Genomic DNA, 218868 nt, shown 5'->3' on the forward strand with positions numbered 1-218868 from the left:
ACACTGAAGGATTAATCGAAAGGAAGGTTTTATTGACAGGTTATATACGCTCCTGGTTGTTTGCGGTATTCTTAAACGTATTTGACACGAACTTATTTATCTGTTTGGCGTTTGCACCTTTTGTTTCAACAAAACGGAAAAATAATTGTTAAAATAAAACAATTTTTGTACAATTGCACCACATATCTGACTTATAATTACAATTTTCCACGATTTAATGTGGCCACAACTATGTGTTCAAATGTCCTTTGTATTTGATCTTGTTTGACCTACCAAAGTGCCTACACACAAACACAACAAAATTTAACCGTTTCTTGTTTTATTACACGTGTTCCATTTTAATGCAACATGACATTTGAAATGATTTTATCGAATTCTTTTTGGTCGTCTTCATCCGAAAGTCTGCAGTGTTTTTTAATGATTTTAGTGCCTGGTACTCTTTTCAAGACAAACTTCAAGTAGGATTCTGCATTAAACACGGGCTTTCAAGAAAATCGGATTGTCACGCCGTCTGGCTTGACTTGCTTGCGAATTTCTTCCACTTTCTCAAAATATTCACACATCGCCGGGTTGGGATTGGAGAAATACATCACACTCACCGAAACGAAGTCCGATGATGCACGGTCGGTCCTTGAATATCAAACGAATCACATCTTCGAGGCGTGGCACGTCGTATTAACTGCCATTTCTCGCTTTCACAGAGAGATACGCCTGATACACGCGCGTCATCGGTTCATAATCATTTTTCATCACCACTCGTTCTTCAAACACATTTTGAATGGTAGCAGTATCGATATCGAGTTTTCTTCTTTTACTTTCCAATTCAAATGACATATCGCTTCGTTTTTGTTTGCCGATATTATGATTTCTATTCTCAAACGCGGGACATTATGAACTCTTCATTCCAAGACACACAACACCACGTCACAACACTCGTCATATATCGTCATATACCACATTTATTTCAAGGCAATCGCCCAGATAATCGTATCCACAAACCCAAGATGATTCTTTCTTTTCTTAGCTAACCTCTACTCGATTTACTTGTAAATGTCTCGCTAGACATAATTGGCAAAATTTTTCTCCCACATTTGGAATAGCTCCACTCAATGTGGTCATTTCTATTAAAAAAAACAAACATCATGGTTTCGAGCAAGGGAAACAAAAAAGCCGTCAAGTGATGTGAAGAAAGGTGCCAAGAAAGTTAAGAATTAGTACTCGGGAACGCGTAGGTGAAGCATGGCCGAGACCTTCACATACGCCGACAGAGTGAAAAGACAATGGAATAATGACGTGGCCGTAGAATACAGCAACCACCGCGAAGAAACCATACAACTGACCAACGAAAGTAAGAGGGAAGTCATCTACAGGATGCTAAAAGAAGTCAAGATACCGATAGAGTGTATCGAAGGCATCATACAGAAACCAGGAAACACGGTAAATATTACTGTAGATAGGAAAAACAATGTAATAAGACTTGCAGACTTACTTCGCAAGAGACCCGAAGTAAAGACTGCCACCGCTCACGGAGACGAGAGAATAGACCTCACGATCAGATGGGTACCGATCGACTACCCACAGAGTCACCTCGATGAAATCCTCAAAGAATTTGAAATCCAAGGTCCAGCACAACTGGGTGTCGACAAATATGGCATCAAAGACGGAAGAAGAATCTATAAAGTCAACAAGAAAACGATGGAACGATACCTACTCCCGTCATACTTATACCTGGGCAAACTCCGATGTGCGGTAAGCTATAACGGACAAATCCAAACATGCTCTTATTGCACAGAACAGGGACATAAATTCAAGGAATGCCCGAAGAGAATACAAGTAGACAACAACAGTGCAGGTGAACAAGATATCCCGATGACGACTGCTCAGAATGTAGAATCGGACGTGGAGGGAACAACACCTTCCCCCAGTGATAATCACAAAGAGGTTTCTGACCAGGCAGAAACAAATGAGCCACGACGAGGAGCAAAGGGAACAAGCGCCAGGGGCGCGAGGAAGAGCCGAGCAAAAACGGGGCTGCCATTGGAGGAGAACCAGGAATTCGACTCGGACGAACGATCCTCGGAGCGGGAGGAGAGTGAGGGCCGAGGAAACAAAAGAAAACATAAGCGGAGACTCAAATGAAGACAAAGAAACAATCGAAACACGCCGACATAGGGACAAAACCAGAACACGCCTGTTCGACTTTTCCAGCTGGGAACTAGAGACTACGGGCGACCTCAAGTGTTCCTGCGGAAACCTCCTCCGAATAAAAAGAAGCAAGGACTCACAAAGTTTACTGATTTACTGATTTAGTTTACAGTTTACTGATACCCGATTTACTGCGCAGGTTGTACAGCAGTTATTTTACGGTGTAATTGTACCAAATTTTCGATCCTACATGTCAAAAATAGACTTAAGCGTTTCCAATGTGTAGCATGTGAATATATATACGAACCAAACCCTGACGATCTTAATTCCACTGTAAATTAAAGATTGTAAACTTGATGTTTTTTCCTGGTCTAGAACGAGTCCCAGTACAAAATCACAAAATGCATTGTGTCTATTCCGAACTTTGGAAGTACTATGTGTTTTTCCGAAACTTATACGATCATTTTTTTACTTTCTATAATTAAGCGTGTCTTAACCGTTTGAGAACGTTTAATAAACAAAAAAACAACAAAAATTAAAAAAACACACAATAAAAAAACTTTTTAATAAATATAAATTTTTGTTTCATGAATTTGACGTTGATACTAATTAACGATACTTCACTTTCATTTCTCTTATATTTTTATCACATAGCAACATAGTAAATATATCTGTCTATTAGAATGAGCAATAAACAATCAATAAGAAAAAGTACAATTTGTTTATACACCATGTATTTAACATAATACATGCATATTCTAAAACCGTTACGACACAGCAAAGCGATGGAAAGAATGTATAAACTACATATTAAACCACAATTGTGTTTATCAAACTACGATGGCATCAAATCGTTCAATTCAAAATTGTGATCTAAATTTAGTTCTAGTTCCCCACCCTCTGTTATTTGATTTATTTTGTATTTGAAAGCCCGATCTATGCTTGTTACCGATTTCTCGAGAGTTGGTGGAGATTGGTTCTCATGTGTACATTTGTTTCTTGCTTTCTATATCTGGTGTTTAAACCATGGTAATTAATATGCTCAACGTCTGGTCTGCTATTTCAGTTTTGTTATTTTTAAAGTTAAAACTTTCTAAGTCTTCAATTTTTGTCATAGCCCGGTCGAGGTTGGCGATCTTTTGTGCAAACATTTTGACTGTATCCCAAAGTTGCATTGTCCTGTCGCATTTTCGAAAAGTGTGGTAGTCGGTATCTGGACCAATGTCGGAAAATGCGCAAGATGTATCCGAATTAAGTTGGAAGAAACTGCTTTTTCCCCTAAAGGGAAGTACATTCCACGCGCATCTGTAATTTAATATTTTCAAATAATTTAGTAAAAACGGGTTATGGATCCTAGCCCATTTTATTCGATTTTGTTCATTTGACCCCGTGTCTGAAGTGCTTTCCTTGATTATTCGCCTGTACGTTTTTCCTAAATTTGACTGGCTAATTCAACTTTACTTAATTTCTTTGATTTTCATAAAGTACTGACTCGGTTGTGCGATGGACAGTAAATTATTTAATTTCGGAACATTAAGTACATCAGCCAGAGTGTGTCCTAATTGGTACTCGATATATCGATAGTGTGTTGACATTAAGTTATTCATTACTCTACCGAGACAATACTTTTGTATCGATTTGACGTAAGTTAGATCAGCGTAGATTTGCATGTTTGGCATTTGGTAACGTCCTTCCAATTTATCGTCTCGGTTCAAATTAAAATCTTTTGACAGGTGTCCGTTTAGAATTATATTCGCAACGCTATCGCTATACAAATCTCTTACGTGTGCGCATAGTTTGTCTGGGAACCGCATTTCAGTCAAAACTCTCATTAACCAAGTATGTTCTATTGAATCAAAGAGCTTTTTTAAAATCAAGGGATACAAAATAAACGCTTTGCATTTTTCGTGTCGCATTTTCCCATAAATCTCTTTAAATGGATCGTGGCTTCTGAGTGTTGCTTCTTGCTTCCTCCTACTGCTCTGCCCTGTATATGTCATAAATGTGTTTTTTGACACTAAGCAATAGACGTAAATTGCCGCAATGCAAGACGTGAACCCAACAATACGCGACAAAGCTTTTATTTTCGTTGCTGTTTTCGATATATAATTTAACTAGTTTTCAGTAGAATTATTTTCTGTGGCATATAATGGCAATAATGAAATTCTAAAACCAATAAAAAAAATTCATTGCATAAAATTAATACAAACTCTTTTTAAGATTTTTTAAAATAACAATTGTTTCTTGAAGTTTTGCGGAAAGCATTAGTTGTAAAACACTACAATTGTCAATAAATATTTAATTAATAGCTTAATAAAAACAAACAATTAACTAAATAAACTGAAATGCTAGGAGCAAAATTTTCTAGTCGTTCCAGCTAAAATAAGAAAGTTTCTTCCTAAAACACTGCAATAAGATATATGTAACAAAGACCAAAAACTTTTGCTGTTTGCATTGTGCATTTTGCAATATCAATATCACAGGAGTGCTGATAGTTGTGCAAATTCATTCTAATACCACTATACACATAACAGTACTATAAGGTTTCATGAAAAAAAAAACATCATCATAATTTATTGAAATTTACGTCTAAGTCAAATTTGCCTACAATGCTCTACACCTGATAAATGTGATTTGACAAAACTACTGTAGAACAGTGACCCTATGCCTCTTCCGACAAATGTGAATTTTTCGTTAATAGATGAAAGCGATGTATAAGTCTAAGGTGTTGCTACACAACTACCAATCTTTCATAACATATGCATGTAGCTAGCGTAATCGAAAGGTTGCGTCATAACTTAGACGTGAGTTATGGGGGGCTTTCACAGTTCCTTCCGCGTTACACGCATCATGCAATCATTAAAGGAATCAGCTACGTCAGCGCACGTAAACGATAGCAGGCGTTATTTGAATCATCATTTTAAACGTCTTGTGAATTGAAACTTGTCTTTTCTGCATATACCGTCAGGACTGGTAACTGTTTTAGACTTAGGGAGCATAAGGTCTAGATTTTTGGACCTGTTGGCGCAAAAGTGAGAGCACGTCAATGTAATGAAGATCATTAGACTAAAATCTGTAAAAAAAATAACTTTAGCACTCAGATATCTTTTGTGGAAAGACTAATAAGGCCAGCACAGCAAGAATTATTTTGAAGATTAAAAAGAAACGTTTCCATTTGTTCAGCCCATCGGAAGAACAAATGCAGAAGTGATAGAAATAGGCTTATTGACATTTAGGCTATATCTTGAGCCCAGCCCAACACTTAGGGCCCATACAGCATACGAACAACGAGAGTACAACCAATAAAAGTTTTAAGTCTAGCTAAACAATGAGTTCAGTCAATCTAACCTTTGAGCCCAGTCCATTTCAATGATGAGTTCAGTTCATTTCAGTCAGAAATGAATTGTTAAAACGCTTTAGTGGCAGGGTTTAAAGTTTTAAAAGAAACGTATGAAAATGGAATCAACATTTTTCTGGAATGAACTGCAAAACTAAAAGAGTTGGTTTCAAAAAGTAGGTGAACATTACGTAGTTGACACGAGTACGATGTGTTTTGATTTCAGGGCATAACTACAGAAGTAGAAAAAACATAAATAAAATACGTCTGACGTAATGTTTATTTCCACCTGCCATAGTTTCTTACCATGGTTATCTTCTTACTATTGTTTTCAAGGATGAAGTTAAACAAAAATACATTTGTTTCAGAAATCTGTTACTTCACAAATATTACTAAGCTCTTTAAGTGCATAATGACAACTTTTTCTCCTACTGGGATTCAGCAAAATTATACAGAGACTTCATCAACAATTATGACGTCAGAGCTCGATGAGGACATTATAGACATGAGCCAATATGTCGGTGCTTTGGTTGTCACGTGGTTGTTGGTTGTCATGGGGATTTACCTGGTTGTATGTTTGTTGTTTTACGAATATCGAGTTAAAATAAAAAATCAGCAAATCGGACAATTAAACAGACAAAGACAAAACCTTATTCGAGATCGCGTCGCTGATTGGTTGAGATGGTTATGCTTGATTGCTTCCATTCTGGCTTTGGTCAGATTTGGACTTGAAATTGTTGAGATCAAACTGGGTGAAAGTTCATCAATAATTTGCGATCCTATCAGGAAATCTAAGGCTGTGCTTCAATGTGCAGTAATCACGTGTCTATATCTTGTGCTCTGGCTACGACAACGTAAGTTCTACGGAACACCAGCTATGTTACATCTGAGCAACAAAATCATCCGATTTTTCAGCAGATCTGTGATTATCATAATGGCAATCGCAAACGTCTTGACAATAACGCTTTACGTCGCCACCAGAGGATATCAAAGTTCCGGTCGTGGTTGTCGGTTGGAATGGAGCAGCATCTGGACCAAGCTGCCAGGTCTTCTTCAATTCATTTTCACTACTTTGTTCCAAGTCATCTTGCTCGGTCTGTTCATCTACCCGCTCTATAAACACCGGGTGGCAATGAAGAGCGTGGTCTCAAACAGTCCGAATAACGAAATCAAAGTCATAAAACGGGTAACTTTGGCAACGGTGGTCGCCGTGGTTACCGATGGACTTGCCGGATTGGTCGCTTTGGTCGCTTTTTCAAAGTCCTTTGGTGCTTTACGTCAGCTTATTTATGACGTAGACATGTTGGTCAATTTGTTGGCGATCATCTGTTCCTTTGCTGACTGGCGAACACGGCTGGCGCCCTTCCTGGTCAAACAAGAGAAGATCGTGGGAACAGTGAAGCGGAAGTTGATTGATAACCAAAGGACCGAAGTGACTACCGTCAGCAATAACGTATGATCAATTATTATTAATGTGTTATAAACAAGAAAACCGAAGACTCGGACTTATTCTACCACCCGTATGTGAGAGATTTCGAACTACATGGCCAATAGGCGGAACGCATTAGCGGAAAAATGTTTCCTGCATGGATTGTAAACCCATGAGCAACCCTGAATATTTTATCAAATTTTGCCATCTTTAATCCAGTGCCATGACCCATTAGTAAGTTGTGAGAGCTACACAACCTTAATTAACAGCGTTCCTTTGAAGGTACAGTTGCATGCATAGTACGGGTAAGCTAGTGACTGAACTACTGAAGTTGGTCGAGTTTCCATAAAAACTTACAAAAACACTGTTACGTGACATAGCACATCTGCACACAGCAGTTAAGCGATGCAAGTTTGCTTCAATTGTTGCTTTGTATGTTTCGAAGCGCAACACGTGACGGAACTCACGAACACGAACTGTGTTACTGTATATTGCTGTATATTGCTGATGTATTTTCAGTTTCGACATACTGCTGAATTAATACAAGCTTTCATGAGATATTCATGCGTCTTTTTGAAGTACTTTTATTCGTCACCCGACAAAAATACCTCCACTACTATTTTGCCGTATTTATATATACACTTACAGTGCAAATGACATAACAGTGACTATATGCTGTTTTTGGTAGGAACGTTACTAAAACAACACTGAGTTGATATTGCTTGAAGCGTGATAACCAAATTTTAAGGTGAAATAAGAAACAGGATATAGTTTAGCACTCTTAAGGTTAACTTTATTTTTTTCGACACGAGCTTTCGCAAGCATAAGCTTGCTTCTTCTGGTGTACTGTGAAATGGCAAAAAATATTTCAAAATTGCTAGGTAAAGGTCTGGTTGGAAATAAAAATCGCAATTTTGACGTAATATCTACATGTATCCAAGAAATCACAAAATACTTGATGACGTAACAACATAATATAAAATAAATCTGTAAATGAAAGGAAAACGGAAATAAAGACGTATTAAAGTCAAATAATGAATATTTATTTATAAAGTCCCATAAAACTGGCGTCTCTGTTAAGGCCTTAAAAGCCATATTTTGATATTTTCAAAATAGGAAAAGTAAAGTGCATGCGAGTTTATGCTTATCTTTTCTAAACTGTTAATCGTATCCTAACACTCTCACAATGATATGCCGGTCACAAAGGTACCCGATAGACTTGCACGAGTTGTATTGTTGACAAGTGGAAGCCGATGATTGTATTCCACGTACGTGACGCATAGAGTGCTGAAACCTAAGCATGCGGCATCACTGTTTCGATGCTAAAGTACATCATTGGTTTCAGTTATCATCAAATACACTTGCAAATAGATGATATATGTTAGTCGCAGATTTGCTTTGACCTTTGTGGAGCAACGTTTGTCAAAGATTGACAATGCTTTAAATATTAGAAAACGATGATTTCCCATGCTGACGACCATACTCGAGCACCTACTGCTAAAATAGCGTTGAATTCCAGAATTTCTCGGAACTGAAATAAATAGACATTGGTCAAGGACTTACAGATGACGCAGGTATTTTACTTAAAGTTTTCTGTTTTGCCGAATAAATGTATGCCAAGTTGGCTTATGCTTGTGAAAATGCATGATAACAACGATCCATTACATCACCCGAATGCCAGTGTCAGGTGTCTTGTTGCCTTTTGAGTAGGTTCAGCTGCAGTTGGAGATTGTATTTCGTTAAGGCTTTGTGGTATTCCGTTGTGCTGTGCTCGCAGAAGTTTTTCTTGCTATTTTGATTTTGATTTCCGGCAGCGAAGCTTCACAAGTTGATGTACTTTTTCTGCCCGTAAAAGTAACTTTAGAATTTCGGTTCTTCTGAAAATCGCACGTCTACGTACAAGGTGGTGGTGGTGGTTACTGCATTGGCTTCGAGGCGTATTGCAAGAAACCGCCAATCTGTCTGTTATATCTTTGTAGTTAAGGAGTGAGGTAACGGGTGAATTTAAAGAAAATTTGACTTCCAGGTGTCAGAGTAGTTATTGATTTCAATGACAACGCTTTAACGCAATTATAACGCTACGATCGCGAAATAATGGTTATTTTTTCAAATGTATTTAAACGACTGTCCAGAAAACCAACCATATTGGAAATATTTAGCAGGAGATTCAGATCATTACACCAGAATATGCGTGCAAGGTTGAACCATTTTGTACGGAAGAATTGAAAGTTTTTCGTTGCGCAATCAACCATAAAACAGAGCAGAACTACAATGTGGGTTTATGTATTGTGTTTGTTTGTACATTTTACATTGCTGTGTGCAAATTACCCTTCAGATTTAATTTAATTTTAAACGATTTATACTCTGGTCAACTGCATAATGGAAACTTCATCAGCTCAACAAAACCAAAATGTGACGTCATCAAGGATGACGCAAGAACCAGATGAAGACAATATAGAATATGTCAGTGTTTTGGTCGGCACGTGTTTGCTGGTTGTGATGGGGATTTACTTGGTTGTGTGTTTGTTGTTCTACGAATATCGAGTTGGATTAAAAAATCGACAGGTCGGACGATTAAACAGACAAAGAAACAACCTAAATCACGATCGAGTCGCTGACTGGATGAGATGGTTATGCTTGATTGCTTCCATATTCGCTTTAGTCAGGTTCATATTAGCAGTCGTTGAGATCGAACTTGGTCAAAGTTCATCAACGATTTGCGATCCTATCAGAAAATCTAAGGGTGTGCTTCTTTGTGTATCGTTCTCGAGCCTATATCTTGTGCTCTGGATACGACAACGCATGCTTTACAGAACACCGACTATGTTACATCTGAGCAACAAAATTATTCAATTTTTCAGCAGCTCTGTGGTTGCCTTAGTAGTAATGTCAGGCGTCTTTACCTTACTGCTTTATATGTTCACCAGAGGATATCAAAGTACCGTTAGTGGTTGCGATTTGCAATGGAGCAGCATTTGGATCGGGCTGCCTTCTCTTCTTCTGGCCATCTTTACTCTTTTGTTTCAAGTTATGCTGCTTGGTTTGCTCATCTACCCGCTCTATAAACACCGGGTGGCGATGAAGAGCGTGGTTTCAAACTGTCTTAATAAGGAGATCGAAGTCATAAAGCGGGTAACTTTAGCAACATTTGTTGCCGCGGTTACTGACGGAATTGTTGGTTTGATCAATTTGGGAATTTTTGGTTTATTGTCTGGAATTGGCTATCAGCTGATTTATGACGTAGACATTTTGGTCAATTTATTGGCGGTCATCTGTTCCTTCGCGGACTGGCGAACACGGATGGCGCCCTTCCTAGTCAGACAGCACAAGATCGTGGGAACATTGAAGCGGAACCAGATTGATGATCAAAGGAGCAGCGTCACTACCGTCAGTAATAACCTATGATCATTATGACGTAATTGAAAAAAGAAAATTACCAGTTGAATTTGTTCTTCGATCCGTCTAAAGCCGTCAAATTACATGGCTGGAATCCAATAACCGTGACCGAGAAAATTGAAAACTAGATTGATCGTAAATTCTAAGCAACCGGTTTTATTAAAGTGTTTGTCAAGTTGTCAAGTTTAAATCAAGTACCATGAGTGCTAACATGTTGTTCGATTAGGATATACCAACCTCAAAATTGCTTTTCCAATTCAAAAATGGCAAAGCGAAATGAGATTTGAGGCCTCATGGCTCTTCTAAAATTGAAACACATTTCAACATTTCACATTTATGTCAAAATTGTGTTGGTTTTAAAATTTTTCGTATTATTTTGTAATTGTTGGTTTAGTTTCATCAGAAATTTTTGCATTTTTAGGCTTATGCTGTAAATACAAGTCCAATGCAATTCATCTGGGCACGAACCGAAAAAATAACTTATTAAAGATCACGTGAAAGAAAGTCGCGATTGTGACAAGCGTTGATTCGCCTTGTGTAGAACGCAACCTGTGCGCTTTGTCAACACCAAGTGGTTAGGTTGTTATATTGTACATTGCGGTTTATTGTTTCTTTGCAGCGTCATTATTGCCAGATCGCAGTGCGCTGTGATGACTCTAATTTAAACATTAGTCAATCATTTGCTTAGTTTAAGTTATGCAATTATCACGAAATATTCGAGAATGTATTACGGTCAGTCACGTAATCCAAAACTTAAACTTAATTTATTGCCCGGTAAACGACAGTATACCATGAGCTTCTCTATCTGGCAACAAATCCAGACTAAAAACTTAATAAAAATCGCCTCAGTTTTCTAAAGTGAGTCAATGGGTTGAAGTCAAACTAAAAAGGAAGTCGCTATGCGTTGCATGCCTAGGATAGGGCAGGTGCAAAATGAAGTGCTTAAAACGGTTACAAGCAAACACGACGCAAGGTCTACAGTACAATTTGAAATGCTCAAACTATTTAAAAAGTACGAAACCTTTTGCAACATGATATATATCCATACGTGTATAGGCAACATATTGCATACAACTTAATTTTATTTTTTAATTTTGGGAAATAACATTACCGGGAGAAAACAACTTCATGTACACGTGGCGTGGACAATAAAATAACGCACCGCTTGAATTAACTTTAACTTTACCATGCAAATCAGATATACACTTTAAGTGCAGTAGTGTCAACTGTCAACTTCTATTACACAGCCTAAAACTAAGCATATCTATATAAAGCTTAGCCTTATAACTTAACGAGATAAACGATTTCTTATATTAAAAATGAAAAATGTTGAAATTGAATTGGATTTTGTTGTGTACGAATTTCTTTTCAGATGTAAATCACTGCCTAAGCGATTTGTACTTTGTTTACCTGAATAATGAAAGTTTCAACAGCTCAACCAAACCAAACTGTGACGTCATGAATGACCACGCAGAAACCAGATGACTATATTTTAAATTTGAGCCAATATGTCGGTGCTTTGGTTGCCACTATTTTGCCGTATTTATATATAAACTTACAGTGCAAATGACATAACAGTGACTACCGTATTTTCTTGAATAGAAGCCGCGGCTGCTATTTTTTTATTTTTGAACGTTTTGTGCAGCTTCTATTTTTATTACATGAAGTACCGGTTGATTGGGTGACAATAAAATTCTGCGCTCTCTTTTGAAAAAAAGGTTTTATTCTATTACTATCCGACCACTACTGTAATTTGACAACTGCTGTTTTTCTCATGTGCAAGCTCTCAATGACAGCCTTTATATTACAACGGACTCAACACTCTATTGGAAGACGCTGTTTCCATTGTCTTCCAAGTTGTGTCGTTATAATTATATTTCTGCTACGGTATTTATCGCGCTATTACATAACGTCATACTTGCCATAAGTTCAATCTCAGTTCACGGTATAATTGCAGATGACTTATCGAAGAATACTTGATTGACAATCAGTTCCGTAAACATGCTATCTACCTTGCACTTTTGAACTCATTGTACTAAGATAACCCCATAGTTTTCATCCTATTTTGTAAACATGTTATTTACATGATATTATGAATGGATTTCATCATTGTCTTTTGCGGCTTCTACGCGAGGTCGGTTTCTATTCAAGAAAATACGGTATCACGTTTTCATTCCAAGCACAAATCATAGCCGTTGTCAGCTTCATAAAAACTTTTCGACGCATGGCAAGAGCAATATCAGCAAGAGACTCTTCTTCTTTTGCAAAACATCCATGTGTGTTCAGAGTATTGCAATATATGTTCAACTGCGGAAGTTTCAAAGTTGCAATCTTGCTGACCGTTCTTTACGCAACTGATAATGCTGAGGTATTCAGATTTTAGGCGGGACAGGAAGCTCTGTTCTACTGATAATAAAAACACCAACATGAATGTAAGGAAAGTTCATTTACATAAAACAAACAACGCAGAGACAAAACATTCAAAAATAGACCAGCTTCATATTTCAAATGTGGCTAATCGAACCAAACTAAAGCAAACACTCATTTGTAACTGTTACTGGTTGATGTGATAGAATGGTAAGAAATGTTGCCACGCAGTTTTAATGGCATAAGGTTGGAGCTCTCTGCATGGTAGTTAGGGTTGCCATACCGTCCTTATTTCTAAGATTTGTCCTTATTTTAAAGGTCGTAGAAAATATTTTTGTCCTTTTTTCTAAGAAATGTCCTTATTTTCACTTGCGTCCTTATCTTCGTCTTATTTTTAATGCAGAGGTTCGTATTTTGGGCATTTTGACACCTTTAGCATACCATTTTGTACCAAAGAGATACCAAAATTAAGAACATACAGATAGTGTCTCGTTTTATTTTAAGAACATTGGTTGCTTTCTCCTGTTATGCACTGTTTAAGGTGGTATTCGTCTTTCGTTTCCTAGCCGTGCTTATTTTTGAGTTGAGACTGATGGCAACCCTGATGGTTGTACTTTGTATTTGCTATCGATGGTTTATAAAGCCATAGATACGGATATGAAACAATAACGCTATGTCTGACCATTTTAAGGTCGTTGTAATTTCACGAATAAGCTGCGCAAGACGTGCTTGTGAAGCTTTCCTGGAGTACCAGTGCTAGGCTGCATGATTTAGCGCACGTCTTCCAGGAACAGAGAAAAGTACATCTCAGGTTGACGTGGTTGATGTATCGAACTTTTCATTGTAATCAACACAAATGTATTTTTGTCATTAACTACCAAATTATATGCATCTACACTCTGTCCTGTATGTGTCATAACTGTGTTTTTTGACACTAAGCAATAGACATAAATTGCCGCAATGCAAGACGTGAATCCAACAATACGCGACAAAGCTTTTATTTTCGTTGTTGTTTTCGATATAATTTAACTAGTTTTCAGTACAATTATTTTCTGTGGCATATAATAGCAATAATGAAATTCTAAAAGCAATAAAAAAATTTCATTGCATAAACTTAACACAAACTCTTTTTAAGATTTTTTAAATTATCAAATGTTTCTTGAACTTTTGCGGAAAGCATTAGTTGTAAAACACTACAAATTTCAATTAATAATTAGCAGCTTATTAAAAACAAACAATTAACTAAATAGACTGAAATGCTAGGAGAAAACGTTTCTGGTCGTTCCAGCTAAAATAAGAAAGTTTCTTCCTAAAACACTGCAATAAGATATATGTAACAAAGACCAAAAACTTTTGCTGTTTGCATTTTGCAATATCAATATCACATGAGTGCTGATAGTTGTGCAAATTCATTCTAATACCACTATACACATAACAGTACTATAAGGTTTCATGAAAAACAAACATCATCATAATTTATTGAAATTTACGTCAAAGTCAATTTTGCCGATAATGCTCTACACCTGATAAATAGGGTTTCACAAAACTAATGTAGAAGAGGGACCCTATGCATCGTCCGACAAATGTGTATTTTTTGTTAATAGATGAAAGCGATGTAGGTCTAAGGCAGGGATGTCCAACATGCGGTCCGCCTGAGATTTTTGTACGACCCGCTAGTCATTTTCACTCCAAAAGTAGTATTTTGAACTTTGAATCTTAGCCTAATTAAAATGTACCAGACAGACTTTAGGGGCGCAGTAATAGTATAGTATGGGAGCAACAGGATTATAAGTAACTATAAGACTCGAAGAATTAAAGCACGCGTTTAGTACTTGGGTACATTCAACAGGTTCTGCGGCCCAGTGAACTATTTCAAGTGACAATGCGGCCCACTATAATAAAAGGTTGGACATCCCTGATCTAAGGTGTTGCTATACAACTACCAGTCTTTCATAATATATGCAGGTAGCTAGCTTAATCGAAACGTTGCCTCATAACTTAGAAGTGAGTTATGGGGGGCTTTCACAGTTCCTCCCGTGTTACAAGCATCGTGCAATCATTAAAGGAATCAGCTGCATCAGCGCATGTAAACGATAGCAGCCATTATGTAGATCATCCTTTTAAACGTTTTGTGGATCGAAACTTGTCTTTCCTGCATCAGCCCACCGGGAGAGCAAAAACAATTGTGATAAAAATAGGCTTATGCACATTTAGGCTAATTCTTGAGCCCAGCCCAACATTTGGGGCCCATGCAGCATACGAAAAACAAGAGTACAACCAATAAAAGTTTTAAGCCAAGCTAAACAATGAGTTCAGTCATTGTAAGCTTTGAGCCCAGTCCATTTCAATGATGAGTTCAGTCCATTTCAGCTAGAAATGAATAGTTAAAACGTTTTAGTGGCAGGGTTTGAAGTTTTAAAAGAAACGTATGAAAATGGAATCAACATTTTTCTGGACTAAACTTAAAAATTAAAAGAGCTGGTTTCAGAAAGTAGGTGAGCATTACGTAGTTGACACGAGTACGATGTGTTTTGATTTCAGGGCATAACTACAGAAGTAGAAAAAACTTGGATTAATTACGTCTGACGTAATGTTTATTTCCACCAGCCATAGTTTCTTACCATGGTTATCTCATTACTATTGTTTTCAAGGATGAAGTTAAACAAAAATACATTTGTTTCAGAAATCTATTACTTCACAAATAATACTAAAGACTTTAAGTACACAATGAAAATTTTTTCTCCTACTGGAATTCAGCAAAATTATACAGTGACGTCATCAACAATTATGACGTCAGAGCTCGATGAAGACATTAACGACTTGAGCCAATATGTCGGTGCTTTGGTTGTCACGTGCTTGTTGGTTGTCAGGGGAATTTACCTGGTTATGTGTTTGTTGTTTTATGAATATCGAGTTAGAATAAAAAATCAGCAAATCGGACAATTAAACAGACAAAGACAAAACCTTATTCGAGATCGCGTCGCTGATTGGTTGAGATGGTTATGCTTGATTGCTTCCATTCTAGCTTTGGTCAGATTTGGACTTGAAATTGTTGAGGTCAAACTGAGTGAAAGTTCATCAACAATTTGCGATCCTATCAGGAAATCTAAGGCTGTGCTTCTATGTGCAGTTATCACGTGTCTATATCTTGTGTTCTGGTTACGACAACGTAAGTTCTACAGAACACCGGCTATGTTACATATGAGCAACAAAATTGTCCGATTCTTCAGTAGGTCTGTGATCATCATAATGGCAATCGCAAGCGTCTTGACAATAACGCTTTACGTCGCCACCAGAGGATATCAAAGTTCCGGTCGTGGTTGTCGGTTGGAATGGAGCAGCATCTGGTCCAAGCTGCCAGGTCTTCTTCAATTCATCTTCACTACTCTGTTTCAAGTCATCTTGCTCGGACTGTTCATTTACCCACTCCATAAACACCGGATGGCAATGAAGAGCGTAGTCTCAAACAGTCCGAATAACGAGATGAAAGTCTGAAAAAGGGTAGCTTTGGCAACGGTGGTTGCCGTGGTTACCGATGGACTTGCCGGATTGGTCGCTTTGGTCGCTTTTTACCGAATTACCGAAGTAACTACCATCAGCAATAACGTATGATCCATTATTATATTAATGTGTTATAAACAAGAAAACCGAAGACTCGGACTTATTCTACCACCCGTGTGTGAGAGATTTCGAACTACATGACCAATAGGCGGAACGCATTAGCGGAAAAATGTTTCCTGCATTGATTGTAAACCCATGAGCAACCCTGAATATTTGATCAAATTTCGCCATCTTCAATCCACTGCTATGACCCATTAATAGGTTATGAGAGCAACACAACCTTAATTAACAGCGTTCCTTTGAAATTACAGCTGCATGCATAGTACGGGTAAGCTAGAGTCTGAACTACTGATGTTGGTCGAGTTTCCATAAAAACTTACAAAAACACTGTTACGTGACATAGCACATCTGCACACAGAAGTTAAGCGATGCCAGTTTGCTTCAATTGTTGCTTTGTATGTTTCGAAGCGCAACACGTGACGGGACTCACGAACTGTGTTACTGTATATTGCTGTATATTGCTGATGTATTTTCAGTTTCGACATATTGCTGGTTTAATACACGCTTTCATGAGATATTCATGCGTCTTTTTGAAGTACTTTTATTCGTCACCGACAAAAATACCTGCACTAATATTTTGCCGAATTTATATATACACTTGCAGTGCAAATGGCATAACAGTGACTATATGCTGTTTTTGGTAAGAACGTTACTAAAACAACACAGGATATAGATGTGACAACAACAACAACACACTGATGTTGTCTGAACCATGTTAACCAAATTTTAAAGTAAAAATAAGAAACAGGATATAGTTTAGCACTCTTAACGTTAACTTAATTTTTATGGCACGTGCTTTGGCAAGCATAAGTTTGCTTCTTCTGGTGTATTGTGAAATGACAAAAAATATTTCAAAATTGTTAGGAAAAGGTCCGCTTGGAAATAACAATCGCAATTATGACGAAATATCTACATGTATCGAAGCAACCACAAAATACTTCATGACGTAACAACATAATATAAAATAAATTGGTAAATGATAGGAAAACGGGATTAAAGACGTATTAAAGTCAAATAATGAATATTTATTTTTAAAATATCATTAAACTGGCATCTCTGTTATGGCCTTACAGTCATATTTTGATATTTTCAAAACAGGAAAAGTAAAGTGCAGGCAAGTTTATGCTTATCTCTTCTAAACTGTTAATCGTAGCCTAACATTCCCACAATGACATGCCAGTCACATAGGTACCCGATAGACTTGCACGAGATGTATTGATGACACTTGGAAGCCAATGTACGCGACGTATAGAGCGCTGATATCTCAGCATCCGGTATCCCGGTTTCGATGCTAAAGTACGTCATTGGTTTCAGTTATCATGAAATAAACTTGCAAATAGATGATATACTGTATGTTAGTCGCAGGTTTGCTTTGAACTTTGTGGTGCAACGTTTGTCAAAGATTGACAATGCTTTAAATATTAGAAAGCGATAAGTTCCCATGCTGACGACCATACTCGAGCACATACTGCTAAAACAGCGTTGAATTCCAGAATTTCTCAGAACTGACATAAACAGACATTGGTCAAGGACTTACAGATGACGCAGGTATTTTACTTAAAGTTTTCTGTTTGCCAAAAAATGTATGCCAAGTTGGCTTATGCTTGTAAAAATGCATGCTTCGTTACGATCCATTGCATCACCTGAATGCCAGTGTCAGGTGTCTTGTTGTCTTTTGAGTAGGTTCAGTTGCAGTTGGAGATCGTACTTCGTTAAGGCTTTGTGGTATTCCGTTGTGCTGTGACTGTAAAGCTTCAGTCCATTTGAAAATCGCGTGACTACGTACAAGGTGGTGGTTGTGGTTACTGCATCGGCTTCGAGGCGTATTGCAAGAAACCGCCAATCTGTCTGTTATATCATTGTAGTTAGGGAGTGAGATGACGGGTGAATAAAATTTAAAGATAATTTGACTTCCAGATGTCAGAGTAGTTATTGATTTCAATGACAACGCTTTAACGCAATTATAACGCCACGATCGCGAAATAATGGTTATTTTTTTCAAATATGTTTAAACGACTGTCCAGAAAACCAACCATGTTGGCGATATTTAGCAGGAGATTCAGATCATTACACCAGAATATGCGTGCAAGGTTGACCCGTTTTGTACGGAAAAATTGAAAGTTTTTTCGTTGCGCAATCAACCATAAAACAGACCAGAACTACAATGTGGGTTTATATATTGTGTTTGTTTGTACATTTTACATTGCTGTGTGCAAGTTTACCTTCAAATTTAATTTACTTTTTAAACGATTTTTACTCTGGTCAACTGCATAATGGAAACTTCATCAGCTCAACAAAACCAAAATGTGACGTCATCAAGGATGATGCAAGAACCGGATGAAGACACTGTAGAATATGTCAGTGTTTTGGTCAGCACTTGTTTGCTGCTTGTGATGGGGATTTATTTGGTTGTGTGTTTGTTGTTCTACGAATATCGAGTTGGAATAAAAAATCGACAGGTCGGACAATTAAACAGACAAAGAAACAACCTAAGTCACGATCGAGTGTCTGATTGGATGAGATGGTTATGCTTAATTGCTTCTATACTCGAATTGGTCAGGCTCAGTCTTGCAATTGTTGAGATCAAACTGGGTCAAAGTTCGTCAACGATTTGCGATCCTATCGCGAAATTTCAGGCTGCGTTTCTCTGTGCAGTGTTCACGTGTATATATCTTGTGCTCTGGCTACGACAACGCAAGTTTTACAGAACACCGGCTATGTTACATCTGAGCAACAAAATTATTCAATTTTTCAGCAGCTCTGTGATTGCCTTAGTAGTAATGTCAACCCTTATTGCCTTACTGCTTTATATGTTCACCAGAGGATATCATAGTACCGTTAGTGGTTGCGATTTGCAATGGAACAGCATTTGGACCATGTTGCCAGCTCTTCTCGTGGCCCTTCTTACTGTTTTGTTCCAGGTTATGCTGCTTGGTTTGCTCATCTACCCGCTCCATAAACACCGGGTGGCGATGAAGAGCGTGGTTTCTAACTGTCTTCATAAGGAGATTCAAGTCATAAAGCGGGTAACTTTAGCAACATTTGTTGCCGCGGTTACTGACGGAATTGTTGGTTTGATCACTTCGGGAATTTTTGTTTCATTGTCTCATATTGCCCAGCAGGTGATTTATGATGTAGACGTTTTGGTCAATATATTGGCGGTCATCTGTTCCTTCGCGGACTGGCGAACACGGATGGCGCCCTTCCTAGCCAGACAGCACAAGATCGTGGGAACATTGAAGCGGAACCAGATTGATGATCAAAGGAGCAGCGTCACTGCCGTCAGTAATAACCTATGATCGTTATGACGTAATTGAAAAAGAATATTACCAGTTGGATTTGTTTTTTGATCCGTGTAAAGCCTTCAAATTACATGGTTGGAATCAAATAACCATGACCGAGAAAATTGAAAACTAGATTGATCGTAAATTCTAAGCAACCGGTTTTATTAAAGTGTTTTGTCAAGTTGTCAAATTTACATCAAGTGCGATGAGTGCTACAGCTGTTAGATTAAGATATACCAACATAAAATTGCTTTTCCAATTCAAAAAGGGCAAAGCGAAATGAGATTTGAGGCCTCATGGATCTTCTAAAATTGAAACGCATTTCAACATTTCACATTTATGTCAAAATTGTGTTGGTTTTAAAATTTTTTGTATTATTTTGTAATTGTTGGTTTAGTTTCATCAGAAATTTTTGCATTTTTAGGCTTATGCTGTAAATACAAATCCAATACAATTCATCTGGGCACGAACCGAAAAAATAACTTACTAAGGATCACGTGAAAGAAAGTCGCGATTGTGACAAGCGTTGATTCGCTGAGTGTAGAACGCAACCTGTGCGCTTTGTCAACACCAAGTGGTTAGGTTGTTATATTGTACATTGCGGTTTATTGTTTCTTTGCAGCGTCATTATTGCCAGATCGCAGTGCGCTGTGATGACTCTAATTTAAACATTAGTCAATCATTTGCTGAGTTTAAGTTATGCAATTATCACGAAATATTCGAGAATATATTGAGAGAATATGATGTAATCACGTAACAACTCATCTAGGATAAATGGTTTGGTAACATTTGCATTTCTTTGATGCTTTGTTAGTAATTTTTGAAGACTCAGAAGTTATTCCGGCAAAAAATCCCTTTAAGTCTTATTTTGGCATAAATTGCAACCTTTTGGTATTGTTTTTAGTGACGATCATAATCCCGTTGCCACACTATTCCATTCTACTATTCTGTTTGTAATCAAAAATATTAGATTGGGAAACTTTTTAAGCATTTTCTAAAATTGTTAAAATTATAATTATTTTTTTGAATTATTCAATGCAATGATGGATGAAACATGAAGTGAAACAACTTGGTAAAAACATTCACAAAACAAATTAACACTGTATTTTTTCATCTTTCTTAAAGGTAGGGAGTTTATTTGGAATTCTGCTTTGCTGGTTAAGAAAATATTTTAAAGCTTTTGTAAAACAATTTATGATTTATGGGTCAGTGTCAAGTTTCATGAAAACGTAACGGAGCCAAATTATGCTTTTCAGTTTTAAGAAAGCGTTCTCTAAAATAGCCTAGTATTTTATTCTATTCAAATTCAAATGTTTTGTTTCAAAGTTATGAAATAAAAGAGCATACTCTACAATTTATATTAAAATGAAAAAGACGTTGAGACAAAATTGTCCAGCACCTAGATTTACTACTAACGTTGTTTGACCATCTTACAGTTAATACGAAAAACTAACAACTAAATGATGACACATAGTCTATACTTGTATTTGTATTCAAAAATATAATAATAATATTAGATAATATAATATTATATAATAATAATATAATATTGTATTGTATAATAATATGTAATAATCCCAGAACGGACAGCAGTCTAAAAAGCAGTAAGGTTCAAACCAAACCATTAACCCATTCACAGTAAAGAAAAACAATGGTTAAGTTGTTATCATCTGCTAAACATCAACGCTTTAGTTGTACGACAAAAAAGACTTAAGCCGCACAATGTTCTTTGTTTAACCTTAATTGGTCCACATTAAAACACTTCGTATTTGCTAAATACTTTTCGCTCCGTCAATCATGAGCATAAACGTTTACCGTTGGCTATGTAAGCGTGAAAGTAACAGTGCACGATATGCGAAAGTCAGTTGAAGAGAAATGACGTTTTGCACACTGAAACTAACGCGACTGTATAAGGTTAAGACTTGTTAAATAACTTGTTAATTAGATGAACATACTTCTTGTAATCAGATCAAAAATTATTTTATACCCAGACGCTGTGTAACCAGGTTCGTTCTGTATCTAATAACAGTATTTCACTGATAGCGGAAATACGAAAACCAAATCAGCATTTAATTAGTCTGAAACCCACCCACCCATGATATCGACAATTTGCGACCCAGGGGTGAAAGCAATCCCATATTCTTGGGTTTGAAGGCCTGTAGATTATTAGAAAAGATGAATGTTGTATGCAATTGTTATCAAAGACAATTTCAGATAGAAAACCGGGTTTTAAATCCATGTTTAATAATATTTAAGTGCTGATAAATTTAAGCCAGACTCGCATCTTTACCCAGCTAGTTTTATCAAAGCGACAACCTGCTGTTTACCTGCATATAGTGTGTATAGTTTTGACCTTACGACAACCAAACAAGAATTAAAAGTTCAGTGTTGCACAGTCAACTAAAAAACAGCTGTAACTTGGAAATTCTACCCAGGTTTTCTACCGCAAACGACCAGTCACGTAATCCAAAACTTAAACTTAATTTATTGCCCGGTAAACGACAGTATACCATGAGCTTCTCTATCTGGCAACAAATCCAGATAAAAAACTTAATAAAAATCGCCTCAGTTTTCACCAGTGTGTCAAAAAGTTGAAGTCAAAGTTAAAGTGAGTCGCTAGGCGTTGCATGCCTAGGATAGGGCAGGTGCAAAATGAAGTGCTTAAAACGGTTACAAGCAAACACGACACAAGGTCTACAGTACAATGTGAAATGCTGGAACTATTTAAAAAGTACAAAACCTTATGCAACATGACATATATCCATACGTGTATCGGCAAAATATTGCATACAACTTAATTTTATTTTTTAATTTTGGGAAATAACGTTACCGGGAGAAAACAACTTCATGTACACGTGGCGTAGACAATAAACTAACACACGGCTTGAGGTAACTTTAACTTTTCCATGCAAATCAGATATACACCTTAAGTGCAGTAGTGTCAAATTCTATTACACAGCCTAAAACTAAGCATATCTATATAAAGCTTAGCCTTATAACTTAACGAGATAAACGTTTTCTTATATTAAAAATGAAAAATGTTGAAATTGAATTGGATTTTGTTGTGTTCGAATTTCTTTTCAGATGTAATTCACTCCCTAAGTGATTTGTACTTTGTTTACCTGAATAATGAAAGTTTCAACAGCTCAATCAAACCAAACTGTGACGTCATGAATGACCACGCAGAAACCAGATGACTATATTATAAATGTGAGCCAATATGTCGGTTCTTTGGTTGTCACGTGCGTGCTGGTTGTCATGGTGATTTACCTGGTCGTATGTTTGTTGATCTACGAGTACCGAGTTGGAATGAAAAATCAACAAATCAAACAATTAAGTGGACAAAAAAATCTTATTCACGATCGTGTCGCTGATTGGATGAGATGGTTATGCTTGATTGCTTCCATACTAGATTTGGTTAGATTCGGACTTGAAATTATTGAGATCAAACTAGGTCAAAGTTCATCAAAAATTTGCAATCCTCACAGGAAATCCAAGACTATTGTTTTATGCGCTATCGTCATGACTCATGAGTCTACCTATGGTGCTCTGGCTACGACAACGCATGCTTTACAGAACAGCGGCGATATTACACCTGAGCAACAAAATTACTCGATTTGTCAGCAAGTTCTTAATCGTCATAATGGCAATCGCAATGATCTTGACCATATCATCTTTACGTGGGCAGTAGAGGGTATCAAAGTTCTGGTCTAGATTGTCGCGTTGAATGGAGCAGTAATTGGCCTAAGCTCCCAGCTCTTCTTCACTTTGTTCCAAGTCATCTTGCTCGGTCTGCTCGTCTACCCGTTCCATAAACACAGGGTGGCGATGAAGAGCGTGGTTTCAAACAGTCCAAATAAAGAGGTCGATGTCATTAAACGGGTAACTATAGCAACACTCGCTGCTGTGATTGTCACGGGATTATTTTTATGCACCTGTTTTGTAGACACCACATTATACACCGTCTTTTCTTCGCATTGTGTTGTTTTTATGCATGTTCACGGTCTGCCGTGTTTTACTTGTTTATGTTCTTTTACTTGTTCTTGTACACGTGTTTTTATCAAATTTCTTGTGACGTCTCACGTAGTTACCCCAAAGGCCTAATTAGTATCGTATTTTACGTTCCACGTTAATTCCTTCATCGCGTGGAATTTGTTTGGTGTAGTACTGTGCTCGGCTGGGCGACGATTGTCGGCAGTTACGTTTTGGTTTTAGAGTAAGACGGATGTTTTTATGAGAGAAAAAGCTATTAAAAGTTAACAAGGCAAAACCGGCTAAGAGACTAGCCGTTAGAGCGGGAAGATTCCTGGCTAAGGAAAATCTTGGTTACATGATTACTGACAGAGTTACCGCACTGATAGTGTTGTTCGCCTTCGCAAACTTGTTGCAATATCTCGACCACTTGGTTTATGACGTAGACATGTTGGTGATATTGTTGGCGATCATTCTTTCCTTCGCAGTCTGGCGAACACGGCGGGCGCCTTTCTTTGTCAAATAGGACAAGATCGTGGGAACAAGTGAAGCGGGACATTAATGAGGTGTCACAAAAGTTTAAGCTTGTTATTCTCTCCCTCTATGGTCAGTGGAAGAGATTCAGTAGCTGAGGGGCCTATGTTGCATTGGAGAAGTTAAGCACCGGATTAGTTTTGTCCGAATTTCACTTATTATTTTAATTCCAATGATATACCTTAATAGTGGGAGGAGTAACCACGACAGGACATTGCTCCAGATAAGAGAAAGCGATAATGTCATCAAGCCACCAAGTGGCACAAACATTATTGTTATCACGACTTAGTTTAATTTGTTCGACTTTGTTTATCACAAAATTAATGCAATCGTTGTGACGTTATCGTCAAAACATAGGTCCCTTGTTGCTTGGTTGAAATTTAACAGGACATGTATCGGTACATCGTGTTTTATTTGTCTCTCTTTAAAGTGATAGTATTTCTTTCGTTTTCAGATTAATTAAGGTTAGATGGCGTGTTAAACCTCGGTAAAGAGTGCTGAATGAGTATTGAGTCTGTACAAAATGATGCTGCGATATGCTGAATAGCTTGTGCAATGGTGCTTTGCCTAACTCATGTCAGTTTGAACTTGGTTGGACGCTGTACTTAAATTAACTAAACTATCTGTCAATTATTTCGTCATTGCCGTAATTAAGCTTGTTGTCATTGGAATATGAGTTACAATGTATACAACATGTTTTTATTTAAACATAAGAAATTTGGAGATAAAAGCTGGGTTTAGCTTAGCAGTCTACAATTTTAAGGTTCAGGCTACCTAACATGCTCAAATAATTAAATGTAAAAAGAAAGTACGATAGTATAAGAATAAAAAACGCAATGCAACAAAATCACTGAAAACGATATAAAAATAATTGGCAGACAATTACGTGTATTTGCATAAAGCAAGATACCTGTTAGTATGCACGCGAATAATCATGGCTGGTTTTTACGCTTGACATGTGCTTATATTTTAACTAAAATAAAACCGCATGGGTGTGCTTTTATGCTTGTAAAAAGTAAAACATGTTTAAGTGCTGCATTTCAAATATTCTCCATATTTGCTTTTGAAATAATGTGCAGGACTGAAAGGCACAAAATGTAAATTTAATTTCAATTTTGTCTACATTTGCATTTAAAATCAAACTTCTTCAAATAATGTTTCAAATATTTTTCCATATTAAACTAGAATTTGCTATTTTAAAGATAAAAGGCATCCAATTCTGGGGGCTTACAATAAAAATATGTGCATGCATCATAACTGTTATGTCTTCAGTACGCCATTAATCTCAAAAGAGACGCAATGTTTAACATTTTGTTTTCAAATAAAGATTACTGAACTATTGTTTTCTCACTGTGTTTCGTAATGAGTGATTATTTCACTACTTATAGAGACCACACTCATTGTTCATGAAGAAACAAATAAGATAAACTTGACCATAGGCCACCTACGACATGGGTGAAAAGTCCATTAGCCGCCAGTGGGCAATAGCAAAATATCGGAAAAAATGTCGATTTTCCGCACGCGAACGCTCTCCAGACAATAAGATGCAAACCCAAACTTTTTACAATGCGTATATGCCGTAAGATTACGTCATAATTTAGTAGTGACTTATATGGAAAAATGCTCGTTGTTGGTTTCGTGTGACAATCATCACACAATTATAGGAATGAGTCAGATTTCGCCACACCTCAGTTATATTAAACGTTATCTCAATCATTATCTTAAACCTATTGTGGATTAAAACTTTCCATATTTAAAAGTAGGCCTGACAGGGATAGTTAAATCTATTTCGAATAAAAATTCAAGACTTGAAGAACCCATCTTTTGGACCTTAAAAAGTGAGATCAGATTAATTTATAACGAAGATCAACAGAATCTGTAATAAAGCACGATTTTAACCATGTAAAATCCAGAAACATCGTGTGAATTATATAGTATTAGTTAACTTTTTTTATCTAAAGAGTGTTCTTCTGACGTTTTATGAAGTTTTTAAACATCTACCTAGAATATTACGTCTACACAGTAGTGGTATTATGGGTGAGGCGAGCGAGGCAGTCGCCTCGAGCCCCCTCCAGGAGGTCCACCCTGTTTGTGCACACGCGCTCTAAAAGAACATTGAAGACGAGACCTTGCGTACGAGTAAGCCTGTTATTGTTAACCATTTGCGTTTATTTATGAAAGGAGTCATTCATTGGTTAATGTTAATTACGTGTATGAACTATATTCAAAATAGGGAAATGTCTTGTGAATCAAACCTCCGTGTAAATTGATACCGTCCTGCTTTGAGATTACATTCATATAGCTTCATGTTTAAGCGGTCACGTGATTTAATACATCACGCTAAGTCGAAAAATTTTTGTTCTCTGCTGGCAAACCTTTGAGGTATTAAGCGCACGATAACACAGAAATGAAGGGTGTAAGAATTTGAGGGACATAGAGCAAAATTAGGGAGCGAAAAACTGAGAAGAAATGCACAAAAAATCTCGGGCATTTTAGTCAATGTTAATTCAAATCTTTCCGATGGAGCATTCCTCCGGACTCCCTAGGGTAAATTGCTACGTCTCCCGTCATTTTGACGTCCCCAAACTTAAGTCGCACCACATTTCGTTTTTCTGCTTCATGTTTGTTACACAGTCCAGCTATCAAAGCCTTTTACAAGACGTCATTCTTCGTGCTTTCATCTTCCGCTTTCCGGTATGCAATTGCCTCCAAATTGACGAGGGCGTTGACGTAACTTCGATTCGTTTCACCTAGAGCTTGGGTTCTTTGTATAAGCTGTTGTTTGGCCTTATTACATTGAAGTGAGCAACAAGCAACTTCCTCAGCTTTGAACTGAGTTCTTCATAGTTAATGCTACCTACTTCAGTATCATTGCATTTCATTTCATTTCCAACTTAACCTCTTTCGGTAAACTTAGCATTATAGCATGTTTTCGAGCAGCTGCTGTTGCGACCACACTGTCGCAGAAACTTTCAAACGTGAACAAAAACGAGTTAGAACTTCCTCCAAGCTCAAACTTTGGAGGAGGATAAAAAAATTCATAGTGGATAATTCACCTTGTCCAGATTATTTTCGTTATACACGTTTTGAAGCTGCAGGTCCTATCATGCTCGCCAAATGTTACCGGCCTATTCCTATTGTTTACAATAGTGCGTTTGATTTACGAATTTCAATCTAATGCTGAAAGGTAAATAATCACCACATTGAAAGAATAAAGCAATAGAGAAAAATAAAAAAACTTTTCCAGTCACATTTTGCAATTCCAGTCGGGACAGGAAAGATAGATTCGCGACATTCTGATCATGTCGTGTACAAAATAGAGTTTTGGTCATATGCAATCATTATCACTGTTCAGAAGATTAAAATAAAAAGTGAAAGTCTGTATAACATACTACAACAACTAAGATGCAAGTATAAACATTTCACAACACGTATAGTCGCATATGCCATCAGCTTAACTTTCTTAAACAATACGTCATAAAAGTGACTTGTATGGACGAATATTTGTTGTTTGATTTGTGTGATAATCATCACGGAATCATACAGGAACGAGTCATGTACAAGCTACGAGAATGAGTCACAGCAGGTCAGTTATATTAAACGTAGTGTGAATTGCAACTTTTCACATCTGATAGTAGCATATTAGACCTGACAACATAGTTAAAACTCACTTTGAACGAAAGTCCAGATATGTGAGTTTGATTAGATTGTTAGATTTGTTTATGGATCTTAAAAAGAGAGATCAGATTAATTTACGACGAAGATCAACAGAAGCTGTAAAAAGCACGATTTTCAACAATAAAAAAGGTAGAAAACTGTGTAAATCACAGGATAAATACTTATATTATCTACAGTGTGTTGTTTAGACGTTTTTAAATATCCATCTAAAATACTGTGTCCATATTTATAGTTACACTTAACATGTATTTCTTAGATGATAATGCAAATGCTATTCGATATTGTACTATACAGTCTATAATATTCTATACTAACGATGGATTTTGCCCAAGGATCTTTAAGAAGAGCTTTGGGCAGATCCCGAATAACAAGCATGTCGGCAATGTTTAGTGGAAATTTAAGGTCACAACATAACATTTCTTGTATATAAGGCTGTACGCGATTTGTACATTGTTTAGCGTCATAATGAATACTTCAACAACTCAACACAATCAAAGTGTGACGTCATCAATGAAAACTCTGGAATCTGATTCAGACAATATAAAAAAGCAATATGTCGGTGCTTTGATTGTTGCGTGTCTGTTGGTTGTCATGGGGATTTACCTAGTTGTGTGTTTGTTGTTCTACGAGTACAGAGTTGGAATGAAAAATCGACAGATCGGACGATTAAACAGAAAAAGACAAAAACTTGTTCGAGATCGAGTCGCTGATTGGTTGAGATGGTTATGCTTGATTGCTTCCATACTGGCTTTGGTCAGATTCGGACTTGAACTTGTTGAGATCGAACTTGGTCAAAGTTCATCAACGATTTGCAATCCTATCAGGAAATCCAAGGGTGTGCTTATTTGTGCAGTTTTCACGTGTCTATATCTTGTGCTCTGGTTACGACAACGTAAGTTCTACAAAACACCGGCTATGTTACATCTGAGCAACAAAATCATCCGATTTTTCAGTAGATCTGTGATCATTATAATGGCAATCGCAAGTGTCTTGACCATATCACTTTATGTGTTCAGCAGAGGATATCAAAGTTCCGGTCGTGGTTGTCGGTTGGAATGGAGCAGCATCTGGACCAAGCTGCCAGTTCTTCTTCAATTCATCTTCACTACTTTGTTCCAAGTCATCTTGCTCGGTCTGTTTATCTACCCGCTCCAAAAACACCGGGTGGCGATGAAGAGCGTAGTTTCAAGCGGTCCAAATAAGGAGATCGATGTCATAAAACGGGTAACTATAGCAACGTTGGTTGCTATGGTTACTGACGGAGTTGCCGGACTGATAGCTTTGTTTGCCTTCGCAAACTCGTTTGAAGTTCTCGACCATCTTGTTTATGACGTAGACATGCTGGTGAATTTGTTGGCGATCATCTGTTCTTTCGCAGACTGGCGAACACAAATGGCGCCCTTCCTGGTCAAACAAGAGAAGATCGTGGGAACAGTGAAGCGGAAGTTGATCGAAAGCCAAACTAGCAGGGTCACTAGCGTCAGCAATGACGTATGATTATTATCACGTAATTACATAGAACCATGGCAAGCTGCCGTTTGCTCCTCGACCCGGGTATAAGGAATCACTTCAATGTATATGGCCATTGGTCAATGATTCAATAATTGTGAAGCGTGTTAGTGTTATGTTGTGTGATAGATTTATCCTATTATACTGTAAGCCACCGGGTTGTTTTATCAGAATTCCCGGTCTTAATTCCATGAGTATGAGCAGATTGTTAGTTTCTATAAACCTTATAACGACCTTCCCTCTTCCAAAACTTGTCCATAATTAACTTAGTTTGAGAAAAATTAAATAACTTTGGAAGCTCGACAAATTAAACCATCAGTAGGAAGACATTTTTTATACAGATTTTTAAATGTTTACATCAACGTTTCGCTGTTTGTTCAGTCAATTCGTCTTTCGGTTGACATTTGTTTAAACGCTGTAAATTACAATTCAAATGTTGTTTGAATTTAAGTGTTTCTAATTTTTAAATTCTCTTCTAATAAAGATTAATGCTATTGATTGTATATGTAAGTGACTTTATTCTTTATTGTTTAATAAAAACAGAAATTTACAGTTAAGATTTCTTACACGCTGTCTCATCACGTTTTTACTTGTTTGATTTTAATTCATGTAGAACAACACCATTTTTATTTGGCAAGTCAATCGGAATAAAACAGAAAAATAGAACTAATTTATTTGTTTTGAAAAAATTCCATATCATACATATGCAACGGAAAACTTGCTTCCGTCCCGCCAGGTTTTTATCTCAGTTCACGGTAAACCACCGAACTAAGGTAAAGACTAGATTGTCGCTGGTGACAATCTTTTATTTAAAATGAACCTTGCGTAACACTGTTACCGTACAGTGTAACACCTTGCGTAGCACCGGTATCGTACAGCAGCCTTGACTCAACTTCATCTACGTCTGAGCACTTCGCATCAGTCTGGTGTCGCAGTGCACGCACCCACTAGATTAACACTGCCGTAAACGGTGCTTTGTGTATTGTGACTGGATGCCTACATCCCAGGACCCAGACCATTGAAGCACATCCTATTCTTGCGAATATACAATTGTTAATTGATTTTTCCCTTAGTGAGCTGCTCTTTCCTTTGTTCGCGGAGCAAAAAAAATTCCAACTGCTGCACTAAAAACTATCTACGCCAGAAAATATGTAAGCAGAAGCACCACAAAACGCTGATATGCTTTGGCCGCACTGTTTGCTAGAACACGTCGAGAACTTAAAACATCAACGTGGCCCCTTGGACGGATTATTAAATGTTCTTAAATGGCCTATAAGGAGCGGCAGGAAAACCTTGCTTGACTTTGTTATTCTATCCCGACTATTCCAACCAAACCGAACTTCGCTACCAAGGATAGCTTGAGTTCAGCTCAATGACCCATACGCACACCGGTGCGAGTTCAGCTCAATGATCCATACGCACACCGGCCGATTCCGCTCAGCCCGTTACAAATGACAGGGCAAGTGGCACACTTTGTTTCTTGTGTGTGGAAGCGAGAGCCGCAGACCAAAACATATTTGACTGCTTTCTCCCTTGTTTCTCGCGGGAAGCACACGGCATCACGAGATGGATGACAACAATACGTAGTGACAGCTTAATTCCTGCGCCGACAGGAAGCTGCGTGGCCAGGGCGCCATCAAATGCAAAAGTGGACAACTCGCTTTCATTCAAACTTGATGGTCCGCCATGTACAAGCGATCTTAGTATTCACCACTCGCCATTCGTTGTGTTAAAGTGAAAAGTAAATGAAAGAAATGCTATGGAAAGTGAACTGCACTAGATTATGCCGTAGAGTTATAGTATGTTTAATTTACGACTTTCAATCCAATGCTGAAAGGTAAATAATCACCACATTGAAAGAATAAAGCAATAGAGAAAAACAAGAAACACTTTACCAGTCTCATTTTGCAATTCCAGTCGGGACAGGAAAGATAGATTCGCGACATTCTGATGATGTCGTTTATAAAATAGAGCTTTGGTCATATGCAATCATTGTCACTGTTCAGAAGAAAATGAAATGAAAATGAAAGTCTGTATAACATACTACAACAACTAAGATGCAAGTATAAACATTTCAAAACACGTATAGTCGTAGATGCCGTCAGCTTAACTTTCTTAAACAAACGTCATAAAAGTGACTTATATGGACGAATATTTGTTGTTGGATTCGCGTGATAATCATCACGGAATCATATAGGAATGAGTCATGTACAGGCTATGTCACAGCAGATCAGTAATATTAAACGTAGTGTGGATTGGAATTTTTCATATCTGATAGTAGCATATTAGACCTGACAACATAGTTAAAACTTACTTTGAACGAAAGTCCAGATGTGTGAGTTTGTTTAGATTGATTGATATGTCTTTGCACTTTAAAAAGCGAGATCAGATTAATTTACAACGAAGATCAACAGAAGCTGTAAAAAGCACGATTTTCAACAATGAAAAATTTAGAAAACTGTGTAAATTACAGGATATATACTAATATTATTTACAGAGTGTTGTTTAGACATTTTTAAACATCTATCTAAAATATTGCGTCTATATTTGTAGTTACACTTAACATGTATTTCTTAGATGATAATGCAATTGCTTATCGATATTGCACTATACAGTCTATAATATTCTATACTAACGATGGATATTCTATCTTTGGGAAGAGCCTTGGGCAGATCTCAAACAACAAGCATGTTGGCAACATTTAGCGGAATGTTATGATCACAACATAACATTACTTGTATATAAGGCTGACCTTAAACGTTATGCAAGAAGTAAACTTTCTTTGTTACGTATTCAACTACAAAACAGATCTATGTTTAGTTAGGTAGTGACATACCGGATATTTTGGTTTAATACATATTGTTACAAACATTTAATGATTTAACTTTACTAAAAGTAAAACGCTGAAAATTTATTGAAAATTGTCCTGTGCAAGATGTGGAAGTGAAAGTGGTTTTAATACAAAAGGTCTGTCGTTATGTCTTGGGCTATATTTATCAGCGTTGGATTGTTTTTAACCACAATTTCCTTCACACAAAAGGCCTCGAAACAAAGCAATTTCTTTTTTCAGACGTAATTTACTTCTTAAGCGACTTGTACATCGTTTAGCGCCATAATGGAAACTTCAACAACTCAACACAATCAAAATGTGACGTCATCAATGACAACGCACGAATCTGATTCAAACACTATAAAAAAGCAATATGTGGGTGCTTTGATTGTGGCGTGTCTGTTGGTTGTCATGGGGATTTACCTGGTTGTGTGTTTGTTGTTTTATGAATATCGAGTTAGAATGAAAAATCGACAGAACGGACAATTAAACAGACAAAGGATAAACCTTATTCACGATCGAGTCGCTGATTGGATGAAATGGTTGTGCTTGATTGCTTCCATTCTAGCTTTGGTCAGATTCGGACTTGAACTTGTTGAGATCGAACTTGGTCAAAGTTCATCAACGATTTGCGATCCTATCAGAAAATCCAAGGGTGTGCTTCAATGTGCAGTTATCACGTGTCTATATCTTGTGCTCTGGTTACGACAACGTAAGTTCTACAGAACACCGGCTATGTTACATCTGAGCAACAAAATCATCCGATTTTTCAGTAGATCTGTGGTCATTATAATGGCAATCGCAAGTGTCTTGACCATATCACTTTATGTGGGCAGCAGAAGATATCAAAGTTCCGGTCGTGGTTGTATCGTGCAATGGAGCAGCATTCGGACCAAAGTGCGAGAGCTTCCAGGTCTTCTACAATTCATCTTCACTGCTTTGTTCCAAGTCATCTTGCTCGGTCTGTTTATTTACCCGCTCCAAAAACACCGGATGGCGATGAAGAGCGTAGTTTCAAGCGGTCCAAATAAGGAGATCGAAGTCATAAAACGGGTAACTATAGCAACAGTTGTTGCCATGGTTACTGACGGGGTCACCGGATTTATCGCTTTGTTTGCTTTTGCAAACTCATTAAATGTTTTCGACCATCTTGTGTATGATGTAGACATGTTGGTCAATTTATTGGCGGTAATCTGTTCCTTTGCAGACTGGCAAACACGGATAGCGCCCTTCCTGGTCATGCAGGACAAGATCGTGGGAACAGTGAAGCGGAAGTCAAACGATAACCGAAGTACCGGAGTCACTAGCGTCAGCAATGACGTATGAACTTTAACGCATAATTGAAGAAAAAGTGACAAGTTGAATTTGCTTCTCGATCCGTGTATAGGAGCTTACTTCAAACTACATTGTCAATAGCAAAAATGAAATAATTGAAAAATTTGTGTGTTAAATTGATCGCATACTCTAAGCGAGCATGCAGTTCCGAACAATGTCTACATGGACCACCAGTAGTCAAGAGAGAAATTCAAGTAGTCCACAGAGCTGTCAAGAATTTTCGAATTTCAAAAAAATACTTGTCTCAGTCACAATCAACATAAAACTGTTTAACTGAAGACAGCAGTGAAATGGTAGGCAATATGATCTTGTTTCTTTCCCACAAGTGTTTGGTGGATAAAAAGCACGTTGAAAGAACATGTTATTTTCGTAATCCAGAAACAATTCATCATCGTCAGAAGTTAATGCGGTTTTTTTTATGAACCTCAAGAATGAATTAAGGTGGAAATTTATTTAGACCACTTAAGATTCAGTTGCTTTAAATAAACAAATTCAAATAGAAATCTTCGCAACTTTTATCAAGGTAGGTTAAAAATCCTATTTATTTTCATCCGACAAAACAACCTATTCAACTAGCAAAAGCTCGTTTAGTGTAATAAAAATCATAAGTTTACCTGAAACGTGCTTTTCGGTCACTGCACATTGTATTATTTTTGAATAAGGGATATGGCAGCCACAACATAAATAAACACAATTATATAGCAAACATTTGACCGTTTTTGTATTCAAACATTCTCAATGCTAAAAAAATAGCCCTGGTGTTAAATGCAAAAGGGCTATGGCATCATATAACTGCACTTAGACCATGTGCACATCGATAACATAATTTGGGCAATACGTCTCAAAAGGTGAAACAAGTACAAAAGGTAATTGCCAACTCATTTTGCAGATTTTACGTTTATGACATCGTAAATACGAAAAAGTCTCGATTGGTCTGATTACGAAGTCCTAAGTTGTACAACTTCGACCGGGTCGAAACTGGTTTAGCAAATCAAACTGTTGCAATCAGCACAAAAAAGCGGGGATTTTAATTAACAGACTTCATTTACACAAACAGAAAAACAAAAACGGACTTGTTTTCGGCATGTCTATTGTCTTTTTCTTCAGAGTTGTATAAAGTTTTCGACTTTGTGATTTATAATCTTAAGCCACTAAAAACAAACGAAATACGTCTTGACGCTTTTATTAACAATATAGTGGCACGGCAAATGCGGATAATGTTGTAGCTTGACAATGCGGTTATATTCGAGTGATAGACGTTTTAGTTACAAAAATAATCTTTATAGGTCTAGTGTTAGTTTAGTAACACATTGTAAGACAAAAACGCCGACAGAGAGTTCATTAAAAAAGATGATGGATTTTGAAAGGTTTGTTCCGTAAGTGTGGAGGACAGTGGATTGAGCTGTTTAATTAAAAAGAGTTTGATTTTTGTTTTCACAAACGCTTTTGACGATTTAAGTATGTTAAAATTATGTGCGGTAGATGTTGTCTTACTACACCCTACTGGTCAGTTTTTAAACCTGATCTTTGCCGACAGATTTGTTGTGCCCCTTTTTGGATTGTGTGTCATATATTTCTATTTTTTTATAAATGACGAGGTATTTTACGAATGTAAGTAATGCCGGTGTCAAACTGACATGTAAAATGCTGGACCAATTTCAACAGAAACCGTAAACTGGAGATTTGTAGCAGATGTAATTGGCAAGTTTTTAAAAGAAGTAAAGAAACATTATAAATCAAATTTAAATTTGTCTTTGTAATAAATATTAGGACTATATTTATTAAAGAAGAGGAAATAACTGTTGTTGCCTAAACAGCATTTTGATTAAAACAATTTTTTCATTGGTTTCCTTCGTGCTGATAAGTTAACTTTGTTGGTTTTTTTTGATAGATTTTGTACAATTCCATCGACGTAAAAATCATGAGATAATTGTCAAGATAAAAACGAATTTCTAAGTTTGCTTATTTCTAGATATAAATATTGGGATGTGGTCAAATTGTTCAGGTTCTGTTGACCAAGCTTGAAGTAAAGATTTTTTTTCTTTTGGTGGATGTGGTTGCATTATAACTTGGCAACACTCCATCCAGTGTATCATGATTTTCAGAATACCTTGGAATCATGCGTAGTGCCGGTAAACCTACCTTCTCAGTTAAAGTTAGACTATAAACGTTTTAATTAATTCGAAGAGCTATATTTACGTCTACACTTGCGTTTGATATTTTATTATCAACACAATACTGATGTTAAAGAAAAATGTTAAAATTACTGAAATAAGATATTCTTTCTTTATTATACTTGAAACTTTATTGGCTTCTGTATAGTAGGAACGTAAATGCGACCGTTCTATAGAAAACGCAACAGTTTGTTTTACACAAACAATGCCAGCGATCGGCGGTAACTGCATTATAGAATGGAAGACAATTAAAAGGTTAAAGGTTAAAAGGCTAACTAAAAACCGTGCGATAAGTGAGCAAGAAATAAAACAGCAGTATAGAAACTTAAGCGGCTAACAGCTTTTTCGTCTCTAATTAAAGAAGGCAATTTACATGCTTACATTTTAATGCGGACAAGTTACCGTTGTCAAGGAAAAAGAGAGAAAAAGTTAGCCTACAAGATACTACCTGACGATGGTCACCTATTTTGTGATTGTTGACATGTTCAAAGTATGATATATGTTGATAATATTTAGGTTGTTGCGATGACGTGAATTTGTTGCCGCGTGTGCGTGATACAAAAAAACTCTATTACTCTAAAATGCTTAACATAATAATTACTGTGTATGCATATCAGTATTGAATTGTTTTTAACTACAGTTATCTTCAAGCATAAAGTTTTGAAACAAAACGGCTTTCTCGTCAGATGTAAGTAACGTTTAAAGCAATTTTGCTCTGTTGAACTGCATAATGGAAACTTCAACAGCTCAACAAAATCAAACTATCACACCGTCAATGTCGACATCAGAGCTCGATGACGGCATGATGGAAGTGAGCCAATATGTCGTTGCTTTGGTAGTCACGTGCTGGCTGGTTGCTATAGGAATCTACTTAGTCGTATGTTTGTTGTTTTATGAGGTTCAAGTTGGTGCACAAATTCGTGAAATCAGACAACTAAACAAACAAAGGCACAATGTGACGCAACAGCGGGTCGCTGATTGGATGAGTTGGTTATGCTTGATTGCATCCATACTAGCTTTGGTCAGATTCGGACTAGAACTGGTTGAGATCGTACTTGGTCAAAGTTCATCAACAATTTGCGATCCTATTAGGAAATGTAAAGCTGTGCTTCAGTGGACAGTGATCACGTGTCTGCATGTTGTGCTCTGGCTACGACAACGTGTATTTTACAAAATGCCAGCGCTTTTTCATCTAAGCAACGCAGTTATTCGACTAATAAGCAAGACTGTGGTTCTCATAATGGCAGTCGCAAATGTGTTCTCCATGCTGCTCTATGTCGCCACCAGACAATATCAAAACTCTGGTCGTGGTTGCCAACTAAGTTGGACCAGCATTTGGACCAAGCTGCCATGTATTGTTCAATTTATCTTCACTACTTTGTTCCAAGTCATCTTGCTCGGTCTGCTCGTATACCCACTCTATAAACACTGGATGGCGACGAAGAGGGTAGTTTCAAACAGTCTAAATAAGGAGGTCGAACTCATAAAGCGGGTAACTATAGCAACACTGGTTACTATGGTTTTAGATATAGCTGCTGGACTGCTCGTTTTGCACACGTTTGATCAAGCTTATGAAATTCTGTATGATTTGGTTTATGACATCGACTTGTTAATCAATCTGTTGGCGGTCATCTGTACCTTAGCGGACCGGCGAACACGGATGGCGCCCTTCCTAGTTAGACAGAGCAAGATCGTGGAAACAACAAGGCGGAAGTACGATAATAGCCAGAGAAGCAGAGTAATGAGTCTCAGCAATGACGTATGGTCACCATCACGTAATTAAAGAAATGACAAGTTTGATTTCTTTTTCAACTCATAGACGATTAGTCGACTTTAAGCTATAGCAGGGTCGATGTAGGACATCAAACAACTAAGAAACTTGTCTGTTACATTGAGCATATACTCTAAGGCTCTAAGCAAACGGGACGTTTTAATTAAAAATCCGGTCTTATTTCCATAAGTGGATAAGTGGTTTAATACCCCAAAGACTTTCCTTAAAAGTTGTACACCTGTAGGATAAATAGGTTAAGGATGAAAATCAAAATTCTACCTAAAAAGTTTGGATTGAATATTTAAATATGTTCCGTAATGTTATTTGTTTCTATCTTGTGTTCAAGTATGTTTAAAACTACTTTTTGTCATGTCCGAAGCTCTATCCACGAAAGATTCACAGACTGTGTAACTGGATTTCGCTGTTGGTTTAGATTCCAATACAAGCAAACGTTAATCAAGAGAGATTTATAGGCGTTGTCCCTTACTTTCCTAACCTAACGTGTTTCCCCTAACGTGTTTAAAATGTTTTTTTAATAATGGAAAACAACTGACCCATATCTCAATCATATTCTATTTCATCGTATTGTAGCGTATCTGTATATGACGCAAATGACGTAATATTGAGTGTACTTTATTCCGTGAGAATAACACAGAAAAAATATTATCATATGCGTTTTAAGAGGTTTAAGGACATGCCCAATAAATTTCATTTTTGTCATTTATCAAACTGTTTATTTTAACCTAAAAGTAGTGAAGATGGCTTCTTATACCAAACGACTGAAATACCATCCCGACATCGTCAACACAATAATAACAGTTAATGGCGTATATAGAGGAAAATGAGACATAGGACTTAAGCTATAGAATGAACTTGCCTACGTTTTAAGCAAAAAAGTTTACGTTACACGGACACCAACGGGCCGGGATAACTAAGGTACCAAATATTTTGGAGAAGAATGCATAAAAACAACATTCCTTAATTAATTGCGCGTTAAATTCGAAACTATTAGCTTAATACGTGTAACCAGTGTTTTTTTAAGGTGTTTTGGGGGACCGAAGCGGTCCCCCAAATTTCTACAGCGGTTTCCCAAAATTTGGACTTTAAGCAAATATGGCTATTTTTTGGTATTTAAATGAAACACTTGCGGTCTCTTAAAACTACTTAGCGGTCTCCCAAACCAAACCTTAAAAAAAACCTGCGTGTAACCACACGCAAAGTTGATAATAGCAGGACCAAGACCTTAGCATAATTGAGAAATTTCAGTTACGTAAGTAAAATGCAATAAAAGTTACGTAATTTTTATGCATGAGATTGAGAACTAAAAAAGTCACTTCCTGTGTAAGCTGCCTTGTAAGCCTCATCAATATTCCGATATTATTTTTGACCTAGCAAAGCATTTTGCGTAGTGTATTTCATATAATAAAAATCCGGATTGCGAATGCGTGGTGATTTGACATTCCGGCTCAATGAGATGCTACATCTGAGCAAAGACGAAACCAGGTCATTAAACGCAAGTTGCACATCAAGTCAAGTTATTTAATTTTTAAAACTCAATTAGTCAATTGATATTCGAAACCAAGCCAAACAGAAAGCAAAAAAAACATTTATATAAACCACAAACGTTTAGGTTTGTTACAAAGTTTGTTCCACCTGGTAGCATTGTACGCGTTGGTTGACATTTAAAACCATTTCAAGTTACTCGTCTTCAATTGAGTCGCGTCAAGTTACGTTTTTGGAATAAGTTACTCAAGTTGAGTAATTGCGACTCTGTATCTGAGTAACAAAATTATTCTATCTTCAGGTTTATGGTCGTTACGATGGCAAGCATTGACAGCAAGAAGATTCCTGATAAGTGATAAGTCATTGCGCATCTTAGCAATATTCTCGTAATGACACTCTGTTGTCTTAAAATCAATGAGGACGCCTCGAAAGCTACGTCAGTTTGCAATATTGTGTGATAGATCGATTACGAAACCGATGCTTTTGTGACGTGACAAAGCGTGATAGTGGAAACTAACCAGAAGTTTGCCGCCTGAATTAGTGACGTGACACATTCATTAGGCGGAAAATCTAACTATAGGGGCTTTAACAATCACGCTTTAACGTAATGGTATAATGTCACAATTACAAAAATAACGGTTTTTCTCAAAGAAACTTACACAGTTGCGCTGAATAACCAAGCACGTTGCCAATATTTGGAGGAAATTTAATACCATCACAGGGGCATATCAGTAACATATATGCTTATAAGGAAAGCAGGAATTAAACGTTATGTTTTGCGTCGCTATAACTACAAGATAATCTTAATCCAAAACGCGGCCCTCGGTCAGTCTCGCAATATGCAATTGAGATTAATGAAATTAAACTTAATTGTGGGAAACAGTTGGCGGTTAGTTCAGTTAAGTTTCTCAGTTAGAACTCTCAAAAAGCGACGAAATAAGTATGTAGCCTACAGTTCTTAAATCATTGGCTCAAAAGCCAAGGCCATTTTTCAGAAATTTTAGGGATAAAAAATTTGAACAGAATTGTTTGAGGCCAGCCAAGGCACAAGAATAATATGAAGTGGACAATACACTAACTTTGGGCACCTCTATTTTAAACCTCGCTTAACTATCGCATTATGACAGCTTATATAACGTAATAACCTTGGTGAAAGAAAAATCATGTGATTTGATTCAATGTTGTTTTATGCGAAATGGGAAAGGAAATAATAGTTTTAATCGAAAATGTCTGATATAAGCTAATGGCGGCTGCCTAACAGTACTGGATTATTTTTAAGCACAAAAAGACTGATTATGTATGCGAAACCCCTCATGTCTTGATGAGAAACTTTTGCTTTAAAATTTGAAAATTACTACAAGTTCCAACTCCAACCCCAAGTTTCTTATAAACAAGTCAGCTTACCTGCACAATAAACGTTTTAAAAACTTCAATTTCTTTCAGATGCAATTTACTTTTAAAACAATTTGTAAATTCTTTAACTACGTTATGGAAACTTCAACAATTCAACAAAATCTAACTGTGACGGTATCAATGATGACGCAAAAACCCCATGACGACACGTTATTCGTGAACCGATATATCGGTGCTTTGGCTGTCACTTTCTTGCTGGTTGCCATGGGGATATACTTAGTCCTGTGTTTGTTCTTTTACGAATATCGAGTTGGAATGAAAAATCGGCAAATTGGACAATTAAACAGACAACGAAAACACCTTATTTACGATCGAGTCGCTGATTGGATGAGATGGTTATGCTTGATTGCTTCTATACTCGCTTTGGTCAGACTCTGTCTTGAAATTGTTGAGATCAAACTTGGTCAAAGCTCGTCAACGATTTGCGATCCTATCAGGAAATTTAAGGCTGTGCTTCTATGTGCAGTAATCACGTGTCTATATCTTGTGCTCTGGTTACGACAACGCATGCTTTACAGAACACCGGCTATGTTACATCTGAGCAACAAAATTGTCCAATTCTTCAGTAGATCTGTGATTATCATAATGACAATCGCAAGTGTCTTGACCATATCACTTTATGTGGGCAGCAGAGGATATCAAAGCTCCGGTAGTGGTTGTCGCTTGAAATGGAGCAGCATCTGGACCAAGCTGCCAGGTCTTCTTCAATTTATCTTCACTACTTTGTTCCAAGTTATCTTGCTCGGTCTGTTTATCGACCCACTCCATAAACATCGGGTGGCGATGAAGACAGTGATTTCGAAGACTTCGAATAAGGAGACTGACCCCATAAAACGAGTAACTATAGCAACATCTGTTGCTGTAGTTAGTGATGCAGTTACAGGTCTGATCGCTTTGGTCGCGTTCGCAAAGTCCTTTGAAATCATTGATCAACTGATTTATGACGTAGATATGCTGGTGAATATATTGGCGATCATCTGTTCCTTTGCAGACTGGCGAACACGCATGGCGCCCTTCCTGGTCAGACAGGACAAGGTCGTGGGAACAGTGAAGCGGAAGTTGATTGATAACCAAAGAACCAGAGCGACTAACGTTCCCAATTACGTATGATGAATGATGGGATATTTTTCGATTTGAACCCAAAAACGTGGCATTTTTTAATATAACGTTATGTTCTACTTATTTATACTATTTCCAAAAAAAATACTTTATTTAAATTTGTACTGTTTTACGAAACAAGTAAGTATGTAGAGCTGGAAGTAATGCTTTACGCACTTTACTGCTTTATGCACACTTTACGCTGCATTTACACACAGGAATTACAACCAGGTTCCGTTCCTAGATATCGATCGTTTTCTGTACATTCATACTGGTTTCCTCTGAAAACTAGATTCTACTATAGTCGTTTCAGGCCTGCAGGCCTATAATGGCTTTTTACTTTTTGGCTTCGGTTGGTAATAATAGGCAATGATAGGCCATTATGAGGCTAATATAATAGCGGTGCGGTATAGTGGTCTAGGTGACATTTCCACATGTATTTTGAAATGGTATTGCTCTGTTGTGAACTCAGTTAAAAATGAATAAATACTTAGTTAAAGTTAACATTAAGCGAGGTCTGACTTAAACCATACCTGCAGGAGAGGAGGCGCTGGTACGTCCGCTCGGGTTGATACTTCAGTAGGTCGTCGTTATTACTCCAGTCTAGCAATTGCGACTGCTCAAAACTATCAAAGGAGTCTGGCCCTTGGTATTTGACGTTGTAAAGGACTGAGTACGCGCCTAGGCCTAGACACCGGAAAATAAAAGACAACCGAAGGCTCATTTATGCTATCACCATGCTCAGCAGCAAACACAAAGCTACGCTCCAAAGTGGAAGTGGTTTCTACACATAGACCAGTATTAACAGAATACACGAATATCAATAAACATTCACAAAATTATGACATCTTTTCGAGTTATTACTGGTAACGTGACCTAGAATTAGTTGCGGTTTGACACCACTAAACGGTTAATTAACAATAAACCATAAAGAACTGAGGAGACTAGCGCAAAGAAGGCCACAGCTTAGGCTATAGAATACAGTACAAATTTTGGTTGCACTAAACAGGTACTCATCAGTTAGGCTAAGCAGAATCCAGAAACCCTGCAGTTTAACTACAGAAACGCACTTGCTAAATTCATGCGTTTATAGTTTACAGTTAATCCTGCACTGGCTGCAAGTGACCATGAGGAACGTAGAACTAAACATTTTAGAACAAATACGGCACACCCCATTGTCTATTACATCACAGCGGCATTGTGACAATATAACTCTCAAAGCGTAGCGACGCCAGACTGGCGGGAAACATAGAAATCAGATTAATAATAAAACCAACCAGGGCGATGTTACAATTACAGTTGGTTAAACGTCATTTAACTATTGGCGCTCAAGCGCACCAGGATTGCTTACAATAAGTTCTTTTGCTAGGTTAGCATACTTCGTCCACCTCAGTATCTCCTCTGTGTAAAAAGTATCGACCAGACTCATTTATAGACAACCGTGACATTCTAGTGAACAGTTTAACCGTTAAACTTTAACGCAATGTATAGTGTGACCTCAGAAAAGTTTTTAAGTTAAAGGCATTGACTTGAACTGACTTGAATCACAATTTTCGTTGACTCGATTCATAAAAAAACTGTATACTGTATATGCAACCTGCGAATAAAATACACAAATAAACGTTGGGGTAATTATAACATGTCACTTTCGTTTCGCACCATCTCTGAGAAAATCAAAAACGTCCAAGATCACTACGAGTACCGGAAAATACAGCGATGAGGAAAAAATGTCAAGAATTTATTTGAATGATAAATACTAATTGCTCACGTGATAATTGAATGGTCAAGTTGAACCAGAAACTAAATTAAAAGCTGGATGTCGCTAGCAAGTTAGATTGGTCCAGATTCACAGGTTTGCAAGCTGTAATGCCATATGTAGATACGGAATTATCACTCGGACAATAGGACATAGAAAAAGAAAAATTACTACAAAAATAACTTTCTGCAGTGAACTTCGGTCTCCAGTGAAATGTTTTGAAAATCCTAGAAATGTTTCGCTCCATTAGTTATATGTCTACAGGTACAACTATACAGTTGGTGGAGTGAGCGTGACGGGATGTGGGCAAGTTATGCAGGTTTCCTTATCTCAAAAACAGGAACATCGCAAAGACAATGTCTTTGTTGTAATCTGGTCAACATACGGTGTAGAGAAGTTAAAACCTCACAGTGGGCATAGGTCTTGTATAGCGGTATTTTTGTGTTGGGGGTACAGGAAAGAAACTAAATCAGTGTGACTTAAGCCCCACCCACTCATAGGAGTTTGTGAACTTCAGGTCAAAGGAAAGCACAGAACTCGGTACAAGGCTGCCTACGTTGAATTCAGGTAAAATTAACGCATAATGGCCCCCAACGGCTGTTTCTCATTGCGCACCTCAAGTTATAGGATTCTACAAGTTATTTGTACACCATTCCTACGTAACTCATCAAAAAATGAGAATGAGTTTGGAATTTTGAAACTTTTTAGAATTTGAAAAAAAAACTTTATTCTTATTCTGCCTTACCATGAAGTAAGGTTAATTTAAACTGTAACGCAAGAATAACAGTCCAAACCCTTTCTGTACAAACTATAGTTCCAGAAGATTGTTTTCTTGTTCGTTAAATAACATCTTGAAATTAGACGACTATAACTACGTATTAATTATTATTGAAAGTACGTTTTCTAAACTTTCAACGTACATAGAGTAATCTGAAGAAAGTGGAGATTATTATGGTAGATGTTTATGCCGAGACACACATATACTTTGCTTAATGAATATGCGAAAAGCAACGGCATGATAGAAAGCTGTTTCAGTGAAAATATGTTGAAAATTTTTGACATGTTCCGCTTCAGTGAACGCAAAAAGTACCTTTCGGAAAAATTCCCCAAATTATTCCACTCTTAATAAACTTGAAAAGAAGATAAAGGCAAGTCAGTTTTAAGCTCACGAAAAACTGAAACAGAAGTTTGCACTTCCTCGTGCAAGGCTTTAGCTTTAGACTATGATTATCTCCAAAGATAAAAAATTTGAAATTAAAATATTATTCCTTTCAAAAATAAATTGCTTTCCAGACGTACCACAGCAAACTGTATAACTGCCCGATGGTATCTTTAACAAACAATGCACTGGTACAAAGAAATCACTCAACAACAACGGTGGCATCGGAGCCAGATGACGAAACTGTGGGATTGAGCCAATACATCGGTGCTTTGGTTGTCACGTGCGTGCTGGTTGGCATGGTGATTTACCTGGTCGGGTGTTTGTTGATCTACGAGTACCGAGTTGGAATGAAAAATCGACAAATCAAACAAATAGACAGACAAAGAAAAAGCCTGATTCACAATCGCGTTGCTGATTGGATGAGATGGTTATGCTTAATTGCTTCCGTGCTAGCTTTGGTCCGATTCGGACTTGAAATTGTTGAGATCGAACTTGGTCAAAGTTCATCAACGATTTGCGATCCTATCAGGAAATCCAAAGGTGTGCTTCAATGTGCAGTAATCACGTGTCTATATCTTGTGCTCTGGCTACGACAACGCATGCTTTACAGAACACCGGCTATGTTACATCTGAGCAACAAAATTACTCGGTTTTTAAGCAGGTCTGTCGTCGTCATAATGGCAATCGCAAGCGTCTTGACAATAACGCTTTACGTCGCCGCCAGAAGATATCGAAATTCTGGTCTCGGTTGTCGGTTGGAATGGAGCAGCATATCTGGTCCAAGCTGCCAGGTCTTCTTCAATTCATCTTCACTACTTTGTTTCAAGTCATCTTGCTCGGTCTGTTCATTTACCCGCTTTATAAACATCGGGTGGCGATGAAGAGCGTGATTTTAAACAAACCAAAAAAGGAGATAGAAGTCATGAAACGAGTGACTATAGCAACATTTGTTGCTGTGATTACCGACGGAATTACTGGATTGATCGTATTGGTAGCATTTGCGAAGTCGTTCAAAGCTATAGATCAGCTTATCTATGATGTAGACATGTTGGTAAATTTGTTGGCGGTCGTATGTTCGTTTGCAGACTGGCAAACACGGCTGGCGTCCTTCATGGTCAGTCAAGACAAGATTATTGAAACAATAAAGCGACAGCTCATGGAAAGCCAAAGGAGCAAGATTACTAGCGTCAGCAATGACGTACAGTAGGAAAATAATTTCGATTTTAAGAATGCAGTGAATTGAACTCAAAAGTTTTAAATTCTTTGATGTAATGATGACCGGACTTTGTGCCACTTTTGGACCTAAAAATTTGATTTGTTTCTCAGGCATTTTACAAAATTATCCCAAAAGCAATATATGATTACTCTGGACATGTTGATTGACATAGAGTGATAAAGATTTACTAGCAATGAAAACTTCGCCTAAATAAACAATTTTTATTTGTTCACGCAGATGTGAAACAATGATCGAATATTAGACCTGTTACGTGGCTTAATACTGTTGCTATTTGCCAAAAATTTTGACAAAAGTGTCAGTTTTTCCTCTAATTGTTTCAGATTTTAACGTCAAATTAAACATCTGGACTTAGCTTGAAAGCCTTCCACATAGATACCTTAAGATTGTTTCAAAACATTATGATAAAGTTTAATAAGAATTGCTTATAACTTAAATAACCTTTGTACTATATTCCTACTACTGGATAATGATAAGTTGATGAGTTACTGTAAAGAGATATGATCTACTCGGTTATAGTACTACTTGCCTACTTGCTCAGTATGTAAGGGTGTAGTAAGAATTTGTATTCATTCTGCTTGCGACCTTTAAGGTTTAAGGTTTAAGGTTTAAAGAGCTTTAAGGTTTTACTTCTACTTAAGGGCGTATAAGAAGTTTTTTGCGGTATGCAACTGCTAAATGATAATAGTTAAAAACAATCATCTCTCGCTAACAGAAGTAAAATGCTCAAATTGTTTATTGTTGTGTCTTTTTTTTTCTAAACTTTTCCTGTTATAGATGAAACGAACTATGCCACTTCGTTGAATGTTAGCGTTGAACAACCTTCTGTGTTTTGTGTGCACAACTCTATGCTTTGTGCTGCCTTACATTAGATCGACACAGTGATTTTTGAAAAGCGAATTTTATGTTTCTTTAAGGCTTCATATATGCTTGTAAAAAGACCTATTTTCTTCATTTATTTAATCACAAAGTGATATTACTAAAAATGCAATTAATCGAATAATCCCGCATGGGGTTCCCTAAAATTTTGCATGTATTATGGCTCGGGCTATTACTTGATGAAATCCTAATAAAATCATGTGCTTCTACCTCTTGCAATAAATTGTTAAAGTCAAGACTGCAGTTTTGGACCAAAACTCAAATTTCATCAACTTTCATCTGCACTTTAGGCTAACTTAAATATGCGACCTGAAAGCTTTTAGCGCACCATTTGCTAGGGTAATCCCCGCACTGAAAAAAACATCGACCATGTTGGCCTCTGATTGGTCTAACACGCTTTTTTTAACCATTACTAGAACGTCCAAAAAAGTTCTTGGATTCAGAGCAAGTCAAGGCAAAACAAGTTATACTTAGAGCAATGTATTATTAAGTCATAATCGCAATAACTAGCGACATCGCGTTATATCGCGAATTCATGATCAGTTGGCAGTGCTCCAAACACTGATCCGGGTCGACATTTTACTGCTCTGTCTTCTCGTTCTCCTGGAAGTGGATCGGATGCAGAAGGGCAGCAAACGCTTCCGCCAATCAATAAAGGAAGACATGATGAAGATAAATCCCAAAACGAGCTCCACCTCCCAGATAAGGATGAGCAGGAAGGAAGATTGCTGGGAGAGTCGATCCGTCAAAACTGCGACAGCGATGAAGATGGCGATGCAGAGACAATCTGCGACCAAAACTCTGCGGACCACGGCTAACAACTCGTTCAGATGCTTCTGGCCCATGTTGCACTCTTTCAGGTCCCGACCGTGCTTCATCAATGGGTAAATCAAAAGCCCGAGAAAAAGAGTCCTATACACCACGATGAGCGTGATTGTGACGCTGAGGATGACGTGCTCTGGCATCTGTGACTTCACCGCGTTATCCGCCATGACGCAGGCGCTGATGTTGCTGTACGATGGGGAATTCCCTATGACGTAGATGACGAGCGAAGAACAGGTCGATATGAGCATTATGATGAAAAAGGACCAACTGATGACGTTGGTAACGATCGATGTAATGTGCCTCATTGCTGGATGAAGATAGAAAATCTTCTGACGTAACCATAATATCGAATTGAATAAGATCTCGGTGATGGTACGCAAAGCGTGGAAGGTCTTACTCGAAATTTCACAATAAACAGCACCCGGCAAGAAAGGGAAAGTTAGCTGTGTGATGAAGCCAAACAAGTTGGCGATAAGCATGACAACGGCCGCAACAACGCACAACTGCCGGAGTGCCAGGCCAAATTTCTCGGTGTAGCGCTTTCCCGAACTCTTTCCAAACGAGTTCTTCAGATAATGACAATGCTTGTGAAGGTATCTAGCCAGTGCCACCGATAAATAAATGGAAAGGAGAAGAAGGAATCCGGAAATAGACAAACAAATAATTGATTTCGTTGAAAATTTCAGTCTCTCCAAGTGTCCGGTCACGTTCAACGAGGACACATTTGCAGAAAAGTGTGACGTTGTACTGGACACGTTTGATGATTTCATAATGAAATTATAAAAAAGCGCTGTCGCCTTTGTAATTCTTGGGGTAAATAGAAATTTTAACAGAATGAAGCAAAATTATTTTAATTCTATACTGAACTCTGTAAAAGTAAAAGAGAATATAATAAAGTACAGCATGATGCATGATAATCCTAATGCACATGATAATCCGCAATAGATACCTCGAGTACAATTTCTATTCTCGTACTGCCAGATGAAGATGTCCTAAGTCTAAGTTTTACCTTGAAACTGTGGAATAATCAGTTTCTTCAAAACAACACTTAGTGGATATATAAAAGACTATGGCTCCACCAGTACTAGTAATTTAAAAATTCGTAATTGACGTATTCGTATTCTACAGAACCGATCGCTGACAAATTTTACAGGTAACGATTTTAAAACTGTTGCCTGAAGTGGGAAAATTACGAACAGTGTCACTGAAAGAAAATTTAAGAAAGTTTAAGAGTGCCATTGGTGGAGCAGCCGGTGATAATTTGAAATTGTCAACTTTAATGAAAATTTTGGTGATAGCTTCAACGACAATTCATCAAAACTTTTTGATAAATTATAAATTATCAACAAAATAGTCAAGGAAATTACTACTGGGAGCACAATCTCAAAGTTGGCAATAATACCCTATTACTTGAAATTATTGATTATTTATTATTTAATTATTAATTATAAATTATTGTGTTCGATCTAAATATCCTTTTCGATTTACAGGCAAGATCGGCCAATAAAGTTCTATTCATTCTTAGTCCATCTAACTACAGTATAAGCATTGCAAAAACTAAACAGGTTTGCTTATAGTAGAGGATAATAAACTAACTGGCCCTCACTTCGGATGTGCTTTCTTCTTTGTCTGCACATCAGAGCAACGGCTGTTTATCTTACTCGCCTCTTGAAGATCCATGATTTTCCATGTCCAAAACTCCAAATGATCTATTCTGGTTGTTGCAACTTTTATGAAGCATCCACTTTTGAGCTAAAAATTGCACGTGGCTCCACCAGTGACAATTTTAAATAATCACTTTCTGATGTGATAATTTTTCAATGGTCGTTTTGTCGCTTAGCATTTCACCAATTTTACCTTTTAAAATCACCGGTAATTGAGCAGCTCCACCGAAAGAAATTTACAGTTAAAATATTTGTCTTTGCGGAAATTAGCACTGAAAAGTGATGATTTAATATTGTTACTGGTGGAGCCATAGCTTTAGCGGAGGTGGGACGTCTTATTTTGTTAACCGCAGCAGCAAACCAAAGCTACTAATTTTCTGCTTCAAAAAGCAAAGTCATCCCTTCAACCGACCAACTGATTGAACTGATCGTTTCTGGTGCGCGTCTGTTCTCAGAACTTGTAGGTTATTCAACTGTAACAAAGCGTTTACCATTGTTTTATAAAGGAGGCATTTGGAGCAAAAAGTAACATTTACTGGCACCACGACCTAACATATTAATAGAGGATCTTGTCACGAACGCTCATGCGAAAAGTTTTTAAAAATACCTTAAAGACAAGAATATGTTAAATAGCAAACAAAAAAGATTCGCAAAAGCGTTGCAAGGTACAGATTGTACTTGTCCGTGAAAATTCAATGTTTTAACCACCAGGCTGCTGTAGTAAAGTGTGCAACGGTTTGTCGTACTAACCTAGGCTGTGACTATTACACGGGAAAAATATCGTACGTTCGAAACTATTTTTTACAGTTTCTTAATGACCGAGTTTCTTAAATGTAATAACATAATAACCTAAACCTAACTTACTTCTTCCTTCCAATCTAAATCTAACTCCAATTAAATTCTAAACAGCAAAAACAGCTTTGGTATACCTATTCTTCTAAGGCATACGTGTCAAACTGCCGGCCCGTTTTACAATAAAACTTGGCCCGCAATGCTATTTTATACATTGAACTAGTTCCGGCCCGCGAGATCATTATACAGTATAACTTACTTTTTTCAAGCAAAAAACAAGATTATTACAAATCGCACAATGCAGCAGCACAACAGTTGCCCCATCATACGATAGAAAAAATCGATTTATTCTATCGCTTGTAATCTGGGCTGGTTTTTTCTTTATTGTTTGTTAATTCTTTAATGCTTTTACAAGCAGATGAATGAAACATAATGATGTAAGAGAAGAATAATCAAAAAAAATAGTCCAGTCAAAAATCGTCAAAATCATCAGACATTTGTTGTTGTTTCGCTGCCTGTTCCAATTCATGTACTCCTGTCACGAAACTTTCAATCAAGTTTTATCCTGGCGGCCCGCAGCGTTAAATAAGCTTTGAGTTTTGGCCCCTGGTGCGATTGAGTTTGACACCCCTGTTCTAAGGTCTAACGAAAGCAACCCAACTGCCTATCTTTAAGAACACCTAAAGTAGGCCTACTTACGGGGAAATATTCTTACACGGTCTAACCGTAAAATGAAGGCGAATTTACGCCAAAGCAAGTCGATTCGTCAGTTCTTACACAAGCGTGAAAATGCGACTTATTCATTTGGAAAACGGATCAAACTTAGGCTGAGTCGTTTGCACTGTGGCCGTTATTTACACGAAATGTTACTGAAATGCCCCTTTACCGAGAAACGTTAAAGTTTATTAAGAGAATAAGCTGTAAGACGTTTTGCAGCACTCCTATAACATTTACTGTTGACATTATCGCGAAATTCAAAGCAGATTCAACATCGCGGTTATATAATATCACAACATCTTGCGATTGATATTCTACCCTATAAATTCTTATTACTGTATTTCTATCGTGTTACTGGTACGTTCTCAATAGCAAAACTGGAAAGGTCTAATATTGCTAAACAACAAACGTTTCTTATTCTCGTTTTCTAAGATTAGACGGTTAGTTCTGTTCTTCCCTGCATTTAAAACCAGAACTTTGCAAATAAAACTTGCTTGTAGCTTTTCTATGCTCTCGTGTTGCCTTTGTGTTACGATTACGTATCTCGTTTCAGAAAATTACGCTCATTTTCTACAAACTTAAACACCTGTTCGGTGACAAGCACCACAAGTTCTGAGCCAGTAGCTCGTTTCCACAGAATGTCAGTGGTTAAGCAAATTAATATCAATGTCAGTGGTTATATAATAATGGTATATGATATACTGTATACTATAAACAATTATACAAATATATATAAAACTATGAATTATATATCAAACTTAGGATGAGTCTTTTCCACGTAGTAGCGTGAAAATTATGCTCATAATTAATTAATAATGTTGCTGTCAAACGAATAAGATCAACTTTTTATACATCCACGTGAGTTTGCAATTCTGCAACCAATTCATTAAAAAACGAAAATGTCTGTGTGACGTGACAAAGCATGAGCGTGCAAACGATTCCGATTCTAATTTTAAAGAGCTAGAAATGAACCGGATATCTCTGTCGCCGTGAATAACCACGTGATGCGAGAACTAAACATGAAACCTGATTTGGGGTTTTAAGAATAGCGTTTTGACGTAATGATGACGGTAACATTGCTAGAAATGGTCGTTTTTTCGAGACGTTACTGGGTGTGATTACCTGGACATTCTGTAACCTATGTACCATCAATGTCAGTGGTTAAGCAGAGGCCGACAGTTTCGGTCAGTAGGAGTTGGTAAACAAAGTCTAAACCGGAAACATTCCAAACCTGAAACAGCAAACGTTTAGGTGTTAGGGGAAAACGTCCAAGTCCACAAGCCGAATTCGTAGTATGTGTCCGGTTCCTGTTTAGAAATTTGGCTCAATCGCTTGTCATGTCAAGCAATAATTAAATTATTATTGATGATTTTTTACGCCGGCAACGATTGTTACAAATAGTTGGGTGTAATCTTGCCAAGGACGACGTCATAATCGGCTGTTACAACGTGATAAAGCGTCGAATTCTTAGAATTCAATTAGAACTTGGCAGCGTGTTCCTTTCATCTCAATAAGCGTTAGCCGGGTGAGATCAAAACTACGCGGAGAGGCTTCAACTTTGTTTCTTAATTACGTCCATGATGTCTACACTTCCCTAACAAACTTAAAATCTGTGCTAGTGTCAGAAAGTGCTTTCTCATCTGTTCTCAGTATGTGAGAGCATTGGACGGATTAAGCAAACAAATTTCAAATTGAAGCCTGTCGCTATCCTGACAGCAGCCACTACATGACAGTGTTTTCTAATGTTTTTGCCCATCAAGAAGCCTTTGAAATAATTATCATTATCTTGAAACCTTTTCTGTAAGAAGCGTACGTTTTATACTTCAGCCGTAATTCTGATCAATCGTATTTAGGGTTGGATTATCCGGATAACGGTTAACCGATTAACCGCAGTTTTTTTCCTATCTGATATCCGGATATAATTCTGCCGGTTAACCGGCTAAAAGGGTATCGTTGCTAATGCGTTTTACACTTTTTAGTAAGTTTGAACATTCTTTGTTACGTAGAGGCTGACTCCCGCTGAGCGCAATTAAACCTTTGTTCACACTTCTATTGTCTTATACTTTCAACTACGGTACTCGTAAAATGCACGAGTGAAATTTAGTATCACGTCACAAAGAAAGCATAATGAATGGTGCTTTATGAGGAGGGCGTTGCAGAAGCAGTGAACATTAAATTTGCGTGATTTTTCTCGTATTCGCTCGTACTGCGCGTGTACGTAGATCTACAATAAAACTGTGTAATGATTTTACAATCCATTTTTCATGCAAACCTCGTGAAATCGATTGTCTCACTTAGCAGTTATTATCCGGTTAACCGGTTAGATAAATTCCAAATATACGGATATATCCGTTATCCGGATAGTAAAAATTATTGATATCCGAACTAACCCTAATCGTATTCATTGAAAGAATAAATGGTAATCAACCGACAAGTTAAGATGGAAATGAGAACAATTCTCTGTCCCGGCTATTGAATGGAAATGTCTGCCTTTTGCAAACTACTGACTAACTCAATCCCTATTTGACAAAAAAAACTGTTAAACCGTTAACTGTTAAATTTTAATTTGAGCGTTGTCTATTAAGCGTGAAAAAGATTACCATTATTGTCTTCACTATTTGATGATTACTCAAAACTAGCTTATTAAACGTACATCGCGCGCATTATGTTGTCACAATCTATAGCAGAACTGGGGGTTGGCAACGGTTATGATGCTCCACCTTCACGTGGTAGTCTCCTGTCTAACAAGGGTAAAAAATAATTTTGACATAAGACAAGCAAAACGCCGAATAAAGATGAAGAAAGACGCGTAAGATGGTCTGATGTCGGGAAGGGCGCGTGCGACCACCCTTGCTCTAGCTGTGCCCACAGTGCTTTGGGGTTGAAAGCAACAAGTTTTCCGTTGGCTGGTATGCAGAAAAACTGCAGCAATTAGAATAGCCACCTCATTATTTATTATCAAAATTTGGAGTCTTTTCCGCACAGAGCAGCAGCTTCGTAATGTATTGCAGTAGGTGTTAGTACAAAGCATTATAGCAGCCAACTTCACCTTAGGTCAACGTCGTGTGAAATTCATGAAAAATGATTTTATAAATCATCGAACATACCAAACCCAAAACAGAATCGCGCAAAAATGAGTAAAACACATTGTTAAAAGTAAAAATAAATATTAAAATCAATTTCGCATACAGAAAGCACCGGGTTATCAGCAACACAAAAGCACAACGACATATGATAGCAAGTATGACAACGGTTATTCGAAACCGGGAAAGACACACAGCGTGCAGAAGATGCCGATAAAACGCAAGGTACTAAAAACAAAACAAGATTTCGAAAAACTGAATCCTATGTTAAAGTCGCAGTAATCTGAAATGACAACGCAAAAAACTGCAAACATAATTCAGGTAATGCATCAGGGGTTTCCCCTTACAAATCAAAATAGCCGCCGACAACTAAGTCAGTTAAAATGCTGTTGTTGACGATAGCTCTGCAGTCTATGCCGTCCTCGCCTATAACGAAAGTGTCTTCCGGTTCAAACAAACCGTCCTTGTCCTCGAGCTGGCAGAGCAGGCAGTCGTCTTCGTAAGTTGAAAAGTAATACCTACGAGCACACACAACAGCACTAAGTCGATTGAACAAGATTTCCGTGACGCACAATACGTCAGCTGTCTTATATGTATTAAGATGGCTAGGTATACCATACTGCTGGACAGAGAACTTCCATTAGATTAAGCGCTTTATTATTTGGAAACCTAAATAAGCATGCCGCAACAGAATTCCTTTAAATGGTTTTAAAACGATAAGAAATGTTGGCACTATGGGTGAGCTGAGCAATCAACCAACCAACACAAATCGCTTTATAAATATCACGGCCACCGCATGGCGATAGAGAGCAATAAACCGCGCGATGTGAATCGTTTTTTTTACTCACTGCGGTTGGTTCCAGCGTGTTGAGGACTTGAGACTTTCCTTGATCTTGGAAGCGATTTCGTCCGGATCATCCTTCGATACATGCATCTCTCTTCTGATGAAGTTGATCAACTTGACCTGCTGGTAGAAGCTCAGCTGCATTTCATGACGTATGTTGACGAAATCGAAATCGTGAACTTCCTGAAACATTTTCGGAGCAAATTGATTAGAGTTTAGGAAGAAATACCAGCAGCAAATGACAGAATTCAATCCGCTGTACAAGAATAAACTTTTTTAATGAAACAGGTTGCCACGAAAGACAGCAACTTGAATGCAAAAACGATACAAGAATTCTAATCCCTGATCGGTTCTTACCTTCATATGGTCGTAAATCTTGTCGGCTTGGTCGTAAGAAGTGTCACAAAAAAAGCATACTGCGCGCTGGCCCTCCTCAATCCAACCAGACCAATCGCTGCAAAAATCAAAATCGATTTGACGAAAGTAATGAAGTCACAATACTTAACTTGGTCGCTCTGGTGGTGGGTGGTTACCAGCTATCACTTGGAATTGGGTCTGTTATCAGAATCTTTATCCTCGGACTGAGGAAAGTCTTTGCACGACTTTAACCCGGCGATAATTCCTCATCGCTCGAGCCCCGGTTACCGAGCTTGTGCAAGTTTTGTTTTTTACACATTTTTAATTGTTTATTTAATTTTTCATATCTTTTCATATCTTTTTCGATCTTATTGCCCAAATTTAGAACTGTTGACCAGCATCACTGAACAGGAGCAAGCGTCATTAATGCCTTTCGTAAGGGAGTTACAATGGCAGCATTACCGGGTATCAAACACAGATCGCGCTATAACTGGTTACCGAGCCGAATGAAAAGGTTTTGATTTGAAGATTGCAATTCATTGTTGTCAAAGTGATATTTATTTGAGCTCATATTAAAAATTTCACTAAACAAAAATCGTGTTTTATTTTACAGGTTTCAAAAACTGCCAGCTCACAATGCCTCCGTAAAAAAAACTAAAAAAGACATAAAAATTTTTAACCTGCAAACTTATTATGTAGTAAAGAATCCTGACTGTAATTGAGATGACTTATTATAACACATTGATAAATTTCCTTCGGATTAACACGAAAGTTTCCAAAAATAAACACATCTACGTCATGTACTTTCGGTTATAAAAGTAATGCGACGATTACTGATAAACTGTCCTTAGAGTATAAAGTACTTGAAAGTGTCAAGTGCAAAACATCTGTGCTATCAAGTGTCTCAGTCGTGTGAGAAAAACACGCCACATTGGATAAACAGGGCCAAGTGGACATAAACAGGATACATGAAACAGCTACAATATTACGCGTTAAAACACTTGACAGGGCTAAAATGTTAATGTTTTTCTTAATCGTAAATTCACCGTCGGCATATTTTTTGAAAACAAAATAGCTACGACCCTTTCTCATAAATTCTCCAGGCATGTTGTGATATAAGGCGGCAAGCACAGATAAAAATTGCAAGGTTGCATTTTTAACAAGTTTGTGCAAGAAACGTGGCCAGAAGGCGTGTTCAGACATTATGAGGGTCGAGATCCGAGACAAGATGCGCTTATCCTGCGGTGTTAGCTATCCACTGATAACGGAGACACGACGCGTGGCGGTTTGGAAGAGTTGAAAATATCAACCTTCGAGCAGGTTGTGACAATTTCAAACTTATACAAAAAAGTCCGATCGGCGTTTTAAGTTACAGCGGATGTTTCTTGTAAGCTGCAATCAGCAGATGGTTCAATTGAATTTGCACTATTTTCTTTCCAAATTGACGTATATTGTATACGCAATAATAACAATAACAAATGGGTTACAAAACGGGCAAGTTTAAATAGGTTAAATATGGGGTTCTATAGTTATTGGCTTGTTGACAGCATATCGTAGAGACGTAGACCATAATGAAATACGGAATATAAAAACGCTGCAAGTCGGTGAGTAGTGCAAATGTTACTACAAAAATCATAAATTTCGGTTACAGAATTACATATTTAATGGTAATCCTCAGAAATCAACTTCACAACTAATATTTTCCGCAACTCACACGAGCCCACGATCGTCGTCAAATAAACCACATTGACGTAATAATAATTAATAAGCGTATTACCTGGCCGAAGAATGCCAGCAATGGAATGATTACGGGGATGGAACGACAAGGCGCATATTTGAGCTCTCAAATCATCGAAATATTCCTCTCACGCCGACTGCCCTAGCTCGACGAAAAAACAGCGACGCCTTTCTGAGTCCGCGAAATGTCAACTATGTGCGGAACGAAAAGCGTTATGGAAATAATACACACGTCTGTTCAGTGAAGGACTGAGGAAGTATTTTAACTATTGGCACCGTTAAAACGTTTATTACCTCAATTTTATTTGCTGTAAAACAAAGGCTGTGTTGTACAAATTCCAAGAAAAAGTTATTATAAGTAACGCTGTGGCAAGGGACATGTATTTGAGAGAACATCTGAGGTTTACCGTTTAATTCTAGCTTTAAGCACAGAATTTCGTGCGACCTTAGTAGTTGACGGCAACAGACTTGCAAAAGAAGATTTTGGTCACGCTCGACTGCACTTTTCATTCGGCATATTCTCAACATTTTTTGCCTAAGCTAAATACCAGCGTAGATACCTGGCCTGGTAATTGCGTCTAATACAGTTTGTCAACGCGTGTTCAGCGAACCGTAACGCGATAAATAGTTCCCAGAACAAAGAAGCGATTCGGTGCAGGCCGAGTGGTCCACAATAGAGCTTACTTCTTTAATCCTGCGGCCGAGAATTTCTTTTCCCACTTGCATTTTTTGCTCAACAACTTATGATAAAAACAACCTCGTAGCGTACAGACGTGCAATAGACAATGTCTTTAGCATTCAGACAACTGGCAAGACAATAAAATACAAGGAGCCATTGCAATTGTACAGTGACTACTTTTAACCTACGAAACACAATGGAAGTGTTTCAAGGTGCACAAAGAAATCGCGTTCTAGTACTTGGACGTCTCGCCGAAATAAATTAAAGTTTTAGACATCTGTCTCACGTTGAACAAAAATAACGGAAGCTAAATGTACAAAGCATTTCAGACAATGATTTTTATAACAGGTAATTTGTATCCCGGATGTCAGAGCAATAAATATTCACAGCAGACAATATACGTCAAAAACGAGAGACTTCAGACTTAGATACTCTCTCGGGTGAGTTAAAAAAAAGAAATCATCCAACCGGAACGATGATGTGCCCAGCATAAATATCCAAAAGTCTTGCTTTGATTTGAGTCCATGAAATGCCATTGCCTAATACCTCATGCGGTTATAAATACAGGTTGGTAACAAGACAACTGTGCAGCATGAAATGATGTAGGGATACGCGTTCTGTCAAAAACTTACGATAGCAACTAAAGCAAAGCTTAAGTTTTAAACAGACTGATAGTTAGAAATTTGCGGAAAAGATTTCCAGTCAATCAATGAGTCAGTTCAGCGTAGGTTCGAATTGTTGTTTATTTTAACCGGGATTTATAACTTTGTAAATGTAACTAAAGCTCGCCCGAAGCAAGGCAAAGATTGTACAAAAGCTTGCGTTTCATCAGGCCAAAACGAAGCAATGGTCCCACTGCTTGTCATGTTTGGTAGAAATAAACATTTTAATCATGGCATCTAAACTGGCGATGAACGCTGTGAAACGTGAAATTGATCTAAATGTGTTACTTTAAGGATATTGAGAGGCAGTAGGCGTGTTAAGTTTAAACGTGACTGATGTCAGAGGTCCGTTAATCGGGAATTTTTCAGCTGAACACCTCGCCACAACGGCAGAGTTCAAAGAGTGAGGCAAGTAATGACCGATAAATAAATGATAAGTGTAATTTTCGTGCTAGCAGATAAGATTAATCAAGTTAGTATACAACTTACTAATTGCTAGAAAACAGTAGATGCTTGTGGTTAAGCATGAAGGCACCTGACCAGGAGAATTTCCTGGGTGCACGAAGCGTGCAAACTGGGCCGCTGGCGTAGGGAGAAAGCGACTAAAATGCTAGTGAATACTATCCTACATTTTACTACTTTTCATACTACTCTACCATATTGCTTAGATATGGCTGGACGATGTTGGCTGGGTTCATTCTACGTTTTTGAAAATTAAACTTAAACACAAACATACGAACCAATTTCAAGTTACATGCAGGTGGAGCACTGGGATGCCTTGACCATAAACGACCGAGTGTCACCAAGCGAAATTGTGGTAAAACGTAATCGCGATTAAATAGCCATGGCTGAAATTTGTCATCACGATTTATGTGATTTTGTGAGGATTAAGTGGAAAGCTTCCGGACTAAATTCGCACCAACGTTCATTAGCCACGTATATAACGGCAGGTATCCAGTTTTCTACTCGTGGCTCACAGTTTCTAATCTTGTGAGTGCAAATGTCGGTTAGTATTTGCGGTGGTGGTTACGCCTTTGACGACTTGAGTTTAAAGGGTAAATCACTCGTCGAACATTTCAAGTAAAATCTTTGATGATTCAAAGAACAGTTTTAGGGAGAAATTCGTCGTGCGTTATGGATGCTATTTTACACGGGTTGCTTTTATTAAGGCCCTTTGTTACTAAAACAATCCTGTCATTGTTGTGTAATATACAGGCGGCTATGTTTAAGTGTAAGTCTTAAGCAAAAACGACAAGTGCGCCGCTTTAATACCCCAAGGCGTACTTTTGTTTTCAGATAACATTCCAGTGCAGTTGAGGTGAGGTTTAGTGAACGTCTAACAAAAGAAGACATATTAGCTTGCCCCTGGCATGAATGTTTCTCTTAAAACATCTTTGTTTCAAAACTCGCAGGTTCGTTTTAGGCTTCAGGTTACGACGAATATGGCAAAAAATATATTTTGTGTTATAGTCTGTCGGCCATCAGTACGCATCTTGAAAATACTGAAGCTAAGTAAAAGCGCTGACAACAATTGCTTAACTTTGTCATGTAGCAAGTGCATGCGTAGGGTGTAGCCATACTGGTCAAACCAGTATGTTAGTATAGTTTACGGACTATTGCGATTTTGATAAAAGAAATTGTGAAATCATCTTAGTCAGTGTGGCTCGAACTGGCTTTGAACTTTTGACCCTCGTTCTGACCAATAAAACGAACTTTCTAGTTGTCAAAGACGTACTTAATCGTTCCGCTGGGTTGGTGCTATGTCACCTACAAGATTTAAGTCTCATAAAATGGCATTATGATGCGATTATAAATAAAAACATTTGACGAAAATATGTAACGCATTTTTCTACACGAGAAAAATCTAATTCAAAGATTTACGGCCTTGTGGGCAAAAATAAATCAACTTTTTACATTTTTTTTAACTTTTAAGAGACTGGCCTAGTCTGATAACAAACGCTTGCTTTTGAAGTTTTCTTTATTGATAATAATCATAAATCGCTAAAGTTAACTAATTGTTTTGAAGGAACAAGAAAAATTTCCATTCTGGTAGTTATGAGTCGTAAGCTTAATATTTAACGCCAGACAAGTTAAAAGCAAACGTCATGAGTCATGACGTAATTAATGAAAAACTTAAATACAATATCAAGCTCAACTAAATACAGAATGCGGTTGATTTGAACATAATCTTGATACTACTACATCGAAGTTAGTTTAACAAAGATATACCTCGGAAAATATTATTATGGCTACGCTGCGATCGTGAAAGCCAGTTTTCTATGGCAGTCCGCATATATGTAAACAAGAATAGATCTATCGGCAAAGTCATGTGACATATACTCTATTGCGACGTCACAATGGTTTGGGCAGCGTGGTTTCCTGTACGATTTTGTACCGATCTTAAACAACTGTTTGTTATTTAAGGCGGGCTCAAGTGTAAACTGCGAGAATCTTCGTATAAAGTTACAGGATTGGGCAGAAATTCACCAGTGAAACCTCGTCAAGATTTCGCCTACGTCACAACACTTTGTACATTGTAATTTGACCAAAGACTCGCGCCAATGCATTTCTTTGCTGAGTTGAATTTTGGTTTTTCGTCATTTTAAGTGGCTGGCTCACTTGCCTGTACATCTGGTCGAATTGAGAAAAGCACCTCAGATTTGCAGGTGGCCGGCATTGTTAATTCCGACACAGGAAGAAAAGAACAACTTACATGGTTAGGTGTGTGGTACAGACAGGACATTGGTGTATACCAGACATAATCAAATTTTTGCTGAAGTTCACTGAAATGCTTTACGTGTCTAACTGCTGCTGCAATAGCAAATTTAACTTTAAATAAATAAGTTAAAACGAAACGGAAGATTTTGCTGTTCGAAATTACCAAATACTGTGCAAGAGTTTCTTCCACATGCCGTATCAGAAGAAAGTTTAGTTTGCGCGTAGTTCAAAGCGGCGAGAGGGTTAAGTAGAAAGTAACCTCAGGTTAAAAAATCGCCCAACCCTAGATAAGGTAAACCTATCCTCGCTATCACGGCACTGGACTGGACTTTCCCGAAAAGACCGATTTGATTTTTTGTTGACATTTCTGTGAAAGGCTTCGCAATAAACGGCGGTCTAAAATATAGTTCAAACTGGCACTGATTTTGAGTTTGCTTGACTTCAACAATAGGTAGCTAAGCTGGCAAGTTAGTACAGTGCTATATGAAGCCGCTGATAGATGGATATTGAATCCTTTGGACATAGGCATTGTTCATCAAACAACTCAAAGCTAACCGCCATGAATCCGGATACGTAAATAAACGCTCAAAGCAATATACGGAGCGAGAACGTCACGTGTATAAGACTGATTAAGTCAGCGTCGTAACGTATGGTCGATGTATTTTTATCAAACCGTAGTTATTTGTATCGACTGTATTATGACACACAATGTAGTGTATTGTTCGCAAAACCAGCTTAAAATATCGACGATGATGTCATATCTTAGAACAATTCGCGTAATTGAAAAGTTGTTGAACGAAAACAAAAGTATTTACTTGTTACGTCAGGTTCGGAATAATCGTGAAAATATGTGTTTGTGTAGAATATAAAACTTGCTACGTGATTTTTGTATTCAAGTACGCACCGTACTGCGTGCTGCTACGGTTTAAACATATCGTAACAAACATGCTGCTAGTTGTAAAAACCGTTGGAACCATTCACTTGAATTCAGAGTACCACAGTCAAATGCCTGACAGATTAGTAGGTAGGTTACAGACATGGAAAGGCTAGATCAACAGAAATTGCTCGAATATCTGAGCAATTAATAATATTTTGTGCTCTAAAAACGTTACAGTTAAAATTGTGATACGAAGATTATGAAATATTCGTGACTCGACTAACTTTACTCATAGTAATTGACAGCAAAGCTGTAAAAGAATTTTTTGTACAAGTACTGCTTCGGTTCCACAAACACGAGATGTCAAATTCGAGACAAATCCCGCTAGCAGACCTAGGCTAATTGGTTCTGTGATGACATACATAGATGACGAGTCGGAATGTTAGTGACGACAAATCGAGGCATTTGTCTGAGAACCTCATCAGATAAAAAATAATTACGAAAATTTTTCACCCGATCAGAATAGTTGGTATTTCACAGTGGGTAGGTTACGCAGCCCGTTGTTAATGCAACCGGGGAAAACCGGGAAGTTTTTTAAGTTTGTTTCAAAGTTGTATGAGCTCAATAGACAGAGACAGTGCGAACGTGACGACACTAGAGAATAATTGCTCGGTACAGAACTTTTCTTATACTTCCGCTTTTGTAAGTGCTCGCTTTTTGATCTATTCACGTCAAATCTCACTAATGCGATGAAAGCCGCCAGCATCGTGGTTAAGGTTACCCAGCTGCACTTCAGCAACTTAAGCCATTTTGGAAGGAATTTTTTAAAAACCATGTTTTTTTTACAACCGAATGTTTACAAAAGCTAATGTTTCGGACGAGGATTTTTAACATGTTTTGTCATGCGGGTGAATGAAACCTCAATTGAACAACTTCCTTGTTTTCAGAATTTTTATGTAAAACGCAACTCATAGCACCAAGAACGCTGAAATCAAGGAATACCTGATCAACACCTGAAGAAAAAAGCAAAGGCATCGAAGAATAACAGGTGATAAAAGGTTTAGCGTGTTTTGTTCGATCGTAAACAGATGTATGTGAAAACCATATTGTCGGAGCAAACGCTATACAGTATGTCAAATATTCAGTCATAACAATAAGGACGACCCAGATTAACGGGCAGAGGTCATTTGCGGACATATAAATGGTCTAATCCGAGTGCAGGTGGCACGAGCGAAAAATCAACATAAATCGTAGCACATAGCATCAACAAGACCACAAAAAAAGTGGTCTGCTTGCTCGGTCGTTCTTGACAATCTGTTTTGAAATTGCATTGTGCGCCGTTTACCATGTCAAGACGGCTTTGCACCTGCAGAAATTTTCAACCAGACGTCCGTTGAATAATACACACGTTTCGCCGAAGTCTCAACTTGAAGCAAGTAAATATTTCAAAAGGTAAACCCAACAGCGAAAGGAATTTTAATGCGAAAATTATTTGGCTGTAACCTAGGTATACGGACATTTTTATGCAGATGGAGGAATGTTGTCGGCAGAACAATTTGTAAAAGCGGTGAATTATTTAAACTTGAGATATCTAAGTAATTGACGTAAAGGTGCTACTTCGTGAGATAAATGTCAAAACTGTGTTGATAGAATTACTAAAAAACCACATGTGTACGTCCGCGATAACAAGTTCAGTCACGATGTATAGCTGTGGAAATCCTAATGAGCTTATGAAACATTAGCGAAGTAAATGCAATTAGCGAGTGTGTATTTTTCTAGTTAAGTTAAATTACCTTGCTGAATCTTTCAACAAACGAAAACTAAAAAAAATTCCAGCAATTTCATTGAAACTTCTATAAGAATTACAAACAGCTAATGCACGCCGCCTAGCGATGCATAGAATTATACAATTTATCCGCTTGCCGTCAAACGTGCACAATGAAGCTGAAGAAACATGGGTCAGAGATGGATATGTGAACCGAGATCATTTGAAAATAATAAGCGTTACTTGCACTATTTTCTGATTAGAATGCAACTGGTTATATAGGTCGTAATAGTTGATCAAATTCACTCAAAGTGCATCCACTGACACCTAACGGCAGATGTAAATTATGAATCTGAAAATATGAAATCCTCTTTTGCGGGAAAGGTTCGAAATTTATATTACAATGGCGGTCTCTAAGTCATAACGAATAATCTAACGCGTAGTGAAATAGTGTCGGTATCTCTAAAGTAAGTAAGTAACACTATTTCATCTCTTTGCTATACAGTTGTAACGAAAACCAAAATAATCGTTTAAATTTTCATGAGAAACGATTTTGCGGTTGTCGGAATCCCCTTAATTTGCTCATAGTGGCATAGTGGCGAAATATTTGAAGAGTTAAAGATGTTGACCCAAGAATCGCGGGCTGGGATCGTTAACAGAAGAGTCTTTTGTATGAAACGCATTTCTCTCCCGGATACCCATTTAACCGGGTAATCCAATAATAGGACTTGTATGCAGACGACGGAGACCGTTTGAAGGCGGATTTTGTTCATACAAAAAGTTCCGCAAAAATCCTCAAAAGTTTATCAAACGGAGTGAGAGCCCGACCGGTAGCGACGGTAATTGGACTTGGCAAATCCCCGGAACGAGATGCACGAATATTGCTGCAAGGGTAACTTAATAACAGTTGTTCATGTCAATGCATAATCAAGATGCGTTAATGAATACGAATCATGACTAAAATAACAAGAAGTGTTTTACTGCGGTAGTTTTTCTATAAAAACGTCGACAATCAAATAACCGCGAGTATAAAAGTAAACAAAAGGCCGATAGGAAAATCAAAGAAAAATCGCGTTTGTTGTCTTAATACCCTTCATAACACCTGACGAACGACGTGACAATTCGTGTTTGACAATTGATGCATGACTCAAGGTGTGCGGTGGTAGTAAGGCGGCTATGAATGACATACTTGTCAAGATGTATTTACCACACAATGAAGTTCACTTCCTAATAACAGGCATGACTTTGTTGCCGAACAATAGCGCACGGTCGTCGGCGGTTTCCTGTCGTGTTCAACTTGCTCATGCTCCTGCATTACATAACGTCTAACTTTCTACCGGAAAATAGAAACAACGGGCGAGCTTTAACAATTTTTTTTTTAATTTCGGCCAACAATCGCTATCAATTTCGTGCAAATATACGACTTTGTGCGATGGCAATAATCCTACGATTTCCTTAAAATCACTCAAGCGTAGCGTTTCCATCCGAATATTCAAAACATCAACCTGGAGCGACCTCGGATGCGCAGTGAAGCAAAACCGCATGACGTAATGAGTTATATTTACCGGCTTGTAAGGCAGATGACGCGGCGGAATGTGGTCAAAGAACAAGAAGTAAATAGAAAAAACGGTGTAGGTAGACTTTGCAGGAAGACTACGAGCAGTGCTTGTCAGGGCAAGATGAGATCGCAATCACGGAGTCCTGTAACCTTATTAAGTCCGCGCAAATCCCCTTGTAACGAGAATGAAGATTTTCATATCAAATATTTGACTGCAATCGTGTGGTTAGGACAAAACCAAGTCGATCGACATTTTAACGTAACGTGATAAGGGAAGGAAAGTTACACCACAAGCCCAGAGAAGACGTTAAGTGGTACTTTGAAGATTCAAATGCAGCGAGATACGTTGCAGTCATGTTTATCGCAGACATTGGTTTATACGCCAAGTGCTTAGAACTCGCTTTGAGATGCGCGCAGACGGTTCAACGCAGCAGAAAAGAGCTTAAAACAATCCCTCAGATAGAAGAAGTTCAAAGCGAGCAAGGACGGGCATGATGCGTTACCAATTAATCTCGGAGCGAACGCAAATAAAACAAGCAGTCGCAAGTCAGACGCCCAAGGGGTTGGTTTGCGAACGAAATCATACAAGTCTCTAATTGAAGATAAACAAAGCAAGTCTAGCTAAATGAGCAGACAGTTGGAGCATTGTGCTGTAGCGTCAAGCTCACCCTAAGAAGCGTAACTCCGATTACATCATCTGTTTTAACTCCAATAATATTCGGAGATGATGAGAAATGCGCTGACGACGGTGCAGTGGTAACTTAACGGCTTACAGGCATAGCGGTGCTGCAGCCATGGGATGCATTGAAATGTAGGAAGTTTTGTCAGAACTGGCAACAAGGCACGACCAAGCCACTTTAATCAAATGAACGTCGCAGATATGTTTGAAGCGGTGAAAGTGAATTGCATTTATATAAGTATATAAAACGGACTTTCGCCGAATTCATTTGAAACGTTAAAAGCATCTTTTCGCGACAGGTATTGATAAGAATAAGTGATTGTGATGCAATAGTTGGGCATTATGTCTAGCATTGTTAATCCGAACCTGTGTGTATTGGACGAGGAAGAGGACGAGAAGTGAGTATATTGATAAAGTCTTTTACGATTTGACTCTACGCAGGAACCGAAAATTTCTCTAATCTATTGAACGTAGAAAAAAAAGAACAAATCAAAATCAAGTCAAGGAATCAAAAAGAAACATATTTCTTTTTGGTTCCTCATTACCTAAAACTAGAATCTGTAACTCTGTTTGTTTTTAATTGCTAGCGATACAAAGATGCCGTTATTGTTACATTACAACACTGCATTAGCAAACATCAGTCAAAATCAGTTATAACCATTAAAACTTTAAACGTTTTTGGTTCTATACAAAAAATAATACATGTTTTTTGATCCAAGGTTTATCTAAATCGCGTGTTTGACATCAATCACAACCTTTCTTCGAACTTTTAAATCTGGGTTGGGCAAAACTGTTTCCAAGTAGCAACCACAATCTCAGTGCGCGTTCAAATAAGCGAAAAGAAAATGTTATTAAAATATGATCGGAGTTTAGTCGTCTGAAGGTGGTTTCTTAACGCAATAAACAAGTGAGAATTTTTTTGGAAAATTCTTGCAACCGAGACTCTAGACTCTAGAGCAAAACGGATTTCGTGTGACCTCTGAGTCGACGCTATCGCTGACGAAATGCAAGAATCGTGCAGACAAGAAAGCCCAAAACTTCACTCAGTAACGGGCCAGGCGATATATTTTGGGCACGCATCGTTTTCACAGGTGCTGGCCAGATCTCAAAAGCCGATAACGGAGCAACCTCCTATTTGTGATATGACGGAATATTAGTTAAAACAATCCGCTTTTTAAGAAGAACCTTTGTAACCGAATACAAACGATTACGTCATTGTAAAAGTTTACTCATCGATGCGTGGCTCAACGTCACAATGCACTGCAGTTGTTCTTTGAAAATGGGTGCTACCATTTGCGCCCAATGACTTTTGTGACATCACATATCACTTTTGTCATTTGTGAGAAGCAAAACCTGAGGAGCCATGACATAGGTGACGAACGGGCGGAAGAAAAAAATTACTCTTACTGATCTCTTTCTAGCGACTGTGCGAGTTTTAAGGTGAAACGTGCGTCGATGTTAATATTTGATTATTGTACGTCTTATTGCTTTATCTTAAAACTAACTTGTTTCGCGTTTTACTTTAAAGCAGAGTGGGCAGAACTCTTTCAATAATTTCTGTTCGCAACGTCATTCAATTTAGTTAAAACTGCGCCACCGTTTGTCCACTTCAACAAGTAGGCCCATGCGGCTAGATGGCGCAAACCGATACCTTGCTTGCTGTCCACTGCGGGTTGATTTTAGAAATTACATTATCGACACGTTAGAGAAAAGAATTAAAAGATTTAGTCATATATCTCCTAAATCGCAAAAGACAACAACAGTAAATAGTCGAATACAAATCTAACCATTCCACGCAGGACCACCAGCTGTGAATAAACGTGAAAAGAGCATAAAATATTGAGATTTATAGACGGCTTGGCAAATCTTGATTTATGACCGGCCTGTTTCACAGCCAACAGTTTCTGGTATTTACAAAACCTGGATTAGACTTAACACGCCGTTAAACAAGCAATAACATGCATCGAATGTCAGCACTGATTGACTGTGATTGTGGTGCCGCCGTAACACCACACTATATCTTTCAAACGCCTAACATAAAACGTCATGCTGGAATTAGCGTAACTAGTCCCACAGTTTGTTTCCAATATCTTAGGCCACCGGGACAAGCGTATGACGCGTGTTTTGGGACTTGTTGTGTGGAAAACAAATTCATCCAGGTCTATTTGCATGAAGCTATATTTCTACATCCTCTCGGCATGAAAGACATGCGTATACCACCGCATTATAACTGAACAATACTGCACTAGACCTGATGTTGCATTTCGTAGCAGACCATACCGAGGCCAGTAAATAGTATATAGTAAGGTTATCGGACAACAAAAGCAATTTAGAACAACGTCGATAAGCAAATGATCGAAAACGACGTGCATTAATAAGAAACACGACGACGACGATATCTTATAGCGATAGATGTGGTTAAGTTGCAAGGAACGAGGTTTGAATCGACGTAGAAGCGATTTTCCCACTAATGCCCTGGGGCATGAAAGGTTAATTTTAGAAAGGAACGCAACAGGTAAAGGCTTAACCTAGTGAGGATAAAAATTGACATTTTTTTGTTGCTCGCCTCGTACCTTATATGGCAACCCTGCAACAATCATCAGTTATCGTGCCATTCCTATCTCCAGTGACGTAACAATAGGTGAATAACGATGCAAGAAACATTGAACAATGAAACTCGAATTAGACCCTAATTCAATTGACGCTGTTAATTAACTAGCCTAGCTAAACACTTCGTAAATACCCACTTGAGTAAACACGCGAGCCTTGAACTGGTTTAGCTAAAACCAAACAAACAAACCAACCCTGGCCATTGTCCGAAAAATTTAATAAACCGCTGTTGAACGAGAGCGCGGGTGCAACGATAACAGAACAAACTATGGGGATGAAATTAGCAGAGACCGGATGTTCGTCCATTCGAAATCAGTCGTGCGGACAGGGACAGCACCTGGCCAGGATCTCGGATCTTACAGCTTCTTATTTGGAAGGAGAACGCTTTAGTGTATGGACACCTCAACTAGTTAAGCGTTGAACCCGGAAGCTTTGGTGCGTAGACGAAAAGAATTTTGCGAAACCGGACGTCCGAGTTAAACAAAGTCCAAGCGATTTGTGATGAAAGCGTTTTTCAAACACCTCTCCAGATAGTTATAAAGTAGATAGCGCTGTAGTCGTGCTTAAAAAGCGACTATCCGACAGTAACTTATTCGTAAATATTCTCAAATAAGGATTCTATCAACGGTACAAATGCTGTCAAAAACGCAAACGAAGGCATTTTGGAAGTAACGTCGTTTAGTGCAAACGCTTAGATGTAACAACAAAGCGGATCAGTTAATTGTTACACTAATATCCATCTAGGTGCAGAGACAGGATTTGTATGGAACCATGCAGTTTCCCATGAAAACTCAATTATCAGTTCTCCTGTTACGTTTAGTCATGAGAGCTTCCATACAACTTGAAAAACAAAACTGGGCCTATCGTGACCCACTTGAAACTTATCGCGTGGGTCAGTTATTACGCCATAGGTCACGTGGTAGCCAAAGGAAAATTAAAGACAAGTTCCGAGTCGGTGTCTGGTAAATTGCTCTTCCGATCTTAGCTGTTCAGAGCGATTAGGAGCTGTTTAGACAAGACAATGGCTGAGTAGGTCACATCGACAAATCGTATTTCCGAAACACTTGATCTGCATGAACGGAGAAAGAATTCCTTTGCGGCCGAAATTAGTCAGACTTGGACCCGAAGAATTCGGCACTGAACACGGCGACAAGAACTAGGCTGTTTTCAAACGCTTGGTTTGACAAGAATGATCGCATTTGCACGCCCAATACTGAGCGATTGCGATATCGAGTAGAAATATGAAGGCGTTGAGTGGGTCAGTTCTTCTGAGGGCTGCTGCAATACCGGAACGCCAGTGAGCCTAATCCGCCTCGAGATAAATTTTTGAATTTAATAGCATTCCGAGAGAATGCGCCTTTATAGCTCAAACCGTATTCGGGTGGCATTGACCCATTTACGCGAACCTGAATTTGGACGTGATTGTTTGAGCGTATACTTCTAACTTAGACTGCAATAGAAACCCTCTTCAGACGCGGCAGCATATAATGCAGTTGGCGAGATCGAGCAAGAGATGAATTCAGCCGGATTTGGAGACTAAAATTGCAGCCAAGTTTAAGACAAACTCGCGGTGTTTGCACCTACGCGAAGCCACAGATATTTGGCGAAATGTGAATGAATGAAAACACAAGAAGTTTCCACATCGCGGCAAGAGTGTTATGACGAGGTCAAAACCCAGAGAATGTACCAAGTAAAGCGGATTATATCTGACATATACATATAATACGAGTTCAAGAAATCTTCCGTAAACATGCAACGTCTGCAAATGCCGAAGATAGTCATGTATATTGGTGGTTAACATTGACAAGTGTTTCGCTCGTCGAACTAAAGCCCATGTAATAACGGTTAGCCGACTTCAAGCATTTCAAAAAAAGGTAAAAAAAGTATTGAATTGCGCTGAAAAATTCTCTAATTACAACAATTCGCAAATCTGAAACCGAGAATCGCAACCTGTTAGCTTTTCTCTGGGAGTTGCCAGGATTGACAGGGTCTTCATAAAACCGGTTTAGCCCAGTGCTGACCGGCCGTAGCCAAGCGTGAAGAAGGTACACTTAATGCGAAGCAATCAAAGCGAACTTCAAAAACACTCGCTGCCTCACTTCAGACGATTCGCCGAAAATTTACTTTAACTTAAAAGTTGTCCCACTACGACTAAAATACTTTTCCTAATTTTGAAAAAAAAGCATTTTTTTAAATACGAAGGTGGAATTCATCGATTGAAACAAGGGTAAAGAAGGAAAGAAAAATTTTAAACTCAGCACAGCATTGCGCTCCAGACATTTTTGTTAATTCCATCTTGGCCTAGATAGGTAGAGAAGCGTCAGAAAGTGGACCAGAAATCAAAAGCTGATTTATTGCGTCAGGGCGGTCGCAGTAAAACCGCTGCGAATAGTTCTGACGAACGTTTATTTAAGGTTTTACTAGCGATTTAACACCAGAGAACGTAACACTGTTGTGACGTCAGCGAAAATGAGGCGTTTAATGGCAAACCAGACCTGGCGTTATCAGAGCACATTAGGTTTGGCGTGGTTCGGCAAACACTGTTGCGATAGTAGCAGGTTTCAACTTAAATTTGAACACCTCTTCGAAGTGATAGTCCAAAAATGTCAAGGATATAGTCAGTATTATGGCGCCACAGAAATCTTCACGAATTGCAGGACAAGTTTTGAGAAAGACTGCAGGAAGTCTTAAACAGCTTCTTTTTATACTAACATAATGGTGTTTTGTTTACGTCATAAACACGCAGTAATTACATAACGGTCACGGTCAATCAATCAAGAAGTTATCAATCTTTCGATCTGCGTTTAAATTCGTTCGGAAATGAAGCTGCTTTCATAAAATAAACATTCTTAACCTGTTCATTTTAACTTAAGTATTACTAATAGTAACAACAATGTTAACAGGCTATTATTCATAGATAACGATTTATTGAGCTCGCTAGCAGCTCCGTGTAATTTAAGACTGCAAGCAGTTGAAAGCAGCAAAACTTGGTCAACAGAAAACAATCCCAGCTCCTGGTGACGTTATAATACTATAATGTTTTCTCATAATATCTAGTGTGACGTGTGCTTTGACGCAGCGTGACGAGTGCTTTTCGCTAAAATTTGTAGAACGGTTGCGAGTGAGAAAATTGCGACTTAAAGATGAAAGCGACCTTTGTCGTACAGCACCAATCAGAGTCGAGCGGTCGAAAGAAAAAAGGCGACAGTGAAAGTTGAAAAATCGAGAATTGCCAAGTTCTGCGAAAAACAGTCGCTCTACTGGAGAGATAAGGAAAATAATTGCACAACTTGGTCCAGCTGGGACAACAGAGAAGGTTTCTTGATATCTATTTCTGTGAGAATTCACACGAATTTTCAGTTTCAACGCAAACAAATACGAAGATTTTTAAGCTCAGTTAAGGCAGTTTAAGATTAGGGCGCCTGCAAGGCAGATCGTAGGATAACGGCAAAAAATTTCAGCAAAATTGCTTAAGTTGTGGGAGGATTTTCAGTTTATTTACGTTGCAATTCTTAACTTTTAAGTACGCTGTAAAATTACGTGTTTGTGTGTGTTCCAATGACACCAATATTATTTCTATTAACCTCACAGTCTAACGTAGAAAGCAGTTGTGTATTACTGAATAACAACTGCTGTGTATGCGTGCGACCTTTCAACTTTGAACTGCACTAATGAGTCCGACCCGGTCCAGAGCACGGTCGGCCCCGGATTATAACATTTTCAAGGAGAACATAAGGTAAGGTGACGTCACGATAATTACGACAAAACGTTTAGGGTTCGCTTATAGCCCGATCGGCCTAAAATGTGACCTTTAATGACACTCAGTGAACATTGTGAATTCAATTCTACTCAGTGAATTGAGTTGAACTTCACTCGCAAAGGTATTATTTTTACTACGTGAGGTTTCAGCGTTCGAGATAGTCTCACATACATGAACGCTTCACTCGCAATTGCGCGATGTTCTGTGCGTGATCGAGGCAACAAAAATCGTCTCACGAAAACGTTTTCGGCGCTTCGTTCAATCCCTCGGATGTATCCGACCGTCACTGATTTTTGCACACACAGTGCGTTTGAAATTTTGAAAAAAATTTTGAAAAAAGGTTTAAAATTTAGAGTTTATTCCAAAACAGCTGAAAAGAACCAAAATCAAACCTTTGTGACGCGATCTCCAAACCAGCTGGGGATTTACGCGTCAAAATATGTGAAGTTAATTGACAGCACATATGAAATTATCGGTGAGAATGGGCCATTAAAATTTGGCAGCTATTTTAGCAACAAAGGTCTCAATCAGCCATATCGGAAGCGCCAGCTAACCTTGAGACTGAAAATGAAATTTTAAGTGGCGCCCTGACATAAACGCGCTGCGCCAAAATTGCCGGGTTGTGAGTTAACGATGCCCCAACAACTACATAGGCCTGGCAATATGCAGCTGGCCCGATTTGTAAAGATTTCGGTGGGGACCACACACATTGGGAACCGCCGAACACCAAAGACGATATATTTTGATAAAATGCATGTTTCTCGGGTTTCAACAGACAAAAATTACACGATCTTCTTTCAAAAAAGATTTCAAGGCTTTCTTCTGATGCGCGATATAAAAAAACAACAATAACCGTAAAATATGAAACGGAGATAGTTCCACTCATAGAATTACAGATAACAAGCAAACACAACATAACAAAACCAGGACTTAAGACGACAAGAAAAGTCGCAAGAGAAACAGTAAAGACGAGCGTGACAAGGCCAAGGCAACCATCCGAGCCTTTTCCGATCCGCTGCGTCTTAGCTTAGGTCCTTGTTTAGAGCTAAATGGATAAGCGTTTGAGTAAATGTCACGCGACTGAAGTCTGGTATTTTAAAGGGCGATCGCGTTCTTGCATGAACCGAAGAATGCGAGAGGCTGAGATACGATTACCAACCGCACAAAATGTGAGCTCTATAAAACCCTGACAGCAGTTTAATTGCGTTTCGAGGTAACTCACACGCTGTTGAGATTGTTTATTGAGAAGATGTTTTTGTCTTTTTATTAGGTTTTCCGGTCACGTGATGGCGAGCTCGATCGATCTTCTGACGAAGATAAACGACGAATTTCTCACCTGTCAGATCTGTTTCGAGACCTACACCCGGCCAAAGAGCCTGAACTGCCAACACACGTTCTGCCTAAAATGTCTGGAGGAATACAACCCGCCCAACAACAAAGTGGTCGTCTGTCCCACTTGCCGCAGCGAGCAACCGCTAACGGTTGAGGGCATCAACGGCCTGAAGGATAATTTCTTCATTTCGAGTATGTCGGACATGCTAAAGACCGTCAAAGAGATCCGAAGCGAGGATAAGGATGGGACCTCCCTCATGTGTGACACCTGCGACCACGACAACAGGAAAGCAGCGATCTCACGCTGCCTCGACTGCACAGACTTTCTCTGCTCCGAATGCTCGATCTGGCATATCAGGACCAAGCTTACACGCCGACACAAAATCGTCTCGCTCACTGAGTTCGAGTCAGGAATGCACAACCAAGAGTTGAAGAGTAGGGCAAAGATTTACTGCATGGTGAGTGGACTGGATTTTTCTTAAGTCGTTTACGTGACTGAACATAGAAATCCTATTAACAAGAACTTTCAGAAATACGGATCAAAGTAAGCCAGAAAGTGTACATATGACAACTGATTAGCAAAGGAACGAATGCAAATTAAACGCAGTGAATGACAACACGTAAACGCCAAACACACCCCGGTCAAGCCCAAGTTTTATAACCAAAGCATCAATTTATCTAAAAATGCATACACCCAGCGCTTAATAAATAATCACGGAAGAATGGGGCGTATTGTTAATGACAGTACTTGGACGCAATCTCTAAAAGTTGTTATAGGAAATATTTAGTTACAATAAGCTGCGAAAATCGACAAGCATCGTAATTGCTTATCTGCAGTTTGCTTACATCTCGGGTGAGTCATATAGAAATAAAATCCGATCTTCGCCGAAAACAAATGAAGTCCATTATCTTCTGCTTTTGTTCGTGATAAAGTGCGGCAGATCGGCGATTATAGAGGAAGATTACATGTAAACCAAAATTTTGGGTACAAAAAGGTTTTAAAAATATTAGGTTTAAAAATACTGGGTGATTTGTTCGACAATCATTCCTGTGATTCATACAGGTGCAATTGTGTTAAGTGCTCCAATCACCTCTTGAACGAGTAAACTTGGCTATAGCATATCTATTAGATGCAAGTGGATGACACATAAGCCGTTCCGCTGTATTCAAGATCTGCAGCTAATTCACGACCCTTGAGCGGCGCGTACTTCTTCAACATTTTTTAAGGCGCCGATTTGTATGAAATAAAGCAGACCAAATTCCGTTAAGATTATACTATAAGCTGCATTGGTGTACCGTAAACAAAATCAAAAGCTTTGTCTTTCAATAAGAGACTACTGTAGTAGTGGGCAATAGTTCACTTTAATCAATGCTGCCTGGAAACGACAGATTAATAACTCTATATTGGTAACCTGCAGGAAAACGAATTTAAAAAGCTTTTAGATTCCGCAGAACTCAAAACACTACTTTGGGTTTCGTTGCGATTACTTGTGCATTAAGTTAATCGAGTTTTAACGTTTAAATTGTAACATGTCACTTTGCGTTCTTAGATCCATGACGGCGAAGCGGCCAAAATATATTGCCAGTCATGTCAGTGCCCGATCTGCCATGAGTGCGTTGAATGTGGGCACGCTAGGCACAGAAGATGCTCGCTCAAGGAAGAGGTGCTCAATCAGGGACGTCAGGTAAGCAAGGAACAATGTTTTGATTCTTTTGTGAGAACTTTCTAAAACACGTTACGTGAATAAAAATAACCGCCGATGAAAGATGCAAAACGGAAGCTTTCAAACATCAAAGAAAGAAAACGCCAGAAAACTTCACAAATGTTGACAAAATAATTTTCACTTTCTCCCAAACGGTGTATATTTAGCAGCAAAATTTTCCCTCCAATATCATAAACTTTGAAATAAACTTAACTAATCGCATTATTCAAGTCTTAGCGCCGCACGTAACATATGCAAGTTTCGCCTTTTCTGAGAAAACCTAATGTCCTAATTACGGTTCGAGCTACATTAACTAGCAGGTGCCTAGTGCGGTGAGATGTGTAGCAGCTTAAAAGGAACTCAAAAAACGTATCAGATATTTCTCATTAAAAATGCAACAATTCTATGAAGAAGAAGTGAATGAGTGAGAGTAGGATGTTGATGATGGATGTCAATGTTTCTTCTTGTCTAGATCGAGAACCTCCTCAAGACTGCCAAGGAGAAGACGGGCGTGCTCCGGACTCTACAGAGCACGCTTAAGGAAATAAAAATCACCAAGAAAAAGGAGCGGGATCAAGCAGAAGCGGAGATTGAAAAGACTTGTGAAATCTTCATCAACGCGATCCACAGAGTGAGTGGGGGAGATAAGGAGAAATAACTGCTCTTAAACCAAACACCTAACTCCACTTATGCTCAAGCAAAATGATAAGGAATGTTTAATGACGGATAAAATGTTCTTCAAGAGTTATTTAAGACTGTTTAAGTTAATTACGGAAAGTTATGAGAAGTATGCGACGTCAGTCGAGCTTAAACACACAACGTTTTGCAAACCACACATGGGAGCTGGCGTCGAACCAACAACAGTATTATGAAAGTGGTTGGTACGTGCGGAGTAATGTGCGGGTTTGTCAAGCGCATTAAATAATACAACGAAGTCTATATTAAAAGGAAAACGCCTCTCAAGAAAACCAAGATAAACAAAAAGGATTGCTATAAGTGAAAGGTTTACAGCGGACCGCGTTCGGCTGAAAAACATATCTCGTATAGTCGCCTGGGGCCTTCCGGGCGCATACCTCCATCCCAGGTCGAAGCGAATACCACGATGAGTTACTACGGTTCAACTGTTGATGAAATTTGTTGCCGCCAAACACGGAGAGTTAGCGTAATATTTAACGAGAACTGGCGCGAGGCGTTTCTCACACCAAAACACTCGAAATGTTCCATATTTTTCAGGAAGCAAAATAAATCCCGTGATCATTGCTTCAACGGCGTAAGTATTAAGTAATTGTAGTTTACGGGTGTGTACCGTTCTAAATATACCTGCGTATCATTGACAAGCTGAATTCCTTATCACGTTCGCTGCCTGTGCTTGAAACTAATTGTTACTTCCTCTGACGGGTAATTATCGATAATCAGGCCGGCAATCGCTAATTAATAAATTTTTTAAAGTAATTTTATCGTTGCCTCCAGTTGCTATACCTCGTCTTAATGTCGATCACTCAATGCCGCAAGTGTATCTTGGAACCGCGTGAAAAAAACGTCGTGAAACAAGCAGTTATTGTCTACGATTCTACATCGTACAACATACGATTGCAACGATAAAGGAAACTTTACAAACACAAATTTAACAACTACTTTGCGCCTATTAATACCGCCAGTCCCTGTAACAAACCACCAAAAGATATAATTGCAAAAAGATGACTTTTCATATTGAGTAGTGATCCATTAACAGCTTCATCTAAGAGTTCTAAAAGTAAATTTTCTCTCTGGCAGCGCAAACAAGAGTTGGTCGATGAACTACACAACATGCACGCAAGTGAGGTCAAACACATCAACGCAGACGAAGACTCGGTTGAAATGCAACTCAGCTCTCTTGTGTCGTGCACAGAGTTCTCTAGAAAGGTGAGAAAACTTCCACAGTTGTGATAGACAGATCTCAAGAAAAATCGAAAGTTCTCAAAAACCAATTTCAAATTTCAACCAAAACTTGACTTCTGCAAATTTGTTATGTTCAATTTTACTTTCCAAAGTTGAACACTAACAATCGTTAAAACTTGACTTATTACCAGTACAAGTACATTTACCAGTGCGTTTGACTTACAACCAGTTCGCTGGTAAGCCTGGGCACAACCGTAAGTATAACCCCCTTTTCCCAGGTGCTCGAGTACGGAACACCAAAGGAAGTTCTCGGACTGAACAACCAGATGACGCAGATTCTTCATCAGCTGCTCGAGACACATCCGGCGATGAAGTACCACAAAACAGAACAAACCGACGTCATACTGTTCGACACGAACCCGGACGCGAGTGTTCGGGTTATCCGGGATAATCTCGGGCGACTCAACAGGCAGGAAGCGGCATTCGACGAGAATACAAATAAGGCAAGTATCAAGTGGACATAAGCTTGTAAAAACATGCGATACGCAATATCTGGCTATCTGGCAAACAAAGCTTCTTAATACGAAAGAAAATCGCTTCTTGAACTAAGTCCGGGTATGACCAGTCAAGCAAGTAGGTTGCGCGATACGTCATAATAGAAGTATCGATTTAACTCGATCTGAAAGGTGAAGGTTTTCTTCTTTGTGTTCAGGTTCTGCGGCAACTCGATTCGTTCTGTGCGACGGAATCCGGGGCTATTGAGAGAAGGAACGGACAAAGAGCGATCACACAACGCGCCGAATCAACCGCGGAAACGAGACTCCTCGTGCAGGTAGGACCCATGCGACCCCCCAATTAACCCCGGACGATCGGCGCGGATTAATTTCGCGGTCCCAGTTCAATTCCAAATAAAACGACGCCGGGGGCGATAACCCATATCGTAGTGTGATCAGCATGAAGCCTGATAGACCGTGAAAGCAAACTGACATGCCAACATAAAGCGTTTCTTGATGGGAAACGTTTGAAGGTTTTAGCGATGTAAAAACACGATCCCGGTAGACAAGGCTTTGGCTTCCATCTTTTCACAATTGCATAGCGGAATTGGGCGCGTCTGTATGCTGATAAGAGAGTTGCTTATCACTATCAATCATGCAATCTGTGGACGATGTAAAAACGGCTTATCTGACCGCCGAAACGAATAGTTTATCCGCTCTTCCGTTTTCATTAAGTTATTTACGAGTGAACTTAAGTATTACTTATCAGCTCTGTTTTCTGTTCAGTTGGGCAAGCAAGGCATCGGAGATGGTGAATTCGAATCGACGCCAAACTTGGCAGTGAATTCCGTCAATGAAATAATAACCGCCGATTTTGACGGTGCCAAAATCCAAATCTTCGACCCCCAAGGAAATTTCAAGGATTCTTTCGTCACTGAGGTAATTATGTCGATCACTACAGTCAATTAAGATTAAGTCAATGCCAAAAGCACATGATGTATACAACGGCAATAGAATACCGATAGCACAAGCTTAGGGAAGGGATAAGAGCCGAGTAGAATATTTACCAAACACGATCTCCGGCGTCAATGGCTGGGGCTGACGCGGTTGAAGGCTTCAGCGCTAATGTAAATGTCAAGTTACCCTTCTGTCGAGTAGGGCTTGGGAAAATTGATATATACGTGATCGCGAAAAAAGAAATCGTGGTAAATGAAGGTAATTAAGTCAGTTTTACTGCAAAACAAAAAGCTTCCTTACAGCGGTTAGGAGGTCATGCTTTGTGAACAATCGCGGTCAAGTTGAAAGTTCAACTTGAAGATTTTCTTTCAAACAAAATGTCAAGTTATTTTGACAAGCTTTACTGCGGCAGTCTTAAATAGACCTGCAAGATGATTTGCGTAAACCTAAAGCGGCATAAAACAGAAGCGCAATTACAACCGTTTATGGGTGGCAGAGTGCCCGATCTAATGCATGATCAAGGCGAAACGAGGCCGCGGTAAAACCGGCGGTATTATGGCATCAGATTTCTGCGATTTTCTCTGAGAGATAATTACCACCGATTCTTAATGATATACCAGCAGAGAAAGAGTGCTTCAATTAGCCAACTACTGTAAATCGAGATAAATAAGCAGGTTCATGAACAAGACAACAACGATACATTAGAAAGAGGTTTACACTGACTGGCAACTGAAGCTACTGACTGATATCGAAGAGAACTTTACTAACAACTTTCCAACACCTCGCAGGTTAACAAGCGAATGTGCAAGCCGGCAGGAATCGCTATTTTAAACAATGACGACATCGCCGTATGCTGCGAGGATCAAGTCCACATCTGGACCCACGAGGGGAAAGGTGTGCTGGGGTTCGGAAAGGGATTCTTCGGGAATTGCAGCAGCATCGCCGTAAACGCCGACAACCATTTGGTGGTCGCTGACGTCGGAAAACATTGCGTCTCGGTTCATACGTAAGCATACTATCGACGACACTTAACGATTATCGATTTATTGACGATAACAAAGCGATTCGACTCCCGGTAAGACCAAGATCGCTTTGATTTCCAGGAACACGGGCAAGTTGATAACCCAGTTCGGAGCTCAAGGCAAGGGAGAAAGCAAGTTGATTGAGCCGCGATATGTGGCGTGCGATTCTCTCAACAACATCATTGTATCGGATGGTGGTGACTGCAGCATAAAGAAGTTTTCGGCGCAGGTAGCTTGTCTCAAGAATTTATCTTAAATCACCTCATACTGAAAAGCTACACCATGAGTTAGAATAACAAGTTTATCAAGTGGCGTTTCGCCCATCTCCCGCTCTTGTGTTGTGTGATTGGATAAAACGATCAACTTATCACACAACGTCGTCCGCGATTTCTTAAATTCGATCACGTGACCGTGCAGGGCGAGTTTCTCCTCAGTTTCGGCTCTGAAGGTCCGGAGAACGGTCAGTTCCAGGGTCCCCGGGGCATCTGCGCAGACGAGCACGACAACATACTGGTGGCGGATTGTTGGAACCACCGGGTCGACTTATTCACCCAAGACGGATGCTTCCTACGTCATATCGCCACAGGTGACGCAACTAACCCATTCCCGCTCGTACACCGAAGTTACTGCAGGTTATTAAACCTCTATTGTTACGTAACAGGCGCGGATAGTCTTCACTTCCCGTGGTGTCTCGCTCTCACTTCAAACGGGAAGATGGTGCTGTCCGAAGATTACAGCTGGTCGGTAAAGATGTTTGAGCTCCCAGGTAGGATAAGTTCAACAGGGAATGTCTCATACACAAGCTTCGTGCATGAGAGAAACCGGTCAGCGTGCTACAGTCATTTTATCATTTTACATCGTTTTTGAGACGTTTTAAAAGCGTTTGGTTTTCAGCCACTTGTAAACCTTTAATGGTTCTGAGTGGAAATCTACTATACTCACTTCAAACCGTGTAAAGGTTGACGTTGGTGAGAAAGGATTCACACGATTTTTGTAACTTGCAGAATATCGAAACGGATCATCGATATCTTCGATGGAAGAGATGCTTTCGCCGAATTCTTTCATGCCGGACTTCGAGCAACTAGCGCAGATGGACATCCAGAACATCTTGAGCAATAAAGTATCCTGGTGGCTCACCTCACCCGGACCCCACGAAATCCCAGAACATCAAGGTAAGCTTAAAGATTTAGGAGGATGTTAGAAAGAAGAAAGTCTGGGTTATTCCTTCCCAGAGCGCGGATCTTGCTCTTGAAACTTCATAATTAAGCGTTAAATGTTCAAAATAAGACAGCACCATGCAAGCATTCAATCTCAGAAACTTATTTTGCGCAGTTAACGGAGTTTCAAACGGCAGCATCCACAACACAATAGCGACTTCCAGCCTATCAAGAAATTCAAGCAAGACCCTGTCGAGCAAGAAGTCGTCATCGAGCGACAGCGACCTGTCGTCGATGCAGCTGCCACCTCCGCCCCCACCCCCACCCGGCGCGGACACTCAACAAAGCAATGACGTCATAGTCAACGGACTCGCGAACGGCGGTAGTATGAGTCTGAAAACTGGCGGAAACGGAAAAGTATGTTTTTCGGGAAAAATCACTTCCTTGGGTGACCCGTCTCCAGTCGTTGCCATGGTGAACGGAACGTAGAAGCACGGAGATCTCTTCAGGATGAAGGAGTCGCGCTGCTTCCGTGATTAAGACTTGTAGGGGTGCAGGGACAGAACGGAAGACCATGAGGGAAATCCCCCACAGCGATACGCTGGCCGTTGTGACGCACAAGGGGTTCGAGAGACTAGGCTGAAAGGGCGATGATGAATTCCCGCAATCGAGTGAATAGTTTGTAAATAAGTGTCTTTGTCACCGTCGTACAACCGCCTGCTACCCTACACGCAATCCAGTTTCGTATTAACCGAACGTAGTTGTACATAACCCGTATTTCAGTCGTGTTGGTCACGAGCAATTTGAATACGCTTTCTACTACCTTGCACAAAAACGTGTTTGCGCATGTATTTTGTCTTTGTTTGTTGTCGTAAAGGTGCCTTTTCTTGTTTCTATTATGAGTTCAAGCGTATAGCGCGGGCCCGCCATCTAGCGGGAACAAATAACCCTATAAGCAGGTTGAATCTGCAATTTTTAAAGCTGAAGCTTTTCACTAAAATTCCTTTACATTTTGTGATGTCTTGTGTAAGATATTTCAGCAAACGAATAAATAAAAATTGTATCTAATCTACCACTATGCTATTGGAAGAAAATATTTCCATAAATAAGCTGGTTAACAAGAGGTTAAGAGGTACATAAGGTAACATAAGGTACATAAGGTACATAAGGTAACAGGTACATAAGGTAACAAGAGGTACATAATAGGTTAAATTAAACGGACTAATACCACATGATATCGAACCAAAATTCCCTTTTCTTAACATCTATTACCAATAACCATTTATCATAGGGTAAGCTAATACTGGCTTTAATGAAACTTCTAAAATCTAGTCATTGGTAGGTCAGATGGTACGTCAAAAACTTGAAAGCATATATCCTAAAACTCTATATCACTGAGGATAACTAACAAATAAACCAGAAAGAAACTATAAAATACTGCGCACAGGTTTTCACTTACTCAGACGTTGGATCCAATTTCTCTGATTCTCCTTGTAAAGTTTCCCAGTTCTTGCCAAGTTCCTGGACAAAAAAAAAATTTAGATGTCATGAATTAGAGGATATCACTATTGCAGTGAAACACATATCGCATTCACATAACGTTAGATAATAAAACTATTTAGAAACAAATTGAAATTGTTTTTAAATGCAATCTCGATAAACAGCAAAGTATTTCATAGAAGTGCTATTGCAATTTGGACAAAAGTATAAAAACACAGCCACTAGAGGTTTCATAAACATTTTATAAAATTATAACTATTTTTTCTTTCTGTTTAAAATAATTAAGTTGATATTATCTTTCCAGTGTTAAAGCAACGTATTGATATGCATCACAGGCAACACACCAAATAATTGATGATGTAATATTTGTCGTAATCCTTGTTTTTCGGGTTGAGGCGTCGATGAGCTTTCTTCCTCATGTGCTCGCGGAGTGACGCGCGATCTTTGAAGACCTTCTCACAGTAAAGACACTGCAGCCTGTGAGGATGCAGATGTTGAATGAAAATCTTTTCCGTCCTAGGTTTTGACTGTTATATAGTTGTTTACAATATTAAGTTTTGAGCAACATACGCATCAAGCTTCACTTGTATTTCGTCCATAAATTCTCTCACATTCACTGCAAAAACAAGTTATTTGCAATTACACAAAATGCACACACTTATAAAAGGATGGGTAAAATGGCAAGAAAATTTCCATAAGAGTTATAATTCAAATTAATTTTTGTAGGGCAGAAAATTAGCAACTTACAATACCTATGTTATCTGGATGACCAATATTAAAATTATGATCTTCATTCATATGGTTGAACAAGATTATTCTGTTTCCCTGCAAAAATTGTTAAGTATATGTAACAGCCTAATACAGTAATATTTTAAGTAATTGAAGTACCTACCTACTCATACCTACAACTACACCAACTATTATTACCACTACTGTACTACTACTACCTATCTACCTGTCATTGAAGTATCAGATATTTAAACCAAGTTTTGAGGAAATATGCCATTCATGGCTTACTATAACTTAATGGGCCAATAATATAATTAATCAGACTATGTCAGTTTCATAAAAAAAATATCTACCAGATCTCAACGCGTTTCTCACCTGAAAGAACTTTGTGCAAAAAGGGCACATTCTGGAAAAGGTTTCGTCTTTCCTTTCAAATTCTTGTCGAAGCAACAATTTTTTCTGACAACAAATTACCAAATGAAGAAAACAAAATTAATAAAAAATGTAGCACTAAAAGTAACTTAGATTAAGAGGTTGGGAAAATCAACTTCTAAAAATATATACACAACAAATATGTATCTGTAAAAAAATTTAACATATAAGTCATAAAAATCAAACTCTAAAAAGCTTAATTAAACAAAAATAAACTTCTAATGCATCAAAACAATAATCAGTCAAAAGTGAAACAAACTGTTTCAATTAATAATTACATCAATCATAAATTTCCAAGCAACTTACAAGTTGTGTAAGCTGTAATTCTTCTCGCAATTTTTTATCTTCTGGAAGTACATCACAGAGAAGATAATAATCCTCACTTTTATCAATATCCTTTGCACCAGTATTCGTGCGGATTTTTGAGCAAAATTCATCCAACGATCCTTCGGCGAATCTCTTTCTCCAATACACAGCATAACTGAAAAGAATTTCGTTTCAAATTTATAAGTAAATATATATTTGGCTTTCTAAATCAATATCTGCCTACAGTAATTTGTAAACATTTTTGAGCAAATTAAGAGTAAAAATGGCTAATAATTACTATCGTATTAACTGATATTATTCTAATAAAAGGTTAGGGCATGTATAATCAAAAACGAAAGCAAACCAGACCAAAGCAGACCTTTGCAAGTCTGCAATTAGTTTAACATCAGCGATGACAAGCAAATGTTCAACAATGAGATGACACAAATATTCGTCCCGACCACTCTTTTGATACATGTCTGGCTCGACATAATCGCAGAGCATGCAAGGTGTAGCAAGATCAGACATCTTCGATGTGGAGGTTTTTAGAAAGAGGTTTTCGTCATTTTGCATTTTTTGCGAATCTAAAAAGACAGGAAGTTCGAGATGATGACGTAGATTTAACAGGGAAGACAGAGTGTTCAATACAACAAGCAACAAAAATAAATGCAATGGATATTGGGAAATATACATAAATGTATTTAAAACAATGAGCTTTAGAAACTAAAAAGTGATTCTAATGAAATTGCAAACGTTCAAAGTTTAAAAGCTAACCAATTCTTCACCAGTATCAACGAAAAAAAAATCCTTCTGCAATTAAGCAAAAATTCCTAATTTCATTTCATTTCAATTCATCATCACAGCATCATAAAACCACGAGAGTTAGTTTTACCTTTCTTATCAGCATCACACGATGGTGGTTGAAGCAGAAGTGGTTGTAGAAATGCACTTTGATTGCTTGCCTTGCTCTTCTGCAGTTCATCGTAGACAAACTGTCAAAAAGACCTCATATCAAGGAGGGTCGAATGCTGGATTACTTAGTTATATACTTGTTACTACTCTTTGCATAAGATACTTGTTTGAAACAAAGTTATTTCTCAACTAAACCCGGAGAATGTTGAAAATAATAGCAGCAACCAATATCAAATACGTTACACAATAAATAACACTAACCACTTCTGCTGAAGAAGATGGTTGGTCAGATGTTGAGTTGGCATTCAGCTCAGAAAGCTTAATATTAGGAAATACAAACTTTAAAATTTATAACTGTTACCAATTTTTACATGTGTCAGTGCTACCCTTGATGAGTGATGACAAAACAACTATTAAACATGCTTATTTCAGACAAGGTTATATCTAATATATTTTAAAAATTTTATATTTTGTATAAAATGGTCAAATACGAATGCAAAAGGCTGGAAAACCCTGAACATTATAAATGAATTCAACCTTCCCACCTCGGTATCAGTTTCTTTATGCAAGTTTTCACCCGAATTATCACTTTCCACACTTTTTACAGACTCTTCTTTCATAACCTAAATTTGTTATTTATTGTTTTACATTTACATTTTTACAAGCTACATTTAAATTTCATAAACTCACATGACAAAGCACCACATGAGATTTATCACATATCAATAATTTTATTCACCATTTGAGTAAGTATATTCATAATAAACTATACTTAAAAGTTATAACTTTAAAATTTGACATCTTCTAAAGGAATTTACATATTTCAGTTGATTTAACCTGCGACTAGCAGGAATAAGACGTAGCCTATTCAACCAACTACCAATGCAATGGAAATAAGCAGTGTGTGTACTTACCTCCACAAATTCATTTGCATTAACATCAAGACCTGTGATGCCAAAGTTGTTGATATCTTCAGCGAGTTTTGAATTATCAATGTCTGGATTGGACAAGTCTTCCGTTTGGGTGCTATTTTTAGTCAAAAGTGAGTGTTCATCACACAAATTACCAACAACATCACCCTGTGGTACGCCACTTAGGTGTGGGATTCTCACATTTGAGCTATTATTCTCCATTTTTTAACATCACTAAAAATCATAAAACAAATGGTTGGTTGTATAAAATATTTGGAATACAACATATCGAGTATGCCATACATTTCAAAAATTTTGTAAAACTGTTTTAGTATCATAATCTCTAAAATTAAACTGGGAAAAGTCACTGCACAGCTTAAACTCGACAACAATTCCTCATCGGTCAAGCCTCAGTTGAGTCTTATGACTTAAATATCATATTTCCCACATTTTTCCCCGCCCACTAAATAGGAGAAATTGTCATTCAAGTCTTGCAAAAGTGCATTACAGTGGTTGCAACATTAAAAATAATACACAGTGTGTTGCAAGCCCAGTGCTATAACCTCTCTGCGTCCATCTCCTTACAAGCCACGCAGTCATTCTTGAAAGTTAATGATAATTTTTTGGATCATTGTAATTCTTCAACTGAGCTTTGGATTGAATCAATAACACTGGCTACCACAAAAAATCGGTAAATTCCATTTAACAACAACTTCTAATTAGTCGATGAGGAATAGGCAACAAATTCAAATAACTAAGAAACTTGTAACAACACACTCAACTTTCACCTCACGCTTCTGATTAATTGATTGGGTTTGTTGTACGTTAAACATGTTTGCATAAATTTGTATAACTTCGAGTTTGTTTGCAGTGAAGATTAAGTAATTATATGCAGTCCTGTCCAAAAGTTTAAGACACTTGCTTAAATATTACAATTACTTTTTCATAATTGGTAACCTTTGTGACCCCTGATGTATTGTCATTATTTGTCACAATGTATTATTATCTTATATTCAGTTCACATTATGTGAGCAAGTGATTTAATACCTTTGGCAAGTAATATAGGGCGTATTTTCTTTCATGACACAATGGTAGACACACTACTATCTTTGTTATTGGTTGTTGTTTCATTATCTGGCTACTTATGCATGTTTGTCTATAGTCTGTTTATTTCTACAAGTCATAGAGCTGGGTATAAGTGTGCTTTTTTTTGGAGCAATCTAGAGAGTGCCTATTTTTTTAAAATTAGGAGCAAAACCAAAAGTGCGCTCTTTTTAAGAGTTATCTGCTCGTTTTCTTCTATGCACAAACAATGCTGCGAATGCACAAAATGGATATAAATGGTTTGTTTTGGACTGCTTTAAAACTAATTTTATGCAGTGTATAAATAAATGTCTGTAGACTTAGAAATTAATTTTACACAACACCAAGATAATCATGACCATGTGAGTGAAGAAAGTGAGAAACAGTTAATTAATGAGCGTCGGCATTTACAATTCAAGAAGGTTTTTTCACTCGTCTATTAACCATTTGGTGCAGGTTTGACCAAAAACAAAATTCTCCAACATTGGATTCCATAAAATTTCCTAACACTTACAACAAATAATGATAAGCACATATTAGGGTACAGTTAGATACATGTTTTACAATGCAAACTTATAACATATGAATGCAATTCGAAAACGAATTCTCAAAACGTGCCTGGGTAAAAACATTTTATAATTGTTAACTAGAGCAGGAGCATGAGCACCAAAACCAGTGTTCTTTTATTGCACAAAAGTATGAGCGACGCCTTTCTTTCATTGTTGGGTAAAAACGACACTCTTTAAAAGATCAATTGCCCGCCCCTGGCTGTCGGGGTGTGAGTAACCTATTTCATACCTGTGCATATTTGCTGTGAAATAGCCTAGTCACTTTACGTTATTAGTATAGTCTATTAGTTTTTCACTGAACTGCTGAAGTAGTCATAGAACACTATACCTACTCCACAATATAGACATAACTGCGTTCCGTAGTTAAGACAGAGTGGCAAGCACTGGAGCGCAGATTTTAGATTAGATACATTTGAATTTTAAATACAGAATGTGATAGATGAAGAAGATGATTATATCTCAAAACATATAAATGTCATACAAGTGAAAAAGTCAAAACCATGTTTCTCTTCACGGTTCATCCTGACGCGTTACGCCCATCAAAAGCTTAAGTTTGATTAGTGTCTTACTTACCACGCTCAGTATGGATTGTAAAGCTGCAACATAAATTAATGACCTGGTCCATAAGTAACCTAATTTGGCTGGATTAGAACTCTTTCCTACAGTTCTACTCCGAAAGTAACGTATAACAATATATGAACTGTCTACTAGGTCTACTTTCAGGTCTAGTATACTAGTGTACAACCACAGGATGCCTTGGTATACTAGGCTCTTTAGAAAAACGAATGCGAACCTAAAATTACAGCACACTTAGTCGCTTTTTCTCGTTTATTGATTGTTCGTGAATGTATTTCTTATTTTACCATTCTACAGCAAGCAACATAGCCATAATTAACCAATATTTTAGTCCCCAAAGCTAATGGCGGAAAATAAACCGTACAACAACGATGCCATACCTAAACTGAAGGTTGTTAACTTGTTCAGGCCTTAGAGCTACCCAGTGTAACGCGAGAGGCGTGTGTTTCCTTCTCGGCAAAGGAACGGTGACAATCATAAATTGCGGAAAATGTGGTGTCTGACACGTACATTTGAAAAATGTAAAAGTATTTTCTTTAAATTCAAGTCAGTTATTTTATTGATGAACGACTGACCATTCAAAAGTTACGTGTGTTTCAAAAATGTTCCGCGACGAACCTCAGATGTCTATTATTTTTGTATTCCAAACAATTTCGTTGAAGGTAAAATACCCATAACCGAAAGATTTCCCAGTGAACTACGAAATAAAATTTTAGGAAAAATTATGCCTGCAGTCGAAAACTATACTTGCCAAATATCAGACCTTATATTATCTATTTTGGTGAAATTATGATTCAATAATAGGTGAACTGTATGTGTTTTACGCACAACTTAACAACCGAATTCCTATGAACTTTGCTGCTTTACCTGCAGTTAATCTTACACAAATAACAATTTATCTTCACATATTTTACTATACTGATTCCTTCAAAGCATCACTTGTTCTTTAATAAGGCAAAAGTAACACTCATATTGTCAGCATGTTTTAAAAAATCACATTATTTGTTTAAAATTTCTGACAAAAGCTGTTTGCACATTAGCAAACTTCTTGGAATATGAAAACAACCCTTCCAAGCAGCACCTTTAAATCGACTGGAAATTCGTCCATCTTGGTGCAAGTAACCAAACCACTCGCCTTGCTCCTTGTCGACAAACTGAACAGATAAAAATCAATAAATGGATTAACACGAAATACATTTCCTTAACATTTCTGGACACAGCATAGAGGTTTGGAGTTAATTACGTCCGAGTATGTGTTGTCACCTTTTCAAATGAATACTGAGCCACTTTGTCAAACTGTTTGATAAAAATTTCCTTTTTTGTGTGAACATATGCCAGCAGGAACGCAATCATTGCCTCATTGTGCGGCCACCATAACTTCATATTCCATTCCAGTTGAGTCGGAGGAAATCCGTCTGCATCAGTAAAGTACAATATCCCACCATATTCATCATCCCAGCCTTGTCTGATATTTATAAAAAAATGATAATTACAAACGCTGAAATCTTTTACTGAACAACCAGGTGCACGTTTTAAAATCTGGTCATGTTTACTTGAAAGTTTGAATGCGAATTGTAACAAGCAAATTTTACGAGGTTGCATGTACATCAGTTATGAACTAACAGACTTACTCAAATGGTGCGCTGATAAAAGACTGAATTGCTTTCTCCGCTAATTTATTATCTCCAATTTTCATAGCATGCCACAGAAGAAACCACCCGCACTCAATAGTGTGTCCTAGATGTAAAGACATTTGTTGATAATAAGAACAGCTTGGGAACAAAAGTTGATCACATGGAAGATTGTGATCAAACAATAAACTAGAATAGTTGATACCTGGAATTTGTACTCTGCCTATTGAGCCAGAAATCTCCTTCCCATCTGGAGAAATATTTTCTAATACTTTTGCACCACCTCTCTGCATAAATTAACAGTATGCATTTGCTTGTTTAGCTTTGGTGGTTATATCTGTTGGATCGTTTTAATTAAATGATTGTTTTTAAAAAATTTGGTATTTATTCCAGCAAAAGTATGGCAGGCTAAATAGGTTGTAGACGAACACTTCACAAATACATGAATAAAAATTACTTTGACATGATTTAACATTTGACCAATTGCCCAATCTTTCAAAGTAGTTGCTTTAGAATGAGACCACTCAATCGCACAAGTTTCTATTTGATGACACAAGCAAAGTGCCATCATGGGTACAGCAAGGGACGACATAGGAACAGAACCGGGAAGTGATTCACGACCAAGGGCGCTGTCGTCAACCAAACACCAGTGGTAAATTTGCATCATCATCGTGACCGCAGCATCCTGCGCAGAAAGATTCTAGAGTTGCTTGAAACTGTTTCAGAGCATAAATTCTATAAAATTTCTATCTATGTATATTGACTTATTGATTGAGTATGTCATAACATTACTAACATGAATAATAATTAATGAAGACATTGCCACAGAAAATAAACACTGTTCTTAAAAGTTTAATCAAATATGAAATTAAACACTGTGCTAACTGGTTTGTAGTCATAGGTTACCATAGGTTACCTCATACCTGGTAAATCTCTTCTTTTGTCGACCTCCATGCTTCTGACATTGCCATTACAAAAAAGCATTCCGAGAACAAAGTTCTTTGTATTTTGATTGCTTTACCACCCTTTGTCACGGAAAATGCACATCTTTTACAACCATCCCGCGAAATTAAACAATTATTCAACAAGAATTGTGCGCCTGAACAAAATAACTACTTTTAAGGTAATTCAGAATGTGGAACACTTGCAGCCCAGTAAGAGCAAACATTTTCTAGCTACATACAAGGTACAGTAGCCTTCGGATATAGTCTATAAGTCGGGATTGGCTATATTTAACCACTACATATGAAGTCAATTATTTACAAAATGGACTTGGACAATTTGTGCAGATTTACTTGGCCCCTTTATATTGCATCACACTACAGAATTAACTTCAAGATGTACACCAGTCAAAGAAAAATGAGTTTTTTAGCCGTAGGATTTTTGCTTATTTAAATTATTTTATATTTGAAGATTTTTATACTTATAGATTATGCATACACTATTAAAAGATATTTTACTAGGGGAATCAGGTATGAATCAGGTATCTTCATTAAAGTATTAAAACTCTCTGTATAAAACAACAGCAGTTTCATTGCATTTTAACTAAATGATCGATTCTACAAAACTGGCAAGAAACGCAAACAATTTAACATGCTTAGGTTTCACACGGCCCAATAAGAATAAAAATGATTGCGGACACTTTGCCAAGCTCATATACCTTATAAAACGCACACTGTAATAAAAACGCTTCTAAATGCGAAGTCTACTGCACTTGCCTTTCAGGGCCGGTTGCAATATTTGATCATTGGCATATTTGGGTACTTCGTTGTATAACTTGCAATACATCCACACTTGGCGCGCCTGAAGCCAGACATATTTCGTTTCGTCATAAATTTTGCCATCTTTATCTAAACAAGTGAAGAAGCCTCTGAAAGATAAAAGTAATAATATGCTAATTAACAAAGTTAGTAAGAATACGCTAATTAACAAAATTACGCAAAAAAATTTAGAAAAATACTACAAACTATTCCATGGTATTCCTTCGATTATAGAAACTTTAAGATAATCTAACTGCCATGGTATGTTTAATCATTTCAAGTTTATATTTGGCACAAAAAAGATTAAACAATAATGCGGTGCTGTTCTTACCCATGCTCTGTGTCGTGAGAGTACTTTTGCCAGAAATCAAGCACTTTGTCAAGTTCTTCTTCGATAACGGAGCACCAACGCTGGAGCGTTCTAACGTTTTCTGGGTCCATTGCCACTCAATGCAGCGGCTGTTAGTAAGTGGTACTTCAGAGATGCATAAAAACATTTTTGCTTGTTTTACAGCTGAAGTAAATATTTACTCATCAAACAATTTGTAAACTTTGCAAAGATTATTTTATTATAACTTAAGAATTATATAGCCATGTAGCTTTACGTGTTGCTAGAGACAAAAAATGCAAAATGTAATAACAATAACAGATCTGACATATTAGATATGACTAACAAGAATATGACAGGAGGCTTACCACAATAGATATGACGCTGCAATCCAGAAAAAAATAAGTTTCTGAGTGTTCATCTACAGAACTCAATTGCAATTTTGTTTTACAGTTTTAACTTGGATGTCAGGGTCACAGTGTATCCAAATCCATGTAATACTTAAATATCAAATGTCCAGCAAACCCTCAAGCATGAAAAAATGCTTTAAGTGAAAGCCAATTAAGTCAGTATATAGTGTTTCCTGCTCGGTTTGATGTCATAACTTATTTCTCTCGCAGTCGTTTTAAAAATATTACTTCATCCCGATTACGAATTCCATAATCTTTCAGCAGCTTTTCAGAATCCTTCATTTTTTCGCCTTGAAAAACAAGCCAATATGATTTCCAGACGTGCCTCCAGCTAATGTATGTAGCGCCACCTTCTCTTTCCTGTTTGAGCTGAACATGACGTCTTATTGCTTTCTTGAAATCAGACACTGTAGCGTTCTGGTCAACAATCACGGAATAGACATTGCCGTCAGCTCTTCTAACTTTGATGGTCATTGCTTGACCATGTTCCAGCGCAATCAGTGACTTCACCTGCCAATTTTTAATTTGAATAATTTTAACAAGATTTCACGATAAAATCTGTAACAATTAAACAGTGTAGTATTTGAACTTAAGATATGTAACAAAATACAAACATATAAAAATGCCTTTTGTTAAACCATAAATGTTTACGCGCACCGCAAACAATGTACCCTCTAACTTTTCATGAGTCTGAGCAAACACACTAACTACCTAAGCGGTCTCTTGGAACACTGTGAGCAACATCAAACGTGCGCACTGTGGTCATTATTATGCGTTTACTTTATTTTCAGTTCAGGTTGGATTTTTTTCTTGTGCGCAGCACAGATTTTCTGTGCGCGGAGACTGTGTCAGCAGTGCGCATTTGCGCACGCGCGTAGTTGAGAGGGAACAGTGACCGCAAATATGCCAATAAATTTACAACCAAATTTTGTGTCATGCCAACATAACACCTAGAGGCAGTTAGGTATAGAACATGTGGTAAAACGCTAATGCTGCACCAGTAGATTATCCCACACACAAACTTTCTGTCCCAGAAAAATCCAGCGCATCACACAAACTTTCCAGTAGGGCCCCATATGCTTACCTCATTTAAGGTCACATTCTGTGGAAGATCTGAGAGGAAAGGATCTCCCAGTATCTCGTCTAAAGCATTGTGGTAAGTGTCCATCACATTGTTAAAAGATGGCTTAGCTGTAGTTGCATCAACATCACACTTTCCAGCAACAGTTTCTGAAGTTTCTTCCATATTAACTACGAATTGGCAGTGTTTATATATAATACAGAAGCATAAACATTAATACTGCAAGACTGTTTTAAAGTTAATTTCTTTTCGCAGGCAAAAAAATTTTAACATATGTAACTTATCTTTTACGACTATCAAGAATTCTACACATTCACATTTTAGAACATGATCAAAAAGGGATCTAGTGCAAACGTGCAGAGCCAAGTGACGCCACAATGTCAATTTGGATAGCAGGGGTCTAGTATACAAATGCTAATACATTACATGTTCATGCACTTCTCCACTAAACACAGGGTGTACCTGAGCCTTTAAATCAGATTGAGCGGATGTTATGTGAAAACCGAACAGAACCAAAACCCAATAAATTTAATTTGTGTGAACCTGAACCATTGAAGACCGAGAGAAAAAAACGAAGCCGAACCTTTCTCAATTCTAACCACTTTTTCAGTGTATATAATAATTTCATCCAAGAGTTATAGAAATCATGTTTTCTTTGCCTCTTTTAATACGTACAAAACCTAATAATAAGGGAAGTGATCGTTTAAGGACTTCGAACCCAGGTCATGAACACTTGAGAAGACGCCACTTTTCTAAGGTCACGTTCCATAGGAGCCAATCCACTTCTTATACCACCTACAACTTACAGGCCACATCATCTACAGGCCAACATTGCAACCCACGATGCAAAGACAGGCGTCAACAGAGAAATCTGGGTCGAGATGATAGAAGTCATGGGTTCTGTAGATTGAAGCCTGGGTCGAGATTGGAAAGGTCACGGCTCGTATAAAATGAAGCCTGGGTCGAGATTACAGAGGCTTCATTTTGTACAAGCCGTGACCTTTCCAATCTCGACCCAGGCTTCAATCTACAGAACCCATGACCTCTGTAATCTCGACCCAGGCTTCATTTTATACGAGCCATGACCTTTCCAATCTCGACCCAGGCTTCAATCTACAAAACCCATGACTTCTATCATATCGAGTCAGGGTTTGCTTTATACTAGACATGACTTCACATATTTCGACCTTGACTTTTGAATTTGAAGCCTGGCTTGCAAGTCATAAATGGATCACTTCTTCGCCTCAAACCTAAACTAAGAAATACCTACTCATGATGAAATTCCTTGAGGTAACACGGTAACGAATTTCTGCTTGGGCAGTCTAGGCCTATACTTGAAGAAATCTACAAAAAATACAGATAATTAGCTAGATAATGTAATTCGAACCCGGAGCGAACCTAATATTAGCAAGCTTTCTGAACATAAACCCGTAGCGGAATGAATGTGCTGTGCACCCGACGCAAACCTGAGCCGGAGTAAAACCGTTTTCAACTGCGGTTCGACTCCCTCGTCTCCCTGCTAGACGTCTAGCTCAGTGGTTCTTAAACTGGGGGGCGTGTAGGATTCATAAGGGGGGCGCGAGAGATGACAAATGTGCATTATCTCCTACATTCTTCATTAAAGATGTGCATTATCTTCTACAAAGCCTCGAATTAAACGTTTGGTTTCCCAAAAACAACTACATCCATCACATTAATGAAAGTTAATTGAAAATAAATTGTTGTTTTGTTTAATGCTTTTTTTATTTTGCAATGAGGTGGGGCGCGGATTTTTTAGGTACCGTCAAGGGGGGGCGTGTGCCAAAAAGTTTAAGAACCCCTGGTCTAGCTAAACTCTAAAAAAGGTACAACTGCGGTCTTGCTCGTTACAAAAGCAATAGCTGGCTAAGATGGACTGGGTAGGCTAGGACGGCAGGGTAGACGAAGTCGCTGTTATGGTTGACATTAAAAGCCTGATCAATACCAGCTAATTATATTAATAAAGATGTCTTAATATATAAGCCAAAGAAGACTTTAACAATTACCAATCACAGTCAGTTTATCATTTAATGCAGCGTGGTCCAACTACTTTTGACTTACGGGCCACTTTACAAAAACGTGACAACTTGCGCGCCACTTTGTTCATTCACATCTATAATGCCCAATATTATGACGTAACACACAAATGGATCATGCGATGCAATGATGCTGTAGCAATTATTGGATTATACCAAATTTCTGACTGTTGCGCAATAGCCAGTATTAGGGTTCCAATTTAAAAGATACATAACATGAAAACTGTGGAATATTTAAAGGAAACAAAAACGTCTGGAACAATAGGTACATATCAGTCTTTAAGAAGCCCTGTTGTACTGACGAGACCTGATAGGTTGAAACAGTATAGGCCCTGCTGTCTACAACTTTGAATTAAATTTTTGACACTTTATATCCAAATGCTATACTTGTTCTAATTGAAATAAATTAAATCAATACTGTGAAAGCTCGTGGGCCGCGGGCCTGTAGTTGGACCACGCTGATTTAATGTATTCTAGCATTTCATTATTCCAAAACCTTCCGTTTATTCTTCCAACTCTTCTGCAAGCTCTGTCACGTGGTTAAAAATACATTTCTATGGATTGCGGCTTCTTGATATAGGTAACTTTCCCTTTTTGAATCTTGTTGTTTTCGTTCATTCTTTGTTTGCCGACCGGTGGCTGTAGGCCTAGGGGTAAATATTAACTGCATATGGAACTATAACGTGTTTAGTGATGTTTTAATTTGGCATCTAATTTTACGTTGGACTTTAAACATACATTTACATTTGCCTATAGCAAAGCTTTTATATATGATATCAGAAAAAAGACAGCAAAAGAAAATGAAAGTTGAACGCGATTTACTGCCAGTGAAAGCAATTAACTTTTTCTATCAAGCAGGTGGGTATAGGCTTATATATTTGCAAATTCAAAGATTTTTTATTCGTAACAAACAAACGCAAACTTTACTTTATCTGTATGTATAAGTTAGGTTAGTCAATTAATTTTCCGAATATTTTTTGGTCAGTTTGTGGTTTTTATATTGATTTTACATGTTAAAATGAGCAGTAAAAGTTTAAGTTTGTTTGCATTTCCTTGGGCAGCTTGGTAGAGCAGCAGCTAAAGCACCGGGCTTGCACTTGCAACACAAACCTGGTTCTATACTCAAGAGCATTAGCATTGTTTATTGTAATGCCCATGGACCTAGGAAAGCATTATTGGCAATTATCCCCTTTTAGTGGTCGTAGTAAATAGTTCCAATTTTTGGCATGACAAATAAAAAGTATCCTTGGGACAATGCAAAAAAAACAAGCTGTGACTTGAGTTCCAACCATTTTTCAAAGACTTTGTCAGTCGAAAGCTAACTATTCTGATACCATAGCACAACATTCAAGCATTGCGGAGGGGATATATTTGTATATATGTCAGTTAGTAGGCTACATGGTAATATGTTTTATTGTGTGTATACTGTATATATATGTAGGCCATAGTGGAAAACTTGGCACACGACTCATCGATGTGCATGCCGAAATTTTACACGCTCACATCTATTTATGATAAACAAACAAGGCAAAGTCGGTTGTTTGAACGCCAAGTTAAAATAAATAAACAAAGAATTAATGCTTTGATGCACAATTCCTCACTGAAAATTGCCATGCTTTCCAGTAGGATGTACAGGTGCACATATCTTACAGGTATTAATTTAAAACTTTACTCACATTCCAGGTTTGGCTTGCATTATCTCCTACAAGACCATATTTCAAAAGCAGCTGGGTATTTCCCCACAGCAGAATGGATTGGTGGCAGCCCTGGAAAAAATTGCACATTTAATCGCTCCACCACTTTTTGGTGCAGTAGCCGACAAATTTTCAGCTCACAAAACTTTAATGATTGTTTGTTGCCTCACTTCAGTTATGGCCGCTGTCCCCATGTACTTTATTCCTCCAGTTACGTTGAATGAAAAAGCCTATCCCTGTTGGTACAATGGGACCTTAATGTGTAACAACAGTATGGATAACACAGCTTGTCATATGAGCAGCGGAAAGTGTGATGACGAGACATTGCTCTGTGAAACTGAAAACCCTTCATACTGTTTGATACAAAACAATGAGACAAGTGTGGTAGCAAGGATAAATTCTTCAAGCCAAGATTCCCTTTTATCAGCGACATGTTTTGAAAAGATTACTGATGAAGTTTATGGCGTCACCTTTTCACTCATTGTGCTTCTTTCAATTCTTTTCACCGCTTCAATTGCACCGCTCGGTTCTATCATAGATGCCACGGCTGTAAACATGCTTGGCGAGGAAAGAGTGAATGATTTTGGAAAGCAGAGACTCTGGGGAGCCGTGGGATTCGGTCTCGTAGCTTTGTTGACTGGATTTCTTATTGACATGTTGACTGGCGTATCCTGCAAATATGGTGAAAAAAATTACTTGTTTGCTTTTGTTGGCGTGGCAATTTTTATGGCAATATCTGTCATCGTCTGCTTGAAGCTTAACGTGCCAAAATATAAGCTCCAATCTTTGCTATCTGGCATCAACATTTTAGTTCGGAACTTTCGCATCGCCATTTTTTTGCTAGTTATTTTTGTTACCGGTTTTGTGATGGGAGCAAGATATGCTTACCTGTTCTGGTATATTGAACAATTGCCAGGTTCTTCCCAAACTTTGCTTGGCTTCTCTATTTTAGCAGCATGTTTGGGGGAAATTCCCATCTTTTTTATATCAGGATGGGTTGCTGAAAAAATTGGATACAATGCCATGCTCACACTAGGCCTGCTCATTCTCTCAGTAAGTAATAATTTATTTTCTTTCTACTTATAATTATCTGTGAAGTTTTTGTATAAGTTTAGAAGTCGCACCAAAATGTACGAGAATGTTTAAATGGAAAAAGTTGATAATAATTTGCAGTTTTTTATTTGCTTGTGATGTTGCTTTTACTAAATCTTTTAACAAAAATTTTTATATTTATTTATACAAAATAATATTCTGTGATTAACTGAATTATATATGTATATACATGTTTAGTTTCAGTGTTTTCTTTACACTTTGCTGTCAGTAGCATGGCCTGTACTGCTCATTGAATTACTGCAAGGTATTGCCTTTGGATTTCCTATGGCAGCGATGATATCATATGCATCAGTGCTTGCTCCCAAAGGAATGACAGCTACCTTGGTTGGTCTCACACAGGGAATATATTGGGGATTAGGTTAGATGCACAATTTAATCTTTCATTGCATATTGCTGAACTAGATGATCTTGGATTTATATTTATGTAAAATTTATCTTTGGAAATTTATTTATCTAAATATTGTTATTCATTTAGATTATAATAACATATTAATAGTAATTTATAAACTGTGTGTTTATAGATTGTATTTATGTGACATTTTAATGTAGGAAACATGGCTGGCTCTTTAGTAGCTGGCGTGCTTTATGAACAATATGGACCGAAAGCCATGTTCAGCTTCAACGCTGGGATTGGGACTGTCTCAGCTTTCTTGTATTTTGCGGTGGTTCTTATACTTGATCATTTAAAGAAAAAAGGTGGGTTAGGTTGTGAAAAAGCTGAGCAATTCTGCAATGTTTAGTCCTATAAATTCTTTATGTAACATTTTTGCTCCAGTTTTATTAATGTTAATGCTAATACCACCATCATCCGATTATCTGAAAATTTTGTAAATTTTGAAAAGGAAAGAAATGCGCACTATCCAATTTAACCTTTTTTTAATTTAATTTAATTTTTAATTTTATCCAATTTTATTTTTTCTGTTAATTTAATTTATATTTTTATCCAATTTATTTTATCTATTTTTTCAGAAAACTTGAATGAAGAAGAGAGGTGCAAAGCCGATGATCCACTCAACATTGCACGGCTGACAACTGAAGAAATGTAAAACTATTTTGGTCGTTTTTCTTTGTAAAAATCACAGCCATGACTGAATTATTGCTAATAACTTAACATTGATACTTTTTGTATGTTTAGTTATTGCTGCATTGTACTTGTTCCCGTTTTTGTATGGGTTCGATAAGTATTATTTCATTTATAATATTTCTTTGAATTGTGCAAAGAATGTAATTTCGTTCAGGAAGCCGCCACATTGTGTTTCGTTGTTTATAATTATGTAAAACAAACTAAATGGTGTTATTTTTATAACTCATACTCTTAGCCAATTTACCATTTTATTTTCAGCTAGTTTTCCCATTTGCTTTGTATAGAAAATTCGAAGTACGTTTGCAGTCACTTTTCAACGATGATGCAATTACCTTTTTTTAATTTGCTAATTGCTGTCATGTTAAACTGTGACCTTGTTTTATGCAACAAATGATCTCTGATGTGATTGCTGACGTAAATATTGTGATAAAGGTTTTGAAATTTAATGTCGTCGTTGCCGTATTTTCAGTGACATGCTGTAAAAACTACTCCAAGTAATTAAGAAATATGTTTCATAAAATAGGCAGTAATAAGGTAAGTGATGTCAGGCTATGAACGAAAGACGTAAATTTGTTTCGCAAAGCATCTTGTGCGGCTGACGTAATATCACCGGAATGACGTATTACGGTTCGTCATTTCCTTAAGAATTGCCTGAATTCTTCTTTCAAAACGGCAACATTTTATTTGCAAACAGGTTGCTAATTTTCAGCTAAAATGGTAAGTTCTTTAAGGCTTTGTCTCTGCTTAAAAAATTCAGGCTTTAGGACGATTTAATAAAACAGCTCGTTTTTGTGGGTCGGTAGATTATCAAAAATGTTCCTTTACGTGTCCGTTCGTCAGTAAATGGTTTACAAATTTCTTACGTTTTCACTATAAGCATCTATTTTTCGGATAAGTTCCCTTAGCCTTATAAGCAATGTGGCATATGTTGTTGAAATATTCTTTTTCGAACTGAGAAAAGTCATTTGTTTGATTTAAACTCGGCTGTAGTTCTTTGTCAGTGGATGATGAAATCCAAATGCACTTGATGCAGATTTAAGTGGAAACAAAATATTTATACACCCGAAATGTTGTTTCAGAAAGATTTTTGGTTGATTTTAAAAGTTTATTTAAAATTTTCTGAGGTGATTACGAGTTGCAATAAACTGGACAGTTATGTATAGCCACGTAATACAACACGCACATATTTTAAAACTAAAATTCTAAAAACGCCAAAAACTATCTAAATTATTACAACTCACTATTTAAAAACGGCATACGGGTCTGAGAGAAAACAAAAATTTTTACACCCAGAGTAGGCCTATTGCTTCAAAAGAATTTTTGGTTTACTTCAAAAGTTTATTACAAATGTTCTAATCTAAGGTGATCTAGTGTACAAATGGCAAAGGGTCGTGTGATCGTGCGCTTCTGCACTGGGTCCGCTGTATCTGGTTATGACGTGTTTCGTACACACATATTTTTAACTTGAAAACCTCGGAAATTGCGTTTGCAAGCACTTGGTTGTATTTTGTCGTTACAGAGTCAACCTCAGAGAGAAGTCATTTCACTTCACGTTGGCCAGGCTGGAGTCCAGATCGGCAGTTCCTGTTGGGAATTATACTGCGCGGAACATGATATTTCTCCGGATGGAAAACCTATTAAGGAAAGTTCAGACCGGGACTCTTTGGCGACATTTTTTAACCAAACAAGCTCGGGAAAGTGCGTTCCAAGAAGCCTCATGATCGACTTAGAACCAAGTGTGATCGGTAAGAGCTTAAATTGTTTCATTTTAAAAACGCTATTTCACCTTTTTCTTTTCTTTATTAACAATGTTATAATATAGGGCTAGAGGCTATGATGTTAATATAGTCTATTATACTACAGGCTTTTATCATAACTTATAACTTATATCTGTTTATCCGTCTATTTAGAAAGCGTTAATAATAATCTAATTAAATTTAGTCTCATCGAAGAAGTAAAAACTGAAATAAAATTAAAGATTTGAAATAGTACTGTAGCTTCAATTGTACAATTTTCTCTATGACGTAGTGACAGCATACTGTCTATGATACTGTTTAGCCTAACTTGTATGCGATGAAACTGCACAGCCTACCTGTAGCTGTCTATGTTACGTAACGTCTAGAAGTGGTTCAGCACCAAACCAAAGTATATTGTGTAAATCTGTGTATTGCTTGTTATTGCTACAGACGAAATACGTGCCGGAACATACAAAAATCTTTTTCATCCAAATTCACTCATTGCTGGCAAAGAAGATGCGGCCAATAATTATGCCAGAGGCTACTACACCGCAGGTATGGTATCATAATGTTTACCTTCATACATTACGACGGTTGCGTCACTGGGTGGGTCACACTATTGCATACTCGGCGCGTTAACTCTCGGCTACCGGGTCGTTATATGGCTCTAATTCCTGAATTGAACTATTACAGGAAGAGTTATGCAAGAAAAGGCACTGGACGCGGTCAACAGATTTGTCGAATCTTGCTCAAGCTTACAGGGGTTCCTCATATTCCGTTCGTTTGGTGGCGGTACTGGGTCTGGCTTTGCGGCTAATCTCATTGAGAAGCTAACTGAACAATACCCGAAAAAAACTAAATTTGAATTTCCCATATACCCAGCACCGATGGTATGAGATATCTATGTGCACACAAATAAGAAATTTCCAAATGATTCTTTGCTCTGATAACCCTTGCTTTTGATAGTTAATTTTTGGACGAGCGAGGAATCTATGAAAAACAATGGTCTAGTCCAGCGTGGTCCAATTGCAGGCCCGCGGGCCAAAGTTGGCCCGCGAACACCGATTTTTTGGCCCGCGAACTGATAGTCAGCTTTGATAGTCGCTATTGTCGAGGAAAAACCTCGACCGCAGATGTCACATTGATCAGCATTTAATAGCTAAATTTTGAACTATTCTAATTTCAGTTCTAATATCAATGTCACATTGTTCTTCAGTTCTAATTTCACATTTCTTCAGTTCTAATTTAAAAACATTGGCCCGCAAGATAAAAAAATTTTTTGATTTTGGCCCGCGATGAAAAGAAGTTGGACCACGCTGGTCTAGTCGACTGCCAATTGATTTATTTTTGCGCAATTGCAGGAAAACTAAAACATTCATTTTTATAACTTCTTCCATTTCCTTTGTAATATTCTTAACATTTTTGTCTATCAAACTCAATGGCGTCGATACCACTATCATGTTTTCGCGCTTGCTTTCTTGGAAAATTTGGTAAAATTCTTTCTTTTTTTATAAACCGAATTACAATCAAAAAAATGTAGCATGAGCATGTAAGCATGTAGCATGTAGTATGTAGTATGTAGCATGTAGCATGTAGCATGTAGTATATAGCATAACTGAAGCATTGAATTTTATTTTCTTCTTAACTTTGGGCCCAGAATAAAAACTTTAGATTTTAGACTCTAAAATCTGGGCAAAGTCTACAATTTAGAGCACATTCTTTTAATAAGTTTCTTGCTTTTGCAAGGCATGAACTTATTTTCAGCAATCCATCTTACTAAGCATGGTCGGAATTAAATAACCCTTTTTTCTAAAGAAAACAACAATATTGGAACTTACTGCTACCTTAACAATTTTATCAATGTCGCATCTAAAACCAACCCAACAATCAATCATGTATGCTACGGATGAAAACAGTTTATTAAGATGGTCCAAATCATGGGTTTCTTATAACTTTCAGGAAAAGTTTCTCATAAAAGTTCTTTCTCTTTACAAAAAATGAATGCAGCCTACTTATACGTATATACGTTTTTAAAAGAGAAGCAAATTCGGTTTAGAATTTTGCAGTTTGATGTTTTTAATTTTGCTGTTTTTGCTGTTAGGTATTAGTTCCCGATTTCGAATGAATTAAATTTGATTTATCACCCAGTAAGCCACTAATTCCCGATTTCTTTATATGCGCAGATGTCAACAGCAGTAGTGGAACCATACAATGCTGTGCTCACAACTCATGCAAGCACGGGCCACTTAGACTGTTCATTTCTACTCGACAATGAAACTCTTTATGACATATGCTACAAAAAGTTGGACATGGAAAGGCCTTCCTACCCAAGCCTAAATCGTCTGGTTGCTCAAGTCGTTGCATCCGTGACGTCATCCTTGCGGTTTCGCGGCTCACTGAATGTTGATATGAACGAATTCCAAACCAATCTTGTCCCGTATCCAAGAATTAAATACCCAATGTGTTCATTGGCACCCATCGTGGCGAAAGAGAAAGCATTTCATGGGATGATGTCCGTTGATGACATCACAAAAGCCTGTTTTGAGCCTGAAAGCAGCATGATAAAATGCGACCCTCGTGCTGGCAAGTACATGGCGTGTTGCCTGCTCTATCGTGGTGACGTCACGCATAAAGAAGCATCCAAGGCGATAGGAAACATAAAGCAGAAGTCTTGTGTTCAGGTAACGGCATACTGTGTGCCCACACTGTTCAGAACAAAGTTTGTTATTTCTTTACATTCACTCTAATCAGCTGTTCTCGATTCGGTTTGAAATTGAAATCCTCAAAATGGAAGAAAGATTTATCTCCATCGCATCATCTGCCCCAGCAACATAGGAATAAAGATGTCTTGTGTAAGCAGGTATCTGGGGTATGAGATGAAATAATAATCGTTGCAGAATCCCGTCCAAGTTATAAAAACACTAAACGGCTTATAATAAAATCACTTGAGGAGGAGCCACAAAGAGCACAGTCAGAAAAACAACATGACAACAAGTTGCCTAACGTTTTATCGGAAACTGTGCTAACTATGGACTATACCTACATTGCTTGGGACAATCACTGCACAAGAAAAAGCAAATTTAAAATAAAAAAATATTCCAAAGTTGACAATAATTTGCAAGTTTTCGGAAAATTTTGAGATTTTTTAAAATTTTGCCAAAAAAGTTTAGTCAGATTCTTATTAAGGAGTTTAGATTAATTCAACGTTGGCGTTACTAAGATGCCCGCCTTGTTCAGTACTCCCAATTGAGAACCGTTGGTTCTGAAGTGGATACCGCGGGAGAAAAGCAATTTTTACCCTCAATTTTGTGTTAATCTAGCAAAATATTTTTATAAGTTCATATAGATAGGCCTATCAACCATTAAATTAAAAAGGCTAATTAATCACCCATATCTTAACCTCACATTGTTTTTCAGTTTGTGGACTGGTCGCCTAGTGGCTTTAAAGTGGGGTTGAATGACGTCCCACCGCGCCCCTTGCCTGGGGACGGCATGGCCCAGTCATCACGCTTGCTTTGTACATTGAGCAACAACACAGTTGTGTCTGAAGCCTGGAAAAGTATTACCAAAAAATTTGATCTCATGTACAGGAAACGCGCCTTCGTTCACTGGTATGAGTCTGATACCTTAGCAAAGTAAAACATTGAAATCCGGTGTGGTTTTAACTAGGCGTATATGAGTGTCAAACCAAGGCTGGTGCGCTTCTTCAAAGTGGATAGTTATCTAATTTTGTTGTGATAAATATTCGTGGTTTCATTGTCGATTATAATCGTCGTCATATAATCGTCATAATATTAATCGTGTTCGTGGGCGAGAGGATGTTAAATAATGATCAGAACTTTGATATTTATTGCCAGGTACGTAGGGGAGGGGATGGAAGAAGGGGAGTTTTTGGAAGCCAGGGAAGACCTGGCAGTTCTGGAGGAAGATTACCAAGAAGCAGGAGATGACACAAATGATGAAGAAGACGATGAATACTAAGGATGTGAAAAGTTGGATTTGCTCGGTGCAGGAGACATTTCTATTTTTGCATTTGACTTGTACCTGATCTTTCACGTGTTTACCGACTGACCACGGCTTTGGCTTTTTTAGATTTGTTTTTAACACGAGTATGATATAAAGCAGTTAATATATCTGTAAGCGGCGTTTGGCCACCCAGAGTAGATTAAACCCAAGGTACTGTTGTTAGATGTTTACATTAAAACAAAATAAAAATTATTCGGCTCTCAGTGACGTCAATTGATTCATTTCAATCGCCAATTCTTTATCCCTCACTACGTCACGACAAAATACTTTTTCACGTCATAATACTTTTTATTGCATTGCACACATACACCAAACAATGTATAGATGCACATTAACTTCAATATGTATACTCAAAACAAGTTCACTACGTTTAGCTTGTTGCGCTACAAAAGCAGAAATAGAACTAATGTGACGTAATAGAGAGTGTACTTGTGACAAAACAATGAAACCTCCCACCACACAGGAATGAAATAACGACGATTAAAACGTTTAGCGGTGCTTTGTGTTGTTAAGTTTTTTCAAAGCTTAACGATTTTACGCAGAAATAAGTTATAAGAACCACACCAATATATTGTAGCTTTCGAAATATTCGAAGCGAAACCATTTCAAGCAGAAGATTTGCTGAAATGGGTAAAACATCGATCCAACAACGACAGTGATGGTGCGAAATTACAACGCACACGACGCGAAATTGCTACGAAGCGAGATGCTAGTGATAATAAATAGACGGAAGCAGCGTACAAAGCTTGTAAATTAGTAAGCAGCAAAATCTGTACGTGATGGGCACCAAGCGTCTCTATGAGAACCTTCCTAACTCTAACAGTCTAATATGAATAAACTTTAATAGGATTTTAACCCATTTTACGATGAATTTGTCGCAAAGACGTCATCAAGACAAAAACAAATGTTTTCATCGAGTTAATATCAATAACAGTAACTGTAAACGGCAGTTATCAATTGGCACCAAGCAGGTTTCGCTCCTGATATACAGGAGTGTAAGGTTTCGCTCCTGACAGGATAGGAGTGTTGATATTATTACAACAGCATTTTAACGGTTCCTAATGAACTTCTTACATGATGTTGCAGTGGAAAATCCCATTTGTTATACACAATTGTTTAAACATATGTCCAGCGTGTGGTCTTGCCAGCTGCAACAATAAACAATAAATCTGGCCCTGATCGAACCATTTTAACACCCGTTCGTTCTCGTGATAGTTTGTTGGTGACGTAGGTGTTTGGTGTGGAGCAAAAACTTCAACCTTGCACTATTTCTTTGGCTTGGTCCATTATGTTTGAGAGCAGCGATGCGTTGTTGCTCTTTCCGTCCACTGATATAAAACCATTCGCCTGGGTGGGAATAATGCGTTGTTAAATCACAATGGTGGCAACTGGAAACAAACCTACACTAGAATAAGTATCCATTTCATCAGCAAATTGTATGAGCGAAAAGTTAAGAGCGATTGGTTACATGACATGGCTGTTGTGAATGGATAATAACACTGGTCAACACACATTTTGGTGCCAAGAAAGTTTCAACGGTTTTAGGGTATTTTTATGTCGCTGAATCCAAAAATGGCATTAGTTTTTCCGAATTGGCTCTAGTTTTTGAGATATTCCATGTTTTTGTTTCAAAAAGTGCTAAAAATACGCAAATTTTGACATAGGTAAAATTCTTTTTATACTACAACTTCGATGAGTCTACATCTGTCTTTTCAATCATGTCCATACAGTATTCATCTATTTCTGATGCGATATTGTTAAAGACGCAATCGTTAACACAGAGAGCCTTCTTTACGCGAATCATGTTTCATGTGAAAATCAAGCAAAAATTATAAAACTTAGGCGATGTTAGCAGTAAACAACAGATTTTTGTAACGCAAAAACAGGCGACGTCAAAGCACAAACACTACTTTTAGTAACGCTCAAAGTACATTTAGTAAGCTGTCAAAGCACGCTAATCAATCATATATCGGTACTGTAATACAAAAAAATTAGTCGATGCTTGTAAATTTTCTTTTGTACGACTTTCTGGAATGTGATGCAGCCAAGCAGTCACGTTGGAGACTCCAACAGTAGTCGGCCATCATATGGGCATCCCACCTGCCCTGATACCTCTCTTCCATGACCTTAATGTCCTGGTGGAACCTTTCTCCCTGCTCTTCACTTAGATCACCAAGGTTTGCAGGAAAACGATCTAAGTGGCTGAAGAGATAGTGAACCTTGATACTCATCTTCACACCCAAATCTTTCAACTTGGAAAGCATATCTTCCACCAATTCTTGGTAATTTTCAGCTTTTCGGTTACCAAGAAAGTTCTGCGTGACTAAAACAAACGATTGCCAAGCAGCAGACTCTGTGTCTGTCATGGACTGCACAAAACACACATCCTTTATGAGTTTGCGGATCTGAGGGCCATCAAAAATGCCTGCTTTAAGCTTTTCGATGGTCAAAGCAGGAAATGTTCTGCAAATATAGTTGAAGCAATCCCCAGTTGCAGGCAAGGCTTTCACAAATTGCTTCATCAAACCAAGTTTTATGTGCAGCGGTGGAATGATGATCTTCTCTCTAGCAACTAAAGCTTCATTTATGATGTTACCTTCACCTACTCTCATGGAATCTCTAAGTGGCCACCCTTTCTTCACCCAGTGATCAGTGCGCGCTCGGCTATCCCACAAGCAGATAAAACATGGGTATTTTGTATATCCGCTTTGCTGGCCAAGCAAAAAATTTACCATCTTCAAGTCTACACAGATTAACCATTGGTGAGAGTCATAATCCAGTTTCTGTAATACCGTTTTAATGTTGTTGTACTCTTCTTTTAGTTTTGTTGAGTGGCCAATTGGGAGAGATGCATATCTGTTACGATTATGTAGCAATACACATTTCAAACTCCTTTTCGAACTGTCTATGAATAAGCGCCACTCTTGAGGTCTATATTGTGGCACTCCCATTTTCAGCAGAAGCCCTTCGATGTCTTTGCAGTAAACAAGGTCATCTTGTTGGCTAAAATACGGAAGTAATTCTTTCTCTCTTGTACGGTAGAATGTTATTGAAGCTCCGGTTCCAAGGCAGTTTTTGTCTTTGAGTCAGGATGCCAAAATTTCTGCTGCTTCTTTGGATAAGTTGAGATCCCTGATAAGATCGCTCAGCTCCTCCTGCTTGAATGGCTCTGGAATGAATGGACTGCTTTCTAACACACTTCCACTGCTCTCACTTGCAGAGCATATATATACTGAACGAAAATGTGACAGGTTGTCAATTCAGTCACAGGAAAATGCATCCTCCCAGTGACAAGGCCTAAGCATATTGTCAAACTTCCACTAATGAACTCAAGTCTCACTTGAATTACAAAAAACCTCCACGTTTTCCAAACTTACTTATGTGAGCAATAGCTTGAACTTGACTCGTGGTATTCCTTTCTCTGGCTACAGAACTATTAAATTCTGATTACAACATCTTTAGTCTACAACAATATAGCTATAAAATGAGATATTGATATGATGTGATAACTGAAGGGAGTACTCTACACTGTACATGTGGTGAACAATACAAAGAAACTGTAGCTTATCAGAATGATGCCGAAAATGGAGTGTTTTCAATGCCTTGTTTCTGAAGTAATGGGATGCTACAATAACAAATAGACATAGTGGAGTATCTGGTCCAAAATAAGTAATGCATACTGCCTAAGAGACATTTCCAATATGCATTTTACTGATGCTTGTGTTCACAATTGGCAGATACTAAAGTTAACGATTTTTCTCTGGTCAAAAATAAAAAACATCGATATCTCAAAAACTAGAGCCAATTCAAAGAAACGAATGTTATTTTCGGACTCAGCAGCCCAAAATTACCCAGAAACCATCAAAATATCTTTGGCACTCAAAAAAAATGTTTTTTTTGTTGGCCAGTGTAATTAATAGACATCTTGTTCATCAATGGATAAAAAACTACTGCTAGAGAAAAGTGGATTTAAATGATTTCTCCGTTAGCATGACATATGCCTCACCCGCCGATCAAGGCCTTTAATTAAGGGTAATTTTTTCTCAGATGGAAAGTTTTATCAGGCAAGTATAAAAAAGTCGTTATTTATATAACACTGCAAAAGTTCTAAAAAAATGTCTTGCTCGACATTTCAAATAAGCTTACCGCAGCTTTTACCAATAAACAAATGTGATGATGTTGTATTGATGACGAATACAATGACGCGCTGTCGCCGACTTGCTCAACCACTGCGTAACAAAAGAAAATTATGTCACAATGGACTAGACACAACCTCATGTTGACTATGGAAAGAATGTAACAAAATCGTCAACTTTTCCTGATTATTTCTCACCCGACAATTTCAAAAAGAAACACAACTTTTGTAAAACATGATCGAGGGGAATTCCCTTTGAGTCGACTTTGACCGAAGCTTTATCCGGGACATCCCCGGACGTGAGAAGTTTAGTGAAGTGATTGCTGAACGAAAATAGAAACACGCTTCAATAATGAAAAGGATGAATTAATTAACGAGAACTGCTTTATTATTTAAATAAATTAAGCAGCATAAATGTAACCTTGAACGTGAAGCACGCATAATGTACAACGTTAAATCATCATCATACTCAAACTTGTACCAAAACTTGCCTGGAAAACGGAGTGGTAACAAGGTAGGCCGAACATGGCAGATGAAGTTTAAAATCTAACTTTTCTTGTTTAGTATGTTCCTGATCTTGTACCATATACGTCACTGTACCGCGCATGCGTTGTGGCATGGTAACGCTTGAGGCGGTCAACTGCAACTGACACTCGTTTCTTGAGAGTGCAGGGAGTGAAAAGGGTATCGGAACAGCGTCATGGGAATTCTCTCCACCTGTCCGCACCAATCTATTAAAAGTATTTGCATAAAGAACGATTTGATACTAAATGTGATTCACAGAAACAAGTAATTGAATAGACGTAACACGTCAAGTATAACTGAAGAGTTAATAACTAATCTGAAAAGTAACAGAAAAGCTGGGACCCAGCCACTAGTAGCAAATAGCCTACTCGTATATTATATGTTAGTTGTTTTCTTCTGCATACTCATGGCAATGATATTACAATTTATAGTACCGTTAATACTAACCCTTGCTTGTCTAATTTGTATATGTAAGGTTACGAAATATTTCATGCTTTACTGTATACTGTTATACGTGTTACTTGCTACCTTGTGTTGAGTGTGTCCAGAATATTAAACTCAATATTTTTAATATGATTCTCCGTCAAATTTTCAAAGAGACAAGAAACGACGATTTTCTTTTCCTCTCTGCTTGAAGATCTCGTCTCAAACTCCAATTTTATTTCCTTGTTCTCGCCGAGTAACTTATAACTGCTGAGCTGCAGGTTGCTTGACTAAAAATTGCATAAAATATGATTGAATAAAATAATTAAATAAATTTATAGTTATAGTAAAACCAATCATGCGTTTACATTTAATTATGACATCACTTCAATATGTTATGGAATTGACTTATTTGATAATTTTAAATGCTTTTATGATAATAAACAAGCTATCAAACAAACCTAAGTTACAAATTTCATGAAGTGAAACAAATTAGAAAATACTTCTGTAACAGTAAGATCTTACAGCTTCCATCTCCACTGTATCGTTAACATTGTGATGCTTCTTTTTATGTTTCTTTGTCTCTTTTTTGTCTTTTTTCTTTTTGTGCTTCTTCTTCTCTTTGGCTGGCGCCACCTCGTGGTCATCTTCATCTTCTTCAATTCTTCAATGACGTCAAGATAAAAGAAGAAAGTTGAGATACAAGAATATAGGAAATAAGATGCAAGTAATAAACAAACTTGAAGGTGAACTACTTAAACCAGTGATTCCCAAACTATGTGCCGCCACAGATTGTCAGGTGTGCCGCGAATCTTTTTGGAATTTTGGAAAAGAATTGTATAAATATTTAAAAAAAGGCATGCAGACAAGCATATGCGACTTAAAAGCGCTCTAACTGCTTCAATAGGTGATAAATAAGCACATGTCCATCCAATAAGCACATCCATCGCATTAACACATGAAAATAAATTTTTTTAAAGCAACTTTTCTTCTCTTGTAAGTGTGCCGCGAGCGTTTTATAATTTTTCTAGTGTGCCACAAGCTGAAAAAGTTTGGGAACCACTGGCTTAAACCATGACTTAGTATGATTAACAAACTATTGCAATTATAGTAAGCCATGGCTTAAACGAATGATATCTATTCTATTGCCACATGCTATCGTAACTGGACAGCGCAAAAAGTACTTAAAACGCTATGAAAAACGAATTAAGAAGAAACTTATTTACTGATTTAAAACCATTTGCAGTTTGTTAGTTGCAGTTTGCAGTTTGCATTTGCAACAACCATTTGCAGTTTGTTATTTGGTGTCTATCCCAGCAACTTACCCGTTGACCTGCACAACCTTTTCAGGGCCCTCAACTTTTTTCGCAGCTTCTGGTGCAGAAACAGCATCGGAGTTTGAAAGCCAGAAACTTAAATCATCTTTAGCCTTAAAAGAGGATATTGCCGGTGATGTAACTCTCAAAAAGATGCTACTAAAGATGTTACCGTAACACATTTTCTACTACTACAGCTTTCAGCTGATATTTCAATGCAACATTTCGAAATTCTTTCAATTGAAAAAATTTCATCATAAAATCGAAATTGGGCTGAAAACATAGCTGTGGTTGTCATTTATTAATTGTATGAATTTAACTTTTATCTACCTCTGCTTTGTTTTCCTTCTTTTCAATAGTATCTGGGGTATTTTGGGTAACTTCAGAAACTTGTTCATTGGCCGGCTCTTCAACCAATAAGCTCTCAGTTGGTGCCTTGCGTGACTTTTTCTGTAGTGCAAGTAAAATAAAAGTAGAAAAACAAGTTAAAATTAAAGAAGCAACATCAAAACATGAATGAATAATTTTAATCAGTTTAAGCAATCTTTGTGTCACAAAGTAAAGCTACACACACAATGACACGCATCACATTTCACCCTCCAATGAAATAGGTTAAGAAAAGAAAAGTGGAGAAGTAACACCGACCTTGTGTTTCTTGACCTCCTTCTTCTTGTGCTTCTTTTTTTGTTTCTTCTCTTTGACAACTTTTTCTTCGTCGGGTTTGCTTCTCACTTCGTGATGTCGGGGCCTGGGGAGCGTTTCTGACGGCGTCAGTGGCCTGAATAGGTTAGATACGTGCAAGGGTTATGAGATGTAGACTGATATGTATGATAACTGATAAAAAGTAGATATATATATATTTGTGTAAATTGTGTCAGTCCACTGCACCGATATTAAGCATGAAAGGTGACAACATTCACAAAGTTGTTACTTAAAATAATCTAACTCTGTGTGGAAGTTGGAAGTAACCAATATGCAATTAGATCGCATAAATTAGATTTTTCATCCCCTGGCAATGCAAATGTGTGACGATTTCAGAATAACAAAATGGGATACATTAAATTAAAATAGATAGGAGGAAACTTGTTTCTAGATAATTTGTCTCGAAAAGCAAGAATTTCAGTTAAATAATAATGAGCCCACTGGATATAATTTTCCAAAGTTTTTATTGGAAAAAAAAACTTACGAATCCAAGTCCATGTCAAGTGCCCTGTATGGGTCATCTTTGGTTGTTTCATTTTCAGAATCAGTTTTTGCAGCTCCCTAGAAAACAAAAGCTAAACAACTATCGAAAAATGTCTACATCTATACATAGTCTGGAGATGAACGTAACCAGTACGCACAAAAAATCAACCATTTTACAAATTAATGAAGTGGGTATGTCAACAATATATAAACATATCATAAAAAACAAAACTTGTAGGGGAATTAAATTGCGAAAGTTTTAGGGATTAGCATTATTACATCATATAGACATATTATTATATCAGGAGCCGACCTCCGGCATTTCCTCCTGGACGATATCGACGGCGTGAGTGGGAGCAATATCTTCCTCTTCATCCTCGCTCACGTGCACGAACTTTTTCTTTCCTCTCTTCTTATGCCGCTTCTTTACCGTCTTCTCTGCTTGTGCTCGACGTTGCCGATCCTGCTCCTGCCATGCAGTAAAAGCTGTGGTAAGTGCACTAAAACCCGCAGCTTAACCCTATTTGAGGCCAATTACAGAGGAGAAATATTTTCAACATATTCGTCACTAAAAATTTTGTGTTAGCAACTAATTGTGATTATTTAAACCAGCGGTTCTTAAACTTTTTTGAGCGCGACCCAAATCTGAGTTTCATGATCACCTCACGACCCAAACCTATGTCGCGACCCATTTTAATGTCCTATAGACCTATATTATATTATATTAACCTATGTCGCGACCCACCTATGTCACTATGTCGCGACCCATTTTCTGACCCTCCGCGACCCATGTTTGGGTCGCGACCCATACTTTAAGAACCCCTGATTTAAACAGTCACGACATGAAAACATAAATTGTATAACAACTCATCTGCAGTTAAAACTTAACCAAGCGCACCAAAAACCTTCCCAACATTATTGACCAGCTCAGCCTCGAACAGCTGTAATTAGCATTCCTTGAACATTTATGAGATGTAGATCGATTAAATTACGTCAAACTAACCATCCTCAAGTATCGCTCACTGCTCGGGAGGCCGGGCACATGAAGAGGGACAGAAATGTTGAGCTCACCAGCCAAGCCTGGGTCTACTTCGGCATCCAGCTTCTGGTAACCATCAGCTGCCTGAATATTTAGATCCAGTCAGTATTTAAATCACTAACCGATCGATGATTGCCCATTATGGGAAGGTAATTATAATAATTTTCTTTTAACCATTTTGTGTTAGTAATCGGCTTAGACTGTTTCACAAATTGTGATAGTTTTCTTTGGTTAATGCTTACAATGTTTACACTATACAGACTCTGCATTTTTTAAAAACAACAACATTACCTGATAAAAGATTAAATAAATTTAAATAAAAATTACATGCAAGTGTTCAATGAACACCGTTGTTTAGACTTAACAGTAAACTAAAATCGCATTTTGCTTGTGTAACATGCAGATAAAGGAAAAATATGTCAATATTCACATTCAAGCAATCACAATCGAAAGAAAACTTTCATTTTAGCAATTTTGCATCCATATTTTGTTAATCAAATGGTAAGAAACGTTTGAAATTGGATGCTTAATCGCAATTGGCAGAATTAGTTGGTCAAAGTAAACATAGTTTTTTCAAATTTCAAGCATTTTATTTCATGCGTTTTACCTCGGTTTTCTTTTCTTGTTTCTAATACGAACCAAAAGACAAATATTTTCATAACCATTTCACATATGTAGTGGGTGAGCTTATTAACTATCAGAAATCTACTAACCTTGTTCATTAAATAATGCGGATTACTTGCTTGTTCCTGTAACCGCTCTTCTTTTCTCTGTAAGATGGCAAGTTTTAATGACATCATAATCAATTTTGCATCTCTTTTTTACAACATTTTCACTTAAATTTGTATTCACCCACAAACATATTAACGTTTTCGATATGGGACGTATTAATATAACTGAAGTCAATAAAAACCTTTTTAATCTCCTCTGGGCTCATTTCCTTGCGCTTCTCTCTGGTTGGAGAATAAAGCTCGTCATAAATCTTCTTTGGAAATTCTTCCTCTGGCTGCTCATCTTCAGATGAGGAGGGGGGATCGTTGATCCATGCATCCAAATCAAGCCTGGAGCAAAAAAATACAGAAAATGGATAAGAATTGGGGGACAATCGTAAACCTGTCATTTTGCTTCCTTTTTATCAAATATTATTAACAGTATTCTAACAAAAATATCTATCTATGATATCTAGCACAAAGATACAGATAACTTCAAAAAACAAACACAATAGTAAAATAATAAACAAACATATACCTATAAGTTATATATAGTTAAATAAAAATATAAATCATACTTTAATTATATTACAAAACAAACAATTAGTAAATAAACACAACAGTTTAACTCGTTTAAAATCGAAAAATACAGACAACCTTGAAAAACAAACAGACATAACGATCGTTGAAAGCAGAATTCTTACCCTTCAGGAACTGGAACTTTTCTCTGAGCCTTGGGTGCGACGGGGTTCAGTTCTCCTTTGAATAAAATCGAGAATTCTTCAGCTACTAAGCTCTCCTTGACTTGTAACTTCTCAATGTACTTTAAGATCGACAAGGTACTGGAAGCCTGATATGCAGAAGAGAAAAAAGTAAGACGTCAATGCATTAATAAAAAAGCAGATATTAGAAAGTACATTCTTGTTTTTTATGGAAAAAACATACAAACGATTTTATGATAAAGTTCATATTAGATTGATTGTTGTACAAAACACAGCCACAAGCAAGGGCAATTTTTGCGATAAAGGTTGACGTGTTCCACTGTGTGTGCATATAGATCATGTCTTACCCTTTCCTGCACTTCTATGTACGAGCTTTGCAGAAAAAGAGAAAGTTTTTCCAACAAGACTCGAGTGAGATTGAGCGCACGTTCATTGTCCTCTTCCTCCTCAGCTTGGATGAGCGCGATCGCGAAGACCTTCATGATGTTCTGTAGGTAGACGCATTGGATGTTGGCTGGTAGAGTCATTACTCGAGGACGGAGCATGGCGTGGATCAACGAATCCGGTTTTTCTATTAATCTTTATTAAGATGAGACACCTTAGTATACAAGTGAAGTATAAGTGAAGAGAGTTACGTTATGTTATGAATGAAATGCTAAACTGATTGCGCTCTTCATGTTTTAAACTGCTTACATTTTGAAGGAAATTTAATACGATGTGACATCTAATGTTAAGCTCGGAATTACTCCGGATTTTTATCTGAAGTTTACAAGTTAATAAAATCGTACTCGGCAAACTCTCCACAGATATAAGCAGCAGCAAATAAAACTTCTTGCATTCCGTTCCTGCGCAGCTGGCCACTGATTGCATGGGCGTTTTCAAGCATTGCCGCCTAAAATAATATGTACATATGCATAAGCCTCAGCTTTACGTTAACTTGCAACACTCGATGCGCCTTTTCAAAATAAACTGAAAATGATCAAAAATGCAGAATGGTATTTGCTTCAACAAAAGAAGATGGTGTCGATATCTTACCATTTGATTTGCCGCAAATTCTCGAATCGTTTTAACGCGAATCGCGACATCCAGTAACTGTGAAGAAATCAACGAACCATGACGACTGGCCCCGTCCATTCTCGTCAGTTCAACCAGCACAGTAATATACCTAACCATAGAAAGGAGGATAAAGCCAGCACAATAAAGAAATTTCAAGGGGGACCGTTTGCAAACTTACGCCGCCACCAACAGTATAATAACACAACTGGTGTAGCTCATAAACAATTTATTGAACTTACCATTCAAAGTTTGTGATGTACTGATAATTGTTCTGGCTGCAGATTTCAATAATTTTCGACAGGAGCTCATCCCTGTATTGTGTTCCCTCGGTTTTCTCGACGTGAATCATGAGTTTTTTGATTATCTCCATTAAATTTTTCTTTGAAACCTGCACAGCAAAAGCTATTGTGAATACCACAGAGAGCTAATAACTCTGTGATTTTTAAATATGCTATTAATAAAATTTTAATATGAATTCACACATTTTCAATATGCATAAATGCCAATATCTCACCATGCCAAATAATAAATCTAAAGCACGGAGACGTATTGATTCATCCTTGTCGTCAAGACATTGCAGTATAAGATCTTTATGAGATTGGACGGCCTTGGGATGAGTTTTAAGAATCCGAGACATAGCCAGCAATCCAAGATATTTTACTGGAAAATAAAATCATCAACATTTTCAGATCTAAAAGTGCGAAATAGGGGAAATATTTCAGGACATAATACGTCATAATTAAAAGTTCCAAAAGAACTTTGAATAGTGGTAGCAACCATAACAAAGATTGTGCAAAAGAGTTTCTTTGCAGTAAGTCACAGAACTAAATAAGAAAACTAATCATAAAGCACACACAACTGGAAGAGAAAAGCGCACTAGTCATAGCAACGACATAATTGAAATGCGTGAAGTGCTATGAAGTCAATCTGACCATTTCCACACCACATTTCAATAATAATTTGAAAACAATTATTACGGCCAATATGTAGTTGCTTTGAGACAAATTTCCTATTTAAAATCAGCTACTTTGACTCAGTTTTGCAAATAGCAATGCCTTACTCTATGTAAAAATAACCTAAAATCTTACAATTCTGATCGGAGTCTTCTATGAGAATTCGAAGCTTCTGCACACACAACTGTAAAACAAACCACTCCATTAACATTAAAGAAGTAAATGCAATATGATCATAGGGAATCTTTATACAACCCTTTCCGCATTTCATACGCATATCTGAAGGCATTGAGGTAGAAATTAGATTAGAAATAAATTAATTGAAGTATTCCACCACATGCATAAGCTTGTTGTGAGAATTAGTACTTTGAGGAAAGGAGTTGTTGCCGGGATATTATTGCAATTCCAGCATATTAAGGGAATGTTATCATGATATATGTCATGAAAATGACATTTCCATTGTGATTAAAACTACTGGAAAATATTCAGATGTCAAAAGTCTTGTCTTTAAAAAGAAAATATTACAGTATCGGTCAGCAGGAATTATTCAATGACTTCCAAGATCACAATCACAGGATAGTGAGGATACTATTACAGCGCATTGATAGGATTCAAAACACCAGTAGTCTGAAAGATATTTAGGTGCTTGCATGCTTTAGCGCTACAAATCTGCTACCGATCTGCTAAGATGTCTTACAATTGCAGTATAAATTTCGTTTTGATTAATTACACATTGTAATTTGATATGAGAAAAAATGTATTAGCTATTGGAAGTGATAATTTGAAGCCATGCGTTCGGCAAACCTTCATTAGGTTCTGACTTCCCTGCAATAAGGAAACATTTTAAAACATAATTTCGCGGCATAAGTGGCATTTTGTACACTTGTGTGCAACAGGAAACATTGCACTATAACTTAAACCAGTAAAATCTTGTTTCAGCAAATTCATTGCTAGAAATAAGTTGCATATAAATAAATCTCATACACAAATAAAATGACTTAAAACGGGCAAATACACACGAATTTTACTAAAGAAAAAAGAAACCTTAAGACAAAACAATGAGCTCTTACCTGTATGGAGGAGCCGTGGCTCTGCATTCCTGCAGTGAATGAAATTAATACTTCAGTAAGCATGCATGGAGAAGATCGAATTAAATTACAACAATACAATAATACAGCAGAATACATATAATAATACAGCAGGAGAAACTAAATTTAACATCGAGATAATGCAAATTAAGTACAATTTACTGTTTACAAATGTTGTTCTGTTTGCATTTGTATTATATATTATACAATTAGTTGTATATCATTGTATTGTATTGATGGTGTAATTTATGTATGTAGAGTAGTATTTAAGCTTTGCACACAGTATACTATAAATAGGAATCAAATTTACAATTGTAATGCCGTAATATCTACCCAAACACAGTAAAGAGCACAACAGCACATGCAAATAAAATTTTAGCAAAAGTCAGTCAACAAAATAACTTTCCTCACCCTGAATCACAGTGTTTATGCATTCGTACAACAAGGACATGGCTGAAGTGCTGAAAAAAAACAACAATTTTTATTTACAACTGACGCTTTAATAGTGACAATAACCTACTTCATATACTATACAAAATTAATAAACAATACCAACTTCAAAGTAAAATTGACTCTACACATACAAGATCATTAACACAACACATTGTAAATTAAACCCACTTGTGAATCAAATTGGTCAATGGTTCAATCAACTTCTTTCCGAGCCTGGGTTCCAATGGAGTGAGTGCGCCGAACTTAAAACAAAAATTTCTTTTATTTTAATGCTACAAACATATATTGACAAATTTGTTATTTCTAAGCAATGTGTATAGTTCCTGATCAGAAATTTCTATTTTAGTAAAAACCTTTTATTATATAACTTACCAATTTAATTATCTTTATAAGCACCCAGTTATTTGTTGATGATGTCATCAATTTAAAGAAGATAGGGGCAAGTGAGAGATAATTCTTTGGGTTTTTACGAGCAAGTTCGCAAATGACATTAACGGCCGCAGACTGGACACCTGAGTAAAATATATTTAACCTAGTGTTGTTGCCCATCTTCACATAAATATACTGACACAATAAAGACCACATTTCATGTCAAAAAAACAGATTTTATTCGTATTAAAAAGAGCGTCAAAGAAGCTAATTGTTCATTTGTTTCAAATTACCCAAATTCATTTCTGGCAAATCTGCATAAAAGTTTTAGACATTAATAAAACCTACCAGAATCAGGATCTTCAAGTTTTTCTTTTAACCTCGGAAAAGCAGGTCGGAGAGCTTCTGGGTAACAAAGGAAGATCTTGTACGAAATCAAGACAGCCCTCTTTCTTGTATATGGACGAATCGACGACATCTGCTCAGGCAAATATACGTAAGTCATAGAATAACTTCACCAATGAAAAGGAAATCTCATCACATGCAACATTTATTACAAAATGAACATGCAATATCTAAATGCATAGTGATGTATTAATGCTTGGGTTGATGACAGTAAATAAGTTTTGCCTTTAATTAAAATTGAGATCCATGCGAGCTAACACATATGCTTGAAACTAAAACATAATAGGCATGCTGTTTTAAGCAGGAAGTTATAAGATTATTTTTATGTATGCAAGCGAGAATGTTGTATCAGATGAAGCATCATTATGCAACGCAGCATCAGGCACTCAACAATATACAAATGAATCATGGAGTGCAACAAACTTAAAAATTCGTAATTATGTTTGTTTTATAAAAAACTCATATAAGAAAATTTTAGTCATCGGCAATAGCAACATATCCAATCACGACATGCAATCAAGTATCACTATAAAACAGTGGTCAGTCAATTCAACCTAGAATAATTAAACCAAGGGCAACTCAACCAACACAGTTAAATTCAAAACAATTCAATCCACGGACTATTAAACCAACATATGTTGGTTGGATTGTCCTGGAATGCTATATAACAGTTAAAGTACTCTCTGTAACAAATACAAGACAAAAAAGTTTTTGTATAAACAAGTATTCACCAAAGCAAGAATATCATTGGCTAAATCCCTTGCAAGATCAGTTGTCATGAAACAAGAAAGACCATTAATAGCAATTCCAGCATCGAAATTATTCTGAGACCCAAGATCTTTCCTGATCATATTGGTTGTCAACATGAGAACATCAGTGTCGGAATGGAAACACTGCGATGCGGCAAGGTAGCCGATCCTCTGTTGCAAAAAGCAAAATTTTATATGTGGACTACTTTAAACAACTAGTTACAAAATATGGCGACAGTAACTGTTGCCAATAAACTCAAGGGTGTCTTTGCTAGTATATAATGTTACTAAGGTAATATTTTTATGGTTAAATTTGAAACATTTTACAAACCTTGAAAGTAAATTTTGGTGAACTCATAACCTCAATGATATTAAAGGCAGCCCAGCTGATGTCATACCCTAGCATTTGTAACTGGAAGAAACAACAGCATTATGTTAGTTTAAAATCTCTAGGCGTGGAATAATATAGAAATTTTTATCCTCAGATGGAAAAAGTGTTTACATCAGTTAAGTTCAGCAATGAATTCTTATCGCATCCATAAATTAACCTTATGTGTATTTTTCAGATGCATGCACTTTAAATTTTTTTAGTATTTCTCTGTATATATATATAATAAGTCTACCATGGAGTACAAGTTTCCAGAAAAGGGTTTTAAAAACAGATCAAAAAAGTATAACATTACTTTTTACTCAAATATTTGGCAAGTTTCAATTCACCGCTAAAAACTAAGTAAGGTATCATGATTGACAGCTAAGAGATAGCATATATTTGCCAAGTTAAAAACTGAGCTTTTAAGTGACATAAACATTGAATTGTTACATAGAAACTACAACTAACATTCTTAAGCAAAACACTGACATCACTGAAGAATGATGAAAAATAACATGAAAAACATTGTGAAGAACAATTGAAATAAAACAGTGTGCTCACATATATAAGTTTATTGACAGCATTGGCTTTCACAGCAACATTTTCCTGCTTCAATTCCACCTTTATCTCATCAATGCATTGGGAAATATAATTCACCTAACAAAAACGATTTTAAAACATTATAAAAAAATACAACAAACTAAACCAAGTTCTTGGTTAGAATTTAATTCTGTAACTACATAGGACTCTGTATGATGCTGAAAGTTGGCTTATGTACCAATTTTCGGCATCATTTATGCCGTTTTTTTGTATATTTACTATTATAAGTATTCTGTTGATGTAGTACATTTTCATCAGTATATTTATTGGAAAATTTATTTGGCACACTGAAAATAAACTTTCCAACACGGATCTGTAAGTAGTCTTTGTAGGATCTGTAAGTTTCAGGCTTTAACACAATAATGAGAATGACAAACATTATCACTCACTTCATTTTCTTTGTGGTTACGAATTCCTCGAACCAAATCCTGCAAATTTTTATCAAAAATTCTATCAATGCTTCTTTTAACATTTTTAAGAGCCATAATGCTGTAAAAGAATAGTGGCTGTATTAGAAGAAATGGAACATTGAAAGCATAAAATTAAATACTTTTAAACTTTTGTTTTACAAGATATTAAACAATTCTCTTAACCTAAAGCAGCAAAGTTCATTTTGTCATTAGATTTCTAAAGAGCATAGTGCCATACGCTATAGCCTACAAAAGCCAGCAGACGGTAAAGTATAGCAGGTGCATATCCATAGTACGGTTCGGGTCTTACAGGAGTATAGCTTTTATTCCTGCCAACTTACACTGTTGTGAACAAATTTTATGGAACTGACGCTTAGCTTTTACCTTAATCCTTTACCAGCTTCTGAGCGAGCATTTTTACCAATTTAATGCCTCCAATTTCTTCGAAGATTCCAACTCGACCACTTTCTTAACATCTGACCTGGTTTCCTACTATGTGGCGTCTAACTTGAGATTCATCTACAAAATCGATCAAGTAAAGTTTAAACGCGTTAAATGCATATATTCTGAAATTTGCGCACTTTTACATAGCCTATTTGAAAATGTTTAGGTATTTAAAATTTTTTGTTAAATTTTTCGGAAATAATACTTAAAAATACGCAACCATGGTTTACTTGCCTTAGTTTTGTGGTCAAATCTCTTACATTCTTATCTTTTACAATTTTTGAGTATTAATGTCTGTAGGAAATGACTTGAACTAATGCAAGATTTTCATATTGCAAAAAGGTTAGCTTGTTCGTTTTATATTTTTCATTCCATTCTAACGCTTTTGACGAAAATTAAGATGATTGATCGATTGAACATAAAACGGAAAACTTTTTCATGCACTACGTAGGTATATTGGCCTAGTACGTTTTGTACGCGGGCTACCAACAATAATGCATAATTTTAATATGAAAATGTGACTGCTTAGTTAAGCATTTAAAAAGTTTTTCTTGTTTATTAAAGTTTTTCTTCAACCAAACCGCAGTCAATTCTTCCGCTTGTAGGCTATACCAAAGAGAAACTGTGGCAACAACGCAACATGATAACTAGCCTAGGCTAGTAACATCAGTTGCAAATAGATGGCGCCAACAAAAGTTTCAAGAGTCAAAAATTAACTTGCCTACACAATCCAGATCCAGCACCAATATAACTTCGCTTCTCTATCCAGACTAGGTAGTTGCCAATCAGCTTCAAAGGCTAATTTCCGGGGAAATCATTTTTTTTAGTTTAACGGTTAAACCCAATATATCTGCCTGTATAGGCTGTAGATGTAAATACTGGCAGCTTAAATTATAGACTAGTATTTTTTTCTGCATGGTTATGGCAGATGTTTTAAATGATAAAACTGTAAAAGAAGCCATAGATCCCGAAAGCCTAGGCTATGTGGAACTGGAATGTCTATAGTTCTAGGCGAAAAATCAAATAGGCCTAGGCCTATAATGGTTTCAAAATGAAGCAGCTTCATCCCAGACCGGAATCATTGCAAAGTGAGCGGCTGATGTCAGGATATTGATTTACTTTTTGTGTGAGTTTATTCTCACCATTCAGGTACGCTAACACTTGTTGTTTTGTTAACTTCAAGCCCTTCTGGAAAGTTTGTATGATGCTCCCAACAATTTTCCAGTGCAGAATTGCGGTTTTGCCTTATATTCTGTATTATTAGCTATAACATTAGCATGGTGCAAATTTTTGCATTAAGCTAGGCCTACATTTATTGGCACATTCATTTGTCGCAGTCAAATCGAACTTTTTAGCAGGGTATTCAAAGATTTTGTGTGATATGTATGGCTTTCGTTTTGATAATAATTCAATGTATGATGGCAGACTGTGATGGTTTTGTGATTGTGAAGTCGTTCACTGCTTCAGATTGCGCAATTCTTTTCAGGTCTTATATTATTATCCAAGTTAGAAGTTGTTGTAATAGGGAAAAAAATGAACAAGTCTAGTGCGCAGGATTCAAACCGCTGTAAAATAAGAACTGGGCAACATATTTTCAATTTTTTTGCTTTATCATGTAAAGGAATTCATATGCTACTTATACCTGAGTAAGATCTTTACAATCTGATCAATAAAATGCTTGTAATTTAAAAAAGAACCAATTCGGGTCAAAAACTTCAATTGCTAAGTATAGGTGATCGAAGACACCTGGGCATCACAAAATAATGGCGGCCATAACTAGGACAGGGTCTATTACATTGCTCCACAAAAGTTGAAATCTTCACATCAAGCTTATATGATAATTACTACACTTTAGTATGGTATTCAATGTATATTCTCATTCAAATTACACATAACATATATATATATATACATATGTTAAGCGTGTAGGTTTTATTTTACACCATGGTTTTTGTTGGTTCAGCGGTTTGTATATTTATTTTGATAATTTTATGTTGGATTTAGAGGACGTACAAACCATTATGTCTGTTAAGTTTTATTGAGTTGATTTAGAAATTTTGCTCATTTTAAGCTCTGGAGCTTTATCGCTTTCTCCTGTGTATTTTATGTTTGTGAAGTTGTTCCTTTACGCATTTTATCCCGTTTTAAAAGTGAGTTTTTTTGCTTTTTCACAAGCAATGACAAAAGTTATTTGATATCAAGAAAATCTACGGGCAACGGTAAAATATGGGAAATGCTGCCTACTTTACCAAGTTATAGACGCATATAAGGTTTGGAAGTGTTCCTATATGCGCACGGGCGTGAATAAATCAATGATGACGAAAAAATGTGCAGTTGTTACTGTGGGTGGGATTAGAATGAGCAGCTGATAAATCAGCTGCACATCACAGGCTTTTCCATGTGGGGTTTATCCTTGAATTTTTTATATGTGAAAACTTCACTCTGCATGTATATATATACATATTGTGGCTTTGGTTTAACGTTTAATAACAAGTTAATTGTGAAGTGAGTTAAAATAGGTATCTGTACCCATTTAATATTAATGGTTAGTGCACTGCGCAGAAAACTTGCATGTATTGTAGTCAGGTTTAGTGTAAATGTTAACAGCTGAGGCTAACTTAGAAATATTGAGGCATTAGTCATTATACAAATCACTTTGATTTATTTAGAAATACTTTCTATGTCAATAGAATAGTAATGAATTCTATTGTTAACTCAGTTGTTAATGGGGGTCCTTGACTACTTAAGTGTATATAATTTTTGTTTCAATTTACTCAGAGGTTTTGAAGTAACTGAATCAAGCATGATTTGACTAACCATCTTAAAAATGGCTTGGATATAATTTTTAATTATTTTATCGCTATACATATGCTTTACAGGAAATTGCTTAATTAATTGGAAACCTTCGACTGTCAGTTTTAGCTTCCAAATATAATGAAATTGATGAACTGATAATGCAGCTAAAAATTTCACAATATGTATATATACGGCAAGAATTGCAAACAATTCAGAATATTATAGTTTATTTCATGTACTGTGTGGTATCTTGCAACCAAAACATGCATAGCAACTTGGTTTGTTTGTTAATTCATCTGCCACGACCTACTGATGCGCAAGGTTCATCTAGGCAAAATGTTGACGTAATATGGGATTTATATGGGCAACAATTAAATTGTTAGTTTGGATAATGTTCTTGTTGTTTGGTCACATTTAAAATTACTTTAAATCAGATATGACCAATAGTCCTTTGACAAGAAGCAGTTTTTCCTTAAAAACATAAATGTTTCGTAGCCATAATGCAAATTTATGTATTTTAAAGGTATAGTCTGGGTATATGATACACATGGTGTACTTTTTAGATAAAATTCTGTCTCAAGATAAAATAAAAATGTAAATTTTTCTTTCATTTATTCAGTATGTTCCAATGCATACCTGTTGCGGTAACCTACATATATATGAACCGTATTAACATATACTGTATATATGTAGATAAATATATGTATGACTACTACTATAATATTCATGTGCAATATATGTCCAATTGAATACTGATACATACTCAATCCTTTCCAAATAAATCATGAGGATATAACCGAAAGCCATCAATTTCTGGTGTTAATAACAACATTTCAACATCATAAATTTGTTATCATTAATTTGTTTTCAAAACACAGTGTTATCAACACCAAATTTATAATGTTGCTAGTGAGGCGGATACTTTTAAGGAATTCTCTGCTATTACTACTGACTAGATTAGGATGTTTAACTGATATAAATTGACAATTTTTGTTGTTATATGTATTTATACAAATTATGTTTACACATTTTTGATTTTCAGCTTAAGTTTAAGTTAAAACATTTGTTTACTTATTTTGTATATTATAAAACAAATTTGTCTGCTTCAGTATGTAAATGCTTAAAAAGATTCTAGCAAATCGGTGTTTTTATTCCTGTTAACTCAATGAAGCATGTGAGGTGGGTGAAATTTCATTGTTGTTACAGTATTGGCATTGTGGACTATTTTTGGCAAGACTTCACATTTCTCTTTGGTAGGCTATGGGCTTAAATGTGGTTATAGAAGTGTTTTTACTGTGAAGTATAATCATATGTATTTATCTTATGCTCCCAGTTATGCACAATTGTTTCTTCTTAAGCGTTAACTTCTTCTTTCTAGGGTTAAATCATATTTTTAGTGGAAATTTTAAACAGTATATATATATTTCAGTTATCCCTTTAAGAAGTGATATAGTGTATACCTAAAATACTTGAAAGTCCTAATGTAGCCTACATGCCGGTGCTTGTTTGGCGCTTCAATGCATAGGTTTAGTTCAAATCAATCAAATCGTTTTTCCAAGTACTGATAAACTGCCTAGTGCTTAGGTTAGCTCACCTGCGTGTTAATGAGTAACTATTGTTTGCTAGTCAATAGAATATAAATAAACTAGTATACAGTATATTTTATTAGTTGAACTAACGTAGTAACTAATAGTGGATATTAGTGATTTCCTCATATTTGTTTATTTGCATAGGTTTTAAAGTCGTTCATCTCGTGTGAAAATGGTAAGTAATTCAAACAAATTATTATATGACTACAGTAAAATTATGAAATAACATTAAGTTATGCTATGAAACATGGCTTTTATGCCGTGAACTTTATGTACGGCTGGAAAGAATTTTATTTTAGTAATATGAACAACAAACTGGCCAGAGTGATTTATTTCCAAACAGTAGACATTGGTTGTGTCTTAACTCTTAAGACTATTAAATTACCATATAACCATCCTGGCTCCCTTGTGTCAGATCTAATTCCACAAGGGAAAGAAATATCTCTGTATTTTTATATTGTTATTCGTGACAATAAACTCTTTCTGATTACATTGCGCCTGACATAAAAGGGCCTTTTGTGGTGTCTAACCAATAAAGACTGTCTGCCGTAGCGGGCTGTGGTACTTTTATGTGAGGGAGTGGTTTAATCAAAAACTCAGCCTATAACGAACTTGGTGGACATGGTGATCTGTGTAATGTACATGGGATTAATAAAAATTGATAAAATGTTATTAGTTTTAGACGCTGGAAAATCGGAAATAAAAATGCAAAAGATTCTGCGCTATTTTTGCTTCCAGTCACTAATCTCATAAACATATAGCCGTTTTGCATATTTTAAATGTTTTGAGGACGTTTAACCCGTTATTATTTTAATTGTCCGGACTGCCTTGGGTCACATAACCGCATTTTTTTGTAATTACCTGGATGGCTATTGTGCGGCCGTCCGGTTGAATAGCAAATACGATTTACACCACAACAAGTTAATCTTTTGTTAGTTGATACCATTTGTTTTGATAATTAACCAGGCAATCAATGGAGTAACAGAAAGAAATATGTATAAACATTGCCAGTCTGTTTTCAATGCATTAATTGTTATCACTTACCACTTGGACTGTGTCCAATTTTTCTTCCCATAAATGACAGACGTTTTGTTTGAAACTTTATGCAAGACGCACTAGTAATTAAACTAATCTTTATTTTCAAAGATCTTAAATTTCCAATCATTATTTGATTAAGATTTTTCTTAAACCTAATCTCCAGAATTTAAATGATAAAAGTTTGTAACCTTTCCTTGATCAACGCACAGAAAAAGAACCAATACTGATAACTACAGAAAAGTGGAAAAAGATTAAACAGTTTTACCAAGATATTGGAAACAAAAGTGTGTTGTGTGTTCCATGACAATGGAAATATCTGCAGAGTGAAGATTGGTTATTTATCTTGACTACGCCCTTAATCAATAACAAAACAAATTGAAAAGTCTGTCTGTAAGCGTCTTAGGGAAACGGGAGTTTTCATCCTAATTCATAGTTCAGTGATTCCCTAAATGAAAACAACAGACTGTGTACGTCTAGATTACGTCATGTGTTTTACCAGTGGTTCTTAAACTTTGGCCGCGCCCCCTTTTGTTAAGTTTAATAAACTTGTGCCCCCCATGTCGAAATCAAGAAATTCAAAAGTTACTACATTTCAATTTCCACTCATTTCTACGAATCATAAAAGCAAGGTGTTTGTAGATCGGCCTCTTTTTAAGAATTTTAATTCCATCTTGGAACTAAACTTTTGTTATTGGTTAGGGATTCTGTATACAATGGTGTTTATTACGTCCAAACTGAGCCCAGGATGACAGCATGTTGACAGCCGCTGTGGCAGAAAGCAATATACTTTCAGTTAAAAGGGTCCTAGTACAGTCTGTTACAGTAGGCAACTTGTCTTTTACAAAGCAATCGTCGAAACGATTATTTCTTCAGTCGTATCTCGCCTAAAACAAAACATGACGCTTTCACTGAATTATTGACGAACAACAAGCGTTTTTTATTGTTCCGCAGTGTAACTTTTTGTCTATTCGTGTTAAAGCTTAGTTTGTTGTGAACAACATCACGCGATGCGTTACTCGTGTAAGCATTTTTGTTGAAAGGTTCCACAATTAGACTCACCCGCCACAAATGTACGTGCAGATATTCCCTAGTCAAATTTTAATGTTTACTTAATAATATTGTTTAGTTCAGATCAATTAAATGTGCGCTTTTAGACATTGCCAACTGTGACCTAGCTACGTTGTTGTGCAATTTCTGGCACGAGTTAAGCATAAGGCTCGTTCAAGGTCACAACAAATATTTGGCGTGTAAGGTGAGACATATCGCTTGTATGATGACCGAAATCGTTTTTACTATTTCACTCGAAAACCGGCGGCACATTCCTGCATTCCGCACTTATCAGTTGGCCTGAATCGTCTAATCGGCCGCTTCCTTTGTTGCTGTTCAATGCATTCGTTTCTATTGATATGCTATAGGATACGGTATACTGGTTAATCTGGATGAGAACTGCAAGAATCCAACAGTCGAAATTTTGTCCATCTCTACTTGACAAGTAGACGACTGGTTTACAAAAACGTTTCATCATAATTGGAAATAGCGGAAACTGAAAAATTCTGTTTAATTTGCTCCTACGAAATGTTTGTTGGTCTGGTCCTTATAATCGATATATAAACCTGCCCCAGAATTTCTCCACGCACCCCCGGTTTAAGAACCTCTGTTTTACCGAATCCTTTGCTTGCTAAAAGTGTCACCGCTAGTTGGCGACAGCAACACATTTGGTCAGCAATAGTTTGGTCGTACACCGTTCAGTTGTAGTTGATGGCGGCCTCGGATCCTGAACGAACAGTTAATTAAGCATAGATTGGTTTACGCATACCAAATCATACACGTTGTAGCCTATAATTAAACTGGGCAAATGGAAACATCCTTTCGGGAAACTCTAAAAATTAACACTGCGTTGTGTGAATCTTGTATTAATAGCGGTCTTTCTTTTGGCGCTACAAGTGGGTTTACAAATTGGTAAAATCGTGTTACGAAAAGTCCTTTAGGTCACTGTTGTGGCTTCGTCATTATAAAAGACATTGTAAACACGAATCCATTTATGTCGCGGTCTTGCTCACGCTGGTTCGATTTATTTTGCGCGTCCGTCGTCAGTTATTCACTGCTTGACATGAGAAAAGACTCGTGTTCTTTTCCTTTGACATTTTTTCACTCCGGCGACACACTTGACTGCGTTTGCCTTAGAAAGAGCGACATAGATCTTCTGCGATTGTGACAGCATTATGACGTGATGCTTACACAGTTGTACGGAAGCCGGTGGGCTCTAAAATCTGTTTTGTGCGACGTTATCAGCCGTAAGCGCTCCCTACGTATAAAAGAGCTACCTGGTATGCTGGCAAATTAAAGTTTGTTTGGTTTTTACGTGAGATAAATAAAATATGTTGCGTATGAAATTATGACGTAACAAGGAGGAGACAAAGGTCAGCTTGGGTTTGGTTGAAAGATTTCCAAATATAGTGAAATAGATGTTCCTATACGCGAGTTAACAATTCTAACGACATGCTGTAACGATTTCTGTGGTTAAGATACAGAGTACTGGTTATGGGTTCGAATCTATACCGATTTAACTCAATTACCGTGTTATGATCTAATTTTTGCATTGGCGCTATTTCTAACCTTGGCTTAACGTTGTTTTCCTCTTTCTGATGCATTACATTTTGCTGGCGTGTAGCCAAGTTATATGGAGCAGAGTTCTTTCGCAATTACGTTCGCTTTGCTTCCAATCCCATACTTAATGCCAGCCAAGTTTATACGTAATTTTCTTGGAAAGAGTACCACTGGTAGACAGGACGACGTTGTTTAAGGAATTGCTAGGAACATTTGCGTAGTTGATACGATCATCTTTGAAATGCTGCTTCAAATATGGTCACTATTGCTTTTATTTGTTACATTTTGCGGCTCCGTGTCGCAAATCTTGAATGTCAAGTTGTTTGTTATAATAGCAATTGCCCCGGCAATATTTCCGCTGTAAAACCGGTGGTTTGCATACTTTTGCTTGGAACCTTCCTATCCCAAGTTTGTCAATAATAATTGCCTATCTACATTTCGCCCCGAAGCGACGACTTGTCTGTAATTATTGTTGAAAATATTACATAAGGCTAGATCCACACAGAGAATTCTTACCGGCTCATATTACATTTGTTTCACTTTGCCGGCTTCCCTCTCGGTCAAAGTTAAACAAACGCGAAATCAGCTCGCGAGAAATCTCAGTGTGGAATCCAGCCTAAACGATTTCTTGCGCCGTTAAGGAACTTCGTGGTTTAGATGTATTTTCTAAAAAAAGTCGGTATATGCTGATTAGATGCGGAGTTGTGGAAGTATAAAATTATTAGTTGCACGTTAAGTACCATACCGCCACTGAAGTGTTTAAGCTTTTTGGAAACTAGCTTTTATGGTAGGCACTGGTAGTTCCGATTTCAGAGGAAAGTTAAAGCTGTTGTAAAACGTGAACTGACATGAACCTGTTGCAAAGGAGTTGTGGTTAGTTGATTTCGAAGTTGTGATAACGTATAGATATACTGTAGTTACAAGATTTCAGGTTTGTTATAACAGAAAGTCCTACGTTTTTGTCAGGAACTACTTGTTTCTGCGATTTTTCTTTTGTGTTTCATTTTAAGCACGAAATACTTCCACGTTACTGCCATTTAATCTTCATGGCGCACAAAGCTGTGTGCTATTTCCGCCAGTTTGAAGTTAATATTTTTCGTTGATAAATAAACTTCTAATGGTTATTCTGCAACCTTGCAGGTTGCAGCATTTAATTTGTGATGCATTGAGCACCCTTAGGAAACGGAGGTTGTGGTAAATGCAATTGGTACACTGGTACCCGTTGCTATATGGACTGTTTATCATATTTTCTGTTTTATCTACCTACACTCATTGCATTGATCACAACCTGTATCTGTATTTAAAAACATGTGGTATGGGTATCGCAAAATGGTATTTGTCAATAGTCGCGCTGAAAAGTAACTTGAAATTTCAGTCATATGTTGTTAAGCTTGAGTGCTTAGCTCTGCCTCAGAGATTAATTGCCGTCCATCTTATAAAGCTGGAATCGTTTTAATCCGATTTAACTTGTTTATTTATTGTCTTTGATTATGTAGAAGTCTGATACATTTGTGCCAACAAACCGCTTGATACGCCAAATCCTCGCTATAAATAAAATCGGTTTGATTTCAACATGTCTTCGCAAATTCTTGTGGTTTAATCTAACGCTTTAAATTAAATATTTGATGAGGTAGCCAGCTAACTCAGTCTAGTGTGGCCTATGTAAGCACGCTGTTTGGTAACAAGTTTGTTTCAACGTTAGTTTGAACCAAGGCAAATGTAAGCATGTTCGTTCAGTATGAATCTCCAAAACTCGGCTGCATTCATGTAAAGATAACACGTTAACCTTGTATAAACTTCTTCATCGTTTATCCGACCTTTGTTGAGCCGACCATCGAAGCGTAACCGTTTACTGCATTCCTAGCGTTCAACCATGCGTAAAGTTTTGGGCTAACCCTCGCCACGTAATGGTCGTTAAGGAATTGTTGTCAAATGGTATTGTGGCCTTGCAAAGGTGAATGAAAATTTGTTTCGCCGTTTCCTTTCCACGTCTACGAGTTCGTGTGGGTGACACTTGGGCATAAAAGTACACCCTACGAAGTTTTGACCCATTTCGTACATTGCTCTCGACGTAACGTGCTATTAATTCAGTTGAGCAGGTTAAATGTGAAGTCATATGAATATTTACTACGTCTTTGACCAGAAAACCGTGTACAATATTCTCTTAAGAATCACCTGAGCTGAAAAATCGAAACATTCAACTTTTGCCTATTTTATGCGCTCGGTTTTATGTACAGTATAAACATTGCTGGTGAGGCAAGAAGCTATCCTCGCCTATCTACGTTACGAAAGGTCGCATTAAGACTGCCTGGAATGCTGATAAATATAATAGACCACTTAACGTATAAAGACTGAAGTCTTTTTATTTAGAAGTACGATGACGTAACCGTGATCACGTGGATGGTATACTTCTAGCGTAAGTTAGTGGCATCGGTATAAATTTTGCACACGATAATATAATGTCAATGTTATCCATTTTCAACTTGCAATCTGGTCGTTGATCATGCACAGCGCTGAAGGCAATGATATTAAAAACAGTTTTGGCGCAGAAGGGGCGGAGTTTATGAAAATAGTGACATTTTGAACTTATTTCAAAACAAAATGAAGTATGCATATAATTGCATTAGCTAATGAGTAATTTTGCGCGAATAAGATATTTAATTCACTCGTAGGTAAAATTATAGGGCCAACAAAACACTATCCACTGAGAAATGATTTATCTAGAAAGGACGGACTGAACGCGTGTCATTACCAGTGTACGAAATTCATGGAAGTAGGAAGAAAGTTGTGGTTTATGTCGAAAGTATCGGAAACGTGAAAGCGTACTCTGTCATAGCGATGTCGTAAACGTAAAGGTTATTTCAGAAACATTTGCCCTCAGACATTTTCACCGTAACATAAGCAGTAGCATTCTAGTATTTTTGCAGTGTTGTGCAATGTATTCGCCATAGTTGTGTATATCATAATTCATAACACATTCTTACCGGGCGGTAAAGTTCACGGCGCTGAGAGATTTGAAATGAAATGAGCGCGTAGTTTATCTGCCCATGCTCTGTCCATACATAGTATGAAACAAGATTAATCGTTTAAAAAAGCTTTTGCTTTTTATTACTGGTACAAGGCTAGCTTTATTCAGTGGCGCGACTCCTGATTTAATCGTTTCTTTACCAGGCCGAGGTTTAACTTTGTACGTAAATGTTGAAAGCATTTGAGTTATTTTAACATTCAGTTTCATTTTGCTTATGACTTCTGTCTTGACGGTGTTCAACAAACTACTCTTGCGAACAAAGTGGAAAAGACGATTTCGCGTATTTCGGAAACTCTTGAAACCAGGTATTACCTGTTATGATGTCATTTATGGCATAATATTATGTACGACGCCCACGTAGGCTGTGTAGCGGTCTAAATTTTTACAATTGATAAAAATGTGCGGTTGATGTTTGTCAGTGCGTTTCTCCTAAACTTTTCGGACATTCGCAGTGATCGGGTTACATGGTTAAGGTTAGCACAAGTTTTGGCTGACCGTAATAGTTTAGACTTCTGGAAATATTTTGTTTGGTTAAGTATCGTGAGCTATGTTGTGGACAGTTCCGATTGCGGGCCTTGCCACCGTTGAAAGCATTTTAAGTATCCCATCTACAAGCTGCATTGTTTCACCGGTTCTTTGCGTCTCCGAAACCAAAGAAGCGGCCTTTTTCAGTTACATTCAACTGTCGCCCTGCGCATTGTCTTCGATTAATTAATTATGCATGTTCATCCTGCCACCATGCAAATGGATTACTCTCCGTTCTGTGTGGTCTATTGAAAGAAAATCAATCGTCCAGAACCCACCTAAATTTTATTCGCACCCTTTTTGTTTATATTTTATTTCCTTTAATATTTCATGGCGTTTTTTTTTCCTTTCTGAGGCCATGGCATAAACGCTGACCTACTCTTTTTTGTCGGTGAGTTTAAATTGCGGTAAAAACTGCGATGAATCATTTCGCTTTTCTGTCACAATTGTGTCTACGCTTTGTGAACACGAATATGGTGAAAGTCAATTTCGTGCCGTGACTCGTGAAACGGCAAAAATCAGCAATTTTTGCTCTAAAAATAAAGTGACTCGGTATAAGTTTTGTCACTGGCTGCTGAAGCGGCTTTACTGGCGAGTCGAAGGATTGAAGTTTAAATGCTTACGAGTATTGCCTAGTTTTTGTGGAGGGCGTAGTGACAGTATGATAAGCAAGACTACATTGCTGCATAAACTTTCTCGTGGGAGACAAAAAGAATATCGACTTGTGCAATATGTATCCAGTATTTAGTTATATTACATCGTCTCTTGGAATTTGAACGATTTGTTTCACCCAAAAACAACATGACTGTTGTGTTTTTGCTTAATTCTTCATTGCTCGCCGATTTTTCCAATCGCTTATTTTAATGCCTGCACTTCATGCATTATGTAAAATGTGGCTGGGTTAGAAAGGATGCTTAGACTCATGCTTTGCGGCTTGTCAGGGCGTTTATGTTCGATGTGCGTCTTGTAAAAGAATGTAGGTGGCATACACTCGACTCTTTTTCCAACAAGAGGTATAACATGCAAACTCATCGATTTTCTGAAGGTTTTTCCGGTACAGAAAGCAAAATGGTTTTAAGTGTAACTTGCAACGTAACTTCGTACTACGTTACTTGTAACGTGTAACTTCAACAAGTTTATATGTATCCAGTCAACCGCAACTGGTGATGGTATTAAAAGTATTTAGACCAAGATATGGTCTCTCTCGCTACATCCAATAATGCGTATTGCTAGCATGTGCTGTAGCTTCCAAGTAAACCTGTCTATCCGGCGCCAATGAGTTCCTGCTGTATAAGACTGTAGTAGTAATCTAACCTCGCATGATTCACGCATCTTCTTGCTAATCACTCGATGACGAATGCAGTGACGTAATTCAGGTCAAAGGCCGTCAATTGAAAGAGAGCTGCGAATTCAAACGTTGTTGTCAGTTTTCCAGATGTCAGTCGTACCAAGTTGCGATAATTGTTGAGCAAAGTACTGTATTTTGGTAGTGAGTCCAGACAAATTTTCCTGTAGGCAGCCACGGCATTTGTGTTGACTTTATTTTACAGGAGTGCTATTGTGAGTTGGTTTATTTGCGAAAACTCCCGTAGGGTGTAACAACGGTATTGTATATATATTTGCTTTAAGACTAAACTTTTCAAAAACAGGCGTGTCTTTGCATTTTGACATCCCGTTAAAGCCAAGTTCGTTCCATTCAACTTTCAAAGTTTAGGCGGGGTGATTGATTGGGACAAAGTTTGCTGAGTGACTTGTTTTTTTCTGACTTTGTCAGTTTGTTTTATGCGCGCCCTGTTTCCGAGTTGCATTTGTGAACAATTTTTGGCCGTTGAAAGGCATCACTTTATATTGTCAAAAGGCAAGGATCGCCAGGCGGCCTTTACAAAAAATTCTGGTATATCAGCACATTCATACCAGTGGTATTCAATTCATGAAAACTAGCTAATAACATTTGAAAGTGACTATTTTACCGTCAGTAGGTCACGCAGCCGCTGTCGAAGATCAGACAGGCAGTTAGGAGAATGGGTCTACAAAAAGTTGATTTTAGTTATTTAGGGTGTAGATAAAGTTAGATTTAGATCGTGTTTGGGTTACCGTACTATATTATAACATAACAAGAAACAGTGAAAAATAGTTTCGAACGTGCAATTTTTCCTGGTGAAATAGTGGTCGCCATAACTATTTCATACCACCTGTCGACAAAGCATGAAACGTTTAAAAATTTGTCATTCAGAATTCGCTGTTGTACAAAAGTGCCGCATTCCAACGGTAGCTGGCTCATGACGAAATGCGTTGCACATAATACCCGTTCAAAATACCCACTTAAGTGGGGTATTGTGAGCTGGAGTTGATGCAAGCCGCTCCTTTGCGCTCGGTATGCTGCAAACAATTAAGTAGTTTAAAGAAGTGTTAGGAATCCCTTGGGATATAACCTTACATAAGTAAGTGATGGGCGCGGACAGCTGATGTAAATATATCGCCTCTGTCTTGTGTTAGCGAGCTATTATTTGCTGTTAGGCTAACATGGGCTCACTCGAATTTGATCATTAACACTATGTGCATGTATAAAATACGTTTTAGTGCGGCCCTTATTTATGCGAAGGTTTTCCGCTAACGCTTTGGCCACTGTTGGATCATGTTTGGCGTGTTTGAAGACATAGATGGCGCTCTTTACCAAATGAATAGAAGAAATTCTCTGCAATTATATTCTTCAAATTGATTGCAAATCGACGTTTCTCAGCGAAATGCTCTGCTCGTACCTCGCATGTCGTCAACGCTTTCCCTTGTGGGAATTATAGAATTTTCCTTGGTGACTGCTCGGTCATTTTCAGCACGTGTGACGTCTGTTGAACAAATATTGTGTCGAAAAGGTCAAGATAGTAACAACAAGGCTGTCACCGACGGTTTTTCTTTCGCACTTCGGTGCTTTTACTTAGTTTTAATGACATTAAAAGACCAAACGATCCCTGTCAAAGCAAAACCGACAGCTGGAGTTTGATTTAGAACTTGTGACGTCAAAATGGAATGTGTGTGGCATACAGTGACCACACAACGTAACATTTAGATGATTGATGAAAGCTTTTAGGTTTTCTAATGATCATTTGAACTTTTTATCGAGGTCAAAATATTGATTATGATGTCATAATCGTATTGTTTGTCATGTGGACATCGATAAATAATAACAACCAATGTTGTCATAGAATGTCGTCTGAGGTCAGTTGTAGTTTTAAATGCGTGACTCGGATTATTATTATGAATGTCAACTGCCTGCAAGTGTTTAAAGTCTGCGCACACCCAACGTTGTTGTCAAACTTAACCTACGATGGCGACCGATTCAAGGGCGAACCCTACGAAAGCGTTTTAGACGCGAATTGCTAACTCGAGTGCTCTTAGACCCATATGACAGCGGGCTTTTTTTACGCACTTAGGTTAGATTACTTCCTAGCTAGGGCCCGCCGGCTTCGCTTTGTAATTCAATTCAGCGCTATATACCATTGTTGTAGAACAAACAACGAAGTAAGAGATATTATTACATCATCGTGTATTTCGCGTTGAAAGGACGCCGCTGTGGTTCGGTTGTTTAGGGGTCAGAAAAACTTAAAAATTGAAACAATGTTGCCTTTTTGATTGTTAAATATTCTAAACTTACATGATTATGAAACAAGTCCGACTTAAATATAACTAGTATAATAATACTGTGTGTATGTATGTATGTATGTGTACAGTATCTGTTTCTCCTGTAAAAGAATTTTGGATTTACTTCTCGATATAGGCAGGGTTTGTAGCAAGCATGGTTGTTTTCGTCACAACAGTGATGTAGAGAGTCAGTCATCTCTTTCCCTGGTGATTTAAACCGTGAAATCCACGGCAATAAGAGATTATAACTCCATTATTAAATGAGGTTTTACGGTCTATATAGGGCTTAGTAAGCAAAGCTTATTTCATATTTTCAATTTCAAATTTTATTGCAGACAACTTCAGTTAAGGGCTCCCTTGACGGCCAACTCGGTAAGAAACCTGCCAGAAAACAACAAGAATTTGATAAGGATTTGACTGGCCAATACAGGAATAATTTTGGAACTAACAACGGCAGTAATCAGCTTTCTTCATTGGACTATTTACAAAGTGGAAATTACGACACTCTCGATTCAGCCTACAGCACCGGTGGATCTTCGTACAACACAGTTGACTCATCTTACACTAAGCTTCCATACAAGCCAGGATATAATTCAGTCGACCAAAAATGGAAAGAGTCATCGGCTCATCATGACTGTGACAACGGATCCGAAGATCACTCGGCTGGCTTAGAACAAGCTTCGCTACATTCGTACGAATTAAAACCAGAAAGGAACGAGTATCAAGAAGGACCGGGAACCTTTGAGCAGTTGAAATTTGCCGATGATCCAGAAGATAGTGACACGGCAACTGAAACAGAAACCGATACAGAACTGACAATTTCAGGCTGCTCGGTCGACATGAGTTACATACCTGATTATGTCCGGCCTGTTGTGGCACCTGTCTCTGTTGTGGCCTTGACTTCGACCACTGCTTCTTATACCACAAGTCGCCCGGTTGTTACATCAACGATGACATCACCATCTATGTCATTGACATCATCAACGATGACCTCACCTGCTGGCTCTGTGAAAGGTAATCTTTAAAGTGTTTTGAATAAGAACAATGAGAAATATTTTTAAAATATTGACTAAATTTGAAGTTATCTAAAACTTTAATATTGATGTCTGTTGTATAACTTATAGATGTCAGTACAGTTTTCATTGCATTTATAAACCTATACCTAAAACTTTTTACACCAATTTTGTTCAAAACTGAAATCATTACCAACTAAAAATGCACATGTAACCCATTGCAGTGATTTGTTAGGTTATTAGCATTAATATTATGCTTTACATTGCTAACAGTGAACACCATTTATGTAATGTAATGTACATAAATTAGCTGCATTAAATATTTATATCAACGGCAAATCCCCATTCTATTTCCATAAAAGTAAACTATATGTTTAAGATTACACAAGCTAGTTGTAGTATTTCTCGGAAATTCTTCACAATCTAACGCATTATAATTAATCTCCCCATGAAACAGATGAAATAATATCGCCCAGAGCAAGCACTTATAAACGAGCTGAGAGAAACAAATCGCCTTACGCTGGATACAGGTTAGTGCTTTTGTGTCTTTCACAAAGACTCTTATATTTTAATTTTTCTGCACAAATATTTATTTCTGTTTATTTCTCCAAGACTTACAATTTATTTTGTCTCACTCAGGGAAGATTACGTGAGAAAACAAAAAGAAAAGCTGTGCGGCCGCAAGTCCTTAGATGAAAGATTAAAAAGCCTGGAAAGTGGAGCAGCAGTTAAATTACAGGTGTGGTGTGCTCTTGAAATTGTTACACTTAAGCGTGTGGAGTTAAGTATCACCAAGGATCGTTGTCAAAAATCTGTTTAATTTTTGCTTGAGTTAGTTGTAGTTGTAGGTTTTTGACGTAGTTAGAGCTGACACTTAATGCTCACTGCGTTGCTACTAATAACAACATAAAGTTTGTGACTTCTGATTGAATCTGTCTATTTTTGTTTATGTTTGAGCCTTTGCGGAAGAATATAAGTATTTGCTTGTAGACAATCATGCAATTGAAAGTCTTTGTGATTAGATAAACTCTTGTGACTTTTCAGTACTTCATTTGTTAAAAAGCGATGTAGCTTTGTTCCCATTTCATATTTTTTAACTATACTTTTACCAAAATGATCTTGTAGCTGATTCTCATTTGCTTTATGAGCTTAATGCTGAACAAATGCAGTTATTAATGTGTCTACACAAACTTCATCTACAGATAAATGTTTGCAAGTTACAAGACAAACTGAATTTTAGTCATAGTATATGCTAGATTGGTGTGACAGTTGACAAAGGGAAACTTTGATTAGGTCTGCAAAGGTTCACAAAATCGTCGTAGAAGATCAGGCGAACGTGATGCTGCACCAGCGATGAGACCATGGGAAAAACAACAACTAAATTCCAGTTCTAGATCGAACAGTTTAAGCCCGGATAAAATTTTGGAACAACTTGATAATGGAGATGCAAAGGTTAGTCAGAAACCTGCCTAGGACAGTTACCATGCCCCTTTGTTTTGTTCATTCAATTACCAGTGATCCCTCAACCCTAAATATATTCGGTTAATAGTGACTAGTCACATAGAGAGTGGTTGTGTTGTTCGATGTTCTTTCAGCACTTTATTTAATGTTGTGCAGATGAACAGTGTATTTGTTTTCACGCGTTACATGACTTTTCATATTAATTACAAAATATATGTTGATCTATTTTTTATTAGGAAATTCAAATAGAGCCAGCTTTAACCAATGCACCCCCTCCTGATATCATAGAAGCACACAAACCACCAAATTCTTTTCCACAGGTATACATATTTGCTCTTTTAAGTACAGTGTACATACCAGTAAGTGTCACTCAGTTAAGGTTATCAAGGAATAATTCCAATTGTTTTATATAATGGGTTTGTTCAGCTTCCTATTTTTAAGCTTTGCTGCAATTTTGTTTTCTTTTTACGGCCCCATTTTAATCTATAAACTGGTAACAATTGCTAATACTGTCAATGTAGGGATCTTTATAATAAAATAATTACATTGATTAGCTACTTACGGGCATTGTTCGAAATTGAACCAGTTATTAGCTGGTGGTGATTTGACCAACCAACTGATGATGAGTTTCTTGTGAAGGATAAGGTTGGGGATGGCAATGATTCATTAACAACCAGTTTTGAAGACATAGAAAAGACGATAGTTGAAGTCCAAGAAGAACCAACAGAATGTGAAAAGATGTTTCATCGCGAGTCTGTGACAGAAGACTCGACCAGTAATCATGAAAATCAAGTGCCGGATAAAAAACCCCACCATGTCGCCATCAAGTGGAGAGTTGCTTCTCCTGCAACGAGTCGCAAATCTTCACGTGACTTGGACAACTGTATGGATGCCGGGTCATTGGAACAATGCAAAGAGGTTGATGATCAGAATGTATCTTCGAAAGATTATGTAGTGGACATGGTGGATCTGCCGTCTTCACCAAAATCTCACCCCAGCAGTCGCAAACTTCCCTGGAAGGAACCATCGATTGAGACACTGAATAATTCGCAAGAATTGAGTGAAATCTCATTTTCGGCAAACACCAGTCATGTAAGTTTGATGCAGGGAATATAATTTTATTCTGAAATGTTTCGAGTACTTTCCTAGCTTTGATGTTATATTTTCAGGAAGCTGCAAACTTGGCAAAACTTCAAGATGACAAAAATACAAACGATGTCGCACCAAATGTTACGAAAAGTATGATATTTTTTTGCATTTTATAAATTATTTGATGATGAACACTTTGGAACTATATTGTTACTTTGTAACATTTTTGAAATTTGTTACATGGTAAGCTGGCATCGCTGGCTCAGCGTTTCATAATGTCTAATATTGGCAATGACTATCAAGGCGAACCATAATAAGAACACAAATTTTGTCATATTACAGGGGAAGCCCCATTGCAGAGAAGAGGAGCCCCCGCGCCCTTGATGCTAGATGTCACCACAGACAATAACGCAGTTATCCCCGTCGAGTTGCGATCACCACGTGGTGAAGGCGGCGGCTTTGGAAGGGTCAACATGCGCGAGAAGCGAAGTGCACGAATGTTCATTCTTCCTTCATCCGATGACAGCGAAACCGACAACCTCCTTGCGAGGATAAACAAGCCAGTTGAAAATAGGTGTGCTGTGAATTATGTGTATGGAAATTTATGTAACTGTTATAAAATCTGTGTGGTAAGGGATGAAATATTTTTGTTGGTGTGGGCAGTTTGATTAATGCTTATGAACTGAATGTATATATATGTATAATATTTAAATACAACTTGTAATTACGGCAATTCTTTTAACATAACGGTACAAGAATTTTCCAGTGGTCAAATTCTGTGAGTTTTTTCAAAATGTGAATTCATATTTTTGTTCAATTAGGCCTGTTCATATTGCCCCGGTCAAATTCGTACCGTCAGTGTTACGCCGAAGTCGATCACGAGCTTGTAAGGAAGATGTCATTTCGCAATCTTCGTCAACTTCGTCCATTGCCACGGAAAGCAAGGTTGCCAGAAATGCAAGCTAGTGGCAGTTTTCATTTTATTGGCAGCATACGCTTTGATTTGTCTCTATTATATTTAAAATGATTTTGCATTTGTTCCCATTGTGTAGGCCGCTTTGGATGAAGGCAGAAGACCATTTTCTAATGATGCTAATACTGTTTCCACCCAAAAACCATTCGGAACCAAAGAAGTGTCACGGTACATAGACTATATGCTGCAGATTTTAACTCGCGTCTAGCAACCGACACAGTTATGCATTATTTTGGTCATGTAACCATTCACGATGTCATTTTCAGACGAAAATCAAGTCGCTCGCCTAAAAGGTCCAGCTCGAAGCGTTCCACTCGTTCCAAGTCTACTCACGATCGACCGAATAATGATCGAGTTGCTGCTAGGACCAGAAGAGGGAGCCATTCTCCCACGACAACAACCAGTAACAGCGACATCAACGTGAGCAAGTCCCCAGCACAGAAATCAAAGTAAGCAACCGTGCGTGATGTGTAGTAAATATTGCAACTGCCATGGCAAATGTGTGGTAACTTACAAGACATTAAACGGGCATTATATAAACGACAATATAATAGTGCCATTGCTGGAGTAATCCAAAATCTGTAATACGAATTCTAAATAAAACATTTTTGCCATTTTTTGAGCTTCATTCGATATTCTCACCCAAACTGACCCAAACTCCTCAAGATAACTTTAAAATGTGGAATTTGTTGACTAATTTCTTTTAAAACATCTTTTATGTGTTGGATTATTCTGATGTTGGTACATTTCTGTATTTTTAAAAATATAACCTCTAAATTGTTTGTAGATCATCACAGAGGTCAAAAGAGAAGTTAACTAAAAATTCATCCCATAAAACGGAATATAACGAACTGACCAATGTTAAAAGGTATGTTGGTTTTGAACATTGATGTGTACAATATGGTGATGTGTAATCAGTGGTGAAATTAAGTTAAACTAAACCGATGGCATCTGTGAGTTTTTGACTCACTACTTGATGTTGCTCTCAGAACAACTCCCAGGAATCACCGTAAGATCATGGAAGGGGGCGGCCTCTCATCGCCACGACAACAAGCCGTTGCCCAAGCAGTTAAATTTGGTTATAATGGCGAAGAAGGGGGAATCCCCTACATAGACGAATCTGGCAGCCCCGAAGAGGAGAAGGTTGGTGGCTTTCTATGGTACCGTGTGTGATTTATTGAATACATGGACTTACTATTTTGTGAACTACCAGATGGCTGTATCGGTGTCGTTTGTTCTTCACTTGGGTTGGGTCAACACCAAACGATCAAGTTGTGCCTACAAATTTATTTTGTGTTAATCTACTTACAAACGGTTTTGTAATTTTGTTAAAACTTCAGTCTACTGAGAAAGACCTTCCCTTTTCCTATTAAGTGCTTGTGTAGTTTTTCTAATGCAGTTCTGTTTGTTGTATGGGCCTGATTGATGAATGGATCTTTTGTCACAAAATTATTCACCTACAAATAGCAAGTTTATTTAAAAAAAATTAAAGTTAATAGTTTCGTCATGATTTAAACTCAGTTTGAGACTCTAAAAACATTTTATGAGCCACATTCTTGCATGAGATGGTAAGCATTTATAAATACGGTCCTAACCTATGCACAGAAGTATCAAATGGAGGAAATGCGAGCTCGTGCATCGTCAGATGGCGCTCTTCTGCGTGACACAGCAGACAAAGAAACGTGTCGTCGAGCCCTTCCTCTGTCTCGTCGAGGAAGATCGAGCAAGAGGAAAGATGGGCCGAGGAGGACGAGTTACATGGAGGCCATGGAATCAAGCGATGACTTAACGGTGAGAAATATTAGATCTTGCTCAACGTAACTTGAAGCTATGGTTAGTTGTAGTTGTGGTTGCATCGCTTTCTCACATAACTGCTGTAAAATACAGAAAATAATAAAATACAATTGTATATTTGTTATGAGTGTTACAACAGTATATCTACTTTCCAAATTTGAATACAATGCCACATCACACAAAGCATTTATTGACATTTGTCAAATATTTTAAGTCAATTATCTTATTGCAGCCTGACCCAGACACTGATGGTTCCATCTATAGCATGGTCAGGACTGAGTCAGGTCGAGAAAAACACGTTGCACTGAGTAAGTTGCCTTTGTAGTTGTATCTGTGCATTGAAAGCAACATTTTAATGTCAGTTTTATCACTGATTTATCTGTTAATCTTTATTAATATTAGAAACTTATTATGCAAAACCAATTTGCCATAAATAGATTGCCTGGTGTTTTGCCAATATTTGACACATATTGTTTCCTATTTTCAGGTAAATTTGGTCGTAGCAATTCAGCTGACAGCATTTTATCAACAAGCGAAATGCCGAAAAAGGTTGTCCGAAGGAAACACACTCGTTCCAGCAGTGCGGGTAAGATGTCACTTTTTGCTATCAACGCATATTAAATAAATGACTAATTTTATAGTGTTTTGTGCATAAATTTCGTTGCTTGCTTTCGATATAAAGAATTCTGGTTATAATTGAAGTGAAAAAGCATTGTTTTATAATCTCCTACACATACCCATCGTATCAGTTGCAGAGCTCTTTTCGAATTTCCTCAGCAAAGCTTTTTAACGCTCAACGAAGTAGAGCACTCTTTAAATGGTCTATGGCGCAGTTTCAGGAAGTTCACGTAGACGTATAAAAATGGCCTGTATGACGCATTAATATTGCGTATCCTGTTTAAGACAGTTGATTTAGGTAAATGGATCATGTACCTAACCTAGAGTCAGAGCATTCTGATTATCGTGTGTTTAAACACCCTTCTATTACAAGAATACCATCAGACGTGTAGTTGATGCATTAGAATAGATTTTGCAATCTAAATATGGAAAGCTTTTTAGCGATATGGCCCCAACAAATATAACGTTTTGTAACCAGACAAGACAGGAAGCAAAAAATAATTTTATAGGATGTGTTTTGATTGATGGAAAGCTTTTTTGTCTTTAATTGAGGACTGGCCACAGTGTAATAAGGTGCAATAAGCTGTTTTAAATGTTAGCGCTATGGTAATTTGGATTATATCCCAAATATATGACACCACACATATATAGTGTGCCTTGTTAGGCCATAGAGCGTGCTATGGTAGCATATGATGTCACACTTCAATGACACAGAGCATAAGGTGAATATAGTTTGAGCAACCGGTGGCTTCAGTGTGCTTGTGACCCTAAGCCAATTATTCCATTATATACTGGATTAAGTGCTGAGTTGCTGTAGTCTTCCAATTGGTATTAAGCCATGTTAGTTGTGAGTATAAGTGCTTGAAGCGGCAGTTAAGGGTAAGTATGTTTTACTTAAAACGTTTTGGTCGTGCATCTTGTGCACATATTAAAGTTTAGTTGTTTTATTTTTCACTGACCTTAAGAGTGTGTATTTCCATGATGCTGATTGCTAAATTGGTTTGATGCTGATGTACGTTATTTCCTGCATTCTAAGTATAACTATTGTTATAAAATTTTGCAAGTATTTGAGCGGCTTGTTCTGCAGAATATTTGAGTTGCAACTTCTATTTTAGGTTCTCAGGTTTAAGATTTCAATTAGAAAATTTCCAGTGTTACATCTAGGTCTATGCCAAAATCAAGGAATTGCTATTCTCAGTTTTAAAGGCATAGTTATTGTTAGATATCTATTTATGTCAGTTATCGAAAAAAAGGCTCTCTTGATGTGATTTCTTAATCGATCTTGATCGCTTTTAGATCGAAATTCATCGAAAGGTGTTCACCGGCGTTCCTACCAAATTGCAACAAGTGCCTCTAAAGCAGGCGATGCTCTTTTGAGGTGAGCTTAATACTTGATAACACGTTAGTTACCAACTTACCCCGTGTGATGCTGTTTTCTGTCTACACTTCAATATTTGTGTTTCATTGAATGAAATTTGTTTGTGATTTTACTTGTTGAGTTAAACCTACTACAGCCAGTATACAACTCTAGCCGACGTAGAACGTTCAACATGATTTCGCAACAACCTTAACATTAAACACTACATCAACTTGTCTATTGATTTTACATCTAATTCTTGTTTTTTCAGAACGCCCTCCCACAAGCGGCAACCGAGCATTAGAAAACTGAAGAATTTCTTCGGTGAAGCTGTAAGTTCATCAGTTTCGCATTTTAATAAAAACCTTTATTTTAGGAAATTAAGTTGAACGCCTGTATTTTGTATCTGCTGAAATATATTTCTTTTTATTGAAATTGTCTCATGTAATGCATACTTATGCCAGGAAGCTGATGTAAGTAGATTTGGAAAAACGATAATAATATTCTAGTTATTTAACTATCTGTGGTCTGTGTTGTGTGATCTAGTGATGTTGCTAAAATCCCTATCGATGCAAAAAAATGCTGAAAGGTTAAATAATATGTACACTCAATATATATGACAAATATTCATTGCACCGGTTGTGTGTGGGTAAATGACATAACGACATACGTGATTGTACAGTCACCTCAGATAGTGGAGGCGCAGGCGGATGAGAGCCGTCGTGGCTCTCGAGGTCGACCACTTGGCCCACCTCCCACACTGGACTTGAACGACTATGATGACACCGTTGTACGCGAAGGATTTTTGTATTTCAAGGTTGGTGTGCAATGGATTTTTAGTGATTCACGTTGTCAGGTTAACAGTATAATAGGTGGTATACTTATAAAAATGACATTGTTTTATGCACAAGAATTTTTTATAGCTTATTTTAGGGTGTTGGTTCCCATTGTGGTTCATAGAGCTTTCAGAAATCGTTTAAAATTTATAAATAGTGTTGTAGTTACATTTTAAAGAATCATGGGTACAGCACCAATTTGTAGAAAGATATTTTTTGACACGATCTTAAATTACAGCTAATTTTGCTTTATACTGCATGAACCACAAACAACTAAAATTAAAATTACACATTAAATAGCGGTCAACTTTGTGTGCCATTTGTATTTTGATTGTTTTTTATGTGTTAACGCTCGAAACCATGATCGATTTGCACTTAAATCATTAGACTTAGAGTATTAGTCTAAGTCTTCTCATCTGCTATGAACTTTGTTGACCTCCGTTATGACTCAATAACAGGACCTTAAATAGATTGACTAGCAATAAGAAAGCTCAAAGTCAGAAAGACAAGAACTCCTTCGTGCAGGTAAAGAGCAAAAACAGTTTGATGCATTAGCCATCAAGTGCCAAGCTTACAAGGAGAGGGATTTTCTACTAAATTCGGGGAATCCCCTGTTCAGATATTTACAAGGCTTGTCACAAATAAATGAGTCATCCATGCATAGGGCTTACAGGGTTGTAATGTTCAAATTAAGTAAGATGTTAATAATAAAAGTGATCAATGACATGTCGACAGAATAGCTCTCGGTTCACATCCTGAAAACGAACCACTGCTTTGGAGTGTCACATTGCTATGCTGTTCTTCTTCAGTTACCCTTAGCTTGACATCTGTGCTTGTGTGTCAGGTTGCAACGATTGAAAAAGGCAAACGAACTAGCTCGCAGAAATCCTGGAAATTGATCTGGGTTGTATTGAAAGAACAATCAATCTATCTGTGCAAGGACTGGAGTAGAAACAAACAGGTTGCCCTCTTATTTCTGCAATCAATAAAAACTGTATAAATTTACGGACAAAATATTGAAAATTAAAAAAGTGTGCAAACTTGCATCCAATAACTTTCTGTGAAATTTCCATAAAAGTCTTTTCATTATAAAGTTTTCGCAAAAAGCTTGGTTTCTCAGCTAGGCAGCATCTTGATTATTATGAGACCAAAGTTATTATTTTATCTTTTTTCTTCTGTCAGGATGTTTCTGTCAACGGTGGTGGAAATCTTCCATCTTCGGGAGTTGGCCAACCTCCTTCACAACTTCCTCTTGAAGAAGAGGAACCACTCAACATCCAGGGCTCACTCGTGTCCATTGCATACAATTATGTTAAAAGGAGAAACGTCTTCAAAGTAACAACCTGTAACGGGTCGGAGTATTTGTTTCAGGTGAGTCTGAGATTATTTGTTTTTTGACCCAGTGCGTGTATTAATGGTAAAATGCGGTAAAAAATTGTCCATCTTCCAGGCTGAGGACAGAGATGACATGCTCGCTTGGATCAACTCCATCCAGGTCAGTGGTAACCATGACAACAAGGATGGTCAAGTCACGATAAACGAGGACTTGATTTTAAGGAAAACTAGTCAGATCGAGTCAGGGTGAGTGAGCCATGATCTGGTTGAAATATTCTTTATTACAACTACAGTATTGTTTGTATAACTACTGTGAACGAAAGATGAATCGTGAGAAGGCTTGTTAAAATGAAATGGCAGAAAAGTATTGGTACACCAATATTAGGAAAATGTTGTTGTATTTCGATGATGTATGTATTTATAAAATAGATCTATAAACATTAAGAAGCTATATTTAAACAAAATTATCTTGGTATATGTATTATTGTAAATACCGAAGTATTGATCAATATGTCTGATGGTTGTTTTGATAACAGCACTCGAAACAAAGTAGTTTATGTATTTATGCTGTATTACATGCTGTTGTCTCTATGATCTAACAGGAACACATGAACTTCCTTAGTAGCTGTAGATGATAATGTTATTGTTTATAATTATGTAGATTTTTATATATCTATTAACTCTGTTTTTTATTCAACGGTGTTTACATTTGAATTTTAATGCCAGTGCACTGGGCTATAAAGTTCACTTTAACTTTCAAATGTTGTCCACTTTATTTTGTGACTAGTGATTTAAATGTGACTCAATAATAGTCATTTTGGATTTGCCTATGCTGTTGCGTATGTTCTTGCTTAGGTTTCATTTTTTGCTTAGTAGGGGTTTTAAATTTTTTATAACTGTCATGTGAATGAGTTTGGCGTTTTTTCACCTGAGACTTGGTGTGAAATTGACGTATCATGGTGCAATTTATTGCGCCAAGTTGCAATGCGGGCCTTTTATTGCCAGTTCTATTGCTGTTGCAAAGCTGAATTGACCAAACACGACCTTCCATCGTATTTTAAAAAGAGTTACTTTATGGAGCAAACCTCCGGCAAGGAAACCGTTTTACTTTCTCACCAAATTGGCACCAGATAGAAGCCACAATACGAGTTAGATTAGATTTAGTAGAGTTTACTCAAAACTGTTTCGATCTTTGGGCATATAAGTTCAACGAAAGTTCAGTTCATATTTCAGCGAGTGATGACCAAAGTCAGGCAGTTGGTCAGCCCCTCCACCTGAGCACATCGTCATTCGCATTGTCATCAGTCTTGAACTATTCGGTCAGCGCATCAGAGACATGACGTAAACTGAGCATGTTTGGGGAATGAAATGGAACCTCTTTCTTCCAATCATTTCATGTCATGATGGCACATCTTCAACCACACACGTCTCTTCCTGTTTTCTATACAACGCTTACGTCGTTTTGCACACACACTTTGCATAACGTCATCATTTCCTGTATCCCTTACTAATTGTTGCAGCACAATGTCGCCCGTCGTGAAAAACAACTTTCCTAGTAAGGCAGTTTTGGATTGGCGCTGTCAATTGTAGATTGGTCTAGAATGGCGTTAACAAACTGTTAAATGTCGCATTGAATAAGACTACATTCAGGAAGCGTTTTTCGTATTTGTACTCAGTAAACCATTTTTGAGTATTAGATTATATTTGATGATTTAAGTTTTTAGACTTTTTTTACTTTAGGGGATGACGGGTCGATTTGAATTATGTAAATTATTTAATTATTTTTAGTTGTTGGCGATGGCTGAGATATCTGTGGACTGGTAAATGGTTTAGCACAATTACACTTTCGATCTATTAGCGTTATTTATTTGGTGGGCATCGGTACAGTAGAAGGGTATAATGAGAAGGAAGTTGTTTAGGATTCGGTCAGGCTTTCATTTGACTGCTTTCATTTCCTGCAAGATTTGTATTTACTAGTCTGCTCACTTTGGGCACGGTCAGGGATTTCTAACAAGTTAACAAGACGTCTTGCGCCCTTTAAACGCAGTTTATTTACGTTGACATGCTGTTAGATTAGAAGATAATTATATATTTAGAACTGGTGAAGGGAATTATCTGTGCACATTGGCTTGAATGCCTCTTCGAAGCAACCAAAGCGTGTCATTTGCGGAATTGAAACAGCATCAGAGACAGAGTGACCCATGTGTGCTTCGCAGTGTGCGGCCGCTCACAGACACCTCTGCAAAACTAACAAAGAGATCTAACATCCCTCGGAGTTATTCCGACCCAACCAGACACAAGGTGGCTTACCGTAGCCTCCATTTGGACGAGTCCGACTCGTCGCGCGCACGACTTGGCCCCCCGCCATTTTACGCCTCCACACAAAACCGCCGACACTCAGTCAAACTGAGTTACAAGGAAAGTAACGCAAAGGTGGCAACCATTGAATACACCAAGCCGTTTATTACACCGACAACTATTTCCTCACCTCAGCCATTAGACTTGCATGGTCTGCCAAACGGCTTGGATGATATAGAATCCCCTCAAGTGAACCTTGTTCCTGTTCAACGAAGAACAAAAGGTGACTCACCAACCAAATTAGAGGAAGTGAAGAAAAATCGACGCCGTGGTGTCGTTTTAACCGAAGCAGTCTCTGACCAGTCTTCCGAGTTTGCATTGGTTATATCGGCCCCTCTAGAAACTGAGCAGGGTAACACTGAGATAAAGCCGAGAACCATAGCAGAGCAGCGTATTTTGTTGAGAGAATTAGCGAAGGCAAGCAACGTACCATTTGAACTACCTGATTCGGACAGTGAGAAGAACAGGAATTGGGCAAAGCCAAAGCCGCGCTCCGTTGAAGTTCTTAACGATTTACCACCGCGGCCTCGTGCGTCAAGTGGAGGGAAAATGGCAGACAAAATTCAACGCACAATTCGCGCTTTATATGACGGCAACTCAAGCAGACGAGCGTCGATGGAAAGACTTGATGGGGAAATGAGTGACGATGAGAGCATGAAATTGAAGCCAATGCATTTAGGATCGAAGTCAGAGTCCAGGTGGGGCACTTTTATACAACGAGGAGCTTATTTTGTCCTAGCACACTATATGCCTATGTTGTGCAGTTTTACTCTACCTTTTAAAATTCACTGGTGGTGGCCGTTGGTATTTTTCTCATTGAAATATATTATTCAAAGCCAATTACCCAAATTTTTGAAACATTCTTTTGTTTGGATTTATCTGCAGTTTTTGCTAAGCTTATTTATTAAGCTATATTTATTTATCAAAATCTCAATATTACACAGTATTATTCTTCTAAAGGATATATGACTGTTGTCTTTCTTGTATGAAGTAAAGGTAGTGTTATTTCCTAGTTAAAATCATATTCCATACAGGATGTCAATAGCGTCACGTTCACCGATGCTTTATAAGAAGTTGCACATCAGGTATACTTGCACCAATCATTTCCTGACAGCATTGTGACATCACAGGATGTCATAATGAGTACATACTGACTCACCTGTTAAAATGCCCGCATTATTTGAGCAATAACTTTGGAACAAAATTTTCTTTGGTTTAACAATCACACTAACCCACATAGCTGCATTTTTGTGGTATTGTTGGCACTTGGCTGGTATTCCAGGATTGTGTTTGCAGTTGGACAGTGCATCACTTTGCAGTTGGACAGTGCATCACTTTGCTGAACATCAAAATGTTTTGAGTTGCAATTTCACTTTGCTTTAACAACCATCAGCAAGCTGACACATTATACATGGAATGCCTTTCACCATTGCTTTTTATGGATAAGTAGAAATTGTGCGGGTTTTACAAACTTTCCTTTCTTATTTGCAGTCCAAAACCAGAGAAGCGTCCAACAAGGAAGAGCAGATCACCGAAGCCAGTTCGAAGAGTGACTGTTCCTGTGAAGGACAGTAAGTTGCTACAACTTAAATATTTTTAATGCCATAGATTATGCTTGCTATATTGTGAAGGTTATCTCTTTACAAAATGTTGCGAGCTGTGGCTTAATGCCGTGGTCTTTTAGCGTAAAAGTAAATATTGAAGTTTGCGCAGTTAATCCTTCAACAAGAAAGTTTCGTGGACAATTAAGTGATATTTTTCACAGTTGATGGTTCTCGTCGATTCAAATGGAGGGGCAGCGTAAATCGAATTGTTCGGAAGTTTGGGCAAGGACAGACCTTGATGCAGGGTGGGACATTTGATGTTCATTTAGAAGATTGCCCACCAAGCTTAAACAATGAGGTATCTGCTGTGGTATTTCGAGATACATGCATTTGTGCATATCACATCTTCATACATTTTGTGCGCAATGTCTTCGTTATAATGTTGAGCTTTCCTTGTGTGAAGGCAGCCTAGTATAGGATACTGCAGTCGCTCAAGTAATTGGAAATACAGTATTCATACTTCTGTTTTTACAAGATCTATTAATCTCAGCCCACGATGCATGTTAACGATTTTGACGATTGTTTAGTTTGTTCCTTTTGTTGTGGATCTCTGTTGTCGAGTCGTGGAGGAAAGGGGCTTGACTTTTATGGGGATCTATCGAGTCCCAGGAAACAGTGGGACTCTTTCCGCTCTGCAAGAGGAGCTAAATTTTAGAGGACTCGAAGCGGTTGATCTAGAAAATGATCCGAGATTTTGCGAGCTTAATGTTGTATCTTCACTGCTGAAGTCATTCTTCAGGAAACTGCCAGACCCTCTTTTCACAAATGGTGAGAAGCACGTAATATACTTCTCACGGAGGTTCAGTTTATCTTAGTAGACCTTTTGTAAAACGTAATGTGATAAGTTTTCACCAATGTACTTTGATCACATGTGCTTACCCTTAAAAAAATTTGCGTTAATTTCAAGAATTAAAATGTTACGTTGTGTTTCCAACAGAACTTTACGAAGATTTTATCTCCATGAATCGCAAGAAAGATTCAGAGGAGAGACTAAACGGACTTCGTCGTCTCATCCACATGCTTCCCGCTCCTCATTATGAAACTCTTAAGTTCTTGGTTTCTCATCTGAAGAAGGTCGCCGACAACTCTGACGTTAATAAGGTATTACGACTTCTATTGTCCTTGCACGTTCACATTGCACTCAAGCAGCATGCTTAAGAGAACCGAGAAATGTTAATGGTAGTAAGACCGAAATCTTTTCATACGTTTTTGATAAAAAGTGCGTCGACCCGCGGCTCGTATTTTACATCATAGCATCGTTTATGACGTAATGCCGAATGCTGTCTTCCTGCCAAAACGCCAAAATTTATAAACAAACTTTTTCTTAGATGGAAATTCGAAACCTGGCCATAGTGTTTGGTCCGACCCTGGTGAGAAGCACGATCTCTGATAACATGGCTACCATGGTAACCGATATGTCTGATCAATGTCGGATCGTTGAAAGCGTTCTACAACACGTCAGTATAAATTTTATCGTTTAATTAGTTGAAGGTGTTCATATTTTGTATAGATATGATTAGAAAGTTGACATTAGTGTAGAAATTAGGGTTTTCACATGTAAAATACTTTCTGATGCCTTTTCTGGCAATAGCAATTATATTGTTCCATGTCATTAAGTATTTTTGGTTTCGTTTCCATCAATTTCTTTCTGCAATTTAGCTTTATAGAAGCTGAATATATCTATTGGGGTAATGATAATAATGGTACAATTTTACATTCAAGGATAATGCCCATCAAGAAATACATGATTCCGTAAAGAATGATCTAAGCTACATCATACTCTTAATGCATGTGCTGTCCACTCAATATTAACTCAATATTGTCAGCGTGTATCTAATATAGTTGAAATATTTTATGAGTGTTGATGATAACACAGAGTGAAGAAATATTCACCGGAGAGCACGAAGAAATTCCAACTTTTGTGCGGAGTTTCATCTTGTGACAATCCCGGAGACTGGTTTAAATGTTCGCGATACTCGCACTGGCTGAACGCGCTTTGCGTACCCTTCAAACTTTCATTAGCGACAGTGTCTTGTGATTGATTGTCACACATAATGACATCACAATTGTTCCACACGCTAAGTACACTGATGACATCATCAATGACATGCATTGGTTCCGGGAATCCGGCTTGTTTGTGGTTTTTGTTCAGTTGCAATAGATAGACACATGTGCAGTGTATCAAGTTGCACTTATTTATTCAGTTCCGAGTGTTTCTGGTTGAAACAAGATCTGATTCAGCCGGTATATTTTCGTAGATTTTTCGAGAACGTGGACATCCGCGTTGCATCTTAGCCAATAAAAACCTGGGAATGTTTGAATATTTATTAACAGTATTTTTACTTATGTATGGTACTGAAAACGTTTTTGCCAAAATCTTCAATAAAACAGCCTGCAGTGCTTTCCCTTCAAAGGGGTTTCGTGCTGATTGTGTGGCGTTGTTCAATCAACAGCTTCCTGTTTTGCTTATGATGTCACAGAAGAGTTCTTACATCGCACATCGCGACAGCTTGATTTAAAATGCCTACACTTCCTACTTCAGTAGATGGTGCTGCACTTACGGCATGCCAGCAACAGACTGACTTCCTTTGCATGGTTATTAAGATGTCTATTCAAATTGGTTGGCGCTTGTTTTTTTTGTTTCATGTCCCCTTCACTGGAATATTCAAATAAAAAATCTGCGTACTTGTCGAAACAATGTCATTGTGACGTATTTTTTCTGTTTTCAGACACTTAAGTGATGTCATCGTTCCTATATTATGTCATAGGTGGTTGATTTTGACATTGATGATAAATTTTTAATTTGGAATGTTGATGAAAATGGAACTTTCTCCACTTTTTTGTTCAAAAATTTCTGTTTGAGTTTGGTTTTTGTCAGGCAACAAAAACAAGCTCTATATAAAAACTGTGGAATGAATCTGTTTTAAATTATAAAGAATTCTGCTTTTTCAGTTGAATATTGATCGCTTGCCAAGTATAATTTCATAAAAATGCATGAAATCCTTTTCATTTTCCAGTCTGCATGGTTTTTCTCCGATGCTGATATGAAAGAATCTGGCCTTCAACTCCAGCCGCCACCATCCGAAGATCCCCACGAACCAGTCCCAAACATCGATCACCTCCTCGCCAATGTGGGAAGGACGCCCGGCGACACATCAGGTAAGCAGCTGCCTCATCGACTTACAACGGCTATTGCTGTTTAACTTCTCAAACCAGGACTGATACGGCTATTTCGTGCTAGCAAGGCGATGTGACTTAGAATTGGTGAAGTACTGTTTATTTAAAATGCGACTGATGTTTATGTAATTTTACAGTATCAGCACAATATGGTGACAGGGTTGTATTTGCAGAAAGTTCTTGATGTTAGTTAGAAACAACAGGGCTAAGTGGTTGAGAAGAGGTTGTGGTTTAGAACATTCAAGTGTAGTCATTGTCAGTTTTTTAATCACCAAGATTTTATTATTTTACAGCAGGATGGAGTCTCACAAACAGCTGCATTTTACTTTAGCTCAATATTTCATCAGAAGGTGATAGCAAGACATCAGGTAGAAAATTTTCAACAGAATTCCTTTTATTCACAAATACTGCAACTTCTCAAATGTAATGTATAGAGGCAGCGGGTACACAAGGAACTGTAAGTTTGTGAAGACATACTGCTAAGCAATTGAGCATTGAGAGAGATTTAGATTGAAAGAACTCAGGTTTAAGATGTGTTGAGATAAAGGTGATGATACAGACAGCTTAGACGAAGGGGTTATGGTTAGACCAGCAGATGTGCAGAAAAGATCTGGTTGCATTGCGCGTTATCCAGTTTAGTTCCAAGTTTTGCTTTTTCAGCCTCGTTTTCACGCTTTTTTGCGATTTGTCACCACAAAATTCCCGTTATCTTTGTTCCTTAAATATTCTCTTCTTTTTTTAATGCGCTTTTACGGTTTCCGTGACTTTGACTTCTTCAAATGTAAGCAATTCTTTAAGTTATTAACTTTACTGCTAGTTATAATTATTTCTTTTAACGCAAACTCAGCTCGATGTTTCAGCCTTCGTCGAACGTCTTGTATCGCGACGCTGTAAGTTTTTTTTGTGACGTCACAATGTGTTGTATTAGATATGCATGGAACAGCATTTGATTGACATGTCCCACATGTTTATTAAATCTGTCGCTTGAAATGAAAAAATTCATATTTACAAGTAAATTTCATTGAGTAGCATTTGTACTTTCACTGAATGATTATTACGTCGTAACCTCATTCCTTATGACACGATTATCGAATGTTGTATGAGGCATGATGACGTGGTATGATTTTATTGGTGCTTGTCCAAGTCGTCATGACATCACAATTCGTTGTTATAGCTACGTCGCATCAACCACGTGACATTTTCGCTTGATTGCGCAAATATCAGATTCCATTAATCCCCCCATGCACGTATGTTTGAGGGCTGGGCAGATTTTGTTACGTCATAATGAGATATTATCTTGTCATTCGCAGTCACCAACCCCTACTTAATTTGTGTTTTTTTTTACAGATAGCACAAGTGAATCTTCCAAGTCCAAGGTGAGGAATATTTCTCTGTCTACGACGTCAATCCCGTGATTTAGGCGTATATGAAATATTTTTACTCGAGCTTATCCCGTGACCTTTCACCTTTCCAGGCGTCCGTTGCATCAGAGAAAGAATCTTTTTCTCGTGACGTCATGGAGATGATTTTTGGTGCCGGCAAACGATGGTTGCAGAATCAGCAAGGTGGCGTTAAACTAGAGGAGCAAGATAGTAGTGATGACGAGTACGGGTTCAAGGAAGCGCAGAGGAATCACGTTCGTGCGGCGCAACCGAAGCAGACCCCGCCAACCCCACCCAAATCTCCTGCGCATACAAGCGCCCCCGCAAAATACCAAGTCGCCAAACCTGCCGCGTCTGGGATACGAGCCGGGTGGCCCGCCAAAGGTCAGTCCCATCTCCCGCACGACATACCCGCCCGGTTATATGATTTCTATGTGGAAAATTTGGAGCGACTCGCAAAGACGGATGTTGCGCGCCCCTTCCCCAACTTTTCGTCATCTTCCACCGATACATCACCTCAGGTGACCCCACGGAGCAGTCAGTTTGGACCCCCTACACCTCAGCGCTCTCACCCTATGCAGCCACGTCGATCTTCCGGGGCCGGTTTAAAGAATCCCGAACCCCGTGACGTCGTAACACGTCACTCGACCGGCACCCAACCGACCGTACCCAGTTTGTATGGGGAATCCCTGCAGAATAAAAGATACTGCAAGAACCCGAGTGATTTCACGGCCGTACTCGCAACCAGTACCCCGCTTCGGCCCGGAGATCGCCAGCCACAGAAGGTGACGTCATCGGCAATGACGCAGAACAACACCGAGCTGAGCTCCATCAACAAAGACGAAGAACAAAACGAATCGGATTCTGACACGTCAGTCTACGTCGGCGACACGTTAGAGGAAAAATTAAAAAATCTCACCAACCTCGACAAGAAACTGGAGCGTCGACCGTCGCGTCGATACGCGAATCGTAACTACGACGTCGCCGCCAGGATCCCCCCCCTTCCATTAAACTATCCTACCTCAAAGAAATTAACTGCTCCATCGTTGAAGGCGGGCGAGGTGGTCACCCCGGATAACATCCACATGTTCCCCCCCACAAAGAAGTCGTCGCGCGAAATGTACCAGGAGCGGAAAGCTCAACGACAACAGCATCGAGATTTCGTCAAGGCGAATCGCGTCACTCGTAAAGAGAGCATGCTCGCGCGCTGTGCCTCAGACGAGAATATCTTCAATCGTTGTGATCCCAAACGACAAGTGATCCGACCTAATCCCGGCGATGACGTCACAATCAACCAATCGCGTCGTCGCGGCTCAAGGGACAAAGTCAAACGACGTCACACTTTGGGGGCCAGTGATTTCCCCGGACAAGATTTTTGGGACAAATCGGTCTACAATTCGCTGCAAAATATAGCCCCGGAGTCGGCCATGGCCCGCTTGCGCCCCAAATTGGGTTCCGCGGACCCAGTCGTTCCGAAACTGCCACAAGCCCGCACCGTACTAGCCGGCAACAATCCTCGGTTTGAGAAAAGCAGAAAAACCGAATCTTATCTCTGACATTGAAGCCATAGCCAGCAACAATGTAATTGCCTTGATTTGATAACATGTCGTTCTTTTTGTATCACGTCCTAATAACTTTTTTACTTAATTGACAACTTATTTATATCCCTGCTTGCCACCTTTGAGAACAAGCGGTCGCCTGATGAACAACTTAACTCGTAGGTCGCCACTTCACGTAGTTTCTTGCAATTTTTTTAATCATAACAGACCGACTTGAAGTATGTTCTTTGATTCTTATTCCCGTTGTTACGTCACATCCGTTATTGCGTTCTTTGTTTATGTTACAAGGATATTAGTTTGGTATAGATAGCTATTTTCTATTCGGGGAATCCCCGTCGTATTGTTACCTAACTTTGTGTTACACTTTGTTCGAACGCGGTACATTGTTACGTGCGAGCTGCGCAACAACTTTGCTGCTGTCGCCATTTTTTGTTTTCTTACGTTAAACCTATTGCTTACAGATTAAAAACATAACATTTCGTTTCTCACGTTTATTGGTCGTCAGTGTTTGTATGAAAACTTCAGATGCCAAATGAGTCACTTAGTGAGATGAGCATTTAGTTTTCAAACCCTTCCGTTTCAATGAAAATTTAGGATCGTTGTTGGGGTATTCAAAATACTCGATATATTGCTTCACTGCGATTTTGAACGTTTCGATATATTCAAGTTAACGAGCGCTCATATACTCGATAGACTTTGGTTTAACTGCAGATACCAGTCATAAGCTTTGGTTAAAAATTAAGAATTGCCTTTCCTTGGGTTTCGCATCCCTTAAGGAGGCGTCAAACCCTTAAAACTAAGATCTCCATGATTTTGTTGGACGTCCTACGTAGGGCTTTAAACCAATCAGAAGGCAGCATGGTTGGTGTTGTTTTCTAGCCTGGGAGTTACCCTAGCAGTTGGCGTGCTTCAATGTTCCAGGTCGCGTGCGGAATTTGGCTAAAAATTAGCATGAAAGTAGCTAAAATTGGGTTTTTAGGTCAAAAATTCTAGTGTTTATTTTGCGCCTCTGTTAAAAAAGTTTGAATGATGGCATTTTATAGAATGTCAGTCCAAAGCATACTAAATTGACAAGCAAAATTTCTGATATTCCCATGCAGGATTTTTCGAGTAATCGGTCTTTTAGCAAATTCACTGTATAATAAAATAAACAAATATTTTATGGCATTTTTTGATGTTTGACGCCGGGAGAAGTTACAAGCATAACGATACGATAAACATAATAATATGATAAACTTCCGCATTTCTACCTTGCTAGTTACCCAATTTTTCGGTTAAGACAACAGTTTATATTTAGTAACGAATCGGTTCAGTATGCAGTGGGCTTCTCTTGTGTGTAATTTTTTATGCAGCTGCTTTCTGTCGTGTTTCAGGGTTACCTTGCGGTTTGAGCCTAAAAAGCGCAATAATGCGGCTTCTGTTATAGGCTACTTGGCGGCGCTACCATTGTAATACCGTTGGGCAAGGTATTAACAATGTTTGCTCATATTGAGTTGTCCTGATGAACGCTTCCAAATTTGAGCAATACAATAAAAAGAGCAACTGCGTGTATCAGTCAAAACTTGAACAAAGGCTAACTCGGTAACCCGGGCTAGAGCGATGAGAAATCATCCGCCGGGTTTAACTCGTGCAGAGACTGTTCTCAGTCGGTGGATAAAGATTATTATACCGTACCAAGAATGGCTGGGTAGTGTCCATGCGACCTTTCTTGAAGACCTTATTATTTGAAAAATACATTTGCAAATCGCGATTTCTCATATTTACTTTTTAAGTAGAATAGTACAACATTGTTTCCACTCATAAAAAGTATCTTAATGAAACAATTTAAAATATATAAAAAGCGACCAAAACATGGATTACCACTTTCTGTTCTACCAAGAATTGTTAGGCCTAATTGCCATTTTCATATGCGTAGATCGTAGGCTACTGGGCAAATTAACATTTATTATGCTAATCTCAAAATATGCGTAGGCTATACCAAACCACAAACAACATGCTAAATATTTTACAACGATCCGGATAGAGATATATAAATGTAATGGTTGAATATTCAGTCAGTCAAGTTTTAAAACTTTGCTGAGGTACAAAAAGCGAATGCCTGCCAGATGTTTGATGTCATTGTTATTAGACTCTTACGACGGGCAGGGTTTTCGTGGCACCAGTTCGCCACCATGTTTTGGCCAAAATATCGTTTTTAATGTTATTATTGGCGACAGCGCCAAGAAGTGACAGCTGTGTGGGATTCCCCTTGTACATGTAAACATCCACAATTTAGTTGTCTCATGATCTTATGGCCCTTCTGCTTTTGGGTAATGGGTTGCAAGCGTTCTTGGCCTAGAGTTTGTTATCAAACGAAAATTTGGCCTAGCAGAACTTGAAGGTTGAGTTGTATGGCTTAAGAAGTGCCCAGTGGAAAACGATTTTTCATTTTAGACCAACGGAAGGCAAACTGCGGCTCGTCGACCTTTTGTTTGTGACTCTTCAATATCTCATTTTACTGTTTTAGGCTAATAGTGTACAGTTGTCCAAACTGCAGAGTTTGGTTTAGGCTACTTCGTTTCATGGGCTTCAGTTCCGCTGTTAAGGTGCGTTATTTTGCATTTAATGACTTGGACAGAACTTTTGTGCGCTCAATTTTTAGTTTATTTAAAGATTGAATAAGTCAAACTGTGTACATTTAACATTACTGTTTAGGTCAAAATGTGTACTTCCATTACATCTGAGCATTAGATAAAAACATTACATTAGCATGAAATTAGCAAATTAAATAGGTCACTTAACTTTCACTAGCATGCAAGGCATAAATCGAATAAAAAACTCGAGAACTTTTTGGTTAAACTGAATTGAAGCCTGCAAAAAAATCTTTATAGTAATAGTCACCAAGTCTTATTTTGGCAAGTTTTCTTAACCAATAGCTTGCCTTGAACTGCTACTTTGCTATTGGATTATGACAAATAATTCTAAACTGACATGTTGGTCAAAGAATGGTAAATATGCACAGCAGTTTAGCCTAATTTACCCATGGGAAAAATTGACAAACCTTGGATACGATAGCTGGTGGATTGATGCCGGTATTCATCCTTCTTCAGACATTTTAAGGTACAAGTGTGTGAATGTATTCACAGATTAAATATATCTCTGGATAAAGTTATTATACATGACCTTGAACTGAGTTTAAAAATTGAAAAACTTTACCGTGATAGGCAAATATACATACTAACTGTATATTCATATCATATACTGCTCCTAGTCATTATCCACCTAATAGATTGTGAATTCAAAACTGATCTTCCCGGCTACTTGTTAAGCTAGCTTAAGGGTTATAACATAGCGATCTAAATATATTTTCTAATCCAATTCTTACTTTAAATTTAACTGTAAATAATGGAAATAAACCTTTTTCTTACTCTACTCACTAACTTCTATAATTTATGAGAAAATACTAACTTCCTATAATATTTTTAATAGGACACCGTCACTTACAAAGCATCCTTCATTCACTGAGAATGGAGATGAAATAGCTTTGCACAGTATTGCATCGTCATCAAAAAAAGAAAAACATAAGAACGTAGAGTCAAGTGCTTCAAATTCTTCTACTTGGTTGAAATGGCCTTTTAGTGATGAGCATAAAGACAGGTCCTGTTTACCGACCATATCATCGAAAAAATCTAAAGATTCAATTCAGTGTCATGACACTGTGGATGGAAAATCGCCAAACAAATCAAAAAGCGAAATTGAAATTCAAAATGATTATTTAGAAGAAAAATATGGTCTTTACAGGTAATTTGGGTTCCTCATTTTTTTGCTTTTGCAATTGTAATTATTAATTAATTTTGTAGCCATACCTGGCATATTTAGCGGCTTTTTATTTGCAATTTTTTTGCGTCATGTTTTATATCAGTCTGTTGATCCAGATTTCAGATCATCCAAGATGGAAATTGTCTGTATCGGGCACTAGCTCAAGCCTTGATTCACGATCAGTCTAAGCATTTAATTGTCAGAAAAGAAGTGGTCCAGTTTATTTCTGAAAACAGAAAGGATTTTGAGGTTTATTTCTCTAATTCATACTACTGTGATACTTATATCTAGGACTAAACAAACACTTACATTTGGCTTCTCAAGGCATGCTTGGAGAGTACGTAAACTTGTTCATTTGATAGAACATTGTAGAAGGCGACTTTGACATTTTCCTTAACGAAGCCATTCAGGATGGTGTGTGGGCAAGTTACATTGAAATTCTTGCACTGACGTGGCTTCTTGATATAAATGTTATAATAGTTACTGGTGCGTTTTTTAAAGTCTATGTAGTTTTTCAGTGTTTTTAAGTGTGCGATTGTACAGTGGTATGTTTTAGTCACTCACTGTGTTAAAAACAAGTTTTATAAAACCAGTAAGAAAAGTTGTTATAAATTTCTGTGTTGTTTGTGTCAATGCCGGCATCTATTTAATCGTGTCTCACTAATTCTCTACTTATCCAGCAGTATTATTGATTAATTATTATTGTTGGGTTGACCAAAATTGTAAGGTTGGTGCTTTAGGTGGATTTTCAAGTGATCCAAAAGTTCATATCACTTGTCACCACTTCGACCCACACAATGAAAAGTTAATGCCGAAGGACACTGTTTGGCTGTCCTGGTTGTCCAGTGGCCACTATGATGTCATTTTGAAAAAAAAGATGAAAAACAGGATCTTTGATGAGTGGGCTGCAGCAAAGAAGAACCGAATGAAGTCGGACGAGGAGCTTGCTAAACAGCTGGCTCAAGATGAAAAAGTCAGAAATTATTTAATATTTCAGTTTAATGATTCATAAATAATACATTCATCGTTAATTCAAAGTTTGCCCATTAAGCTACAGCATTAGGATTGGTCACTAATCAAAACAGTGCTGTTCTATCATATCAATAATGAAGTTAAGTTTTAAAATCTGCCTCAAAGCGTAAAACTCCATGCAAAATATGAAAGAATTGGAACAAGTTTTATCAATTGTTGTGTGTTTGATTTTTGATTAGGAATACTGGGACAATGGATCAAGGCCTGAAGACAAAGCTAATGGCCCGTGCGTGAAATGTGAGAAACAAAATCCCGTGAATAAACAAGATGATGTTGAAACGATGTTGGCGCAGGATGAAGAATATGCTCGTATTCTTCAAGAAGAGGAAGACATGGCATATGTAGATGAATTAAATTATGATCAGTATGTCTGATCCTTCTTCAAATATGTATTTGCAGTCTAGAGAATTGCATGAAATTTTATGTGATTGTTTTATTGTTGTTGTCATTTTTGTGTTGAAAAAAGTTGTTACAAAGATGGTGTAAAGTTGTTGGAAATTATTTAAGTTGTTATAAATACGTGCAAGTCTTTTTTTATTCTTAAGTGCCTTACTAGTGGCTTACTAATACGCCTGTTCATTCTGTTGCAATATTAACGCTATAGTCGCTTCCTAACATGTCGCCTAATTTATTATTTGTAAATGCAATCTACCTATTAGATATCTGACATTCCGTCACACATTCCATTATCGTATAATTTGTACTGCTCGGGTGTTCCATCACGCTGGTTTACGTAATCGTATTTTTACTTTTCACCGACTGCATTTAGAGCTGATGGTAGACCACGATATTATACCAATGCGTAATTGCGTCCAAGGATATATTTTGGTGTGCGGTAAACGTTTCTAGTTTAGTCGAATTTAATATATTATGGGCCGTTTTTGTTATTAGTTATCTAGAAGCGTTTGCAATTACAAACGGGTGTCAATCTCCGCATGCGTGCGGTTCTCAGCTACTCAAGAAAATGAGTAGGTAGATTGGTTATCGCCTTTTATGTTGTCCACTGTTATTATTGTTAACTTCATTAAATCCGCTGTTTTTTTTCTAACTTCTGCACACGATGTCTTCGAACTATACAATTATTTTGGCGCAATTTATGTTATAAAGAGGGTACTCATATTCACTGTAACTACCGTCATGACAGCAGTCTTGCAAGGAGAACCTTATTGTTATTAAACTAAGATTAGAAAGAAAAAGCTTGATATTCACAATTGAGAAACTCGTTGAAATGAAGTTCATCTTTATGCTATGCAGCTAATGTTTATTTTCTGCTGTCTTCTGTTTGTCTATGACAAGTCTTTAAAAAGTGGCCATGAATAACGCAGACTGTATGTATAGGCCATAACATTACGTAGATGATGGACATTTCATAACGACAAATGCTCTCTTCATGTACTCTATGCGTTATTTGTGGAACGGTATGACGTCACAACCTTCATCCTCGGACGAAACGAAACTGTTTCCACGACTTAAAATCAGCGATAATTTCTGATTGTCACTGCTCGAGCTCCGGTTACCGAGCTTTTTGGTGTGCAGTTTTTGAGGTGTTTGTTGTGATTCTCATGATAATGACCGAATTTGTAACTGTTCATCTTAAACCACTGCAATGGAGGAAGCATCATTGATGCGTTGGTCAGATTTACAGGGTGGTCCAAGCCATGGCACGCTGGCTGCTTGAGGAATTTCCCTATTTGCGACGTGCAGTGTTCTCATATCATAATGTGGCCCTTTCCTGCTTGCCGTCGTAGATAACGCTGGCCCTGAACATCGAACATTGATTCTCAGCAAATACAGTAGGTAAATCCATGAGCACTAACCGTTTCAATTTGCTACCAAGCGCCCATTCAATAACAAACAACAAAGCTATAAACAAAAATAATGATTAGTTCCAACGTTTTTGTGCAACGTAACATATTTTAGCCTCGATTTTAAACTACTGTATTTCACGAAATGTTTCTTTTGGCAGTTTCCATTCTGTTTTTTATTGCGTTGCCGGGTACCATCAATTGTTTCTATGGTTGTTTCCAACATCAACAAGAGAAGCCTGCAACAGGGCCAAGTGTGGCTCTAAGTTAACGCTAGGATTGGAGCAAAAGCTTAAATGTGTAGTTTAAGCTTATAAATTTACCTCAATAATTTAAGTATTTCTGTTATTATTTAGTTGTTTGAAAACTTTACTAAAAATTAGGTTAAATAATCTAAGTTTGAAAGGTGTATCTTATGTTTAATCGTTTTGTAAGCTAGGCTATGTCTGTTTTTCATTAATTTTGTTTTTCCCCTTAATTGTGGTGAACAAAGAAACTGATGAAGGTGGTCGCAACCTTTCGTTGTCAAGCTGGCTTCAACTTGCAAGATTAGCGTACAGCTGAATTTGATTAGGCTAGCTTTTGCCTTTAAATTTTGTATGTTGTTTCAACTTGGTTGTCTTTGTCAATTTAAATTCTCAAGTCGTTGTCATGAATTTTTACTTAACTAAATATGCTTAAAAGAGGTTGACATGTTTAATTGTAGCCTAATTAATTTGTTTGCTCCGACAATGACATTTTATTGTAACCGTTATGTTTTATTATTGTAGACTGTACTATTTTGATACTTAAGTATACTACTACTTAGGTTGCTTCAGTGAATAGGGACCTGATAAATTTGACAATGGAAGGAACCACAAGCTCACTGGAGGTCATGCCGCCTGGAACTCCCACTTGTATTTCACCTGATTTGTCTCAACATGAACCTCCGATGCACATTCCACGTCCATCTTCTGACAGAGCACAGGTAACAATACATTGTCTGATTATTACCCAGTTTAAGCACTGCCGCTTTATGTTAAGTAGATAGAGTGCAATGTCTCATGTTTTGTTAGGGTACCACAACTTTTCCATGGCAGCTATTATGCCAGATATGTTTAACGTCTATGATTACGCATGGGTCTTTCTTTTTACTATGTTTTGACATTTTTTAAGTCATATCAAATAAAACAGTTGCGGATGTTTAATTTTCTAGAAATAAGATTTCAACTGAATTGAAATCATTTTGTATTTTGTTGCTCATTTTGTCAGGATGTATCTCACATATTGGCGAGCGTATTTCGTGACTTGTACACACGAGACGTTATGTCAAAAGATACCGTTCAAAATCTGACTCGTTCAAGTGAGGGTAGCTCTAAGTTTCACAAGAAATGTATGACTCAACTGACACAGGTTAGCATTTTCTTTCAGCTGCATTATTTTTACTTTATTCATCAAAATTATCATTCCTTAACTTTCATCACAAGCTTCTTGCAGAGACTGCAGCTCTTGATATAGCAATTGTATTTCATTTTATTCAGGCAATAATTGATTACTTTTTTGTGGATTAATTAATTTCTATTCAGTCAAATAACTTGCAAACTCAATATTAGGTGCACATGGATCATCAGAAGAAACTGGATGAATATAATACGATGGAACGTCATATCATTCAAGTAATCTATTTTTTGTGATTTGTACAAAAATGTTCTTTTGTGTCGCATTCTTTGTTAGTCTTGCAATATTAAGTCTGATCATTGCCAATTAGGCAGCCCTACTCTTCTATAAGAAAATGCGTACCGGTTCTAAAACTTGTTTTTGTATGCATAGCAAAAATCTTTTTAGACATGTGAATGCTAATTACAGAATATTGTCTAATACACCAGGCTCGAGCACGTGCCACGTCAGCCGATGAGAAAGCGCTTAGGCATGTCGCTGGAGATGTCGGAGGTCAAAAGTATGAGAAGCTGGGACTTCCCCCAGGTATTGAGTGCAGTAACTACATTGTAGTTTTAATATTTTTGATAAATTTTGGTAAAATTGATAAATTTGTAAAACAGAAATGTACAATTTTAACAATAAATTTAAGGCTAATGGATTGTCTTGCTGGCATTTTTGTGCTTTCGTTACGTAATGTTGTGAATACAAATATTTTTTAATTCCGATTGATAGGCTCCAAACGTTATGTTTTCTATCTTAAAAACATCTCTGGTCTGCTTTTAGTTGCGTCGCATTTTCGATGGTGTTTAGCCGAAGATAAACTGAAATCTCACAAAGTGATTGTTCCAAGTGATATTTTTACTTCAGACCATCAATTGATTGATGGGCCCAAAAGTAAGTCATGAAGCAATCAAAAATAAAAGTACCCAATAAAGTATTTTCATTGATATTTTTGATAAATATTGTGATGCAAACTGAGAAACATGCATAGAAGAGAATAAAAAATTTTGTATAGTTTTTTCCTATTTTACTTGGAGCTTATCTGAAGTAGTCACTGTACGAGAGAAAGTGCGCTCTGTAAGATGTTTTTTTGCTTCTTGCAGAGTCAAACATTCCTCACTTTTCCATTCCAACACTCTCCTCTTCGCTTCATTTCTTGAAAGAAACAACGGATGACGGTTACTTTGATGAGAATGATAGTTTTGTCAAAGTAAGTCAACATAATGTTTCTTCAGATAACTTATCAACCATTGTTTGAGTATATGGTATTTATTTTTGTCAAATGCATGTCTTGCTCATGTGTCATGGTCTTGTCTCGTCTCTTAGTATATGTTTTGCTAATTCCATGTTTGTTTAATTTGTACTTCCACTCATTGTGACAACTATTTCTAATTGCAGTCAAAAACTCAGTTACAAGAGGAGGATGTGACAGTGACCACATTGTCGAGTGACTCGATAGACCTATGCAGTGTCCCTCCCCAAAAGCCAGCAAGTCACAAGGTCAAAGGTGATTTGGCTAAAGATCAATGGAGGGAAAATATGAGACATGAAACAAGGATAGAAGACAGGACATTGCTGGCAAGGCTTGAAGAAAGGTTTTTGAATTATCTTGTAAATTTCCTTTTTCTGATATTAACGACAAACCGACTTTAAGATTTTATTTTTTCTGACTGTATTGCTTTTGCCATTCTTTCAAAAGATTTTTCCATCACAAAATTTTGCTACTTATGTCAAATATTTTCACAGTTAAATGAAGTTAAAGATAAGCTTAAAGATCAAACTATATAACTACCAATCTTTCTTTAAATGGTAGGACTGGCTTAAAAATTTTAATTAGATTTGATTTTGCAAAGTTTTGCAGAAAATAGAAGCCTTATACTGTATCCTTAATTCTCATCATTGTCATTCAGACACAACTTCCTGAAAAATCCTCGCTTCCTTCCCCTGTCGGAACCTCGAGCGTCAAGGTTGTTGACCAAAGATCAACCGAAGCAGAAGATTTTAAAAGCTGGGAGAGAAGTGGCTCAAGAATTGTAAGATTTCTATTGGTTTTCTCAATAGTTATTTTTCCGATGCTAATGATGTAGTAAACCAGGACTTAGGAGATTCACCCACGTTGTTGGGGTAATATTATATATGACCTTTTATAGTGGGTAAATTTTGTTGCCGTTAGCTACAAGATTTTTCACAATGATATTTAATTTCATTTTGTTTAAATAGTTGAGGTCTGCATGACCCACAAAAGTATTTGTTATCCCGAATTTGAAGAGTAAATTATAAGACAGAACAGACCGTATATATGTTGTCGGCCCAGTAGCCGAGTGGTTCGAGCGCTGGCCTCGCAATAAATGTGGCTTGTGTTCCCTGTTCGATACTCAGTGGCACCATACCCTTGTAACGCCCTTGGGCAGGCCATTAAAGACACTTGCTCCTGTTCAGTGGACCTGGTGGATAGTTCTAATTTAGGGCAATATTATAAAAAAATACAAAACACCAAAATAAAAAATGTTTGACAATCGGAGCTTGCACAAAGACTAGCTCGGTAGCCAGGGCTCGAACGATGAAGAATCGTCACTGGGTTTAAGTCGTGCAAAGACTTTCCTTAGTTCGAGGATAAAGATTATCATGCCATACCATTGTAGTGTCAGAATAGCATGCTGCAATTGCTACTGTTTTATTACGCTGCTTCTTGCTTTTGGGTAAAACAAGATTTATAATTTTAATAAAATTATAATTTAAGCTTGTCTTAAAATGTAACTCATTCTGTTGCTTGGTTTAATTCAGGATGACCGAGGAAAATATTCAAGTTTTTGCTGCTAATCCACCCGTTGTTACTTTCACCGAATGGAGTGTTGGAAGAGTTTATGAAGTTAGCTTTCAGATTTTTAAAGCTATTGGTCCTAAAATACTGGTATGTTTTTTTTGTTTTAAGTAAATTATTTATTTTCCTTCACAGGCAATCTTGGAATTAAGAAATGTCAGCACAGTAAGTAGGCAGTTGCGTGTTCTTCCACCGAAAACATCTTATTTCTCACTCGGACTCGGTAAGTTTTCTTAGACTTTGCAGACAAATAGCACCTACACTTTTCACTTTTTTATTTGCTGTCTGAATACATTTTACAAGCTATGTTTATTTAAAAATGAGAAAGCATTGGCAAGAGCATTGCAAACTTTTTACCAATCCTACGTGAGTTTTTGATGCTTGTTTTTCTGTGCAGGGAAATACCCCGGTTCAGAGGGCCTAGTTGCACCAGGAATAAGCACCCAGTACAACGTGCGGTTCATGCCAGAATCACTTTCTGACTACGAAGACAAGATACAGGTGATCTCGCAAGCAGCGTGCCCTCTAGTGGTGAAGGTGAAAGCTAAGAGAACGCCACCAGCCCTGACAAGTATGTTGTTAGTTTGGTCATGATGCTTGGAAGTTTCGTTATTTCATTACGTAGAGCTTTTATTTGGTATTAGCAGTGTAACTTTTATGACTCCAATTTTCTGGTGAATTCTGTTGAATCTCTTGAGGATTACACAGTAGGTTTAGTATTATGCTCCTCTGTGCTCTGCAAAGTACCTTTGACTAAGGCACAATTGAGTTTGTTCTTTTTAAATTCTAAAATAATTCTCTGTTTGAAGTATCTGACAAAATTCAGTGTGGTTATTGCCTGGTCAGTGGAGTTAAAAGTATTGAGCTTCCGATAAAAAACGTCGGTGGAAATGGAAGATTTTGTATCTTGAAGAAATGTATGTGGCCTGCTGCTAATTTCAAGGTTAGTAAACACGTACTATTTATTGTAATGACGCGTGCTATTTACAAGCCATTGCGTCAACTAAATATTTTGAAACAATGCAGAAATATGGTAAACTTGTACAGTTGTAGTTAATCTAGTTGCATTACTAAACTACTAGCTTGTTAATCTTTGCTTAACTATGTCATATTTTCAGAGTCTTGAGTCTGAGTCTTGAGTCATCTTGAGTCTTAACTATGTCATATTTTCAGACCGTTGTTAATCCCAGTTGTTTGGATCTTGGGGTTTTTCAAATCCGACCCTCAGTCTTCGAGGTGTTGGCTGGGGAACGCATCTCATTGGAACTTCTCTTTGCTCCTGATGAGATCAAGGATTACTCGGAAGACCTTGTGCTCATTTGTGATAACTGCCAAGTGAAATATTTCACAATCCAAGGTTTTAAGTCATTTTCCGAATCGTTTGTCACTGAACATAAATTTTTATACCCGACTTCGTTAAAATCAAAACAAAAAATCAGGCTAAACTAGTATTCCATATGCCATTTATATATTGATAGAATAATTAATAAACCTGTTTTGGTGAAATTGTTTTTGAAGAAAAAACAGCTAAGAATAGATAAACCAAAAATAGTGACAATGCTAAACACATCTCTCCCTTCAAGTTTGCTCAATGTCACGACCTAATAATTCTCATCAAAGGATGCGGAGAGAGTGCGGCAGTTGAGTTGGTGAGTGTCAGCGATGGAGGAGAGGAGCCTCACCGGGTCGGCGAGATATCCGATCTCACCGCCAACCACCTTGTCCGTTTTCCCTCACTCAATCCTCATTCCTTCTACATGAAGCAGATCATCATCCATAACTCAACGTGAGTCTTTCTTGAACTGCTTTGAACTTTGACATGTTTTGTGTGCTTGTTGACAATGACAACTCTATTAGTTGACAATGAAAGAAGTGCATTGCAACTGAGTTGACAACGATTTGATATGTACAGTGTTGCAATTTTGATTTTGTTATTGTCCGCTTGTCATTAATTACCAATGGTGTGGTTAACATTACACACAACGCTGTATTTTCATCATTTTTTGTATGTTTCTTGGTAAACCGAGCGATCAAATCAAAGGCAGTTTATGCAGTGTAATCCTGACACCACCGCCCTTAGATGGGTACGGATGTTTCATGTCATAATCTTTATCACTTAGAAATGTGGAGATGCCATTCTCATGGCATATCTTGAAGCCAAATCTCCGATCAGCATTGGACACACTTTCAGTGGAAGACATCAACTGGGAGAATTTTGAGTTTTATCCGGATCCTTCCTCTCCATTCTTTGTTGAACCTCGCAGTGGAAACATCCAACCGAATGGGATCCATGAATTTGTTATCACCTTTGCGCCAAACCAGGTGAAGTATAAAAATATACTTTATCCAGGATCTCACCAGAGTCACAGGGTGGATCTGATGATGCCGGTGTTATTAACAAAAAAAATCAGCAAAGCTTACGGATGAAATATAAGACACACTTCCTATAGCATTCAACTTATTCAACTTTGTAGACGCTTGGGTGGAATATTGAGATACAGCGGCACGCTTTTCGCTATTGCTTTCAAAAACTGCTTGTACTGTTTGCAACTTTTAATAAATAGTATGCTTTATAATATCTCTGCCAAGATGGCTTTTAATCAGTAGTCAGTACAGCATGTGATTTAACTGTAGGTTGGTGATTACACGAACGTCTTTCATCTAGTCCTGAGTAACGTCCCGGACAACAAGCAGCAGGTCACGATTGCGAAAGTTCCGTCCAGTGCGAGTAGTGAAGCCGTTGAAAAGTCGAGTCATGCAAATCGCGATGAGTCAGCACCCAGGTTATCAAGGTCAAGTTCCGGTGTTCAGGTTCGTGTAATATTTGCACATATGACGTCACAATGACGTCTTATTCTATTATTATTACAACGTGCTTGGCACCTGTATTCACCCTGAAATGTTTTATAAACAGTGGCCACTGGTTGTACCGCTTGCCAGCGATTTCTAAAATTTTGTCAACCATTTCAACAAAAAGTCAGTATGTTTTAATGAAAGCGCATATTTTAACAACAGTTTGCATCGGTGCCAAAAGTTGCCTCCCTACGTGAAGTCATATCTCTTGAAATTGAGGTTCAAGGTCAGAGCATCCCTTACTCGGTTCTCCTACACCCCCCAGCTATTGTGGTGCCTGGAAGCGTGCTTGTTGGCGCCACCGTACGGCGACCATTACGGATGGCAAATTACAGGTACCTGTTCATTGTTGGTTTATTCTATCCCAGATTGCACAGGTACGAAACAAAGAGGTTATCCGCACCATTGACATACCATTTCTGGTCGTATCATTTTCTCTTCTTAATAAGCAGTTTAACTTCGTAAATGTAACTGTCGATGGAATTGTGATACTGCCAGTTGTTAAGTTGTTGTTTTTCTTTTGGTTTCCACGATTCTCTGCATTTTAACCCATCGCCGTAGTTCACATTCAAACCTTTGCATCTATCAACAGTTTGGCTCCGGTTCAATTTCAGTGGGACAGCGAGTCGACCCCGAATATTGTCGAAGTGAAGCCCCCTATGGGGCTGATTGACCCCGGTGAAGTAGCCGACCTTGAAGTGACCCTGACTGGGTCAAAACCGGGACCGCTGACGTGCGACTTAACATGTTCCATAGAGCACCAAGACCAACCAATGAAATTGAGCGTCGCGGCAGAAATCAAAGGCCCAGAGGTTGTCATTGGTAAGTGACGTCAATGTTTATGTTAGTTGAGTCATTTATGACGTGATATAGTTTGCGTTAGGCCAAGTTAACCAGGTAATCAGCCAATTCGACATCCATCTTTTCTCAGATAACCTTTCCATAAATTATGGACTTATTCAACTGGGCACGTCTGTCACGGAGAAGCTGTACATAAGGAATACCACGCAGCTAAACGCGCGCTGGAACCTTATCCAGGCCGATAATGAAAAGTAAGCCAGCAAATTTTTTGTTCGTGTTCGGCATTTTCAACTAAGGATTAGTAACAAGTAACTGTAAGGATACTTGTCGTTGTGACATCATCCACCGCGTATCCTATCGTTTTCGGTTTTAACATTTCGCTAAAGACATATTTGACAGGTTGATTTTTTTTATTTTTTTTAAATTATTTCTGCTTTTTACATTAGTTCGGGTTTGGTTGTTTGGCCTTCATACGGTGAATTGCAATCTCTCGGAAAACAGGAAGTTACCGTGACCTTTAAACCCACTTTCTGCCAATCACTGAACACTTTTCTTAATCTCGAAGTCTTCGGAGGTCGAGGTTTGAGTGTTGCGGTTAGAGGCGAAGTTCAAACCCAACAGGTCAGAACAATTAAGAAAAAAAGCGTTATGTGATGTAACAATCGCAATTGTTACCAACTCTATATAGAAAGGATTGAGAAAGTGTTCCTTGCATGCGCCTTGTACCTTGCTCAGGTCTGTTTCGAAGATTGCACCCTGGTGCTGCAAGAAACTTTCCTGTCAGTACCAAAGACATCGACTGTAAAGTTGATCAATCAAACCCTATTTCCTACGTCATTCATGTTCGAAAAATCTCGTGGAAACAAGTCGTGTGACGCCGATGCTTATCCACCCACAGGCGTGCTTGGACCTAGAGAAGAACGTCTTGTTGAGGTGTTGATAATGTTCTTTTCGATTTAGAATGTTGTCTTGTCTATTTTGTAAGCATTATTTGGAAACCTAGGAAAGGCCGATTTTGGGTTCAGCTGTAAAGGTATTTTATTGTTTGCTTGTGATAAGTTTTGCTAAACACTTTTGAATTCCTGGCCAAAACTTTTTGAATCACTTTGTCACGAAATGGATCCGATTTTGGTAACAACCGTCTTACGTCTTCCATATATTTTCCAAATTTAGATGGCAGACCACATAAAATTCCACATGAAAACACATTTCTACATATTCTCAGTGTTTTTAAAGTGTTTTTGGTGACCGAAATGGTCTCCTAAATTACTCCAGCAGCCTCTAGAAATTTATACATCTGCAACTACAGCAGAAAATTAGCAGATAGTCTTTAAAAGTCTAAACATTTCTGAGCAGCCGTCACAGTTAAACACTGCTTACCACATTCAGATCACCTTCACAAGCAACGTAAACGGCGAAGTTACCGACCTCTATCTTCCTTGCAAGATTGAAGGGATGAAGCATCCGGTAGTACTCGGCTTCTATGCGAATGTTCTGGGTTTATCGGTTGAACTTTCCACGCCAGGATTTGATGGGTAGGCGGCATTTTAACGGTAGTAGAAATAGCATTTTACTGAAGGATTTGTATCTTTGTAGCCGTAGCCATTTGCTCGTTCTTGTTGGATTAATCGGCAAATGATTGTTCTACTTAATCTACTGTAATTGGGGAGTTTTCTCTTTTTCCATTACAGTCCAGATTTGAAACTTGATTATGGGCCTTGGGTCGGAAAACTTGAAACCAGCAAAGTTCTTGTAACAAACTTGACCGCTATTAGAGCTCCCTGGACCGCATCTGTCCAAAATTTCAAGGTGAAGTTATCAGTTCTTTAATGACTTTGTGTTTATTAATTTTTTTTTTTCGGTTTACCGACTCAACATCTTGCTACTTTCCTCTACGCGCTTTAACTTAAATAATATTTTACGTCAGAGTCGTCCACCGTTGCCCAGGCAACCAGCGCATGACTTCAAAAGCGTAAAATCGCGTCGTGCGATGCTTGGACGGACTCCAAATCTCGCCGATCCTCTAGCGAAGAGCGCGACTCAAGCGATGGCCGGTTTGTCTTGTCCTTTCATTGTCTGGTCCTGCATAAGGTTTAAGCCGGGGTTTTGATTTACTCCGTTATAGTCATTTTTTATCTAATATGGATTGACTGTCAGTGTGCTGGCAACAATGACTTTGCCCTCATGGTTGCCTCGATGGCTGCGTAAGTGGAAGAATTTGTCGATACGCGTTATTGTACGCGTGGCTATGGCGGATGATTTCAATAGATTTTCAACTCAACAATGCAGCAACCTTGACCGTTGCTCCATACTATTTGCGATCTGCTGAAAAAATGTGCAAACTGCTATAATATGGTTTATGTAACGTGCAAAAACTGCCGCAGCCTGCCATGCGTTATTGATTTGTCTTCAGAGTATAACCTGCTGTGCTTAATACCGTACGAACGACATGGCTGTTCTTTTTGTACGGTTACTATCGTCGAAATTTCTTTTTATCTTTGCCGTAAACTTTGTCTCCTCAATACTTTAGAATTTTAACAAAAACTGACGTCTACCACAGAACACTCCAAGTTGATGCTTCGAGATGGCAGAGGCCTGGCGTTTGCCGTTGAACCGGAACGCGGCTTTTTGGAGCCTTACCAAAGCCAGGAGATAAACGTCACAGCTTACTCTGACATGTGGGGACGCTACAATGACGTTTTTACTTGCCAGATAGAAGGTAAGAGATGTAGATACTTCTGTAGAGAATTCATTTTTTTATTTTCATTGCGATTTGCAAGTGGCTTGTATAAGAGTTTGAGAAAAGTTTATTCGCCAAATTTTCTATTTATAAACATCTTGCCTAGTTTCGCTCATTATGGCAAGATTATTGGATTGACCGATCAATTAATGCAAATAAAGTCAGAGAACGTGATGCGTAAAAGACAGAAAAAGAACAAGTATCATCCCGAGTCACCAGCCACCTTTTACCATTCTAACACGACTGACAAAACTTATTGTGCATATAAACTAACAGGTTTGGAGGCGAAGACCATTCCTATAGAGGCGAATGTAGTTGGTTCCCCTCTCACTTTCCAGGTTGCCAACGACAACCAGAAGGCGGTCGTGGTCAGATACGGCACTCGTCTGGAAGGGGGCTCCCCCGTGACCAGGAAGCTGAGAATTAACAACACGAGTCCGCACGGTGGGGTCGTGTTTCTGCCCTTCTTTGTTTTCAGTTTTTCCCAAAAACTGACGGTTCTGGTATTAAACATACAACAATGTTGATTCCGCTTTTCACGCATTTCTTCAGTAGGAAAATAATATTTCTCCGAAATGCTCATACTTTGAAGTATTTCTTAAAATGATCAAGCAAGCTTTCTATTTCTTTCCGCTAGATGTCAGGCTAGATTGGCGCACTTTCAACTATCCGGAACCTGACGACAAGAAAATTATTGATTTCAAGATCTGGTTCGGGGAGGCCTTTCCACTGCTCACGGAGAAGACTTCTGACGTATCTTTTAAGTCATCGTTACGTCATCTTAGCGAAATCCCGGACTCGCCGACTTCACAGGTAGACATCACAGATTACCAACCAATTCGTAGAGAAGTTGACATAAAAACATAAATTACTTAATTGTTTTACTAGGACAAAAATTAAGAATATATCTGATGCAATCATGCATTGTTTTGTTGTTATTTTATATCGAGCGTGGTTAACATGTCACTTCCGGTAAGCCAATTGACCTCGGAAAACATCTTGGTCAATGGCAAGAAAGTTTTGTAATTTTGCACAAATTTTCTAAGATTTAACCATTTTGATCGAAATTATTACAAACGAAAACAATTGAAAATATTTAGTCACACAACCAACGGCATGGATCATCAAAAATCTGTGCGCTTGTTCGAAATGATCTTTCTGCAATCAGTCAAGGGTTTTACAACAAACAGCCATGATCCAGCCATTTGTGTGTTACCATGATCCTTTCAAATGCGTTTCCATTAACACACATCAACGTCGATTGTTATCGTTGCTGAAACGATAAGACGGGTGAATGAAATTGTCATAAGTGTACGATCTGCTCATTGCTTTCACAAACCAACAGATTAGATCTGTGTCAACCACAAAAAAAGGAGCGTACGGGCGTTGTTTTACTCATAGAAGAGATATAAGTGGTTATATTTGCCGAATCTAATCTGGCCTCAATTGAATTGCCGCCCAGATCTCTGCCGTCATTTTTTTGTACTAGATGTAAAGATTTTATGTTTTACCTATGTTTTTCCTTTTTTATGTTTTATGTTTTTTGTTTTTATGTTTTACTGCAGATGGCAGTACACAGCATATGATACCGGTCCACGCCCATTGCACTCACAGGCTAGACTGGGCTGGCATGACCAAGTATTACATAACATAAATCATATAACTCCCAAACGGGCATGGTCATGCAAATACTGTGTTGGAGATTGATGCCAACACGAAACATCAACCGTCGAAATGCCACGCACGTTATTTTAACATTTTGCATGTTTTAAACGCTTGAGGCTGTGGGCGCCTATTTGCAGTCACAATACGACTGCAAGTATTAAGTATAGTATTGTTTGTTGTCAGCAAAATTGCTCACAATAAACGCTTAGCTGTCAGGTATTGCCTTAATTAACTCTGTAACTTGCTGAACTGCTCATTCACAAAAACCTTCGCATTATATTCGAACGAATATGAAGCCCACTAAAGCTTGCTGCTCGCACAAAACTGACGTACAGCATTGAAGCAACTTTTAAATCGTCTTTTCCCTGAACACACCACCTGCCCGTCGGCTGAACCTGGCTTTTTTATTCATGTTTTGTGGGTATACCTAATTATGGGTTTAATGGCCGTGCCATGATGCCAGAAATTATTAGATTATATTTTTTGAGCACGTTTGAAGCCTTTTTGACATTGTCGCTTTTCCCGTTCATGAACGCATACTAATAACATCTGGCTTCATTTTTTCGTCCCAACCGCGCTTTTGATGAAAAATAAAACGACTGAAGCACAACAGACACCAGTAGGCATTGGCGTGCAAACAGATTTTCCATATAAAAAGTATAAGCTTCAAGACAACCAGACCGACTCTAGCAACCGTATATTATGTACAACTTATTGCGTTAAAGTCCCAGTAAAAACTTAAATTTGTTTGATTTAGATGACACTGAGCGTGGATTCGACTCCGAGATTCAAACAACTTCCGAAACTTGTGAACGTAAGAATCGAGCCCCATCTGGGTGAGAGATGCGACACTCCCTACCGGATTGTACCCCCTCAAGTGATTGTGCCTGGTAGGTGAATGCTCACTGTAAGGAAATGTGGTTAAATTTTTTGAAAAATGATCTTTGTTCTTATAATAACCGGAAATTCGAGTAATTTCATCGCGTTTTAACTTCGTTTAATTTTGCCTCGTTTTTGCCGCCGGTTAATGTGGATCACTTTTGATTGGTGCAGCGCAAGGTCACGTGACGATATCAGCCCTGTTCAACCCCGTGATTGGCCAATGCGACAGCAAGGAGGGAAGAGAGTGCCTGGCATATGCGCTCGGTTATATGACGTTGGACTCGAGTGACGTAAAAGAGGAGAAAGATAAGGTAGTGTGACGTCACGTTGTATTATTTCACGAAATTCGTGCTTCTAATACTGTATTATAATTTCCGCTGGTTGTAAACATGTTTTACGGTTTCCTTTGCCATTTTCCCAGACTTAAAATGAATGCAGCATCGTACAAAGTCAATGTCGTGCTGTGGTGTACTCACCGATAATAATTAATAATTAATTAAAAAATCAATATTAGAAAATTTTCTCCGACTTGATCTTGGATGAAAGAGATTCTTTTTCTGACTTACGCATCACCTTCTGTTGCAGAAATCTTGAATAACTGCTTCCATGTTTTCCCGAGCAGGTAACCAGAGGCGACGGATACGTGATCGCCCCCTTACGTCTGGAGATGACGTCTTTAGTTCGTCCGGGGATGCTCCGGATCGAAATGGAGGACGAAGAGGAGCAAACTTCCTTCCACATCCCTCTCTCGCATCTGGACACGGAGCAACAGGTGAGGGCATCATTCACGGACTGATAGTGTCCGTGCTACAAGCGTCGTGCGGGTACCTTCGTTTCGTCTGCGGTTTTCGAGAAAGTAAAACTTACACTTAACTGTGACGTCATGATCTCTTTTATGTGATATGTTGTCATCACGTTGATGTAAGCTGTGTGCGGTTTAATGTGTAGGATTTGAGTTGTCTGTAAGTTTCAGTTCAATTTCCGGCTTATTTTGCGTTTTCTTCTAAACCCCACGACGTTTCTAATCTTGCCAGACCAACCCCGGGGCTACAAAGCGCGGTTTTCAGAAAGTTTGCCAAAAACGCAAGATTTGCCAATTTTTTTCAACCGTTTATGGATAAAATATTAAAACGCCGTCCTTTCGCAGAAAAGCTAAACGTTAAAAGACCCGTGTCTTGCAGGGTTCGAGACAGGCGTGTACGCTGGGTAACCCGACCGAGACCACTTTGAGCTTCAGCCTCAGTGTGAGAAAGCCGTTCTTTCTGCTGGCCAATAAGAAGAAGGCAGAACATTTAGCTCGAAACCTGCTTCGCCCTCAGGACAATTTAAAGGTAAGATGACGTTGGGAGAAAATTTGAATTCTACTCTTGTCGATTTCGTTGTGAAATGCCGCAGACATAAACGTTTGCGGATGTGACGTCATTATGCTGCTTTATGTCTTAATACCGCGTTCGTTTTTTGTCGAATTTCTGCGGTGCGCGACGAAATTCGTAGAAATTATAAAGGAGCGTGATGCCCTTCTAGAAGCATGTCGATAACTACTTTCGCTCCACAATCACGCAGAAAAATCTCGATCTGATTTCAACGTGTGCGTTATATGCGAGGGGGCTTTTCCTTGGCGGTCACGCAAAGGGTTGCATCGAGTTATTTTTGAGCGCTTGCCGCAGCATTGTCAGCATATAAAGGCGATGTTTTTGAGTGAAATAGCTGAAGTTAGTATCAAGTTTCGAGACACTTTTTCCGATGTTGGATTCGAGAATTATTGACTTTATAAATAAACGTTAGCTGCTAAATCTGAGCGTCTTTCAAGTAGTGCGAGCGTTTTTCTTACAAATAGCAGGTAGGCAATAGAAATGATGATCAGGCATATGCAATAGGTCATGCGGAAATCCAAATCATCCGCTTGTTAGTAGGTAACTCACCATTCTCGATGAGTTGTTATTATGACGTCAAACCCATTGTTTCGTCAAAACGGCATTACGTCAACATTAGAAAAGTTACTTTTACATCTTAACGCGGGCTCTCTAAAGTTTAAAATAAGCCGCTTGGCTTAAACAACCGAAGGGATTTCTTTTTTCTATCATCATGCAATGATTTGTCATGGTAAGAGAATATAAAGGTGTATGAGGTTAACATTTTGAAGATCGATTGAGTCTCTACACTGGCTCAGAACGCTTAAAAACGTGATGAAATCACCGAAGGTTATATAAGGAGTGCTGTTCTTGTCTCATCATTTTGTCATCAGTGAGTCTTCATGTTACGTTACAGGCAGACGTTGTCATATGTAAATGTCATTTTGAATTATTTCCTACACAGAAAGTCTGTTTTTAGCCTACTGCCGTATATACCTATTGCCATGTTTAGTCGTATTTAAGACTCCGCTTGCGAATATAATGAACGCGCCCGTCAGTGATTGCTTCCAAGATGGTTGCCGAGGTGTCATAGTAAGGAGCTCACGGTTCGTTTTACGTCAAGTGTCACTGATTGCCTCGAATTGGGCAAGTTACGTTGTTGTGGAGCTGGACATGAGTGAAAAGGTAGCTTGAAATTCACAGTCAGTCGTTTGAGTTGTTTTTCGAGTTTGCGTACTTCTGACAGCTGCTGTAACAATCGGTCAAGTACTATTTGCTCATCTCGACCCCTGCGTTAACTGAAAAGCTTATTTTATCTCAATGCAGAAATGGAAATTAGTTATATTTATTTCAATGGTCGCAATTCTTTGTTTAGATGAGTTTAAAATTGCTGTTTAGCAGGTTTACAAGCTGGTCCACTTTTAGTTTATTGGTTGGATAATCACACAGGGAATCGTTCTACAAACCCTAGTAACCCTTAACTATTGGAATTGTGATCTATTTTTTTAATCCACACTCTATTTAATTGATAGCCGCGTTTGTTAGAAGGATATTTCATGCGTTAAACATTGTGTGTCTCCGTGTGGGTTTAAAATAATTGAATTTTGGTTTTATTGGCCAATTAACATTAATACTTATGCCTTATAGGCAGGGTTGCCATCGGTCTGGACTCAAAAATAAAGACGGTTAGTAAAGGAAAGAAGAGTACTACCTTAAACAGTACACAGCAGGAGAAGGCAATCAATGTTCCTAAAACAAAAGCAAACAAAAAAACAGACACTATTTGCATGTTTTTAATTTTGGTGCCACTTTGGTACAAAATGGTATACTAAAGGTGTCGAAATGCCCTTAAAATAAGACAAAAATAAGGACGGAAGTGAAAATAAGGACATTTCTTAGAAATGAGAAAAAAATATTTTCTAAGGCACAGACCTTCAAAATAAGGACAAATCTTAGAAACAAGGACGATATGGCAACCGTGTTCATAGGCTTGTAGTGTATACAAACGAAGGGTAATTTTGGTGGCACGAACTGCGCGGTAAGCGTCACCAGTGGCACCTTGCTTAGTAAGAAGTTATCGAATAAGGAAATGTGTCAGATTTGTAACAATTATGGGAAGCGACCGTTGGTTCAACTTATTGCCCGATGAATCAGTCCCATTATGTAGTTTAAAAATTCTTTATTTCTCACAAGAAGTGACGTTTGCACAGGCATAGCATAACTTGTGCGAATGAAATCATCGTAAGGTGCCATTCATTTTAACGCAAGGTAGATCACGCGACACTGGTTTATACAGGGTATAAACAGGGTATATAGTTTAGGCACGATATTTTAGACGTTTAGTATTGTAAGCAGGTGGTTAATGTACTACTAGTTCGAGGTCTACAAAGCATATCCAGGTTTTTTACGTTTGAAGAATTAGAGAATGTAATTCTCCTTTTGAGGGCAAGTCTGTACCAATCATCTCGTTTATCTTCAGACTCTGGAAAACTAGGCAAAATGCTATCACTCAAATTGCTCCTTTTTAATTTAATTTTTGTGATTTCAATATCGACGGCAAGTCAAGCGTGTCCAGAACAATGCCGTTGCCACGATGACACGGTTGATTGCTCTTATGGTAATCTGACGTCATTTCCTGCTAACATCCCTCCTACAACCGTTGTCCTATTGTTACATCACAATCGCATCTCGAAGTTTGACAAAAGCTACTTTGAAGTCGGGTCCGCTCTGCACCGACTGCAAGTTCTCGACCTACGTCATAATGAGCTTACTGTAATCGAAGAATATACGTTCGAGTCGCTTTATTACCTCAGAGAACTGCGATTGGATTACAACAACATCGAGTTCCATTCTGACGACATATTGGACCCTTTCACGGGCACGGAAGACAATCTTGAAATTTTGACGCTCAGTCACAACAAACTGAGTGGTGTCGTCACCGAATACACTTACGCCTATCACCTCGACTTGAAAGAACTTGACCTAAGCTACAACCTATTCACCGAAGTGGATCGAGAGGCGATTCCACGCAACGTCCAACGTCTGGATTTGAGCTACAACCAACTTACCGACATCTATGCCCGTTCTTTCAGGCTTCTTCGCCGTCTCGAGTACTTGGACTTGCGAGGTGTAGCTATGTCGGAGATGCAGATCACCATCTTCAGAGGACTTGAGAGCTTGAAGGAACTGCGAATTAGCGGCGATAAACTCGTGACTCTGGCGCAATCGCTCTTTAAGGGTCTCGAGTCGCTTGAGAAGTTGGAGATCAGCGGGAGTTTGATTGAACGCTTTCCTGTTAATCTTCTGGAACCCTGCACTCAGTTGAAATGGTTGAATCTAACCAATAATCGTCTCGCGTCTTTGACCCAACCATTCTTCTCTTATGTCCCACTCCTCCAGAAACTCGATCTCTCGCAAAATCTCATCGAAGATGCGGATGCTCTCGCTACAGCGCTAGAAACTCCCAGAATCGTCAAACTCAATTTAGCATCCAACTTAATCCGAGGACCGTTGACTGGACTTGTTTCAATGGAAGATTTAGAGGAAGCAGATCTCAGTCGAAATCGTTTGACTTCTTTGGATGAAAGTTATTCCTCCGGCTCGTTAAAGCAAATCAACTTCGCCTTCAATCTCATTTCCTATGTTACGCCTGACGCATTTTCCGACTGCATCGAGCTGCAGAATGTCAACTTGACAGCAAACCAACTTTCCAAATTCCCAACCATGTCCACCCCGTCTAAGCTAATGACAGTTTACGTGGACGACAACGCTTGGCATTGCGACTGTGACTTCGTTCAATCCTACCAGGAATATCTGTCCACCGAAATTTTGTCCAAGCTCTCCTGTTCGGATGGAGACTTAGAATGCATCAGATGTAGTACTCCGGATGAATTAAAAGACGTACCGGTAAAACATTTAGATACTACAAGGGAGCTAAACGGTTCCTGTAATGCGATTAAGGGCCGTTCGCCACGGGCCGTGGAAACCGTCTCCGTCCAAGTGATTACCGGCACCGCCGTGGCGGTTATGGCAGTCGTTCTCGTTATAGTCGCAGTCTTGCTTTGGTTGCGAAGGGGCACTGTTAAAAAATTTCTGAGAAAGCAAAGTGGTGACAATACACCCCAAAGACACGTTTCTCACATTTACAACGGCATAGAAGGCGGCGAGAACGAGTACGGGACAATAGAAGCCGAAGGTCCCGGGAGTTCTACTTACACACTGGCGTCAGAATTGAACAATAATAATCAATACGAGATGGCATCTCCGAGTAACGCCACGGCTGTTGCGGCGTATGCCACTGCGTCAAATGTCGATTCCTCGAATGTAGCGATTTATTGTGAAGCCGGAGAAGCCGGGACCGGATCCCCTTTTCAGCCGGGAAAAGAGCATCCAAAACCGGCGAGCAATATGTATCAAGACCCAAGGTCCCCGCCACTCGCCGCCCACTACGAGCTTCCAATGCAGAATCGTATATCTACTATCGATCCTTACATTTTGCCCGAAGTCCTCCCTGACTCCAGTAGTAGCTATTTGGGGGAAAACCCTTACCTGTCACCAGCCGTTCCTGGCTCCGGTTACATGGAATTCGACGCTGGACTTAAGTCCGATGATAATAACTAATCGTTAAGAGGATGACGTATTATGAAAGTGACGTCGTATCGTTCCGTAGCGACATCTAGCGAGGTTGATGTTTTACGTGCAGAAATATTTTATATCTGCTGCTATTTTTGGTCGCGAGTTTTATGGATTTCGTGATTCAGTTTCACCTTATTTGCATGTTTCTGAGAAGTTCAGTAGAATTGGTCCACGCCGCGAGGTTCTTTTAACACGTGAAAGATTTTGCAATGAGTTGCACAACTGAAAGAAAAACTTCATAAGCATCGATTAAATATTAAGCAGATGCTGACGGGTACAAAATTCGTAAAGAATGAACTTTGAACAGATGAAAGATGTTTTTGACTTATTCCAGCACTATATTGATGTCACTTTCCGGCGGAAGTTGGAAGTTGATTGTGTTGTCATAACATGTATTGTAAACGTCGCGTATACATGCAGAGTATAATGGAAAACGTTTTTCCGATAGAATCGATAAATTATTATCCGTAAATTATTATCGAGGTGAGTGTGACGTAAATATGCAGTGAATGTCTTTATAACATCATAATATGTTATCTAAAATTAACTGCTTGCCCTTCAATTGTCACGAAATAATTGTGCATTGCTTGGTTTGTCATGTCAGCAATTCTGACGTAATTATTTTGTTTCATAACAACACCTTAGGGTGCGCCTTCCGGCTGCATTATTCATTATTGGTTTATATTGTTCAGTTTTTTGTTCTGTAAACTTTCTTGTGCGTTGTGCAATCCTGTACTTTGGATTCTTACTTACAATATTTTCCAAATGACGTTTTGACTGAAAATTTGTCCCGATGAAAACTTTCTCTGCGCAAAGTTTTGTTTCTTCAAAAAGAAATAAATCTGTCGGTCAGCGGCGGCTTATTTCAAAGTATTGTAAACTCCAGTGACATTACGAAATAATCACAACGACTGAGCAGGCGAGAATCACCAAACTAGTTTTGCAACATCGTGACAAAATTGTAGCTTCATTGTTGCATTTCTGCTCCGACATTCATGCTGTAGGGTGGCATACCAGTGTCTATGAATCGCCCGTTGCTGCATTCTACTCCCATTTGAAGTGATCAATAAGCGGCACGTTAAGCATTGGTTGGTGACGGACAAGTGCAGGCGATTGATCATCAGCAAATTTAATCTTCATTTTACAAATTTATGAATGAAGGTGGGGCTGCTATTTTGACGTCAAGCCCGTTGTTTTGTCGTAAACAGATATTACACAAAACATCATGACAGTTGTGTTTTCGGTAAAAACTTTACGGACACAAAAGTTTGTAGAACTCTGTCACCCCAATCCCGTAGCGCATGTCACACCCAATGATAGCAACGCTCAAAGACGCGATAAAATCACCGTTTATGTCGTAAGAAGGAGTGTCTTTGCCTCCTTATCTGGTTTTCATCAATGAGTCGAAAGCGGGTTTTCGGTCGTTTTATATGAATTTTGGTTGTTGCCCCTCAAGATAATGCGTCAACTCTGGCTGTCTACTTACGGCCATGTTTGATGGCGATTTATTCCCCGCGTGTGAACAAAATGAACGCATTTGCCAGTTTAAGGGGTTTTCTGTCTTCATGCGGTGATTGCGGCAACTTGCGAATGAACTCTCACGTTTCAGTGAAGATATAATGTTGCTCGTCTTTTCTTTTGATAAGAGAAACGCTTTGTAAGAATCTGTCGGCGCCAGTTTTCGAAAAAAAGAAACTTTTTGCGAGAAGTTGTCTTCTACTAGACGGATCCAGAAAACCAATTCTTTGTAAAGTTGTATCGGGCTTAGCTGAAAAGTAACGCATTTGTAGAAGTCGGTATGTTCTTTTCAACCAAAATATTTGATGCCCGTATTTATGCCTTAGGCTATTTTGATTAATTATGTTGGTTACGCCCCAGTAACTGGCCTGCTGACTAAGTGGTGTAAAGCCAAGTAAAATTAACTTTATAATATTATCAAAAATAGGATTTCTCGCGTACAACTCTTTTTTTTTGTAAAATGTGATTTTTAAATACGACTTGCTCAAAACTACTGGTTTTGTTCAATTATTTTGCAATCAACTTAACTTTCCCGGTTTTCGTTCCAACTGAGAACGAGCGTTTTTCTATAAAATGAACACTGGGTTTTGATAAAGAGTTGCGTTTGAAAGTTTAAAATCTTTAACAAACCGAAACAATACCTGCCAAGCGGTGGAAAGTGTTGTGATGCTAACAGGGCACAAGAGGCTGTTTCTCTACAAGTGATCACCAATGTCGTTGAGGCGGCCAACTTCTTTGTGGTTGGTGTGGTTGCGGCTTTGCTTTGCTAAAGAAGCATTAAGAAATTTTTGTTGAAGTAAGTCGGGGAATACCCGCCATAAGTGACACGATTCACCTTTATGGCGGCGTAGAACGTGGCGAGAATGATTCTAGAACACGAAAGGCGATGCCGATGGCGATACGAGATAAGACGTACGAGATCTGCCTCGTTTTCCCAAATGCAGCAATTTTTTGTTAAGCCGGAGAGACCGTCTCGAGACCAGAGGCCAAAGCCTCTCTTGAGCCGGAAAAAGAGCTTCCAAGCACGGCGAACGAAGTGTATCAAGACTCGAGGAACTCTTCGCTTGCCGCCCATAACAAGCTTCCAGCAGCATACCGTCTATCAAACCATTGAATTCGACACCGCTCTGATGTGAGCTAGTTGACATACTTTGAAAGTGACGCTGTACTGCTCCGTAACGTCATCTAGCGAGACTGATGTTTTACTTGTGGAAATCTTTTATATCTACTGCTATTTTTGGTTGCCAATTTTATGGATTTCGTGATTCAGTTTCACCTTATTTGCATATTTCTTAGAAATACGGTAGCAAAAGTCTAAGCGGAAAATTTCTTTCAACACGTGATAGGCGCTTTATGAGATATTACATGACAAATTTAAACAGAATTTTTCAAGTTAATCATTCGTCGAAATTGTGTTGGAATTAAAGAAGACCACAGAAGAGTTTGCGTTTTAAAAGTATCGAAAGTTTTTGTTCACATGAATATTTTATTATTGCCGATTTCCGTCGGAAACGGAATCAGGAAGTGGATCGTGACGTCATAGCATGTACTGTAAACGTTACGTATACGTATAAATATGCGAAAAAGATTTTTCTGATAATAATAATCGATAATTAACTGTAAAATACTATTCAGGTGGATAGGCAAAAAATGCCTTTATGTAATCAAAATATGATTTCTAAAAATAACTTCCTCTCCAACAACTGTCACGCCAAAGGCTTAATTGTGCGTTGTTTAGTCACGTCACTATTTCTGACATATATTGTTATGTAACATTAACAGTTTTCGGTTATGCAGCAATGTTGATTTTTGTTTTTGAGTATTTCGTTAAGACTCTGCTAATTTCGTTAATTTCTTGCGGTTTATGGAAATGTTTGAAGTTGCCTTCTCGTCCGTACAATGTTCTCGCTACAAAGCTTTTGAGTTTCTTTTTGTCTTATTTAAAACTTTTGATTTGCGCGAGAGGATTTCTTTCCAAGAAACAAGATTGGCGAGTTGCCGTTTCTCTTTTGGTTACGAGTGTCCCTTTAAAATTTAAATGAAGTTTGCTTAAACGGTGACACCCATTTACAAAATAATTTAGCATTCACGGGTACATGAAACAGCCGCAAATAGTTGTATATTAGTGACGTATGAATGCGAATATTTGACGTCTTTTAAAACTTAAATATTCGCACGCTTTGCATGATGATAATTTACTTGCGTCCGTATTCGATTCGCATTAAATTAATTTGTCGATTTATGTTTCATTACAAATTTCAAATCGCGCAACGCGTGCATATGGTGTTTAAAGAGACACTTGAAGTAATTTTAAACTTGGTAATTAAAATTTTTGTCGCTATGACCGCCATTATATCGCCCACTTTTTATAAATGAGTCTATTATGAAGAATTTATTTCCTTCGAGAAATAACACATCGGATATCCGGGTTAGAAGCTTTCTGGTGCGGCAGTCGATTCCCTAAATGCCAATCTTCCTCTAACATGGCTATGCAGTGATTATAATACACGATGTAAAGTACCCGTCATAATGAATATCACATCCTCCGCGCGTACATTGTGTCGTCATCATACCTTTTGTGTTTACTCTCTGCGTCATAAGGGATGATAGAACTGATATATATCGTATGTGTAGTAACCGAGTTTCATGTGGACGCTTTCTGTTTTTGTAAAGAACAGCGCTGCATCACGAGTTGTTTAAGTTTTTAGTAAGTTTAACATCGGAGCATTAACAGGTGGTGAACCGTGCATGGTATGTTCAGGTGGAAGTCAAATTTAGATCATTGCTGTAACATTATGCCAGGCTCATGGTACGTGAAGGAAAAGGTAATAGGACACAAACTGACAAGTACTTCGAGCAATAACAGTCATTTTTTCCTTGGAGAAAACCTACTTTCCTGTTAGTTTTAGTTCACTAGCTGTTCCCACTCATAGAATGTTTTATTTGATATTTCTTTTGATCAAAAAGTTTTTTTATGTTTTGCGTATAATCTACATCTCTGTTACAAGACACCAATACGAAATATCAATTTTTGCTAAAGTTGTTAAAATTTCCGTCACAAAAAAGGTTTAGAAAAACACCCGCCCAAGCCCGCCACGTACGAACAGCTTATTTTCAATGTGTAACACCGCTTTACCATATTACCCATCCCACGGTAACGCAGCATGTTCGATTACCATGATAAAATGGCTCCACAAGTTGGTAATGGATTATTCTTCCTGCCTTCTTGGACGTCATCACTCCAGCGCTGTGACCGTTTGACGTGAATCCTTATAATGTTTTACGTACGACAGAGGAAGTGGAAGTGTGTTAGGATGTCTATTAATACGAGATCATTTGTGGGACGAAGTAAACCGGGTCATCATTTTACTTGTTGCATAAATTGAAGTTCTGAACCGCCCAATGTACAAACGCTTTGACGTGATCGTATAAGAGGGTTTGGTGTCAAGTGTGTGATAGATAAGTCGTTTGCTTATCACTCGTGATAAGCCTGATTATTTTAAGCAAGAAGTGATGCTGTATTAGGGATAGGCTACTTTACATTTTAAGGTTGTGTGAAAAATGGGTTAGACAAAGCACAGTCCAGATAAGATTTAGAGGTATTGTAGCTGAAAAACAATCACTAATTTAACTCGTTTCACAGTCGTATGATAGGTTACCTGTTACTGTTACATATACTTGTGCAATAGTCATATTGCAAAACATTTCCTTGTCTACTTATGACGCATCAATTGTTCGTCTTGTGACGTGACAATTAGCAAGAAAATGTCAACATTGTGTCGTCATTTATGCTTCACCCTGCTGCTGTCTGTAGTTGTTGGGCAAACTAACCCGCAAAATTCTTCATGTCCTTTCCTTTGCTCTTGTTCTGGAAGCGAAGTGGATTGCTCCGAGAAGAACATTCAAGAAGTTGTTTGGAAATTTCCTCCATCCACTGTTACGCTCTCATTACGTCATAATAAGTGAGTGGAAAATAACGGAAACCTCCGTTTCATAAAAAATGGTGATTAGTAATTAATTGGGGTGTTCTGGAGACGGTTTTACCAGCACTGTCTCTTATTTTCAGCATCTCAGAGATTTCGACGTCAAATTTTGAAATTTCCCGCCACTCTCTTCAGCGATTGGACATCTCCCAAAATTCCCTCCAATCAGTGCCAAGCGCGCTGCTTTCTCTGCCGGAATTGACGTTCGTAAACCTTTCCCACAATGCCATTGTATTTGACTTCCACGATGGCGCCGTCTTTTCCGCAAACACGAAGCTTGTCACGCTCGATCTGAGCTACAACGACCTGGAATACGTCATACCGTGGTGGTTCCAACTTCTGGGAGATTTGAAAGTCGTTCATTTGGATGGGAATCGGCTCTCACAGTTCAACTTCCTTTTATTCATGGGAAGTCCAAAACTAACCACAGTTACTGTTGGGAACAACCTCATAAGCAACCTGGCATTTGGTGTGCAAGCTGATGTGAGGACCCTGGACTTGAGTGGGAACAAGTTTGTCTTCACTAATGAGACCGAGTTATCTCGCATCACCCCGCGTTTAAACGATTTGCGGATCGGGCATACCGGACTCCAGTACTTTGACCGGACTTTTGCCGACTTGCCCGGACTTTACAAACTCGGACTATTCGACTGCGAGCAAACTCATCTGAGTTCGGATTTATTTCAATCTTCAACTTTACTCGCTCATCTTTCTCTTGCTGGAGGAAGCTTGGATGCTATTGATCTGGCCAAGATGAGTAATTTGCAGTCTCTGATCTTAACTGACCTCGACAACTTGACGTCATTCACAGTCACGTCTTGTCATAAATTCACCGACCTGTCGATCAAAAATGCGCAAAATCTCAGGGAAGTGACCGTGAAGAAAGGACGAAAATTCGAACGATTTTTTTCACGGGAAATATTTTCAAACGCGAACGAAATCACAAAGCTGACCTTGTCAGTGCTCAAACTCGGCAAATTACGACGTCTCATGTTCGACAATCTTCCTGAACTCGAGCTTCTCGATTTGAGTAGCGACAGAATCACAGCGATAGAGAATGACGTTTTTTCGCATTTGCCAAAGTTGAGACGTCTCGACTTGTCTGGTAATTTGTTGTCCGCCGTGGATTCTGGCACTTTTAGCTCCGCCACGTTTACGTACCTCGACCTTTCGCGGAATTTTATCACCCACGTATCCGCAGCCGCCTTTTCCGCGCTTCCCAGTTTGGAACATGTCAATTTATCGGAAAATAAACTGAGGACGTTTCCGCGACCCGAGAGCGTCCTGCCGTTCTTCGAACTTCGCTCGAATCCCTGGGAATGCTCTTGCGAACTACACGCCACTATTGCGTCACTACTTCTCGCCGATGGTTGCCTGAATAAAGACGACTCCGAATGCTTCCGCTGTACGGCGCCATCGGGGCACGAAGTTAAAAGCTTGTTTCATTTAGAAGCTGAATGCAAAGGCCGCAATGCCGGGGGTTCCCCTACTCCTGGAGCCATGACCGAGACGATCGTGATCGCGCTTGCCGCTAGCATGGGTGGTATTTTGTCGGCCATATTTGTGATTGCCATCGCGTGGAAACGTGGCTGCTTGCGGAAAAAAAGGACGTCTGTTGCGGCCGACGATAGCGTAACTTGCTCGTCCTCTAGTCAGTCGAACTCAGACGAAACAACTAATTGCGATTACAGAATGGAATGTTAATTTGTATTGCGTTAGTTGGTTAAACTGCCTCTGGAGAAGTAAGAGAGGCACATGCTGAAAGTGCAGTCGGGGATTCGCTTCATTAACTCGTCCCTGATGACGTTTGGCCTTCGCTAATTACGTTGTATATGACGTCATTTATTTCTGATTATTTAAGAAACTGACAGTTGCTGGTGCAATTTGTTTTCTGCATTTCAAATACGTAAAATATGCAATTTAGTTTAACTTATAGTTTCGTAATTTTATGTTTTTCTGCTCGTAGTTATTTTTCCCAAACCAAATGCAGTGTTGTACAGTGCTGTAATTTATTACCAGTAACGTTTCTGCTTAGTTCATAGCGATTCAATTATGTCGTCATTTAATTGTTTCTTGTGGCGCAGGTGAGCCCTCCTTGCTCTGTTGCATGCCGCGGTGGTCTGCCTTTCTGCGGCAAAGTTTGTTTCCCTTATTTGAATAAAAAAATCAGTTTGATTTCAGGCTGTGCACTGTAGCTCGTAGTATGTATGGTTATGTGTTGATGGATTTCAGACGCATTTGCTGAACCTGAAACGTCGCACCAGACTCATGTTGGACATTGCACACCGGATTTCAATCATATTCATAAGGTTCATGATCGCGTGGCGTATAAAGTAACACCCCATAGTTATACTGCATGAGTTTTAAGAACAAAGAGAGTTTAATAAAGATACAAAAGAAGCATTTCCAACTGAGCGGAATGTGTCATCGCTTGGTACGTCACTTCCTATTACGCTAAATAGGGCAAAGCGCGTGTAACAGGATTCTGCTATTACAAAAACAAGCATACTATATCAATACGAGTACAAATCGAAACCATGTCTTATAAGTTTTCCAAAAACACTGTTTTGAGCATTGCAAACGCCAATGTTAAATCGGGCAGTCTCCGCGTCCAGTTGACCGATATGCTGTGCTAGTAACATGAAGGAGGAACGTATCCAGTATTCTTTAGTTGAACGGTTTCATATACACTGTACCCTCCCTCTCTTTAGTTTGAACGTTTTGATAGACTGGCAACTTCTCCGTTTCATTTTCGGCATTTTGCTGTCTCTTTGGATCCTTTTGTTTTGTTCTGTCATTTTTGTTTATGTTGAATGCGTTGCTTAAGAGACCTGGAAATGCTGGACCGCTTACGTGTAGCGAAGACCTCGGGAGCGTTCTTGGTCCGTCTGCTGTTAAACTTATGTAATTGTCCTCGTTCACTTTTAGCTCTCCTGGTCCTGGTACTACACCCTGCTCTATATTACTCCCTGGTTCCCATTTTAACTCCGGATGTTGCTGATTTTCCGGGATGGCCTGTCCCTCTGGGAAGGTCATGTAAGTATCTTCGTACTTTGAAGTGGTGTTTTGCTTTGTAAGCGGTCGCTTTAGTGGCGGGTGACTTGGTTCATTGCCAACTGTCGGTTCAGCTTGACCGCCGCCAGTTTGAATGTCTGCTGCTGCGTTTGTGGACAGAGCTGACCGATCATAACTGCCTTGATGCGTCGTTTCGAAACATTTCTCAAATCCGAATTTTATCTGAGACTTCCTCACAAATATGATAATCGCAACCACGGCACAGAACACCACGGCGCCTACTCCTATTAAAAAAGTGAGCGACTGCTGCGGTGGCGTTGATGGAGTTGGTGGCGTTGATTGAGTTGGTGGCGTTTGGTTGAGTTGCATTATCTGCTCGCATGTGAGCGTTTCTACGCCTTCACCGCTCAGAAGGGCGGGGTTATGGCAAGTCAGGAGACCCTTGGTGTCGTTGGTACAGGAAAAGACCACCATCATTTTTCGAAGGATGTCATATTCTTCGAGAAAGCGGCAAGTGCAATTCCAAGGGTTGCCTGTTGCCGTGACGAGTACTGATGATAAGACATTCACGTTAAACTCCAAATTACTCATTTCGTTGTTCGAAATATCCAGGGTTTCCAATAACGTCAACGAGTGCAAAACATTTCCCAGTTGATGGATCTTGTTATTTGCTAGGTTGAGGTACCGCAAGGTGCCAAGGATGCCACTTTGTGTCTTCAAGGTTTCAATTCTGTTTTGGGATAAATCAAGAAAATGAAGACCATTCGTTGAGGCTAAAATGTCCAGGCCAAATGAACTTAAATCGTTTTGAGATAAATTGATTGTCTGCAATCTCGGAAAATTGACGAACGCATCCACATCAAGAAATTCAAGCCGGTTTTTACTGAGGTTCAGCTCGGTCAGTTTCAGCAATGACGTGTTTGCGAAAAACGTTTTCGACTTGAACGCAGATAAGCCTATTTCTTCCAGGCTTAGAATAGTCAGGTTCGTCATCCTTTTCAAGGCGTGGTTTTCTACGGCAGCGTCTTGCACGGTCATTTTTGATAGTTGCAAACTTTGCAATCCAACAGCTCGGTTAAGAAAAGTCATGTTGAATAAGAGTCTCGGACAATCTTCGATTTTCAAATCTTGAAATAGCGTCGATGTTTTGTTGAACTCTATTTCATCAAGAGCGGTCATGTTTGTCAAATGAACCTTCTTCTGATATGACTGGAGAGTCAGATTTTTTAGCTTGGCGAAGTTTATCAACTCCAGCTGTTCATATTGTAAATAGTTAAAGAAGTCTGTCGGAAAAGTTTCTAAATTGTAATTTTCTATTTGCATCATTCTCCTTTCACTTCTCGGATGATAAGGATCAAAATAACCTTGGAAGACCAGCTGCTTTTGTCCGAAATGTATTATGTTTAGGTCGTACAAATAAAAGAAAATTCTTGCATCAAACACCTCAAAGTCGTTGTATCTCACATCCAAAACTCTCAGCGATTCCAGAGGCCGCAAGAAGTTAATTGCGTTGTTGATCCGGTTTGTGTGGACGACTAAAGTCTGAAGATTGATCGGATTTAAAAAGTTTTCCCATTCAACGACAAATATTTCGTTGTTGTTTATGTAGAGTTCTCTTAGATTTTCAGCCCTTAAATTTTCCAGCAAAGACTTTGTGATGCTCGTAATACGGTTGTGGCTTAAATCCAACGTTGTCAGTGCTGTTAAATTTCCCACGCCCCTGCCAGGCCTGATTTCGCCCGAGATCTGGTTGTAACTTACATCCAGTTTCACGAGGTTTACCAAACCAGTTAAAGATTCAAATCTCAATTCACTGATGGAGTTGTGCGAAATATTCAGCGTTTTCAGCTGCGTCCAACCTTCGAGCGCATTTGCTGCGATTTTCGTTAAACTAGAAAAACAGAACTGTAGGATTCAGCGAAAAATCATTCTGTTGTTAGCAAGAGGTTTACCTGCTTTAAACACGTCAAATGTGGATGCAGTCTACATTCTTACTTGTTGTGATGTAGAAGCAGGATTGTAGTCTGATCGACTATGTCTGGAATATCAGTGAGTTCTTTTCCGCTACAGTCAGTAGTTCCACCACCGTAGCAAACACAAATCTTATTGCTGCAATTCCCCATCGTCCCGGTGGTTGGTGGAGAGGTAGGACAGACTGCCTCCGTCAGCAAAACATGACACACCAGAAAAACGCCGAGAACAGTAAACATTTCTGTCTTGTTAAAACAAACCTAGCTGTGTACGTTAATAAAGAAACCGCCTGTGTATTAAATTCAACCGACAATACAAATCCTAAATATTCTGAAATTTATCACTCACTTCAGCCATAGAGTAGCCTATCTCGCAGTCGCTATTAGAGTCATGCCTATGCTAACACACTAGTCGTTACCTATCTTATGATATTATTGGGAACTCAACGATTTAGACAAATTGATACCTCATGCAACTATCGCATAGGAAATTAGCGTAGTAAGTTAGTAATTTGCAAGCTTGAATCAGTAGATGGTGACGGATATGGTAATTGTGTAACCGCTTTGAGAAAGAGGCCGAGACGTATATTAAGAAACAAATGCGTGGGCTTAAGTCAGTTTGAAGTGATTCACAACACAGTGTTTTATATCTCACTATTGTGGCTTACGTTAGGGGAGTAAGGCTGCGCTATGTGTTTGTTGCAATTCCAACGTACAGACAATTTGTGGCGTATTTCATTTAGAACTATGCTGTAATATTGTGATCTGATACGACCAAAGTTAACCTTGTTTGAACTCATGTATTCTAGTCTAAATTGACATGTAATCTATAGTTACATCATCAGGTAGAATATGAGGTAACAGTTGCATTGAAATAAACATTTTTTAAGGTGCACGTCGGGTTTGAACTCGATCGGGCAATGTCACGTGATCTCGAACAACTCCGAACAGGAGCTCAGATTGATGGACTGTCCTTGGAAAAAGACAATGCTTTTGGTAAGCATACCGCTGTTCAGAAAGCGCTTGCAGACTGCTAAAAACATATGGCACTGTTTACTTATAGTCTTATACAGTAGAATTTGCTAAGTCGCCACCTTAAGGCCAACAGAAAATCTGGCGACTTAGGCAAACAACACAAAAACAAATTTTTTTATTGCGTTTTTTGGGGTACTACATTTAGACGAAAAACTCTGTAAGTTATTTTTAGTTAAAACTTAATTCTTGTCCAGACACTAAAATTTTAATTAGGGTTGTACTTGGTCGAATCCGAAACCGAGTTCCCGCCAGGTTATTGCGATAATTTCTAATACTCGTATTCAGCTGATATATTTCATTATTCACACCGAGTCTCTTATTCACCGACGTTTCCGTGTAATAATCTCACACCTATTCAGTAAATTCTGCATTACTCGAGTTTTAACCAAATTTTAAGCATGCGCTCAGTCCTGTTGTTAACTCCTGCACAAGTCGTAATTGAAGAGATAGCCTTGACGTGTGCTCACTCTAACGAACAAATGAATAAGTAGGCTGAGGCGGCATCTTCAGGCGTGCGCGTTCACACCCAAATCCAAACCTGATTGTTAGCGCATTACTGTTGCTTGCTCGAGCAGCAAGACAGAAAACTGTATAATGGCTACCTCTTGTTAGTTTTTACCAAGTTGGTCGTATTTCATAGTCTGTGCAACTGACTAACTCAGTGAGAATGTGTAGTTCATGCCAATACCAATTTAGCCGTGTGAAAACGTTTGCAACTTCTGAAATGATGAAATGTGTGCATTCTGCTATACTGTGTCGCGCTTATGTTGGATTATTTAGCTAGTTTAGCGTATTTAGCTCCAATTACGTAATGACCGTCACTGTTTCACCGCACTTTTTTTTAACTTAACTTAAATGCTATAACATAGCAGCCTAAACCTTACCAGAGTTTTTCTTGTAGACTAAATCTAACTTTAATTAAACCCTAAATAACTGAAATCAACTTTTTGCTTATCTATTCTCCTATCTAACGTAACATCCTATCTTTAACAATAGGCTGCGCGATTAATGGTGAAACAGTCACTGTCTTACGTAATACGTAACATAAACTAACTCAATATTTAAAAGTATCGTGTGACGTCATCACGAGTACTCGGATTCTGCGAGTCTTATCAGCTATTATCCGGTGTCATTTTGGTCCCGTCCCTAATTTTAATTTTGTGCACAGAATAGTCTCCTAGCCTAAATATACTTAACAGGCACTACCTCGTATCTAACAGCCCTAGACTGCTACAATCATAACCTGCTTGATGATCTCTGAAGACAGAAAACGACTCTCCACTCGATAGCAAAAAGCAAAACTGCGCTATAAAAACGACATCATCTATTCACTAAAGCTAGTTCCATTCTCATCGTGATTTTGTAATCTCTGGCTAGGCACCTTCATCTGACTGTAGATTTGCTAACTGAACGAAAGCCGAAACTGATAAAAACAGGCTAAAATGTTAAAGTTTCCGGGTCCTTCATAAATTTACATTGTGACGTACGATAAGGTTCTGTTACGTTAACAAGGATCTCAGCCAGCTGGGCGATACAGCTGTAGCCGTAGCCTTGTAATCACGCTGACAAAGGTTTGACTACTTATGCGAATTATTCCGTTCGTTGTAACCAAGAACGGTGGTGGGACCTAGGCTTCGACTAAGGCAAATTGACGACTAAGCCGAAGGTGACTTAGGCGATTCTATTGTATCAAAACAACCGAGTGTAATGACATAGTAACTCATCTTTTCAATGCATGCAAATTGCACAGGGACCGAGAAAATGGTGTACAGCGACATCTTGTTGATAAGATACAGCAATGGCGTGGCCCAGGAGCATCCTCTAGAGGGCGTCGTGCCGGTTCCTTCCTTCCGCGTTTCGACTGATAACATCGACTTCGGAGTTTGCTTTGTTGGCCAGATGAAGCATCACCAAGTGTCCATAGTGAACCTCAGCGGAGCCACCACAAGTTGGCGTGTTCAATTTCAAGGTTCGTGTTTTCTTGGCTTGTGTTAAGACGTCCTAAACATTTAAGAAGTTCGAATAGAAAAAATTTATATACGAAATAAACGCATTGTTGTTGGTGAGATAGAATAGGACGCTGTTTGCAATATGGTGTCAGTATTCGTCCAAGTAAGCGAATCTGTAGACTCTGTAAGTTTTGAAAATCTCAAATAATAACTAACCACCAATCAACATCTAAACCGCTAAAGTTGTCATTTACACTGATGCCAGATGTTTCTGATACGGCCGAAGGGAAATTCCAAACTGAACCTTCTTCTGGAGTTCTTGATGCATTTGTGACGCACACTGCACGTAATAAAGAAACTCTGACAATCACCTTTGTGGCCAGGTAAAATGGTTGCATACAAAGTTGCTGGTTACTTTCGGAGAGTGTTACCGTATTATTATTAAACAAAACTTTTCAGCGCTTATTCGGTAATTTTTCTGTATTTTCAGATCGGAATGTCGAAGCGAGGCGGTCATGGTTTTTGAAGGCGATCTTGGTGAACCCCGTCACGTGATAAAGGTCACGGGTTCAGGCTCATTCGATGGACAGTTTGAAATGAAATAGACGATTGATGTTGCTACTCATATCAGTATAACTTTTTTATAGCCCTTACATTTTATTGTATATTCCGCCTAATAAACTTCAAATGTCACTGTGGTAATATTTTGATGCTGAAATAATAAAAACCTCAATAATTTGCCGACTGGTGATATTTCTTTGCTTTCACTGGAAACAAATGTGTCACAGAGTAGACTGTACTTTTGTGAAAAGTATTTGACGACAATCTGACTCTCGCAACATCACATTTACGTAATAACTTCTATACCCAAAGTGTTTCAACTCACTGCGTTATCGTGAAATGATCTTCCATTTATTTGCATTAAAACAGTGCAAAACTAGTAGGTATTGCTTTGCTATATATAGTACATAAATACAATGCAAGTATAGGCTACATTGGTAAGGTCGGTGGAAGTATTTGGCAAAGATTAAGTTTAAGGTAAATTTTTAAGCAGAATCGATCGTTTCCATAGCGGCTATTTTATAGAAATGAGTTAATTGGTGCACTTTGCAGCCAACTTAACATTGACGATTCATTGATTATAAGTTATTAGGTCTCATTGCAATAAGCAAGTATTTAAACGAGATATTTGAGACTCTGTTATGAATTTTTCATCCCAGTTGATATTCCATTGCTGGCAACTATAGCCATAACTTCTGCCTTAGCTAATTATAGTTGGAAGTAATAAGTCAAATTAAATTTTTAGGTTTGTAAACAGCCCTGAATTGCATTAAGACGGGATGAAATTATGCCTGTATGCTTGGTAAGGTAAGTTTGTCCGTCTGTCAAAGCAAAAGTTGAAATTCGGAACAATTCTTGGCAAATGGCTATACACAGGTTTACACGTGTATGTTAAGTATTACGTATAGATTGATTAAGGTAGCTAATATTTGTTTGTTAAAATGCATCCATGTTGGCCAAAAGCTGAGGTAGGTATTGCCGCTTCTACAGTGCTGAGATGTCCACTTCCTACCCGTCCGCTTCAGAATCCACCACAAGACTCTCTTCCAAAGCATGACTTGTCAGAGTTGTCCTGTGGAAGAAACACGTGACACATGAGCAAACTACTGGTCACAAAGCTCCGTGTGCTGCGACAAGTGTGATCTGCTAGCCCCACCTTTTGACAAAGCCAACAACTTCGTTTTTGCCATTTAAAACCGTTAGATGTCGCAACCCTAAAGTTCGGTAAATGACGTAAGCTCGATAAAGGGAAAATCCCTCGGGAAGCGCCATGCTTGAACGGTTGACATAAGGCCCCTGAAATTAGTAAAGCGTTGAAAATGGTAAGATTAAGTCGAAAAGTTCTTTATGACGATATAAACAGTTGATCTTGCCAAGTCGATTCGTGCGTCCTCTTTTTCATCTAAGGCTGCTGCCAATTTGTCCCGAAATTTCTGGTTTTCAATAACTTCTGCCATGTGAACCTAAGAAAAGTATTTAAAACCAATCCAAGTTTACAGAAATTACCGCGATTATCAAAGTTGCGCTTGCTCGAATTTATTAAGAATGAAATGAAAGCTACCTTTCTGTCGGTGTTGTTTTGTTGTACTTACTTTTTCATAACGAAGTTTAGAGTCTTGGTCGCCGTCGGTGTTCCCGTTTTTCTTTGCGGAAATTTTGAAATTCACGATCACCAGTAGTTCGGGTCTGATTCCAAAACACAACATTCGTTTAGTTACCGCAGCCATAACAGGCTTATGAAATATTCAATCAGGTTTCGCGGTGTTTATTTATACTGCAGGTACCTGCTTATAGATCCCTGAAAGATTCCTTCGGCATTGACAACGGGAAACCCCCTGAACGGCTTCTCGAGCAGAAGTCTTGAGAGGCTCTTTGTGGTTTCTCCTTTCTCGTACAGCGTCACCGGGTTTTTTATCATGACGTCAGAAATGGTGTATAGATCCAGGATTAGTCTGTTTCGGTTGTTCATACATTTCTCAACAACTTATTCAATGTAAGATATTATTAAAAAGTAAATGACTTTTCACAACCAGAAGAAATTTGGATACCTGTCTCTTATCAATTTAAAAATGAACTTTGAATTACCTTGTTAGGCTAAATTTGCCGTTACTGCATTCACAATTATGACAATACATATTCATAAAAGTCGTGCTATTAACGCTTTTTTAATCGTACAAAAATAATAGAAATGCAATTGTATAAACTTTCAGATCTAACTGCAGTGGCACTCGACAGGTACTTGACAGGTAGCCAACGTCACTTCCGTTTAGCAAGATTTTTTTGTATCATGCGCCGGGAAATGTTGGTTTACTCACTCCGAAGATTTACAGGGGTTCTGACAATCCCAGCCATTCTTCGAGACCTCTTTCTTCTCCGAATTGACGGACGGTTCTGCATCCAAAAAGGGAACCTCTTTAAAGTGGAGGATATTGTGGTAGAGCGAGTGAGTGAAAATATCGCCGACCCATTTTGATGTCATAATGGCAACCATTATTGGAAGAAGAAAGCTGATGTCGTTTGTGATTTCAAGCTGAAAAAGACAGAAATTTCCATCGATTTATAAGAAAGCAATCTCTGACAAAAAGAAATTTCGCGTTTGAGCGACAACTGGCGGTCTTTTCCTGGGCAAAGTAAAGTACAGAAAGTGACGTCTTATAAAAGATGAGTTTGTAACAATGCAAAACCGACACCCCAATAGTCGAGTAAGTTTTACCATGATAACAGTTAGTGACGCGGTCAAACGTGACACGCCAGCAAAGAAAGACGCCGCGCCGATGACCGCCATGGCTCCAGGGTCTATCCACGCCCACATAGGCTCCTCTGCTGGCACATGGATCCCGAACCCGAGTACCATCAACTGACCGATGATGCGACCATAGAGACCGCCGATGAACCTGAAATTTGATAGTAGAGTATTTCTATGGTGATGATTGTTGCTGTTGCGATGATTTTATTTGCAGTGGTTGGTATTACAACAAATGGTAAAACCATTTCAACTTCCCCAAGTTAAAATAAAGACGATTTCAAGACACAAAGAAACATCTTCAGCAAAGATCCAACAATTTACTCACAGCATAGGCACCACCAGACCGCACGAGAGCCACCGGTTTGCAGCAAAGCAGGCAAAGGCCGCATAAACGGCCAAGATGCTGCATAATATGCCGAAGCTATTCAACTGGTTGTGGGTGCCTTTTGAGAACAAACGTCGAATCGCCTCACTACCGGATCCAAAGAGAAGTGTAGCAGCTTAAGAAAACGCAACGTGAATTTTATTAAGGACGTTTGGTTGTGCAAATAAAGGGGCCTAACGACGATATATATTATAAAGGCAATCCGAGTTACAAAAAGTTTAGCAAAACAGAGTGTCAAAACTGGGACAAAACTTTTTCTCCCGATTTGCTATTTCAGGAAACATTGCTGCACGTATGGAATGCTCCCAGTATCATCTTACATCATATCGTCATTTTATACTTATGTGTACTTATGTTCTTTTACTATCGCCTTTCCAATACGCAGGTTTACATATGCTACTTTTACGATGCCACAAGTCTTGTTATATGCTTTTTCTTGCAACGGAGAGTATAAGTCACAGATGAACTTTCAAAGTAGTATATTAACAGTATACGATAGTAACTGCTTATTACCTTGATTGAATGATTGATTATTGACAGTGTAAAGGCCGTCTACCTTCCAGGATACGCCTTCATGGCAGGTAAATCTTTGGACTTCATGTTCCGTCCGAGGAACCAAAAACCCAGGGATGACTTGTCCGCCAATTAAACACTCCGACCTTTTGTAAAAGCTCATCTTAAAGCGATTCGAACAATAATTACTGCAAAATGTTATGGCTTGGTCTGGCCTATACCTGTTGTAAGGTGGATTGTCTGCGCTGCATTCGTGAGGGGAGCAGTGCGGCGGAACGAGATAGGCGATAACCCCGCTAAGAACGACAAAGGCGACCTGTAAAGTGTTTCAACCCGTTCACTTGTCAATGCTGGTTTCATAAATTCCTATCATATCCATTATTATTTGTTCTCGTATATAATATCAAAGGGAAACGTGAAACTGATTATGTTCCACGTACTAGTGTGGCGCATGGTTCGAACAGGTGCCAGAAGTAGTGCAAGAAGGAGCCAAAGGAGCCACAAGAGTCAAACCACGCCAGAAGTCCCTTGCGCAGTCTTCGTGTAACAGTGTTGCAAACGATGAAAGTGGACCCTAGAACACCGCCAATGATTCCCAAAGCTATCGCGGGGATGAAAGTGAGTAAATGAGTTTGAAGATTGTAGTCAACCTATATCAATATAGACGTTGACCTTTTTGTGAGTCCTTGCTTTGTGTTTTGTAACTTATCTTTGTTATGGTACAAAGCTCACAACACTTAATGTATTGTATATGCTTAAGTTACAAAACGTTCTTCGCAGAGAATATCGATGAATGTCTGTCAGTGGTGGAGGAATTTTACTGGAAATATCCACTAAACATTTTATGCTTAGCAATAAAGCGAAGGGACCTGAAATTTGGTTTCCAAGCTGAAAAGACCGAAGCTGCCGTGCACGTGGAATCCGTCCAACCAGGAGTTAAAGAGATTCGTCGTGAATGAAGCGATCATGCAGCAGAAAAAAGTCTGCCAGGTCAATGACACACTCCAAACCGAAGACACTTCTTCCATGCTGAAAAGTAATCCTCCAATCGGAGCTCCAAAGGCGGATGCGACTCCGGCAGCCACTCCGGCCGACACGAAGTTTTGTCTGGATGATAAAAAGCCATTGTAAGTATAGAAACTACACAATCTAATCTTTTGTTCGGTTTAATCATACAGTATGTATTGCCTCAGGCCATAATAACCTCAAAGACAATTCACCAAAGACAAATACAATCAGAAACAGCTCTGTCTGAAAAGCAAAAGGTTGACACTGACGAAACTCACCTGTCCTGGTTATTCCTGAACCTCTTGAAGCAAGGTATATTGAGCCGACTGATTGAACCTAGTCCGGCTCCGATAAGACCTCTGCAGAGAAAAAGCAAGTCTTAAAATAACTCATAAAGTGAAGGTGCTGTGACCTTTTGTAAAATAAAAAAATTCTTACCCCATATGCACCATGGGACCTTCAGGACCAACAGGCAGACCGGAGGCGACGGCAAGAACACAGGACCAGAATTTGGTCACTAAAGTCTGAATAACGTTGCGTGGTTTGAAGCTGCCGTAATTGAAATACTTGAAGTATTTCTCCTGCAAAAATCTCGACCGAGGGGTAACGACACTGGCGCCGATGGAGCCATTCAGAACCCCCATCATCTCCGGTATACCTGAGCCGCCCGCTTCTGGCCAGAGCTTTGAAAAGGTTAAAGGTCAAATGTTATTTTAAGTTGTGTTCGCAGGATTGATAAATCATGAGGATGGCAGAATAAAGAGCTTGTAAACTGTTACATTAAATTTATCTCTGTTAACTTCACGGCTTCATCACAGTTGGAGTTTCTTTCTCGTTAAATTTGGCCGAAAAAACTCATTGTATAAACATCGGTTTAATATGCCGTTTGGGAAAACCTCAAATCGTTGCGAAGAAAGGAAAATTTGACATGAATAAGAGCGGGAGAATTTCAATAACCTAAGATTATACTAGTTAAGAGTTATGAAGATTATTTATTTACTGTAAGAAAATTTTCAGATACTGCGAGGATTATGAGTATGACCAACATGGATGTCCGAAACGGGTTCGCCCACCGGAAATACGCAACAAAAAAGCAATATCTCGAATTATGACGAAGCGCATGCCTTTCAGTAAAAGTTGTTTAAGCGTTGCTGTACCACGCGCAGTGGCGGAAACACGTGACAAATTAAAAGCGCTGGTGTCATTTTTCATAAAAAAGGGCGTCGATCTAAGTTCCTGTACCAACCCTGACATAACAAGCGAGATTTAAATATATTCAACATACCGCTATCAGCAACGCAGCCACGAACACACAAGGTAGCCCATACGTCAGATTCGCTCCAAGTACTGCCCCAGGTCCATGCTACGTAGAAATAAAACGTAATCTCGGTTATTTTCTTGAAATGGAATAATGAATGATGTCATGAATGACGTCATGAATGACGTCACAATACCTCGACCGCTTCTTCAGTTGCTTCCCACTTGTGATGTGAGATTAAGTGGATGAACTGGTGCACCAAGGCCCCTATTATCCCGATCACAAATCCCATCATGCCCAAGATGAACCAGCGCCAGTCAATTGCACTGCACGCGACTCTATACAAGCAAGAATTTATCTCTAAGTTGTAGATTCGCCATCTACTAAAATTACACCAATTATCAAGAAACATATCGCGTAACATCCACTTCTATGGATCCATTTAGGCTGTGATGCAAATTACAACTGGAAGGTGCAAAAGTTATCTCGTTTGCGTTTTTAAAAATAGTTCATAACAATTATCGTACGTTTGCGTCAACTCAATGATCCATTCCTTGTATACGTCACTCCATGGTGGAAAGTAATCAAAACTTTCGTATCTACAAACGACAACGGATAATAGTTGAAAGTTAATTCTGCATCACACTAATTGCAACCAAGTTACAGCCTTGGCGATCAATTATTTGACAACCATAAGGCCTACTTTGGTTTAGGAAATGGTGTGCTATCAGGTTTCACTTCGGTTTTGGTCTGAGCATTGCCCTCGGCTGGAATCACGACCTCAACTTCTGTAAGTCAAACGCACCGTAGGTTAAAAGTAGGCCTACTGCTAATATTTGTGGTAGGCCTGTCAGTATCATCTCGTGATATGCCTGCTTACGCATGCAGACTTATTTGTGCTAAACACCTGGTGGTTCATTCATGTTTGTTTCCTTTGCTTCTGACGTTTCATTGCTTATTTCACCGATGGTCTCCATTTCGATCGAAGTCTCCTCTACCTCAGCCATCATGATCCTTACTTGCAGATATCCAAAGGCACCTACGACGACGACGACAAAAACTGCCCTAACGATGACAAAGTGCTGATTTTTTGCCCGGCTTTAATCATGCGCTCTCCAGCCTCAAATGTTTCGTCTAAACATGAAAACAAACCTTTCACGAAATTATTACGTCACTGTTTATGATCACGTTTCTTTGCTGCTAGAAGCTGTCGTGCGTGACCAGCCAAAATAAAACGATGACCTACGCAATTTGCCGCTGGCTTGTATAGTCCTTAAAATGCCTACATACTTGCTGTTGGGTTTCTGCAATAAGACTTAGATTTTATACAATCGTGGCATGTTTTGAGAGTATCAAACTATAACCGGCCGGCTTTTGAAGATCCAATCGTGTTACTCAACTGCAAAATTGAAAGTGACTGTTTCACAGTAATTTGGTCACGTCACCCGTTATTGAACGTAGATTGTTATGTTAGTTAGGACAATGGGTATCCAATAAGTTGCTTTAAGTTCTTTCGGTTGCATTGACGTAGTAACTCATTAAATTACCTCATTAACTATAGAATAGAAGTTAACTTTATGTTGGGTTAAGGTTTGTTTGGTTACCAAGTTATAAGTAACAACCAAATTAGGCTTCACAACGAACCAAGAAAAATATTTTTGAATGCATAATTTTTTTTTGTGAAAGCGGATTCGCTTTGATGATGTTCGCCATTCACATGCTTATTGCTGAAGTAGTTTCTTGGTTCTAATCTTCTTTTTAGTTTAAATCCTTTACTTTTTCGTTTTACTTTTCTCTCTCGACAAACGCTTTAATAACTACAGCCTTCTGCATGTAAGCAATCTGTTTATAATATTCATGAATTGAAGTTCCAAATCTACTCAGTTCTGATAGTTTCACAGCTTACTACTGTAATGTATATTCTGTAAGGGAAATATATGGTACCCGCCAACCGTTGCTTCTTGTTACCGCAATTTTTGGTAATATGACGCGCTTGGTTACGACGACCTGCGCGAGCACACAGCATATTGATTTCGGGGAAAATGTTGGAGGAGCGAGTTATACGACGCGGAATGACAGTAGAGTCACAACTGGTGCATTGCGGTATTAGAGAAATTCTATTTTTGTTAAGCGGTTGCAATCACTGAAGAAGCTTACATGTTTCTAATACACAGCGGTTTAGTGCATTTATATGCGTATTATTTCCTCCCATACGTACGACAAAAAAACGGGGAAAACACAGAACAGCAGCGCAACGCTCGGGACTTGAAGTCAAGAAAAAACATGTGGTCAGATTGTGATACTATATTATGGTCAATCTAGATCACTAAACACCAGTCAGTCACACGATTCGCGCTGGTTCGCAATTTGCCCACGTAGTTTGTGCATTTACTTTATTTGTCAAAAAATGGTCACGAAGATGCATCACAGGATGCATTAAAATACTTACAACATATGTAGCGATTGTGCTAGCCTATACCGCTCTGCTAAAATCAACCATAGTGATGTGACCAACTTACACCTCAATGGATGATCACTATGTTCAGTGTTAAAATAAGAAAGAATCGCAATAGACTCTGCTTTGTGGCGCCCAGTAGCGGCAAGCTATAGTCACTGCATGTATCAACATTGTGTAGGTTATAACTTGTTGCCTACGTTTAATTTGTTCACTTTTTTATCCATTGAGCCAAATTAAGCTTCGCCCGTAGCGTGGAGTCACGGAGTATCTGTCAAACTAATTTTTCTGTCTTGTAGTTTTTTACTTTTCGTATCATCAGCGACTGATAGCTCTGAACTTGTAGGTGCAATTTCATGAAGTAGGTCGTGATAAAGCGAATGTTTGTAAATGCAGTCGCCAACCCACTTCGAAGTAATCACGGCAGTCATCAAAGGTAAGAGAAAGCTTGTGTCGTTTGTGATTTCAAGCTGCAAGAGAAACCAACGTTCTGGCAATAAACCAATGACAACAAATTATATGTAATGAAACTATATGTAAATTGGACCAAGCTTGGACATCTTTGTCGAGCACAATCTTACCATTCGCTATGGGCCGTTGCACAAACCGTAAATACGGACTTACATGGAACCTGAAGTTTGGAAAACGTAAGTAGGCCTACACCCGTTTCTCGATTTTCTTTATTACCATGACAACAGTGAGTGACACTGTCAAGTGAGAGACGCCACCGAAGAAAGCCGCCGCGCCAATCACCGCCATGGCACCAGGGTCAATCCAGGCCCAACTTGGTTCCACTGCTGGTGAAAGAACTCCGAACCAGAGTACCATTAACTGACCTACAATGCGCCCCATGCTTCCACCAATGAATCTGAATTGTACACATCAGTTACCTCAGAGTGAGTGTTTTTCACGTCGATATGGCATGAGTTGGTACTTTTAAAGCTAACTTGCACATATATTTGGTTCGTTGCTAGTTAATACAATTAATCACCTGGGGTTGTGATTTATGTAACCAGTGTTTTTTAAAGATGTTCCTGGGGACCAAAATGGTTACTTGTATTTTTCTAACTATCTCTCAAAATTGACACTTCTACAACTTCAGCAATAACATTTAAAAGATGGGGTCTCTTACAAGTTGTTAGCAGTCACCAAAGTTAAGCATTAAAGAAAAAAACTGTATGTGACCATGACAAACTCACAGCATTGGAACGACGAGCCCCGATGCTATTCGAGGACTGGCCGCCAAACAAGCAAAGAAGAAATAAACGACCAGAATAGCACAAAGAAGACCAATTTGATCAAACTGATTGTGAGTCCCATTCGAAAACAAATGTTTGATGGCCTCTTCGTCAGTTCCATACAAAAGTGTGGCGGCTTTTAATGAAGAAATGGATTAAATGTTGATACATTTATGTATTGAATGCAAACAAGTTTAATACACAAACTTAAAAAGCTGCAACTTAAGATAAGTGAAATGGTATCATAACGTTAAAATGATAAATGAATATTTGCGTTGCCGTTTCTCACTGGAGAAGAATGTGAGAAACTTTTTACCTTGACTGAACGACTTATTGTTCACTGTGTATAAATCATCCACAATCCAACTTGTGCCCTTTGGACAGGTATAGCGCTTTACATTGGTCATTAAAGGTTTAAACGTAAATACCCATTTCAGCAACTTGCAAGCATTCAATACACGAATTCAACCAGTCGCTATTCAAAATTCTCTTTTGTGCTGTTATTGTCGAACTTCCAACTTTCGATTACAGAGCAATATTGCAGGGAGGAACCACGTGCTTCAGGCGTCTAGACTCTAGACTCAAGATGACGAACAGCGTGGTTTGGAAACCAAAATTGAGGAAGTTAGGACAAAAAATGGAACCAAACTGTAAATTGATTTTAACAGTCGTCTCAAAGTAGGTGGGTCACAAAATTTCACGTCTTTTAATTCTTTGCATAATAACCACGCCGACAGACGTGTTATAGTTCAGCTCCGCACTATATTGAATTGTTTTTAGTTGTGTTTTTAGATATTGTTTATATTTAGATGTATTTCACCTACAATGAGTGACTGTGTGTTTTATGCTATTACCGGTATTCCACTTGTGGTGCTCTTTATCGTTTTTAGTAAGTTTTAGATACACCTACAGCCCTACACGTTTTACGCTATTCCCTACAATTACTCCTGCCAAGGCAGGTTACGCTGCCCGCAATTTCTTTTCTCGTCGATTAACTATGGTTGATTGCACGGTGGTTTGGTGAGCAAGAGTTGACTTTATATTTTACGTTTAAAGTTTTAAAGAAAAGGCCGGTGTTTTTACTGACGACGATGAGCAATACCGTTGTTTTTATTCCACACTAGTTAAGAGAGTTAATGTTATTAAAAGTTTGAATTTGGCAAAAATTGGACTGGTCGATAAGTGGGAATGACCAGATGACACAAGATTAGCGTCACAGGTACAGTATTTTTGATGCTACGACAAAATCGAATTTTTTACTGAATGGTTATTTGTAGTCAGCCTACATATGTGTTCAGTTCAGCTGGTCGACAAAAAACAATAATCATTTGTTTGTTCATTATAGTTACAGCGTCGTGCCTGGGCTTCTTTGCATAATGCCTTGTCAAACGGCAAGTAGTAAACAATTTTTTTTTCTTTGATTATCGCAAATTTGTAGGTCGTTCATTAGAATAAACATTGCACGAACATTTTGTAAATCAACATTTCATATCAAGGAGAAGAGGATTTTTCACGCATGTGAATCCAGCAGGCTTGTCTTTTCGTCCACCGAACGAGTATTGACCCTCGCTTCTTCCCTAGAGTCGCACGGGGAGTCCATCAAACAGTCCTGTCCATTTTGTGACTCTTTATCCACTGTACCATCAACGATCCGTGGTTCTGTTTCGCTTGAAGTTGAAGTTTCTTCAAGTATATCTTCATAAAGCGAATGTTTGTAAAAGCAGTCGCCAACCCACTTCGAAGTAATCACGGCAGTCATCAAAGGTAAGAGAAAGCTTGTGTCGTTTGTGATTTCAAGCTGCAAGAGAAACCAACGTTCTGGCAATAAACCAATGACAACAAATTATACTTAAAGCTACTATATGTAATGAAACTATATGTAAATTGGACCAAGCTAGGACACCTTCTGTCGAGCACAATCTTATCATTCGCCATGGGCCGTTGCACAAACCGTAAACACGGACTTACATGGAACCTGAAATTTTAAAAACGTAAGTAGGCCTACACCCGTTTCTCGATTTTCTTTCTTACCATGATAACAGTGAGTGACACTGTTAAGCGAGAGACGCCACCGAAGAAAGCCGCCGCGCCAATCACTGCCATGGCGCCAGGGTCAACCCAGGCCAAAATTGGTTCCTCTGCTGGTGAATGAACACCGCAAACGAGTACCATTAACTGGCCTACAATGCGCCCCATGGTTCCACCAATGAATCTGAATTGTACACATCAGTTAAATCAGAGTGAATGTGTTTCACGTCGATATGGCATGAGTTGGTACTTTTAACGTTAACTTGCACTTTTATTTGGTTCGTTGCTAGTTAATACAATTAATCACCTGGGGTTGTGATTTATGTAACCAGTGTTTTTTAAAGATGTTTCTGGGGACCGAAATGGTTACTTGTATTTTTCTAACTATCTCTCAAAATTGACGCTTCTACAACTTCAGCAATAACATTTAAAAGATGGGGTCTCTTACAAGTTGTTAGCAGTCACCAAAGTTAAGCATTAAAGAAAAAAACTGTATGCGACCATGACAAACTCACAGCATTGGAACGACAAGCCCGGATGCTATTCGAGGACTGGCTGCCAAACAAGCAAAGAAGAAATAAACGCCCAGAATAGCACAGAGAAGACCAACTTGATTAAACTGATGGTGAGTCCCATTCGAAAACAAATGTTTGATGGCCTCCTCGTCAGTTCCAAACAAAAGTGTGGCGGCTTTTAATGAAGAAATGGATTATATGTTGATACATTTATGGAATGAATGCAAACAAGTTTAATGCACGACTTAAAAAGCTGCAACTTAAGATAAGTGAAATGGTGTCATAACGTTAAAATGATAAATGAATATTTGTGTTGCCGTTTCTCACTTGAGAAGAATGTGAGAAACTTTTTACCTTGACTGAACGACTTATTGTTTACTGTGTATAGATCATCCACAATCCAACTTGTGCCTTTTGGACAGGTATAGCGCTTTACATCGATCTCTGTCCTCGGAACTGGGTAAATATCTTGTCTTTGGATCACACATTCCGACCTGAATGAAAAATCGTTTCAGGTCTTAAGCAAGTTCATAAACAGTTTACTTTTTTTGCAGATAAATTTGTTTGCGGAAATATTTTTGTAATTCTTAACTTCAATAGACGCACCTGTTGTATGGTGGTTTCGCCATATTACATTCATCAAGAGTACAGATGGGCTTGTAATACTTAATGATTAAGCAAGAACATAACCAGAAAAAGACCTAAAGTGTTTTTATTCTTTTGCTTAAGATGCTTAAGTTTGCTTTTAGACCAAGTGCACTTATTAATTGACCGCTGAAATATTTTCAGAGCAGCACATAACATATGCATTTTCTAACATTCCAATATATTTCTAACAACTTGCATTTATTTTTCCATTTTCCATAACTTACCAGCATCACAAAGGGTTCCGAAAAGCATACGAAGACTTCACACAGCCACTTGCAAAAACAGTTTGATATTTTATCACGTTTTTTGATCCACTTTTCAAAGGTGCATTTTCGATATTTTCTGATACATTTATTGAAAACAATAAAAGCAGATCCCAAAAATCCTCCGAAACATCCCAGGAAGATGGCAACTACAAACGTTAGAATGTGGGTGGCAATGTCATAGTCTATCTGAAGAAAAGGATAGAGGCATTACTGTGCATGGTTTGTAGGCTAACTTATAATGTGTCATATAACAACTTAAAAATAGTGCTTCCTATACAAGAATCTGTGCAAAATGGATGCGCAGTCCATCTATTAACAGGTACAATATAAAACAATAATGCAAACGGATAGACAAAGTTACGAGAATTTGAAGCACCTGGAACTTAGTTTCGATTTCAAAGAGGCCTGCTGCCCTTTGCGGTTGGAATCCATTCAAATAAGAGTTGAAGAAATTTGTCGTGAAACAAGCCACTGTACAACAGAAGAAAGTTTTCCAAGTTAATTCCGATTTCCAAGACGATGACATTTCTTCTATGCTGAAAAGTAATCCTCCAATCGGGGCTCCAAATGCAGATGCGACTCCTGCTGCCACACCGGCCGAAATGAAGTCTAGTCTGAGTCAACAAAGCGGGTATTAATGACATCAAAGTAAACAGAATACAAAGATTGACAGCATCGTATTTTACTTGTTTCAGTCAGTTGTACCTGTCTTTTTCCTCGTCCAATTCCTTCAAGCAACTGCATTTCGTGCACATGAAGTTGTAGCACTTAACAAATCCGTCTCCAATCAGACCTCTTTTGTAAAAAGAATTTTATCGAAATATTAAGAAATTTTCTAATCACTTTATTGCAAAAACTCACCCCATGTGTATCATGGGACCTTCTGGACCGACTGGCAATCCCGAAGAGACAGCAAAAATGCAAGAAACAAATTTTCCAACAAGTGTTTTAATAATATTACAACCGTTTTTCATGGGTTCCTGGGCTCGCTTTGGTGAGCCCTGGATCTCTGATTTGACACAATTGCAAGAAAAACATTTTGCAAGAAATGTTGTAAGAATATTACAACAACCTTTGTTACGTGGTTCATGGGCTTGCTTTGGTTTTAAATCCCCCATTACCTCCGGTATCCCCGACCCACCGGCGTCCGGCCAGATCTGCAAACAATTGAAATTTATGTAGGTTCCTGTTATCAATGTTGCCTATCAAGTATTTCATCTTTTGATTTACCGCCACACAAAATACAGCTACGAACAAGAAAGCGGAACTGATGCCAAGTTTAATTCCAAAAGCATGCCATACCCCTCCCTGAAAAGCAGAATGCAGAGTTTTTCAAATAAGATTATAGAACTGATAAACTCCATAAATAGAATGCAAACTAACCTGCAGATGATGGGTCGTTGCTTCCCATCTTATGTGTGAAAGGGCATGTGTTGACTGATGAACCAACATTCCGACGATTCCAATCAAGAGTCCAAGTGCAAACATTATTATCCAACGGGTGCTAAGTTTTGGACAATGTTTGCAACAGCAAGAACATCTGAGAAACAACATCACTTCAGTGATATTGAAACAGATTTTAGTTGGCCATAAAATGATAACCCGCGGACTCTTAAAACTCAAGGTGTCACGGTGCCAGTATGAAGTGTTTATTAACTATACAACTGATTTCTTGCTTTGTCGGTTTGCAAAACCAGTTCAAAATCAAATGCAAAATAACTAATTGCTTTAGCGGGAAGCGTATGCCAATACAGAACTACTGTACAGGTTCAACACAGAGAAAAATCAAATTGCCGACAAAATCAATATGGAATGCGGCATTCCGAAATGTTTCGAGCTGAACATACACAAAGCGTGTTTCGCTGCAACGTCCAGACAGGAAGTTATTAACCATTTACCTCCCATTGTTTTCATCGTTTCCTTGAAAGTTAGTCTTCTGATTGTCGTCTGAGCTCGCGATATTGTCTATGCTACCTTAAATTAAACCACGATGATTAAGTATCATTTGCGCAAAACGCTAAAGCGCAGCATCAAGTAAAATATAAAACAAACACGATATAGGACTTTGTTTACAAACTACAATATATTGTATATATATATATATAATATATATTATATACTACAATATATTATATATAATACAATACAAACTACAATACATATATTTTGCTATATACAGTCACAGAAAACCTGTTAGCAAGTTGTCATTCTCCATTGCTACTTTGTTCAAATTTCGCCAGTCTTGCTTACTGTTTGTCAATACTGCAGTACACGCTATAAAGACTAAGTTTAGCAAACGTTTCTATCAATTCTATGCAACTGTCCTATTTGAAGCAAAGGCCAACAATTAGCGATACAAAATGTACTTTTGCAGGAGCCTTTCGCTGTTGCTAGCCTGCATTAGATCAACGATGCAATTACAACGCTTGAGTAGTACAACTGTCACCATCACTTCGGTGATCTATAACTTATCTACTGCCCCGCGTTTTACTGTTATATGATGAACTTTTTAGTTCTTTTTCAATTGTCTAAACGTTTCATACACAAAGCATGCATGTAACCTTTAGAGTTAAAAGTTTTTATAACTTTAACAAGAGTTTTTATATCATAAGTTTCTTACAAATTTTCCCAATTTTTCAAAACAAGAGTTTGCTTGAAACCTTGAAAATATCACCAATTAAAGAGCAATTTTGCCAATTTTGCCGAATGCAATTCACCAGTGATGGACGGCAAGCATAATAGAATTGAACATCTAAGTTAGATAGGCAAGTGTATATTTATGTGTGAGTTTCAATGTTTGGATGTTAACAAGCGAAAGCTTTGTTGCGATAAAGTGAAAAGTTTTACTTTAATGAACGATAAAAGAAACAAAAATTCTGTTCGCAGTACGTGGCCTCTACATGATATGAGACATGAAACTCTGATCTTCGACCGATCTTGCATTCATTTTAAATCTCAAAACGAACATTCTATTACTCAAAAATTCTTTACATAATATTATCAGCAATCAAAAATCGCTTAAGTTTTGCAGGTCAGGGAAAAATAGGTTTGAAAAATAACATCACGCGACCGTTGACCGCCGACCACCTAGTCCTAGTGGTCAGTGTGGTAATCGCAATAAGTTATGCTTATCTACAATTTTGTTATTCATGTATGTGCAGCTGTCAATCAGGGCAACAAACTCAACCACAGAATCATTCAAATTAAAACCCGTCAAGAATTAAAGACACTCATAATGACGTCACAATACTTCTCTTTCCGAATACTTTGGTATTTCTAACTAAGGCTCATTTTTTACACTTTTAAGGTGTAGCTTTACGGTCATGACCTTTTCTTTAGTTTTTTAAGTTTAGTCAAACAATTCAGATTTTATATCATAAGTTTCTTACAGAGTTTCCTTAATTTTTCAAAACATGAATTTATAAGAAGCCAAAAAATATCACCAAGCAAAGAGCAATTTTTCCAATTTTGCCGAGTGCAATTCACCAGTGATGGACGGCAAGCATAATAGAATTGAACACCCAAGTTAGAAAGACAAGTGTATAGTTATGCGTGAGTTTCAATGTTTGGTTGTCACGAGAAGCTTTGTTACGATAAAAGGGAAAAGTTTTACATTAATGACCGATTAAACAAATAAAAATTCTCTTCACAGCAAACAAGGTGTTCCCTTTACATGATATGAGACACCAATCTCTGATCGTCGACCGCTTATAGGTTTATTCTAATTCTCAAACACTCATTTTATCAACTAAACAATCTCAAGATCAGCAGAAAACAAACTTGAAAAACCCCGTCACGCGACCATTGACCTCTGTATGACGTAGAACCGAGTTATTCCCCAACTTGTGGTTTGTCCTACCATTATCGAGTATGGGAAGACAAATTTGGAAATTATGCGGACACGATTTATTGGTACATTATATAGCTAATCTTTTGCTAAAAGGGTCTCCACAAAACTTCACACCACATCGGCTTATACCAGCGCGGAGTTAATTACTATTGCGTCGCGGTTTTCTTGCTTACCAAGGGTTTGCTTTGTATTGGCTGGTACCGTTCGCGTGCATGACGTCTTGTTAAATTAAAGGAGTTAAATTAATTAAACTCACTCCATCAAAATAATTATCTCAATGATATAAACTTTAAGTAAAGGTATTTCAAAAATGTTACGTTCAAACAACAAAACAGTTACTTACTAATTTACTTAATGTTAGCGATCTGATTTAAATTTAACTTGTTAAAACTCAAGCTGATTGAAGTTCTTGATCGTTCAAACTACTTCTATTAATTATGTATAAACCTATTTAGTTCTCCACAGTTGAAAACAAACTAGCAAACGATAACGTTTGTAAAAAAACTCATAGCAAACTTTCAGCTGATGTAAAACTGGATATGTTTAAAACTTAAATGAAAATAAAACTTTTAAACGTACGCACTAATTAAAGCGATCAAATACTAGTAAAACGAACATGTAAAAATTTTTTTAGAAAACGATTTATTATTAATAAAATATTAATATTGTGGAGTACTAATTACTCAAAAAGAACCATTGATAGTGAAAATCAGTTATACTTATAATATAACTTATATATTCAGTTTTCACTGCGTTATGCTATGCCGTGAATCCTGTATATGGTTTTGGTAATCCTGTGTAAATTTCGACTTCAACTCTTATTTTAATTTTGTTACTTTCTTTACTTCATTTTGTTTTTCTTTAATTATTCTTAACGTGAATTATTTCTGGGTTAGTTGGCCGTATTAATATTTCATCGTTCTAGAGCACCACTCTATAGTTAAACACTTTCACGTTTTAAACTTGCTCATTAGTTATTTTTGAGCGTAAAATTTTCCTTTTAAATAATTAATTAGCACCATAGCAACATACATTTTTCGCTCCATATACTCAATAGCGAAAAATTAGCGTCAAGATAACACGCAAGTATGCGACCGTTAAATATTGCGTTTCCTAGAATACAGTATCTCCGATTGTTGTCACTCACAGGCGAGAAGTTTTTCATGCTGAACTGGCTGATGGCTCTGATGAACTGATTGCAAAACAGCAAAACGGACGGTAATGTACAGAAGTTGACTGGTACGCAAAGAAAGCTGATCAGAAGAAAAACTGTGATATCAAAGGTCGCTCATCATGCCCAGGTTTGATATTCTGATGATATTCTTTGTTATAAAATTTAGTACTTCCACTGTTAAAATTAGAGATTCCACTTGGCTATATTAAAACGCTGCGTTTTCTAATATTCAGTAACTTCGAGGTTTGATGTTTTGTGCACGTTAAAGCCTCCCATGAGCGCCATTTATTTTTTGCAAGAATGTGAAAGTTAAACGTCGAACACCGAAAAGTGATTTTGAAAACAAGTGAAGAAAAGATGGCGTTGACCTCGAACATTTTTTAATCAAACTCATCAGAAAAAACGTTCCAGCGCTTTTTACCACAGCTCCTCATTCCTCCAAATGGCAACGATGAAAAGAAATTAGCAATAATTAAACTTCACAAAAAGTGGGCGGATATCGAAGGAAAAAGCTATTTTATGGTAAAACTAAGATCGGCTGGGCTATGTAAAAGGTCATTGGCCGCATGTGCATGTTATTTATATTAACCCGTACTTCGTAATAAAACAAAAGTTCATTCCAATAATTGGGAAATTTTAGAGCAATATCCTTATGTTCAAAGGAGCACAGTTTCATGAAAGTTGCCTTGTGACAAATGAATAGCGCAAATACACAGTAGCGTTCTACCGCTACCTAATTGTCAGTATGGCGATTGCAATAAGTTATGTCTATCCATAACTCTGTCATTCATGTATGTGTGGTATTCAGTTAAATCAAAAAACTCAACCAATCAACCGCAAAATCAATCAAATCAAAACTCGAACCGGGATTAATGGCACTCATAATGACGTAACAAATACTCTCTTTCCAAATACGTTTGTTTATTGAAATTAATTAAGGCTCATTTTGCAAAAAAATTTGAGGGTTAAATTTAACCATAAAGCTTCAGTTTTGTCACAGAATAAGAGTTTTTATATCATAAGTTTCTTATAAAGTTTCCTAAATTTTCAAAACAAGTGTATATTTATGTGTGAGTTTCAATGTTTGGATGTTAACAAGCGAAAGCTTTGTTGCGATAAAAGCGAAAAGTTTTACTTTAATGAACGATAAAAGAAACAAAAATTCTCTTCGCAAGACGTTGCCTTTACATGATATGAGACATCAAGGTCTGATCGTCGACCGATCTTTCATTCATTTTAAATCTCAAAACAAACATTCTATTACTCAAACAATCTTTACATAATATCATCAGCAATCAAAAATCATTTAAGTTTTGCAGATCAGAAACAAATAAGTTTGAAAAATCCCATCACGCGACCGTTGACCGTTGACCGCTGTTTGACCTAACACGGAGTTATTGTACAAATTTTATCTTGTACGGGAAGCCGAATTTGGAAACTGTGCCGACACGATTTATTGGTTTAAAGTTAATCGTTTTCTAAAAAGATAAATCTCCACAAACACTTCACAACCACTGTGTGTGAAACAATTCGTCAAGGATTAGTCCATAGGAAAGAGAAAAAGGAACGCACGGATTAGCCACTCGCATGAGCTGACGGTAATAATTCCATCTTTTAAAGTGCATACAGGCTTACAATTCTGGAGTATTACGCAAGAAAATACCCAGCAAAAAAACTGAAAACCCCTTTATAAGATAAAATGAAAACTTGTTTGTGGTATCATGCAGCATAAGCTGTTGATAATTGCTTAATACTTAAATACAGTATAAACTTCTTGTCGTCACTTATTAATGTCCGGGTAGGTTTCCTTCCTTCCGGGTAGGTTTCACTTGCTCTGGTAATGGTAAAATCCAGCACCAATTAACCTACTGTGATAAAAATGAAAAAGAAATCATTTACCTATTGAAAATAGTCAACTTTATAGGAAGAATTTGTAACAAAGTTTACTTACATATTCTGTTTTTATAAACCAGCCCCATGTGAATCATAGGATCTTCTGGGCCAACCGGTATACCGGAGGAGACAGCACAGACGCATGAAATAAACTTTGCAAAATATGTTTTAAAAATATTGCGGAAACTGCTGAAGCATCGAGGTTTTAAGGGTTTCTTTGGTTCTAAAACTCCCATCGCTTCCGGTATCCCCCACCCACCGGGATCCGGCCGAATCTGCAAAGAACAAAAAACTTGCATATAGATTCCACCCATTACAATACCAATGTCGACTTCATTTTGCTAATACTTTACCGTTACAGCCGAAACCGCTCCTAAAAAAAGCAAAGCTGATTCCAAGTTTAACTTCAAAAGCATTCCATTCTCCTACCTGCTTAGAATAAATATCGTGAAAGAAAATGGTCTCAATAAATGAATCGTGAATTTCATTCATCGAAAGTGCACAATCTTCAAGTATCTCTGTAAGTTTTTGCGCTGTGATTTCCCATCTTAAATTTGAGAGGGTATACGTCAGCTGATGGACCAATATTCAGACGAGACCGATTGTCAGTCCAATTAGAAACATCATCACCAAGCGGATGCTACGCTTTTCACAGCAACAACAGCACGTAGAGCTGAGAAATAACAGAAGGAATTTCGACGCTGAATTTTCATAGATCGTTACGTATTCACTGTAGGCTATCATCTATTTTACTAAAGAAATCACTTGTGTTGAATTTAGTTGTAATTTATTTGGTATCTAACGCACATGAAACCAATACTAAATGCAGTAGCCTACTTCTCATTGTCTTTATTGGATCGTTGAGATGTCATATTTCATATATTGTCTTTAAATACAAATACAAGATATTGTTTTTAACTAAAACTGCTGTAAGATTTTATTATACAACCCCTGTTGTGCATAATTAATGTAGTAGCATAGAAATAGGTTTCCAAATTATTTCGTTTCTACAACACACGGCGGAAACTTGGTTGGTAGTTATCCAATTCTCTTGCCTGATTAAAACGTAATTAGGCAATTCCAGTGCGCCTGGTTGTATGGGCTATAAAACAAAGCGTTAATTTTCATGTGTGACGTCACAACTACCATCCCGTGCTTTTGAAAGCAAATATTAGCGCCTCCATGGGCCAAAACGCGTGACGACAACAGTGCAGGCAACATGAAACGAATAAAAAACTTAAAACTCAGCTACAATTGAAGCATAAGTTCACTTGACATATCTACGATGTAAAACATGTGAAATCAAAAGTACTTAATAGGGCATAACTGTTTGCGATAATGAAAAAAAATCTTTCTATAAGTTATCTATTCTATATTAACCCATATTTCGTAAATAAACAAAAGTTCATTCCAATAATGGAGAAAAGTTAGAGCAATATCCTCATGTTTAAAGGAGCAGTGTTGCATGAAAGCTGCATTGTGACAAATGAATAGCGCAAATACACAGTAGCGTTCTACCGCCACTTAACTGTCAGTATGGCGATCGCAATAAGTTATGTCTATCCATAACTTTGTCATTCAAGTATGCGTGGTATCCAGTTAACAAAAAACCAAACCAATCAACCGCAAAATCAATCTAATCAAAACCCGAACCAGGATTAATGGCACTCATAATGACGCAACAACTCTTTCCAAATACGTTGATTTATTGAAATTAAGGTTCATTTTTACAAAAAAAAGTTGAGGTTCAAATTTAACCATAATAAAGACTTGTTTTTCAGTTTTTTCACAGAAGAAGAGTTTTTATATCATAAGTTTTTTACAGAGTTTCCTAATTTTTCAAAACAAGACTTTGCTTGAAACCGTGAAAATATCGTCAAGCAAAGAGCAATTTTGCCAATTTCGCCGAGTGCAATTCACCAGTGATGGACGGCAAGCATAATTAATACAATTGAACACTTAAGTTAGAAAGGCAAGTGTATAGTTATGTGTGAATTTCAATGTTTGGATGTTAACAAGCGAGAGCTTTGTTGCGATAAAGCGAAAAGTTTTACTTTAATGAACGATAAAAGAAACAAAAATTCTCTTCGCAAGACGT

At 38.0% G+C, this 218868-nt stretch overlaps 24 protein-coding genes and 1 long non-coding RNA gene across 38 annotated transcripts; 15 read left to right on the forward strand and 10 right to left on the reverse strand.

Moving 5' to 3' along the window:
* Window positions 1–5754: 5754 nt before the first annotated feature.
* Window positions 5755–7401, forward strand: LOC143460335 (uncharacterized). The gene has a single exon (XM_076957804.1). It carries the CDS (start codon window positions 5790–5792, stop codon window positions 6939–6941), a length of 1152 nt encoding a protein of 383 aa, XP_076813919.1. The 5' UTR covers window positions 5755–5789; the 3' UTR covers window positions 6942–7401.
* A 1459-nt stretch (window positions 7402–8860) lies between these two features.
* LOC143460344 (uncharacterized) lies at window positions 8861–10933 on the forward strand. The gene has a single exon (XM_076957816.1). It carries the CDS (start codon window positions 9291–9293, stop codon window positions 10314–10316), a length of 1026 nt encoding a protein of 341 aa, XP_076813931.1. The 5' UTR covers window positions 8861–9290; the 3' UTR covers window positions 10317–10933.
* Window positions 10934–17354: 6421 nt separating this feature from the next.
* LOC143460343 (uncharacterized) lies at window positions 17355–20677 on the forward strand. 3 transcript variants are annotated; one of them, XM_076957814.1, is made up of 2 exons: window positions 17355–19321; window positions 19418–20677. In XM_076957814.1, the coding sequence occupies exons 1-2, from the start codon at window positions 18569–18571 to the stop codon at window positions 19592–19594; spliced, it is 930 nt and encodes a 309-aa protein (XP_076813929.1). In that variant the 5' UTR covers window positions 17355–18568; the 3' UTR covers window positions 19595–20677. The 3 variants fall into 3 exon arrangements, with proteins under 3 accessions (XP_076813929.1, XP_076813928.1, XP_076813927.1); XM_076957813.1 differs by having other exon boundaries at window positions 17359–17591; window positions 17655–20677; XM_076957812.1 differs by having other exon boundaries at window positions 17359–17591; window positions 17721–20677.
* An 11481-nt stretch (window positions 20678–32158) lies between these two features.
* Window positions 32159–33895, forward strand: LOC143460342 (uncharacterized). The gene is made up of 2 exons (XM_076957811.1): window positions 32159–33155; window positions 33310–33895. The coding sequence occupies exons 1-2, from the start codon at window positions 32388–32390 to the stop codon at window positions 33325–33327; spliced, it is 786 nt and encodes a 261-aa protein (XP_076813926.1). The 5' UTR covers window positions 32159–32387; the 3' UTR covers window positions 33328–33895.
* A 2414-nt stretch (window positions 33896–36309) lies between these two features.
* LOC143460340 (uncharacterized) lies at window positions 36310–37859 on the forward strand. Its single transcript, XM_076957810.1, has one exon. The coding sequence runs from the start codon at window positions 36342–36344 to the stop codon at window positions 37392–37394; it is 1053 nt and encodes a 350-aa protein (XP_076813925.1). The 5' UTR covers window positions 36310–36341; the 3' UTR covers window positions 37395–37859.
* A 2450-nt stretch (window positions 37860–40309) lies between these two features.
* On the forward strand, window positions 40310–41641 carry LOC143460338 (uncharacterized). Its single transcript, XM_076957808.1, has 2 exons — window positions 40310–41181; window positions 41248–41641. Exons 1-2 carry the CDS (start codon window positions 40329–40331, stop codon window positions 41406–41408), a joined length of 1014 nt encoding a protein of 337 aa, XP_076813923.1. The 5' UTR covers window positions 40310–40328; the 3' UTR covers window positions 41409–41641.
* Window positions 41642–46834: 5193 nt separating this feature from the next.
* On the reverse strand, window positions 46835–48120 carry LOC143460339 (uncharacterized). The gene has a single exon (XM_076957809.1). It carries the CDS (start codon window positions 48020–48022, stop codon window positions 46967–46969), a length of 1056 nt encoding a protein of 351 aa, XP_076813924.1. The 5' UTR covers window positions 48023–48120; the 3' UTR covers window positions 46835–46966.
* Window positions 48121–53405: 5285 nt separating this feature from the next.
* LOC143460328 (zinc finger protein 277-like) lies at window positions 53406–85317 on the reverse strand. The gene is made up of 14 exons (XM_076957793.1): window positions 85091–85317; window positions 84722–84799; window positions 84438–84494; window positions 84157–84256; window positions 83644–83848; window positions 83265–83439; window positions 82902–82985; window positions 82550–82622; window positions 82368–82413; window positions 82142–82274; window positions 81757–81818; window positions 54710–54806; window positions 54357–54535; window positions 53406–54026 (listed from the first exon to the last, which is right to left on the reverse strand). Exons 1-14 carry the CDS (start codon window positions 85307–85309, stop codon window positions 53852–53854), a joined length of 1683 nt encoding a protein of 560 aa, XP_076813908.1. The 5' UTR covers window positions 85310–85317; the 3' UTR covers window positions 53406–53851.
* On the forward strand, window positions 58078–81369 carry LOC143460325 (tripartite motif-containing protein 2-like). 5 transcript variants are annotated; one of them, XM_076957791.1, is made up of 15 exons: window positions 58078–58195; window positions 62330–62430; window positions 73025–73544; window positions 74637–74771; window positions 75262–75420; window positions 76563–76691; window positions 76946–77170; window positions 77380–77499; window positions 77948–78100; window positions 78907–79124; window positions 79222–79369; window positions 79558–79726; window positions 79802–79906; window positions 80145–80312; window positions 80473–81369. In XM_076957791.1, the coding sequence occupies exons 3-15, from the start codon at window positions 73041–73043 to the stop codon at window positions 80784–80786; spliced, it is 2547 nt and encodes an 848-aa protein (XP_076813906.1). In that variant the 5' UTR covers window positions 58078–58195; window positions 62330–62430; window positions 73025–73040; the 3' UTR covers window positions 80787–81369. The 5 variants fall into 5 exon arrangements, with proteins under 5 accessions (XP_076813906.1, XP_076813904.1, XP_076813902.1 ...); XM_076957789.1 differs by lacking the exons at window positions 58078–58195; window positions 62330–62430 and adding an exon at window positions 65677–65782; XM_076957787.1 differs by lacking the exons at window positions 58078–58195; window positions 62330–62430 and adding an exon at window positions 65712–65782 and having other exon boundaries at window positions 73004–73544.
* A 2917-nt stretch (window positions 85318–88234) lies between the features above and the next one.
* LOC143460793 (N-acylglucosamine 2-epimerase-like) lies at window positions 88235–91545 on the reverse strand. Of its 2 annotated transcripts, none has more exons than XM_076958424.1 (9): window positions 91403–91545; window positions 91038–91181; window positions 90665–90816; window positions 89870–90045; window positions 89404–89631; window positions 89152–89233; window positions 88947–89052; window positions 88579–88780; window positions 88235–88469 (listed from the first exon to the last, which is right to left on the reverse strand). In XM_076958424.1, the coding sequence occupies exons 2-9, from the start codon at window positions 91145–91147 to the stop codon at window positions 88314–88316; spliced, it is 1212 nt and encodes a 403-aa protein (XP_076814539.1). In that variant the 5' UTR covers window positions 91148–91181; window positions 91403–91545; the 3' UTR covers window positions 88235–88313. The 2 variants fall into 2 exon arrangements, with proteins under 2 accessions (XP_076814539.1, XP_076814540.1); XM_076958425.1 differs by having other exon boundaries at window positions 91038–91220; window positions 91403–91540.
* Window positions 91546–91636: 91 nt separating this feature from the next.
* On the reverse strand, window positions 91637–93392 carry LOC143460794 (U11/U12 small nuclear ribonucleoprotein 25 kDa protein-like). The gene is made up of 2 exons (XM_076958426.1): window positions 92529–93392; window positions 91637–91954 (listed from the first exon to the last, which is right to left on the reverse strand). The coding sequence occupies exons 1-2, from the start codon at window positions 92688–92690 to the stop codon at window positions 91640–91642; spliced, it is 477 nt and encodes a 158-aa protein (XP_076814541.1). The 5' UTR covers window positions 92691–93392; the 3' UTR covers window positions 91637–91639.
* Window positions 93393–95191: 1799 nt separating this feature from the next.
* Window positions 95192–98916, forward strand: LOC143460737 (major facilitator superfamily domain-containing protein 6-like). Its single transcript, XM_076958348.1, has 5 exons — window positions 95192–95437; window positions 96263–97326; window positions 97564–97744; window positions 97936–98082; window positions 98356–98916. The coding sequence occupies exons 1-5, from the start codon at window positions 95350–95352 to the stop codon at window positions 98430–98432; spliced, it is 1557 nt and encodes a 518-aa protein (XP_076814463.1). The 5' UTR covers window positions 95192–95349; the 3' UTR covers window positions 98433–98916.
* A 230-nt stretch (window positions 98917–99146) lies between these two features.
* Window positions 99147–104469, forward strand: LOC143458880 (tubulin alpha-2 chain-like). The gene is made up of 7 exons (XM_076955775.1): window positions 99147–99187; window positions 99990–100215; window positions 100657–100761; window positions 100900–101096; window positions 102390–102887; window positions 103624–103817; window positions 104064–104469. Exons 1-7 carry the CDS (start codon window positions 99185–99187, stop codon window positions 104185–104187), a joined length of 1347 nt encoding a protein of 448 aa, XP_076811890.1. The 5' UTR covers window positions 99147–99184; the 3' UTR covers window positions 104188–104469.
* Window positions 104470–104499: 30 nt separating this feature from the next.
* LOC143458878 (AP-3 complex subunit delta-1-like) lies at window positions 104500–120815 on the reverse strand. Of its 6 annotated transcripts, none has more exons than XM_076955770.1 (32): window positions 120720–120815; window positions 120292–120387; window positions 119692–119772; window positions 119343–119531; window positions 118555–118684; window positions 118210–118349; window positions 118006–118079; window positions 117796–117845; window positions 117367–117395; window positions 117101–117121; window positions 116432–116480; window positions 115858–116003; window positions 115583–115731; window positions 115323–115452; window positions 115076–115179; window positions 114635–114866; window positions 114270–114415; window positions 113769–113916; window positions 113569–113625; window positions 113463–113483; window positions 112820–112939; window positions 112130–112285; window positions 111818–111894; window positions 111277–111409; window positions 110962–111081; window positions 110641–110744; window positions 109841–109979; window positions 109421–109605; window positions 108859–109098; window positions 108566–108690; window positions 108379–108461; window positions 104500–105579 (listed from the first exon to the last, which is right to left on the reverse strand). In XM_076955770.1, the coding sequence occupies exons 1-32, from the start codon at window positions 120813–120815 to the stop codon at window positions 105487–105489; spliced, it is 3663 nt and encodes a 1220-aa protein (XP_076811885.1). In that variant the 3' UTR covers window positions 104500–105486. The 6 variants fall into 6 exon arrangements, with proteins under 6 accessions (XP_076811885.1, XP_076811884.1, XP_076811886.1 ...); XM_076955769.1 differs by having other exon boundaries at window positions 108566–108711; XM_076955771.1 differs by lacking the exon at window positions 117101–117121 and having other exon boundaries at window positions 108566–108711.
* A 4205-nt stretch (window positions 120816–125020) lies between these two features.
* Window positions 125021–157442, forward strand: LOC143461228 (uncharacterized). Of its 2 annotated transcripts, XM_076959060.1 has the most exons (33): window positions 125021–125159; window positions 125714–125744; window positions 136739–137417; window positions 137874–137946; window positions 138056–138155; window positions 138710–138868; window positions 139114–139197; window positions 139517–139969; window positions 140047–140116; window positions 140309–140540; window positions 140788–140911; window positions 141019–141107; window positions 141206–141388; window positions 141727–141807; window positions 141929–142082; window positions 142545–142730; window positions 142966–143041; window positions 143221–143319; window positions 144648–144729; window positions 144980–145040; window positions 145391–145525; window positions 146389–146505; window positions 146727–146915; window positions 146995–147125; window positions 150272–150322; window positions 150729–150808; window positions 151003–151139; window positions 151369–151609; window positions 151779–151942; window positions 152170–152298; window positions 153859–154000; window positions 155366–155394; window positions 155493–157442. In XM_076959060.1, the coding sequence occupies exons 2-33, from the start codon at window positions 125742–125744 to the stop codon at window positions 156954–156956; spliced, it is 5997 nt and encodes a 1998-aa protein (XP_076815175.1). In that variant the 5' UTR covers window positions 125021–125159; window positions 125714–125741; the 3' UTR covers window positions 156957–157442. The 2 variants fall into 2 exon arrangements, with proteins under 2 accessions (XP_076815175.1, XP_076815178.1); XM_076959063.1 differs by lacking the exon at window positions 150272–150322.
* Window positions 157443–159256: 1814 nt separating this feature from the next.
* LOC143460759 (uncharacterized) lies at window positions 159257–162979 on the forward strand. The gene is made up of 7 exons (XM_076958377.1): window positions 159257–159544; window positions 159875–160058; window positions 160428–160739; window positions 160874–161006; window positions 161120–161243; window positions 161498–161730; window positions 161969–162979. The coding sequence occupies exons 2-7, from the start codon at window positions 159907–159909 to the stop codon at window positions 162161–162163; spliced, it is 1149 nt and encodes a 382-aa protein (XP_076814492.1). The 5' UTR covers window positions 159257–159544; window positions 159875–159906; the 3' UTR covers window positions 162164–162979.
* An 883-nt stretch (window positions 162980–163862) lies between these two features.
* On the forward strand, window positions 163863–196973 carry LOC143461206 (deleted in lung and esophageal cancer protein 1-like). Its single transcript, XM_076959035.1, has 35 exons — window positions 163863–164561; window positions 164846–164986; window positions 165187–165249; window positions 165460–165556; window positions 165797–165907; window positions 166117–166223; window positions 166412–166608; window positions 166924–167046; window positions 167798–167882; window positions 167970–168057; window positions 168232–168405; window positions 168644–168777; window positions 169008–169191; window positions 169455–169620; window positions 169955–170156; window positions 170469–170645; window positions 170850–171022; window positions 171280–171509; window positions 171619–171739; window positions 171935–172109; window positions 172224–172421; window positions 172878–173023; window positions 173180–173297; window positions 173416–173542; window positions 174049–174207; window positions 174505–174672; window positions 174866–175041; window positions 176651–176783; window positions 176947–177086; window positions 177398–177547; window positions 177957–178106; window positions 194139–194244; window positions 196034–196252; window positions 196498–196615; window positions 196723–196973. The coding sequence occupies exons 1-35, from the start codon at window positions 164439–164441 to the stop codon at window positions 196835–196837; spliced, it is 5094 nt and encodes a 1697-aa protein (XP_076815150.1). The 5' UTR covers window positions 163863–164438; the 3' UTR covers window positions 196838–196973.
* LOC143461209 (uncharacterized) lies at window positions 180175–183618 on the forward strand. The gene has a single exon (XM_076959038.1). The coding sequence runs from the start codon at window positions 180627–180629 to the stop codon at window positions 182745–182747; it is 2121 nt and encodes a 706-aa protein (XP_076815153.1). The 5' UTR covers window positions 180175–180626; the 3' UTR covers window positions 182748–183618.
* LOC143461210 (uncharacterized) lies at window positions 187902–190429 on the forward strand. The gene is made up of 2 exons (XM_076959039.1): window positions 187902–188242; window positions 188347–190429. The coding sequence occupies exons 1-2, from the start codon at window positions 188046–188048 to the stop codon at window positions 189965–189967; spliced, it is 1818 nt and encodes a 605-aa protein (XP_076815154.1). The 5' UTR covers window positions 187902–188045; the 3' UTR covers window positions 189968–190429.
* On the reverse strand, window positions 190547–193543 carry LOC143461208 (uncharacterized). Its single transcript, XM_076959037.1, has 2 exons — window positions 193274–193543; window positions 190547–193169 (listed from the first exon to the last, which is right to left on the reverse strand). Exons 1-2 carry the CDS (start codon window positions 193486–193488, stop codon window positions 190931–190933), a joined length of 2454 nt encoding a protein of 817 aa, XP_076815152.1. The 5' UTR covers window positions 193489–193543; the 3' UTR covers window positions 190547–190930.
* A 149-nt stretch (window positions 196974–197122) lies between the features above and the next one.
* LOC143461207 (chloride channel protein C-like) lies at window positions 197123–204297 on the reverse strand. Its single transcript, XM_076959036.1, has 18 exons — window positions 203611–204297; window positions 203407–203491; window positions 203231–203302; window positions 202900–203041; window positions 202731–202808; window positions 201884–202128; window positions 201724–201804; window positions 201307–201544; window positions 200878–201087; window positions 200659–200753; window positions 200438–200583; window positions 199865–200039; window positions 199507–199687; window positions 199109–199323; window positions 198578–198745; window positions 198386–198479; window positions 197950–198256; window positions 197123–197865 (listed from the first exon to the last, which is right to left on the reverse strand). The coding sequence occupies exons 1-17, from the start codon at window positions 203711–203713 to the stop codon at window positions 198122–198124; spliced, it is 2463 nt and encodes an 820-aa protein (XP_076815151.1). The 5' UTR covers window positions 203714–204297; the 3' UTR covers window positions 197123–197865; window positions 197950–198121.
* A 3205-nt stretch (window positions 204298–207502) lies between these two features.
* Window positions 207503–208025, forward strand: LOC143460602 (uncharacterized). Its single transcript, XR_013117913.1, has 3 exons — window positions 207503–207615; window positions 207742–207787; window positions 207893–208025. It is a non-coding gene; the product is annotated as an uncharacterized LOC143460602 (long non-coding RNA).
* Window positions 207907–208717, reverse strand: LOC143460601 (chloride channel protein A-like). Its single transcript, XM_076958184.1, has 2 exons — window positions 208428–208717; window positions 207907–208194 (listed from the first exon to the last, which is right to left on the reverse strand). The coding sequence occupies exons 1-2, from the start codon at window positions 208590–208592 to the stop codon at window positions 207907–207909; spliced, it is 453 nt and encodes a 150-aa protein (XP_076814299.1). The 5' UTR covers window positions 208593–208717.
* Window positions 208718–208935: 218 nt separating this feature from the next.
* On the reverse strand, window positions 208936–209680 carry LOC143459589 (uncharacterized). The gene is made up of 3 exons (XM_076956804.1): window positions 209546–209680; window positions 209294–209433; window positions 208936–209114 (listed from the first exon to the last, which is right to left on the reverse strand). Exons 1-3 carry the CDS (start codon window positions 209566–209568, stop codon window positions 208936–208938), a joined length of 342 nt encoding a protein of 113 aa, XP_076812919.1. The 5' UTR covers window positions 209569–209680.
* Window positions 209681–209816: 136 nt separating this feature from the next.
* On the reverse strand, window positions 209817–211387 carry LOC143459590 (chloride channel protein A-like). Its single transcript, XM_076956805.1, has 6 exons — window positions 211237–211387; window positions 211084–211161; window positions 210715–211010; window positions 210559–210648; window positions 210230–210467; window positions 209817–209999 (listed from the first exon to the last, which is right to left on the reverse strand). The coding sequence occupies exons 1-6, from the start codon at window positions 211339–211341 to the stop codon at window positions 209817–209819; spliced, it is 990 nt and encodes a 329-aa protein (XP_076812920.1). The 5' UTR covers window positions 211342–211387.
* Between the last annotated feature and the right edge of the window lie 7481 nt (window positions 211388–218868).

This window comes from Clavelina lepadiformis, chromosome 5 (genome assembly GCF_947623445.1).
Source record: "Clavelina lepadiformis chromosome 5, kaClaLepa1.1, whole genome shotgun sequence".
NCBI classification, from domain to species: domain Eukaryota; kingdom Metazoa; phylum Chordata; class Ascidiacea; order Aplousobranchia; family Clavelinidae; genus Clavelina; species Clavelina lepadiformis.

Excerpts from the sequence above, each read along its gene's own strand:
- LOC143460335 (XM_076957804.1), top strand. The coding sequence starts at position 5,790 with ATGGTTATCTTCTTACTATTGTTTTCAAGGATGAAGTTAAACAAAAAT.
- LOC143460344 (XM_076957816.1), top strand. The coding sequence starts at position 9,291 with ATGGAAACTTCATCAGCTCAACAAAACCAAAATGTGACGTCATCAAGG.
- LOC143460343 (XM_076957813.1), top strand. The coding sequence starts at position 18,569 with ATGGAAACTTCATCAGCTCAACAAAACCAAAATGTGACGTCATCAAGG.
- LOC143460342 (XM_076957811.1), top strand. The coding sequence starts at position 32,388 with ATGGAAACTTCAACAACTCAACACAATCAAAATGTGACGTCATCAATG.
- LOC143460340 (XM_076957810.1), top strand. The coding sequence starts at position 36,342 with ATGGAAACTTCAACAGCTCAACAAAATCAAACTATCACACCGTCAATG.
- LOC143460338 (XM_076957808.1), top strand. The coding sequence starts at position 40,329 with ATGCAATTTACTTTTAAAACAATTTGTAAATTCTTTAACTACGTTATG. Across the intron at positions 41,182-41,247 it reads AGTTAGTGATGCAGTTACAG|ATATGCTGGTGAATATATTG; the intron begins GTCTGATCGCTT and ends TTTATGACGTAG.
- LOC143460339 (XM_076957809.1), bottom strand. The coding sequence starts at position 48,022 with ATGAAATCATCAAACGTGTCCAGTACAACGTCACACTTTTCTGCAAAT.
- LOC143460325 (XM_076957787.1), top strand. The coding sequence starts at position 65,727 with ATGTCTAGCATTGTTAATCCGAACCTGTGTGTATTGGACGAGGAAGAG. Across the intron at positions 74,772-75,261 it reads TGCTCAATCAGGGACGTCAG|ATCGAGAACCTCCTCAAGAC; the intron begins GTAAGCAAGGAA and ends CTTCTTGTCTAG. Across the intron at positions 79,125-79,221 it reads CATTGCGTCTCGGTTCATAC|GAACACGGGCAAGTTGATAA; the intron begins GTAAGCATACTA and ends TTTGATTTCCAG.
- LOC143460328 (XM_076957793.1), bottom strand. The coding sequence starts at position 85,309 with ATGGAGAATAATAGCTCAAATGTGAGAATCCCACACCTAAGTGGCGTA. Across the intron at positions 83,849-84,156 it reads GTGTGATGCTGATAAGAAAG|ATTCGCAAAAAATGCAAAAT; the intron begins GTAAAACTAACT and ends CTGTCTTTTTAG. Across the intron at positions 54,027-54,356 it reads ACACGCTGGAACCAACCGCA|GTATTACTTTTCAACTTACG; the intron begins GTGAGTAAAAAA and ends GTGTGCTCGTAG.
- LOC143460793 (XM_076958424.1), bottom strand. The coding sequence starts at position 91,147 with ATGGACCCAGAAAACGTTAGAACGCTCCAGCGTTGGTGCTCCGTTATC. Across the intron at positions 90,046-90,664 it reads ATTGCAACCGGCCCTGAAAG|GCGCACAATTCTTGTTGAAT; the intron begins GCAAGTGCAGTA and ends TATTTTGTTCAG. Across the intron at positions 89,632-89,869 it reads CAAAAGAAGAGATTTACCAG|GATGCTGCGGTCACGATGAT; the intron begins GTATGAGGTAAC and ends CTTTCTGCGCAG.
- LOC143460794 (XM_076958426.1), bottom strand. The coding sequence starts at position 92,690 with ATGGAAGAAACTTCAGAAACTGTTGCTGGAAAGTGTGATGTTGATGCA. Across the intron at positions 91,955-92,528 it reads AGAATGTGACCTTAAATGAG|GTGAAGTCACTGATTGCGCT; the intron begins GTAAGCATATGG and ends AAAAATTGGCAG.
- LOC143460737 (XM_076958348.1), top strand. The coding sequence starts at position 95,350 with ATGATATCAGAAAAAAGACAGCAAAAGAAAATGAAAGTTGAACGCGAT. Across the intron at positions 97,327-97,563 it reads TAGGCCTGCTCATTCTCTCA|TTTCAGTGTTTTCTTTACAC; the intron begins GTAAGTAATAAT and ends ATACATGTTTAG. Across the intron at positions 97,745-97,935 it reads GGGAATATATTGGGGATTAG|GAAACATGGCTGGCTCTTTA; the intron begins GTTAGATGCACA and ends ATTTTAATGTAG.
- LOC143458880 (XM_076955775.1), top strand. Across the intron at positions 101,097-102,389 it reads CCATATACCCAGCACCGATG|ATGTCAACAGCAGTAGTGGA; the intron begins GTATGAGATATC and ends TTATATGCGCAG. Across the intron at positions 103,818-104,063 it reads AAACGCGCCTTCGTTCACTG|GTACGTAGGGGAGGGGATGG; the intron begins GTATGAGTCTGA and ends ATTTATTGCCAG.
- LOC143458878 (XM_076955769.1), bottom strand. The coding sequence starts at position 120,815 with ATGGCTCTTAAAAATGTTAAAAGAAGCATTGATAGAATTTTTGATAAA. Across the intron at positions 115,732-115,857 it reads TAGATTTATTATTTGGCATG|GTTTCAAAGAAAAATTTAAT; the intron begins GTGAGATATTGG and ends TTTGCTGTGCAG. Across the intron at positions 108,712-108,858 it reads GTTACCACTCCGTTTTCCAG|CGTGTTTCTATTTTCGTTCA; the intron begins GCAAGTTTTGGT and ends TCATTATTGAAG.
- LOC143461228 (XM_076959060.1), top strand. Across the intron at positions 140,117-140,308 it reads CGCACCAAATGTTACGAAAA|GGGAAGCCCCATTGCAGAGA; the intron begins GTATGATATTTT and ends GTCATATTACAG. Across the intron at positions 151,610-151,778 it reads AGACCCTCTTTTCACAAATG|AACTTTACGAAGATTTTATC; the intron begins GTGAGAAGCACG and ends TGTTTCCAACAG.
- LOC143460759 (XM_076958377.1), top strand. The coding sequence starts at position 159,907 with ATGACAAATAATTCTAAACTGACATGTTGGTCAAAGAATGGTAAATAT. Across the intron at positions 161,007-161,119 it reads AAAACAGAAAGGATTTTGAG|AACATTGTAGAAGGCGACTT; the intron begins GTTTATTTCTCT and ends TTCATTTGATAG. Across the intron at positions 161,731-161,968 it reads AGCTGGCTCAAGATGAAAAA|GAATACTGGGACAATGGATC; the intron begins GTCAGAAATTAT and ends ATTTTTGATTAG.
- LOC143461206 (XM_076959035.1), top strand. The coding sequence starts at position 164,439 with ATGGAAGGAACCACAAGCTCACTGGAGGTCATGCCGCCTGGAACTCCC. Across the intron at positions 166,224-166,411 it reads AGAATGATAGTTTTGTCAAA|TCAAAAACTCAGTTACAAGA; the intron begins GTAAGTCAACAT and ends TTCTAATTGCAG. Across the intron at positions 177,087-177,397 it reads TAAAAGAGGAGAAAGATAAG|GTAACCAGAGGCGACGGATA; the intron begins GTAGTGTGACGT and ends TTTCCCGAGCAG.
- LOC143461209 (XM_076959038.1), top strand. The coding sequence starts at position 180,627 with ATGCTATCACTCAAATTGCTCCTTTTTAATTTAATTTTTGTGATTTCA.
- LOC143461210 (XM_076959039.1), top strand. The coding sequence starts at position 188,046 with ATGTCAACATTGTGTCGTCATTTATGCTTCACCCTGCTGCTGTCTGTA. Across the intron at positions 188,243-188,346 it reads CTCTCATTACGTCATAATAA|CATCTCAGAGATTTCGACGT; the intron begins GTGAGTGGAAAA and ends TCTTATTTTCAG.
- LOC143461208 (XM_076959037.1), bottom strand. The coding sequence starts at position 193,488 with ATGTTTACTGTTCTCGGCGTTTTTCTGGTGTGTCATGTTTTGCTGACG. Across the intron at positions 193,170-193,273 it reads CTGCTTCTACATCACAACAA|TTTAACGAAAATCGCAGCAA; the intron begins GTAAGAATGTAG and ends CTGTTTTTCTAG.
- LOC143461207 (XM_076959036.1), bottom strand. The coding sequence starts at position 203,713 with ATGATGGCTGAGGTAGAGGAGACTTCGATCGAAATGGAGACCATCGGT. Across the intron at positions 201,088-201,306 it reads GCTTGGAAACCAAATTTCAG|GTTGACTACAATCTTCAAAC; the intron begins GTCCCTTCGCTT and ends ATATTGATATAG. Across the intron at positions 199,324-199,506 it reads CGTCACTAACTGTTATCATG|CTTGAAATCACAAACGACAT; the intron begins GTAAAACTTACT and ends TGTCTTTTTCAG.
- LOC143460601 (XM_076958184.1), bottom strand. The coding sequence starts at position 208,592 with ATGGGGCGCATTGTAGGCCAGTTAATGGTACTCGTTTGCGGTGTTCAT. Across the intron at positions 208,195-208,427 it reads TGTCACTCACTGTTATCATG|CTTGAAATCACAAACGACAC; the intron begins GTAAGAAAGAAA and ends TTTCTCTTGCAG.
- LOC143459589 (XM_076956804.1), bottom strand. The coding sequence starts at position 209,568 with ATGGCGAAACCACCATACAACAG. Across the intron at positions 209,434-209,545 it reads GCGAAACCACCATACAACAG|GTCGGAATGTGTGATCCAAA; the intron begins GTGCGTCTATTG and ends TTTTTCATTCAG. Across the intron at positions 209,115-209,293 it reads CAATAAGTCGTTCAGTCAAG|CCGCCACACTTTTGTTTGGA; the intron begins GTAAAAAGTTTC and ends CTTCATTAAAAG.
- LOC143459590 (XM_076956805.1), bottom strand. The coding sequence starts at position 211,341 with ATGTTTGCACTTGGACTCTTGATTGGAATCGTCGGAATGTTGGTTCAT. Across the intron at positions 211,162-211,236 it reads CAACGACCCATCATCTGCAG|GGAGGGGTATGGCATGCTTT; the intron begins GTTAGTTTGCAT and ends TCTGCTTTTCAG. Across the intron at positions 211,011-211,083 it reads TAGCTGTATTTTGTGTGGCG|ATCTGGCCGGACGCCGGTGG; the intron begins GTAAATCAAAAG and ends AATTGTTTGCAG.